At 39.3% G+C, this 243,793-nt stretch overlaps 13 protein-coding genes, 1 non-coding gene and 2 pseudogenes across 21 annotated transcripts; 13 read left to right on the top strand and 3 right to left on the bottom strand.

The window, feature by feature from the left end:
- The first annotated feature begins 1,221 nt into the window (after window positions 1–1,221).
- Window positions 1,222–2,067, top strand: LOC122669799. The gene is made up of 2 exons (XM_043866651.1): window positions 1,222–1,440; window positions 1,528–2,067. Exons 1-2 carry the CDS (start codon window positions 1,273–1,275, stop codon window positions 2,065–2,067), a joined length of 708 nt encoding a protein of 235 aa, XP_043722586.1. The 5' UTR covers window positions 1,222–1,272.
- Window positions 2,068–15,875: 13,808 nt separating this feature from the next.
- LOC122669356 (PH, RCC1 and FYVE domains-containing protein 1-like) lies at window positions 15,876–33,349 on the top strand. Of its 3 annotated transcripts, none has more exons than XM_043866107.1 (10): window positions 15,876–15,891; window positions 16,419–16,605; window positions 20,570–20,656; window positions 21,411–21,500; window positions 21,661–21,747; window positions 21,917–22,018; window positions 23,926–25,968; window positions 26,110–26,235; window positions 29,401–29,864; window positions 31,675–32,185. In XM_043866107.1, the coding sequence occupies exons 2-10, from the start codon at window positions 16,558–16,560 to the stop codon at window positions 31,838–31,840; spliced, it is 3,213 nt and encodes a 1,070-aa protein (XP_043722042.1). In that variant the 5' UTR covers window positions 15,876–15,891; window positions 16,419–16,557; the 3' UTR covers window positions 31,841–32,185. The 3 variants fall into 3 exon arrangements, 2 of the variants coding, with proteins under 2 accessions (XP_043722042.1, XP_043722041.1); XR_006334000.1 differs by lacking the exon at window positions 15,876–15,891 and adding an exon at window positions 33,264–33,349 and having other exon boundaries at window positions 16,372–16,605; window positions 31,675–32,039; XM_043866106.1 differs by lacking the exon at window positions 15,876–15,891 and having other exon boundaries at window positions 16,372–16,605.
- A 25,703-nt stretch (window positions 33,350–59,052) lies between these two features.
- TRNAS-GCU lies at window positions 59,053–59,134 on the top strand. The gene has a single exon. It is a non-coding gene; the product is annotated as a tRNA-Ser (tRNA).
- A 365-nt stretch (window positions 59,135–59,499) lies between these two features.
- Window positions 59,500–66,964, top strand: LOC122669531 (annotated as a pseudogene).
- Window positions 66,965–68,639: 1,675 nt separating this feature from the next.
- On the bottom strand, window positions 68,640–77,693 carry LOC122669091 (V-type proton ATPase subunit D). Of its 3 annotated transcripts, XM_043865745.1 has the most exons (5): window positions 77,549–77,693; window positions 77,183–77,230; window positions 76,259–77,076; window positions 68,937–68,956; window positions 68,640–68,876 (listed from the first exon to the last, which is right to left on the bottom strand). In XM_043865745.1, exon 3 carries the CDS (start codon window positions 77,046–77,048, stop codon window positions 76,266–76,268), a length of 783 nt encoding a protein of 260 aa, XP_043721680.1. In that variant the 5' UTR covers window positions 77,049–77,076; window positions 77,183–77,230; window positions 77,549–77,693; the 3' UTR covers window positions 68,640–68,876; window positions 68,937–68,956; window positions 76,259–76,265. The 3 variants fall into 3 exon arrangements, with proteins under 3 accessions (XP_043721680.1, XP_043721679.1, XP_043721678.1); XM_043865744.1 differs by having other exon boundaries at window positions 68,640–68,956; XM_043865743.1 differs by lacking the exons at window positions 68,640–68,876; window positions 68,937–68,956 and having other exon boundaries at window positions 76,035–77,076.
- A 2,540-nt stretch (window positions 77,694–80,233) lies between these two features.
- LOC122668140 (uncharacterized protein At5g08430-like) lies at window positions 80,234–114,119 on the bottom strand. Of its 3 annotated transcripts, none has more exons than XM_043864725.1 (12): window positions 114,064–114,119; window positions 110,369–110,448; window positions 107,633–107,820; window positions 106,447–106,598; window positions 105,704–106,401; window positions 104,033–104,145; window positions 96,121–96,180; window positions 91,145–91,195; window positions 89,358–89,428; window positions 88,184–88,440; window positions 88,037–88,084; window positions 80,234–81,214 (listed from the first exon to the last, which is right to left on the bottom strand). In XM_043864725.1, exons 2-12 carry the CDS (start codon window positions 110,373–110,375, stop codon window positions 80,388–80,390), a joined length of 2,472 nt encoding a protein of 823 aa, XP_043720660.1. In that variant the 5' UTR covers window positions 110,376–110,448; window positions 114,064–114,119; the 3' UTR covers window positions 80,234–80,387. The 3 variants fall into 3 exon arrangements, with proteins under 3 accessions (XP_043720660.1, XP_043720658.1, XP_043720659.1); XM_043864723.1 differs by lacking the exon at window positions 114,064–114,119 and adding an exon at window positions 112,861–113,072 and having other exon boundaries at window positions 88,184–88,439; window positions 89,357–89,428; XM_043864724.1 differs by lacking the exons at window positions 91,145–91,195; window positions 114,064–114,119 and adding an exon at window positions 112,861–113,072 and having other exon boundaries at window positions 88,184–88,439; window positions 89,357–89,428.
- Window positions 114,120–117,600: 3,481 nt separating this feature from the next.
- On the bottom strand, window positions 117,601–179,687 carry LOC122668139. 2 transcript variants are annotated; one of them, XM_043864721.1, is made up of 17 exons: window positions 179,532–179,687; window positions 164,992–165,071; window positions 153,337–153,524; window positions 139,734–140,613; window positions 130,737–130,849; window positions 128,748–128,807; window positions 126,063–126,113; window positions 122,965–123,035; window positions 121,780–122,036; window positions 121,626–121,673; window positions 120,183–120,493; window positions 119,356–119,994; window positions 119,095–119,258; window positions 118,482–118,824; window positions 118,170–118,403; window positions 118,004–118,093; window positions 117,601–117,920 (listed from the first exon to the last, which is right to left on the bottom strand). In XM_043864721.1, the coding sequence occupies exons 1-17, from the start codon at window positions 179,621–179,623 to the stop codon at window positions 117,846–117,848; spliced, it is 3,696 nt and encodes a 1,231-aa protein (XP_043720656.1). In that variant the 5' UTR covers window positions 179,624–179,687; the 3' UTR covers window positions 117,601–117,845. The 2 variants fall into 2 exon arrangements, with proteins under 2 accessions (XP_043720656.1, XP_043720655.1); XM_043864720.1 differs by having other exon boundaries at window positions 119,356–120,006; window positions 120,144–120,493.
- Window positions 179,688–182,953: 3,266 nt separating this feature from the next.
- Window positions 182,954–185,458, top strand: LOC122668141 (pentatricopeptide repeat-containing protein At5g66520-like). The gene has a single exon (XM_043864726.1). The coding sequence runs from the start codon at window positions 182,992–182,994 to the stop codon at window positions 185,416–185,418; it is 2,427 nt and encodes an 808-aa protein (XP_043720661.1). The 5' UTR covers window positions 182,954–182,991; the 3' UTR covers window positions 185,419–185,458.
- A 2,872-nt stretch (window positions 185,459–188,330) lies between these two features.
- On the top strand, window positions 188,331–189,507 carry LOC122668144 (annotated as a pseudogene).
- Window positions 189,508–190,829: 1,322 nt separating this feature from the next.
- LOC122667500 (rust resistance kinase Lr10-like) lies at window positions 190,830–193,063 on the top strand. Its single transcript, XM_043863778.1, has 3 exons — window positions 190,830–191,668; window positions 191,816–191,842; window positions 191,958–193,063. The coding sequence occupies exons 1-3, from the start codon at window positions 190,843–190,845 to the stop codon at window positions 193,025–193,027; spliced, it is 1,923 nt and encodes a 640-aa protein (XP_043719713.1). The 5' UTR covers window positions 190,830–190,842; the 3' UTR covers window positions 193,028–193,063.
- A 2,776-nt stretch (window positions 193,064–195,839) lies between these two features.
- Window positions 195,840–212,846, top strand: LOC122668143 (rust resistance kinase Lr10-like). Its single transcript, XM_043864729.1, has 3 exons — window positions 195,840–196,619; window positions 211,540–211,566; window positions 211,674–212,846. Exons 1-3 carry the CDS (start codon window positions 195,842–195,844, stop codon window positions 212,819–212,821), a joined length of 1,953 nt encoding a protein of 650 aa, XP_043720664.1. The 5' UTR covers window positions 195,840–195,841; the 3' UTR covers window positions 212,822–212,846.
- Window positions 206,268–207,275, top strand: LOC122668147. Its single transcript, XM_043864733.1, has 2 exons — window positions 206,268–206,999; window positions 207,163–207,275. The coding sequence occupies exons 1-2, from the start codon at window positions 206,273–206,275 to the stop codon at window positions 207,273–207,275; spliced, it is 840 nt and encodes a 279-aa protein (XP_043720668.1). The 5' UTR covers window positions 206,268–206,272.
- On the top strand, window positions 207,303–208,739 carry LOC122668146 (rust resistance kinase Lr10-like). Its single transcript, XM_043864732.1, has 2 exons — window positions 207,303–207,331; window positions 207,420–208,739. The coding sequence occupies exons 1-2, from the start codon at window positions 207,319–207,321 to the stop codon at window positions 208,562–208,564; spliced, it is 1,158 nt and encodes a 385-aa protein (XP_043720667.1). The 5' UTR covers window positions 207,303–207,318; the 3' UTR covers window positions 208,565–208,739.
- Window positions 212,847–214,829: 1,983 nt separating the features above from the next.
- On the top strand, window positions 214,830–216,108 carry LOC122668145 (rust resistance kinase Lr10-like). The gene is made up of 2 exons (XM_043864731.1): window positions 214,830–214,857; window positions 214,947–216,108. The coding sequence occupies exons 1-2, from the start codon at window positions 214,845–214,847 to the stop codon at window positions 216,101–216,103; spliced, it is 1,170 nt and encodes a 389-aa protein (XP_043720666.1). The 5' UTR covers window positions 214,830–214,844; the 3' UTR covers window positions 216,104–216,108.
- Window positions 216,109–219,427: 3,319 nt separating this feature from the next.
- LOC122668167 (LEAF RUST 10 DISEASE-RESISTANCE LOCUS RECEPTOR-LIKE PROTEIN KINASE-like 2.1) lies at window positions 219,428–226,408 on the top strand (the record flags this gene model as incomplete). The annotated part of the gene is made up of 7 exons (XM_043864762.1): window positions 219,428–220,192; window positions 220,236–220,549; window positions 224,037–224,080; window positions 224,386–224,779; window positions 224,924–225,006; window positions 225,097–225,126; window positions 225,216–226,408. Coding segments are annotated over 7 exons (2,787 nt in total), but the record flags the coding sequence as incomplete, so codon positions are not given.
- A 3,175-nt stretch (window positions 226,409–229,583) lies between these two features.
- LOC122668168 (LEAF RUST 10 DISEASE-RESISTANCE LOCUS RECEPTOR-LIKE PROTEIN KINASE-like 2.4) lies at window positions 229,584–242,578 on the top strand. Its single transcript, XM_043864764.1, has 5 exons — window positions 229,584–230,726; window positions 230,830–230,890; window positions 240,390–241,044; window positions 241,159–241,181; window positions 241,379–242,578. Exons 1-5 carry the CDS (start codon window positions 229,753–229,755, stop codon window positions 242,576–242,578), a joined length of 2,913 nt encoding a protein of 970 aa, XP_043720699.1. The 5' UTR covers window positions 229,584–229,752.
- Window positions 242,579–243,793: the final 1,215 nt, after the last annotated feature.

Below are 243,793 nucleotides of genomic sequence, written 5' to 3' on the forward strand. Positions count from 1 at the left end.
GTGATATTGAGGGTAAAGATGTCAACAAAGGAAGATATAATCTCGTCTCTGTTGATGCTTTCGCATGTGCTCCTATTGGTCCGGGACAAAAATTCTCTACCCCCGGCTTATTTAAACTGTCTTTATTAATAGACTTTAATAAAATCTTTTATTGGATTTATTTGAAAGGAATTTATGGGATAATGGGCAGTTGTTTCTTTAAAAGGTTTACAATTCTGTTACTTTATGGGCTTTTAATGAGAAAAAAGAACTCTGTCCGGGAGTGTGGCCTACACCAGCACTTCCATGATTCTATCTCTTTCCTTTCAATATGAAAAGACATCTCTGCCCCCTTATTTTGAGGAGAAGAGAGATAGATACATGGGGTTGCTGGTGTAGGCCACATTCCCGGACAGAAAACTACTTCTCTTAATTAATATAAAGAAAAAAGATTCTTGAACCGCTAGAGTAAGACTCCCTACCCTCTCATTGATGCACTTCTCTGCACCGCTTGGTCAAAAATTCTCTCTCTATATATAAAAAAAGAAAATTTCTATCACCCTCCGAAACTTACGTACACTCTGAGCTAGTCATATGTAGGGGAGGGGGTCTGGTGGCATGGGTTGGAGTAAGCATTAAAGCCAATAATAGACCCTATCATTGAATCCAAATCATAGTACGTAAACTCGTTCTCATTCAATTATATTTAACCCTAAGTTTATCAATAAGAATGGGGGACCAGTTAGATTCTTAGGGACCACTTATGTAACCATTAAATACAAACCCATGGTTGTCCATGTTAGATGCCTCCATCAAGTACCTAATTAGGTGACGACACGAAACCCATCTATACATGGAAGTCATTCTTATTAAATTAATTAAATCTAGAAACAACGTTGAGGGAAAGTAATTGGAAAGGAACGTGAGTCCATATGTATTTATTTTACCAATTAGTATAAGCATCATTCCTGATACGCCTAAGAATATTCCAACCTAAACCTTCTTCTTCATCAGACGTTGAGAGTGCTTGGTAAGAGTAAGTAAGGTATTCAGATAATCTACGGCGCACTGTCCATAGCGGCTTGAACAGCGCAGGGTGCGGTGCAATGACCATCTTACACTTGTCCAAGCGTCTTGTCCTAACAGGGGTAAGGCGGTCATTGCACCACGCCATAGAAGATCACGATCCAAAAGACTTAAAAGGCTCTTTTGGGTCGTTTTCTTTTTCAGAAGGGAAGTTTCTAGGTTTATCTGATAACCAGAAGGAGCTGAGAAGGTCAGAGAAGCTAAGTAATGGCGTTTGCATTGGTAAACCTGGACTTGATCTTGGTCCCAGCAGGGCTCTTGATAATGTTCACTTACCATCTCTACCTTCTCTATAGAATCCTAAAATTTCCGGCATCAACAGTAATTGGTTATGAGAACCTCAATAGGATGGCATGGGCTCAGAATATGATGCAGGTTTGATTTATTATTATTTATCCTTTTAATTAAATTAATGATCTCATAATCCTGATTAATGGGTATTTTGAAATTTGGAATATGCAGGGAGGGAGTCACACAAGCTTAGCACTAAATGTGATATCAATCAATGTCTGGAGTGTAATCTACTTAGCTATTATTACCCTTTCACTAAGTTCTCTTATAGGAGCAATATTAGGAAGCTCAACAGGTTATCTCGCCAATAACATTTTAATACTTGGAGACACAAGCTCTACCACAATTTTTCTGAAATACATAAGCATACTCTTATCTTTCATGCTTGCCTTTGCCGCGTTTGTTCAGTCGGCGAGGTACTTCGTTCAGTCTGATTTCTTCATCAGTACGCCGATTACAAATATTCCGGTGACGACGGTGCAGTCGACGTTGATTAAGGCAAATAATTTCTGGCATCTTGGGTTGAGGCTTCTCTATTTTGCCATGGCTTTCTTGTTTTGGGGTTTTGGACCAATACCGATGTTTGCTTCGTGTGTGATTATGGTGATGATTTTGTTTTTCTTGGATTCCAATTCTACGCCTTTGCATCACTATAAGCCGGTGGCCATGGATTCAGAGATCAAGAAGAAGGTGGAGAAGTTGTTTGAATAGATCTATCACTTCTAGATTCGTAATAAACATGGTAGTTCTGAGGAATTTCGTTGGGAGTTCAATTGCCAAGCCAAGTTGCCCTTAATCCGTTTGTGTTGAATTAATTTGTGTTGTATTGAATGAATTAACAAATGAAAATGAAGTTTCGAAGCATCTCTTTTTTTTCTTTCTGTAATTCCTTATTTTTGTATCCCACAAATTTTGAATCATTGACCTTTTAATTTTGCTTTTTGTAAAACAAAGTAATCGGAAATATATCTCCAGCTAGTCTGAGTATACGACGATAATTGCGAATCCACCCTCGACCCCTTACCATCTGTCTTAGTGAGCACCTTAAAAAAGGTACAATCCTTCTCGTTCACTTTAATCGAAATATCTCTTTTGTAATTCCTTATTTTTGCAAAAGTCACTTATATATTGTTTTATTTCCTATGGCTAATTTATTTTAAGGTCATGTTCTCAAAAATATTCATAACGAGTCACTTGTTTTGTACTTCATGTAGCAAAGTCAATCTAAGAAACAAACAAAAAATAAGACCATCCTAGTGCACGAGGTTTTCACTATTGCAGGGTCGAGGGTGAACTTATTGTACATAGTCTTGCCCCGCTTCGCAGATAAGTTTTTTCTATGTTTTGAAACCTCAACCTAATGGTTGTAGTAGCACAACTTAATTAACCATTACACTAAGGCTCACTTACTAAGGAAAATATCCAACGCATGGTAGAAAATATAATTGTGTTTGGTTACAGCTAGGAGAGGAGGATTTGCAGCCAATGGGGAGAGAGATACCAAAGAAGAGGGGGTCACTTCACTAGTTGGCTGCGGACTTTTTTGCAAGGGACGATCGGCCCTATGACCTATGCCAGCAGTCCTATGAGTCTATCTTTCTCATCTTCATATGAAATAATAATTGTGTCAACATTCAAAAGTTGTCTCCTATTAGTTTTTGAAAAATAGTAAATAAAGGTCAACACTTTTAGTGTCTTTGACTATACTGTATTATTGTTGGGTTTTGATAGGATCTAAATTTGAAGCAATTGCTTTCGTAATAACAACTACAAGAAATATGCAGATCACCGTTGGTTTCAAAATAGAAGGATATATGGATGTTGATCGTCTACGGCGTAGCTGCCCGTCCTGCCTGTGCTGTGCAGATATAGGGTCGCTCGCAAAGACCGCCTTACCCCCACTCGGGCAAGGCTCTCCGACAGGGGTAAGGCGGTCTATGCGCGTAACCCTGTGTCTGCACAGCACAGGCAGGATGGGCAGCTGCACCGTAGATGATCCAAATTCTGGATATATCCTGATGACCTTTTCTAAATGAATGACCTAAAATGATCACCACTTAAACCATTACCAAGGTCAGTCCAAAACAAATTCTAAAAAGGGTTAAGCAGTCTAGATTAAATATTTTATAGGTAAAAAGCACGTTAATCGGTTGTGTGGTTCCTACGCCTAGACATGTGATCATACAAAATTACCGTTCAACCCCTAGTGAACTAAAAAATCTTTCATTTAAATGCTCTTGCACATGCTCTTATTAGCCCCAACGCTGGTGCAGGAGCTACACGATTGATTAGCGTTCTCTTCGACATATATGCGATACGATTGGTGCAGATAAACCAGCATGGTATCAGTATCGATATACGATATGCGTACACATTGACATCCTTATAAATATATATGGGAGAGCGTTTGGTAAGCCACCAGCTTTCGATTAGCTAACTGCATACATCGATCACAAAGATAGACATAGAAACATGCGAAAGTACTGCACTGGTTATGTGGCCCGCGTGGCTCTTTCGTTTAGATATAGAAGTACATGAAAGTACCACACTGGTCGTGTGGCCTGCGTGATTCTTATCTAAACACAGAAGCATGTGAAAGTACCATACTACCCTCATAAAAATGTGAAAATTCCCTCGAGGACAATGCTTGCTGCTTGCCCACGCTCCCATTGGCTAGCGCACGGGCAGGCTCAAGAGGCCCTGCCAGCGTTCTCCTTCGTTATACGTATAAATATAAAGGTAACTTTGAGGGAAAGTTTGCCAGCTGTGTCGCCTAAAGAGATAAGGGCTCCTTAAATTAAGGAGGCCATCAACTCCCTTCTACTAAATTATCGCTACCCCAGCTCCCACGCCAACTCTTAGCCTTAACAACCCACAGATTTCTCAAATTTCTCTTCCCCCTAATCATATCTTCCTTATTAACCCAATAAAGTCTTCCCTCTATTGTCGCTGGTGTTGGTGTTTTTTTTAATCATCCAACAGAAGTTTGCACTTGAGGCGATAACCCAGTTCCATAAACTACTTTAAGCGCTTCTTGAGTTCCTTATAAGTAGGGCTGTAAACCGCATCCGCATCCGCATCCGCATCCGATTAGTTATCGGACGGATTTGGATAGTGCTAAACGGATACAGACACGGATACGGATCCGATATTTTATCCGTTTACATGTAAATATAGCTTTTTGGACAGCTATAGCCTATCCTTATCCGCATTCATTTAGGTTTCGGACGGATTCGGACAGTGCTAACCGAATATGGACACAGATACGAAAACGGATTTCAACTATTCATTTACACCCCTAGTTATAAGGGAACATTCCATTGCTTCAGGTTTACGGTCATAGTAATTAAGTTAATTTTCACTTTTCTAAGACTAACTTTTTTATTTCCTCTTTAATTTAATATGGAATTCATTCTTTAATTGAACAGTTTGAAGCGACTTGGGGTTACCCGAACATTCATTGCTTCTGGAACCTCAGTCATGGCAAGTTTTGGGAGCATGGTTGTTGCTTCAACCTCCAAACTGGTAGCTCTTCATTTGCTTTCCAAAGGAAAAGGATTTCTGACAAAGAAGGATAAAAAGCTAAGGCTTCAATGGGTCAGATTGCCAAAAGATAAAAGAGACCGGCTCAAGTTCACGTACAAGAACATTTTCGCATGCCTTCAAACCATCGAGAGTTCATGTTCTCGTACGTGATCTGTTCAGATGGAATCCAGCCTGTAGAACCCACATGAGATGGATTCCATCTGAACGAATGTGACCCATTCTCGTTCGTTCTCCAAGCCATCAACATAGAATCCACTCCTTCTCTGGATTTCATGTGAATGGCTTGCAGGTGTACTGGTAAGATGAGACATTGATCTACGCCAAAAGGCAGTCTGATCCATTGAAACCTTAGCCATTTATCTTGGTTGGTAGGTACGTAGAGGCGTGTAAAAGAAAGAAGAGCACACCTATGAGGTGATGGAAGAGCACAATCGTCTCCAACAATAACGGTAAGGGTGTTACTCGGTATGGTATTGGGAGTTTGGTATGGTTTTGATGTTGTGCATTTGATAGAAAGCAGATACTGAAACCATACCATACCTAATACAAATTGTATGGTTTCAGAATGGTTTGTATTCGGTATAAAAAACGGTTTGATTTCAATATTAATAATGGTTTTTATTCGATATCAAAAACTGTTTTTATTAGGCATTGAAAGCACAAGTCAATCAAATCAAATAATCCATTAATTCTCGAGATTTTTTATTTGATTGAGTCATCTTAGCGATGCCTATCCTTCCACCTCACTTTCTATCTTTGTATTTCTCCACCACTCTACATTCCTTTGTTATAGAAGCAGTGATAGAAAAGTCAATTGTATTTTTGTGTATATATATCTTATACAATCAATAGAAAAGAGTAAGCGATCCAATTCTTGATTAACCAATTTAATTAGTCATTCCATAATCCCACTTTCATCTACAGCCTATGATGAAGAAGAAGATGATACAATAAAATAATGGAAGATGAAAGAGCATGAACACTTGCCTCTAATTTATACTGGTCAAAGCTGTAGATTGTTCAAACTCTTCTTAAAGGACATCAATATTGAGAAGAAGAGAAGGATTAGAAATCGATATATCGTGTGCCGAAAGATTCTATTTCCCTTACCGAAATAATTCAAACCCAAATCAGACCAAATCGAACCAAACCTTTTTTTATTGGGCCACTTCGGTTTCACCATTGTCAACCCAAAATTGATTCAGTCTTATTGAAACCAAACCGAACCAACGTTTAATTGAGAACCCGAAAAATATTCATTACAAAAGGGTAACCATGCCAATATATAATAGGTTGACAAATAAAAAGGTGTCTGAACATACATGGGAGGATGATTGATTGAATTCGTGAATAAAAATCAACAGGTGGCATATTGGGATTATTACATGGATATCTAGCGGTCAAAAACTACCACATCAATGCTCCATATATGTGGCAGAAATAGATGGCTCTCTTTCATCACACATTCACTTGGCATGAGTATGTGATGCAAAATCATATTTTTCTAGTTGCATCACATTCTACATGAGCGTACATGTAAAACTAATGAATCTTCACTCCACCTACATTATATCATTTATAAATACCATGATATTATGTACCACTAGATATGATGGAATTCTGCACATAAAATTATTCAAGTTCCACCAACATGAAATCATTTATAAATGCAGAACCGGTATCAATAGATTGGCAAAGTTCTGTGGATGTGGCTGATATTATCCTTAGGAATAGATTGGGAAATGGGAGGAAACTAATGAGTAAGCATGTATGTGAAGTTGTCAACCATATATTATTGATTCAAAAAACACAGATTTTGCAATCTATAGTTTTACTTGTAGTAATCGATTACCGTATAATTCCTGATGTGGTTTAGTTTTGAATTTTTTGTGAAACCAATAGGAAAAATTATTTCATTTTCTCATATTTATAAATGCATGGAATAATGTGATAGTTCGAAGAGGACTTGTCTGTACTATTGGTTGTCAAGTGACTTAGCAATTTGTGGGTATCGATATAATTATATATCATTGTCCAATCATAGTTCAATTGGCCGGCTTTGCTTCGAACAATACTGCATTAGCGTGTTCTCTCTGATCATTACAGTAGGTCTCAATGATGGGGTTGTCATTTTATTGATATTTTTTCTAGATAGATTAGGGAGGATGAAGTTGTTTATTATCAATACAATTGGAAAGATGGCTTCACTTGTGATGTTATTTGTGGTTTTTCTACTAAGATTCAATCTATGCTCCAGTTGTCAATGAATTAGAATCGTGCCATTAATTTTGGCCTGAATGCTACATGTTCAAGTTACCTAACTGCCATGATGCATCGTCTTGGAACTACATGAAATGCTTGAGGGCTTCTTTGGAATATGGTTTTTGTGCACACGGTACTTAGCAAAGTAGGGTTTTTTTTAAAAAAATTTCATTGTGTCCTAAAAGATTTGGTATTAACAAACTGTGAACTAATTTATGGTTTTCATCCCTAATTGTCAGTTGTTATCCAAGGTACATCAGGTGCATTTCCTTATCTTGCAGAAGAAGAGGCAGTGGAAGAAGATAGGGATGGAAGGGGAAGGGATTTTAATTTTTTAATTTATTCTTTTTTAATATCACATATTTCTAAAACATAAAATACGTGTTTAATACGTGATATGTTAAAATACACGAATTGTTTCATATCCAAGCAATTATATGTAAAAATACATTCTTTGAATTCAATTAAACATATGCATATGCGTACATGTATTATACGCAAACTAACTAACTAAGACTCTTCCATTTATCATAGAACTCAGGGGATATACCCCTTGAGATATTTAGGTTTATGTGGAGGAATGGCTACAATGACTAATTGGATTTCATGGATTTCAAACCTCATTCTGAGCCATACATTGTAAACTTTAACGCATGCCCTAGAAATTAAATAGAGCTCCCTTATAAATCCATGATAGTACCTTTCCCATATATTTGGTGGGTGAAGCAATGGCGGTGTGGGTAAGTTTACTGTTCAATCTCTTGGATTGGAGCGAATTCAGGTTGAATTTGACAATTCATATGTCATGGCTTCAATTAACAAGGCAAACAGTGATTCTAATTAACTCCATATTGCTCTAATCATCCATGATAGTCAAGATAGCAATGTCTTTTTTTTTTTCTTTTTTTTTTTTTTTTTTTTTTTTTTTTTTAATTTTTTTTTATGTACTTTCAAGACTAGCAATGGTATTTGTGATAGTACAGGCAGAAGGCCCTATCAATATTGTGTAAGATAAAATGGCCAAATTCCAATCTATGGCTATGAACTCTGTGTTCATGAAGCTTTAGGTTATTTGCGGGTTGATTTCTCAATAAATCAGTTTCATACCAAAAAAAAATATGTATTTTTTTTGGTAGGACATATATGTATTCCCAAAATATAAAATTCAATATTATTTGAAGGGTGCGAAACAGATTTTGTAAACAGAGACTTTTGCCCTGTAGTGACAATATAATTAAATATCTAATGATATAATTTCCTAAAATACTCTAACCTCTGCTGTTCTCTCTCCTTACCACTTCGCCTCTGCCAGTCTGCTTTCGCTTCCTCCTCTTCCATTCCGGAGAGATTGACCGCAACGAAAGATGAGAAGGGGACAGCAGAAGAGGAGAGATTGTCCATTATATAATCGATCAAGGAATTGAAAGCGAAATTCACTGGATCAGCCATCGGTGATTCTCCTTCCTTTTCTTCCACTGCTGGATTTTCCTCCTATGCCTTGGCAACTTATCTCTCTGAGAACCAATTTTCTGAGACCATCGACCCGTCTTGTTTGCTCATAAAACCTGGGTTTTAGTCATCTCTTCTTCCTTTAGGTTTTGTAAGAGAATTTGTGTTTTCAGATTCTTCGATTTCAAGTTGGATTAGAGCATTTTTTCCGTTTGAAGAATGAAAACGAACATGGGTTGGGGCAGGGCAGCGTGTGGGAATGGTCTGCAAGGACGGAGGTGCGGGGAAGAAGAGGGGATGGTGGCGGAGGTTGCCAAACGGGTGGGGGCGGGGGTTGTAGAGGGGGTGATGTGGATGAGCAGAGGTGGGGGTTTGCAGTCTGCAATTTCCTCCGGGGAAACGCCACCCCTTGTCTCTCCTTCTTTGTGAACTTGAATGCCCCAAAGATATCCATTCACCAACTTCTTTTTCTTCACAAATTCCATTGCCGTTAATCAAAACAGAAACTGCATCAGTGTTGGTGTGTTCCCATTGCATTTATTCTTGCTCTTTGGAAAATCCTATACTGGATTGTGTTCTGTTTTTCAAGATTAGAAACATTTCAGTGATCCTCTCCTGTGGGTTGGGTTTCATTTGAAACCGGTGTTGTGGCCGAACAGCTTGTCTGTGATCTTATACTCGTCACTTCGGTAGGGAAAATTCGGGCCCCCGGGGTTCCAGGTTTCCTATGAAATGGAACACCCCTTGTCTCTGTTGCAAGAACATGTTCCCGACCACGCTGTAGGCCGGCGACGGAGGAAGGGGTAGTCGGAGTGGGAGAAGAAGGGAAGAGGGCAAGGAAACTGAGAGGGAGGGGAAATTACAAAAAACAAACCATCCATTTAAATAAACAGATAAAATAATTAGAGTAAAAAATGGAAAAGAAAAAACGGTTACAATCATCGATTGTAACCACCTCGACTATAAACAGATTAACCCTTATTTTGTTTGAAAGAGGGTTCACAAATTCACCTGCTTACCTGTCCTCTTTTAGTCCTAATTGGAGTTGGCCAACAGATAAATAAAAGTACAAAAATATAAAGATATCAAACTCTATACCGATCAAATCGACCAAACCCAACCAATAAAAATCAAATCGAATTGACTCCCTATGAAGCCGGCTTTGGTTTGGGTATTATGGAACCATCTGTGAACCAGGCCGGTTTAAGAGGCTTTTGTGGACCCTTATTTGCCAATAGAAACCCAAACACCTCCTAATCTCCTATAGGACCTACCTATATCATGCGAGAAACGACATCATCCTTGGAGCCATTAAAAGAGGCTTTTGTGGGGGCCTATTGATAGAAATGATCAAGGTTTTAAAGAGCATAATCAGGGTCTGGCCGATTGACCCGCCCCGATTCCACTCCGGATTGGCCGATATCAATCAAGAATCAGATGAACTATCTTAACCCTAATTTTTGAAAAGGGATAAGTTGAGTTAGATCGGCCGGAATAGAAATATTCAATCTTGATAATGATTTTAGCGCACGATAATGGATTGGGTATTGATCATTTACAAAACTGATGTGGTATCAACACAGATCAGCCGTATTGAACAAATTTGCTCCTAATTTTCCTTGAAAGATGGGTTTTATGACTATTTTACCTCTTGTTTATACCTTGTCACCGCTATAGTATCGGGATCAATGACTAGCAAAACTGATATATATCGCCCCATATAATACCAATGCTGCAAACCATGATCTTGATTCTTGAATCCACAGAAAAGTTTGCAAAATAAAAGTGTCGCAATGTTTCCAATTTTTCTTTGGTCCTATGGTTTGTTTTTGTTCTTTTGCTTTTATTTTAACAAGGCAACAAATCTTATTAAGAAAAGAGATAGGAGGAGAATCTCCTACTAAGTAATAGGATCAGGCGTACAGCTTGACAAAAACAAGGAGGAGGCCCCACCCTGGCAACGAAATTCCGATACGCAAAGCTCTATTTGCAAGCAAATGCGCTTCTCCATTACCGGAGTGGGGTGGGGAATGTGCTAAAACACAATATATTAAAAAATAGGAACTCAAAATAGCATTTACAACCATGGAAAGAAAATTCGGTCGAAATCTATTGAAATCACCGAGATAATTTGGTTTCGCAGGTTTCAAAGACGAGATGGAGGGGTATTTTAAAAACTGCATGGTAATGACTCGGTTTCAACAGTTTTGAAACATGGTTGAATCACCTTGAACCAGGCCTATATAATACCTCATCTCAATTGAGAAAGGCATATCTCGACTTGGTTTCCACAGAAACCCCTCCAATTCGATTGTTTCAACCGAAACCCCTCCAACCAAGGTTTTCCCATAAATGGGAAAAAGTACAAGGTTTCGATCAAATCTCGATTTCAACCAGGTGGAAACCCGAGTTCTTGATCCTTGCTAACAACAGCAAAACAACAAAAATTTAAAAAAAAAAAACAACGAAGGCCTAAAGACATCCTTTTTATCGTTCTCGGTCGTCATCTTTCTTCCTTTTACAACTCGGACTTGTTTCCTTTCCACCCAAGCAAATTAAGCGCCATCAACCATGGTTTTAGGTGTTAGTAATGGATTGGTTATATCGATCGAATTTATCGGCAGAATAGAATTTTTTTTTTTTAAAAAAATTTGAATTACATGTCACTCCCTGCTTTTCAAACGAAACTCAAATCACCGTCTGGTTTTTTAAAATACTCACATGCCCCCCCCTCTACAGTAAAAGTGTTAGTGCGAAAGGACTATTTTATCTTTGTACTAAAACATTAGAATTATATTTACAATACTACCCTTCTTTCATCTTCAACCTAAAATACCCCACCCCTTTCCAGCAAAACTAAACCTAAGCCTAACCAAACCCCACCTTCCATAAGCCTCAAATTTCTGCTTCCATTTCGATTTTGTCATTGATGTAAACACAGATAGAGCACTCATAAACATGTATTTTTTTAGGTCGAAATCCATTTGCTTAATCTCCTCAACCATATGTTTGAACAGGATTTTGAGTTCTTACATCATCATTTAACAGCATAAAACTAATAGTAGGGACTAATTTGTCATATTGGGGTCTAATATATGGGGTGATTTGAGTTTCGTTTGAAAACCATGGTGTGACATGTAATTTACCCAAAAAAAAAATTGGATAAATTACACTTGAAGTACTCAATGTTTGATAAAAAAATGTTTTGGTAGAATGGTGCATCAAGTTTTGAAATGGACTTCAGAGGTTCTTTTGAGCTTAGTCCTACTCCCATATTGAATCAATTTACTAAATTACCCTTTTCATAATTCATCCAGCTTGCCCCTACCGTACCCCACGTCCATGTCCCCGTCCCACCCTCTACAGTCTACTCCCTTTGCCACCCCCGTGAACCTGCAACACTTCTACGTGGAACCTAATATGGTAAATCCATGTTTGCAAATAGAGGCCCAAACTCCTCTACCGGATTTTCATTCTCTCAAGTGTTGAGTGGACGGATGAATTCTTTAAGTGTGATGCACTGCACTTGAGACTTGAGAGGATAAATTTCCTGACCTACACCCAACAAGAAATGCCTTCATCCTTGAATGTTAAAAGAGGCTTTTATGGACCCTATTTGATAGAGATTCTCAAGGTTTTAAAGATCAGAATCAAGGTAATTCTGCTCCGGATTGACCAATAACATTAAAAAATCTGATGAAATGTTTTTTTTTTTTTTTTTGGGTAAAAGATAATATTATTGCAAGGGGGGCAAGGAGGGCATAAAGCACCCTGATTACAGAGATCAAAGAGCCAGGCAGTGGAATTGGGCCAAACTATCTTACTTGTCAGAGATAGGGCCTTCCTAGCTAGAGAGTGAGCGACCAAGTTCACTTCTCTAGGAATTCAGCGAATAGAAGAGATATCCAGCGAATAGATGAAATGCATCATAACCCTAATTTTTGAAAAGGGAACAGCTTAGCTAGATCGGCCGGAATTGAGATCTGCTGATTCAATCATAATTCTTGACTCCATAAAAAAGCTTGCAAAATGAGTGTTGCAGAGTTCCCAAATTTTCTTTGGTCCTATGATTCGTCGTTCTCGGTTCTCATCTTTGTTCCTTTACCACTCGAACTTGTTTACTTCCGACCCAAACAAAATAAGAGCGGTCAAGGATGTTTGTAGGTGTTAGTATAGACTAATTCGTATCTCAGTCGAATCAATTTAAAAGTTTTTTGTATTTTTTTGGCATTTGTGACTGATTTGGACCTGATACGATGGGATCCATTCCGATCTGTATCCATGTTTTTTGGTATTTGTAGCAACCAATGGCAGTATTGACGCCGGACATTGAAACCTAGGGGTCTAAGTTTGGCCTTGTTGGTCCGAGTCCATCCTGGCCTGCCCTGAGTCCGAAAAGGTCCTGGGCTGGATTTTAAACCCTGGGGGCGGGTTAGGGTTGAAATTTTTAGGCCGAAGATCAGTGTCAAACTGGGCCAGGGTTTAGGCATGGCCTAAGCCCGGCCCGACCCAGCTTTGTGTTAGCTTATGCTTTAAAATTAAGTGTTTACATTTTTACAATTTTTGTTTTGTATCTAATGATCTATTAATTTATCAAAAATAAAATCTAATTATCTATTGAACTAAAATATTTAAAATTCTAAGCTTTGGACAAAGTTTTTTTTTTTATTTTTTTATTTTTTTATGGAAGTGTAATCACACAAACCACACACCAATCACAAAAGGTTAACCGACTTTTAGGATCGTGGAATGACGGATATACACAACACACATCACACTCACACACCCGATGTGGGACTAAACCCACACTCACTTCTTCTTTCTTTTTTTGGACTAAGTTTTTTTTTTGGTAAATGGGGAATTTATTGATGAGAGGGGTGAGTACAACCAAAGAAAAGTCTAATAGTCAATTGAGTATGAAACAAACCAATACCCAATCACGTGTCTTATTTTTTTAATGCATTGGAAGATGCAAATGGCAAAAAAGCAAGGCCAATCAAGGCTAACCTGGCCTTAGCAAAAATCAGGGTCAACGAGGGTTGGACTAGGTTGAACTAAGTCCGATAGGGTTGGGCTTGGACTAAGATATCTCAGCCCAACTTCAGGGCAAGGTTGGGCTTGGGCTGAGCTACGAATACTCAGGTGATCGGGCCGGGCTGGGGTTTCAAAAATCCCAACCCATTTTCACCCCTATTGAAACCCTACCATCAAGCCTTCATATTTCACTTAGTTTTTTCTTTTCCTGTGTGTGAAATAAGGAACTCTTTGTTCGTGAATGATTGCAAATGGAAAATCTCTATAAAAATTCCGAAAGGGTTTTTTATAAATGCCCTCCCTAAAAATGCCCATTTGTTCAAATGCACTCCTACAATTTTTCAAATTACAAACACCCCCTATTTTTAAAACACTGTAACACTTTGGTCCAGCCCGTTAATTTGGGAGGTTCAAACTCTAAACCATTTGAAGAAGATGAATCTTAAAATCAATGAATCTATCCTAGCTCTTGCCATGTTGATTTCCTGGAGATCACATCAAAGAGCCGAGGGTAAAAGGAAATATTGATACAATCACAACTAGAATTTATTTTGTACCCAATTTACAAATGGGAACACAAGGCAATCATAGAAGGAAAAAAGGGGCAAAAAACACTGTTCTCATAGTATAAGGAAGCCAATTGGTAAGGCACACCTCTACTTCTCTGATTTCATGTTGGTCTGTCCGCTTCAAAACTCTAAACTCTACAGTTTCGAGATCTGAAACTGCAGAAGGGCCAAAAACTACCACAAAACACAACCCAAAAAGGATGAAACTACAAAACCGTCACACGCAGATGGAAATAAACCAGGAAAAGTTTTAGGGGCATTCAAATCAACAAAAATAACTATCCGACATCAGAGCTTCCTCCAAGTTTCGACTATCAAAACTCTTCAGGAAAACATACTTGGTCGTTTCAAACGCTAAATCCATTACGACTGAGAAAGAAAACCAAAAAAAACAAAACAAAAAAAACACAGAGGAGCTATTCAGTGTCCAGCACAAATTCTTCTCCAAATTTCAATGGATAATTAAATAGTAAATGGGTTTATGTAATGAGAACATTTACGGCGTTGAGAAACAAAAGAGGCCTGGGAAGCAAGAGCTAGAACAAGAGAAAGACGAGCTTCGAACGCTGAAATTGTCCTCCTCTGCCGGGTAGCGACGCTTCTCTTAGTTGCCATCATCACTATTGTAGCATTAGCAGTACTAGTTGAAGTTCTTTTAGCTACTTCAGGAGTATCGAATCGGTTGCGCAAGAGTTCAAGTTGTGCAATTTCATCTATGAAATTAAACTGTTCATATCAGCATTTTAGTAATTGCATTATTAGTTTGAGTTGGATTATCAAGTTCATTCTCACTAGCAAATACAATTTGCGAGGATCAACATGGCAAGAGCCAGGATATATTCATTGATTTTAGGGTTCATCTTCCCAAAATGGTTTAGAGTTTGATTTTCAGTTTCAAATCTAAACGATTTGGGGAAGATGAGGGCAATTTGGTCACTTCATTCTTTAATTTTGATGGGTTTTTATCACAAGGGTATTTTGGTCATTAGATTCCCTACAACTAACGGACTGGACTAAATTGTTACAGTGTTTTGAAAGTAGGGAGAGTTTGCAATTTGAAAAATTGTAGGGATGCATTTGGATAAATGGATATTTTTAGGAGGGAATTTGTTAAAAACCCATTTTGGAAAAAGAGGATTAAAGCGTAAATTCACTTACACCCACATAAGATCTGGATAAAATACAATCTGGCCCATGGATGACGTGGCATGATCCAGTAACTGCCATTTTTTTTGTCCACATGGCAAAATGTAAAATTTCGAACCTTTAGTTTTTTTTTTCCTTTTCTTTTAGGAAAAATAAAAATGTTTTTAGCTGGAAACATTCCTAAACATGCGACACATCATAAGGAATGCTTGCCTTGAGTCCTTCACCAAAACTAGAGAATCTCTGACCGAAAACAATTCAGGAACAGCGAACAACTCTCTCTCTCTTCCTCTCCATCCTCCTCCCCCTCCTTCCCTGTGGAAATCCATCAACCTGTAGAATCTGTGTGTGTGGAAATCCATCAACCTGGAGAATCTCTAAAGAGAACGAGAACATTTCAGGAACAGCGAACAACTCTCTCTTTATCGCTGGAAATTTATCAACTTCGACAATCTCTGCCGAGAATAAATCAGGACTAGAGAATAACTCTATCTCTCTCTCCTTGGAAACCCATCAATCATCACGTATGGTCAGCTCTCTGTTAGTCTTTTTTGGTCTTTTTTTCTATTTTACTTACCAAAATCAAGTTTAATTTGTAATAAGGTCAGCATTTCTGGAGATTTATGTTTCTCAATTGTGAAATAGAAGCATGATTTTAACCAATGTAGTATCCCCTATAATCTCCCGGCTTCCTCTTTTTTTACTTTAAGATCAAATTGATTGATGCTATTCAATGATATTCTTGTTTTTGTGCAACTAACGCAGGGTACAAATTTTCCAATATTTGGTTTAAGAGATGGGTTTCTTGATCTCTGATGGATTATATGCTGGATTCTAAATTTATCTGTGAGTGTGAAAAACGCATGAAGTGTTGTTTCTTTGGTTAAAAATCATTCTGAATTGTGTTCTTCATTCAAGTCCAAAATTTGGATGAAATAGATGTTTTTTTTTTTGTCTGGGCTTGGGAGATAATATTTGTCACTGAAGTGAATTAATATTTTTCAGTGTAGTGAATCAGAGGATGGTTGGATTTTCATCTTCAACTCTTATTTGAAGGACTGGCAAATTGATGATAGGCCACCATAGAAAATATTTTCATCTATGACGACTGGTGAACCAAAGTCTCCGCATCTGATGCAGTTGGTTGACATACAAACGTTTCTTCAGTGCCTTCCTAAGAATTCTTTCAGATGGAATGGCAGATCTAGCTAGTTATGGGAATCCTGAGCGTGACATTGAGCAGGTGAGTTTTTAAGTCCTATTCCAATTGAATTTATTTGCTTATCCTCCAATCTCTTGCATAAAGTGCACCCCCCCCCCCCCCCCCACACCCTGATATTGAGAAAATGTTGTTAATATTCAGAAAATTTATAGTTTGGGGCTACATTTGATTGCCACTCAAGTAAACTCAATTCAATCTGAGCTTTATTCAACAGCTTGTGACTACGTATCACTACTACTGAGCGATGAACTCTTTTTTATTGCTATTGCATAATCTGATGGTGGAATCTTCAAAATTGCTTATCAAGTAAAAGGTTTATTTGCCATTTTTTGTTGATATTTGGAAAACAAGAACTAGGATGAGAGTTAAAAATCCACTTATTAGAGCAAATCATTTATAGCTTTCAATCATAAAAAAAGAGGAGGGGGGGGGGGGGACTTTCAAATTCAAATTGTAGTTTCCATTTATCATATGGTAGTTTCATTATAGTGAGTAGAGCTATTCATCTCAGCATGGAGACAAGGTGTAAACAAATGTTCTTTAGGAAAGAAAGCATATATGTGCATGGTATAAAGCTGAGAGACTGTCAGTTTGGATTCTTTTTTTTTTTTTTTAGCATCCCAGAGGCTCCCGCTACTGCAGGGTCTGGGAGGGGCAAATGTATGCAGCCTTACCCCCTGCTTCGCAGTAGATGCTGTTTCCAAGTTTTGAACCTACAACCAACAGGTTACAATAGCGCAACTTAACTGTTGCACCAAGGCTCGCCCACTAAAGTTTGGCTATTTACCTTAAATTCCTACTTTGATTTTGTGATTGTACCTTCGTTTGGAAATTTAAAGAAATGCTTGGGGTTCTTGGTGAAGTAGAACTCTAGAGGTCAATAGAAAAGTATGCATTTATATTTTCCTATTCCTTTCTTGATACCCATATTTGTGGTTTAACTTTCAGTTTCTAAGCTACCAACAATACTGATCTTCCCTAAACGTTTCCTTATTTTATAATTAGCAAAGTCAACAAAAGCATCATAGATAAGACAACTAAAAGCAACTCTATGTCAATCTAAATAAGTTTGGATAATATATACTTGATAATAATGGAAAGTAACCTCCTGGAAATGTCACTGCTAGTTTTTGTTTGTTGTTCTTTTTTCTTCTACTAGGTTGCACACTAAGATTCAGTGATAAAGAAAATGTAATTTCAATAACTCACTGGCCATTTTTGCAAGAAGTTACCCCTTATTTGAAGGATTTGAGCCTTTTCTCCCTAAGTTTTTCCTTCGTAATGTGAGAAATGGTTTTTTTCCTTCTTCAAGTGGGAAATGGGTTCTTCTTTCTTTATTTATCAAAGGTGGTCTTCTTTCTTTTTGTGGGGGTATTGTGTTCATCACTTCATCTACATGATCACAATTCCTCCTCTTGGCTAATTGTCATTCCTTTTCGCAAGCACTTTTTTCATTTACTGTGATTCTATACATTTTTTTTTTCAATAGGTTCTACTCTATCCTATTCTATAAGGTGGGAGGGAAGGTGTGAACCAAGAGGCTTGAACCCAAGACCTCCTGGTATTGCCTTCATGCTCCCCCCCCCCGTTTTTATTTGCCATGGTACCTGATAATTAAGAATTACCCAGCTTCCAAAGAGTAGTACTTTACAAGCACTGCCAACCCTTCCTTGAATTTTTTCAGCCTCACCAGTTTTTTTGAAGGATGAACCTTCTTAGCAATTACAATTGAAATACTTGATAAATTCTGGTAGTATCCACTGCAAAAGATAAAATTGGTTCTGATTAATCCAATTGTATCTTAGCTATTTGGCAACCTGATAACTTGCCAGACATATAAAAGAACGCAAGCGATGGGTCTTTACCACTTGCTCTCTGGTCTCAGCATTGTGTGTGATTGTTTCATATTCTCTTTTCTTTTGCCTTCTTTTTCCCTGTTTAATTGTATAACGAATGGAAAGCCAATTAAAGTTCTAATTCTATCTGTATAACTCTATTGCAAAGCTGCAATCTACACCATTGTATCTATCCACTGAACAACAATTGTGGTATACTGGTATGTCCTGGAAACGTCACTGCTAGGTTTTTTGTACCATTTCCCTCTATGGTATCCTTCCTGTTTTGGAGGATTGCTGAAGTAAAGAAATTTCCTTATTTTCTAACATAAAAAAAATTTTCTACCTTGAATTCGAAATGATGTCATTACTCTAATGTCTAGGTGGACCCAAGGCTTTAGAGGAGCACCTAAGCGACAAGGTGCGATGCCTAGGCACCCTAGGCATGCAATATATGTCATATAGCAATGATAAATTTTATATAATTATGCTCATATGCAACATAGAAGCAATATCAATGCAATATGATATAATTATTCAAGTAATGACCTAATATGAGAAAACCAACATATAATAAACAAATCATAGGATATAATATTGTTACAACCTCTTATCCTAAAAATTGAGCTATTAAGTAAGGGCAATAGCAATGTATATCAACACCTACCACACATGTAGGTATGTACACACACGGCCCTGCACATGACACACACTCATGCGGAAACATCATCACAAGGAATTTAAGGGAGAATGTATCGAGTAAACCCATTACACTTCCCAGGGATCAAACACTCAACCTCCTTGTACCGTGTTACGACCGCTTATCCCAAAAGCTTGAGTCGTTAAGTAAGGGCAACAACAATGAATATCAACAAATATAATCATATTCATAAAAAACAAAGCAATAAACATCAATCAGCGTAAACTTGTGAAGTGTCAAAAAACTGATATAATATACGGTGTGTTGTTATAAGGCCACAAGGCAACACCTAGGTGTCCAAAGTGACGCCAAGGTGGTCGCCTTTCTTGCATCAAATAAAGCATGCTAACACCTTGGACCCAAGAAGGCACCTGGACGCCTAGGCAACGCCTTGAAAACTATGGCTCTCATTGTTAGTTAGGTTCTCCATCTTAAAGAAATTGCAAGGCTAATAAGGGCCTGCCTTTGAAGAAGAAATAAGCTCTCTTCTATGATCTTGATCTACTGTTTTTCATTTGTTTTGGTCCCTATGGTTTTCTCATTTTTGCCGTACAAAAATACAACTAATGATATGAAATCAGCTGCTTTTATGTATAGAAGAATAAAAGGAAGTTCGTTTGTTCAGTTGAACTCTTCTTTAGACATAATTAGCAGAAAATGTGGCTTTAGGTACAACAATAAAGTTGTAGGAGTAGTGTAGAAGTTGGCAGGCCAGAGCTTGTGCTCATCAGGATTTTAAGGTTTGACAGATTTCCTGGATTTTAAACAATGTTGCAGGTTCAAGGATAGCGGGAATGGAATCTATGTACATTAGAGTTCCAGATGAGATACTAGAGATACTGAGAAATTGAAAGTAAATAGGGGAGACTAAAATCTAGACTAAAGATTTGGTTATGAACATGTATGTATAAACCAAGACTTAAAACCTTAGTTCTCATTTTATTTGTCCAGTTAAGTATAATAGCTCTTCTCCATCTCCAACTTTTGGGGAACATTGATTAAGTAGATAAAGAATTCTCCAAATGTCATTATTCCTTTTTGTATTTCAGCTTGTAAAGGAGTGGGCAAGCCTCGGTGCAACGGTTAAGTTGCGCTTTGCAACCTGTTGGTTGCGGGTTCAAAACTTGGAAACAGCCTCTCTTGCGAAGCAGGGAGTAAGGCTGCGCACATTTGCCCCTACTTGACCCTGCAGTAGCAGGAGCCTCGTGTAGAGGGTAGCTCTTTTGTTGTTTGCTTGTAAAGGGACACAAATGTATTTGGTTCAGTAGATAGTATAATGTTTAGTATTAGTTTGATTCCAATTGATTTTCTATGTTTTTTGAGTAGAGCATGCAGTGGTTCCTTTATATTATGATAAATTTTTTGTCACTTTTCTATTATGGGTTGCTTATTATGATTAGGTTTTTTTCCCTTAATTTGAATTTTTTTTTGTTTTATCTCTCTTTTGAAGGCACTTATTGCTTTAAAGAAAGGATCTCAATTGATTAAGTATAGTCGGAAAGGAAAGCCAAAGCTTTGCCCATTCAGACTTTCTATTGTGAGTTCTTGCCATCTTTTGAATTAAGATGTCCATTTTATTCTGTGTTAACTAACAAAAGGTAGTGATTTTCTCTTTTGCCCATGTACTAATATTGTTTAGGTACTAAAATGGAATATTGATATTAATGATAAGTCTTCATTTCTTGAAATCCTATACATTATGGCACTTAATAGGTTGATACCATAATAATAATTGTCGCCCGACGGTAGATCACTTATTTTTATTGGTGAACAAATAAAGATAGTATTTTGTGTTAAGCATTAACTCCTAGCAAGAAATAGTACTTATAGCAAACCGTATTACTACATGTACTATTTTTTTTAAGTGGTATTTTATTCTAGATGTTTCATTACCAGTCATGTTAGTAGTCCCACACTGGGCAACAAATAAAATCTGTTATCCCTCTTGTAACTATTATTGTTAGCCAATCTGTATGGAACATGGTTTTTCTAAAGTTTGTGAAACACTAAAACTGCCACCTAAAGAAACTCCATCAGCTGCAAATTACCCAAAAGCAGCAGCTTTTCCCTTTTCCCACCTAGACGCTCGAATTCTCTTTTCAATATTTCTTATCTTCTAAATTGCTAACAGGATTCCTGTATCTGATCCATTTTATTTTTTTGGTTTTCGTAATTCAATTTTTCTACTGAATGTACTCATATTTCTGTGAAGCATGCTACTTTTAACCTTTTTGATATAGATGTTCTAGTTATGATGCTTTCATAATGCTTATGTAGTATGGTATTCACAGGATGAAAGAACATTGATCTGGTACTCTCATGGACAGGAAAGAAACCTGAAGTTATCTTCTGTCACACGTATTATCCCTGGACAGAGAACCGTGAGTGACACTTGTTTATGGGAGCTAAATTGTAATCTTATGTTTGCATATTCATTGAATCTCATTCTGATATTGTGCTATCAAGATTTTAATTTCAGATGTTATGGAATTAACGTTGGCAACAATAAAAGGCATTCATTTGGTTGCTGTTTCTCTTCAGGCTGTCTTTAAAAGATTTTTGCGCCCTGACAAGGATTACTTGTCATTTTCTCTTCTGTATAATAATGGTGAAAGAACTCTTGATTTGGTTAGTGAAATGGCACTACTAATCTTCATTTTATGAATTTCATCTGTTTATCTTAAAAATCAATTTCAATCAATTAGATGTTAAAGCTTGTGTAGTTGTGTTAATATTTTTTTACTAGTAGAATAGATTCTTAATTTGATACTTTCTCTTATTTTGTTCATTTCTACAGATATGCAAGGACAAAGGTGAGGCAGAGGTTTGGTTTGCTGGCCTTAAGGAATTAATTTCCAAGGGTCAACGTAATAGGCGTACTAGAAGTGAAATCTATGATGTAAGTTTCTCTTCCCTATATATTTTTATCTCGCTTGAAATCTTCATGCTTTCAATAGTTCATTCAACTTCACTCTCAAAGCATCATTCGGCATATGAGAACATGTTTTTTCCCTTTTTACTTCAACATTCCATTTGCTTCTGTTCCTTCCACCTTTTGTAAAGTTAAACATCTATACTTCTGGTGGAGATATATTTATAAAGCAATCAGATTACTTAAAACAATGATTTAATAAAACTTTCTGTTTTGGACGAAACATTAGGGCATAGCAAGAGTGAGAGAGAGCAACCGAGGGCCACCACTGTCAGAAGGTAAAATTAAGATCCAAACCCAGAAGTCAAAACCTCTGCCCTTAATGATCAATCATGTCCAACCCAGACTTACAATCTCCCAAACTGATCTCTTTGTATTCTTAACAATTTAAAATCACAGCACACAAAGCATTTGAAAATTTCCCCCCCAAAAATGATTTTCTTAGAACAATCCTTTCTAGTGTGTAATTAAGGCTGCAGTCCTATGTTTCCAATACCTATTACAAAAACATTTCTCTAGCTTGAAAACCTGATTGTTTGCAAAGGGGACTATGCAGTGTTTTCCTAGCATCCTTGTTTATTAGATTAATACAAAGTATTATGGTGCCGCCTGCCAGTGGACCTATTTGCATGTGATTATGCATATAATGGAGACATTGCTTTTTTGTCTATTTTCCTTTGTATTTTGATAAGAAAATAATTTCATTATAATAACAAAAGGGAACTAGTAATTAGTAAGAGCTTGCAATGCATAAAAATTTCCTTGAGCAAATCTTTGTGTATTAGTTTGCATCATCATTGGCACTTCTTTGAAATACTCCATGCCTAAAACTCTGTTAATTTACATGGTGAGAGTATTGGTGCATTTCCAATACCATGAGATTTTCCTGTAATCCAAGCATTATTACAACCTGGTTTCTTGATAACAAGGACACTCCCATTTTCTTACAACCTGGTTGTGTTGGATACTGGTGCTTTCACTTTTACTCAGAGAAACTGTCTCCCGTGAGTTTCACATGTATCCATAGTTGTCAAGATGACTAGGCAACCCAAGGAATTGGAGGGGGGCCTGGATGCTTAGGTGACCCAAGAAGGTGCTTAGGCAACCCAATATGGCGTCCAGCAAGGGGCGCTTGTAAGCCAAGGTGACGCCTTGACAATTATGCATGTATCTCTTGTTTTCAGATATTGCTTATTTATTTAATGTACATATCTTATTCCATGTTCATCACTCTAATATGGAACTCTTACATGAACTAAGTGACGCTACGAATGAATCTCATACTGTTGAAGAAGCTGCATTCATGTGTTTGTGTCATTGCTTTTCGGCTACATTATAGTATCAAACATTGCTAATCTTTTCAGTACCATTAAATAGATCATATATCACTAGAAATGGGTGAGGAAAAGGACCAAGAATTGATGTTGGTTCTAAAAATTTTGTTTCATTTGCTTTGGTGTTATCTAAAATTTTGTCTAGCCTAGAAAAAACTTCAATCTCCTGTTTTAAAGGGCTATCTATCCCTCCATTGTCATCATTTTTTAGAATTTTAGGAGAAATACATATGTTCGGAAGGTCAAATCAAATGATATACTCTCCTGCACAGTTCTTGGATATTTTGTTCATGCCCTACGGATATATAAATTTATTTGACTTTTCTTTAATTTTATGGACATTATCTGCTTTAATGTCATTTATACCTGATTTCAGACATAACTAAGCTCAGCTTTTGCACTATGAGAAGACTTATAGTAGTGTTTTCTTGACATTTTGACCTCCTACCCCCCCCCCCCCCTTTTATCCTCATGCAAAATGAACACTTTTTGTCCATTTTGATCCAATTGTCTCATGGCTATCTAATTTATCTGTTTCAGATCCATGACAACAATGACTTCCTTTCAAATGGTCGTCCTTTTGGTGCAACACTAGAGATAACATCAAGTATTTCCCGTTGTCTGACTTCTTCGAGTTTGTCAAGCTCAGATGTGGCATCAGACAATGCAAATATGCAACTAAGAACAAGTATAGGAGATGGTTTTCGACTTAGCGTTTCAAGCGCTCCTAGCGTTTCAAGTGGTGGTTCTGGACCAGACGACATTGAATCTTTGGGTGATGTCTATGTCTGGGGAGAGATTTGGTCTGATGGTAGTTTAGCTGATGGATCTGCAAACCCTTTCCCATCAAAAACTGATGTGCTTCTTCCTAAACCATTAGAATCAAATGTAGTTTTAGATGTTCATCAGATTGCCTGTGGTGTTAGACATGCTGCTCTTGTTACAAGGCAAGGTGAGGTTTTCACTTGGGGAGAGGAATCTGGTGGGAGGCTTGGTCATGGAATTGATAGAGATGTCTGTCAACCTCGACTTGTTGAACACCTGGCAATCAACAATGTTGATTATGTTGCCTGTGGTGAGTATCATACATGTGCCATATCTGTGGCTGGTGATTTATTTACCTGGGGGGATGGTACCCATAATTCTGGACTTTTAGGTCATGGCACAGATGTTAGCCACTGGTTACCAAAAAGAATTTCTGGGCCTTTAGAAGGACTTCAAGTTCTATCGGTTGCATGTGGCACATGGCATTCAGCACTGGCAACTTCTAATGGGAAGCTGTTTACATTTGGTGATGGGACATTTGGTGTTTTGGGGCATGGGGACCGAGAAAGTGTCACATACCCAAGGGAAGTTCGATCTTTGAGTGGACTAAAGACCATTAAGGTGGCCTGTGGTGTGTGGCACACAGCAGCTATTGTAGAAGTTATCGGGCAAGGTGGTGCAAATGTTTCTTCTAGAAAGTTGTTTACATGGGGGGATGGTGATAAATACCGTCTGGGTCATGGGGACAAGGAAACAAGACTAAAACCCACCTGTGTTTCATCAATTATTGATTACAATTTGCACCAAATTGCCTGTGGACATAGTATTACTGCTGTCCTGACAACATCAGGGCATGTTTTCACCATGGGAAGCACTGCATATGGTCAGCTGGGAAATCCTCTGTCTGAAGGTAAGGTTCCTTGTTTAGTGCAAGATAAATTGGTTGGTGAGTATGTTGAAGAAATTTCATGTGGCTCGTTCCATGTTGCTGTATTGACATCAAGAAGCGAAGTATTCACCTGGGGTAGAGGTGCCAATGGAAGATTGGGACACGGGGACACTGAAGATAGGAAAATTCCTACTCTGGTAGAAGCACTAAAAGATAGGCATGTGAAAAGTTTATCATGTGGTTCAAACTTCACTGCAAGTATATGCATTCATAAGTGGGTGTCTAGTGCAGACCAATCACTCTGCTCTGGTTGTCGACAAGCCTTTGGTTTTACTAGAAAAAGGCACAACTGTTATAACTGTGGACTGGTGCACTGCCATGCTTGCAGTTCAAGAAAAGTATTGAGAGCTGCATTAGCTCCAACTCCAGGCAAACCACATCGTGTATGTGATTCTTGTTATACAAAGATTAAAAATTCTGAGGCTGGTAGCACCTCAAATTTCAGTAGAAAGAGTGTTGCGCCTCGACGTTCAGTAGATAGCAGTGTGAGGTTTGTCAGGGGAGAGGGAAGGTTCTCAAAGGTTCTTCTAGCACCTTCCACAGAACCAATGAAGTACATCGAGGTCACGTCAGTAAAGCAGGGGATGAAATCTGAACCTCCTATGATCCGAGTTCCCCAAGTTTCATCACTCTTACAGCTCAGAGATATTTCTTTTCCAAGTCCACTAAGTGCACTCCAATTTGCTCTGAAACCAGTTATTACCTCAGCACCTCAACCGGCAGTGAACTCAAGACCTGCTTCGCCATACTCAAGTAGGAAGCCAAGCCCTCCACGTGCTTCAACTCCTGTAGTTGCAAACAGTTATTTGGATCGTCTCCATAAAACAAACGAAAATTTGTTCCAGGAAAATGTGAAGTTGCAAAACCAAGTAAGTAGTAATTTTTTCACACTTGTGATCCTAACATTATTGACTTCATTTTCTTCTTGGTTGATAGGTTCTGTAGGCATAATCTATAAGAGACTTAGTCATATAGATTTATTTTATAATTAATGTGCCATGACATTTTAGGTCAGAAGTTTAAGACAAGAGCTTCAGAAATCACAGGAAAGAGCTGAAGAAGCTGCTTCATTGGCTAATGCAGAGTCACTGAAGTGCACAGCTGCAAATGAAGTTATTAAGTCAATTGCAGCCCAGGTATTCTGTTCAAAGTGAACTCCTACCATCAATTAGATAATGATTATTGAACAAGCAGCCAACAAAAACAGACAACCATAATAGCCACTCATTATTAATTGTTTTCAAATGTTCTGCTATTTTTTTATCAGGTTTTAGATGGATACCTCTCAGTAGTATTAACATGAGCAATGTTTGCTTATTAGATTTTGTAAGTGAGATATTTACTGTATATTGCTTTGGTAACATGTTAGTGTGCATACCTATTGTACTGTATTATACCAGACCACCTTATATTGGTTAATACAAGTAGTACATTATATGGAAACCTCTCTCTCTCTCCATCTTTTTTCCTAGAAAATTAATGAACAACTATTTTTTTTTTAATGTTATTAACGAGTCTACCAAGCATTTCACCACACTTCCTGCTTCTGTGGCTTCCCTTTCTAGGAGGATCTAAATATTAATATAACAGCTATCTCTATGTATTCGCATTGTATTTCAGATGATTTTAGGGATTCTCCCTCTTGCAAAGATAAGGATTCTAGGTAGTATTGTAATGTCCATGTTACACTGAACAAATACTATGAAGATTGCATGCTTATGCTATTGCTGCAAATCCTTATGAACTCAACAGGTGCAATGGTAAACCATAGACCTCTATACACCACAATTTGATATCACCTTCTTGGAACTGCAGCCTTATCTCTGATTGATACTGTTTCAATACTTGCTCAAATCCACTAATGGATTCACTCCCATCAACAGGCCTTTCTGCTTCCTGTCCTATGAGCATACGAAAGATCAACACCCCCCTTTCCAACTTGCTTTAACCGAGTAGGTGATGTTCCAACATTCTGACACCATCTTGCAGTAGCACATCCATCCTGTTTTCATCCCTATAAGTAATCTAGAAGGAAACTCTTAAGTTCATACGCTCTCATGGCAACTGTTTTCCAGAGCTTCTTGACATATTATCTTCCCCTTACAAAACATATTGAGCCTTTTGTCTCTGGGACCGGTTAAACATCCTGAGATGTATTCCTGTTGGTAACCTTCTGTTCTCAGGTTCATTGGCAAGGCCTGGTTTTGCCTCCTTTCTATTCCTCGTCTGATTATCCCTTCCCCTTGCTGAGTTCTATGAGTTCATCTTCTAGATTCCCAACCCTGGTTGAAACACTGTAGACAATGACTCGAAAATTCAGCTGCAAAGGAAATGTGAAATTTACCCAACAAGTCACAGCATAAAGGCTGCAAACTATATATTATTGTAATCTTGAAATGGTTTGGACTTTATGAAAAACTTGAAGTGAATAAATAAGATTCAAACATGGTTTTTTGCTTTTACTCTCATGACTGATTTATGTTAGCTTTAAGCGTTAATCCAATTCAGCTTCCTATTTTTATGTACAAAGGAAACCTAACATATAATAATTAGATTTTCAAGGTGAAGGCTTTGAAAATGGAAATGAAGCCAAACCTATAACACCGATTGGAAGGAGCTTTTACATCAATAAAGGATCTCTATTCGATGTGTCACTTTGTTTTCATCATTCCCATTGGTTTTCTTCATTTAAGTTGTGGTGGCTTTCAAATGAAGAGTACTGAGGTGTCTTGGAATGTGTTTTTTATAGAAAGCGACCAACCTTAGAGAAGCAAAACGGATCTTCAAGCTTTAAGCCATGCAAACAATTTACGGACTTAAGGAAATAGTACATTAAAGTATCGGCCGATACGATACGATACGGACCGATACGTATCGGAATCGATCGATACTGATACGATACGTCTCTTTTTTTTAAAAAAAAATTGCACTATCTAGCATGTATCGAAATGTATCGACCGATACAGACTGATACGATATGATACGACCGATACATATCGATGGTATCGATACATACCATCGATACGTCCAGTAAAAGGTTTTGTGGGTGGTTTAATATGTATCGATAAGTATCGGCCGATACGTATCGATACATACCGATACATTACCGATACATACCGCTACATTCCATAAAAAAACCATTTTCACTCACAGATTCGATACAACTCCTAATCTAACAAAAAAATGAAGGAAAACTCTCAACCAAAAGTCTAAAATCTTGCATTTAATCTTGATTTTTCACACTTTTAAACTAAAAAACGAATCAAGGAGTGCTACAACATCATCCTTTGCATCCAATACTCTTCATGGCTATAGACGATTACAGCATGTAAGAAACCTCACCTTTTATAACAATTTCAATTTAATGCACTTGTTTGGTTATACATTATTCATCATTTTAGTGTTTATGCATGACACTTGTTATACATTGCTTATTTATATTGTTTTTTGTTCCAAAAGTGTATTTACATGTGTATCTTGACCATTTCTATGCGTATCTGTATTGTTGGATACGTATCTCCGAAACGGTACGATACGATACGTCTTTGACCGATACGATACCCGATACTGATACTTTAAACCTTGCATTAAACTATTATTCACTCAATTCACTAAAATGGAAAAGGATAAAATGGTTAGTCATTAGGAGGGAATGATACCTTTGAGAATTGACATTAAACTTCGAGGGAAGGTTGTCCTTGAAAGAGGTAAAGAGTTATGGGTTTTTAGGTCTTTTGAGGCCTATTGTTGGGAGAAGAATCTGTAACTATTTTCCACCAAAATGAATTATGGGGGAAAAAAATAAAATATCAAGGAGTAAATTGTCTAATTTGGTTGAATCTGGTCAGTTTGCATGGAATTACAATTATTCAAGATTTAGAGTATCAAATACAACAAAAAAAGTCCCTTCTGTGTTGCCATCACGTTTGGTTCTTTTGTGTGCATTGTGGGAATGCTTTTCCCTCTTTCAAATTTTAATTCAATACGTACTAATGAAATCATTTTGTTATCAGAAGAAAAATTGTATTATTTAATTATTATTGTAGAAGTTTAAAAAAGTCCGTTTTCATTAAAACTGACCACCAGTCTGGTGGTCCTTGAGCTGACACCCTTAAGTTACAAAACATACCTTTTTATTCTCTATCTTCCTGAAATTACTCTCTATAACTTTTAAGCTGTGTATTTAAGATGCAATGTGCAAACTGTGGGTATAGAACATATTACATATCTCCTGTGAAATTGATTCCAGTTACATATTGCCTTATTATATAATTTTCTTTGTGCTGTTATGCGTCTTTCAGGTGAAAGAAATGACAGAGAAGTTACCTGTGGAAATTTATGACAATGAAACCTTCAAAACCATGTATATCCAGGTTGAAGCTTTGCTAAAAACAAATGGAAGCCAAGCAGCAACTTCCTTGCAAGAACATTTAGTGTCTGGCCAACAAGATAGTCCTGATAAACCTGTCTTAGATGATGAATCCTTGACCAATGCACAAGATGAAAGAGTGGATGATACTGGTGATGCTCCAGGAGCCCTTGACTTATCACAGAGTGCTGAAGAAAATGTTGAAAACAGTAATAGACTGTCCATTTCTGATACTGGGGAGACTGTTCCTCAACAAACTACAGAAGACGGATCAAGATCATCAACGATGAAGAATGTGAAAGAAACAGAAGTGATTGAACTATTTGAACCTGGTGTATATGTAACTCTCATTCAGCTCCGAAATGGGACCAAAGTGTTCAAGCGAGTTAGATTCAGGTATTTCTCTACAAACTTGATCCATTTTTAAGTAGAATTGATATACCGTCAGCATGTAACAAAATTTCCTGTCAATTTTTCAGTATTTTTTTTTTCGTATCTCATTGCCATAGCTGAACTTGAATTTCAGGGAAATTTTTTGTTTCCGGCCTTTTAGATGATAGTTACCATATTTGAAAAAAGAAATTAACAATTTCTTAACTTGATGGTCCCATGTTATTTTGGTGCATTGTTGTTCGATCTTGTTTTCTGTATAAATTGCTGTAATATTCCCCCCCCCCCTACCCTTTAATTATGACAGATGATTTATTGAATGAGACACAAGCAGAAAAGAGACATCAGAAAAAAACATAAGAGAACATTTACTATAGGAACAACATAAGTATTAAAACAAAACCATTATTAAGTCAACTCTCTCCCCATAAGCCTTGGCCAAATCACCTGCATAAGCATCGGCTGATCTTGACTTCCACAAGAATCTACTTAGAGGATGATGTTTTTGTGTCTTCACCAAGTAGAAATCCCATATCCAAATTTTCTTTTACAATAATGATAACCCCAAACCAAAATGGAACACACGTAGACCTAACAACTGTGATTGTATAGTCATTGAAGAGTATGCCCTGCTTTTAGAAGATGCAAGAGCTTTTGGTGTCACTGTGGCCACCCAATTCCAGATCTTAAGGTCTTGTCCATTGTTATGTGACACTTTGTTTCCTTATTCAGATTCATATATGATGTTCACAATTTGCAATCCATAAATGAACCTAGTTGTAAGTACGAAAGTGCTGTTTTTTTTCATTTTCTTTTATCTATGGCTTTTTTTTCTCACTTTTTGTTATTACTATGATTCCCTTATTGTTCCCTGTAGGATCCTATTGGCAACCAAGAAACACTTTCTAGCATAGTTGTCAAGGCGTCGCCTAGGCGCCCTGTTGGTGTTGCCTTGGTTCCCCCCTCCCCTCGACTGCATTGGGTCGCCTAGCCGCCTCGACAACTATGCATTTTAGCTCTTTCTAGAGGATGGAATAAAAGTTCTTTCTAGTTATTCAATTCTTCAGTCCAGGAAAATACCCCCCGATCACCCTAATCATTTAAAGCTCATATAAAGAAAGATTGCTTAAAAACCTACAAAATAATTGGATGTTATTTGTATCTAGATCCAATGATGTAAATACTCCTCCGTTAAGTGTAGGGAAGATAAGAATCAAGATAGCAGGGAATAGATGCCAAATGTAGTCTTCTGATTTAAAGAAAGCAATATGATTGCAATAACTAAGGTCCTTGCAATCCGCAGTAAGCAACACAAAATTAAAGTGCCATTACCCAGTGCTTGTCGTGTCTAACCTTTGGCATGTTTGTGCACAGTTGCCGCCCTCAACACTCAAAACCCAGGCATTTGCCCTGGCAGTTCGAACCTTTTACCATTGCTATTAGCAACACAAAATTGCTTATATCAATTTTAGTATATGTCAAGGGGACAGTAGGCTCAGCCATCTAGAGGAACCCCATATTGGATTAGACTTCATGGAATCAAAAGTTTGTGAGAAGGCGGCAAAAAAATATGGGGATACCGTCCAAGTGTGTGTGTGTGTTATTTAGGTAAATTATTGAACTCTCACATGTATAAATGGGCACTGAATGATTATCCTGATAGTATAATATGATGAATGTAAATTTCTTTATGACTTCTTGTTGACACTTTGAATCAAATTTTATGGCTTATTTGTTAATGATTGGATAATATTGAGGTATTTAGATGATAAATACCAACTTGATTCTCCATCATTAACTTCCTTTGCTTTTGCAGCAAAAGGAGGTTTGTTGAGCATCAGGCCGAAGATTGGTGGAAGGAAAACAAAGATAGGGTACTTAAGAAGTACAGCCCCGTGAAGGGCAGTACCCAAACAGGATCATCAGTCAATGTAGCACCGGCTGCTGAGGAAGATGAGGCAACACCATCTTCTCAAACATAGCTGATCCATACGAAAGACCAAAGTTAAATAAGTAGAAAAACCAATGTATGAATTGATGGATACATTAGTTGTAATCATGCTCCTAGTTCAGATTAAGGAAGTAATATCTCTGGAAGGACAACAGAAAATTCACCCTTTGTTAACGTAGCAAGAGCCTAAATTTACAGTGAGAGGATGATGACACAGCAGATAATGCGAGGTAGATAAGCTTGTCTCTAATTCTTTTATTCTTTTTACCATTAAATTTGTATTCTTCTTGCTTTGTTTAACACTAGTGTATAGTATTGTAAATCTGTTCTTGTCACATACACACTCCTATAGTGGTGAAATGAGTTGATTTTCCTTACATGGTATTGATTTTTTTCTTCTTCTATTTTTCTTTAACACTAGTGTTGTACTTTCCTGGCTTCGTTCCTAATGATTCAGAACAGTATGGCCTTTATCAAGTAAGGGTTGGGTATGTTATATAAAAAATCCATGATACCTGCCCAGCCCCAGTGCCTCATGGATTCCCAAGGTTTTAAGCATTTTTTCCGTATCCGCCTATATTAATCGATACTTTTCGTATCTTTAAGGTACCGATACAATACTTGGTACCGATATGATACCTAAAAAAAATTGGTACTAATACATGTAAGAAACCTCATCGGTAAAAAATTATAAATTGAATGTACTCTTCTCGTTGAACTTTGTTCTTATTTTTTACATGATATATTTTATATATTACTTATTTATAGTGTTTTATGTTGCAAAACTGTATTTTTGATATATTCTAAGCATTTTTATATGTTTATTGACCATTTTCATATGTATCTTTAGCGTATGTTGCATTTTTCTAATACGATATGATATGTTACAATAAGTCTCTTAAAGTCACCCTTCGGATACCAATACTTTAAACCTTATGGATACCTGCTTTAGTTACCTTGCAGGATTAGGGCTCCCCAAGCATGTTTTCCAGGTGGGTCGGTATGGTATTGGATGATACAATCACCTTGCCTGTGATTTGCTTGGGATGAATTGAACGTTTCAATTATTTGAGTTGTAGTACCCCATGGTTGAACCATTCTACTTGTGAGACAGGCATTTTTATGGGTGAATGCATAAACTGGATTCTACAACGCTTGTCAAACCAAAATTAATTTTAGGGCATGGTTCAGATAAACAATTAAACTCTCTGCATCGAACATTAATTGTCAATGCTGTCCTGGCTTGCTATGCATTTTTTCAGAAACTTGTGAATCTTCAAAGTCCACATCTATACTGATCCATCTAAGAAATGCAATTGCAGCTTTGAATATGCTTGCAACTAGAAATACTCTAGTCAGGGCCTCCACGAATTCTGCAATAGTTCTCTTATAGCATCTACACCATTTCATTTTTTTCCTCTCCATGAATAATTGCTTTTGTGTCCTTGCAACAGATCATTTGACAAGGATGGAGGAATGCAAAGAACCAGGCATGACCCAAACGGTTGATCACATATGTGCAGCTGTAAACTGCTCTTAGGGAGAATGTTCTCTGTGCCGCAGCGCAGCCTGCGCCCAGGCACATAGGCAGCCTGTGCAGGGGGGCAGGGTGGTCATTGCGCCCACCCCCATGTGCCTGGGCGCAGGCTGCGCTGCGGCACAGAGAACAGTGCCCCTTTACAATATTAGAATGTAAACTGCTCTGAGTTTCCTTCATCAACAGCTTCATATATAAGAAAAAGATTCCTTCCAACTATAAACTTGAGGAAAACATCACCAAGTACTTCAAGGTTTTCAAAGTGGAAAGCACTCCGAACACTTCTCCATAGTGAAAGCTTCCAAGATATGAGAGGCCATAACTTCAAATCTCCCCTGGAATGAATCTGTTTACTATGTGTCTTTGGAGAAACCTATTATCCTCAATTGACAAAGTTATGGAGGTAGCTCCACAAAGTTCTCCCCTCTTCCTCATGGACCTCTACAGTTTCTTGGTTCTAGTTGTAAAGCAAATTGTGAATTATTTTACAGTCAGAAAAGACTGTTCAAGGGATATAAAAGATGAAGCTCAAGCTGCTTAACACTAATTACATTACCATTTATGTGGAGAAAATGTGAGAAGCACCCCCATTATCAAAAATAGGGGCACACAAATCACTCCCCAAAAGTAAAACAAAAGAAAGCAAAAGGAAGATGAGAATTGTGAAAACATGTTTTTAGATGACAAACCATTGTAATAACAAGATAACAAATCATCCCAAATTGTCACACCCCTATCCCGACAAGGGATAAAATACAATATCGGGTATGATTGGGGTGACACGCGTCATCCCACCTCACCGCCAGGATCTCGATGCGATGGCCAACTCACATCATAAACCAATATTACAATACAATAATATCGAGTGCGAAAGATAAAGGAATATTACATTTCCAACGATCATAAAATAAGCGGAAGCGTTCTGATGTTACCTCATGTTCACACGGCTAAGTGATACATAAATAGTTTGGATGGATATCCCGAATGACCATAGCATAACTACCCCAAAACAAGTATAATAATAAATATTTATACAAGGCACGTGGCCCCAAAAAAAACAAAAGAAGGGAACAAGTCCCAAGTATCAATACAACCCGTAGGCACAATCATCATGGGCAACCATCGCCATGATTCTCAGCCACGGTCTCTGGCTCCACAAGAATCATACGCATCAAAATCTAAAAAGAATGTGTACACGGGGTTAGCTCCACCGAGCTAGTGAGAGAGAAAAGGGGATGCACAATCACACAATCACAAATAGTCCATGGTGCATGCTATTATTAATTCATTTACCACCTAACACACAATGCTAAGTCAATGGGTATATGCCTATCGCAATAACTCGGGAAGACATTGTGGATCCTTCCATTCTCACCACAATGCAACCTCAATTATTACTATGGAGCCCGCGCCGGTCGTAGTCATCACCACCCAGGCAGGCGGACCCGATAACCATTACTACCCTGGCCTGGCCTCTCTAACTCTCCACAAAGTGTGCTCGCTACCCAACACCTAAACCCTTGTTGGTAAGGGTCGTAGCATAGGAATCGAGCCATTTACCACCTAACACACAATGCTAAGTCAATGGGTATATCACTTTGCAATAACTCGGGAAGACATTGTGGATCCTTCCATTCTCACCACAATGCAACCTCAATTATTACTATGGAGCCCGCGCGTCGTAGTCATCACCACCCAGGGCGGACCCGAGATAACCATTACTACCCCCTGGCCTGGCCTCTCTAACTCTCCACAGCAGCAGGTGCTCTCGGCTACCCAACACCTAAACCCCTGTTGGTAAGGGTCGTAGCATAGGAAGCGAGCCTAACCACGGATATACTACATGAATCCTATCGTGTTGAGAGGTACATCCGGGTGTGTCAACGTCCCATTCCATCTAACACCGGGTACAAGACAACACGGCGCATACAGACAAGAATGAGATGCAATATACAATTCTACGTAATTCGGGGTTCCGGTGCCGATTTCCCAAGACCGTAACCCAACACAAATCCATATCATCCAAATCATCATCATCGAATAAGAATAAATGCAAATATGCAATCATGCTTGAATGATAATGTCACAATATAATTCATAAATGCATGAATAAGCAATAGTAAACAAGCTCAAACAGTCACCCAAACCCACTCACCAATTACTTCAAATGGAGTTTGTATAAGCGCAACGATTCCGCTCAAAATCACCCCATTGCACATATGTTGGCGCCTATGGAAGTGAATAAGAGTGTGAGAGAGTGTAGGGGAGGCCTCATAGAGAAACCCCACCGTTTACATAAGTTATAAGCCTTAAAAGCGCATCGGAGGCAACGTCGGACTCAGAGGCCTGCCTCGACCTTGCCTCCGACCTTCCCGAGCTCGGGACACATCGGAGGCAAACATCGGACTCACGCAGTCTTGCCTCCGATGCAACCCAAGTGTGATTTCAAGGTCTTTAAAAGCCCGGGGTTGTCCCATTTGGTTCTCTAAACCTCAAGGGACTAGGGAGGGGTGTCTTGGAGTCTATTTGGGTCTTAGAAACACCCAACATTCAAAGATTTAAGGGGGTTTAAAGGATCAAAAGCTCAAAAATCCAGATTTGGGGTTTTCTTTGGTGGTTGAAGCTTTAGAATCAAATAGATTCAGCAAGAGGTCAAAATAGAGGTCTTTATAGGATTGTAATGAAAATGGGATAGCATCCTACAAGGGAAACTACACATGGCTCGAGCTAACCCTTTGGGTTTCAAAAGAAATCCCCATCTTGGGGCTGCAACCAACGAACCACCCAAGCTCAAGCGAGCAAGGGGAAGAGAGAAAAATGGGGAAAAGGGCACTTGGCTTACCTGGTTTGAGGTACACACGATGTACCCTCTTTAAAGCTCCAAACCCCAGCCGTTTCCTTCTTCTTCTTCCCTTCCTTCTCCTTCTTCTCCTCCTTGCCGCCTCCTCTCTTCAAAGCTCTCCTCTCAAGCACGGTTAGGTTAGGTTAGGTAGAAATGAGCCAAGACTAATGAATAGTCCTACCCACCTCTCTCTTATAGAAAACCACTATTAATGGCCTGTTTGGATAAGGCCTCATAGTGTACCCTAGGGTCTATTTGGGTAGGGTCAAACATGGCGGGCACCAATAGCACCTTAGCCACGGGGTCTCACCCACAAGGGTCCTTGTTAGTAGCATTGGATGCGGGGTCGGAGGCAGCCAGTAACCTTGCCTCCGATGCGAGTAGGAAGGTGGTTCCCACCATAAGAGGTCGGGCCTTTGGACCACACTTCCGAGGGCTTTGAGAGGGCGAGCACACACAAAAATTTGGTCAACTACTTACCCACGACATGTCAAGGTGCAACCTCCGTGGTCCCGACTAGTTTCCACGGGCAACCTCGTACTATGGTCAATATAGCTGGGTTTGACCACGGTGAGAACAACTCACCGGCATACGTGGCGATGATAACTACACGTCACGGGAAGAATTAATAATTAATTATACTCCAGTGCGGGTATAACATTCTCCCCACCTTACAAGAAATTTCGTCCCAGAAATTTAGAGGCGACTAGGGTCTCAGTGATAAGGGCGTTGGATAACAACATCCCAAGTCACCCACATCTTAAACTAAGTCAAAGGTCGGGTCAAGATGAGGCGGTGCCTACATGTCACCGCAAGTCGGGTTCCACAATTCTCTTTTCCTTACGGGGTCACATTACCACGGGGGTGTGGTTCACAATAACCCTAGAAAATAGGGTTCCAACTACTAAGTTAAGTCTCAAGGAACAAAGGTTCCCTAGATCTTCCGGACCAGGTGATACCACTCTAGCCTTCACTACTCTGGTCATTCTTGGGTTACTGAGTTTAACTGTCCATGACCCAACATAGGGTTTACATTAGAAGGCTTTCACATCCGGTTGTCTCATTACCTAACCCAACTTTAGAATGATTTAGAATATTGATGGAATCTCCTATTGTTCACTCCCGAGACGGAGGGAACGCATTTGGTGATCCATTACCCCATTCATATCGTCGTTGGAGAAGGTCTTGTTACATCCCTCGATTAACTTTCACAACCTTTAAACCTACTACCACGGTTATCCCACAGGGAAGAGTCCACATCGAGTCCTCTTTCGAGAACCAATAACCCTTCAAAAGTTTTGGTCCAAGTCAACTCTTCAAGCAAGTCTCAATAAATTAACCTACTCGGTCATTAAATTCATTATTCATTACCCTAAGGTTTGGTCAACCAAGGTCGGGCTCCAACTAGTTTCACGGCAAGGTCGAGGTAAGTCATACTTGAAGTACCAGAGACTCGCTCTAGTCACACAAGTCCAAGGTTCTAAGGGATATCTATATATATATATATATATATATATATATATATATATATATATATATTTATCACACCAATATGTAGGCATAGATTCAATAATGACATTCAAATCCCTATGGACATATATCTGTCATCTAGGTCAATCCACGAACAAGAAGTTCTCAGCACGGTTCGCTAAGTCCTTTCTTTGGAAAGTCGAATCACGGTGTAGGACTTTCTCTATGAGTCTAAACAAGGTTTGGATGGACCAAGTAAAGTCCAAATAGAGTCATCACTAGCTTGAGGTGTTATGAGTGACTTCCAAATACACGTGACCTTCATGGCTTACTCAAATAAACAGCCCAAACCAGCCTATTACTTTCCTTTCCTAGTACCTACCCACGGGTTTAGATTCTACGCACCCCCTTAAGGGTCTCTACCCGCATAGATTTAGGTTTCCCTATCCATAAGGTTTGAGTCCTTACATTCATAGGGTCTAAGGATCTTCATCCTCAAAGGTAACTCTTCTTCCTTTATGTAAGAGAGGAGTCACAACGTTACCAATGCTGTTACTTTTTATTAGCGCCGATCGGGTACAAGTCCTAACCTCTTTCAATTCAAGGTATTGACTAGACTTAGGTGGTTCCCACAAATGGGTCACACAACGGGTGTCCGATCTAGGGTATAGGCACATGATCATCACATATAGGTGTGGTCAAAAGGTCTCCAAAATAGGCTCAAAATCTTAAAAGAAATCGGGTGGACTCACAAGCGACGTCGCATTCGGGTGCGTTCGTGACTCTCCGTGAAAATAGGTAGAGCGGATTAACGGGCGGATGTGGAATGCAAATCCGTTCATTCGTCCGGTCTCGAAGTCTCAAAGCGAGAGAGTTGAAGTCAAACGGATCTACGAATGGATGCATGAGTGTGGATGCATTCGTTGATCCGCACGTTTTAAAATGATAATTTTGAGTTTTGTGCGAGCGGATTCACGACAAGTGGATCCGTTCGTTCGTTTGTTCGTAGAATTTTAACAAAACAGAGCCACGAGTTTTAAAACTCATTTTTGGCTTCAAAGAAAAGGACATAACCGTAGGGGAGAAAAATCTCTCTGGGACTTCGTTTAAGCTCCCCTTAGGTGGTTTTCTTGTAATCCTAAGCCTCAAGGTTCAACTCTTACTTGTTCAAGATATGGCTTTCTTCCCATTCCTACTTTCTCTTTCTTGGATTTGGGATGAATCATCTCAAGTTGTGATCATGTCTTGATTTTGCTTGTAATCCCATGGCCATGTACACCAAATTCATACCAAACCGATTGGCGAAACTAGGGTTTTTAGGTGTAAATCAAGTCCTATTTGATCGATGACACTAAGTTGTTGGATCTTTGTTTGATTATTGCATCTTTTATAAATTTTCAAGTCTTTGCAAGCATTTTAGAGACTGTTGCTATGTTTGTCAAGTCTAGTTGAATTTTACTAGGATTATGTTCAGGTTTTGATTGTGGTAAAGTTATCAATTCACAATATTTTGGGAAAACTCTCCAAGTTCAAATCTAATTCTTTTACATGCCATAAAATCTCATAGAAAATTATCACATTGTCTTATCTTCAAACATATTTCCTTGTATACATGATTGTTGATAAAATCCTTAGAATCTTTCCTCTTCTCTTTTGCCATATTTGATTCGGTCTTACTAGATAGGGCTTAGCTTACATTCTCGAGTTGTCACAAATCATATTTACTTGTTTCCCAAGATTCAAACTTTCAACCACAAAATCTGAAAATTTTCTTTGAAGTTCAAGGCATGCTCCATGATTGAATAAACCCATTTCTTGCTTGAACCCACTATTTTGTATAAAATATTACTTTTTAGGCATATTATGACCATGAATCTTCATTATTTATCATGTCATTCACATAATGGCCATGCCTTTCCTTTTCTCCAACTTCTTAGATCACAATTTGATAAAAAATCAAAAATTTCTAGCCTAAGAATCCTGTGTAACTTAATTGCCTTGGGAAAAGAATCAAAGGCTAGGTTTTAAACCCCATAACCTTACATTGATCATCTACTTAGGCCTTAGCATTCAAGGTATTAATTTGCTATCTACTTGGCTTTTGGCTGCAGTTAAAACAATCAATGGCTCCAAGAACACAACGTGCATGCGTTGAACAAATTGCACCCACTTGTCCTAGATCCACTATGGTTCCAAAAGATAGAGGACCAAGAGCTTTATCGAGACTACTTCAGCTTGGAAATATAATGGAAGGGCGGGATGTAGTGTTGGATGATCTCAAGCTTATAAGGTGGGGCAGAGATTTGAGGCATTGGGGTGGACCAATATTCTCAACCTTCACTGAACCATACTACCCAAAACTCATCGAGGCATTTCTATGCAAATCGAACACGAGAACCCGGCACACAAAACTATCGGGTTGTTTCATATGTAAAGGGGTTCCTATAGCCTTCAACGCAACACGGTTGGTGGCGTTATCAACATGTCCATTGGAGGAGCAAAGACCTATTGTTCACCTAGAAGGAATCCCTATACCTTCATCGGTGGGAGGTATTGACATTGAGCGACCATCGGCGGTGAACTGCAGTGGTGGAAGGCTTCGATGAGGTCACGAAGCAACTCTTCGACCGGACTCGGCGCCTGAGAGGGTATCGAGAGAGGGTAGATGACATCAACACCTTTCTTGGTCGCGATGGTGGCGGTGGTGCAAATGACTATCCCAACTTTCTCTCAACAAATTGAAGTTATCCGGATCGAGTTCTTCCCGATCGGTTCTTCTAGTTCTTGTCTTAGGATGAACAATGGGAACTTTTAGAAATGGTAGACTTGTATATTTAATCGAGATGAACAGAATCAAATGTTTTGAGTTGGAGCAGGATGAGATCTTGTATTACGAGTTGGGAAAGGCACGGTTATGCGAGCAGAGTCGGAACAATTATGGTGTTTAGATTGGTATCTTTTGATTGAGTAGGATGGAGTCATATGTTTTTGTTGGAATGGATGAAATCATGAATATTGAAATAAGAAGGATATGGTTGCCTTCTGGGAAGATTTGGAACAACTTGACATTTCTAATTAATCTTATATATATCTTTATGTACTTGCTTAATTCTCTCTTGTTTAAATCATTGTTGATAATTATGCTTGGTTATAATTGGTTCATTATTGTTTATGAATTTTAACATATAGTTACTCATTTATGACCTACCTAAGGCTCAACCAAGAAATTTCAAAGTTGTAGCTTAACAGCCTATGGTTCAAGTCCTAAGTGCCATGTTACCTATTATCTTCTAAGTCCTTGTTTCACCACAATCAGTCTTCTCCTATGTTTGCACACAATCATTTATGTTCTTGAAGATTTTTAGTTTAGAAACTAATTGTGGAGAGTAAATCAAGAGTCCCAAGCCGTGGTCGGTCTGCGAGCATCATTGCTCGATACCATGTTGTCACACCCCTATCCCGACAAGGGATAAAATACAATATCGGGGTATGATTGGGGTGACACGCGTCATCCCACCTCACCGCCAGGATCTCGTCGATGGCCAACTCACGGTCATAAACCAATATTACAATACAATAATATCGAGTGCGAAAGATAAAGGAATATTACATTTCCAACGATCATAAAATAAGCGGAGCGTTTATAGTAGTTACCTCATGTTCACACGGCTAAGTGATACATAAATAGTTTGGATGGATATCCGAATGACCATAGCATAACTACCCCAAAACAAGTATAATAATAAATATTTATACAAGGCACGTGGCCCCAAAAAAACAAAAGAAGGAACAAGTCCCAAGTATCAATACAACCCGTAGGCACAATCATCATGGGCAACCATCGCCATGATTCTCGATCCACGGTCTCGGCTCCACAGTAATCATCGCATCAAAATCTAAAAAGAATGTGTACACGGGGTTAGCTCCACCGAGCTAGTGAGAGAGAAAGGGGATGCACAATCACACAATCACAAATAGTCCATGGTGCATGCTATTATTAATTCATTTACCACCTAACACACAATGCTAAGTCAATGGGTATATGCTACTGCAATAACTCGGGAAGACATTGTGGATCCTTCCATTCTCACCACAATGCAACCTCAATTATTACTATGGAGCCCGCGCGTCGTAGTCATCACCACCCGGAGGCGGACCCGATAACCATTACTACCCACGGCCTGGCCTCTCTAACTCTCCACAGAGAGTGCTGCGGCTACCCAACACCTAAACCCCTGTTGGTAAGGGTCGTAGCATAGGAGGCGAGCCATTTACCACCTAACACACAATGCTAAGTCAATGGGTATATGCTCACATGCAATAACTCGGGAAGACATTGTGGATCCTTCCATTCTCACCACAATGCAACCTCAATTATTACTATGGAGCCGCGCCGGTCGTAGTCATCACCACCCAGAGGCGGACCCGATAACCATTACTACCCCTGGCTGGCCTCTCTAACTCTCCACGGCGCGGTGCTCGCTACCCAACACCTAAACCCCTGTTGGTAAGGTCGTAGCAGAGGCCGAGCCTAACCACGGATATACTACATGAATCCTATCGTGTTGAGAGGTACATCCGGGGTGTCAACGTCCCATTCCATCTAACACCGGGTACCAGCACACACCGCATACTGACAAAGAATGAGATGCAATATACAATTCTACGTAATTGGGGGTTCGGTGCAGTACTTCCCGACCGTAACCCAACACAAATCCATATCATCCAAATCATCATCATCGAATAAGAATAAATGCAAATATGCAATCATGCTTGAATGATAATGTCACAATATAATTCATAAATGCATGAATAAGCAATAGTAAACAAGCTCAAGCAGTCACCCAAACCCACTCACCAATTACTTCAAATGGAGTTTGTATAAGCGCAGCGATTCTCGCTCAAAATCACCCCATTGCACATATGTTGGCGCCTATGGAAGTGAATAAGAGTGTGAGAGAGTGTAGGGGAGGCCTCATGAGAAACCCCACCGTTTACATAAGTTATAAGCCTTAAAAGCGCATCGGAGGCAACGTCGGACTCGGCGAGGCTGCCTCAGACCTTGCCTCCGACCTTCCTGCGGGCTCGGGACACATCGGAGGCAAACATCGGACTCACGCAGTCTTGCCTCCGATGCAACCCAAGTGTGATTTCAAGGTCTTTAAAAGCCCGGGGTTGTCCCATTTGGTTCTCTAAGCCTCAAGGGACTAGGGAGGGGTGTCTTGGAGTCTATTTGGGTCTTAGAAACACCCAACATTCAAAGATTTAAGGGGTTTAAAGGATCAAAAGCTCAAAAATCCAGATTTGGGGTTTTCTTTGGTGGTTGAAGCTTTAGAATCAAATAGATTCAAGCAAGAGGTCAAAATAGAGGTCTTTATAGGATTGTAATGAAAATGGGATAGCATCCTACAAGGGGAAACTACACATGGCTCGAGCTAACCCTTTGGGTTTCCAAAAAGAAATCCCCATCTTGGGGCTGCAACCACGAACCACCCAAGCTCAAGCGAGCAAGGGGGAAGAGAGAAAAATGGGGAAAAGGGCACTTGGCTTACTGGTTTGAGGTACACACGATGTACCCTCTTTAAAGCTCCAACCCAGCGCCGTTTCCTTCTTCTTCTTCCCTTCCTTCTCCTTCTTCTCCTCCTTGCCGCCTCCTCTCTTCAAAGCTCTCCTCTCAAGCACGGTTAGGTTAGGTTAGGTAGAAATGAGCCAAGACTAATGAATAGTCCTACCCACCTCTCTCTTATAGAAAACCACTATTAATGGCCTGTTTGGATAAGGCCTCATAGTGTACCCTAGGGTCTATTTGGGTAGGGTCAAACATGGCGGGCACCAATAGCACCTTAGCCACAGGTCTCACCCACAAGGGTCCTTGTTAGCACATTGGATGGGGTCGGAGGCGGCCAGTAACCTTGCCTCCGATGCGAGTAGGAAGGTGGTTCCCACCATAAGAGGTCGGGGCCTTTGGACCACACTTCGAGGGCTTTGAGAGGCGGTAAGCACACAACAAAAATTTGGTCAACTACTTACCCTGACATGTCAGGTGCAACCTCCGTGGTCCCGACTAGTTTCCACAGCAACCTCGTACTATGGTCAATATAGTGGGTTTGACCACGGTAGGAGAACAACTCACCGGCATACGTGGCGTGATAACTACACGTCACGGGGAAGAATTAATAATTAATTATACTCCCGGGGTGCGGGTATAACACAAATCATCCCAAGTTCAAAGTTTAAGACCGACGAATTATCGGTTGTCCTCAGTCTAACCCAATTAGACCAATTGAACCAACTATCCAAAAAAAAGCATAATTTTCTGCGTCTAAGAAAACCACCTTTAGTTGCTTGGAAAACCATATGCTCCAATAGAAATACAGAATAAATGTTTGCTCACAAAGCTTGCAATGAGGCTTCTCAATGAACTCATTCCAATGGTAATTGATGCTCAAACCAATAAGAACCAAATTAAACCAATCTAAACCGCATTTTCCTTTATTGGTTTGGTTTTGGATTTATCAATCCCACACTGAAACCAGCCCAAATTAATCGATTGACACCACTAGTTACACTATTTACCCAAAAAGAAATCTAATAGTGGCAGAATGCTTTGATAAAAAAAAATCCACCTTTTAGTCCCACATCGGAAGAAACTATAAGGGTAAAAAGAGAAGAAGAGCTATAAATAGACAAGACTTAGCAACGACGATGTTCTCAAGAAGTGCACAGTGCACATCGAGAACATCACGAAGACGAAGCACCAGACTAACTTGAAGATCAATTCTCGAACGCCTGCTCTCTCTCTCCCTCTCTCCCTCTCTCGTCTTCTGGGATCTCAAGAAGTATTGTTTGTATGAAGAGAATAAGCAGAAGAAGTTATTGTGCTCTTTTTTCTGTCAGGTACTCACTCTCTGAAGAAGAGAATATTGTATAAAGTTTTTGTGCTCTTTTTTTATGTCAGGTATTCTCACTCTTCTCTCAAGAGAAGATTGTATCAAGAAGAAAGGAAGCCAGGAAGACAGCACATGGCAATTTTTGTGTTCTATTCTGTGCTCTGAATGTAGTATACATTGTTATTCAGAATTGTCCGGCGGAAAACAGAAGTCGACCGGAATTGTTGTGCCGGCGGGCTGAGGTTGAGGGTTCAAGTTCCTCCTTCCACTCCTGGCTTCGTCGTTCAGTGGTAACGACTAACGAGTGGAGTGCGTTAGTCATCGGTTCAAATCCGATATGCGAAGGGCTTTTTCTCTTGTTTGTTTGCTTTTTTTAAATTCTGGTGCTCTATTCTAAGATTGTACAGCACGTGGCAATTCTCGTGCTCTATTCTGTGCTCTCTGAGAGAATATTGTATGAAGAAGAGAGACAATATTTTATGAAGAAGAGAAGCCAGGGCAATCTGTGCTCTCTCGAGAGAGAATAGGCTATCAAGAAGACAGCGCATGGCAATTCTTGTGCTCTATTCTGTGCTCTCGGGCAATTTTGTGCTCTCTTGAGAAAAGATTGTATGAAGAAGACAGCACATGGCAATTTTTGTGCTCTATTCTGAGCTGTCTAAGAGAATATTGTATCAAGAAGAGAAGCTAGGGCAATTCTTCTCTCTCTAGAGAGAAGATTGTATCTAGAAGACAGCACATGACAATTCTTGTGCTCTCTGAGAAAATATTGTTTGAAGAAGAGAAGCCAGGGCAATTCTGTGCTCTCTTCAGAGAAGATTGTATCAAGAAGACAGCACATGGCAATTCTTGTGCTCTTTCTCTCTCTCAAGAAGAAGAGAAGCAGGACAATTCTGTGCTCCTCGCAAAATCTAAGGATGTCTCCCTAGTCCCTACATTCTGAGCTTGCAGGCCAACCCTCTCACCTCTCTACAATCTGAGCACAAGGAGAGGTCTCCCTAAGCTCTGAGCTTGCAGGGCAACAACCCTCCCTAGACCACTGGGTCTACCCACGCTCTTTGCCCAAGTTCTAGTAGGGCAACCCTAGAAACTACAACTGCTCTAAAATCTAAGGACGTCACTCTACTCTCTGTGTTTAAGAGCTCTTCGTCTCTTTTGCTCTCATAGGATTACGATTTTCCAAAGTTAAAGATCTTCACCTGCTCTTCTCCCGCTTACTGGATAAACCCCTATATCAGGTACTCTCTGCTCGGTTTTTTCGTCTTTCTTTCTAAATTCGTTATTCATCCTCTTGCTAAACTCCTGTATCAGGTACACCCACTCAAAATGCTGGCCAACATCTCACAAGAGAGCATTGGATCTTCGACGTGTTATTCCGGTAATTTTATCTCAGGCAAAAATGGCAGCAAAGAGAAGGATCAACCACAGCAAGCGGAAGCAAATATTTTTCCTCCGCTGATCCCTCAGCAGCAACATCCTCTTCTCCAACCCAACTCAGCTCCGACGTGTTATTCCAGTAATCTTCTCTCAGGCAAAAATGGCAGCAAAGAGAAGATCAACCACAGCAAGCGGAAGCAAAAATTTTTCCTCCGCTGATCCCGCAGCAGCAACATCCTCTTCTCCAACCCAACCCAGCTCCGACTTGTTATTCCGGTAAGCTTCTCTCAGGCAAAAATGGCAGCAAAGAGAAGGATCAACCACAGCAAGCGGAAGCAAATATTTTTCCTCCGCTGATCCCTCAGCAGCAAAATCCTCTTCTCCAACCCAATCCAGCTCGGACGTGTTATTCCGGTAAGCTGTTCGCAGGCAAAAATGGCAGCAAAGAGAAGGATCAACCACAGCAAGCTGAAGCAAATATTTTTCCTCCGCTGATCCCTCAGCAGGAACATCCTCTTCTCCAACCCAATCTGTCTTTGAAGCTGCAACCCAACCTAGCTCCGACGTGTTATTCCGGTAAGCTTTTCTCAGGCGAAAATGGCAGCAAAGAGAAGGATCAACCACAACAAGCGGAAGCAAAGATTTTTCCTCCGCTGATCCCTCTGCAGCGACATCGTCTTCTCCAATCCAATAAACTGCAACCCAACCCAGCACCTCTCACATTTCAGTCTTTACCCGGATTCTACTTTTATGGCGCCAAATCAGTGACTGTCAACAACTACCATTTCTATGCTCCATCTTACCAAACCCATTCAGACGAACCATGGAAAGATCAGGCAGGGAGTCATTCGACATTCTCCAAAAGGGCAAAGCCAGCAGCGAGTAGATCTCTGCAATCTTCCATAATGGCCCAGATAAAAGAAAAGAAATCCGAAGAGGAAAAAGAAGGAAAGAAGAGAAAAAGAGAAGATTGTTAGCCTTGCTTCTCTTATATTTTGTGTTCAAAAGTTCTTGTTTGCATGATACAAGTAATGTCTGTTGCAGTCAAGAATGTTGTATCTAGGCTCTATCTCAGTATGCTTGGTGTAAAAAGTGTAGGGGACTAATCTCTCTTTTGATAACTTTTTGGTTTAATTTATGGTTTTTCTTTAGCATAAGTTACCAAATGGGTTTGAGGACACAATATGAGTTCAAAATTGGTGGTTAGGTTGACAATAAGACCCATCCTTCTTAGAGTTTGTTTTATGAATATATTTTCAAAGTTCTTCGATGATCTCGGGGAGTGCGAGTAAGCATTGCAGCTTTGAAATAAGTGAATCGTCAAAGCGAACTTTTTTCCTTTCCATGCATAATTTTGCTTTTGTACCCTTGTAACAGATCATTTGGCAAGGAAGGAGGAATGCAAAAAACCAGGCATGACCCAAATGGTTGATCACATATTTACAATGTTAGAATGTCTACTCTAGTGAGGGTTTTTCCTTCATTAACAGCTGCACCTCTGCAGTCTCTTGGTTCTAGTTGTAAAGCAAATTGTGAAAAGATAATCATTATTTTGCCTTCAGAAAAGGCTGTTCAAGGGATAAAAGATGAATCTCAAGCTGCTTAATGGTGAGAGGCACGATTTATCAAAAATATGGTTACACAAATCACTCCCTAAAAGTAAAACAAAAGGAACTGAAGGAAGATGAGAATTGTGAAAACATGCTTTCAGAGGACAGGCCATTATAACAAGAGAACTTTGATGTATAAACTACCATACCAAATCATCCCAAGTTTAGAGGTTAAGACTGACTAATTATCTATTGTCCTCAGTGTAACCCAATTAGACCAATTGGACCAACTAATTCACACCATTGATGATGGGAGACTTCTCACCTACTATACTTCCATCTTACTTGTAAGTTCTCTCACCTTTTGTTAGATTTTCATAGTGAGAACAAGAAATGAGGCATCTCTTATTCCCCTTCTTTAACCATCTTTAGTTGCTTGGAAAACCATATACTCCAATAGAAATACAGAATAGATGCTTGCAAGGAGGCTTCTCAATGAAAACTCATTACAAAGGTAATTGATGCTCAGGCTGAGATACTTCCTATATTACATCTTTTTTCATGCAAAATGCTCTTTCAGTCTTAAGGTAATTTATCTCATGGAAATGAATTATGGCAATCTTAAGAAGCAAATCTATCATCAGATGTCCCTTGTAATGTAGATACAATCTATTGTGATGGTGCTTTCAACCTGTATTGGTGGTTGGATCGTGAAATTCAGACTTAATTTCTCTTAGCAGGAACAAGGTATTACAGCACAATAGATGCAGCAACAGCCGAAGCATATGCCATCAGGGATGCTTTAAAAGGTGGGAAAGGGAAAGGAATCACCCAAGCCAAGGAGAGTCTCAGATCATATCAAGTTATCAACTCAGATTTCCACAAATTGGTCGTGGCTACTATATGATATTATATCATACTAAAGTTTAAGGAACTTTCTATGAGTTTTCACTGGTCTATAGATTTGCATGAAAGCAGTTATTTTAATGTAGAAAGCTGACTCGTTGAAATATGGGTACTTCAAAATGGGTGTAGGGGCAGATGTTTTTACAACTGTGTGTCATAAAAAAAGATATATGTAGAACCAACTGAGAGTAAACTGAGCCGGTGAAACCCACTGACCCGATCTGAACAAGACTGAATGGATCCTCTTATTGGACTGGCTTCGGACTAGGATTTTGCGATATGAAACCAAACCAAATCAAAACTGACATACCAATAAGAAACCATATACATATATGCCAAATCGAATCCAAACCGGGCCTAAACCAAACCTGTTCTGCTAACAAACCATAAGATCTTAAAACCAAACCAAAATAGAAACCAACTGATTTGGTTTCACAAAATTTCACATCGAAAATAGCCCAAACCGATGGATTGATATCCGTATTTGCAGTATTTACCCAAAAAAGTTATAGGGAAAATGGTTTATGTAGGAGAATGTGACCCTTATGCCCAGACATAGAGGGGGTAAAATGACCACCTGGCCCATATGAGGTGGAAAAAAAAAAAAATCTTCGACCCTCTTTAATGTTTCCGCTCACGTTCCCATTGGCACATGCACATAGGGTTGCAATAGGGTCGGGTTGGGCCAGGTGTTATAGAACCCTAGCCCAACCCTAAGTCCCCTTAGCTGGACCCAGGCCCGACCCGACTCTGACTCAGGGCCAGAAAAATCCAACCCTGACCCACCCTTAGGGTCGAACCGGGCTGACCCTGATCATGGGGAGGGAGAAGGAAATGCATGGGTTGGAATGAGCCGGGGAGAAAATTATCAATTTTACGTAAAATAACACTGTAATAAAATGTATTATATCACTTATTGTCTTCATATATAATATATTATATAACGAAATGTGGGTGACGTTTAAAGTTTAATATATATATTATATCAATATATATTTTATAGTATTAACTTAAAACAGGGTTGGGCCAAGCCAGGCCAGGCTTAGCCCGAGGCCTCAGCCTTGGCCCGACTCGACCCTGACTCAAGGTCAGAAATTTCCGCCCTTAGGACCAAATATCTTAGCCCAACCCCTGTTTGGACTCAGGGCGGGCCAGGGAGGGTTCGGGTTGATAGGGCCAAACTTGCACCCCTAAAAATAACATTATAATAAAATGTATTATATCACTTATTATCTTCATGTATAATATATTATAAAACAAAATGTTGTAATATATATATTAAATCAATATACATTTTATAATATAACTTACAACATGGTCGGGCCGGGCTAGGCTTAGCCCAAGGCCTCAACCTTGGCCCGACCCAACCCTAACTCAGGGTTAGAAATTTTCAGTCCTAACCCGCCCTCAAGGCCAAATATCTCAACCCAGGCTCTGTTTGGATTTAGGGTGGCCAAGGTGCGTTCGGGCCGACAGGGCCAAACTTGCACCCCCTATACGCACGCATACAGAAAACTCTTCACAAAAAATCTCGAATATCTAATAGCTAGTAGCAAATGTTCCGATGAAGAGCTATAAATAGACAAGACCATGTAATGAAAACGATTTCAAGAACGCTTCCTCCTATCCATACGCTTCCTCCTATCCATCTCCCTCTCCCTCCTCCTCTCTGTCTCTCTCCCTTCCTCGTAAAGAAGGTTTGATGAAGATTATGAGAAGCTTAACAAGAGAAACCAGGGCATTCTGTTCTCTCTCCCTCCCTCGAAGAAAACTCTCTCTCTCTAAAAAAAGTTTATATAAAGATTGTATCAACAAAAGATTCAACAGAAAAAAGATTTGTATCAGAAGAGAAGCAGGGCAATTGCGAAAACTTTGTTCCTTTTCTTTTATTAAGTGCTCCTATTATCTTAAGAAGAGAAACCAGGGCAATTCTGTGCTCTCTCAAGAGACGATTTGTGCTCTCAAAGAGAAGCAGGGCAACTGTGAAAACTTTGTTCCTTTTTCTTTTATTATCAAGTGCTCTCATTCTCTCAAGAAGAGAAACCAGGGCAATTCTGTGCTCTCTCAAGAGACAATTTTGTGCTCTCAAAGAGAAGCAGGGCAACTGTGAATCAAGTGTTCTCATCCTCTCAAGAAGAGAAACCAGGGCAATTCTGTGCTCAGAGACGATTTTTTGCTCTCATTTGTATATCAGAAGAGAAGCAGGGCAACTGTGAAATTTTTTTCCCTTTTCTTTTATTATCAAGCGCTCTCATTTTTTCAAGAAGAGTCTGTTTTCTCAAGAGACGATTTTGTGCTCTTAGATTTGTATCAGAAGAGAAGCAGGGCAAATGTGAAAAATTTGTCCCTTTTCCTAGGGAAGTGCTCTCATTCTCTCACGAAGAGAAACCAGGGCAATTTTGTGCTCTCTTAAGAGACGATTCTGTGATCTCTTGTTTTTTATGAGGTGCTCTCACTCTCTCAAGAAAGAATATTGTATCGAGAAGAGAAACCAGGGCAATTCCGTGCTCTCTCTCTCAGATTGAGGAGAGCACTCAGCATTTCTTAAGCTCTATTCTGCTTTCTTTCTTTCTCTTACTAAACCTCCTCTCAAATCCATCCCTAGTCCCTACGCTTGCAGAGCAACCCTCCCTAGACCACCTCTCTAAAAATCTGAGGATATGGAGAGGTCTCCCTACGCTCAGAGCTTGCAGGGCAACAACCCTCCCCTGACCACCTCTCTAAAATCTAAAGATAAGAAGGTCTCCCTACACTCTGTGCCCAAGTTCTAGCAGGGCAATCCTAGAGACCACAACTGCTCTAAAATCTAAGGACGTCTCCCCACTCTGTGTGTCTAAGCTCTTCGTGTTTTTGCTCTCACAGGATCACGATTTTCCAAAGTTAAGATCATCACCTGCTCTTCTCTGTCTTACTTGGTAAACCCCTGTGTCAGGTACTATCTTCTTGGTCTTTCGTCTTGATCCATCTTCTTGCTAAACTCTTTCGTCTTTCTTGTTAAACCCTTGTAGCAGGTACTCCCACTCAAAATGCAGGCCAACATCTCACAAGAGAGCATTGGATCCACACCCTCATCAACTCCAGCGAGAAGGAAACTGAAGCAGAATCATTAAGCGCAAGAAGAATCATCAAGAGACTTTAAAGAAAAAGCAGCAACCATGCTTTATGGCTGCGTGGTAGGGCACCCGAGACAAGTCGAGAGTATCCTTAAAGACCATTTGGTTTCGTTATGGAGCAACAAGGGCGCCAAAGAAATAACTATCTATAAATACGCGAATTTCACCGCACAGTTCTTCCAACTCGCAAGACCGTGATAATGTCCTCGCTGAAACGCCGTGGTGGTTCCATGACCGCCCCCTTCATCTTCTATCGCTTTCGGAGTTACATCCAAACTCCAAGCAAACTGAAAGAATGCCCATATGGATCCAAATCCATAAAATTCCAGAGGATTACTTCAATGAAGCAGCCATCCGAAGAGCTGCCGACCCCATTGGACATCCATTAACAACCCAACTGGATTGGGAAACTAATGGACGTACTGCATTTGCAGCAAGGGTTAAAGTACTGTATCCAAAGATAAACCCCGTCGTTCCATCAATTAAAATAAAAAATCACAGGGGAGAAGGATTTCTTGTGCCAGTGAAGTATGAACTTCACTTCTTCTGCACTCGCTGTCGTAGAATACTACATAGAGTTGAAGATTGCCCCAGAAACAAGGCTGAAAGGTCCCACCAGAATACGCCGGACTACTTCCAAGTCATGAGGCAGTACTTGGTGAACTTAATCGCAAGCCCCGAAGATCTGCTTGCAAATCCATTGGCCAAATTTCCATCTTTGCTCCCCACCAGATTGTTGAGCTACCGGATAACACAAAGTCGGTGCGCTACACAGTTCCAAAGTGTTATTCCGGTAATCTTCTGTCAGGCAAAAATGGCAGCAAAGAGAAGGAGCAACCACAACAAACAGCGGCAAATAATTTTCCTCCTCTAATCCCTATGCAGCAACATCCTCGTCTCCAACCCAATCCGTCTTTGACACTACAACCCAATCCAGCACCTCTCACATTTTCGTTTTTACCTGGATTATACTTGACGAACAACTTCCATTGCTATGATCCCTCTTACCAAACCCATTCATCGGTGGGATCGTGTTCAGAGAGGCAAGTGCAAACCAGTGTTGACATTTGTGGATGGAAAAAGGAAGAGCGTTCAGACCAATCATGGAAAGAGGAAGGGGATGGGAGTCGGTCGACATTCTCCAAAATGGCAAAGCCGGCAGTAAGTGAATCTATGCACTCTTTGGCCCAGAGAGGAGACGAGAAATCCAAAGAAAGGAAGAAGATTAAAAGAGAAGATATACCAAGCAGGATTTCTTGAAATATGGTGAGAATGATTACTACTTACCTCTTCGAAATGGTCATAAGATTTTCCCGCATGGTATCATGAGATTTGTGTACGGATGCGTGTGGTCATGGGTGAGAAGTCAGGGGGGGTCATATGGTTGTGAGTCCTTGAGATTGTTAGCGTTAGCCTTGCTTATCTTTTATTTTGTGTTCAAAAGTTCTTGTTTGAATGATACAAGTAGTCTAGTGCAGTCATGGATATTGTAGCTAGTCTGTCCAAGTATGTTTGTTCTAAGATGTTTAGTAGTCTAGTGCAGTCAGGGATATTGTAGCTAGTCTATCTCAGTATGCTTGCTCTAAGAAGTTAAGGGGACTAATCTCTGTTGATAACATTTTGGTTTAATTTATGGTTTTTCTTTAGCATAAAAAAAAATGATATTAAATGGGGTTGAGAACACAATAGTAGTTCAAAATTAGTGGTTAGATTGTCAATAAGATCTCATCCTTCTTAGAATCTGTTTATAAACATATTCTTGAAGTTCTTCGAAGATCTGGAGGAGGGAGTGCAAGGAAGCATCGCAGTATGTCGATGAGCTTCACTAAGCTAGCATAGACATGAGTGATAATATGCCAATCGCTGTTATGATCCTACATATATAACCAACTGCCAATATTAGACTTGTAATTTTGCAGGTTTCTATGCCCCAAAGCAATGTAATCATTCTCACTGAACCATCTCCTACACTTCAGTGGGTAGAAGTAGTTTCACCCTATTTCCAATTCAAGGTGAATATTCACGAGCCAGGTTGATGCTTCAAGGTATCAAATTATACATTGTAAGGGCATGCCTTGATGATTAAGTTTTATTTTTTCTATTGCAGTTGGCAACCGTGGTTGTTCTTCATAAGATATATTTTGTCATTGCGTTTTCTCTTCAATATATTTGGATCAAGGATACTCGTTTCCAATTTCAGTCTAGTGGGCATTACTTAGTTTGTCTTTGTTTTTCTGTTTTTCCCCCCTCTGTCTGGGATCCTTCACAAGAAGGTCTATCGATAGAATTTTGAATGTAGAGTGCATGCTATACACCATCTCATACTTTGAGTGGGTGGAGGAGGGGGAGGAGGAGAACAAATCATGACTAGTTATAAGGTTTCCTTAGGACCCCCACTTTAGCTGGAAGATTGGCTGTATCATTTTATGATTTATGCAGTGCTTTTTCCCCCATGATGGAGTAAGCCAGCATCCTCATCGGTGACTTTGTCCAATCTCTGAAACCCCAATGGAATTACAAAACTGTGCAATTGCAATTAATTTCCAAGGGTGTTTCCAAATCATCAGTCACAATAGAAGGTCATGGAATATGTTTTCTTTTTAAATAGATTTGCATGTGTTTCAGAATTAAATTTGACAAAAGGTTGTTACCTGATTCATTATATTTTCTTGCTTGGTGATTATTTTTGTTGTGGTTGAGCACCTTAGGATTATCTTAACATATCAGCTAAGGAATTTTACCCAATTCTTGCTACAATTCTAAACTGAGCACTACTATGTAGAAACCATATTAGTTACATTTTATTATGGAAACCGAATTAGTGACAGATAACTATTATGATTGGTTATACGTTCATCGCTAAAGATTTTTCTAGAAAGAAAGCTTAAGGAGCATTCAGAGAGGCAGAACTGCATCAGTTATTATATCTTTACTGATTCTGATGTAGCCATGGTTGATAATCTTGGACCAATATTTCAGACATATCCAAATTTTGATCTTGCTCTAACTTTCCAAGTTTCCAGAATAACAAAAACTAACTCGTAAATTCAGGATTCATTGCAATGAGGAGCTAATGTAGACCAGTCACATGTGATAACCAGTACACAAGAGGATCAGGCCTGGGCCCAGCTAAGGGGACTTAAACACTAAAAAGGAAAGGCCTAACCAATCCTTAACTAATAAGGTAATATAAACTGACTAGGAAACTAAAAAATGAAATAAATTGACTCAAAACAGGGTTCTAACTAAACTAACAAAGTAAATCCCGTTTTTCTACTTTCTACCCATATTTTAGGCCATTACAAAAAAAAACCCATATTTTAGGCCTATTACAAAGAAAACTAATGGGATCAAAGGCCCAACACACAAATAACCCAACCCAAGGCATATTTCCAATAAAAAAAAAGTCCTTTAAGTGACTTATCAACATCAATTCTCACCTGCTTGAAAAAAAAAAGTCACTCACAAGTTTGGTAGAGATGTCAAATCAGATTTGCACAATCATCCTTCAATGGAGTAGAATTCAACAATCTTTGACTCCATCTTCCGTCCCCCCATGGCTCTAATAGTGAATAATGTAGACCAGTCACAAGTAATAACCAGTCCACAAGAGGATCGCAAACTTCTGGTCCAGAAATAGTAAATACTTTGATCGGTTCTCAGATTTGCCGGAAATTTCAAAATAATAAAATAAAAAAAACAAGAAATCAAAGAAGGGAACAACAAGATAGGGTAGTCAGTCTCAAACTCGGGTCTCTTGCCAATAGCCTTTCGCTGTACTTTGGTCTCTCACCATACTCTCTCACAAAGCAAAGCACAAAGCTATGTTTTTTTCCCCTCCAATCTCATTAATCAAATTTGTGTACAAGGTTGTAGCCTCTTACAAACTTATATAGAAGACTCAAAACAGACTCAAACACTAATAAGGAAAGGCCTAACCCAATTTTTAACTAACAAGGTAATATAAATTGAATAGGAAACTAAAATAATGAAAGAAATTGACTCAAAATAGGACTATCTCATTTGCAGGTAACTACATAGGGTAATTGCTTGAAAATCTGAGAAGTTGCCAACATTAGGTAATTTTATTCGACTTCTATCTTGTTCAATTTGTGGCTTTTTTATTAACTAACTATTGGCAAGATTAAAAGGAAGCCATGACTGTATGTGGTTAAGATAGCTATTCTGAAAACCTATATTTGTATCTGATATGTGGTTAAGGTAGCTATTCTAGACCCTGATATACGGTTATTATCACCCCAGGAGAGGGTGCTAAGAGATTTCAGCCTTCCAATCTGATCCAGGATTCTTCCTGTGAGCTGGTTATGGCTCAAAGAGAGGTCCAAGAGATTGGGCAAGTTATAAAGGGAGCTGGCTATCTGGCCTGAGAGTTGGTTATTGGAAAGGTCAATAAAGGTCAGATTATGAAAGTGTCATATAAATTCTAGAATTTGCCCCTTCAAATGGTTACCACTAAGTTTTCCCAGACTTGGAAGAACCACCAATGTCTCCAAGAACTGGAGACTACCAGAGAAGAAGATTTTGGACTCTTGTGTTGTGGTGTACTCTTTAACATGTAATCTGCAACATTGTGGCAGATTTGTTTTTTATGCATGCCCTGAACCAGCTGTAGATTTGATTAAACAAATAAATCCAGTACTTATAAGTACAGCAGAACTGAAAGTGAGTTGTCTTCTTCCTTGTGTGTAGAACTCTGTAAATCATCCACCCCTTAAATGAGAAACTAATTTCATTTTAGATTTCAGTAGTTCTCAAAAAGTCAGTTTAGGTCATGATGATTTGAAATTCTGTTGTGTTTAGAAGTATGCTTAATAAATTAGGATTATGAATCATGTCAGCCTAATGGAAGCACAATCTTACCTGATGGCTGAGAAGTGCTTGTGCTCAATGGCTTAGAAATGCTTATGTTTGACATGCTGAGAATTGCCAATGTTTGATGGCAGAGACATGTTTATGTCATCCAAGAAACAATCTCTTATATTCATTATTTGATTGCTACATACTTCTAGGAGTAGCATTGTCGCAATAACAGAGCAAATTAAAATCATCCTGACAAGTCATATATTTATCTTCTCTATAGAAGATAAATAACCAAAGCCATGTATTTTCACTTGTAATTTCTTGCTTCTAAATCACATTTTGGAAAGACAAAAGTATATGAAATTAAAATATTATTGTCTTGCTGAAGTGAAGCATGAAAAAAAGGAGTGGTGGGGTAGGGGGACTTATCTAATGATTCTATTATTTTTTAGGGTGAGGGCATTGAAATTTTCAAAGATCTACAAGATATTACCAGCATGCCAAGAACTTTTCTTTCTTAGAGGATAGAAGCTAGGCATGCATCCTTTCTTACTGACAACAGTAGCATACACTCGGAAAATTACAAGCATAATAATGTGGTGAATTAGAATTGAGGGATCTATAGGGAATCAGCAGCTGAATCAAATCCTTCATAATTGAAAAGCTTTCTGCCTTGGAACGCAAGGTATAACAGTCAGCTATTTGTTGTTAGTGCAACCAGGGCTTCTACACACTACTATTGTATTATCCCTAGCTAACATTTAAAATATCTTATAAACCACAAACATGCAGGAACATTTCTGGAATAACTGGTTGTACTCCAATAGCAAGCCAGTGAGCAACAACAGCAGTGTCAAGTGGTGCTTTTGGTATCATTTACCTACAGCCAGTGCAGTAACCGTATCAGTTTGAATAGGTTTACCAAGAGTTTCTCCTATTTATTCATTGGCTTTTGCAGTAGTAGGGATGGAGCCTTTTATGTCATGTCATGCAAATCAGAGGAGGTACTCTTTGAAGTATATCAATGTAGGACCATCACCTATGCTTGTAAATTCTAAACTCTACTTTATGGGTCTTTAGCTCAAATTGGTAGAGCACTTGGAATGTTCCAAGGGGATGGTGGTTCGAATCCATCAAGATCCTTTTTATTCAACTGTTCATATTATAATAGTCAGTTAAGGCAACTGTTCATTACTTCAACTCATTTGGTGCTTTACATGCTCATAACATAACTAATTCTTAGAGGTATTTTACATAGACCCAAATGAGTTGAAGTAATGGGTTGACAGATTATTGTGGCTCTTCCCTTTTGAGGTTTTTAGAGGTCTATAGTATGCAAATAGACTACAAATTTGATGGACAATAAGCTTTTTAGGTGCATTTCTTGTTTCAGTAATTCAATTGGTTTAGCATATCAGAGAAGCACTTGAATTGGACCATTTCAAGTGTTGTGTATCTTCAAATTTGAAACTGACCTTTGAATGACAAAATTTAAGTTTCAAAATCGTAATGATACCAGTAATGTTTTGGTGATGCCTTCATAAATATCAACAGGGAAATTGGAATGGAGTAGTTGCAAATATTGGAGAAAGGGTCTCATTTGTACAATTGTGATTGTCTTCTTTTCAAGTTGAAGTTTGAAACCACCTTTTTGGATTTTCCTGTAAGCCATGAACTAGACAAAATCATATTGGACTAGTTTTGCCAAAATAGACTGGATGGCTTACAAAGAATCTGGAATGTCGAAATTTGACCAATCTACAGAAAAGCAATTAATGGACAGCATCAGTGACCAAGAAATCAAAAAATTTCCAGCTTCTTTGGTTACTGATTCACTAGGTCCATGTCATTTTTCCCAATTCCCAAACAACCAGTCATTGAAGTGTTTCATAAATTGGATTTCACATTTGACTGCCAGTGTCTTCATTTAAAGTGCACAGTATACAAAAAGTGATCTCCATGAGATCCTGCTCAGTGCTCAAACCCCATTTCACTGACTATACAATACATGTCCAATATGCAAGTTTATGTAGTCATTTAAGTGTGAATCATGTGATATGAACATATAAAAACAGAGCCATCTACTGTGCTGAACCTCATTCTTAATCTCATGCAATCAAAGTTCTGTCTAATACTAAACGACGACAATTTTTTGTATCATTTGTAATTTGACATTGTTTCAGTTTTTTCTCAGAGTGGAAAAACTTGTTTGAGTTAGACCATCTGGCATCTACTGCTATGTAACTGCAGACTTTCTCCCTAGAATGTCTCCTTGACTGCTAAGACCTGTCATCTGAGTAACCATAACTTGAAGGTAGCAAACAGGATTGAGGCAATTCTACACATTTGGAGGCTGATAGACCATAAAAAACATTCAAATCATGCAAAAGCTGGCCTGTCTATCATGGGGTGGAAAGGTCATGGGCCTTGTCAGGGATGAGGAAAAGAGTCACATTTAGCACAAGAAGCTGAGAGTTTGTACTGAGCTTAAGACTCTGCTACCCCTGGCCTCCCTCAGACTGTTCTAGATATGAACCAATCCAATATAACAAGCTATGAATAATTGCATACATGTGCCAAATATTCGCATGTACTCTGAAAAGTCATCACCAATTCAAACGCCCATGAATAGATTCCTGCAGCAGATTTGGTTGGATTCATTAATAAGTCATTTCTCTGAAGAGATCAGAGCAGAGTTACTAAGTCAAATTATTAAAACGTTGAAACAAATCACCTAGTCACTTTGGCCGAGTGGTTAAGGCGTGTGCCTGCTAAGTACATGGGGTTTCCCCGCGAGAGTTCGAATCTCTCAGGTGACGTTTCTATTTTTATTCACCAAAAATAGGATTTGGTTTCAATCTGATTGGGTTTTTGGCAAGCTCACTTGGTCCAACCGGTTCAGGATGAATTTTGACACCCGTACTCCCCTAGCAACTCAGAGAACTTTTTCCCAATTCGTTTATAGAAATGTTGATCATACGAAGGCTTGACGTATGGTTCAGTGATGAAACCGCACCAAATGGTCCAAGTGAGGTGAATCCGAATCAACCAGCTAAGTTCCAACTTCTAGTTCTAAAATTCGAGCTTTATATGTAGCCATTACCCAGCAAGAAGAGTTGTTAATTTCGGTAAAAAAATCCTCTCCAAAGTTGTTATTGGATTCAGTTGCTCCAATCCAAAGATGTCGATGAATTCATCTTCATTTCCATCTCAGTTTACCGTTCCCAGGTATGTTACTTCGCGCCATATCCTTTCCTTATTCACATTTCCATGCTTGCCTCTTCGGTATATTCTTCCTAACCCCCGGAACCCCCTTCCTATACTGAAATATATTTGTAACTGTATTTTCCGTTTTTCACTGCTGTACTGGATTTAATTTATTTCCTGTACTTGTTCATGTGGCAATCCAAGAAGTTCACTTATTAGGGAAACTGTGGAAAACCCTCGATGGGTTTTTCCCAAATTCATAAAATTACGACAAAATTCAGCAAAACGCCAACTTTCGTCCAAAAACTTCTGTTTGACTGCTAACGGTGACGGGTTTCTAAGGGAATGGTGTGATCATTGCTGATCATGGTTCCCGGCGCCGAGAGTCCAACCTCATGCTAAGTAGGATTGTTCTCTCTCTCTCTCCCCTGTAATTCTTAGTCTTTGTTCTTGTTGCTTTAGCTTTTATTCCTAATTTCATTGATTGAATATCGTTTTGTATTGTTGGCTTGGATATCTTCAGGCCATTATTTATGGAACTGAGAGTTTCTTGAATTGCAGATGAGTTTGTAGCCATATTTAGAGAGAGAACCGGATACCCAATTGTGGAACCTGCTCATATGGTTTGATTTTTCTCTTGCTTATTTAATCTTCTATATGTTTTGTACATTTTTTATTTCCTTTATTTGGATTACAATGATGCATATGGAGGTTGTACCGTCTTCTCTTTTTGGTAGAGCCAACGAATAGGATATCTCTAGTTCTCTACTCTTCTTGCTGTTTTAAATCTTTTTAAGGATTTGTAGGGTCAACACATAAATTATTTAAAAGTGGAGGAGTGTTTAGTAAGTTTGTGTCTCAGGCTACTAAAAGTATGGTCTTTCGAAATCTTGCTATTAAGTTTATTGATGAGTCTGCTATATACTTGGGTACTCCAATATTTCTTAATAGAAAATATACTTTCAGCTTGGAATCATGTTATCTCCAGAGTTGAGAGAAATTTGGGTAAATGGAAAATCCTTCTTTTATTACAAGCTGCACATGGCATTTTGATTAAGTTTGTTCTCATTTCGATGCCAACCTATTGGATTTCTTGTTTTTATTGTTCAATAGTCTGTAATACTTTGAATTCTATTAGTTCTGCTTTTTGGAGAGGTGTTGAATTGGGGTATCGAAAATGGTCTCCAATTGCTTGGTATATTATATGTAAACAAAAAATTCTAGGAGGTTTTGGGTTTAGAGATTCGATGGTTCATAATAAGGCTTTGTTGGTTAAATTAGGATGGATATTATTTACTAATCCGTTTTCTTTTTACGGGCTCAAGTTCTGAAGGCAAAATATTTTAGAAATAGTGACTTATTAAATCCTATTGTGTGGAAGAGAAGAGGTTCTATTGTTCGGAATAGTATTGTGAGAATTCTACCTTCGTTAAAGCGTGTAATGTGTTGATGGGTTGGAGATGGGTTTAATACTTCCATCTGGTCTGACCTATGGATTCCAAAAATTGACATTTATACTTTGCCACAACATCTAGTTCCTCATCCATCTTTCTTAAGGGTGGGTGAGCTGATCATGAATGGTACATGGAGTGTTATTACAGTAATAAACTTCCTTTTTCCAGCATCAATTTCTAAAGAGATTTTAAGGATATCTATTGTTCTGAATTCTTCACCTGATAAATGGATACTTTATCTTTATCAAAGAATGATATGCTTACTACTTAAGTTGTTGCTAAATAAATTATGAAAAGAAATTGTGGTTTAGAAGTTCCTGTTAGAGCTGGTAGATTATGGAAATATGTTTTGTCTTTACCCATTCATCCTAAGTTTAAATTTGTTTTCATGGAAGGTTTTACATAAGGGGCTTTATACTAAGGTACAACTTTCGAAATTTATCATTTTGATATATTATGTTGTTTTTGTAATAAAGAGAGGGAATCAGATTGGCATACAACATATCATGTGACTTTAGCATATTTGGGTAGCAAGGCCATTAGGTCTCCGAACTGAACATCTGAGCAGTTCTACTTTGGTCCAGTTATTTCTTGATATAGTTTATTCTTCTTCTTTCTCTAAATTCCAGATTCAAAATATTCTCTAGGTAATTGATGTTACTTTCTACCTTTATATGGTATACTAAAAATCAAGTAATGTTTTAAAACCTCGATCCTAATCCTAACAGAGTTCTTCGGTTAATATTACATTATATCCATAATTCATTATCCTTCCCTCTTCTGGTAAAGTATCTCTTACTCCAGTTGCTAATGATGATCATGTTTCCTTGTTTGATGAGTCTGTTTGTGAGAGATACCAAAGATCATTGCCTATGGATTATCTGGTTATTATTTGTGATGGCGGCTATGACCAAAATACTGGAGAGTCAGGATGGTCATCAGTTTTCCTTTATAAATCACAATTACTTGTGGGTTTAATGGATCACATATTTGTAGGGAGCGTACAGGATACGGAAATCAGAGGAATGTTACAAGGACTGCATGAGGCACAAAAGCAAGGATGGAAAAGGTAGATGTTTGGACTGATTGCCAAGAGATGGTTGGTTGGCTTACTCAGGGGAGCAAGCAGGGGTGGCCGTGAGATCTTTTTGTTTTGTTATCTGATGGTGTTCAAAATATTAACTCTTTTTTAAGTGTGTAAATATAAGTAAGATGGATAAATCAGTATAGTAATAGTAGCGCATGAGTTGGCTAATAAAGCGAGGCTAAGAAAGTTAAACTGTTATGTGGATGATGTGTATTCAGTCTGTTTATCTAAAACTTTCTTTTTTTCATTAAAAAAAAATAGTGGGTGTATGGAAAATTGATATGAATGGAGAAATCATGCACATTTTTTGTTAATGCACAAAACAAGCCGAAAATGCCACTTTTTTATTTTATGGAGAAAGAAAATCTAATATTAATAGATTCAAAAGGAATACACATTATTTACATAGTATTTTAATATTCTAACCCTAGCTTTCCTATCTAGATCATGCGCAACTACCACTGCAAGTCTATCTTGTTTCAAAATATTTACAGACTTAAAAAAGTTAAGTGTTTGTAAACCATCAGATAGTAAAATAAACAGATCCCGAATTCACTCTTTCTTGCTTTTATGCGATAGCCAATTCACCATTTCTTTACAGTTCGTGCAAATTTCTATATCCTCTCAACACTGTCTTTGTGTTGCTTGTAGTCCTTGTAGTAATCCCCTGATTTTTTGCATCCATTGTGTTGCCTAAAAAGTCGTGATTCATAAAGGCCGCAAGAAGAGGTAAGAAGAAAAATTGATGTCTACACCGCTTTTCCAGTTTGTTGGTTGGTCATAGCTGCCATCACATATAACCACAAGGTGATCCACCGGTGACAATCTTTGGTATATATCAACCATGGATACATTTGATAAAGAGTTATTGATATCATTTGGAACAACATTAGAAGAAGGATTAGATGGGAAGCAAATGGCATTGGACTCATACACATATCGTGTAATTGACTGGATTAATTTATAAGGATTGGGACTCTTGTTTTGGAAAATATTTTGATTTCTAGTATACCATAGGATGTAGCAAGTAATAGCAACAACTGAGAGAATAATGTTAATATCAAATTTAGGAATTGAGGCCAAGAAACTAGACAACAACAACAATTCAGCCTTATCCCAACTAAATGGGGTCGGCTACATGGATCCTTGCCCTCCAATTAGTTCTATTCGAGGTCATACTTGATACAAGGCCTAAGCTATGCATGTCTTTCCTCACCACTTCTTGGGCCATTTTAAGTCTGCCTCTGGCTCTTTTAGTTCTTTCAATCTAAATCAAATCAATCCTCCATATTGGAGCATCCAATACGTAGTAGAACCTTGTGGATACTAAGTTCGAAGACCTAACGGGTCTTATTACCCAAATATGCTTACTAATCACATGATAGAAATAGATGTCAATCTGATTTAACCTCTTTATTACAAAAACAATCTATAACATCAATATCCATGAACTTTGAAAGTCTTAATTTAGTACTATCCCACCCCCCCTCCCCATGAATTACCTTCCACAAAGAACTTATGATGAATTGAGAGCCCAATCCACCTATCCCCACTTTGTATTTTCTTCTCTTCTCTGTCGTTTCTTCCACTCCATCGATCTCTGTGTGCTGCTGTGCTATTGTGATTACTCCAACCTGAGAAGGCTGCTCGAAGATCACTGCTGGTGTTTTGCTGGCCTGTTTCTGTCCCACTGCCAGCAATAACCGAACTTGGATAACTCTGAAGATTAAACTCAGTTTCCAGTAGGGTTTTGAGGATTGAACCCCACCCACAAGGGGCCTACTCGATCCCAGTTTGAGCCCATTCTGTGGGCTGGTTTGCTCTACAGCCTCAACCTTCTAATTTAATCACCAACTCAGATCCTCTGCTGTTCATCAGACCTGACTCAAAATTACAGCAAAGCCTCCTCTCCAAAGGTCCCACACTCGATCCAAGTTAGAGCTCAAGCTGGTGGCTGGTTTGGCGTGCAGAGTTTTACCTACTATTTTGGTGTTGATGCTATTTCTCCCAATTCTGTCACTGGAATTGTATGAAACTTTCAGCATCCTTCCCTCTCTACAAGCTACACTCGATCCCTACTTTGGTGGTATTCTCATGGCTGGTTTGGCTTAAAACCCTAACCTGCTAATTTGATTTTTGTGGGTTTTTTGGGACTAGTAACCTAGTCTTACATTAATTATGTAAACCATTATTAGACTTAACTACGACTTAGCAAGAGCTTAAGTAGTTAGCACGCCATTCTGGTTAAAGGACATATCTATTTATCCTGAGAAGAAGCCTGTGATAAAGGAAATTTGTAAAATAGCTTTTGAAACATTAGCTGGAAAAAGGAAATTTATTAAATTAACGTTGAATGTACCATGAATAATTAGTTCACTCACCTTAAAGTATGCAGAGTGAGGAGCTAAATCTTGTAGGAATGTGTGATATTCAATATTTGGAACCCAAGGAACTAAATCTTGTGGTAATTCCATCCCCTACTCAACGCACCAATTTTTTTAGAATAGGTAACACTTTAACACTTTAACCCAGTACACAAGGCTTCCACCACTGTGGGGTCTGGGGAAGGACATAATGTACAAAGCCTTACCCCTGTTTTCACAAAGAGGCTGTTTCCAAACTCGAACTTGTGACCACTTGGTCACAATGGAGCAACTCGTAACACTCTAACAATACTATTCCAAACTATTGAACCTCTTTTCCTCGAAACAACCAAGTTCAACAACATCACTATTGTAGAAATGTTGAGCCTTGAGAACTTTTACCTACAAAGCGAAAGGAGAAATAACCAATCCCCACCCTAACTTAGAAGAGCCTTATTATGAACCATAGTATCTCTAAACCCTAGGCCACCTAAACTCTGAGGTTGACACATAGTACAATAGTACTACACGGATAGGAGCCTACTTACGATGCCCAGAATTCATACCTCTCCAAAAAGCAGATCTAATAGAGGGATTGAATTAAGAACAGGACATCCAGTATGTTGGGATTGAATTAAGAACTGACTTAATCAAATTTGCACTCGTGCTTGAGATAAAAGTGGGATTTTTCACCTACCCAATTTATTTTTAACTCTAGAAACTACACTTTGGTTACTAGGTAATTTTTGTAGAGAGATATCCCTTGCGTGGAGAGGGAAATATCTCTACAAAAAAAAAATTAAATAGTAATTAAATAAATCTAACTTGTAGCTACTTAAACAAAAATAGAACAAACAACTATGCAGTACTAACAACTACCTAATAAAGTAGCAAACAATTAAATAAAAACTAACAAAATAGGAAGTCGGACTGTCCCCCGTGCATGGACTACTTCAAAGACCAAATAATGGGCTTAAGCCTGATCCATTAAGTGAACCAAAACCCAACACAAGGGCTCCAACTTGTTCTGCTCGATGGGCTAGGCTTGCTGGTCCTCTTTTCTTCTTCCTTCCTCGAAATACATCAGGGTGACACAAGAGGGTTCTGTGGGTGGGGACGATTGTGAGGGGTAATTTTACCTGGGGAGAAAGAGATGTGGAAGTTTACTTTTCTGGGGGGAATCAGGACCGAAGTTTGGAGCAGCGCTATTTGAATAAAAAATATAGGTCAAGTATAGGGCAGTGATATAAATTTCCCCAAACTACTTTGATTTTCCTCTTCCCTCGTTTTGCAATGATGTACCCTCTAAGAAACTCAGGCTGGAAGCCTCAATTGTATCATAAATCTTTCAAGTGCTGAACAATCGAACATATTATCTTGTCTATTTTTTGACCCAACTAATTGTTTGCGTACTAACTAGTAAATAAGCAAATGCTTTTACCTAAAGTTGGCTTGCCAACGAATTAACTATTTCATATGAAATGCTTATAGCAGACTGGACTGTAACTGAGCATAGGATTTACCTGATGGTGACCTCTCATCCAATTCCTGAAAGCTGAAGTCATCGGGTCTAAAGATGACATCTTTAAAATAAAAAAGGAGAAGGATTGATGTAAGTCTAATATCAAATTATTATATGATCTGGTGATCCCTTTTTTTTTTTTTTCTTTTTTTTGGTGGGGGGGGGAGGGGAGAGGGCCAGAGGGGGTTTAAAATGGGGATATATTTCTCAGTTTTTTCTGCATTTGGTGATGCTGACTTGGAACATTTATCTTTGGTAATGTAAATTTGTGACTGTAAGTGTATTTGGAGTTCTGGAAACCTGACCCTTATTTTTCTCAGTATCTTGTTAATTTAACCAGGAGTTGGCTGAGCCATCAATCAAAGATGCATTCAATTCATGTGTGGAACAAGGGGCACATCGTGTAATTGTTAGCCCTTATTTTCTCTTCCCAGGGTGGCATTGGTACAAGGTGCACTCCAGGGCTCTAACCTCATGAATTTAGTGGATCCAGGCTATGCTCTCTTCAAAGATGATGAAGATGGAGTAATTCTTGGGGAATCTTTTCACAACCTTATCTTGTTTTATAGGATATCCCGTCCTTAACAGCTGAAGCTGCAAAGGAGCAGTCAGATGTCTCATATATCATCACTGCGCCCCTTGGACTGCACAATTTAGTTGTGGTATTGAGTTTCTCGTGAAGTAAGATATTTGATACAAATGTAGTTACTAATTATAGTCTTTGAAATGCTTAAAATTTGGGCTTTGCAGGATGTTGTGAATGACAGAATGAAGCATTGCTTGAGCCATGTAGCAGGGGATGTGGATGAGTGTGCAACTTGTTCTGGAACAGGCAGATGTCGTCTCTGCTAGCTAGCTATTCATTAAGTGCTTGGTATGTTCGGATATATCGAAAATTACCAAGTAAGCTGCAATTACTTGCACTATCAATTAAACAACAGGCTTGATTTAGAGGTAGTCCAATGTGACCGTTTCTGGTAATGGTCTTACAAGGGAATAGCCCTAATTAAAGGGTGGAATGGACTCTGTAAAAAGTTCACTTAATATTAGAACACTGCTTAAAACCTGAACTGCATTTTTTCTTGTATATGTTATCGAATTATTGTTGTACACAACATATAGTGAAAATATAAGTTTATTATCTTCTTTCTGAATTGTTCGAGCCCTAGGTGTTTTGATCAAAATTAGTTTGACTTTCTAGTTATGTGATTAAAGGTTAGCAATGCCCATCTTCTCTGGTTTACCCAGTGCGTGTTGGTTGTGTGGCTTCTTTTCAATGCCTCAAGCAGTGAAGTGCATGCTTCATAAGTCAGAAAACACCTAGCAGTTTCTGGTGACGATCCAATTCTAATCACTTGGCTATGGGCTTCCATAACCTGCAAGTTTACCGTCAATGTCATCTGCTCCATCCACAGATCTCTCTCGTCCAAAACCAGTCTTGAAAGTCGCAGATTTTTTAACTTTATAATTGCCCTAGCTCGAGCATATGCTGGGGCTCTGGTCTCTTCATCAACAGTCCCTTGTGCTGCAATTCCCACACCAGTGATACATATAATAAAGCATCTGTAAGTAACCGTAAGAAAGTGAAACAGGTTCAGACATCGTGGTATACATGGGTCACAGGTTTAGGCTTGGTAGACACAATATGCTTCTTTTGGTTGAGAACAGATGAGCAATTTGAGCACCGTTCCATGGTTAGAAATCAGACTCTCACAAGAGTAATCTAGTGAGGAATCAGGGAAAATAAAGATGCTGAAATTCCCAAGGAATATTGACTTGGGGGTCAAACTTCCTTTATGAAATTTATAGACTGCAAGTGAGGTTTGTTAGTTTCTTTATCCTGTACCTCAATCTTACAGATCCTATTAGATAAACTCCAAGGTTTGGTGCATGGCATTGAATATCGTAGATGGGAGAATGGGTTCAGAATTGAAATTCCTAACAAATGTATCTTTCAATCTAGAAGAGCTTCAAATTCAAATGTGGGAACCCAAGAGGGAAAGAGAAGAGAAATCACTAGATCAGTAAAACCTAGAATTGAAGGAGACGAGTTGGGCTTTCGTTTTGACTGGATGGAGACGGGAATATGTTGTCTTTTGATTATGGATTTGTAGAGCCTGTAGATGAGATGGAAGGACAGGCCCTTGAACAAGAGCTGTGCAGTCGACGGCAAGAAAGCACCTAGAAGTATGGACAGACTCGACCCAACTGGTATATGGTTGCAGAAGGAGAATTTTGATGCATGGCCCTGGAAGTTATTTCATGTCCTACTATGACTGTTTTGAGTATGTAGTATACATAAAAAAAAGGAACTGGAATCGGTAGATACAAAACAGGTACCATCTCGAATTTTTGAAGTTATTTCTTTGTTGTTTTATATGCTTTGATGGACTTCCATGGAATAAATAGAGTGCAGCATACCAGCCAGACCAGATGGGTCCACAAGAGGCTATCGCTTACTAGCCTAGTGGGGAAGGTGAGATGCGTAGTCAGTTATTATGCTTGCCTACCATAACCACATGGCCAACATAATGATTATAGCAGAATCTCAATGGAAAATAATCCTCTCTAATTCCCTTAAACTGTGCAATACGGTAGTTTGGGGTGGAGTTGTCGACACATGACAGCTCGAACATCTAACGGTCCAAGCTCATTGACTTAACCTAGTGTACTATGCTCTTTTTTAATGACAAAAGATGATTCATTAATAACAAATAATATCCAAAAGGTTATTAGTGTACTCCCTCGCATTTTCCTAGTTCTTGCCTTGATAGCTACACCACCTTCGCTGTTTTTATAATAATTACAGAACCAAAAGATTTCAAAAGAGTCTGGGTATCCAAAAGAAAAGAAAAGCACTCCCATGGCCATAATTTATAATCTCTTCTTGGTAACCAATCCGCTAGTTCTTGAGAATCTGTCCAAACCACTATGGTGCTGCTTCTCAGCGGCAATGCTCCACGGATTCCTTGTTGTAGCACCCATGCCTCTTGCCGCTGCCAGGCTCCCTGCAAACCCATAGTCCATTAATGTTGATACAAACTTATTGCTATAGATAATTAACGCTGCCCATCCAGCCTCTTTTGAGTGGTGATCAAACCTCTCTAGTAGTAGGCAGGTTGGTGTAATCTTGAAGAGTAAAATGTAATGAAGCCTCTACCGTGTCATGAGGATAATGCATGTGAAAAAATATTTTAAGTCTTGAACCCATTTAGAAATGTTTCTCAGATTATGATTTGGGTTTGAGGACTCATTTTGTTAAAAGAGCATAGTTCCTATCATCAGTCCATAAGATATAAAAGGTAATTGCAGCAAAGCTGAAAATAGTGATATTATCCAATTTTGACAAAGCAGTGTGTTCTATAAAAGAGGGAAACAACTGAAAGATTACCCAAGTGACCTGCAGCACTGATTCTTTTCGATAAATCATATGATAGGGAAAGCCCTTGTAACAAAACAAATAAATATCATCAAAATGTAAAAACTTGAAAAGTCTAGCTCTAGTAGGTAAAATCACCATTCAGAACTTTCCAAAGAAGAAGTCTAAACTTGGTGTGAATCTTGAAAAGTCTCAGCCTATTGTGATGGAACAAGTTGGTGGCAACGACTGACCAATCGCTGACAGAAAACAGGCTATTAAAACAGGAAAGTAGCAGGTTACAGAATTAGTAACCAACAACTCTGATGGACCAGACCTTCCTGTTGAGGGTAGTACCTGTTGATGGGAATAATTCCTAAAAGTCTCAGCCTATTCTGATTGCTGAATGCTAAGTTATGAAGGAGACTCAGAATTATAATCAAAATTGCAACTCACTGAATACAGTCAATCCACAGACATTAAATGTGTCTCAAACTACTATCGAATGACAGAATATGGAAGAGCATTACAAAAATTAAAGATCCAGGGGGGCTGAAGATCACTGCTCTAGGGTACCAACCAGTTGAGCCGCTAGAGTGTTCTTGAATCTTCAGTCTGAACTCGATGAAGCAGCAACAGAACAGTCCTCTCCGCGTTCAACAGCAACTCCAGCAGTAACCACAGGCATCAAATGTCCCCCAGATGTTGAATATGTCACAGAAAATCAACTAAGAGAGGAAAAGGAAGAAGTTTTTTATTTTTTTTGGGGGGGGGGGGGGGGGGATGGAATATGACCAAAGCCTCTCACCTATGGCCTTGGTCAGTCTCACTGCCACTAGGTCTCTCACCTCACTGTATCTTACAGAACTTGATAAAAAAAACAACCAGAGCTTCAACTTAACAAAGATTTCAAAATAAAGAAAACTTAACAGTCCCCACGATCTGGTTTCGAGTGAACCAAAAAAACACTCAGCCGCCAGCCCATCGAACCATGGTCCCCATTAAGTGTGAGGGCATGGTTCCTAAGGATCCTGCGGCTATATTTCTGGCCAAGAACCTGTCTACATCACCTAGGACTTGCGACGCATAGGATAGGGGAACACAGGCCCATAGTTTGGGGAAGAAGGTGGAAGGGATGAGGGAAGTCGAATAAACCACATGATGGCTATCAATACCATTAATCATGGGAGCAAAAACTAAGAGAATTAACAATACAGAGAAAAGAAGAATAAGGGAGAAGGAAAATAGAAAAGAAGAATACAAGAAATAAGAATGAAAGATGAGGAAACCGAATTAAGACGTTGGTAAGAAAGGGAAGTAGGTCACCGACCAACAGCTAGACTACGGTAGACATTTCAATATTCTTATTCACCCGTCCATACTGATTCCAATCATACGTATCAATCTATACATGCTACCAACTAACATTGACTCTAATAAGGAAACATGAACTGGAAACTAACTCAAACAAGGAAACTAAAACTCCTACATATCTAGTCAATCCCCAAAATAAATTATACAAGAACCCAAAACCCTACCTACCATTATTAGACCAAAATTCAGACTTGGGTCGGGTTCACCTCAGTCTGGGTTTCCAGATCGGGTCATGCTGGTCCAGCCACGATAATTCTACTGCATCAACATTAGCAGAATGAATCTGAGTCTGACAAATAAAGGAAGGACCAAGCCACATTCTATTTTTCCCTCAGGTCTAAACATAACAGAATCGTGACCTGCATACAAATAACAGCATGGATACCCTCACAGCCTCACTAGACAGCATTTCTTTGGATTCATAAATTTTAGTTCTGTATTATCAATTCTTAAGAACTTTTTATTTTCTTTTCTGCTGGTTAAATGATCATTAAAACACAATGCACGATAGTTCACCTGGTTGACTCTGGTGCTTTTCTTTTTCATTTCATTTGTTTAGTTTGGCACTCTCGTCCAATAAAAGTTGGTTATTCCTTAAAGCTAGGGCAATTCCATAAACCATATCTCCTAATTCAGAGATTCAAAATATTCCAATGGGAGATTCCCTCTTCAAAGCAATGGATTTCAAAACCAATCAAAGCTTCCAATCTTCCATCCACAGTTAGATGGGTTTGCAACATTGGTTAACTGTCCTACATAAACCTGATGGAACAAGCAATAAATATCCTTTATCTCATTCATAGAAAGGTCTAAATAAGACAGAACAGAGAATAGAGAGGATACACACAAAATAGAAAGAAGCAAGAGAACCTAATGTAAGACTAGACCAGAATAGGTCTAATCCCAGGCAGGATCAAATAGAAAACCAAAAAAGATAACCAAAGAGAACAATGGGATCTCAAAAGAAATCTTAACTTCTCTCTTGAAAACCGAAGAAATTATATGAGGGAACCAAGAGAACAATGGGAACTCAAATGAGGGAACAATTTGCTTGGTTGAAGTAACAAATAAAAACCCACAAATTTGTAACCTGTTGAAGCAGCAATGATCTTGATGTGGTAATCTTTAAGAAATCGATGTGACAATCAGTTGAAAGAAAACCCAGCAGCTTGTAGCACGCTTGAACTCGATTTGAACAAAATTAGGGTTCAAATTCAATAACCAATGGAAAGGGAGAGGGGGGGGGGGGGGGGAGGGAATGGCTATCTCAGCCTGGGCATCTCACCCATCCTATCTCAGGATTTTCACAAAGGCTAAAGCCAATTTTTGTTTCAACTGTTCAATGCTATCCTCACCTATTTTACTCCTACTTATAAATTTAAAAAATTATTTCTTTATTAATTTATATATAAAAAATAATCAAATATTTTTTTTTAGCATGCGGACCCAGTGCCCTATAAGAGAGCTCAAGTGCTTTAGCTTTCGCACTTTATAAACAAGCAGCTAAGCTAATAAACGGTGGTGGGTGGGCAAAGAGTTGTATTTCGGTGGCTTAGTTTTAGAGGTTAGTTACACATCTATCTCACTTGTAACTACCTGACATATGCTATAAGACTATTGAGAAAGACCCGAAACCAGAGTCGCCAACGGCACTCTTTATTGTGTGCTCTGAGGTTAACTGACAAGTTAGAAGTCATCTTGAGTCCGCTAAAAGACTAGGGCTATGGTAACTAAACCGATGTCGGCTACAAAAAAATAAATACGCTAAAATATGAGTTAAATTTAATTCTTGCTGAGACTTCTCAAGACCATATAAATGCATATCCATCCAAATATTAAATATAATATAAATAGAAATTTTAAGTATAGATTACTATACTATTGATTAAGCCAATGACTATTCATGACGTACGTAAGAGCAGAACCTAGATAGAACGCGGAGCGCCGGCCCAGGCAGCCGATACAGTTACCATGCTTACCAGCTCTTACCATTGCCACCTATATCTAATCAAATTCGTGTACAATGTTAAAATAGACTTAGACACTAAAAAGGAAAGGCCTAACCCTATCCTTAACTAATAAGGTAACCTAATTTGACTAAGAATAAAGAAATTAGACTCAAAACAGAACTTTAACTAAACTAAGGAAGTAAATCCCGTTTTCCTACTTTCTACCCATATTTTAGGCTCATTAAATTAGCCAATTACAAAGTAAGCCCATGGGATCAAAGTCCCAATACATATATGACCCAACCCAAAGCATATTTCCACTAAAATAAGCCCTAAGTGACTTGTCTACATCAGAACTAGACCAAAAAACAGAGGACACCAAGCCAAAAGAATACAGAGGAAAATAGGAAAATATAAGAATACATGCAAAAAAGAATTTGTTGTCTGGAGAGATGGGAAATACTGATACCCACAAGTTAGACCAACAAAAGTTCCTGCCACCTTGCATTTTGTTTTACAGAAATTATTAGCATCATCTTATTTTTTCCAACCAAAACTTCACAAGTTTGCTTTCATAGACAAAACCCACACCATTCCTTGGAAATGAAGAAAGAGAATTGGATAAAAACAAGAACTTAGCATTTACAGTTCAACATCTGTGTCTTCATTCATTATTCATCACTTCCAATTTTTCTATATGTATCCCGGACTCGGCCCTAGAGCCCTATCTTCTTCAACCATCTGGTCTTTCTCCTTGATAGCTCATTCTGTTTAAGCTCTATGAAAGCAAGCATTTGGACTCAAATATGTCAGTTTAATCCAATTTGAAGTAAGAGATCCAGAACCTTCCAAGAGAAATTTTCAGATGGTCATTAGTCACCATATTATTTCTCAACCATCCTTGCATCTTTGTGAAGACCAACTACCTTTCTATCTTGCCTAAAAACCAACAAATAGGAGAAAATTTTCTTCTCTCTCATTCCTTATCAATTCCAGAAAAAATAATTTAGCCACATATCCATTCCTTGTATGTTCAAAACAATTCAGAATTTTGACCTAATTGGTTTCCAATGTCATAGGAAAATTCTACAAGATAAGGTTTTCTCAAACACATTGCTATGCATTGTAGTTTACTGATGAGAACAATGGCACGTCTTGGAACTTTGTGAACAATAAACCCAAGTCACGCATTCATGATTCAACTCAAACCCCAGTACCACACTAACAGTAAACAACTGGAATGACATTGCTGAATCCGTCACATGTTTACATAGACCTTCACTGAAACTTGGGCAACCAGTCCAAACAATAAATGAGGGTAATCCCTAAAACTGAGGACAATTTAGTCAAGATAGGAATTAAAGGTCTTGTAATACAATCAATTGAAGATCATTATGGCATTAAGGAAATAGCAAATAACATGCGAAGAATCATGATAAACCAGTTGAATCAGAAACTGCCTCAATGATCAGTAAACCCCCAAAACCTTAAATCCCAAAGCCAAACCCTAAATACTAAACCCTACAATGTAGTCGAAATACAATTTTGCAGGTCAATGCATGTCTACAAAGAGCATATACCAAATATTTGAAGAAAGAAAGAAAGGAAAAGGAGAGTGGATAGAATCAAGTATTCACTGTCTAGTAAACAAAGATCAAGTATTTAGTGAAACACACCCATAAAACAACAATTTGTCCTCCCCTGGAAAAGATGCATTACATAGAAAAGAAAGTCTAAAATTCCTTTCTTGCCTATGCCTTAGAAAGGTCTTGATACAGATCACATCCCATGGAAGAAGAATTTTCGGATTTGGGTTTGGTTCAGTTTTTTGGGACAAGTTGAACACGTGGTTCAATAATTTAGGCCCAAATTTAATCTCCACTGGGTTATATGGGTCATGGGCTAAGGAATTTTGAGTTTTCTATCGTAACGGGCCTGTTTTATAAGCCCAAATATTAGGGATTTAAGCCCTACACTGATTTAAGTAGTAAGTTTCTATATTGTAATAGTTTCTAAGTTGTAATGCTATTTACTTCTAGGCTAAGTTAGTATTGCTACTTAGTTGTTTCCTTTTCTTAGATTTTCTATTTTTTTAGATGCCATATTGTAAAGGATCTCTTTCTATTTAGAAGAGCTTCTAATTTAATAATTTAGCTATCAACTACACTAAATAAAGGAGGGGACCATGCTGCCTACAGATTTTGGCTATTATTCAATTGAATGTTTCCCTTTGGTGGTGATGCTGGAGTAGCTCTTGTGGTGAAGCAAGTGCAACCCAGGGTGGTGAATCGTTGGTTTGGGACTCATGGTGAAGCCTACCCTGCAGAAATCCCCTTCTTTTCTTCTTCTTCTTTACTGTTCTGCTGAATTTTCCAGCAAAGCTTCTTCATCCAATCAAGACCTATTTTGGGTGACTTCTGATCTTTATTTGGTGTTTTACTGTTATATTTACCTTTGCTTCTCTTCCTCACATAATATTCTGCAGGTTTATCTAAGTTTACTGTAACAATTTCTGTTCTATCCATTAAATGCAGAACTTCAGACATGCATTCCTCTCTAACCCATGGTTGGATGATCTTTAATTTTTAGTATGTTATTCTACTCCTTCCCCTCTACATTCGACCCAAACTTTGGTGTCCACCCAACCAGCCACTTGTGAGTTTTAGTTGTTTTTCTTTAAAAGGCTTATGGATTTGATTGGAGGGAACTAATAAAATTGGCTTAGCTAGCATTCCAGGAGAACGACATCATTCTGTCCTCCCCCCCCCCCCCCCCAAGGCCTACATTCAGCAAAAACTGGATCCTAACACTCCCCCTGAAAGAAAATTAAAGGATGGGAACAGCTACAATCGCCAATGAAGAACAATAATTCAGAATGAGAATAGAAGCTCACATAACATGGGATAGTAGAGGCAATTCCCAAATACTGGGCCTGCTCTCCTCTCTATGCCCCAATGAAAACAACATATGAGAAGACCAAAAGGCAATATGGTCATGGGACTACAGAGGCAAATCCCAAACTTAGGGCCGACTCCACTCCCTGTAGACGAATGATAGATTCAGCCAGATGGAGCAGGAATAATTGCTCTTGACAAAGCTTTGCATAGCACTGGAAAATGAACTCTTAAGATATATTTTGATGGATTGGCAGTTCTATTTAGTTAACGGAATAATTCATTGTGGTATTTAAATCATTACCCTTTTTTTTAATTCTCTTTTGATATATTTATTTGAATTTTGAATTAAAAACAAAAGATTTCATTCGCCAACAGAAATTTCCTTGTCACCATCCGGAAATTGATCTTAATAATTTTAAGAAAGCCGATGCCATTGAAATTCAGAATAATTTCCAACCTAGTCGTGAAAAGTACAGATCAAGGAAGAAAAAATTAGTAAACTAATTTATACTGAACACTACTACCTTCACATTATTATTGTTTAAAATGTCAAACACAGATGAACATATGATTGTGAATTAATTATACACAAAGGTTCTAGAAGGATGCAGACACGACACCCTTATTCAGAAAATAACAGCATTAAGCAAAACACAAAAGGAAGAATTTTCTGCAGTTAAACATGCAGCACAACTAAAAGACTACAAACTCCCAGAAATCAAAGGAACAAACCTCTAAGTCAAAAAATTATATCCTCATCCTTTTCCCCGCCAGACAACAAGGTGTGGGCTGAACTTATGGAAATCCCTTTTTGCAATGAAATTTTTTCTGCACCCTGTTCCTCTCTAAAATCTTTGGATGCTGCGCGCTGCCTTTCAATCTCCCTTCTCTTGTAACCCTGTATCTTCTTCAATCTAAAGAAGTCCTCCCTTTCAAGCTCATCCAACTCACCCTTGATATAACTTATCGTATTTTCCAACCTCGGCTTCACAACATTCTCTAGGGCATTAACCCTACGGTTTGTTGTTTTAATCGCCTCATCAAGCGTCAAAAACGATGTCTGCAGTGATGCAAGCTCAACAAGAACCTCAATTGCTTTGATGTAAGCAGTACGACACTGCTTTACCTGCTGACCACCTCGAGCCAATCCAGTCAGATCATTCTTGGTCTCGCCATCAGTGAAGTACTCAAACTTAGGAAGCTTGACACCAGCAACATTTTCCTGCCGTGCCCTGACTTTCAAGGTCGCAGTCTGGACGTTCTCGAGGACAACATGTTTGATATTCTCTCCAGCAATATACTTAGCCTCAGTTAGAGCAAAGGAGGAATCTTTCATGATCGTTCCCATTGACTCTTTTGTAGCGACAATCTTTTTAAGGATCTGACGGAACTGCACCGTTAAAGCGTCACTCTTCTTCTTGAGGAGTGCGTGACCTCGCGTGGCTCCGACTAGGCGAGCCTTAATGACTCCGAGCATTGTAATAGTAGGAACAACGACCAGGCGCTGGCTTTGGCCCGACATCTTGTAGATGGATGGATATTCAGAAACCCTAGAAGGAAATTTGAACAAAGATGACAACTTCAATAAAATTTAACAGAAACAGCTATTTCGAAAGAGGGGGAGGGGGAAATAATAAGTGATGCCAGATTCTGTACCTTGTTCAAAATTTTCCGGAAGATATTGCCCCGTTTGTGCTTGAAAGCCTGATTCAAGAAACAGAAACGGGAAAAGGAGATGTTTTAATTAGAGAAATCCATTGATCTATGATCTATGTGACGCAGATATGATTGTTTCAACTTTCAACTAAACATATGATTCCGACAATAGAATGAAGCATTTTAACCGAAAATTTGTGAAAATTTATGTTGACGCTACTTCTAAACCTAAAATTTCTAACTAGACCTCTGATGCATTGGACAAATAATTTCCCGAAAATTGTCAAAGATCATAGTCAAGACAGAGAGAGACAGATTACACTTTCATGGAGTAATCTCAATTGAGATTTGAGAAAGAGAGCTTACACTTTACAGGGTATTCCGATTCGTCGCGCTTTCGATGATTTAGCGGTAGAGATCGCCGGAATAAATGTCGAGACGGGTTCGATCAGTCGATTTCAATTTTCATAAGAGATGTCAGAGTAGTCGAAGAAGCATAATAATACACTTAAATAAATTAATAAAACCAAAAAATGGTAAAGAACAAACAAATAAGGTATATAGCATATATACACATGAAAACGTGGCAACACATGCATACGTAAGCCACGAAATCTACGATCCCAACTCCCAACTACAAAGAATGACAGTGATCCTGACCTTTCATATGGACTCTCCCTTCTGGGATAAGTGTTTACGGTCTTTCTACATAGTCTACTGAGACCCACATTGGGGAAGAATTACCTACACGACCCAGTTACAACAAGAGTTACTCATATATACAGACTGCTTCTTCATCCTGACCTTTCATATGGTATCCCCTATTACAACTTTTTATTTTTACAGGTCATATATACTGAAGGATCAAGATCGACTCCAGAGAGCAGGGAACGCTCAGGGGGCTGCCATCCGTTGGGCTGTGTCGCACACATTCCTAGATGTGCGCTGAGATGTGTGCGGTACAACTCAACCGCTAGATGCCCCTTGGTAGCACTCTGGGTGCACGCCTCCCTGGAGACGAGCTAAATACATAAACTGATAGCCCCCTAGGTCTGAGCCACATAGAAGCCTACGAATAGGAACATTGAATTCCATGAATCGGAAAAACAGATCCTCTACGACGCACTACCCCGTCTGGCCTGTGCTGCGCGGACACAAGACCGTGCCCAATGACTACCTTACCCTTGCCCGAGTGCCTTGCCCGAGCGGGGGTAAGGCGGTCATTGTGCATGGCCCTGTGTCTGTGCAGCACAGGCCGAATGGGTAGCTGCATCGTAGAAGATCTGGATCCCCATGAATTTGTAAGGTTAATATAAAATTTTTATTACTTGAAATTATTGGGATTGATGCATGATGTGTATGAATGTATAATAGTAAAAAATAAAATACTTTTTTTTACATCAATTAAAGTAAATATTTTTAAAAAAATTTGAATATTTTTAGTAAAAAATAAAATACTTTTTTTTACATCAATTAAAGTAAATTTTTTTTAGAAAATTTGAATATTTTAATAAAAAAAATAGTGTTTTAGGAATTTTAAGAAAATAAAAATTATGAATAGACTTTGTGACCAATCATCTTCAACCTTGATTTGTCAAATATGGAGTTTTGGTGTTTGAAGGGAACTTTTGCATGCACGGGGGCTGGACACAAAACCTTTTACGATATAAAAAAAAAAAAAAAAACCTATGATTTATATGAAAATGACATGAAAATAGTGATTATACCTGGTTGATTGAATTTTGACTTCTTTTTTTTTTTTTTTTTTCATGTTTATTAATGGGAGAGGAATGGGTATGCAATAGCAGAGTCATTATGTGAACGTGATCCGAACTCACTATAACACCTTATGTGTCTATCTCTCCCTCCTTTGTAATGACTCTTTTACCCTTTAAAGAGGGAAAGAGAGATAGACACATAGGGTGCTAGCATATCGTATACTGCTAGTATACCCATTCTTTTCCTTTTTATTAATAGTTATTTTATCAGTTTATATATGGATGACAAATGCTCAACTCAATAGATGGATCTGGAATGGGGATTCAGCGCAATGATAATGTTGAGCGACAGGTGAAAGGTGTAGCGTATCTTGTGTTTCATAAAGCCTGAATTTTGGTTACTTTGGCCGATCTAGGATGATATTGACTAATCCATTGATGAGATGAAAGTTATAGTATGATTAGATGATGACATGGAGAACATGATCACAAATTTGAATCATAGATAGTGATCTGCTCACCTGCAGCTTAACTGATTTTCATATATAAATATCCGATTTCTTCCTATCCGAATTTGGTTCTAGTTCTAGCTTGTGACTGACCTTTTTCCGTCTCATGGAACCCATCTCACATATCTGTAAAGGGATACAATCCCATGGCTATTGGCCATTCGTGTTAGTGGGCCACCCTCTCTCTCCCTTCCAAACACGACAATCATGTATTTGTCTAGGTAAATCCATTATTGGCTTAGATGACAATTGACCTTATTGACCTCACCCGGGGGAAAAAACCCAAATTTACCTAGATGACAATCGACAATCAGCTTTTCCTCCATATCCGGAAGCTAAAAATACGTTATAGCACTTTTATTACCAAGATGCCAACCAACTTTTTCTCGAAACTACATGTTTAGACTTTTGTTCGGTAGCTTTTCCCTCACATTTTCTCCTCTCGTTGGATCTCTCAATGTGAGGTATTTTGAGCCACTCAGATATAATCTTTTATTATCGACTATTGACTTGACATGTAAGATGCTAATATAAACAGAAAGTGAATATATCCCTTGCCCTTAATTTTTTTTTCCCTCAAAATGGTGTCAAATACTCAAACAGAACATTGAACACCTTAATTATAAAATAAGTCTGTACATGTATGTCAGATAACTAAACTACAGCTAACCAAGTTGAATGCAAAAAGGACAGAGAAATAAAAACTTAACATGTTTGATACAAAGAGACTCCTGTTTCTTATACACAAGGTGCAAAATGATATCTGACAACTAGCCATAAAACAATTCAACTACAGTGAACCAAGTTGAATGCAAAAATGAAAGAGAGAAACCAAACGCAACAAGTTTGACACCAAAAGGACTCGTGTTTTAATTTCAACGTGCAAGATGATATCTGACAACTAGCCATAAAACATTTCAGAAGAAGTCTACTGTTTCAAATATTCACAAAAATACAAGTTGATTCCAACAATCGTGTTCAACTCATTGGGAAGAAATGGCCAAGAGCATCGGTCAGCAAAACTGCTTCGTCCATGCTCTGACCCGTCTTCCATACCTTGAAATCTGGAGCAAAGTAATTACTCTCTTCCCAACGTTTAAGCGCTGACATTGGGAATGGACCCTGTACCTCATTGTAAGGATCCACATAATGCCAAATAGACCTGGAAGGATCCTCAAGATTCTGGTTTTGGGGGGTATTACCAGGACATCTATCATCCTCAGGAATTTCATCATCATCATCACTTACTTCAACAACCTGAACTGCTGAGATCCTTTGCCTCTTTACCATAGTGCAGTTTCCATCGTTGTCATCTAAATCAACAATTGCTGCACCAGTGTGCTCAACATCTATTGGCTGATCCTCCTTTTCTGTCACATCGGTGAGAGGAATCAAGCTACCGCATGTAGAACCTTCAGCAACTACATTTGTGGGATTGTCTTGCTGCTGCACACCTCTACTGGTTTCCTCATCAACCTGTAGTAGATCGTGTTGCTTCTCTGCAGCAATGTCTATTGGTTTGTGGTCCTGCAGTTGAGTCTCTCTATTCCCTGCTTCTTTAACATCCAACTGTTGCATCTGTCTACTGCTTTCTGCTGCAACCTCTATTGCTTGGTGTTGCTGTATGATATTACAAGCGAGCAGTTTCCCTCTACTGCTCTCCTCGACCTCTATGGGTTGGAGTCGCTGTTTGGCTGCAGCACAAGCAATATTTATTGCCTGCTCATCAAGCTTTACTAATTGATGTGGATGTTCTGCAACACAAGCATGATGTTTCTCCCCTTGAACAAGAACAGAATTTTGATCTGAAACAAAAATGACATCAATGTAACTTGCTCCTGTTCTTCCACAACCAAGGCTAAGAACCATGAACACCACCAGAAAAAAAAACCAAATCTACTTTTATTATGTATAATCAATAAATTTGTAATTGATTGAAAATAGAGAATTGGTGTTCTCCATTATTTTTCTACAATTAAAAAATTACATACAAATCAGTACCATGCTCAAGAATCATAAAAAAGCCCAGTTTTACATTTAATTCATTCCCCAACCCTGGAAGAAAGCCAAAACCAAGTTAAATCCTTTGACCCTGAAATGAGGAAAAGCATACCCATACACATGTAATCAAAGGAACACCTAGATACACTTACAGGTGTCAGCAGGCACAGAAATGTATTATATATAAAATACATTTCCGTCCTTTAATAACCAACTTTCTCAAAATCACTTCACCTACAATAATTATTCCTTCTCAAATACAAATTGTTCCCTTAAATTTCACTACGCAAGATTCAGGTTGGAATGAATTGATTTGTTTGGTTGAAACCCCTTGTGGTTTTGATTGCTTGTGTGAGCCCTCTTCCCTTTTTTCTTCGTCATCTTCTCCTTTCCTTCTCTCTTTCTTTACTTCCCTCGTATATCATATGCTTTCCAATTTCGGTTTGGGCCATTAACGATCAGTACAGAGAATTCATTGAAACTCATTCAACACAAATCCAATTGGCTCAAGATTTTGGGGCTTGAATCATCTCCCAAGGGTGATTGAAATTCAGGAACCCAGGTCCAGAAAACTCTATCTGCTAAGAGATCTTAACCAATCTCAGAACTAACCTGAACTTCTACTGCCAGATCTGAGCTATAGGAACAGCAGATAAGTTTTAACCTTTTCTTGACTTTCCCATTATACCCTTCTAAAGTTCCTTTATTCTCCTTTATCTTTAATTACCTTTAGTTTCAAATCTATCTTCATACAAAAATATTATTTCCACTTGTGTCTTTCCCTATTTAACTACCAAATCATACCAAATCACCTCTTGAAAAATCTGGTTTATTATGATATTGCCATTCGATCATATATTTGAGTTATTTATTAATTGGGCGGGCCCATTAGTGATACGAACAAGGTTTCAAGACCCCGGATCTGCATCAATTGGTATCAGATCCGAAATCCTCTATTTTCAATGACGATTGACCATGAATTTAATACTCTTTTGTAGCGGTTAGCGGATGGATTGTTGGATATAAAATCGGATTTCCAGGATCTTCAATCAGATTGGAGAGATTCTACCGAATATATCAAATGCAGACGTGATAAAGTGTGCAGAGTGCTAGATACCTTAGAGGACAGATCAATGGTAATAGAAAAAGTGGACAATGAAAATGGCGATCAAGCAAAAGTGAACGGTCTGACCTAGGGCTTCAATAGGGTCAGTTTGGCCGGCTCTTTTAAAACCCCAGTCCAACCCTAAGTCCCCTTAGTTGGGCCCAGGCCCGATCCGGCCCTAACTCAGGGCCAGAAAATTCCAACCCTGACCCACCCTCAGGGCTGGGCCAGACCGGGCTGCCCCTGATTGGCCCTGACCATGGGGAGGGGTGGGGAGGGAGATGCATGGGCTGGCCAGGTTGAGAAGAAGAAGAAGAAAAGAAAGTAGAAAGAAGAAAGAAGAGGAAGAAGAAGAACAAAAAAAGAAAAAAGAGCACAAAACAGAAAGAAGAAGATAGGGACAGGCCAGGCTTAGCCTGAGGCTTCAACCTTGACCCAGCCCGGGTTCCAACACTGACCTGCCTGCCCTTAGGGCCAAGGTATCTCAATCCAGGCTTTGTTCGGGCTCAGGGTAGGCTCGGGCCATCAGGACCAAACTTGCACCCCTAGTCCGACCAAGGTTGCACTTGAAGAATTGATCAATGGTCCGATTTCAGTTATGAAACCGCACAATCAGATTGCCATCAAAGGAATGCCATCTACTAATGACCATCAAGAGATTATAACAGTTGATCATGAGCTGCCCTGGATCATCGTCGCATCAAAGCTGTTGATTGTGGATGTTGATCTAGAGGTGCTAATCCTCTCATTTTTTAGAACTCGTGGTCGAGTTTTTCTCAACATCCGGGGAGTTGATGCAAGAGCAATTCCTTGGACCAGCCCAAACCCATTGGGGGATCCATATGAAGATGAACCAAGTCCAATTGGTTTTTTTTTTGGTTCAGTAGGATATTTAATATATTTATTTACGGTAAGAGAACGCTAACCAGATGGATTGTTGGATATCAAAGCAGATTTTCGAGATCTTAGATCAAATTTGCGAGTGTATCGAAAATATCAAACGCATCTATGATAAAGTATGCAGCGTGCTAGAAGCCTTAATTGATGGATTAGTGGTGATAGAAAAAGTGGACAACGGAAATGGCGATCAAGCGGAAGTGAACGGTCCGATCAAGGTTGCAGTTGAAGAATTGATCGACGGTCTGATTTCAGTTATGAAACCCCACAGCCAGATTCCCATCAAAGGAATGTCGTTTACTAATGACCATCAGGAGATAGTGACGATTGATCGTGAGGTGCATTAGATCATCACCCCATCAAAGTTGTTGATTGTGGATGTTGATCGAGTGGTGCTGATTCTCTTATTTTTTAAAACTCGTGGTCGAGTTTTCCATAGTTATCAAGGCGTCGTCTAGGCGTCCAGGTACCTTGGTCGCTTTGATAACTATGTGTTTTTCTCAACATCAAGGGAGTTGATGCAAGACTGCAGGAGCAATTCCTTGAACCAGCCCAAACCCATTGGGGGATCCATATGAAGATGAACCAGGTCCAATTGGTTTTTTTTTTTTTTTTTTCCGGTTCAGTAGGACATTTAGTATATTTATTTATTAGGTTTTTAACTAGTTGGGTTTTTCTTGTAAATTTTTATTTAATTTTAGTAGGCCAAGTATTGAAAGAGTTTTGAGTCCAAGTTTTGATTCAATTCAGAGTCCCATATAGAGTGAAGTTTAATTTCAGTTTTAGATTATAATTAAGAGTCTTTTATTTCCTTCTTTAAATACTAGTTTGTAATTACGCAAGATTCAGGTTGGAATGAATTGATTTGTTTGGTTGCTTGTGGTTTTGATTGCTCGTGTGAGCCCTCATCATCGTCTTCTCTCTTGTTATCTTCTCCTCTCCTTCTCTCGTTCTTTATTTCCCTCATATATCATATGCTTTCCAATTTCTGTTTTGGCCATTAACGATCAGCACAGAGAATTTGTTGAAACTCATTCAACACAAATCCAATTGGCTCGAGATTTTGGGGCTTGAATCACCTCCCAAGGGCGATTGAAATTCAGGAACCCAGTCTGCTGAGAGATCTTAACCCATCTCAGAACTAACCTGAACTTCTACCACCAGATCTGAGCTATAGGAACAGCAGATCTTCTTGATTGATGTTCTGAGGTGTTCATCGGTCTGAATTGAGAGACCATCGAGATTCTGACCTTCGCCGTTTCAGACCATTCCAAGGCCCGAGTAGTGAGTACTTTCACTTAGAATCGAAGCAACCTCCACTGGTTCTTAGTAAGTTTGAAGGTTGAAGATGACTCTTCAATCGTGAGTTAAGTTTTAACCCTTTTCTTTTCTTGACTTTCCCATTATACCCATAGTTCAAAACCTTGCCAAGATCTTGAAAATCTCGGAGATCTTGACCTGGTTGAGACGAAACTACATATGAAATATCAAACCTTCATTGTTTCAATCGAGTTTTCCGAGATTTCGGTTGAGTTTTCCAAGATTTCGATCGAGTTTTCCAATATCTCGACTAGGAAGTCTATGACATATGTATGGTTCACTGTACTTGGGTTGGGTGTACATGTAATATGCATTGTTCACTGTACTTTGTAGTTTCTACTTCAAGTCTTTAACTCTTTCTTAAATAATTATTCAATATTATGTATCTTCATCCATTATTGCATAATTTACTTGTTTTAGTTGCCAATTATGTCTCATAGCACTCAAACAATATGTAGAATAGGCAATATTCCGTAAGGGTTTGACGTTTACTGCCAACCAAGGGTCAAATCCAAAACACCAAATTGGGTTCTTGCTTTTACAATTTGCCGATTTAAATATGTTTATTAAGCCTACAACAAGCTTCCCCTAAAGTTTCGGAGCCAACTATGGTCATTTGCCCACTAAAACATCAAACCGAAACCTCAAAGAATGCACTGTCTCATTATCTTTAATTACCTTTAGTTCTGAATCTATCTCCATACAAAAATATAATTTCCACTTGTATCCTTCCCTATTTAACTACCAAGTCATACCAAATCACCCCTTGAAAATTCTATTTTATTACGAGATTGCCATTAGATCTTATATTTGAGTTATTTATTGATTGGGTGGGCTTATTAGCGATCCAAACAGAGTTTCGAGCATAGTTCTAAAACTTGCCGAGATCTCAACCTAGTCGAGATGAGATCTTGTATGATCTCTATTCTATATGATTTCAGTAAACTCGATCGAAATTTCGGTACAATTTGTACCGTCTCACCAAAATGGTTCAAAACCCATTATAAATAGGCAGGGTCTCGACCCTTAGTTCGAAATTTCGAACAAAACTCGCCAATTTTGTGGATTTGGACCTAGAAAAGGGGGGAAAAAGCTTGGATCTTGATTTTTTTGCCACATCATCACTCAATACTACTGGGGATTGCCACATCACTATGAAGAGATCGATTACATGAAATATGTAGATGAGACCATTTAAAGGGCAGCTGTGGAGGACTACTCTCTTTTCTTCTCGAACACTATGATGTGACATTCATATGTCATGTAGATAGAGGACAATGCACGTCGACTCAATCGGACCATAAGTGGACTTGATCCAGCACGTCATAATTCATATCAGTAGGCAGTCACATACTCATAGTATTGTATTGTTGGGACGTGGAAGACTAAGGTGTCTATGACTTATGTATTGTTCACTGTACTTGGGTTGGGTGTCTATATAATATGCATTGTTCACTATGCTTTATAGTAGAAACTTTAAGTCTTTAACTATTTCTTTAATAATTATTCAATATTATGTCTTCATTCATTATTGCATAATTACTTGATTTACTTGCCAATTATGTCTCATAGCACTCAAACAATATGTAGAATAGGCAATATTACATAAGGGTTCGATGTTTACTACCAACCAAGGATGGAAATCCAAAACACCAAATTAGGTGCCTTTTTTACAATTTGAAGATTTAAATAAGTTTATTAAGCCTAAAACAAGCTTCCCTTAAAAATTTTGGAGCCAACTATGGCCATTTGCCCACTGAAACACCCCCCCAAAAAAAAAGTCTCGCCGAGATTTCAGTCGTCTAGACCTGGTCGAGACAAGTTTTTGAACCTAGGCTTCTAGACCCCAGATCCGCATTACTTGGTGAACATATCACCCAACTGATCTGCAGAAGAAACAAAAGCAGTATCAATCAACTTCTTCATTACTACGTTCCTCACAAAAGATTCAAATCTGAACTTGAAACACCCAGATTTTGGGTGATTTAAAATTAAACCAAATGCATGAGGCATATTGCCTCCAAATTGGAAGCAAAGAACTTTCTAAAGGGGTGGAATAAACTTTAGGAAACCAACTGAATCTGACGGTCAGATTCAGATTAATTTCAGAAATCAAATCTGAAAAAAATTGACCCAAAAACAGTGAACCGCCATCAATATGGGTGATTTATTTCTTCAATCGATGAGATGCTCTGATTAGTCTCAACGAGGGTATCAAGTGTGCATACCTGAGGGGCCAATAAAACCCTAAAACTTCAACAAATGTTGATGGCCAGATTGAAAATACCAGGGGAATCGATTCAGTCAACAAAAAAAAAATGAAGCCAGGTACCACCAGAATAGAAATTCAATTAACGTGATGTAGATTGATAAATAAATCCATGACAGATCTTTTTCAGGGAATATGCTTTATGTAGATAGCCAAAGAGAACACTAGTTTTTCATTGATAGAAACTAGTTCCTCATTGTAGAAAATTGCAGCAAAAGGTGGCTGCACACCACAGGACAGAAAGAAAACTAACTAGAATCTCTCAAAACAGTAGCGATGGAGATTGCAAGCACTGATTAATGGTGATCTGATACCATGAAAAAGTATCAACGGAAAGAAACCAAAACTCACAAAGAAGAGAAGAGAAGAGAGAGAGAGAGAGCGGAAGAAGGAAGGAAGGAAGAAGAGAAGGGACTGCTGCTAGAAGGAAGAGCAGTCCATACCATAGGCAGCCCCCCCCCCCACACATCACGTTATTATAGAATACCTAAGTACAATGCTGCAGTATACAAACATAACTCAACAACTAGGAAGGACAAAGTAAGGAATGATTATATTAGAGCTGATTTGCGAGTTGCTCTGATACATGATAAGCTATGAGAAAGTCATTTGAGGGCATAGCCATGTTCAATGGAGGCCTTTGGATGCTCCAGTACAGAGGAGTGATTTGATTCAGATTGAAGGAACTAAAAGATCCAGGGGTAGACCTAAAATGATCCTAGGAGAAGTGGTGAGGAAATACATGCACAGGTTAGGCCTTGTATCAAGTATGACCTGGACTAGAGCTGATTGGAGGGCAAGGATCTATATAACTCACCCCATTTAGCTAGGATAAGGCTGGGCTGTTGTATAGAAGCATCTTTCTCATGCAGAGGGTTTTGCTTCTAAGTTTACATTGTCTTTTAAATCTCTAAATTAAAATTTCAGCGAGGAGCTTTGCTATAATGCAGTTCTTTTTTATAAGAAAAGTCAACTAAATTATTGCATAATAAAAAAAAAATGGCACAAAAGCAATGCAGGTTAACTTTACACTACCTCCAGCTCCACCTTTTCGAGATTTCCAATCATACAAAGCTCCATCTCCTGCTATAACCATAAACACAACAATTCCACAAGTTCCAAAGTCAAAGCTCTGGAATGAGAAAATAGGAAGAAAATAATAGAATTTTGAGCTAAACTAACCTGCAGTATCAGTTTTTGCAACCATCTGAGTTGATACAGTTATATTACCAGCTAAATTCTCAGAAGAACTTCCCAAAGCCCCCACAATTATCGATCTTGGTGATTCATCTTTTGCTTCTTTCGTAACTAATGGACAATCCTGGGGAGTAGCTTCAGGCTCAACTTCTTCTGCAATTATTGTTGGAATCTCTTGTAACAGCCGAAACCGTTCTGTCGGTGTTTGAAGTAGCTGCTTTCTTTCTAGGTATTCGGCGAGCTTAAATCCCAAATAAGTCAAGAACAAACGCTTAGTTCTCAAGGGAAATATAACTCAGATTATCCTACAATTGACAGTGGTACCCAGCCATTCCATGCTGGCAAACAATACAACTACTGGTAAACTCACTCAAAACACGACCTCATCTTTTGAACAGAAGGCAATATACATTGTGCCCAAGCAAGGCGCACATCAAGAGCTAAATCCTAGGATATTACTTTGTAATACTTCCCATTTACCAAAGAGTCTAAGTTAACAGACTTAGGCTAATCTACTTCAAGTCAGGTCCAGCTAGGAAACACATCATGTGTATCCTAGTCACCAGCATAAGTTGAAAACCAAATGCATGAAATGCTGGTCCTATAAGAACCCAGGACCTGTATGCTGCAATGACACAGACATGTTAGTGTTTGGAGAAGTGTACAAGGTATCCAATACGACAACCATATTTGTCACGGCGTCTAGGCAACTTAGGCATTGGAGGGGGGAAAATCAAGGTAACACTAACAAGGCGACATTCAGCAAAGGGCACCAATGGCGCTAGGATGCCTACTATGACAACTACCCTAAAAACTCAGCAGACTGACAGATCTGTTTATGGATACAATAATTCCAGCTCCTTCTCCCTCTCTCTCTCTCTCTCTCTCTCAACATGCATTCGAAATGCCAAAAAATGGAAAATAGGCAAGTTCATATAACACGACCCATAATCTCAATTAAAGTTGTCCCATACAGAAGCTCGTGACATCTCACCATCAGACAAATTAATCATCTCAAATCCATTTCTCTCTGAGTATTGTAACTCATCAGAATCCCTGGTTTTTTAGAGAAGTATAAAAATAAAGAGAACAAAGCAAGTTCCTCAGCATCTATATCATACTGTTCTATATAAAACTTGCATATATTAAGAAAGGATATTCTCTGCGCCACCCCTTCTCATTTGCCCGTTCAATGAGGTTTTGTAACGACAAAATCTCTCTGTCAACCCACTGCAATGAATTGGTTTCTGAAGTCATTCATAAGCAAGGACAGGAATAACAATCGAAAACGAAAAAAGATTTCAAAGCTAAATTTAAAATACTATAAACCTGTAGCAGGAAAGAGAAGAAATACCAACTGTAACATAGGTGAGGTTCCAATTACTCAGCAGCATAAAGCAACTGGAACACATGATACCCCTATACATGTATTGTTGTTTTCTTATGGATGGTAGCCGTCATTTCTATTCCTTCAACAACTAGTCCATGTGGTACCCAGATGATGTTCAAACTTCAAAGCAGCTAGCCCAATGTAATTGAAACATATAATTTATCAAACAAAAAAGTGCAATTGGAACATATAGCACCTGTATATACATAGTGTTGTTACTGCTACCACTATTACCTACAATGATAAGGCACTTCACAGAACACATGAAAGGTTTAGAGTTGGACGAAAGAGTTAGGTGTTTAGGGTTTAGTGGTTTTTTCCTTCTTTGCTTTCCTCACTTTTTTTTTGGTGAGTAAATAACAATTTTATTGATAGCAAATCATAACAACATGGTGGCATATAGAGCTACCTAGAGGTACATAGTGATAAAAATAAGATAACCCTCGTCAAATAACCACCAAACAAACCCCAAATCCAATTTGTGGATTATCAAAAATAACTCACAAGGGAATAGAATTCCCAAAACAGATTCAGAGTCATACAAGTTACAAACCCTTGCTTAGCCAACTCATCAGCAGCCTCATTTGTACTTCAAAGCTGCCAGCACTGAAACCACGACCCCCTCAACTTTTTTCTTCAAGACAATTCTAAAATAAGTTCACAGGTATTTCTAATAGCAGACAAGTAGTTCACATTCCTATTGTTTTATCCAAGGTTCAAAATCTCGCGAAATTTCGGCGATATTTTGCCAAATTTCGTATATCTCGAGCTGTCCGAGATACGATACCAATCCGAAATGGAAAAATACCATATTTCGACGATATCTCGTGAGATATCGACGAAATATCGTGGACTCACGATATATTGCGAGATATTGAAAAAGTCACTAAAAGTGTCACGTGCAATATTTCAAATATTTCGGAAATCTCGGTAATTTCGGTAATCTCGTTTCGAAAATTTCGGAAATCTCGGTATTTTTGGCATTTTACACCCACAGAAAAATACCATATTTCGACGAAATTTCGATATCTCAGAAATTTCGGTCAGACAGAAACACCGAAACGAAACGAGATTTAGTACCATTACTACTTTTATCTTTAGCTAGGATATCAAAAAGAACTCACAAGGGAATAGCATTCCCAAAACAGATTCAGAGTCTTACAACCCCTTGCTCAGCCAACTCATCAGCAACCCCATTTGTACTTCTAAGCTGCCAGAACTGAAACCACGACCCCCTCAACTTGCTTCTTCAAGACAGTTTTAAAATAAGTTCATGGGGATTTCTAATGATAGACAAATAGTTCACATGCCTATTGTTTTATCTTCAGCTAGGATATGTGAAAGTCTTCATCTTATACAGCTCTACTTAATAAAACTAAATTGTGCTACCAGTTAATTGCCACCACCAATCACAGAGAGAAAGAGAGAGAGAGAATTAGTTCATCAAATAATATATTTAATCTGAATTTGTTGCAAAATAACAACTAGGAAATAAGAAGGAACCAGAACATGAAAAGCAATCATTTATTTGCAGTTAATATTTCAAGAGTACATACATGAATTGTTATATCCTCATGCAGAATTCTGGCCTTCAGCTCAAGCTCCACCTGTCAAGAGAGCTTAAATTATTTATGTCTCAATCTACACAAATAATATTTGCTACCCACACACAAAATAACAAAAATAAAATTAAAATCAATATGCATCAGTTAAAAGCACCAGAACATTTCGATTGAAGAGGAAGCATGAAGTGGTAATATTCCAAATTTAATTGTGTCACTTTAAAAAAGCATAATTTTGACTGCTTCCTCGTACCAAGAACTAAAACAAAATAGTTAAAATTAGACCCCATTATTAGCATCAAGGTTTGAATTTTAGTTTCGACCTTGGTTTGGACTCGGGTTAAAAGCAGAATAGAAACTCTGCATGTTTCGTTTGGCCATTTCGGTAGCCGAAGGCTATAATTGGCCCAAAACTTCAAGGAAACCCTAACTAAGCATTGCCAAACATATTGGAAATCTTTAGATTGTAAGGCTATTGATTGAATATTTTATGTTTGAGACTTAAATTTGATGATTTATTTTGAATGATTTCATTTGATTTTAGCGATTGTTTGATCAGTGCTCGTGAGGGCTGAACCCCTACCTGTATCCGGTTTGGTTCATGACACACAGTCCTGGAGGTCGAAGGATATAGGAGAGAAAATTTCAGCAACCTAGGCCTGGCGTCAAAATAAGAACCAGGTTTGAGTAGAATCTTCCATACCAGATATCAGGATTATGCTGGAATTTTTGGGACTAGATTTCTCAGCTACAGAACCTCTGAAAACCAGGTATGTTCAATTTGATTTCCCACCTCTTAAAATCTTCTCTTTCTCTCTCTTCTTTTTTGAAACTGGAAGAACCCTAGAAGGGAAACTGGTTCATATCACAACGGGGAAAAATGGAAGATGAGAGGGAAAGGAAGATGGGGTGTTGTTGCAGCAATCAGGGGGGGGGGGGGGCAGGGTTGCTGTGGGATTCGAAAGAGAGGAGTTTCTGCGGGATGCTGCAGGGGATTGCGGTGATGGTAGGAAGAGAGGTTACTAGGGGTAACATACTTTGAAGAAGGAGAGAGAAATTGATGGAGAACTTTGGCTCTGATAAGTGATACCAAATTGGTGGAAGGCCAGTGAGAGAAAGGGAGAAATCTGAGATGGGATCTCAGAGTTGCAAGGGGAAGAGGGAATCACACACTCACAGAGCAACCCAAGCAACTTTCAAATTTTCAAATCAGTGTTTCCATAGTTGGATTACAATGTATTAATAAGCAAAAATTAAAAGACTCCTACCTAGAATGTAAGACTGAAACGGACTTGCAATCCAACTCTAAAACTAAAATAGAGTTCAAAATTCCTTCCAATGCGAACAAAAGACAAAGATTAACTAAACTACTACGAACCCCTATTGGACCAAAAACCCAGGTTGGACCAGTTCCGTCTAGGTTTGGGTTTCCAAACTCAGTCATGCTAGTCTAACAAGTTTTTTTTTTTTTTGGATGAATAAATAATCCAATTACCAAAGGGAGAAAGAAAAAAGGGGACGGGGGGCGGGGGGAGGATAAAAGCAAAAGCCAACACTAAGCCCTACCAAAAAGCAGGGACAAGACAAAGGGCCAAAGCCCAACCCAAAAAAAGCGCAAAAAGAAAACACGCCAGACAATCCAAAGAACTAAGCCCGGCTCGAAGAAGGCCAACTTACCCAGGTCAATAGGCTCCCCACTTAGAGAGAAATTTCTAAAATCCAAATTGAAAGGCGAATTCAACTTCTGGTTGGGCAGGGAGTAAGAAAGGTAGGGACGCTTCTTAAGGTAAGGAGGGGAATTGGGGTTACGGCGACGGAAAACGTAAAGAGGCAGGGAGGCAGAAGGATCGGGAAGCCGGGTAGAGTTAAGGGTTGAGAGAGAAGAGGGATCTAGCCCATTAGAACCAGATGGGTCAGCCAAAGAGGAATAGGAGGTGGGCTGGGCCGGAGGAAAAGGATAAAGGAGAGGGAACTGGCCTCTTAGAACCAGATGGGTCAGCCAAAGAGGGACAGGAGTTGGGCTGGGCTACAGAGGGAATGGATACAGGGGGAATCACAACATTGGAAGGGGGAATCGAGGAGAGAGAAGGCCTAGGGGATATAAATCCCTTAGTCTTCGATTTGAGAAAGGAGGTGATACCGAGGTGTAAGGGGAGAGACTTTGGGGAGGATTACAGAGGAACGATAGGCTCCAAGTGGTCAGCAGGCTCAGCAGGCTCGTCAGGCACAACAGGCATAGGGTCAGTGGAGACTGGCACAGGAAGAAGACAGGACTTATGGTTTAGTAGGGAAGAGGCTAGCTCATCAGGGGAGGGGAAAGCTTCTTCATCGCAGAGGGAGGCAGCCTAGAAGAGAGAGAAGCGGTTTGAACCTGTAGTGGCAGGGGGGGACCATTTTCTCAGAGGGAATAGGACGATGGGGAGAGATCGAAGCCAGGAGATTCTTCCGGGGAGTTCTCCAATGGCGAATTCTTCTCCAGCCACGACTAGGGTTGCAATGCTCAGAAGCTGCCGGAAGAGAAGCAGAGACTTCGATTGGAGGTCTTCTCAGCTCCATGGCAGGGTTGGGTCCTTCAATAAGTACAAGTGCTTATCGAAGTACAAGTTTTAAAAGTAGCCAAGCTTAGAACACCCCCACAAAACCCTTCCTTCAACTCTATGTTAGTATCACATAGAGTTTCGATAAAGCTCGAAACCTTTGGAAAAGAAGGGTGTACGTATAAGTTTGAATCTTACAAAAAATTTCTTCATATGCATCAAATCGTCGTTGTAGATGCGTTGTAGTAATCCAAACACTGTGTTCCACCAAGAAACTGGGTTTTAGGAATCAGTATCGGCTACAGGATCGGTCTCCGCTGATGTCTAGATTGGACATATTTACCCTTGGTTTCCATTTAAAAAACAGGGTTTTCAACCTTTTCACCCTTGGTCCGTATCGATCCACCAATATGGAACCGCTTTTGGATTGGGATCATGGATCGTCGATACCAATATGGTTCAGGCGATTCCGCCAATCTGATACCGATTCCTAAAACCATGCCAAGAAATGCAGCTGATTTGGCCAAAATACCAAATCTGGGATTTATATTTTTTAGATTTCCCCTATAAGAGGCGAAACCACTTGAAACAGGGTCGAAACTGAAATTTCAATCGAAACAGTGCTTATATATGTACTGTTTTGTACCAAAACCGAGTTGAAACCGAAAATTTGGCTGAAATGCCGAAAATTCGGTTGGAGCCATGCATTCCTACAGTCACACCGTCGAAACCGAAATATTTTGCAAATCTCGGTGGTTTCGACTGAGATTTCAAACTACGATTAGCATGCTCGACCATATAACCAAGTTCAGATTAGGCAATAGCCGCAATATACTCAATCAAAGTGAGTCCTAGCCATTTTAAAAAGTTTCCAAGTCACGCTACAAATATGGGAGATAGTGAATGACCTTTACAAACTCATATCTTAACTCTATTCTATCTATTACAGGTTCCTATCTTAATAATGGCTACTAGTGCTGCTGTTATTATTCTAAGCAAGACAGAAGAAATTTATTAAGAAGTGAAGAATAATTTAAAAAATTGTGGATGCAATAAAAGAAACAAACAAAAAAATTGCAAATGACACACTCAAGACTCAAAAGACCAAATAAAAAGCAGCAGAAACCTTTTCTCTCTGGAGACTGCTTCCTGCATAATCACTAGTTCACTACCCACAGAAATTCTGCACAAAGTTCTCCATTCCATGATACTCAAAAACCATATCCCACAATAATTTCAGTCACAACCACACCCAGTGCAGAAAACTGAATCACATAGAATTGGTTTTTGACAAAGGAGGACAGAAATATGGGTATGAACAAAGACAGCACTAGGATAATTTGAAAGATTAAGGATTTTAAGATTGCACAAAGTCTTAAGAGAGTCCTTCAGAGAAATCATAATTTGTTTTTTGGAAGAAGGTAATTCAAAAGAGAGATCATAATGTTGTTCACAACCATTGTAGTTTCAGATATTTACAAAACTGACCAGAAAAGAGGGTGTTCTTTAGCAATGTTATTAGGATAATTTCCTTTCTTCTTTTTAAGGACGGGATGAAATGACAAGCACTTGGAGAATTTCAGGCTGGGACCAGTAAGATTCAGAGGCTTTACTAAACAACTTAGGCACTGTTTGATAACGTTCTGCTGTTTCTGTGCTGAGAAACAGTAGAAACAGCATTTTCCGTTTCTGTGTTGAGAAACAGTTTTGGGGGTGTATAAAAGCGTTTGGTAAACCTGTTCCGGAAACGTTTCCATAAGCTACAAACCCTATTTCGAAGATGAAGCGGAGAGATTAGGGATTTCATTTCAAAACCCCAAATCTAGATAAAAAGAAGAAGAAGAAAGCAATAGTAAAACTAACACTAGATGGTGATGACGAGTTGCAGGCGGTAGGAGCCATCGAGCGATGGAGCTTGAGGTTGGAAGAGAGTCGATATGGTGTTGGAGCTTGAGGTTGGAGGAGAGTCGATGGCACTGGAGCTTTTTATCGGGAACGACTATCCCTCCCCCCCCCCCCTCATTTTATCGGGCACAAGTTTCCTTCAAATTGTTTCAAAAAACAGAAAAACAAGTCATACTTGTTTCGTCAAACCCGTTCTCTAGCCCATAAATTTTAATTTATGTTTCAAGGAACAATAGAAACGAAACGTGTTTATCAAACACTTTTTGGGATGTTTTTCCGTTTCTTAGAACAGAAAAACGGAAAAACACGTTTCTTGGAGTGTTATCAAATGGACACTTATCTATCAATACCACTCCACAACAATATACTTCCTTTCCTTAGAAAAAAGTGCTTCACAACAACACAAATAACATCTGTTATTAGTCAAAATTCCAAGGCATTATACAAACATAATTCAATCGAATACAAAAACATCTCTAAGAATATTGAAGAAAACAAAATAAATTGATCCAGATCATGATAACTTACAATAGTAGGCTTTTTTATCAGACCATCTTTCACTCTCTGACGTAAATCATCGCATTCTTCCTGCAACCAAAAAACATAATTAATATGGTAAGCCTTTGCAGGTATTAACAACGCATGCATGAGTGGAAATAAGCAAAGTGCCTAGAATACTAATCCAGTAAATGGTCAAGCCAATTTCGAGGCTTTGTTAACACTTCAACCCTTGAGTCAGGGTCAGGTTGAAGCAAGTATCAAATGCAGACATAAAAAAACAACTAGGATCCCTAAATTTGGTACTGTTTGATGTTTAGATTATCAAATATTCATTATTTTCAACAATCTTGCCTCTTTGTACAGAATGAAATTATATCGAACTAGTGAGGAAGTCGGGAGATGATCGGTCAAACAAAACGAAACAGATAACTTAGTATATAAAGGAAATATCATAGTAGGACCACCCTGTCGATTGACTATTGAAGCTGTTTGATGCCTACTGTGACACCTTGTTTCTAATACACACAAGAGGTTCGGCTGAAGTTATAACCAGACCTGTCCCTTGCCCTGTAAAAGCCTTGCGATTGTACTAGCATTTGGAGTATGGTTAATCTTTTTTGTGAGTTGAAGTTTAGTAGCTTCTAGCCTTCAGATGCAAACAAGATTTGAATGAGTTGTTCTCTGTACAAGAGCAGTCAATCGACCAGAAGTTGGTTCTGATCAGGTCTGCTACTTGGGTGTTATCACATATCGTAGATTTAGAAACTAAAGGTTGCTAATTTTGTCCTGTTGATCAACAATATTCAGGTACTGATATTGATGCAATCTGAAAATCCAGATTAAGGATCTCAGATGCAAGTAGATTAAGGATCTCAGATGCAAGTAGGCCCAATAATCAAATCTGAGATAAAGGAAGCAACTGCATTGTCAAGGGAAGAAATAAGATTGATAGAAGGGGAGGGAAGAGGGGCGAGACCGATCTTCTTGGTAGAAAGAAGAAAAAAGAAAGAAGAAGAGAGGAAATCAGATTTGGGACACCAATCCCGTATGCACTGCTCAACAGCACTAAAACTCTTTAAAAAAAATTCATATTCTTTATTCAAATCATCTCTAGTTGATGGGGGATGTATTGCATATATATACGACAACAAACTCAGCTTTATACCAACTTAATGGGATCGGCTAAATGGATCCAAACACAACAAAGGAAAACTGAATTCTAGCGTAAGAGGGATGCAAAATGAAAGATGAAATGGAAAATGAGGAAAGAAAAGAGAAATGGAAAGTGGAAAATGACAACTGAAAGATGCAATATGAAAGATGAAAGATCGTAAGAGGAAAGAAGCCCAACCCAGCACGACAGGAGAATCTCAGCTAAATGGGGTCTGCTACCTGGATCCTTGCCTTTCAATAGGTCCTATCCGAAGTCATACTTGGTACAAGACCTAACCTATGCATGTTCTTCCTCACCACTTCTCCTATGGTCATTTTAGGCCTGCCCCTAGCTCTTTTAGCTCCTTCAATCGGGATCATATCACTCCTCCTTACTGGGGCGTCCCTAGGCCTCCGTTGAATATGACCATACCACCTTATACGATTCGCTCGGAGCTTGTTACTGATCGGGGCGACTCCCACATCCGCTCTAATACGTTCATTCCGTACTTTATCATTCCTTGTTTTTCCACACATCCATCTTAATATCCTCACCTCTGCTACACAAAGCTTATCAATATGAACTTCTTAACTGCCCAGTATTCTGCCCCATACATCATAGTCAATCGTACAATAGTTCTATAGAACTTTCCTTTAAGCTTTAAAAGAATACGTCGGTCACACAGCACTCCAGACACACCTCTCCATCTCATCCATCCCACTTTAATCCTCTGTGAAACATCATCCTCTATGCCACCTTTTTTTACTTATGATTGACCACATATATCTAAAATAGACACTTTGTGGTATCTCTCTATCCTCTATTCACACCATATCAGTATCCATCACAGTGTGGCTAAAATTACACATCATATACTCCATCTTTGTTCTACTAATCTTAAAGCCTCTTGTTTCTAAGGTTGACCCCCAAAGCTCTAACTTAGAGTTAATCCCTTCTTTTGTCTCAACCACCAAAATGATATCATATAGACCTTTTAAAATTCTTAATTTAACTCATAAAAGGACTCCTAATCACTCTAATACACTCAATACAGTAAATAAACTCAAAACAGAATTCTCTCTAGCTATCAATATCTTATTCAAACTCAAACACTCAATTTAACTACTAATCCCGTGTACTAACATTATCCCCACTTTATAGGCTTATAAATTAGGCCCATTACATCAATAAACCCAAAAATAAGAAGCCTAAGGTCTATAGAACCCAAACATGGGCCAAAATAAAGTTGTATAAGGCCCAACTGACCCAATTGGACAATCTTAACTGCATCAGATGTATCCTCTTCTGCCCATCAGTTCATGGTGAGTTTTTGAAGTTATTAACCACCATTACTTATCTTTCTTCAATTGGAATATTAAAGAGCTCTCGCCTGTGGATTTGATATGCACTGATGGTTCCTAAATCTGAGCCTAAGTTTCTATTGTTGTGCATTGCAGATCCGAAACACTTAACCATTGGAACGAACAGATTTTTGCATAGTGATGATTCTGTCCATGTTCAGGTGCTATTTTGTCTTGGGGATTGAAGAGATATTTATGTCTCTAATTGTAAGTGTAGTTTCCATTGTCCTCTGTCTGAAGGACATACGTGGACCAATGTATAATTTCGGAGAAGAAACGAGTGTAGTCATCCACAATTGCCATGTAAATGGAGTAATCAACATATTGAAGGTAACCTATCCTAGGATATTGGTGACCAATCTGTGATTGTGAAGAAGAACCATGACTACCCACTGATCCAGTATGATGTGATGTTGGTGCTGGAAGCATGTATGGCTGGTGAGTTGGGTAGCTAGGGTATGAAAAGATGTCGTCCACAAAAGATGATCCAGTACGTCCTTGGGGCTGGTACTGGGATTGGGAGTCGTAGTCCCTAACAAACTGCCCATATCCATATCCATATCCACCTTGAGGTTGTGATGCACTATAATCCGATGACGATGGAGTGGTATGTGCGTCAAAAGATGGGGCACGCCAATGCCCACTCGATCCTCCCTCCCTATCACCCATACTCAATCCGCCAACAGAGCTAGATAACTCATCAATATACATATAATCAACAGCCTGTGTCTACCGACCCCTACGCTTCCTGGTGTATGATAAGGGGGTACATGAGGGTGCGGGTGTGGGTGCGGCCTCACGTGCACCGTGGTCCATATCTTGTGTGGTATGATCAAATTGTGTTTCTCCGGTGAATCGAACTGGCTCTATAGGCGCCGTCTACTGGTCTACCACATAACACTCTCGCATTCCATCAAATGCTTCACCACCACCACTACCACCATCATCATCATCATCATTGCCATCATCATTACCATCACCATCACTTCCATCAGTTCTAGTCTGTGTCTGAGTTTGATTCCTACCAGTACCACCTGAGGACCTAGACCAGTCATCATCCTCATCAGCATTGCCACCTATGGTCTAGAATGGTATGGGTGATGCTTCCCGTGAGTGTATCTGACCCTCGTTAGCCATAACATCAGCACCCATCTCAGAAGCTATCACGGGGTCTGGCCTACCTCCCTCCTAATCCAACACCGGCTCACCTCTATCCCTCACCCAATCCATAATAGGGTCTTCATCATCTGAGTCAACCTGAAAGATGTCGGCGAGGTCAATGGTGCCCCTTTGTCCCTCATGTTCTATGCGTATGTGTTGTAGTTTCAGCCTCAAGTTGTAGTGCATATACACCATGTCAAATAGACATTCGGAACCCAATCTGTTGTGCCTCTTGGAGTGGATGAGCGAAAACGTACTCTAGTTCCTCTCACAGCCAGATGCAGAACATGTTTGGGCAAGGACCTTGATTGCTATTCTCCTTAAATTCTCAGCTGATTCCCCATACAACACCCACCATTCAGTTACATTACAAGTTTACAACAAAAAAAAACGTGTCAAAATTTTCACAATTTTTAACTTTCAATACATATGTAATTTAAAAGAATAAAATATTGAATTGAGTACCAGCATCACCGCATGCTCTGCCTTGTACTGCAGCATCGGTTCCAAAACTCCCCAATGCATCCCTAAAAATCTTCATCTATACCCAAGTGGAAAATTAGTAATGACTTATTAACTAATTACTACTTACTAATTATATTCCAAATGAATTATAAGACTCACCTCATTGTTGCATATAGAATGTAGTCTACCATCTGGCTCCAACATTTTTACTACTTGTTTCACAGCATCAATAAGTTGAGTATCCAACCCAAGCCTAATATTATATTGATACTTGGGGTTCAAGTAGTATGCTGAAAATTGACATATAGAAATGAGATATTGTAATTAGTAATATTATTAAGAAACTAAGATATGAATTACTTACATAAACAAAATTACTCACCAGCCTTATGCAGTGGATGCATAAGTTGATTCTCCCAACGAGCATTGATAATATCCAAGAAGTGCTTGCTACTACGAGAAGCCACACTGTAGACATTATCTTTCATCAAGTCTATGGCAGTATATAGGACTGGCATGGTGGGGCCCTTGAGAGCGAAGTCCACTATATGTAGAACTTTAACTACTGGCTCCAAAACTTTCAACACTTTGCCTAGCTTCGTCTAGAATTCCTCAGAGGACATGGTTGCCTATGCTTCCCTCCCACATGTGGTATTAGAACCCTTCCATCCAAAAGACTCCTGAGAAGCAAACATAGATCTCAGCCCGACCTTCTTTGTCTCAAAGCTTTTTAGGGCAATGTAGTTTGTGGCGAACCTAGTGATGCCCGGCCTCACCAAGTCACCACCACATTTTGCCCTCAATAGATTTAGTGCGAAAGAGTGGTTATATACAAAGTTGGTGACTTGTCTTGTACATTCCACCATAGTCTTCACCAACTTTAACTTCCCCATATCCATCAGCATTAGATCAATGCAATGGGCCGCACAAGGAATCCAGACGAGCCGGTACTTACTGTTATTCATCATCTTCTTACCGGCCTTCTTGAAGTTGTTTCCGTTATCCGTTACAATCTGGACAACGTTTTCTATTCCTACATCTTTTTCAACCACTTCCTTCAACAATCTATAAATATATTTTGCATCCTTTATCTCTTTGGATGCATCCACAGATTTGAGGAAAACTGTCCTCCCATTACAATATACCATAATATTGATGATGGACTTTCTTGTAGGCCCAGTCCAACCATCTGCCATTATAGTCACCCTATATGTCTCCCACATACTCCTCATCTCCCCAATGTACTCATCAATCTCAGACTTCTATTGAGGTAAATAAACATTCATTACCTCATATGGGGTTGGCCCCTTGAACCCTGGGCCAACCTCTGTAATTGTATCAATCATGGTATCATAATGGGGGCCTTGTGCAGTGTTTACTAGGATGGTATGGTATAGCATCCACTTAGCTATTGACTCTTTTACTAACCCCTTCATATTCTTCCATGCTCCTTTGATTTTTGGTTGAGTGCTTTCCTTCTTCCTAAGTAGTTTAAGATCTGATGCTGATGGTGGTACTGGTACCGATAGAGGTGTTGGAGCTGCCCTCATACTTTGTGATCTTTTAAAAAGATTCAACAACCCCCCTACTCCAGAACCTCCAGATGTGCCTGCTCCTCCACTACCCCCTACTCTCTCTCTTCTGATCTTCTCGAAAACTAACTTTACTCCTCGAAACAGACTGTCAAAAGTCCCTAGCCTCCAGTGGTGTTTGTATATCATCAGGCACATAGATGGGGTCATCACTGTCATCATCATCATGGTATTCTCCTTCTCCTCCTCTCATTGAACTCCTCACTGCCTCCTTAAGTTGTTCCCTTACCCTCTGCTTTTCATCCTTCCTCTTATTCTTTCCCCTCAAACTATCACCAACTTCCCTAGCTACTTGAGTAGGGACCATATGGCAACCTACAACATCTTTAGATCCTCCAGTCAGATGTTGTTTAAGTCTACTGGACCCACCTCCCAAAAACTGCATGTGACAATAGTTACATTGGGATTTTCTCTTATCCCCATCAATTGGAGTGTCATGTAACCATACAATGTCAATCCTAGGCTGCCTGGCTGACCTCTGCTCTCTCTGCTCCCTCTGCTCCCTCTATTGACTACTTTCCCCTACCTTCTGCTTTCCTTTCGCACGTTGTCTTTCATGATCCGCCATAATAATACTTGTTTACTGCAATGTAAGTAAAACAAATGATTAAAAACTTAATGTAGAAGTACTTCAATTGAGACTTTGAGAGTACTAAAACAATTGTATAGCTATTTAATATTTTTCCCCTAACCCTTATATTTTTCTCATAATTAAAAACAATTTTTTATAAATAATTTTCATATAAATATTGACCTAACACAACAAAACCGAAATGATTAAACATAATATATATCTAATGCACTTCAAAAACATGTAGAAATTACTTTCATATTTTTTCATGATTTTTTCAAACCAAAACCTAATATTTTTCCTTATTTCTTTCTCTCTTTTTTTTGAATTTTTTAATATTTTTCTTAATTTCTGAAAATAAAAATAATTATTTATGGGCAAAAAATTATTTTCGCCACCGTGAAGCCGTAGATCGGCCATTGGTGTCTAACATATATTTAATTGATCCCCATCCAATTTATATTACCCCTAATTTATAACTATTTTTGTTGTAGGAAAATCAATTTTTTAAATCAAAAAATTAAAAAAATAAAATACATATGGAAAAAAAAAATTCGACACCGTGAGGTTTTAGATTGACTGACGGTGTCTAACATATATTAATATTATCGCCATCCAACATGTATTCAACATACTATTTTCAAAAAAATTAGTTTTAGAGAAAAAAGAATTACCTTAAATAGTGAAAAATCCTTGGAGGTTGTGCTTGGATGAGGCTCCGGCGTGTTTCCGGCAACAATCCGTCGAAAATGATGAAGAACAAGGCTTAGATGAGGCTTGGAAGAGTGGCAGACAAAAAAAAATGAAGCAAAGAGAGTCTCTGTAGTTCTCGGTCGAAATTTCGACCAAGACTTGCGAGATTCTGCTTTTAAAGGTTGAGGCACGTGAGGCTTTTAAGACTTTATAATAGTTCCGGCAATATTTCAGTACATGACCAAAATATCCCGAAATCTCGCCGAAATATGTACTTTTTCCATTACGCCTGGGCATTTCGTCTCGGATGGCTCGAGATTTCCGAAATATGCCGATATATCGGCGATATTTCGCGAAATCTTATACCATGGTTTGAGGCCCATCAAGTGGCTGGATGTTAGTATTCTGTTAACCTTCAATTTCTGAGTTCTCAAGCCTAGTTTGGACCTGCAGTTGGGGGCTAATGGCTGCTGCCTAGTGTAATATTTGGCTTGGGTTATTTCCTACATGTATAGGGTATTGTTGAGGGTTTAAGGGACTGTTATACTCATTGTTTACTTGCTGTTGAGTTAGTGTACATACACGGTTATAAGTCTGAAGTCAGTACCTGTTGTGGGTGTTACCTTTGATCCTAGCTGGGGTTAGGATAGTTGTTACCTACCTCTACATTATCCAAACTCCTATATAATGTTTGCAAGTAAGGAAGAGATTATCCACCATGCTTTGGTTCGTTAGACAAAGGAAGCTGTCAAATCTATTTTGGCAGAGGTAGGAAACAGTTGGAATAGTCAAGGTGCCATAAGGTCAAACCTGGACAAATGAAATGTTGGACTACAACATCAGGTCAAAGCTGGGCATGCACAGGTGCTAAAAATCAGAACCAATCAAAGGAAGATAGCTTCATTGGCAGTTCAAAATGAGAGACTGTCATCCAAATTCTTACCTCAGGGAAGTTATCATCAGACAACATACGAATACAAATTTCTTTTTTCACATCAGAAACTTGAAGGAAGATCTCTGTACTGAAATCAGTTGTCCCTGAGGCCTTCTTTATGCCTAACAAGAAACCACATAAGGATGAAATCGTCACATGTTACAATAATGCAATAGGATAAATCTGTGGTCTGAATTGAAAGAAAAACATCTCATAGCGTTACTTTGTTATTCAATGGCACACATTGACCGTTTTTAAGTAACAAGAAACAAACAGCCCAATCCAGGAGCTTTTAATGAAAAACATCTGAAATAAAGTGATGAATTTAACAGTAATAGCAAGTGGGAATTCAAAATAGGTGTACCTGATGATGACATTGGTTACACATGGTAGATCTATAGCATTTAAAAAAATGTGCAGACCATAGTTCAAGAACTTGCCAAGAGCTCGGTAATATCTTGTTTTCTGCAAAAAGCGAGACTAGACTTTGAGGCAAAATGAAATTTTCCTCCAACTAGGTCGAGTCGAGATCTCAGTTCAAGATTTCGGTTCGACAAGGATTTGGACCAAACTTACCTTTATAATGTACATATCTCGACCTAGACAGTCAAGATCTCTCCAGAACTTGACAGAGAAGTGTGCATTTGACCTGATTTTTGAGGATTTTCGACGGTGGTTTCGACGGAGAACTTGCCGGAGACAGCAATTAGTTACAAACTTGCAAGATTTGTGAGAAATCATTTCAAGTTTAAAAAAAATTGAAGGTAAACCCATTTTTTCCCCAAATCTATTTTTTTTCAAAAAAAAAATTGTTCAAATCTTGGTGAAATCATGTCAAGTTAATATATGTTACATAAATTTGGCCAATATATGACTTGATGGAGTCTGAATTTTTTCCTGTTATTATATTTTTAAAAAATTTCTGCAAAAAAAAAAGGAATTTTTTGAGAAAAATATTGAAAAAAATAGGATCAATAGTGATTGTTTGGAAGTGATTTTTATGTATGTTGGACACCGTTGGATGCTCTACGGCCTCACGGAATCACTTTTTTTTTTCACCCATAAAAAATATTAATTTATTTTCAGAATTAATAATATTAGGCTGAATACCAAGTTTCAGGCCCAAACTAGGTCTAAAACCCACCGAAACCAGCCTTCGGTTCAAATAAAAAATTACACCAACTCAGTTAATTGGCTGAACGAAACCAGTACCGAAACTGAGTTCTTGAACCTTGGTGCAAACAAAATATTTATTGGTAAAAAGAAGTCTTGTTGGACCACAAATGGGCATAAAATAGGATGAATCAAAGAACATATCTAAATTTAATATCACAGTTCACAATTATTCCATTTTTTCCTATTGAAAAAAGTGGCACCTGGGACAATAATATATCTACCATGTGTCACCAATGTCATCATCAAGTATCATATCGGAGAGACGCAAGACACGCTAAAGGCATGTGTCACCAATGTCATCACATTTGCGTCCAACATGCATCAGAAACTTCAACCATATATAGGAACCAGTACAACATAGGTAAATTAAGAAAAATGAGGGACCTTTGGTGAGTGTCATTTGTGATTATGGACCAATGGCTAGATGACCTTGACAGAGTCCAATGCAAAGTACAACTCCAATAAGAGGTCATCAATAAAATACAAATTTACAACAATTATTACCTGTAACTTGAAGAAGCTTGTGAGAACATCTCTGCAAGTAGTCATTGGGATCACATTTGACCCTCACAAAACTACCAACCACTTTCTCCTCAAATGTCTCTGGACTCTTCAAAAGACATTCAACCAAACTCCTTTTCAAATAAACCAACTTAATGTTTCTAGGTGTTACAGATGCAAAACAGCTCTGTGGAACAACTTCCAAATCTTTTTTCCTTTTATGAGTTCTTTCTGAGCTTGATATCCTCCGCTTTTCACAGGCCTTTGAGGCATCCTCCTCCATGTCCTCCGAACTGCATTTGAATTCATCTTCCTCTGACTCTTCCATGTTCTCAGAAAAATGTGATTCCAGTAGGTCATCGATTTTATTTCGGTTGATAGATTTCCTTCCGAAAACAGACTGTAACCTTTCATCACACACAACCCTTTTCTTTCTCACAGGATGCATTAGATTGTTCTTATTGACATATTCTCTGATGATAGAATTCACTTCATACTGAGAGAATTGTTTGCTTGTATCAATTCCAATGGAAGCAAGAAATTCAATTAGTGGCCTTGAACCCCACCCAATAAACTCCTTCTTCTTTGACCTGACCTTCCTTTTCAACATCTTCATTGAAAAATATTTCTGCCCCTCGGGTTCTTCCATCCATTGCAATTTTCCATCTTCGATTTTACCGTCCATCTTCTCACAATCAGAACTTAATACTTGACCCTCTACCTCACCTTCTGTGAATCTATCTGAATCCGACTCACTGCGATATTTATCACCCTTCTTCAAGAGGTTATTAGCCAGATGGAGAGTTTCCAATTTTAAGTGTTCTTTTGCCTTTACTATCTCCCAATACTCCATAAATAAGAATTCACAAGTTTCCCTGTCTTTGAAGTCGACCTTGCCCTGAGGATACCAGGAGAAATTAAAGCCAGAAATGTAAATAAACCATAGGTTTCATGGAATACTTCAATTTCCAGTCACATGCATATTATTTATTGCATTATAGACAACTTACAATTTCCAGCCAATAAGCATAAGAGTCACCCATAAAAGTAACATCATCCGAAACACTCAACTATGCAGTTTACGACAAGACAACACCTATTTCTTTGTAAGTTCCAATCTGAAATGTAAGGCTAGAACCAAAAGGAGGCAGATGAGGGGAAGTCATCTGAGATGTTAAGATCAGGAACAATGAATACCAAGATTAAACCAGTTCAAAGTGATATGGTCCAAATTGAATGATAAAAGGGCGAAAAATAAGGAGAATGACACACGAGGAAATACCTAAGGGTTATGACTGAATAGTTTGTAAATCAAAATAGAGCAGAAAGGCAAAACAACACACGAGTTAACAATAGAAAGCAACTCTAGGTGATAAACTGGTCAGTCTCCATGTTTATGAAAGAACAGTGATGTGATGGTATAAGTCAAACATGTATAGTAATACTCATGGTACCCAACCAAAAGAAACATAAAATAAAAATGTGGTCCATTGAGGCCTAATAGCAGAAATATCAACAAACAAAAATTCTGAAGTTTTAGAAGCCCACCAAAGCAGATTTTGCTTAATCCTTTACTTTTATTGGTAGAACTGCTTTGCTGCTCATAATCAAGCATGTTCTTTGACTTGCTTCCTTGAATAAGGGAGTCATTTTAGTCCAAAACTTGAAAACCTCAAAAGATTATGGAGAAACCATAGAAAGAGGATACAAGTTGTCTTCTCTCAAGCCTCTAGCAAATCATTAATGTTTTGTTGTTCACTAGAATTTGCAAAATAAAGTTTAAGCTTTTGAAGAATTCTGGTATTGTCAACACAGGAGTTTGCCTTCCCAAATTAAAAGTCCTACGAATAATTTTTAACCAAAAAAGGAAATATAAACACAAATGCCATTAATGAATAATGTATAATAAATCTTAGAAGAAAGGTAGCATACCCCATCAGAATCAATATCCACATTTTCTTCTATGAGTAGAGCAAGCTTTAGGCAGTTGTTGCAGAATCCCTTCTTTCCTCTAACTTGAACAAACTCCGCAACATTTATGCAACGTTGGCAAACAGCATTCGGACAGCAAAAACAATGAAATTTGGGTTTCTTATTGCAAATAAAGCAGGAATGCCAACCTATGAGATAAAAAATTAATTTGTTGATACTTCCAAACGTTATATGAGAAAACTGAGGAATATATTGCCCAAAAAAAAAAATAGCAGGTAGGAGTAGGAATTAGATGTTATTTAAAAGTAAAGTTAAATGTAAGTTCTAGGAAAATTGATAAGAAAAAGAGTTTGAGGGTGCACACCGATGGTGGTGTTCTGTTAGGCTGTTAGAGTGATTATTATTGTTGTACTTATCCTCAGGCTTATCTTTATTTTGTTACCGTGGTATTTATGTAATCTATATCCTCAGGCTTATCTTTATTTTATTACCGTGGTATTTATGTGATCTGTCCTTATTAATAAAGTCTATAAATAAAGGAATCGAGGGTAGTGTAGTACACAATACTCTCTAGTCTCTTCTGTCCTCTCTTCTCTAGCATCTCTTCTTTCGTTCTCTCTTTTCTTTCAACAGGTTAGGTGACAGTAACAAAACCCACAGTTCATTTTTTATTCTTACTTCAAATTTAACAGCTACCCCTAGAGAGCATCCTACCATGGTTCGCAATTTCGGTCGAAACAACAAAGATTTCACAAATAATTTTGGTTTCGACCAAGGTCAAAACTAAACGCAGGTTGACTCACTAGGCATGCAGAATTTTCAACTTAATTTTCGGTTCTGACTTGGTTTCGGCAAAAGTCGACATGCAAAATTTTCAACTTAATTTTCGGTTCTGACTTGGTTTCGGCAAAACAGTGCATATAAAAGCACTGTTCCGATTGAAATGGGTCAAAATTTCAATGCAGACTTTCGAGCGTTTATGCCTGATAAAGGGGGGGGGGACTCCAAAACATGCCAGTTTGTATTTTATTGGCCAAATCATCTAAATTTCCTGGTGGAACAAATTGTTGGGGACTACTATGATGCATCTACAGCGATGATTTGCTGCATTTGAGTAAAATTTGTGCAAGATTCAAACTTAGAGGTATACCCTTTTCCCCCAAAGATTTTGAGCCTTCCCGGAACTCTATGTAGACATAGAGTTTGGAGGAGCAGTTTCATAGTAGGGGTGTTTTAGCCATGGTTGTACACTTGAACTTGACTATTTGTAACGCTGGTACACTTGTAATTGTACTAGTACCACTTTGACATTGTATAATATTAAATGCTTTTTTTTTTTTCATTTTTGATGCATATATTAGTTGTTTTCATTGAATTTTGTGTGTTCTAATACTAGATTATGTGTATAACAGGCTATATTTGAGAAAGTATACAGCAGGGTACAACGTACAATACCAACCTAGGGTACAAAATCAAACTACCATTTTGGATGTGTTCTTTTTACATTCTAAAGGTTCCTGAAGTTTCGAGCCAAAATATAGCCATTTGATCACTGCAATGGCCAAACGAAACATTCAGAGTTCCAATTGAATTTCGGTAAAAACCCAAAATATTTCAGTTTCGACTAGGGTTGAAACTGAAATCTCAAGCCTTGAATCCAACCATAGTTGTCAAGGCCTTGCCTAAGCCACACCTAGACCATAAGGTGACCTTGGATGCCATAGACAACTACACCTTAGGGTCAAGGAACTCAAACCATACTTGGGGGAAAAGGGGAGGGAGAACAAGAATTAAAAGAAAAGGCAAATAAGGGGGGGAAAGAGGGAAGAAGAAGAAGATAACATGTCCAGAATTGGCACATATACTTGGAATTGGCATAAAATAAGGGCAGTTATGGCCTTGCCTTGGGCGCCTTGGTTTCTAGGCCTTGCCTAGACCTCAAGGTTGCTGCCCACCACCATACCTTGCCTTGGCACCATGATAATTATGCATCCTATGCCCAAAATTGACCACCTCTTCTTTTATAAGTCCACTATTCAACAGTGAACAGCTAGAAGACAACCTTGGCCCAAAATTGATCTGTTCACATGATTGCCATCATCCATTCAATTGACCTTTTTCACTTAGAACTTTCCATTGCAATAGGAGGCCTACCAAGGATCGTGCGTCACAAAAGAAGATTGACCATTGATGATCAGCAAAGAGGAGTTTTTTTTTTTTTGTGGAGGGGGGGGGGGGGGAGAGGGGGGATTGGCAGATGGGTAGTTGGTCACTGATGGGTTGTCATAGTGTCTCTTGGTGTAAGGATAGGAGGATTTGTGGAGTTCCATTTAGGAAGGCAGCATATTTTTGGCTCTTCCTCGTGTTTTCTGTCTCCCTCTTATGCTTCTTTTAGTTTCTTTTTTTTTTTTGCATTTTGAAGCATTGGATTAGGCCAAAATGTGTAGCTCTCTCATACCTTTGAATCAATATATTTCTACGTTCCTGATCAAATAACTCCAGCACTCCACAAAGGGTCTCCTTTGCTGAATCCTTTAGACCCCTCGGCACCAATACTAGACATGTTTACAACATTCACAATATGCAAGAGATTGCCTACCTCAAAGGAAAAGCTTTACGAATTACAAGGAATTAAAAATACAACCAGGAAGCTGCTCATAAAAAATGAAAAAAAGAAAACAAAATCAGGAAACTGCATGCAAAGAAAGTAACAGAAAAAAGAAGTGAGAAGCTTACTGCACATCCAGCGTTCTCCAGTTTCCAAGAATGTGTCATCCTTTCCCACACACTCAGGATGATATGCTTTCAAACAATGCCTGAATACAAGTATGATGATGCACCTTTAAACATAATCACAAAACCCAATAAAGTAAATGAAATAATTCTATTTCCAATAAATATTGCTAAATAATACATTAAGCAACAAAGAAACATAGTCTACAGTATATATTTGAAAAACAGTTATACAAGTGTGTGTAGGTAGATTCTCTAACTCCAGGTAGCATGACTAAAACAAACAGTGCACAAAAAGGAAGGAATGAACATGTCAAATTTGATGGCCCATCTCAGCCACATGGATCACCATGTGTGGAGCTTTCCCCCATTCTCCTTTCATTTTCCAAAGCCCTTGTTCTTTAAAATAATGATGTTTTCAAACAAGGTTTTAATCATCACTGCCACATGGCATAAGTGGGCATAAGAGGTGGAAATAATTTGTAATTTCTTTGAAGGTCCCAAGGCCCTTGCGTATTTTTCATAACTTCTTTACAGGTCCTAAGTCAGCCCTTGGGTATTTTCAGGTGTCAGTTTGGAGGTTTTCTTATTTCTCACAACAACAACAACTCAGCCTTATCCCAACTAAATGGGGTCGGCTACATGGATTCTAGCCCTCCAATTAGCCTTATTTGAGATCATGCTTGAAACAAGACCTAAGCTATCATGTCTTTCCTCACCATTTCTCCTACAGCCAGTTTAGTCTGCCCCTAGCTCTTTTCGTACATTCAATCTGAATAAAATCACTCCTCCAGACTGGCGCATTCCACGCATCCCAAGGCCTCCAGTGAACATGGCCATGCCACCTCAAACGACTTTCTCACAGCTTGTCTTGAATCGGGGCTACTCCCAAATCAGCTCTAATATGGTCATTCCTAGTCTTGCCACACATCCATCTCAACATCCTCATCTCTACTACACTTAGTTTATCTATATGACACTTCTTAACTACTCAACATTCTGCACCATACATCATCGTCGGTCGTATGACTATCCTAAAAAAATTTCCTTTAAGCTTGGATGTCATCTTTTAGACACTCACACAAACACACACCCATCCACCCCCCAACCCCCCACACACACATTTTGAGGCCATTGGTGTAACCAACTCCAATTGGCTGGGATTAATCCTAGCCTACCTATCAGAGATTGTCTAGGATACCACATTTTTTTTTAAGGGGGGTTATCAAGGCATGTAAAAATCAAAATTGTAACCTATCATTAATACTTCTATAAAACAAAAGATGAGCTTATAGCTATAATTTAAAAACAATAGTCATTGATAAGCAATAGCTTCATTCAGAATTTATTACTTATCAATAAATAGCCCAAAACTAAGCAAAATGTCATATATAAAATAAAAATAGGATAAAAATATCTAAATAATTAGCAGACAATATAGACTAAACAGCTTAAGCATTTATTTATGAAATAGATAAACATTCAACATAGTTAAAAATTATAGGACAGCTTAGCTCAAGGGCACTTAAGCTTGTAAACAGAATGTAGAAGCAAATGTCACCATATATGGAAATACCGAAATTCATAAATACTTTGCGCACTTAAAATTAAACATTTTATATTAAATATTACGGGCTAATATATTATCTTTCTTATACTTTAATAATATACTAATATTTCCACTTGTATCTCTTCACATCCATCCCACGCACGTGTATAAAACAGTGTCAGTTTAACAACATTTAATAAAATGGAAAACTGGAACTTTGAAATTTCAGAGTAACAACAAAAAGTGCAAGTAAGAGAGTCACTCGCTTGTTAAAAGGGGAAGGGGAAAAAACAAAAACTAAAGGAAACGAGACTGCCACAAAAGACTATAAAATAACAAACGAAAAATAAGTCAACCATGCTGAATTAGTTCTAATCTCTGTTGGATCCAGGGTTTTAAAAATCGCAATCGGAGATGGGATCGTTCAAAGCCCGGACCAGCCTGAATCAGTCCGATCCAACTGGTTCTAATTTATTTAGTAGTGAAAATAGAATCGGCTCAGGAATCGGGAATCGGCCCATGAATCGATTTGATTCAAGGTGGATTACAAAGATAATGACTAGGAATCGACCAATTCGCCCAATCCGATACCAATTCAGGCAGTATAACAATTAGAAACGGTGGAAATCGGGATCAGTGTCACCAATTCCGATCCGAATCCGCAGATTCACCTATCAGAGTCCCAATTTTTTATTCTTGAAACCCTGGTTGGATTCCAGTAACTACACTGAAACGCAAAACAGTGAACAGGGAAACACACATGCACGTCAGGACGTGCAACACGCGCGAAAATAAGGTAACGCAAATGCCCACGGAGTTGCATCATCACGTTAGACATAATCAAAGAGAAAAGTTATGCTTATTCAGCAAGAGGGGAGAAAGTAAAAAAAAAAAAGTGAACGATTGAGAAATTCACTGCCACTGTATAAACTTCCTAAGAACTCACTTATATTCACAGATAAGTAGCAACCCTCCATCTTTACAGACAAAGCAGTAATCCTCTGCAACTTCTTCCTTCTTGATGTTAAGCTTCCTCATCGGACTCTTCTGCTCTACAACCTCTGGCAATGAAGAGCTGACCCCAGATAATTTCAAAGGACTGTAAAAATCCTTCAAAGCACGCACTTCTTCCTTAAAAACTCATCATCTAAACCAAAGCAAAATAAACTAATCCCAAGGACCTGGTTTTTAAGTACCCATACACAAAGATCTCTAAGACCATCCACCAAAATGTAGCCATAAAAACTATGATTTTAAGTTATTTCCACAAAAACCCATTTCAGAAGAGGCAGAAACAAAGATCTCCAAGTCCATCATCCACCAAAATACAGCCATTAAAGCCCATATTTTAAGTCATTTCCATAAAAACCCACCTAGGTGAAAGAGGAAAAAATTATGGAAATCATACCACAGTGTAATCGTTATAATGACTAATCAGAGCAACATTAAGAAAATCTAATAAGCCCGACTCTCACGATGCAGACCTTTTCGGTTTTTCCCACGCATCTTTACTTATGAAATTCCGAAACTACCCCGTAAACATGTTTAGAAAAAAAAAAAAAAAAAAACTTCCTAAACTCGCTCTTGGCTATTGTCAGTTGTCAATGATGATGTGAGTTTCCATAAACACCCCTTCACCCCCAAATTAAGCAACTACGATATCGCAGGCTTGTTGTAGCTTCAAGCCTTCAACAGTGAGAAGAACCTTTCGATCCCCCCCCCCCCAAAAAAAAAACAGTAAGAACCGAAATTATTCGACCTTCTAGGGTTAGAAGAAGATGACCTAGGTATCTAAGACTCAAAAGTTGTGATCTTTCCAGTTAACCTACAGAAGTTGCGAAGTTTGGATCTTAACCCTTCGCCCCTTTTTCCCCTATCTCTCTCCAAACTAGCCCGAATAATCAAAAACCCAGACATGAGGGTTTAGATTTCACGGTTCGGAATCAGATTTCAGAGAACATACATTTCTTCCAGGCAAAATAAATAGTAGATTGCATTGCAGAAAATTTGTACAATAAAACTGACAGTAGAGTAGCGACGGTTAAATTCTGAAAAGGAAGGAAGATTGACACGTATAATCAACACTTGCAGAGAGATTCTGAATGTAAAGAAAACCGTCGGAGAGAGATAGAGGAAAAAGAGATGAAACCTCTTTTCGCTGCCGTTACATTTGTCAGAGAGCAGTGTTGGGAGTTGCAGAGCTGACTAGACTAGAGCCAAACCGTAAGACACCACCAGCGCTGAAATGAAGTCCCAACTCCCAATTGAGCAAAGAAAAAGGAGAGGGGGGATTTATTTTGAAGAGAAGGGGTGGTTTTGGTAATTCGAAATGGACAAAAAAGTACTGAGGTATGATTGGAAATATAAAATCCATGAAATTAATTTAACGAAGGAAATATAAATGGAAAAAAGCTGTCAGTTTCTTCGTTCGTATCGGACTCGGACATCGTCTCTTCCGAAAAATATAGTGGCACGATGCACGGCTAGGATCTCAGCATACAGTGGCCCCACTTCCATGAAATGGTGGGGATGGGACCCATAAATTGGCAAATATATGTTTAGAAATCCCGGGTATGCCGTCACTGTACGATGTCCGTACGCAATGGGTCCCACGCCACGATACGTTTGTACAGTCTGTATAAAACGTTGCCAAACAGCATTTTTATTTTTTCTGAGGACATAAAACCATAAATAGTGGTGTAAATGAATAGTCGAAATTCGTTTTCATATTCGTGTTCGTATCCATTTAGTACTATCCGAATCCGTCCGAAAGCTAAACGAATGCAGATACGGATAGGCTATAGCTATTCGAAAAGCTATATCTACATGTAAACGGATAAAATATCCAATCTGTATCCGTGTCCGTATCCATTTAGCACTATCCGAATCCATCCGATAGCTAATCGGATGCGGATGCGGATGAGCACTATCCGAGCCGAATCTGATCCGTTTACAACCCTAGCCATAAAGCACTTCAGTAACTGTTCCAGGGTCTCTAGGCACATTGTTACCCAAAAAAAATATTTTCTAGGCACATAAAGAGAACCAAAATTTAGGGGTCCAAAGTTTGGTCCCGTCCAGTCGAACCGGTTGAATTGGGCCTTGGCTGAGATACCTGGCCTGAGGGCAGGGCTGAAAATTTCTGATCCAGAATTAGGGTTGAGGTCTCGGGCTGAGCCTGTCTAGCCCAGATCGTGTTGTAAGTTATTTTATAAAATATATATTGATATTATATATATATATATATTATAAACTATAAATGTCATACAAATTTTTTTATATAATTTATTATATATGAAGATACAAGTGATAATATATTTTATTATAGTGTTATTTTATGTAAAATTGATAATTTTCTTCCTGACCCAGCCAAACTCAATCCAGTTCATGCATCTCTCCCTTCCCCACTCCATGATCAAGGCCAATCAGGGTCACATCGGGCCAGGGCCAAGCTAAGGGGACTCAGGGTTGAGCTAGGGTTTTAAAAGCCCGGCCCAACTCGACTCTGTTGCAGCCCTAGAATCAAACGGATTCGATAAAAAACTAGAAACAAAGAGGGTTTTTTGAGCATGCGATGTAGATGAGGACACCAATGAGATGCAATAAAATAATATTATACATGGAGGAGTAGCCAGGTTCCAGATCAGAGAATCCTTTTTCATGGAATTGACATTGTCACCGATCGCCAATTTGGAAATTGGCAAGAATCAACCAAAAATCCCCGATCCTTGATCTAAATTGATCGAAATCGAGATTGATCTCGGTCGATTCTAATTTGAGTCGGTCATTCCTACCAATCTGATCCCAATCCCTCAGACCTTGGTTGTGGGTGCCATTTTCTTCCTCTTCCCCTCTATATCCGATGACAAGAACTAGAAAAAAATCCGTTTTTTTCCTTCCCTCTCATCTTCTTCTTCTTTTTCACTCACTATCTATCATCATTTGCTTCCAAGAAAAGGGAAAAGAACCGTCAATAACCTAAAGTCTTAAAAAACAGCAACCTATTGGAGAAATACCACAAACACTTTATCCTCGTTTGAGCTGTTAAGCGAAACACATTAGCTTCACATGTATGCTAATTAATACGGACAACAACACGAAAGGGAATACAACATTCTTAAATAATAAGAAAAGATTACATATCATGAGACAATTCTTCTAAAATAACATGAAACATATTGCTAAAATGAGTGCATTCTAAGAACTCTCACCGATTTTGGGATTGCTCTCTACTCTTCCCAAATAAAGCCTTGACAATGCCAAATATAAAACCCCTACTTGTGGATGTATATTCACCCCGTCCTCATCCTTGTCATCGTCTTCTTCTTCTTTATCACATATCACCCACTCTCTATCTTCATTTACTAGCAAGAAGAGGGGAAGGGGCAGTAAAGTCTTAAAATACCACAACCTATTGGGAGAAGAACCACAAACATTTTATCCTTGCTCGTGCCATTGAGGAAATACCACAAACACATTACATTCACGTGTATCCAAAACAAATACGACCAACAACAAGAAAGAAATATGCGCAAGTAACAGATCGGTAAATTTCCCAATTAAGTCAACCCGCCAAGTAGAATTATGTTCCAACAATACTCAAACCAGGTGAATGATAGATCACAAACAGATCGGGCAATTCCTGGTTGCATACTGTAATCATGGTTTCAGTGCACGGTATCGGAATGGGTATCAGCAACACGCAAAATCGATATGATATTAATGCGGTATCGGCCTAGATCAGCTGTATCGGACAAAAATACCCCTGAATTTTCTTAAAAAATGAATTTTCTGATCATTTTACCCCTTATCCGTACCGTGCTATTGATACGATATTGACACGGTATTAATATCAATGACTAGCAAAATCAGTACGTATCACCCGATACGATACCGATACTTAGAACCATGACTGTAATGGTCCTTCACAGAAAATAAAAAATAGTTAAGAGAGCCTATGGTGGCAGGTTCCTGAGGTGATTGGACAGTGCCAATGCAACTGTCCAATGCATAGTAGCATTACACACCTCGTTAAACATAACACAGCTTGCTGTATATGCACTACTTAAAGCTGCCCAGCAGCCTAACACAACACAGAGTGGTGCTGGCAGACCCCTGAGGAACCTACTCCCCAACAGCACCCATTGAAGAAACCATCAATATGGCTCCCTGTATGCCTATGTAGCTGGCCATTTAACCCTATTTTGAATACTTACAGATAATATTAAGGATTTTCTTATTGACACCCTATAAGAGTGAAATTATTTGTAAACTTTTTTTTTTTATTTTTTTAATTTCAAATGTATACTCAACAAATGTGAAACAAACTTACAGTTTTTAAAAATGACATAATAGTAAATCACTTTCAAATAATTTTAAAACCCTCCTTACCCTAACTTAAAAAACTTTTGAGAACAAAACAAGGGACATTTAGAAAAAATTGCATATTCTAATACATGTAGAGGTATTATTCAAGACAAAATCCCATATGTAAATAAACATAACAACTCTATTTGACAATTGGCATTCACAACTTGGCATGTGGTAGGCTTGGATTGATCATTGATGCGAGGTGGTCCATGTGATATAAAACCCCACACAAACCTTACTGGTCAAATTTTGGCTGAGATACAAAGTCCAACGAAACTTTTTTCGTTGTGGTTAGTCACTTGAACACTCAAATTCATTCATCCAAATCAATATGGTCACTCATGATGGATACAAAGTATTATGTTTTGTAACTCCCATAAATAATCAATTACAATGAATATTTTTTCCCCTTCCAAAAGTGAACTTTCATTGAAAATAAACCATTCTGTACAGTGTGTTCAAAGCTCAAACCAAATAACGTCACAGCATCATAGAAGTAGACATTACTTGCCCGTCATTGTCTCCATCACCATTATTGCCGGCACCCTCGTCCTCTTCAATTCAACTGGCTGCCTCTTCAGCATCCCCTCCTAGATTGCTGCCTTGGGAGGTCCTCAACTTGTCAATGGTGTTCCTCTGCGAAGGTGACAAGTACAAAGTTATTGCTGACACCATTTGTTCTATAGGAATATACAAACAAATCAAGAACAGGCACTGACCATCACAAGTACATCGTGAGAGTAGCTGCGCACCATGTCCTTCAAGCCTGCTACCATGCACATCAAATCCTCCACTCTATAACGAGGAAACTGCAAAAAGAAATATTAAAAAAAAAAATTTGAAACCTAAAAGACATCTGCTAGAGAAGTTTAAGTAGACACTTACCCACTCAATATCTTTAGGCAAAGGGATCCCAGGTACTGATGGTGGCCTTGGGATCACAACCTCAGAACCAGTCTCATAGATGGGCACAGTCCAACCTGGATATCCCGGAATGAAGACATCACTGCCAGGAGGGGACGTCAGAGGAACTCCACTTTCCATTTTAGGCTGAGAAGATACATGATTTTTCATCTCCATGCTAGCTGAGGAAGTGGTGGCAGATGATGGTTGAGCATCCTGTCAAAGTGGTGGTCTAAGACTCTCAGGAAATGCTATCAAGTAAGACTTCAGAGTGAAATTAGTTAAAAGCAGTACCATTTTGGGCGATATTCTCAATTGCTTGCACATCAACTTAGTCTTGATATACTCAGTATAATCTGATTCTGGGTCAAGGAAACTGTCTATACTAAGCCCCTCTCTGGCAGCAGCAAGGTCTGCAGCCAGCATCTTTTTTGGTTTCCTCACAAAGGAAGGAGGGTCCCTTGGAACCACAAAGCTCGTGGAACCAAGGTGCTGGTGGAAGACCCTCTCTCCCAAGTACCAAACCAGACCTTTTGGACCTGAAAAGATGCATCTCCTGCATGTCATGTTTCTGGCCCGAGAAAATATCTCCAGGCTATGCTCGGGGTATCGGCTCCAAGGTTGCCACTTGACCTGTCAAGAGATACAAGACTAACAAGCAGATAAGGACAAGCAAAATAAATTACATGGAACGCTTAAATAATTGGTAAATTGTCCTTCAAAGCTAATGTTTCCCCACTAACTATGTCTTAGTTGGAACTAGAAATGTGAGTAGGGGACAATGGGCTTTACCTGCCCAAAAAAATTGGGCTCCGCATGATATACCATGTGGCACATATTAGGACCATCGAGGAAGGCCTTCTTAGGTGGGTAAAGCAGGAAACCAGAGCCCAAAAGAATTACCTTCTGAGGAGTGAGCTCATTGATGAGCTGGTCGATAACCTCAACAGAACGAATCATCTTCTTCATGCCAGAATAGCAATTCCCCCACCGAGAAGCAACGGGAAAGATGAGTGCTTCATCATTGTGAAGAGGAGGAGCACATATACCAAACAACTCATAGAACCATGCCTACAGAAATGCAAGAAGTGAAATTCAGTTGCACAGAGAATCTCATTGTGGGGTTGGAAACAAAAATTAAAAATATGAAAGGGCAAAGAAAAATTACCTCCCAGACAAAGCTGGCACCCAAGAAGGAATGGCAGTGTCTGGTGGCCAATGCATCCATGTTCTGATATAAATGTGTCAGCACTGCACCACCCCAGTCATACTTCCCAATAGAGGATATGTCAGTCAAATAGGCAAGCAAATCTAGAGAAACATGACCATTGTTATTGCTAAAGAAGGTGTTCCCAAATAGGAACATCATGAAGGCGCGTGTCAAACAATCCAGCTCCTCATCTGGTGAATCATCTGATCTCCCAATATGACTGTAGTGCCTACGAAACCATACAACTGGAACTTTTCCACCATCATGCAGGGGATTGCTGCCAAGCAATTTACTAACATTGGTTCCCTCTCTTCCCCAGAACCCATTCCTTTCAATGACAGGCTCTCCACCGAACTTTAGACCTGTAAGCATTGACAAACAAAGAGGCGTGACAGTGGCCTCTCCAACTGGAAGGTGGAAAGTGTGAGTAAAGGGCCGCCACCTCTCTGCCAGAGCCTGAATGAGGTATCCATCAAATTTACGCACTTCTAAGCTAAGAAATTGGTCAAATCCAGCCTGTGTAATCTTCAGGCGGACCTTGGAAGGGAGCTGACCCCACCACTCCTTGACCTCAGCAAATGACCCACGCTTCCTAAACTGAACAGGACTCTGGATTTTAAAATAAAAGGAATGTTGAAATGATAACATACCAAGCAAGCAGAGTACATTCAGCAGGCCAAGTTGGCTAATAATTAAAGAAAGGAAAAGGCAAGCACTATAAATAAAAGGAAAGACATTAAAAAGACCTCTCCATGGCGTGCTTGGTTGGAGAGTTGTGTACGAACCCCTGTTAAGATGGTCCCATGGCACAACTGAGAGTCCTTGGGCATCACATCAAGATGGACCTCCTCTGCCTCCGGAGACTCCAAACGTGAGAAGGATCTCTGCTTGAAAGGATGCTCTATCTTTGACAAACCCATGTCCTCATCCAAAGATGAAGAAGAAGAATGTTTTGGTGAAGGAACATCTCCACTGCCAATATCTGTACTCCTCACTTTAGGGTCTTGGGTGAATCTACAAATGGAGCTCTTTGATTCTCTTCCAAAACCCAAAGTCACTGTTTTCCCCTTTTCTTTGCCTTCCTCTTGATGCCAAAGGTAAAACGGTATAAAGTTAGCCCCGTTGTGAAACAAATGGAAAAATTAAAATATACCATTTTAAGTACATACTCATTCAAATATGTTCCATATTGAATTCAGATATTGGCAAATCCGATAGACTTAAGTATAACACCAATTATAAGTTAACTACACACATTTAAGTATATGGCTTTTGCAATACCAGTCTTTGGCCTTCAATTGGCATTTCTTTGATTGTTAAACCTACAAGCCACATAACAAGGATGTGCACACATGTTTAAGTATTTGACCTGGGTAGGAGGCAGCGAACACAACCACCCTAAAACCTCTATATGTGCAAAATCAAAGACATCCTAGCCTTCGAAAGAGTGTGGGAGGTTCCAAGAGGCAACAATAAGCCGATTTCTGGGGTAGTCAACACAGCTGAAGGGCACCACTGGCAATTTGCTTTTGACATCAAAAGATATGGAATCCCAAATCTGCTGAAATGATCTAGAGTTGGAAGTCCATCTTTTGAAATTACATTCCAACCAAATGTGGTGGATGTCGATGCCAAACACAAGCTTACCCACTTTGTCACAAACTGAGGAACCTCCAAAGGTCAAGTCTACCCAGATCCACTTATGCTGAAAAGGCCAAATCCTTTGTCTGCAAGGCCAACAACAAGCAAGAAAGCCAGTCCAAATCTTAGAGGAGAAAGGGCAGCTGAAGAAGAGGTGATCCACATCTTCAATGACTCGACAACTTTTGGAAGTGAGCAACAGCCGTAAAAGAGTTTTACCAACAGTTTGGATCATGAGAGTTTCACCTCCTAGTATTTAGGACAGAAGCTTCATCTAAGATTTAATGTTAAGCGGTAATTTAAATACCAACCACAATGAGTAGGTCCATGATTCATGGGTGTCCAAATGTCCACCTATTCATGTGTGTGTGTGTGTGTGTGTATTTGCATATCTCCATGTGGACAAGTCTATTTTGGGGCAAGTTTCAATGTCAACAATGATGGGAACTAATAATAGAGATCAAGGTGAAAAATTCCTACGATACAGATCAATGGTATCTGATTCAGCATAAAATTAAAGCAATCCTTGGTAGAAAGAGAGATTTGACAATCTGAAGAAAATAGTAGAAGGATTAACTCTTTACTACCTTCAACAACTCTCTTTTCATGCTTCTGATTATACACAGATCCATCTCCTGTCACAATTACCATAAACACAACAGTTTCAGGAATTCCTAAGTGGAATCTCTGGAGTGCAAATGGAAAGGTGTGTGTGTGTGTGTGTGTTAGAGCTTGACAAACCTCCAAAATAAATTCCCCCAACCGTCTGAGTTGACGTGTTTATATCACCAGCTAAATCATCGTTAAGATTTTCTAGATCCAGTATAAGGATTGATCTTGGTAAGCCATCTTTTCTTTCTTTTCCAACTAATAAAGAATCCTTGGGAGATGCTTCAAACTCAACTTCTTCTGCAATTATTACAGGGATTTCTTGTAACAGACGCAACTGTTCTGATGGTGTCAGAAGTACCTGCCTTCTTTCTAGGTATTCACTGAGGGTAAAACCCCAAATAAGTCAAGAATCAAATTCTCTCTCGATCAAAGTATAGCACAGTGAGTGTCCTACTACTGAAGTTCACACCATGGTATCCAAGCAAAAAACACAATTATTTACCAATAATTTATTTAAATCAACAATATTCTGCACCGAGCCCAGGATCACCATTCCATATTACTACTTCCCATTTACCAAATAATCAAAATCATCTGACACTTAGGCACATAGGCGCTATACTACACGCTAAACTCAAATTTGAAGATTAGTATAGGATGAGGCAGAAAAAGCATGAAATTCTTGGATGGCATCCCATAGGAGCACTCAACCAGTAAATAACAATGACACAGACATGTGATTCATCAAGAATAACAAGGATGGAGATGCATCAGTCAGAATTTAACACATGTGCAAGGTGTCTAACATGGTGACCCTAAAACTTGAATGGCTGACACATCTGTGCATGAGTATAATAATAGTTTCTTTTTGTAGGCAGACACTTGGGTGCAACTATATTTATGTTAACTCTCATGCCGCTACATATAATAAATTTTCATTGTGCAGGCCAACACTCTCTCCCTTTCTCGTTTTCAATTGTCCCTTCTAAACAAAAAGATATGCATGAAGTTTCTGGTAGTATGGACATGGACATCTAAGTTCAACATGTGTGGCTGTGGCCACAAAAAGAAAATATGTGTCTTCTTGTTCCATGGATCCTAATCTCAGTAAAAGTTGTCCTAAACGACAGCTCCTAACATCCCACAATAAGACATCCGACACAACTCAACATCCATTTCAAATTCTCAAATCCTATGACAATTCTTAGCTTTTTGAAAAATATAGATAAAGAAAATGAAGCTAATCGTTCAGCATTAATGAAATGCCAGAAACTGCTCTATATTACAGAAATTTTATATATGAAGAAAGGATATTCTCTGCGCCATCCCTTCTCGTTTGCTCGATCAATGAGGTTTTGTAACAGCACAAGCTCTTTCTCAATCCACTGAAATCCATTCGTTTGTGTATAATTAAAAGCCAGAAGAGAAAGAACGATCAGAAACCACAGAAAATTACAAAACTATAATTAAAAGAGAGTTTGTGTATAATTAAAAGAACAAGAAAGAGAGCAATGGAAACAAAAATCATACAAGGGAACCAAGAAAAAATGGGAAGTAAGAATAAGGGAAATAAGAGAACAATGGGAAGTAAGAATAAGGGAACAATTTTGTTGGTTGAAGTAACAAAAAACAAAAACAAAAAAAAAAACCACAAATTTGTAACCTATTAAAGTAGCAATGATCTTGATGTAATAATCTTCAAGAAATCAATGTGACAATCAGGTAAAAGAAATCCCAGCAGCTTGTAGCACTCTTGAACTCGATTTGAACAAAATTAGGTTTTGGATTCAATAAGCGATGGAAGGGGATGGGGAAGGGAATGGCTATCTCGGTTCACCCTGGGCATCTCACCCAACCTATCTCAGGATTTTTAACAAAGGCTAGAGCCAATATTTCATTAATCAAATTCGTGTATAACGCTGGCCTAGCCCTATCCTTAACTAATAAGGTAACCTAAATTGACTAAGAAAGTGAAATAATAAAGAAACAGACTCAAAATATGACTCTAACAAAACTAATGAACTAAATCCCGTTTTCCTACTTTCTACCCATATTTTAGGCCCATCAAATTGGCCAATTGTAAAATAAACCCATGGGATAAAAAACCCAACACATATATAACCCAAGTTACCCAACCCAAAGCTTATTTTCATAAAATAAGCCTCAAGTGACTTATTTACATCAGTGAGGCTGTAGATCAGCCAGTGGTGATTAACATATATATAATTGAGCCCCTTCCAGTTTATATTAACCCTAATATATATATATATATATGGAAATTTGATTTTTTGACCAGGAAAAAAATAAAATAAAATATATATATATATATATATAGAGAGAGAGAGAGAGAGGAAGAAGAACGCCACCCGGTCACGCATAGTAGCGTGCCTCTACACCCAGACACAGGGGCGCGCAAAATGACCTATGCACCCCTGGTGATTTCCGCCTTTACAGGGGGCTGCGCCAGTCATTTCGCGTGCCTTTGTGTTTGGGCGCAAGGGCACGCCACAAGGCGCAACCGGGTGGCATTTCTTTTCCCATACACACACACACACACGTTTCAGTCTTTTATACACTGTTGCAGTAAATTATTAGCTTCCAAAATTGTCTTTAATATGAATCAAGTAGAAGGCATCTGGAAATTGGAACTCATACAAACCACTTAGATTTACTATTGTTATATTTTTAAGGAAAGTAGCCAACATGTTCTATTTTGGGGCTGTTGCTTGGTGCTATGGTGAAAAGCTTGGGCTGCCTGCGTAAAGCCATGGGTTGAAGTCTGAGGGAAGCCAAAAAAAAAGGGCGTACCCAGTGCATGAAGCTCCTGCCACTGTGGGTTCAAGTCTGAGGGAAGCCAGTTGTGCAAAAATTGTCAAAGGTTTGTACTGACCTCAATCCACCCCTACCAGGCAGCTGTGAAAGCGGGACTTGCACCAGGGTTATGACCCCTAAATGGCTGGCTATCATTTTCTATTTATTTATTTTTTGGTATATAATAGAGATTCTTTAGCTAACCCTTTTACTTGGTGGTGTACAAAATTATAATGCTTGTGATACATGGAATCACTGAATCTTATAAAAAATAAATAAAGACAGAAATAAAAAGAGGGAAGAGGGATCACACACTCAGGCTAAAACCCTCTTCAACCCTTCTCGTGAGACTGCGACTCTGATTCCATTCTGGTGACTTCGACTATGATTCCATTCCGGCTAGTGAATGGCATGCTTCTTCTGATTATGTTGATAAGTTTCTTATTCACTTTTTTTCTTTTTCTGTTTTTTCATTTTTTTCCCTTTCTTCTACTTTTTGTTCTTCTCTGTTTCTTCCCTTTTGTTTCTTATTCCCTTCTCTGTTTCATTCGTGCTAGTTGTTGATATACTTGCTTGGGAAGTCAATTCTCTCATTTTGAGGGTAAGATGCTAAAATTAAAGTACTAGTTAAAAGAGCTCGTTATTGATATACTCTGTTCCCCCTTTGCAGTAACTGGGTTCTTCATTACCGAGAGGACTTGGTCAAGGACATCATTGCAGAATTACAACCACAGATCGGTGAGGACCATGGGGTAAATTTTTGTTGAAAACTTCATGTCAGGCTCTTGAATAATTATAAATGTAGTTATGTTGTGCAAATACTGTTGGTTGATCCTATGTTATGTTGTGTAAATTAGTCTGAATATTGCGAATGTAGTTATTCTCTGCCCTCCATTATATTATGTTAATTCTTGATGTGGTTTAATGTTGATTCTTGATGTATCATATAAGCATACTTGTATCATCACTATACTACATCTGGGTACAGGGAAAAAAAACACTAGAGCACCTTGTCGCCTAGGGGCTGCTCCACTGCCTTGGATCGATCTACAATGATGAAGCACTTTATGGTACACATAAAAAATCAAGATTTGGATGAGAACATTCCCTGTATGGTTAATTGGTTTTGACTTCTCTGCCAACCTGCTCCCTTGCATCTTCAGGACAATATACCACAAAGAATCAAGATTTGGATAAGAACATTCCATGTATGGTTCATTGGTTTTGACTTCTCTACTACCCTCCTCCTCCCTTGCATTTTCAGGACAATTTACAACAAAGAATCCCTGATTTCTCATCATATCTGAATATATACAGGCCCATTGTTTATCTTTAGCAATTTGATTTGAATGTCTTGACTCCATATATACTTAGGTAATCAATCTAAATTATGCTCCTAGTTGAATGGCAATCCTGACAAGTCATCTATCAAACACACACGGGGTGAGAGACAAGCAGCAATGTCATATGATATGAATTTGTTCCCTCTGGACAATAAACAGGAAGAGAAGGAACCACAACAGGAAAAGCAATCCTTGTCCATTGAATATTTTTAACATCAGAAACATGAGTACCACCTAAGCGATATCATGAGTACTTACATGATTTGTTATATCCTCGTGTAGAATCCGGGCTTTCTGCTCAAGCTCCACCTACAAAAGAACTTAAATTAGTTTTGCCTTAACCAATAAAAACAATATTTGACAATCAAAAGACAAAAACATTAATAAGAATTCAAAAAAAACAACAGCAAAACCACCAGAATATTTCAGTGTTGGTCATTTAAATATTTCAATTTCAACAGGAAGGAAAATAAAAAACTTCCCTGTGATTTCAGATAAAATAGACAGAAGTCAATTAGAAATAACATAATTTTGATTGGATCACCAAATCCAATTTTAAATAACCAAAATATTTGAGTTAATTCTGCGACCAAACTTCAGGCTCGGAATTAAAAATTTTAATTCCATCCACCCAAGAAAGGAATACATCATAGTTAACATTAGATGACATTACTGAGTCATAGTAGTTTAAAGAGCTTAATTAAAATGGCTCTTGTCTCATTTCCCGCCCCTCTTCGAGCTTATCACTGTCGGAATGAAAGCCTCCCGTCGCCCTCACACTCTTCTTCCACCCCTCTCGGGTATGTTCCCTAATTCCCTCTCCTTTCTCATGTCCAATTTAATCTGAAAGTATCATTTGGAATGTCCGAGTCTTAACTCCCTGGCAAAACATGCTGATATCCGTTCTCTCATCAAATCTCACCATCTTGATTTCTGTTGCCTGCTGGAAAATAAGGTTCTTCGAGTGAATGCCTCTCGTATTGCCTCCTCCATTGCCCCTAACTGGTCTTTCCTTTCTAAATATGCACAATGCCCGTGTTAAAGTATGTACCATGGGGACATAGAGTCGTAACTCGATAGGGGTAAGAATACTTTAGCAGTTCCAATGGCAGCATTTGGGTCCAGTCAGGATCCTTATTATTTATGGAACATGACCCCTGCCAGCTACTCCCAGGTAGTACAACAACTACCAGCGGCAATTGCTCAATCTTCTTTTGGTCAGTCCATGACAAACACGACTGATTTCTTTCATCATGATGGCATACCTACCAAATGGTACCATCAGATTAACACTTTGTGGAAGACCCAGGTTTCCGGACAGAAAAAACCATTCCGGACCTCTCTTACCGCCTTCTCTTTGGAACCCCTCTAACCTCCACTTCTCTATCTCCTCCTCTCCCACCAATTCCTCCACCTCCAAATCTCCCTCCCCAATTCCTTCTCTAGCTTCTTCTTCACCAATTCCTTCTCTAGCTTCTTCTTCACTGTTGTCTATGCCTTCAACCATGCCTCCGACAGGGCCCCTCTTTGGTCTGACCATAATCTTCTTGCCATAGCTGTCACAGCGGTTAGGCGACCTAAGGCGGTGGAGAGCGTAAAATATAAAGGCGAAACCAAGCAGGCGACCAAGGCGCCCAAGTCGACCAAAGCGCCTGGACTGGCGCTTTGGCAACTATGCTTCTTGCCCCTCAAGTTGGGTCCCTACCCTGGTGCCTTAGTGGTGACTTCAATGTGGTCAGGTTCAATCACGAGAAACAAGGTGGGAACTCAATTGACCTAACCTCTGCCAATGCTTTCAATGACTGCCTAAAAAATTTAGGTATGTATGATCTGAGATGATCAGGCTCTAAATTCACCTGGCATAACAAAAGAGTGGGCCCTGATTGCATTGCCTGTAAGCTTGACAGAGCTCTCGTAATTCGTAAATGAAGCCTGGCTCTCTTCCCTAACTCACCATGCTGCTTTTACTCTCCCTGGTATCTCTGACCATGCCCCGTCTTCTCCTCATCCAACCCTACATTTCTTTTGGCCCCAAATCGTTCAAATTCTTTGACATGTGGTCCCCCACCCCCAATTCCTTTCCACTGTATGTGAATCTTGGGAAACCCTTGTCCACTGCCTTTCCTGCCCTCTCCTTGCTTTTGCTAAAAAGCTTTGTATTGTCAAAGGGGCTCTTAAGACTTGGAATGCCTCTTCTTTTGGTATCCCCCCCCCCCCCCGCGGTGAGATGGGGAGAAGACGGCAGTAGGATTAGGGTTAGGAGAAGAGGGGTGGGAAAGGGGAGAGTTGGATGGTGACGGCACCACTCCAGGGAGGCCAATCATGGCAGCAAGCACTTAGGGTAAGGAGAATATCTCAGCCATTACAGTATCACAGAGTAATGGGACTCATTTCCCACGGTAATTCTGGCCAACAGAATGGAAATGGCTTGTCCAAATGGAAAAGGCCTTTGAAAAAGCAAAATACAGAAATATAGGTGTAAGTGCCAAGACAAAGAAAGAGACATCGATTGGCACGTGGGGGGCGAAGTGTTTTTATGCTTTGAACAAGTATGTGAGAGTCTCACATAGGAGAAATCATAATGTTGCTCACAGCCATTGAATTTTAAATATTAAATAAAAAGGTCCCAAGAAGAGAGAGCATTCTTTAGCCATTTTATTAGGATAACTTGTACATTAGAGGGATGAAATGTCAAAAACACTCCTTGATTTTCAGGATGCCATGAGTAAGATTCATGGACCTTACCACACAACCAGTCTATTAAACTACGCCATACGCAGAGACACCCATCACTTCGAAAAAGGAATGTATTACAACAATAAATATAACAGATGAATGGTATAAAAATTAAGCCATAATACAAAACATAAGTCCACAAAATAAGTAAACAGTGTCTAAAAAGTAAAAACATCCATAACTTTGCAATGGGAAATGACAACTTACCACAGTAGGCTTTTTTATCAAACCATCTCTCACTTTCTGATGCAAATCATCACATTCTCCCTGCAAACAACAGAAATAATCAAGACAGGAAACCGTTGTGGCAATTGACATTTGACAATGGATGTGTGTTTCTATAAACAAAGGGCTAGTGTCACTAGCTCACACGTGGCCCACCCATCTTCCAGGCTTGAGTTGACAGTTCACCATAGGCTCAGGGTCAGTCTCAAGTTGAAGCAAGAAACACCAAGCTAAAGCTAATGAAACTCACCTAGAAGAACTGTAAAATCATAGATGGCCACCTCAAATTTTCTTGAGTCCTCACAGTCACAGGCAGGTCAGGTTAAAACTGACTGACTTGCAAACTGGCTTAGGTACAGGAATAAGCAACAAGTGTCAAGTGCTTAGGCTAAAAGCCTAAAACTAAAAGTCACCACACCCAACACAAGGAACTCCACATAACAAGACAAACTTCTCAAGGTTTGAGAGCAGGTCAGGTCTTGAACCAGAAAAAGGTCAGAAATGTAAGCTTGCTTTAAGTCTAACCTTGTAGTGCCACCAATAACATGTTTGAAAGTCATATGCAATGACCACATTAAAAAATAAAAGAAATAAGAAGAAGAACAAGAGCTTCTGCAGCAAGAAAGAGCCTGTGGCTAGAGATTCCAATCATTCCAGCAGGCCTGCGGATCTGAATTTTAGATATTTTTCAGTTTTCCTAGTCTCTCTAGGAAACTAATAACCAGTCCACTCGTGGCCTGTTTGGGTTTTATTCCAAGGGGCTTTAAGATTAGTAGATCAAAGACGGAGTATATGATGTGTAACTTTAGTCACACTATGATGGATGTTGACATGGTGAAAATTGAGGAGAGAGAGATATTGCCAAGTGACTATTTTAGATATCTGGGAACTATCATACACAAAGAAGATGATATAGATGATGATGTTTCACAAAGAATCAAAGTAGAATGGATGAAGTGGAGAGGTGCAACCGGAGTACTGTGTGATCGACACATTCCTTTAAAGCTTAAAGGACAGTTCTACAGGACTGTTGTCCGACCTGCTATGATGTATGGGGCGGAATGTTGGGCAGTTAAGAAGTGCCAAATAGCGAAGCTATGCGTTGCAGAGATGAGGATGTTAAGATGGATGTGCGGCAAAACTAGGAAGGATAAAGTGAGGAACAAACATATTAGAGCTGATGTAGGAGTTGCCCCAATCAGTGACAACCTCCGAGAATGTCGTCTGAGATGGTTTGGCCATGTGCAACGGAGGCCTGGGGACGCCCCAATAAGGAGTGATCTGATTCCGATTGAAGGAGCTAAAAGAGCTAGGGACAGGCCTAACATGACCATAGGTGAGGTTGTGAAGAATGACATGCATAGTCTGGGTCTTGTGCCAAGTATGACCTCAGATAGAGCTTATGGGAGGGCAAGGATCCACGTTGTTGACTACATGTAGCTAAGATTTTCCTGACTGCCTAAGCTATCCTATTTCCTGTTACTTTCATCTTTCATTTTTCATTTCTTACTCTTTTTTTTTTTAATCTCATTTCTTCTTTTTATTTTTATTTATTTATTTATTCTTCATTTCTCTTACTTTCCTTTCCCTTTGTGAGAACCTCAGTTTCCCTACTTTGTTTGGAAAGGATCCATGTAGCCGACCCCCATTTAGTTGGGATAAGGCTGAGTTGTTGTTGTTGTGGTATTAGTTGTTAGCAGTTGGCTGGACTAGGAGTTAATTAATTCCAGTTCCTATTTAAGTGTCTTCTTTATTTAGTCAAAGTCCTAGTCAGTCAGTAATTCTCCAAGCTACAAGCCTAGATCAGCTCCCTTTTCACATTTGAGCTAATGGGATCAAGAAACAATAAACTCCGTATTCATCTCAAGTTCATACAAGGCAGGCACAGGCGCACAGCCCCTACAATAAGTATTAAAACAAGACATTTTCTATGCTAATTCAGAAATAAAATACTGCCATATACAAGCTTACCTCAGTGAAGTCATCATCAGACAATATTTGGAAATAAATTTCTTTCTTCATATCAGAAACTTGAAGAACAATCTCTGCCCTGATGTCACTTGTTCCCAAGGCCTTCTTTATGCCTAATCAGATACCACATAAGAATATGTCAAAATGTGTTAGTAAGAAGTAACATATGTATGATCTGGATTGTATGGGAAGCATTTTGGTATGGGACATTGTTATTCATATGGAAGACATTGAAAGTGATAGATCACATGGATAATTTGGCCCCATCTAAGATATTCTACAAAAAAACAAACATCTGAGATACGGTTATTGTGAAACAACCTAGAGGGGGTGAATAGGTTTTATCTAGTGGATTGTGTCTTTTTTACAACTAAATCGCACAATTAAAAATTTAGCCAATAAAACAATCACAAAACACAAGCGATTTATAGTGGTTCGACTCCAACAGTTTCGTCCACTCCTTTCAACACTTGGGAGAATTCCACTAGATGTTTTCTTTCAACACAATAGGTGGGAAACAACACCTTTTACAATAATCTTGTTATAGGACAAGAGAATCCTTCGCAACAATCTTTTAAGGATAAGAGGATCCGTTCAATCTTTTAAGGATAAGAGGATCTGTACAATCACCTAAATGCAGTCCAGATGATGTATACTTGGTTTGATCAAGAGTTCAACCAACTCTTAGATCAACACTAAGATTCAATATCAACAAATAAATGATTAAGGAGTGATATTATCTAAGCGGAGAAACTTCCTTGTGCAAAATGATATGAAAATGAGTGTATGCATATGATGACAAGTGCTTTCTCAAGGCTTCTTCAATGAAAAGAATCAATGCCTTGAATACAAGCCTTCAATGGATTGAGTTGACTTGAAATCAAAATGTTATAATAGTGGCTCTCAACTCAAAATGACTATAATAATGGATAAAAGGCTATTTCAAAGGCTCTCCAAAGTGTGGCATTCAATGCCTCAAAAAGGTGTGTTGAGATTGGCTTTTAATGGCATATTTATAGCCAAACGGTATGAGGATTTTGAATCTCAAACGGTAAAAAAAGGTCACTTTTTGGGTCTACCAGTCAACCTGTACATGAACCGGTCAGATTGGTTGAAAGAGCCATTAAGAAAATATAGCCGTTGGACAACCAGCTTGATACCGGCTTGACATTCTCCAGCTGGTTGGGCCAACCGGTCAGACTGGTTGCCTAACCTGTGGAGCTAGTAGAAAGCAGTGAACATTGCTTTCAACCGGTTTGTGCAGTTTCAGCCCAAATTTGTCATTTTTATTTGGTTTTTTTGGGCCTTTTGGTTTTTTAATGGTCCTTGGTCATCACCTAGGGTCTTTTTAGGTCTATGCGAGTATGCAATGCAAGTGTTCTAAAAATAGTCTTGATGCACACGAGCATGTCTTGAATAGTCTTGATTCTTCGAGCATGTTTTGTATTGAAATTTTGCCCTGTCTTGACTTTTCTAATTCTTGAAGCTTTATGTTTTCTGGACTTGTCTTTACTTGAGAAACTTGTCTTAGTCATGTCTTGAGAGGCTCGACTTGAAAGGCTTGACCTGTCTTGCCTTCACTTAGGTTGACTTGATAGGCATAACCTGTCTTTACTTAAGAAACTTGCCTTAGAAAGTTGAAAATCTCACCATCCCACACATGTTATTCCAGCTAATGGATCTTCCAACCAAGTGATTGGTCATGGTACTATTTCACCCTCTTTTTCATGTCCTTATCGTTTGTCCTTCATGTACCTCATTTACTGTTGAATTTATTACATGATAGTCAACTTTTGTTTTGGTGAATAAAAAATTCATTACCAAAGAGAAAGAGAAATACAGCAGCCCCTTAGAAGAAGAGAAGAATAAATTCAAAAAAATAAGCAAGAAACCTTAGCCTCAAACATGGGAGGCAAAGGCTTGGAGGGAGACAGAGAGAAGGCCCCCAGAGACAACAATAAGCCTGTTCATTGGAGTGTCAGTACATATGGAGGGAGCAGCCGACAAGATTTTGGCTTTGATTTCAAAAGAAATGGAATCCCGAATTTGTTGAAGAATCCAAGAGTTGGAGGTTCATTTCCTAATATTATGCTCCATCCAAATATGATTGATTACTGCACAAAAAGCCAACTTGCCAATCGTGTCGTAGATAGAAGAACCAGCAAAAGCCATATTGATCCAGAGCCATTCTATACTGAAAAGGAGAATTTTTCTACTTCTAGGCCATCATTTGGGTAAAATGCCTATCCAAATGGCGGAGGAGAGAGGACAAGCAAAAAATATGTGGACAATATCTTCTACATCGTTCCAACAGAGGCAGCACATGGGAGAGACAGAGATCTGGTGATGGCGAAGGAAGGACTGCGTTGGAAGACAGTGAAAGCTCTCCATGTCATGAAGCAATGACGGGGAATGTGATGCTTGAACCAAACCAGCTTCCTCCAGGGAACGAACGAGCTTCTAGAATGAATAAGATTTCAGGCAGCTTTAGCACTAAAAAAGCCCGATGAATTCGACATCCAGATAACACAATCATCTCTCCCAAAGGGACTTCTAGAGTTGGAGGCAGAGCATTCCAAATGCTATTAAGAACAGGATGGAGGGAGGGCGGAGGGGCCCAGCCAACAGGATCTAAGATATCAGCCACAATAGAATGCCTGGGAAGACCTGATCTATGAATGGTTCTGGGGTTGACCAAGTTGAGAAGAATACCCATAGGGTGCCAATGATCTAGCCAAAGGGAAGTAGAGTTACCGTCACCAATACGAGAGCAAATAGATCGCTGAACCAGAGGGCGAGAGTCTAAGATCTTACGCTAGACCCAAGATGCATCAACCAAGACAAAAACAGTCCATAAAGAATCGTGACGAAGAAGACCTAAATAGATCCAATAAACCCAAATGTTTCTCTTTTTAGAGACAATCTTCCAGATCAATTTAATGATACCTGCTGAATTCACTTCTTTGATTCTCCTTATACCCAAACCTCCTTCCTCCTTTGGAAGACAGACAAAGGCCCAGCTAAGAGGACGAAGGAACCTTGAGGAGTCAGTGTCTTTCAAAAGAAAAGAAGCCATAAGGGACATTAGGTGTAAAACCCACCCATAAACCGGGTCTAACTGAAATTGTATGATTTCAGGTTCTGGTTCAGCAACTATGTATGCCTCAATGTAGTGGGCCTTATCAATTGAGGATTCGGACCAATCCCCTAGTTTACCAATGGTGGATCCCGAAGAATCAACTGATGCAGCTATCTTGGGACCTGAGGAACCGGACGAGACCTCGCATATAAGTTTTGCATGCGATAAATGTTGGGTGGAGCATATACAAAACCTATCAATCTCTTAAGCCGGATCATAGGTAAGAACCCGTTAGTAATGCTGTATTAAGCAAAGGTCTTAACTGTGTAGTTTTGGCTGAAATGTAATTTTCCCCGATGGGACCCACGTACCTCGTTTGGTTTGAGCTGCCCGCGTACCATCACGACTGGGCTCCCAACTATGTTGCGAGATATCATTCTCGGGGCTTGACTATAAGTCATTCTTGAGTTACCATAAGTCATTCTTGAGTTAATTATCTTTTAAGTAGTTTAGAGAATCTAATTCCCAAACTAATTCTATTTTGGCCCAAACCAAACAGACCCTAGCATGACTACCTATATAAGAGGGACTTAGCATTAGGAATTCATTTCCTACCCAAATTGGAATCGGTTTTCTACTCTGGAGAAAGGAAAGAAGAGATAGAGAAGGAAGGCTTGGAGAACTTGGTTGTTGGAGAGAGAAGCTCTGGGAAAGGACCGATTAGTTGGGTTGCAACCATCTCTACCATTTCATATCTCTGGTAGGCTATCAAACCCATTTTGATCTGCCCAATTCCTCTTCCTTCTTTGTTTTCAGTTGAGTTCATAACTCATCTCAGCCCAGGCTTAGAAAATTAGGCAAAATGGTTTTAAGGCCTTAAACCCTACATGCATTTGGGTTGATTTGACCCAAATGGTATGTTCTCCATCCCCTTCAAACTAATTTATGATTTTGGAGTTGTGCATGGCAAGATCTATGAAAGAGCACCCAAATCTATACACTGTAACAACCACCGGATGGAGGTACTGCCATCCAACCGGTCCCTGGGCTAGCCTGCATCCAGTCCCCCTCTGCTGGCTCTGTTTTTGCCATAAATGGTTTGGGCTTTACCTTGGGTTTATTCCATAACCTAATTCATGTTATGTGCTATAAAATTAGGGTGTAATCTTCTTTTGGTGAGGCTTATTTATGAGTTGGATCATTTACTTACTTATGTAACTCTCCAACTCAAGGTAAGTGGGAATTGACTTAAATTTGAGTGTGTTTCTTATTTGTTTTTCCTATATTAAGCTTGTTGCATCTGTACATTCACCATATCAGAGTTATAATCATGTAGTTTTTAGCTTATCTTTTATGAATTAGATGTATGCATGATGATAGGTTGCATTCCATAATGCATATGCATACTATTATGAATGATATGATGAAATAGTATGATGTATGAGATTGAGAGATGATGTTGGAATTGGATGGATATTCTATATGCTATGTAACTACATGACATACATATTAGAAGGTGCATATGGCTAGGATATTATAAACCCAATGCTACGACCCTTGCCAACAGGAGTAACGTATTGGATAACCTGTGGTAGGTCCGAAGGGATGATTCCGGAATGCCATTTGTTGTCTCCTAAGTCCAATGTGTGATTCCGGAATGGGATGTACAGTAGGGTTAACTTTGGGGGTTTGCTGGGGACTAATGCGTGATTCCGGTACCGGCAGGTCTCCACTGTATCAGAGTAGTATTCTTGGGGTCTAATGTGTGATTCCGGAACTGAGAATATCATACCTGTTACAGTAGCATTAACCTCATGAGACCTAGATCTGTTGTTAGTTGCATGATTAGACTTGAGACATGCATCTGTTTGCATGTTTTCCTTCACTGGGCTTAGTGGAGCTCATCCCTCGGTATACCTTTATTTTAGATATGGCAGTTGGTGTGATGATGATGGATGTGGATCCTTCATCTCAGTTCGTTGTCGAGTAAGGATCAGACATTGGTGGTGCTGAGCAGCATGGGCATAGAGATACATGTGCTGATGATAATTGTACCTTAGTGGCTACTGCTTGAAGTTGCTGAGTGATGGGTTATGTTTTGATCAACTTGTGAAATTTCCTTTTTATGTAAGTTAATCTTTTTGGATATTATGTATATATATAAGAATGATTGTAAACCTTAGATCAACAGTATGGTTAAGTAAATATTTATGTTATCATTTAGTACTCTGTTACTGACGTTTATAATAGTATTTTGATCTTCCGTTGCATTCTTTGACTTCTTTATTGATCATTATGATTTTTAACTGCGAGGTAGGCCACAGAACTGTGGTCTTGGTGCTTTTGGGAATGTCTGTGGACTTTCAGTCACATAACCTGGGTTAGTCTGGACGGGGTATGACAACGTGGTATCAGAGCAAAGTTCTCTGAACCTCCCTCACAGTTAGCAGCATATTCAGGTTTACCGATCTATAAGTAAACCTCTTTTAGGATTAAAAGCTTTAAAGAAAATAAAAGACATTAGGTAATAGAGACAAACTATAACGCTGCTTAGAGCAGTGATAAAGTCGATAAAAGTAATAAGTTAATTACAACTATTAAATTACATAATCATGCCGACGAAATTATAGGTGTAATTACAAAGAGAATGGAAAATACATGAACTTAAACTTAAACATAAATTAAAAAGTTTCTAAGATAAATAAGAAAAGTTGCATCATGGTTTCATTGGCTTGGTGTTGGTAGTGCAACTAGTGCTGAAGAGGTAGAAGGTCGAGGCGGTGGAAGCACACGTCTTGATATAAAAATTTCGACAGCTTACATGCGCCCATCCATACAAGAGACCTTACTCGATAGATCATCTAACTTTTGTTTACTTCTCCGAAACCTTACTCAAGCATGCTAGCTAGTCTACCCAATCCATTTCCTCTCCTTGAAGTAAATGCTCCAACTGAGGTAGAAGGTCCAGCAAGATCAATAGGAATGGTAGACCAAACGCATCCTAAATTGTATTGTTACCTTCTACCCTACCTATTCGGTTTTCCACAAGGTTCTAAAACTCGGGTTTGGACCAGGTTTCTACCAGCCAGAAAGCAAGATATTGTCGAAACCTGTGATTTTTTCCCAGCCAACTCAAGTTGGTGGTTTCGAGGCCCATAAATGCTTTTTTCATCTATTTTTTGTATACGGCCTATTTTTGACATTATAAACACAATGCATGATCTATTTTCACCCCCCAAAAAAAAAAAAAAAACTCAAAATGGTACTTGTGGTTTTTACCCAAGTTTGATCGTGTATATTGTTCTTAGACATTGGCTAGAAACCAGGACAGACACTTATTTATGCCAAAAAGTAAATGGTTTTATATATGTTATTTCATTTACTTAAGATATTATTCATAAATAAGCAAATACACCCCTATTTGAATCCACTACAATTAGTTAAAAAATAAAAGGATAAAAGGTCAACCCCCCCCCCCCAAATTCAAGAACAAAAATTGACGGTAGGTGAAATTTTCAACTTTCTAATGATGGGGTTTTTCTCAAATCTTAATTATGGTAAAACATTGCTAAAAACCAAAAGTGTGGTAAAATACTCATTTGTTTTGATGTCTAAAAATTTTTTTTCATTCAGTGCGATTTTAAACAGCATTCGCACACACCAAATTAGGTTTGATCGGAACATAAATCCTTCAATATAAATCAGATTTAAGCAATCTTGGATTTGTTGGAACATAACTCCTTCAACATAAATAGGTGCCTATCCTAATTTCCAACCAGGTTTCCTCAAGTTTCGATGGGGATAAGTGACACTTATATAGGTGGCAAGTCGAAACTAGCGAAATATGGTCGAATCTGGTCGAGTTGGGTAGAAACATAGGACTTTTTAAAGTCGATGACCATCTCGTCTCGTTTTCTTGTGAAACCGAGATTTAGTTCCATGGTTTTCCAGGATCTTCAGACAAAGAAGACAATTGGTGGAGGGAGTAAGATGGATGACTTATACTATCTCAATTGTGACACCGCTTCTACGGCTATTGTTACACCTTCTAGTAGTGTCTCTCCTCTTCAGTGGCATCATCGCTTAGGCCACTTGTCGTTGTCTAAACTTCAACACATAGTTTCGAGTTGCAAGCCCGTGAACTCGGAAAGCATCACCGTTCTTCTTTTCCCACTTGTAGTGAATCTAGAAGTCATTCATTATTTTCTTCAATTAGTCTCTTATTTTGTTACCTTTGTGGAAGATCATTCACGTTTAACATGGTAGTATCCAATGAAAAATCGCTCAATGTTTCTATCTATTTTTAAAGTTTTTCACAATGAAATAAAAACTCAGCTTGATGTTTCTATTAAGTTTTTAAATCTAATAATGCACTTGAGTATAGACTCAGATTTCCTCTTTTTTATTTGACCATAGTATTATTTATCAAACATGTTGTTCATATACTCCTCAGAAAAATGGGGTAGCTGAAAGGAAAAACCGACATTTATTGGAGGTTGCCCAATCATTAGTCGTTCATATGAATGAGCCTACAAGTTTTTGGTGTGACGCTGTTTTAATCGCTTGTTATTTAATTAATTGCATGCCTTCCTCAATTCTTAATAATCAATCTCCCTTATCCGTCGTTTTTCTTAATCTTTGTTTTGCTTGCCACTTCCTATATTTGGATGCACATGCATTGTCCATAATTTGCACCTGACCACTGATAAGTTGTCTCCCAGGGCTACCAAGCATGTTTTTCTTGATTATGAACCTATTATTCACCGGCATTTCATTAGTGCAGGTGTTACATTTTCTGAAAATACTCAATATTTTTCTACTACAAGTACTAATTTAGCTACTGCTACTGAATTTTCTCCCCCTTCCTTCATTGCTTCCTTTGACTGATTCTGTGTGTACTCCTCGGCAAGCACCTACAAGTGTATCAACGCCATCCCAAACAACTGCCTACAGTTACTACTAATGCTCTAGTACCCTCAATTTGGCCTGATTCCTGACCTGCAGTTCCAGCCCCTTTGTCTAACGATTTAACAATGGCTCTCCTTCATTGCTTCCTCTGACTGATTTTGTGTTTACTCCTCGGAAAGCAACACTACATGTGTATCAACGTCGTCCTAAGCAACTGCCTACAATTCATGCCACTTCTCTAGTGCCCTCCATGCGATCTGATTCTTTGCCCGCAGTTCCTGTCCCTTTGTCTGATGACTTAACAATGGCTCTCCGTAAAGGTACTCATTTCTGTACACAGAAATACTTGGTTGTTTATCCCACTGAGAAGTTTGTTTCCATTTCTCACCTTACATCATCTTTACATAGCTTTTCTTTGTCATTATCTTCTCATTCCATCCCTAAAACTATTATGAAGCTTTATCTCATCCAGAATTGGACCTTGGTTGATTTACCTTCAGGTAAGGACCTGGTAAGGTGTCGTTGGATCTATACTATTTAAGTATAACCCCGATGTCTCTGTTGAACGGCTTAAAGCCTGTTTGGTTGCCAAAGGATACACACTGACCTATGGTGAACTTTGAGACTTTTTCGCCAGTATCTTGTCTCAATTCCGTGCGTGTGCTTATCTCTTTAGCTTTCAATTTTGATTGGCCATTGTATCAGTTTGATATAAAAATGCCTTCTTATATGGTGATTTGAATGAGGAAATGTGTATGATGTAGATCCCATGACTGTTCAGCATTACCAAAGGAAGAAAAAGAAGAATCAGACTGACATACTAAGGAGCAGGGTAAAGGTTGAAGAGTTAGAGACCTCCCTTTTCAGGGAGCACGATGCATAATTATGTCATTCTGTAGACCAGGGTTAAGCTCGCGTCCCAAGGTGACCAGGGCAACAATTCATGGAGAAGAAATAAGCAATTCTAATTGGAGCTCATCAATACAAAACAAAGTTACAACAGCAATAACCTGTAACTTGAAGAAGCCGGTGTGAATTTTTCTGTAAGCAGTCACCGTGCTCACATTTGATCCTTACAAAACTACCCACAACTTTCTCTTCAAATGTCTCAGGAGTCTTCAAAAGATACTCAACCAAACTCCTTTTCAAATAAACCAACTTAATGTTTCTAGGAGTTATAGATGCAAAACAGCTCTGTGGAACTTCCAAAACCTTTTTCTTCTTATGAGTTCTTCTGCCTGAGCTTGACATCATCTGTCTTTTACATGGACTTGAGCCATCCTCTCCATTGTATTCCGAACTGCATCTGAATTTATCTTCCTCTGGCTGTTCTTGGTTCTTAGAAAAGTGTGGTTGTAGGAGGCCAAAAATTTGATTTCGGTTAATGGATCTCCTTCCAAAAATAGAATGTAGCCTTAAATCACACAGAACCTTCTCCTTCCTTACGGGATGCATGAGGTGGTTTTTGTTGATGTATGCTGTGATGATTGAATTCACTTCAAGCTGAGAAAGCTGTTTACTAGTATCAATGCCAATGGAAGCAAGAAATTGTATAAGTGAACTTGATCCCCATCCAATTAACTCCTTTTTCTTTGACTCGAACTCTCTTTTCCTCTTCTTCGTTGTACATTGCCACCCATTGGGTTCCTCATGGCATTGGAATTCGCCATCAACAATTTTGCCTTCCACATGCTCACTATCAGAGCTTAATACAAGACAATCTTCTTCACCTTTCATGTAGCTACCACTTAGATATTGCTTACCCTTCTTCAATTGAGTGTCAGCCATATGGAGAGTTTCCAATTTTAAGCATTCTTTTTCATTAACCCTCTCCCAATACTCCTTAAAGAGGCACTCATAAGTTTCTCTGTCTTTGAAATCAACCTTGCCCTGTGAAATAGACAAGAAATTAAAGCTGGATATAACAGAGACATACCACAAGTTTCACGAAGGTCAATATCCAGTCACCATAAGGACATTATTTGTAGCATTAAAGCCTAACCTACATTAGTCAAGGATAAGGCTACTCAAAGAAAATTTCTTTTTTTATCTTTTTGAAAAGGAAAGTATTATATATATAGATACCCCCACCACCCAAGGTGAAGGAGGGATTCGATCCCAAGATTTGGCCACAACAAACCAAGGCCCTTACCAGCTGGCACTGCTCGCACCTTTTAACCCAGAAATCTCATATATTACTCAAAGTTGCAGCCCACAATAAATTCAAATATTATCTGCGATGTGGTTGGCAACTTAGTGTTCGGTGCTAATATATCTCATATTTGGATGGAGCGAAATCTTCGAAGATGGACTTCCAACTCCTGTTCCCTTGACATGATTTGGAAGGCCATCTTTTTTTACGTTAGCTCAAATATTCACTTGTTACCTCACAGATCTATTATTGACTCCCCAAGGAACAGGCATATTGTTGTTATCTGGGGATTACCTGTTTCTCTTCTTCTTCCTTCTGGCCCTTCCTAGGGTGCGCCTTTGTATAGCTCCCCCCCCCCCCCCTGGACCTTTTCCCCTATTCTTCCTTTTGGCAATGAATTCTTTATTCACCAAAAAAAAGTATAATCTGTTTGTAAATTTCAATGTCAGGCTTAAAGCTGATGTTGAAGAAGGAAAGTCATCCGAAATGATATTGTCGTGACCAACAAATGCACCAGTGAGGATAAGTTGCAAGTTGAATGCAGGAAGGCCAAAAAACATGTGGCTTGAGATAGTGAGGAAGGAATGATGTGGAAGATAGACCCTAAACATAGGAGAAAGCTAGTTGCCAGTAACAATTACACGGAAATAAGAACTGCAGTGATAGGTTCTCCAAGTTCCCAAGTGTTAAGATGTGTACCACGATAGGGGGAGTGTCCCTATCATGGGTGGTTAGGTATTGCTTAGGCTAGATTTCTAGATTTACTTTATTACCTTCCTAGTTAAATTAGATCTTTGTTTTCCTATTTTAGACTTGGACTGTCCTTCCTATTCCAACTATGATTGTAACTATTTTGGTTCTATTAATACATACATTGGGGGGAGACTGCAATCTATCGGTTGTCTCTCCTTTGGCAATCTCCTTTTCTCCATCCTCTTCTCTCTTCCCTACTTGCAGGTTGATGAGCACATTTATGTGTGAAATCTTAGGGCATAAAGCATATATTTTACCACATTGGACAGAGTTACTCGGTGCTTTCTTGTGCTTTTCAGGGTTTAGGTGAATTCTTGTGAAATGGAGGAGATGATGCTAAGGAAATGTTTTTTAAGCTGTTTAGAGGTGTTAATGGCTTGGATGCGTAGCCCATCGAGTCAGCTTCGTAACGGTTCAAACGGCACTTGATTCCGAGTTGAAACGAAGAAGTTATGGCCGTTTCCGTAACGACGCGCGAAAATGATCTGTAGGGGTTTATTTGTAATTATTGATAGTCGGCTGGAGACAAAGTGAAGCGAAAGTTCGGATTCCAAGGGCCTTAACGCAATAACCAGAAGTTATATTTCCTGTACCCGAAAGATTCCATTTGGAGGGCTCTGGACAGTCCAACTTCAACTTGAGATATCTTGGGCTCCCGAACTCCAAATTGGACGAAATTTGGGTCTATTTTGGGTGATTTTTCGCAAGGAACACAATGGTGAGACCTATATAAGCACCCCATGCTCCACGTTTTTTTGAAGGACAGATTTGGCATTTCATTAATTATGAGTGAAATCCTAATCATCTCTCTCTCTCCTCCAACTTTCTAAGGGCACTCCTGGAATTCTACTTGGGATAGATTTATTTTGAAAGATATTCTCTCACCTATGGAAAGTTGAAAAGTCAAAGATGCTTTGATTTTATTGCTTGGAGAAGATATCTACAAAGAAAAGGAAGCACTTGTTAGAATTGGAAGTTTACTTTTCTAGAAATAGAAGGTCTATGTAAACAATCTTCTCTTCTTCTTCTTTCTATTTTTTTCTTTTTTTCTTAGGATTCAAGGCATTGTAAAAGAGGAAGGAGAAGAGAATATTCTCTTTTCTTAGGGAATATTTCTCCTACACTTCCCTCTTCTCTCTTCTCCTCTCTTCCCCCTATAAATACCCCTTGCCCTTTGGGTTGTAACAAGTTAGTTTTTTAGTTCAGTTTTTAGTTCAATTTTAATTCAGTTTTTAGTGTAATTTTTAGTTCATTCACTTAGTAAAATTTCTTTTCTTCTTCTCCTTCTAAGTTGTGATTTTTGACTTTTCTAAGTTCTAGTTTGCTTTTTGATTTTCATTTAATGGTTGTAATAGGTTTAGTTTATGCTTCAATTTCAATTTAAGTCTTCAATTGGGTTGTAATTTCTTAATTCTAGTTTAGGTTTTAAGCCTTCTAGTCTAAGTTCTTAAGTTGATGACAAGACTTGAAGATTTAGAAGAGGAGGCCAAGGTAAGTTTATGAAGTATTCAAGCTTTTCAGTTGCATTCATGCAAGCACATCCAGGTTTTACTATCTAAACTCTCAATCTCATTCTCCCTTTCCTCTATCTCTCTCTATCCTCTTCTTCTTCTCCCTCTATTTCTTTTATTTTTTTTATATGGTTGTGGTTTGTGGATGCACTTTTATTCCCTTATTTCTTTTTATGTGGTTATTATATGAGGTTGCAATTTTATTCCTTTCAATTCGCTTTAGTTTGATAGGTTAGATGCTCATGTGTTAGGACGCCAATTTAATCCCTTAATTTTGTTAGATGCTTATGAGTTAGGATGCATTAATTTTCATTAGTTTAATTAGTTTAATTTAACACTTTAATTTGGTTCACTTTGCATTACTTTTAAGTTAGTTAAATAGAGTGGCGTATATCTCCTCGTGTTCAACCCGTAGCTACGATTGACCCGTACGCTTGCGGTATTATTTTAACTCAAACACAGGTACTAGTTACAGATCCTTGGTTTGCCACATAATATCAGAGCTATAACCAGCACCTGATTCTCTACTATAATTGCTGTTTTGAGAGTCGTTTTAAGTTTCTGGTTTGAAGAAGGAAACCCTAGTTCATAGCAGAAGAAAAAGGAACTAGGGTTTCGACGAAGATTGATGGGTTTTTTTTTATGAAGTCATACTTGTTACTGCTGATTACTCTACCCTGCTGATCGACGAACGAGGTAGTCTCTTTTTTTTTTCTGGTTCATGTTCCGCTGGGCTCTGTTTATTGCTGAAGGTTGAAAATAAAGATCTAATTTAACTACGAAGGTAATAAAGTAAATCTAGAAATCTAGCCTAAGCAATACCTAACCACTAAGGTCACTTGTTTGAAGCCAATCGCAAACGTCGTGGTGGTGGCAAGGGTCGTGGTCAGCCTACTGCGAAGGCAAATCAAACTGAAACCACTGCAGCCCCTCCTACAAACTATGGCCTCTCTCTGGAAGAACTTCAAGCTTTTCGTCGGATGTTAAAGGCCTCCTCTGTCTCTGCTGCCCAATCTTCTACAGTTGCTACCCCTTCTGGTTCTGGTTCTGGTTCTCACTTTCCTCAGGTATTCCTATAGGGAGTCATTGTGCAACGGCAGTCTCCAGTCTTTGGATCATTGACTCTGGTGCCACTGACCATATGATAGGTTCTTCTACCCTTTTTCATCAGTATTCTCCTTCATCCGGGGAAAGACACAGTCTGAGTAGCTAATGGGTCTCTTTCTTCTTGTTGTAATATGGGATTAAGGGTAATTTTGTCCTAGGTAATATTGTAATGTTGCCCTATGGGCATTCTTGTCTTTTTTCCATTTTCTAGGCTGTGTCATAATGACACAAGTCATTCCCCAATTCCCAAGATTGATTCCTTTATGGTATCAGAGCGAATAACGATCAACCTAGGGTTTCGTGTCCTTATGGATGCCTAAGAAGATCACCAACGCCTCCTCCCCTCATGTTGCACCACCTCCACCGCTGCCACTGTAGCATAGCCGCCACCACCTCGCAACACAGTCACCCTTTCCACCGCCGCCACTCTCGCGAGACACACCGCCACTACAGCTGCTAACCACCTTCGCCACCACCGCCAGCCACCTTGCGACTCCTCTTTTCGCTTTCCCGGGGGTCGCCTCCTTGTTTTTTGCTTCTTCTTTCCCTTGGTGGTGAGTTTATCCCGGGCTCTTTTTCTTCCACCATTATGATCTAAATCTCCTTTCCTTATTTTTTGAGATTTGTATGTGGTGCTTCTGTTTTTTGGGTTGAGAGATTTGGCTTCTGTAACCAGCAGACATGTCTGACGACGATAACTCCACTATTTCCTCTGGATAGGGAGGATCCTCAGTGCATCGTGAAAAGGAATTTCCAACATTCCAGACTAACTCTGTCAAACTTGACGGGAACAATTATCTCATGTGGTCAAGATCTATTTCCCCTGTTGTGGGTTCCCGTGGTTTGACTAGCCATTTGACTGGCACTTCTATTCATCCTCCTACTGCTGGTAAGGCTCAAGATGAATGGGACATTGATGAATGTCTAGTGATGGTCCTTTCTTCTCAGTTCTATTGATCCTTCCATCTCCCAAAGTTATCTCCTTTTGGAAAATGTTGTTGTTGTGTGGAGTATTGCCAAAGAAACCTACTCTAAGGTTGGTAATGCTGCCTAGTGTTATAAACTCCGTCGGAAAATTCTTACTATGGAGCTGAAGGATCTTACTCTCAACTAGTACTACAATACCATGCGAGGTATTTGGCAGACCTTGGATTTTTATGGGAAATTTACTGCTATATGCCAGGCTGACACTATGGCCTATCGCAAGTGGGAAGAGAACCTTCGGGTTGATGATTTTCTGGCAGGACTGAATATGGAGTATGACCAGATTCGTTCCCATGTGCTTAATAGGGATCCATTCCCTTCTCTTGAACAAGCTTATGCAATCGTGGCTTCCGAGGAGAGCAGGCGGGCAGCAATGGTTCATCCCCCACCTGTAGAGCGTGTTGCTCTTTATACTACCCCTACCTCTAGGTCTACCAAGGGGATTTCGGCCCCTGCCTCTAGGTCTAGTGGAGCCTCTGTTCATGGTATTGCTCAACCTGGTAAACCTCCGGTAAAGTGTGACTACTGTGAAAAGGAACGTCATACCAAGGATCAGTGTTGGAATTTACATGGTCGCCCACCGGAATCTCGTGGACGCAGTTAGCCACGGTCTAGAGGCAGTGCTGCCCATCAGTATGTCACTGATGAGGATTCTTCTGATGCCCCTCTCTCAACAGATGAGCTGAGCAACCTGCATCGTTTGATGTCTAGGCTGGAAACTCGGACTTCAACACCTTTGGCCCATGCCAGTGTAGCCTCTCCCACTATTACACCTTCCCCTGATGGTTCTGCACCTTCCACTTCATGTATTTGGTTTTATGGTCATAGCTCCTCTATTAACCCAGTTCCATAGATTATTGACTCTGGAGCTACAGATCACATGACCGGTTCCCCTTCATATTTTTCCCATTATTCTCCATTGGCTGGTAACAATAAATTTAGGGTGGCTAATGGTTCTTTTTCTCTAATTTCTGGGAAAGGTCTTATTAAATATTCACCTTCCCTTTCATTGTCTTCAGTTCTTCATGTTCCAAATTTTTCTACTAATCTGTTATCTATTAGTAGTATTACTCGTGAACTGAATTGCAAAATCATTTTTTTCACTTCTCATTGTGTGTTCCAGGATCTGGAAAGGGTCAATACGATTGGCTCTGGTAGGACGGAAGGTGGCCTATACCTGTTGGAAAAGCCTTCCCTTGCATTATCAACAGTGGCTTCTTCTCCTGAGACTTCCACTAAACCTCTTCAAGATTTACATACTTGGCACCGTAGACTTGGACCCCTCCCTTTGAGAATTTTTTCTAGTTTATTTCCTGCTTTTACCAAGTTATGTAATTTGAATGATTTTCATTGTGATGCTTGCATTCTAGCAAAGCAAACTAGACATACTTATCCTGTTTCTGATAAACGTAGCTTGTTTCCTTTTAGTTTGATTCATTCGGATGTGTGGGGTCCTGCCCGTGTTGTTTCTTCTTCTGGTTTCCGTTGGTTTGTGACATTTATTAACTGTTACAGTAGAACTACTTGGGTCAATTTAATGCAACAAAAAAGTGATGCGTCCTCGATCTTCCAAAATTTTCATAAGATGGTTGCTACCCAGTTTGAACCCAAAATCAGAATTCTTCGGTCTGATAATGGCATTGAGTACACTGTTAGTACGTTTTAGTCTTACTTATTTGCACATGGGATTATTTACCAGACCTCATGTGTAGATACTCCTCAAAATGGGTTGGCAGAAAGAAAAAATCGCCATCTTCTTAAGGTAGTTCAGTCCCTATTGTTTTCCATGAATATCTTTGTTCGTTTTTTGGGGGATGTTGTATTGACTGCAGCCTTTCTTATTAACAAGATGTCTTCCCATGTCTTGGGTAATAAGAGTCCTCTAGAATATTTGTTTGGATCCGTTACTTTTCCTATTCCTCCCAAGATTTTTGGGTGTGTTGCTTTTGTTCGTAATCCCCATGTTCATGGGAAATTGGATCCTAGGGGGCTTAGGTGTATTTTTCTAGGCAATTTTGCTACCCAGAATGGGTATAAATGTTATCATCCTTCCACTGGAAAAATTTGTGTCTATGGATGTGGTATGTCAAGAGTCCATTCCTTTCTACCTTGTCCCTCTTCAAGAGGAATCTGCTCAAAGTGAAGAGGTCCTTGAAGTTATTCTGCCTATAGGGTTGCCATGGGAGGAAGATGTTGTTCTTGAGGAAGGGGTTAATTGTCAGGAACAAAAAATGGAAGCTCCCATTCAGGGGGAGCAACTTTTTTTTTTGTTGTGGGTAAAAGGGGGGAGCAACTTGAGGAAGGGGAAAAGTCACTTATAGTGTTTACCAGAAAAAAGGAACAAAGACTGGATGACAAGCATACTACCATCCCTCCTAACCAATCTACAGGCACCATTCTAGGTTCCACTGACTCTTTACCTCCTCCTGTAAGCAATCCTCATCTTCTTCCAGTGATCCTTCTTTAGATTTACCTATTGCTACTACAAAAGGTAAACGCAGTTGTACACATCATCCCATCTCTAATATGGTATCATATGAATCCCTGTCTCCTAATCATCAGACCTTTCTTGCTTCTTTGTCCTCTGTTTCTACTCCTAAATCTTGGCAGGAGGCATTGGCTCACTCGGACTGGAAAGAAGCTATGAATAAGGAGATGAGAGCCCTAGATAAAAATAACACGTGGGATTTGGTTCAGGTACCACCTAGAAAGAGAGTTGTAGGATGTAAATGAGTTTTTACAGTGAAACTCAAGGCTGATGGAAGTATTGAGAGATATAAAGCTAGGCTTGCTGCAAGAGGGTTTACCCAGACCTATGGTATTGATTATCATGAGACATTTGCTCATGTGGCCAAGATGAACACTGTGAGAGTTCTTCTGTCCTATGCAGTGAACAAGGGATGGGACCTATTTTAGCTAGATGTAAAAAATGCATTTCTACATGGAGAACTATCTGAAGAGGTATACATGGATATCCCACCAGGATTTGATTCTCAGCGAACACAGGGCAAGGCTTGTAAGCTCAATCGAGCTCTTTATGGTTTAAAGCAGTCTCCTCGGGCATGGTTTGGTAGGTTCCATAAGGCGATGATCTCCATTGGGTTCAAACAAAGCAATGCAGATCACTTACTATTTATAAAGGAAACTACTACTGATATAACTGTGTTGATAGTCTATGTTGATGACATAGTTATTACAGGGAGTAGCCAGGAGGAAATTAGCTCTTTGAAGAAGTTTTTGGATATTGAGTTCGAGATTAAAGATCTGGGTAAACTTAGGTACTTCCTGGGTATTGAGGTGGCCACTCTGCCAAAGGATTCTCTTTATACCAGAGAGTATACCATGGACTTGTTGACCGTGTAAACCAGTCGAAACTCCTGTGGAACCTAACATTCATCTTCGATCAAAGGAAGGAGAGCCTGTTGACAAGGAGCAGTATCAGAGATTGGTCGGCAGACTGATTTACTTGTCTCACACTCGTCCCAATATTGCATTTGCAGTCAGCTTTGTTAGCCAATATATGCATGATCCTCACACTTCCCATTTGGATGCTGTGTATAGGATCTTGAGGTATTTGAAACCTGCACCTGGGAATGGGGTTCTAATTTCTTCACATGTTTACATGCTTGTTGAATCATATACAGATGCCGATTGAGTAGGGTCTCTTGATGACAGACGTTCTACCTCTGGCTATTGTACCTATATGGGAGGAAATCTTGTGACTTGGAGAAGCAAGAAGCAAACTGTTGTAGCCCGTTCAAGTGCAGAAGCAGAGTTCAGAGCTATGGCCCATGGTATATGTGAGATACTTTGGCTCCAAGGCCTACTGCAGGACCTTGGAATTCCAGTGAAGCTAGCAATGCGATTGTACTCCGACAATAAATCCACAATCAGCATTGTGCACAATCCGGTTCATCTATGATAGAACAAAGCATGTTGAGATAGACCATCATTTTATTAAGGAGAAGCTTGATAGTGGTCAGATATGCATTACCTTTGTTCCTTCAGATGATCAGATGGCAGATATCCTTACCAAAGGACTGAGTACTAAGTTGTGTAGTTCTATTGTTAGGAAGTTGGGCATGATTAACATCTATGCACCAACTTGAAACGGAGTGTTGTAATATGGGATTAAGGATAATTCTGTCCTAAGTAATATTGTAATGTTGCCCTAAGGGCATTCTTGTCTTTTTTCCTATTTTCGATTATTATAAATAAAGTGGGTTGTGTGTCATAATGACACAAGTCATTCCCCAATTCCCAAGATTGATTCCTTCAGTTCTATATCTGGAAAGGGGTCTATACATTGCTCTCCTAGCCTTACTTTATCCTCTGTTTTGCATGTTCCTTCTTTTTCTACTAATCTACTGTCTATTAGTAGTCTCACTAAGGATTTAAATTGCAAAGTATCATTCTTTCCCTCCCATTGTGGCTTTCAGGATCTGGTGACAGGGACAACGATTGGGGTTGGTAAAGTGCATGGTGGTCTTTACTTGCTTGATAGTAGTTCACAGTCTTTTATTGTCGTTCCCTCTCACGCTCATCAGTTACATTCTGCCTCTTCTGACTTATATCAGTGGCATCGTAGGCTAGGACATCCCCCCATTGGGACTTTATCTCATTTGTTTCCCCAGTTAGTAAAAAATTGAAACAAGGATGAGTTTTTTTGTGAAGCCTATGTTTTGGCTAAACAGACTCGTTCTAGTTATTCCCTGTTAAATAAAAGAAATCTTTCTTATTTTACTATTGTTCATTCAGATGTATGGGGCCCTGCTCGTCGACATCCCCCCATTGGGACTTTATCTCATTTGTTTCCCCAGTTAGTAAAAAATTGAAACAAGGATGAGTTTTTTTGTGAAGCCTATGTTTTGGCTAAACAGACTCGTTCTAGTTATTCCCCGTTAAATAAAAGAAATCTTTCTTATTTTACTATTGTTCATTCAGATGTATGGGGCCCTGCTCGTCGAGCTTCTATTTCTAGTCATCGGTGGTTTGTTACTTTTATTGATTGTCATAGTCGCACCACATTGGTATATATGATGCAACACAAGAGAAGTGTTTCGATGTTTTCAGCTTTTTCACAAGTTAGTTCAAACTTAATGCCACTCTGAAAATTCACCGCAGTGACAATGGCACAGAATACATGGAGGGTCGGTTTCAAAATTATATGGCTGATCATGGGATTCTTCATCAATCCAGCTATGTCGATACACCTCAAAATGGTGTGGCTGAGAGAAAAAATTGCCACCTACTAGAGATGGCTCTCGCTCTGATGTTTGACCGCAATGTTCCTTCCCCGTACAGGAGTGATGTTGTTCTTACTGTTGCCTATCTGAGCAACCGTTTGCCTACTCGTGTTCAGGATTCCCGTGCTCAGGTTGATGTCCTCTAGGGTTCATCCTCCTTTCTTGTTCCCCCAAAGGTTTTTGGGTGTGTTTGTTATGCTCGCAATCATCACTCCCATGGGAAGCTGGATCCTCGTGGGGTCAAGCATATCTTTTTGGTTTATTCTACAACTCAGAAAGGCTCCAAGTGCTATCATCCTCCAACAAGACGTGTCCTCGTGACTATGGACATTATTTTCCATTAGTCCTTAGCCTACTATTCATCGTCACCTCTTCAGGGGGAGTTTAACACTGAGACTGGTGAAGATGTTCCAATTATTGTTGAATCATTACTTGTTGCTCCTTCATCATTACTTGCTGCTCCTTCTGCTGTTCCACTCCAGGGGGAACCGGAGCCGGTTCAGGTTCATGTTCAGGGAGAGCCTTCTTTGGATACAATTCAGGGGAGCCCACTCCTGGTTCTGTTAGACTACAGGTTAAAAAAATCCAAAGTAGACTTGACCGTCTAAATCTTTGTGTATTCACTCGAACTCCTAAGAAGCAAGTTGAAACCACAGTGCCTTTACTCATCCCATCGCTATCCTTTGAACTAGAGCCTACTACTCCGTCTGGTAAGGATTCTTCATTTCTTGAGTTACCTATTGTTGTTCGTAAAGGTATTCGGACATGTAAGCAACATCCCATATCTCATGTTGTTTCTTACGATTCGCTTTCTCCTTCCTATGATGTTTTTGTGTCTTTTCTTTCTTCTGTTTCTATTCCACAGAAGTGGCAGGAGTCTTTTGCAGATACAAAATGGAAAGCAGCTATGATGGAAGAGATGAAAGCCTTAGGAAAAAATGACACTTGGAACCTTGTTGTTCTTCCTCTAGGGAAGAGACCAGTTGGATATGTGGGTGTTTTTAATCAAGCAGAAGATGAATGGCACAGTTGACAGGTACAAAGCAAGACTTGGCCAAACTTGTGGCCAAGGGTTTCACTCAAACTTATAGGATAGACTACCGGGAGGCCTCTGTTCCTGTTGCAAAACTGAATATTGTTCGTGTTTTATTATCATGTGCTATAAATTTGGGGTGGGATTTGCAGCAACTTGATGTCAAGAATGCTTTCCTTCATGGAGAGCTTGAGGAGGAAGTGTATCTGGAGATTCCTCTTTGTTTTTCATCTAATAAAACTCATGGCAAAGTCTGCAAACTGAAGCGTGCACTTTATGGTCTGAACCAGTCTCCTTGAATTTGGTTTGGTAGATTTCACAAGGCCATGATTTCGGTGGGATACAAACTTAATGCTGATCACACTCTGTTCATCAAGCGGTCTAGTGACAGGGTCACTATCCTCATAGTCTACATTGATGACATTGTGGTGACAGGAAATGATGGTGAAGAGATCTCCCGTCTGAAGAGCTTGCTAGGATGTGAGTTTGAAATAAAGGATTTAGGGAAATTAAGGTACTTTCTTGGGATTGAAGCTGCTCGTTCTTCAAAAGGCATCTTTCTCTCTCAAAAGAAGTATGTCTTGGATCTTTTATCTGAGACTAGTTTGTTGGGTTGCCATCCCTGTGATAGTGTGATACACCTATGCATGTTGGTACTCGACTGAAGGATAAAGATGGTGAATTGGTTGATAAAGGCCGTTATCAAAGAATAGTGGGAAAATTGATTTATCTCCTCCATACAAGACCAAACATTACATTTGCAGTAAGTTTGGTCAGTTGGTTCATGGTATACATTATCCCTACTCCACTCATATGGCTGTTGTTCTTCGCATTCTTCATTACTTGAAATCAGCTCCAGGAAAAGGGGTTCTTTTGTCTTCGCATGATCACTTTCGTATGAAACCTACACTGATGTTGACTGGGGTGGATCTCCTAACCAGAAGTCTACTTTAGGTTATTATATGTTTGTAGAAGGTAACCTTGTCACTTGGCGCAACAAGAAGTAAAATGTTGTGGCAAGGTCTAGTGTTGAAGCAAAGTTCCGCTCTATGGCACAAGGAATCTATGAATTACTGTGACTTCAAAGCTTACTTCAAGACCTTGGTGTTTCTATTCGTCTCCCAATGATGTTGTGTTGTGATAACAAAGCCGCGATTAGTATTGCCCATAATCCAGTGTAGCACTGTAGCATGACCAAACCAAGCACGTGGAGATTGACAGACACTTCATCAAGGAGAAGTTAGAAAGTGGACAAATTTGTATGCCTTTTGTGAAGTCAGATGATCAATTGGTTAATGTCTTCACTAAAGGATTGGGTGGGAAGTTATTTCATCCTATTTTGTTCAGGTTGGGCATGTGTGATATCTATGCACCAAGTTGAGGGGGAGTATTGAGTTATGTAGCCGTAAGGGTAGTGTGGGGTTTTTCTCCCATAGCCGACTCATTAGTTAGAGTCAGCTACGAGGGAACATTATTGTAATTTTATTCTCTCTTCTTTTATTACAAATAAAGGAGCTTGGTGATCTCATTAATCACTTAAGCATTAAGACATAATGGTTGCTAACACAAACGATTGGCAAGGACTATAGCAATGAATTTGTAGAAGAGGTTGCAGAGGGAGATGGGCCGAAAGTCAGTCAAAGTAGAAGCTCCTTCTTTGTAAGGGATGAGGCAAAGGAAAGGAATTCTCAAGTCAGTCAAAGCAGTATTTATGTTATTACTAAGTACTAACCAAGAATTTTGCCCTCTCCACATATCAACTCATCAAAAGGAGGAAAATGCAGTTTAGGTATCAAAGGATCTTAACTTATAAGATAGGAAACATACCCCATCAGAGTCAACATCCTCATTTTGTTCTATGAGTAGAGCAAGCTTCAAGCAGTCATTGCAGAAGCCTTTGTTCCCTCTAACTATCGCAAATTCAGCGGCTTTGATGCAGGGTTGGCAAACAGCAATTGGGCAGCAAAAGCAATAAAACTGAGATTTTTTATTGCAAATGAAGCAGATATGCCAACCTGTGAGATAAAAATTAATCAGTAGTGTACAGCAATTCTATCAGAGAGAATTCAACCATAAATAAAGGAAAAGGCAAAGACTTACTAATCAAAGTATTTCCAACATTACTGGGACATAGAGGAATAATTTTAGAGAAAAACTCTTTCAATAAACATTAGAAAGAAGGAATTATCATATATTTACCAATTGAAATATAAAAATGTAAATTAAATACTCCCTCTATTCCTTAAAGACTGTCTGCTTTGGGATTTTTAAGCAATTAATGCATTAAATTTGATTACTTATCATTTTACTATTTGATGTACTACTCTAAGGCCATCTTCGGTATAGTTTTTACTTTTAATTTTTGCCTTAAAAAACGTTTTTGGTTGTGTTTGGTATCGTTTATAGAGCCTGTTTCCATTTAAAAATGATTGAAAAAAAATCAAAAACTAAAAACGACTCTTGACCCATTTTTGTGTTGTGGCCAAAAGCTATTTTTGATCTATTTTTTCGCTCAATGTTAATGAACATGTGCTTATATGTCACAAAACTGGGGGTAAAAGCGTCATTCGGTTTTGTTATTAGAAAGTCAAGCCCCACTCCTCCTCGCTTCTTCGTATTCTTCTTCGTCTTCTTCTCACCCTCTTCCCTGCAACCATTCCCTGCTCATCGGCTCCCCACCCCTTCCCGTACAACCCCCCCCATTCATTCTCCCTTCCCCACAAATCTCCTATCTTCCTCTCCCGCCTCAACCCCTGCAACCCCCCCAATCTCCCATTTTCTTCTTCCTGTCCCCTTTCACTTCTCCTCTGTTCCTGGGTCGCAGAGAAAACGGAGACCAGATCTATTACTCCTGCTTCGTTCCTGGGTTGCAGAGAAAACGGAGACCAGATCTGTTACTCCCAATCCGGCTCAGCGAGGAGGAGGGAGAGGACTCTCCTTGCACGGTAATGAATTGACATGTGGCTCATACAAAACCGGAAACCCACTCTGGAAACGCACTCTTGTGCTTTGTTGTTGTTCTTTATTTTTTTAATATTCAATTCCATCTTTTTGTTCTTCCCTCATCTTCTTTCTTTAAAAAAAAAATAGAAAACTTCTTCGTCTTTCCAGCACCTGCAACCTCAGTCTCTCTCTCCATCTCTGTATCACCCACACACCATACCCTATCCATTCTCTTCCCGTCTCAGTATCTTCCTCACGCCCCCATCCAACATCTGATTTCCTCTCCCTTCCCATATAGAACAGACCCTTGTACTTTGATGAAGAAAAAAGAGATTGACAGATAAGATATGATTAGGAAGATGAGAAGCTACTTGGGATGGAGCTGCCAGGAGAACAAACCAGAAATGCCATTAAGAAACGAACCAGATTTGCCAATAAGAAACGCTCAACGAAAACCTCGATCTGAAATTGGGAACAGATCATCATCCAAAGAGAAGAAAAGAATGAGTTCTGAAAAGAAAAGTTTTTCTTTCTTCTTTCAAACAAAAAGCTAAAAATTTGGAAAGAAATTAAATTCAAGATGGTATAAATAGTAGGGATCCCTAAATAGTATTACAGCATGAAGAAATCTAACATTTTGTTTGAGTTCTGCAGATTCTTATCCGTGAATATGATTTTTATGCTTTGCAATTTAACTCAAAGGGCTTGGGAAGCTGAAGGAGTTATAAAGAAGGTGGGTGAAGGGAACATCTCTTAACCCCTTTTTTCAAAAAACCATTTTGTACATAGGGATACCAAACCAATTTCTTCAAAAAACCATTTTATGTCTATTGGTTACCAAACCATTTTTATGTTTTGATAAAAAATGGTTTTCATTAATGATTTATGTTAAATTGGCAAAAATCAAAAAGAAAAATGATACCAAAGATAGCCTAAGTGGTTTTACTTCCCATGTTGTAAACGAGGGTCCACTTTGAATCCATGTTACAGATTGAGGGAAAACATGGAAAATAAATTTAAAAAAGTGGGAAGTTAGACTATTAATTACCATTCCTTAAAATCTGTATATTCTCAAAGTGATATTTTTGAGGAGCAAGAGTATGTACTAAACACCAAATAAATAAAAAGTGGATGAATGTCGGAAACTCAAATAGTAGAACCTTTTTGTTATGCTGCTAAGGCAAGCCAAGGCAGCGGCCAGGAGCCTTGAGGCCTTGGCGAAGCCGAGGCAGACAAGGCAAGGCCTTTACTGCCCGTATTATATGCCAAAAGCAAGAAAGGTGTTCAGTATCGCTATATATCATCCACTACGCCCCGATATAGATCAGTATCTGCATACACTGCTACAATACCTGGAAGATATGATACGGCAAATTAGAAATCTTTTCTCAGGTTGTATCACGATACGGGTCGAGACAACCCGATACAGCTGGATACATCTCCACTTAAGACACCCTGTAGCGAAACCAGGACTTTTTTTTTGGATGAATAAACATTCATTACCAAAGGAAAGAAAGAGGGGAGAGAACAAACAAATACAAACCAATTACAAGGCCCTGCCAAAACAAAGGGAAGGCCCAACCTACCACAGCCCACAAGAAGGGCTAAGAACTCGAGAACCCGACAAAAAGAAGGAAACAAAATTCCAAAACAACAAAGCAAAGAAGCGCACTACCCAACAGTGGGATCCGAAATGCCACGACATAAGACGTGATCTCTAATATCCCTACTAAGAGGCAAAATCTTCTCATTGCAAGGCAAGGCAAGGCATAGTAACTGTAAGGCCGTTTCTTAGGATAGGGAGGGAAGCTTGTGTCGTGCCGGCGGTAAACACGAAGAGGGGGGCGAGGGACAATAGTAGGATGAATAGGGTCGGAGGGAGAGAGATGGAGCGAAATGGGGTTCAACCCAGGGGAAGAGAAAAGGGCCAAAGACTGACGGGCCAAAGCGAAACCGGGACTTGAAACCAGTACCTGCGAAGTAGAAGAGAAAGATGATGGAGATGGAAGAGAGGATATGCTGACCCACAACAGATTCTATAGGATTGTATAGGCAACCCAAGAGATGGGGGTGAATTAGGTAATGCAGAATGTTGGAGCAATTTGATTTCTTTTCAGGCTATCTCAAAACTACAACAATTCTTTAGATAAACAAATACACAATAAAATAAATGGAGGAGATGGGGAAAGAAGAGAGAATGCACACACCGATTTTATAGTGAATTGGCACGGCCTCAATACCGTTCTACATCCAGTCTCCAAGCCCCTGGCTTAGAAATTCCACTAACACAATCTCCTTGCAAGGTAGGAGAACCTCACACAATGATCACCCCGAGATCAAACACAATAGTCTTCTAGGATCTATTAACCATTCACAAGGATCCGGGCCTCAATACCCTTCATGTAATAAGAGAGTGCACACACCAATTTTACAGTGAATTGGCACAGCCTCAATACCGTTCTAGGTCCACTCTCCAAGCCCTTGGCTTAGAAATTCCACTAACACAATCTCCTTGCAAGGTAGGAGAAACACCCTCACACAATGATCACCCCGAGATCAAATACACAATAGTTTTCCAGGATCTATTAACCATTCACAAGGATCTGGGCCTCAATACCTCTCATGTAACATCCCGAACACATGGTTCTAGGCACTACTCTCGCAAGCGCCAACCCAGAAGGTCACAAATAAACATGTAAAAGTAGTAGCAAAAGTCCCAGTATCGCATACAGGTTAAATTACATTTTAAGAGTTAATTTATGCTCTGGTGGCAAATAGCTACATTTATGCATATACAAAAGTCTGAATCAAGCATACCAAAGTGTTATTTACAATTCAAAAAGTCAACTATTCTTAACATCACAAAATGTATTTTGGGCCCTTAAGCCCTAACCTTGGGTTCTCAACTCACATACACTAGAGTTGTACAAGCCTCCTCACCAGTCTCCTCGTCTAAAAAATATCAACATATATGGGGTGAGCTTATGCCCAGTGACGTACACATGATTATATACACACAAGCATTCAAGATACAATAATCGATACAAAGACATAAATGACAAACCATAGAAATTCATTGCTTAATTAGTTAGGTTAGGTCTCGGCCATTTAGTGAACTACCGTAGTGCACAATCTGTTGAGGGTAGTAGTCGACCTCGTATCATTATTCTACTTGTATTCCCACGCGTTGCAGCCCTGAGGAGAATGATACGGTAAGCATTATAGACGAGCTCTACTCCCATGTATCTAGGCACCAGAGCCCTGGGGGAGGAACCCTCATTTAATAAGCATCATACCATTTAGACAAGCTCTACTTCTATGTATCAAGGCACCAAAGTCCTAGGGAAGGAACCCTCATCTAATAAGCATCATACTAATATAGACGGTCTCTACTCCCATGTATCCAAGCACAGGAGCCTTGGAGGAACCCTCATGGCCTCATCTATAAACATCATACTAAACATGTCTACTCCCATGTGTCCAGGCACAATAGCCCTAGGGAAGGACAAGCTCTAGGCCTCTAGTTCATTATAGGCCACATCTACACCTTGTTCCAGGCAATGGGAGCCCTGGAGCGGACATGGTCTTACTCATCATAAGGCCCTCATCCAGTACATAACCCCCTACTGGAAAGGGGACGGTAGCCACAGGGATGTTTTACAAAGTTACCATTAACCATACATATATACATAATTCTCTTTCATTCATTTATATCATCTCTTTATTACCTTTTTCATTCCATAATCATTCATTACTTTCTCTTGGCATAACATGTGAAATCGTTCTCATCCATATTTCATTACATGGCATATATCAGATTTCATATCACACTCATAAACCATATGCATGTCATCATTTCATATAAACATCTCATGTCATACTTCATACAATATCCAAATATTATCAAATAAACACTTTAAGCATTCTCATGGCATTCATTCATATAACAATATATAGATCAAGCATCATTCAATAAACACATCACATCGTACAATTCATACCCATGTTTCCCTCACATAACATACATACATTGTATTATAGTACATAGTCATGGATCCCTCGTCTTTGACTCAACTTCTCTGTTTCTTCTTAATTTCCTTTCAATTCACTGCTCCAGCAGCTTTAAGACACATTAAAATAATATAACATCATATAAATAATACCAAAGAACAGTATGGCATTCCCACCATGATACAAATATGGGTAAATTACTCCCCCCTCCCCTCGATTATGCCCTAATAACAAGCCCCAAGTGATGACATCACCCTAAATATATTCAATTAAAACCCAAAATGCCCTTATGTTTGTGATATTCCAATAATACCCCCTAACCATATCAAAACCCTAAAAACATCTCTAGAAACCCTAGTTTCTCCAGCTTGAGTAATGGTCACCATCACCACCGCTTCTGTAGCCACGGTTACCACCACGGCTGTATCCACCACCGCCGCCCTCACGACGTCCAAAACCCATATAGGCACAATAATGATACTAAAAACCCAGGAAAACAGTAGCTTCATTCACCACTTCCAACCACCAGTAGAGCCTCTCACCTTCTTCGGTTTTGCATTGGCTGGCAATTTGCCGTTGAATCCAGAGAGCTTGCAATTCAAAGTCATCTAATAAAAACCCACCGACATTTTCACAAAAATCTTTGGAAGTTTGAGTGAAACCCCAGTAATTGCCAAAAAGCTCATCGAAAGCCAAGAAGTAAAAGATTGCATGAAACAACTAGATCATTCCGCAGCCCAGACAAAAATATTTCATCAGATATGAGAGTACAAAGTTCCAAGCTTTCCTTATGGTTTCTTGTGAACTCCTCACTCTCTATCTCCCATTAAAAAGAAAATTCACAAAAAACGAAACCTGCTTCTAGCATTGATAAAGCACACTCGAGAGGAATCCTAACAAAAAGAAAAAATGGCTACGGATGGATCACGGTTGGTAGTTTGAGCAGCTTGGTGTAGAGTCAGTCATCCAATAGAGAAAGAGAAAAATGGATTCCCTACTGCATTTTTCCGTTCTTGCCTTCTTGGTTCTTTCTTCTCCACTCTCTGTACAGCCAGAAAAAAAAAAACAGATCAATCTAACGCTTTTTATAGCAAAGCAGACATTTGTCGAAACCCAATTGGTTTTCCCACAAACACAACTGTAATCAATGATCAGGTTAATATAGAGGAAAGGTTTTACCGACCCTTCTCTCTCTCTTTCACTCACAGTTATGGGTTTGGGGAGGAGTGTTTGTCACAGAGGTCCAAATTGGCGGAAAATTTTTTTTCAACGAAGTCTAGTCTTGACCAATTAACCTTGAATCTTTAATTAGATACGAAAACTAGTTGAAAATTTTACCAACATCGATCTTGCCGGTGACAGAAAATTACCTTATTAGAGAAGAAGATTCTATTTCCTGATGATCTTTCTTAGATTGAACCCAGGAGTTGCAAACGAAATGAACAGGACCACAAGCAAACCCTAATTCCATGGAATCCTAATTCCAACCTGATTTCTTAATTCTCTCTGTTTTGAATCAAATTCTGAAATATTGAGAGAGCATGAGTGGGGGCGGTGAGAAGGGTTGCGTTGGCAGCAGGGAAAGGGCAAGGAGAGAGCATGAGTTGGGGCGGTGAGATGGGTTGCGTTGGCAGCAGGGTGGGGGCGGAGTTGCAGGAAAGGGGTTAGAGGAGGAGGAAGAATAAGATTAAGAAGAAGAAGAGGGTAATATAGTCAGGGGTGGGGCTTGTCATTCGGGCATAATCGAGGGGAGGGGGGAGTAATTTACCCTACAAATATTAATAAAATATTCACAAAAGTATAAAAATATTCAATTCCATCTATATATCAATAAAATAATCATGACATGCATGCGGGGTGTTACACTTCACCAAGGATCACGGCCTCAATACCTTCTACACAGTCACTATAAAAGAGATACACAATGGCTCAAAGGCCAAAATACAAGTTACCTCTTATGTAGGCAGATAAGCAGGTTGTAGCTCAATAACCTGATCCCTTTGCTTAGATGCTCATGCTTAATATGTTCATATGCATCTCCAATTGAAGATCAATAGCTCTTGATTGCTGATTGTCTATATACATGCGCCAACTACCATCTTTCTTGGAAGTTAGCAATGTTGGCACTGTGCATGGGCTTAGACTTTCTTTATGAATCTTTTTCTCAAAAGTTCATCAACTAGCCTTTTCACGTCAGAATGTTTTGTAGGATTCATTCGGTAATGGGAAAGATTAGGAAAAGAGAATCCTAGAATGAGGTCGATTGCATGCTAAATATCCCTCATAGGAGGAAGTTCATCCGGTTACTCATTAGGGATGGCATCACTAAACTCAAAGAGTATAATAGTAACCTCTCTCGGGATCTCTAATGGAACATCTAGGGAATGCTCTTTTACTTCTTTGAAAACCAGGAAATAGATCAAGAAGTGATCTATGCATTCTCTCTCAAATTGTTGCCTACTATGAATGTGCAAAGGATTTTTTTGAGTAACTTGAGGAGTGTCCACCTTCCTACCTCTTGCTTTCAACTGTCTAGGTTGGGAGGGATTGAGTTTGATCTTATTCCCTTTGTAGACAAACGCAAAATATTTGATCTACCGAAATGTGCTAGGTCAAGATCAAACAACCAAGGTCTTCCCAATAAAATGTGTGCCACAACCATGGGTAGAATGTCACACCAAATAACGTCATGATACTCAGCAAATTGTAAAGGAACTAAGCAATGCTAACTAACAGGTATGGTGGTTTGATCTACCCAAGCAACCTTGTAAGGAAGCCGGTGAGGTTCCGGCTTAAGACCTAATCAAGAAATGATAGCCCGGGAAACCACATTCATACAACTCCCATTGTCTATGATATCCTTACAAGTTTTATCCCCACACTTAGTGGAAGTGTGGAAGATACTAGTTCTTCACCGATCATACTCAGTCTTTGGTTGAGTAAACATACACCTCACAACGTTCATGCAAGTTGTCATCTCTCAAAACTCTTGGGCCTCTTCATCACTGGCCCCTTCTTCAGGAACGTGCACACATTCTTCTTCAGCATGTTCTGACTCTTCTTTACTGTCATTGGTTCTAGTGAAAAGATTATGGGTTGGGCATCAATAGGCATAATGTCCAACGCCATTACAACGATAGCACACAGGTTTGTTATTGGCCTTAGAAATCTCTGTAGCAGGTCCTTTAGCTTTGGAATCTTTAAATGTGAAATGGGAAGGATTGCTTCCTCTGGATACATTAGAGGCTAAATGGGCAGACTTAGGTACCCGCTCACTATCGGAAAATGTCTTTGAAGCAAACTCTGCAGATTGGGAACCATATTTTCTAATGGTTGCCTAATGTACTGTTCTAATTCCAGTGCCAACTAGAATGCTTGCTCAATTGAATCCACAGGGTGTGGAATCATCTCTTTTCTTATTTCAGGCTTAAGACCAGTACGAAAGTGAGAAAGAGTCACTGTGGAATCCTCATTCACATCACAACAGACCATTAATTCATCAAACTTACTCATATACTTGGCAACTAACATGCTGCCCTGTCAAAGAGTAATCATCTGGTCCAACATCCGATCTCTATAAGACATTGGGAGATATTTTTCTTTCATTTCAGCCCAATATTCTATAGGTTCATGCCCCATTCTCTGAATATGATGCTCTACACTCATCCAATACAATTTGTCTTGCCCGGAAGATTCATTTTGGCGAACCTTACGTGTTGAGCATCAATCATGTCATTCCACTGAAAGTAGTGGTCAATGTCTGATAGCCAATCCAACAAGACTTTTGGATCAAGTCTTCCATCGTATGAGGGAGCATCAATCTTCATTTTATTTGTTATGTCACTAGCCTTATCTTGCTATTGCATGTTAGGCATTCTCTCAAGTATCAAGCATTTCCCATTCTTCTTCATCCTCATCATAATAATGACGTGGACCTCTTGGAGGGTGGGGAAACCTATGAAAACTGCAGGGCCCTCTACGTGCAAATTGATGTAGTGGATCATTTGAAGCTTCACTCCTTTGAGTTCCATCCAGTCTTTCAATATCATCATGTTACGTGTCATTTTCCCTAGCTCCAGTGTCCTTAAACATATGCCCCTGGGATGCCTGACAGCCTCAAGAGCTCTCAAATGCGTATGGAACTCATCCAACCTGGCATTAATTCTAGCCACTGTTCAGCCAGAATATCTAAACTAGTGTGGTTGGTACTGGGCTCCACTACAGGTTGACATACAAAAATGGAAAAGATTTTAAGAGGACATAAAGGGCTGTAACCATGCTCTGATACCAAACTTGGTGTAAGGCAGGTTTGGGAAACCTAGAAAATTATCCTAACTGAAAGGTAGGAAGACTGGGAAGGTATCCAACTCATATATCTCAGCATACATGCAGAAATTCTTAACAAGTACAGACATAAATAAAGAAACAAACAAATCATTTGTGCAGAATTTGGTGCTAAGTATGCAAAGGAGAATTTAATAGAAGAAACATGATAGATCAGTACCTTCCTTTGCTGTCCCAGGTTAGAATGCTGTGAATAAGTATTGAATCACCACCTAACGCCAATCCTCAAGACCTCCTTGTTGTTGGTAGAAGAATATCCAAGGTATTTGGAGGCTAAAGTTGAAACAAAAATTGGAAAATTTGGGGCTAATACAAGAACTGGTAAGAAATTTAGCAATAATCAAGTTTCAGCAAGAAGGGGAAATTGGGTTTCCTTTGAGATTTGGCAAAGGAGGGTCAAGGGAATTTGGGTTACCACATGTTTCATCATAATCAGTCCTATTCCAGCCAAACATGTACGATTTATTGGGGTTTATGGGCTGCTGTAGTTGAAAGAACAAATGGAAGGCACTTAAGAAATGAAAATAGAGGTTGGGACTTGGGAGAAATATGATGCATCAAACAACAATGGATTTTGGGGATCGAACAGGGATGGTTTGTTGTAGATGTAGACTATGAAAGAGATGAGGAGTAGATAGAAGAAAGAAGAGAATAGATTTGTATCTTGGCTTCACACCATCTTGGATTCACTCCAAGAATTGCATAGAGTCACTCATGCTGCAGAAAAAGAGATTAATTTCACAAGTTCCAAATACTTTCATTTACTCATTGTCTTCCAATAATGAGTACAAAGGGCCTCATAACATTACACAACCGGGAAGAAAAAAAAAAAAAAACAGTTATTTTTTAAGATAACTACCCATATAACTACATATTAAACCTCTAAAACAGTTATTTCCTTAAATAACCACCCATATAACTACAACATGATAACAACACAACAACAAAATAAGATAGTTTGGCCACAAATAAAAGTAAATAACAAAAGAACTACACATAATACTGGTCATCTAGCCATAATGAAGTGACATGTGGCTGCGTGTGTCTGTGTCTCCTTTGATAAGTCTTAAATCCTTGAGTGAAGTTCTCATCAACTTGACACTTAAATTTCCTAGGGCATCCTAGGTCGCCTTGTGAACGAGGCAAGGCTATGACAACTTAGAGCAGACCTTCACTCCAAATTTTTATTTTTATTTTTTAGTTTCTTAACAGGTACCAACTAAAAGGCATCCTAGGCTCAAATCGCCTCACATATACTGCCTATTTTTCGTTTTTATTCAAGTAGCTCAAAATGGGAGATGCCATCTTGCATTGTTATATTCATTACCATCTGGAGGCTATTTTGTAATTCTTTGAAACTTTGGGCCCCTTTCTTTACTCATATTGGGCTGAAATTTTAGCATTGAGAATTTGAGATGAGTACTGGGTCCTCTGCTACATGGAACCACCTATGTACCACCATGTAGCATGAGGTGCAGTGTAAAACTTACCAGGCATAGCGTTGTAACTCCTAATATAACTTCATTATTCAATAGTTACCACCTAGATAGAAGTATAGAACAGATCCTAGGCCCAAATTGACTTGATCACATGATTGCAATCATCCAATGTACTGACCTTTTTACTTTGAACTTCAAAGTAATTTTTGAATGTTCAAAAGTGTGAGATAAGAGGGACAGCAAGAATAAAAATATCAGATAAATAATTAACAAGAGGAGGGGCCTTCGAGGGGAATGGGAATGGTGCGGTTTCTGACTTGGTGTAAGGGTGGGGGGGATGGATGGTTATTGCAAGTTTTAGGGTGTCCTTTCCAGAGAGGGCACCTGATTTCTTAGTTTTCTGTTTCTTTTTCTTCCTCACTTACTTTCCCTCTAGCTCATCCTTCTTTTAGTTTTTGTCTTGTGAAACCTTGAGCACTGTCAAAATGCATAGCTCTGTCAGAGTTTTGGCATCAAAATGTTTCTGCATTGCTCTCTGCAGATCAGAACACACAGATACTTACACCGCAAAATCAGAGACCCCAAAGTCTCCTTGGTGGAGACCTTGAGACTACCATACTGCACTTGTTGACGACACACACAATATGCATGATATGGTCTGCCTCAAAGGAAGACATATACTAAGAATAAGTCACAACTCACAACTGCATCATGCAAAGAAACAAATGGCACAAAGAGTACTCACTGCATGTCCAGAGTTCTTCAGTCTCCAAGAATGTTGCATCCTTTCCCACGCATTCAGGATGATAAGCTTTACAACATTGCCTGAGTACAACAATGTGACAAGGAATTATTAAATGTAAGTACAAAAGCCCATATTGATAAACCGAGAAAGAGTTCACTATTTCAAACAGGTATCACTAAATAATATCTTCAGATATATGTAGAAGTTGACCACAAGGCACTTGAAGCAGGCTCCATGCACTAATTAGAATGACTACACTTAATCCAACCACTACTACACTCTCTGAAAAGCCTCGAGTAAACTAGAATGTAGAGGGTTTACTTGCATGTCATTGGATCATATGCATTAAATTCTATAGCTAGTATCTCAAGCACCACATAGAAGGTCAAAGTACCCTTGATGTAGGACTCTTGGGAAACTGACACGGTTAAGTAACAGTAGGGTTTAAATATGAAGGGCAACATGAAAAATAAGTGCAAGAAAACTGTGAAGGACCCAAGGCAGCCCTTTTTTTTTATGAATAATAAATTCATTACCAAGGGAAAGAAAAGGAGGGGGGAGAAGAAACAATCAAGCACGGACCAAATACAAAGCCCTGCCAAAAAAGCAAGGACTAGCAAAAAGGAAGTCAAGAGCCAAAAACAACGCACTAAACTGCAGAAGGCACCCAAAGCCAGCTCGACCAGAACAATCTATCCAGGATACATAGTCACACGACAGAATGCATGACCTCTGATTTCCTTACTCAGAGGCATAATCTTCTCCGGGCAGGGAAGGGAGTAGGCTATGTAGGGGTGAATCTTAGGGAAAGGGGGGAGCTGGGGTTACGGTGGCGGAAAACTCAAAGGGGCGGGGGGGCATTAGGCTGGGGCACAGAGTGGGTCGATCCAATATTGGAGCTAAGGCCCAAACGATGGTGGGTAAGGAGAGGAGGGTTAGAGCAATGGGTCGAATGACATTAATTTAAGGAGAGGAGGGTTAGACAGCCCTTAATCATTTAAGGAGTAGAAAAAGAAGTGTTTAAAGGGCGTACCCAGTGCATGAGGCTCCCGCCACTGCGGAGTCTGGGGAGGGTCATAATGTACGCAACCTTACCCCTGCTTTTGCAGAGAGGCTGTTTCCATACTCGAACCCGTGACCACTTGGTCACAATGGAGCAACCTTTACCGTTGCACCAAAAACAAGTGTTCAAATATTGAAAATGACAGCAGGTCAGAAACTAGTGTTTGGAAAATGTTTCAAATTTAGAAACTAGGGTACTAAATGGAATTAGGGTTTGGGATTTCAGGGGAATGATCAATTGGGTAAAACAAGGTGGCCAGTTGGGTTGGATGGTGACTGATGGGATTCAACTTGTAAAGATTGAAATCTGCAGCCTGTGACTGGGAGAAACCATCTCTACAAGCTACCTGAGAGTTAAGAGTCTGACATTAGAAGGCCAAGTTATGGACCTATATCGGCTAAGGAGGAAGAGAAGATAGGTCCAGCCAGACAGCCTATCGAGCCCAGCCCAATCAGCCGGCCAGCCAGACCTTTAGGCCCATCTTTTGGTCCAATATTATGGGCCAGGTTGGGCCCATTACTACATCAATTCATGCCTTGCATGGGGGGGGGGTTATTAGAAGATTTTATTTCATTTGTTTCTATTTTAAACACTACCAGTTTAGAAGTACGTTGTTGCTGATATGTTACAACTTGTTTAGTTTACATAGTTACTATATTTAGTGTCCATGTTTGTTTTAGAAGGCTGGAATCCATAGTTGGAAAACCAGGTTTTTTGACTTGACTCGCCTTATTCAAAACCTGGTGACTCGAACGAGTCAAACCTGGTCAAGGCGAGTCATGCATTTTTATTTTTTAACTATTAAAATTATGAATTAAAACACAAAGATCTTGGATAAAGGTATAAAACGTATTAATATCATAATAAGTAAGAATAAAGTAAAGAAAGATATTCATTCACGGCAAACACATTGGGAAGATTAAAAATCAAAAGAAACCCAAACACCAGCACAATACAGCCTGTCCTCTGCTCATGTGTACTATGTAAAAAAGTGACTTTTTACTTTCCCCTTCCTCAAATATTCTCAAATGGTTGAAAGGATCCAGCACCTTAAGATCCATTGATTAAAATCTGCACTTCTCTCTCCCAGATGAAAAACTCGACTTAAGCTTCTGTTTTTAAACTCCCCTCACCTTTCCTTCTCTTTTCTCCTTACTTTGGTCGCTTCAAGTTATGCTGGACAATCCTCGTCATGAATGGCTGGTAGCCAATCTGTAGCAGCAACGCCTGCTTCCTTCCTTGCCATCGTGTACTGCGTGGCACCATAGGTTTGATCTACGACGTCTCGTACATGATTGACTCCACCTGTGATATCTGTTCTTCCCATTCTTCACACTCTCATTGTTGGACCGCACCCTTGTGCCTATGCGAACATTGACATTGGGGATGTATGTTTGAGAGAGAGATGGAGGCCCATGGAGAATCTTATCATACCATTAAACCTATCGTTCCACCTCATTGTTGCCGGTTGGAGAGTTGGTCCAAAACAGAAGTGAAGAATGGAGGCTAAGTTCAGAATCATGACCCATGTAAAAAATAATGACCGAACTCGGCGAGTTATCTGTGACTCGAGGCAAAACACCGAGACTCATATGACTAGGACTGATTCAAACCGAGTCTGGTCATTTTTTACATTGACCGAGTCTGCATGACTCTTGACCAGGTTTTGGAATTTTTTGACTCAACTCAGATGACTCAGCCGAGACGAAACCTGGTTTCCCAACTATGCCGCTGGATCCTACAAGCCTTAGTAGTTTCTATTTTAAGCGGTTTTTATTTTGAGATGTATCTAGAAGTTAGGTCTTATAAGGCTAGTTTCTGGTAGGGGCCTCATCTGAGACCAGCCTCTTCCTGCAGTTATGCCTGCTGCATCCCTACCCCTTCAGAGCTACCTGCAGCTTCCCCTTCGCCCTCGAAGCCCACCACTACCACTTTTGCTCACCTTAGGCACATCCCCCCCACTGCTAATAACCCTTGTCGTGACATTTTAAGCTTTCGTCCCACCCTACCCTCGCTTTTAACGAAGTCTCCCCTAGTCAACCATTCCCCCAATGTAAACCCCCTTTCCACGTGTCCACCTACCCCCAACCTTATCAAACCCCATGTTCTACCCCTTTCTCTTGAAAACCCCTCTCAAACCGACCCGAGCTGCTTTTCAAACCTTTACCCAAACCGGGTCCAGAGATAGCCTTGTTCCTTTTTTGAACCACTCGGTTCAACCCTCTGTCCCCTTGCTTTCTCCTCCTCATTCTTTCCCTCTTGTCAGCTTCCCCCCCTTGAGAGAGTATCGTCTTCGGGCCCGTAGTGTCCCCCCGGGCTCCCGAGTTAGTCCCACCACGGGTTGGCTGCCTCCACCCCCACCTTGCTTATGATCCCTTGGACCATTTGGAATGTCTGTGGCCTCAATGCCCCGGCCAAACAAGCTGAAATCCGTTCCCGCTTCAAATCTTCCAAATCCCCCCTTTGCTGCCTTCTTGAAACCAAGGTGCTTGAGCCCAATTCTTCTCGCATCGCCACTTCCCTTGCTCCCTCTTGGTCCCTCCTTACTAACTACAATCATTCTCCCAATGGCCGCATTTGGGTTATTTAGGATGCCTCCAAATTCCATCTTTCGGTCATCTCCTCCTCCCCCCAATTCCTTCACCTTCGCATCTCCGACCATCTCCATAACCATCTCCTTTTCTTCACCGTCGTCTATGCCTTTAACCGTCACCCGGATAGGCTCCCCTTATGGGACGACATCCGTTCCCTTTCTTCGACCGTTGGCTCCTCTCCTTGGGGCATGGGGGCCGACTTTAATGTCATCAGATTTAGTCATGAAAAGTTGGGTGGCTCCCCTATTGACCACCATGCCATTGACTCTTTCAACTTCTGTCTTGAGGACTCTGGGCTTAACGACCTCAAATGGTCGGGTGCTGACTTCTCTTGGCACAATAGGCGTTCTGGTCCCAACAGAGTTGCCTGCAAACTTGACAGAGTTCTCGTCAATGAACCCTGGCTCTCATCCCTTCCCTCCTCCTATCCCTCCTTCGACCTTCCAGGCCTTTCTGATCACTCCCCCATCTCCCTCTTTGTCCTCCCCTTCCTATCCTTCGGCCCTAAGCCCTTCAAATTTTTTGACATGTGGATTTCTCACCCTGGTTTTCTCCCTGTTGTTCAAGCCGCTTGGGACATTCCTGTCCATTCCTTCTCCTCCCCCCTTCTCGCCTTCTCTCTGAGACTCAAAAATGTCAAAGTGGCCCTCAAATCCTGAAACTCCTCCTCCTTTGGTAACATTTCCTCTCGTGTCTCCTCCTGTCGTGACACCCTCTCCTCCATTCAAGCTCGGCTTCAGTCCGACCCTTTCAATTCCACCCTCGCGGGGGAGGAGAACCTTGCTGCTTCTGAGTTGTCCTCTGCGCTTTCCCAAGAAGAAAGCTTCCTTAAACAAAAATCCCGCATCAAATGGCTTGAGCTTGGTGACTCGAACACCGCCTTCTTTCATCGCTCCCTTAAAGCTCGGTCCAACTCCAACTCCATACTCTCGCTTACCTCCTCTAATGGCTCTACCCTCTCCTCGGTGGAGGCCATCAAATCTGAAGCCGTGGCCTATTTCAAAGGTATCTTCAGCCCCCCTCCCCCCATCCCTCCTACCCAACTTACCTTTCCTGAGGACCTCCTAAACAAATTCATCCCTCCCCACCTCCTTACTTCCCTTAGCTCCATCCCCTCAGATTCTGAGATTGTCTCCGCTGTTCGCTCCCATAAGGTTAGCAAAGCCCCCAGCCCTGATGGTTTCAGCATGGGTTTCTTCTCCGCTTGCAGGGACATCATTGGAGACGACCTAACCAAAGCCATCAAGAGCTTCTTCTTCAATCCCAATCAGATCCATAGCATCAACCAAACCTTTCTTTGCCTCATCCCCAAGTCTCCTGGAGCCTGTTCCATGACCGATTTCAGACCCATCTCCCTTTGTAACCTCCTCTATAAGTTCATTGCTAAAGTTCTTGCCAACCGCCTCCATCTTGTCATCGACTCCCTTGTTAGCCCCAATCAATCTGCCTTCATTTCTGGGCGAAGCATTGCGGATAATATCATCCTTTGCCAGGAAATTGTCCTAGGTTTCGACCGCAAATCCCACCCCCCCATCCGCCCTCCTGAAAATCGACATTCACAAGGCTTTCGACTCCATCAACTGGGACTTTATCTCCAAAGATCTTCTCAAAATGTCCTTCCATCCCATCTTTGTTAACTGGATTCATTCTTGTATTTCCACTCCCCGCTTCTCTGTTCTCCTGAATGGCAGCCCCGTTGGGTGCTTTCCGTCCTCCGTTGGTATTCGTCAAGGTTGCCCCCTGTCCCCCTTCCTCTTCTGCTTATCCTTGGAGATGCTCTCTCGAAGAATACAATCCAAAACCGACCTCCACCTCATCTCCCCCATCCCCAAGTGTAAGCCTACCAGCTTGTCCCATCTTGCCTTCGCCGACGACCTTATGATCTTCTCCAAGGGTGATACCCTCTCCATTGAGTCCATCATGTCTTCCCTTCACCTTTTCCAGGACCTCTCCGGCCTCCATATCAACCTTCTCAAGTCCCAAATTTTCATTGTTGGGGTTCCTGATACCACCAAAGCCTCCCTCTCCTCTCTCACCGGTTTTACCCTTGGCACCCTTCCTGTCCGATACCTTGGCCTTCCCCTTATCCTTGCTAGGCTCTCAGCCCATCACTACTCCCCCATTTTAGACCTCCTCCGCAAGAGGCTTCAGCTTTGGAAAGCCAAGCTCCTTTCCTATGCAGGGGCGACTCGAACTCATCAGGTCGGTTCTCCAATCTTGTTACATCTACTGGAGTGGTGTTTTTGGCCTTCCCAAGGCTACCATCAAAGCAGCGGAATCTATTATGTGTACTTTCCTCTGGAAAGGTGTGGACTCAGGCAGATTTCTTCACCCCAAGAGCTGGTCTTCCCTTTGCCTTCCCAAATCTGAGGGAGGGCTTGGGATTCGAAGGATAAAGGATGTCAACCTTGCTAGTTCGATCAAGCTTATCTAGAAGCTCCTCTCCAACAAAACCAGCATTTGGTCTTCTTGGGTGTATACTGGCCCTCTCCGTAGGGACTCTATTTGGACGGTTAGCCCAGCCTCAGACACCTCCTGGGTGTGGCGCAGGATTATCCAAGTGAGGCATATCGCCAGAGAGGCCATTTCTTGCAAGATCGACGATGGTTTGTCTACCTCTCTTTGGCTAGACAAGTGGCACCCATCTGGTGTTCTCTCTTCCCTTGTCAGCCCCCGTGACATTTACTCCTCTGGATTGGACAGATCTTCCCCACTTGCCGCCATCATCACCAGAGGTTCTTGGTCCCCTCCCCCCCTCCCCTGGCTGATCTTTGGAGCTCCCTCCCCCCTATCCCCCTTGGCCACCGAGGTAGAGGTGACACTTTATTATGGCTCCCTTCTCCCTCGGGCAGCTTCAGCTCCCACTCCGCTTGGGATATGGTTAGACATAGAGGGACCCCTTGTCCTTGGTACAGAGTAGTTTGGTTTAAAGGGCACATCCCTCGCCACAGTCTCACCGCCTGGCGCGCCCTAGTGAACTGCCTCCCCACTCAGGCTTTCCTCATTCACCGCCATATGCAGGTCTCTCCTAGTTGTTGCCTCTGTTAGAATGGCATGGAAGATGCAGATTACCTGTTCTTCTCTTGTCTTGCCCCTTTGCTTCTTCCATTTGGACCCGTGTTCTTCGGCAATGCTGGCCTAACCGCCACATCCCTCTTCCTCTCCACAGAGAATGGGTCTGGATTGATATAACATTTGGAGGGAAGACGATTTGTGATTCGATCGGCAAGCTTGCCTTTTGTGCAGCTATCTCTCACATTTGGATGGAACGCAACCTTAGAAGATGGACGTCCAACTCCCGCTCTTTCGACAAGATTTGGACTGCCATTTTTTTTATGTTTCTTCTAAAGCTAGTTCCCTCCCCCTCTCTAGTGTTTTGGACACCCCAAGGAACAGGCTCATTGTTGTCTCCTGGGGCCTTCCCCTCTCCATTTTGGGCCCTAGCTAGCCTTTAGCTGCGGCTTTTTGCCCTCGGGCGTGTACATTCCGGCTCCTTTCTTCGTAATTTAAATTTTTATTCATCCAAAAAAAGGAGGCTAGTTTCTATTTTTATTTTGTAGTTTTGTACCACTTTGTAGGGGATTCCTTCTCCATGCAAGGGGGGAACCCTATTGGCTGTTATTAATGACAAGGGGCACTGCCACTACAGCCCATGAGTTGGATATTAAAAAAAAAAGCTTGCCTTGTGATGCAGCTCTGGGCCACAAAGTTGACAAGGTGGAGGTTGCACTCGGTCATCCAAAGGCTCTGCGAAGGTCGGCCCGGATCAAAGAGAGGCGTGCTAATCATGACCAGCCTTCACAAGGATAAATTATCCACATCAGCTCTTATCCTATCAGCATTCTAAGGAGATTTGATTGCAGCTTAATAAGGGATGATTGGATTTCTAAATAAGTGATTGCAGCTCAATAAGGAATGATTGGGTAGGAAAATCATTCCAGTTCCTAAATAAGTAATCCTAAATAAATTCCAATCAATTATCCATATGATGGAGTGATTGATGGGAGATTTGAATTTGAATTTATTCCATATCTGTAATCAATCAATTATCTCTATGATGGAGTGATTGATGATTTGAATTTGAATTTCTTTTCCATATCTGTATTCAATCTTAGCCTATATGTAAGGCAAGATTTGAGAGGGAAGGGGAGAATTTGAAAGATTAGCAAAAGATAGCTCTTTGAGCTTGACTCCATTGGAGTTCTGCAAATCACATTCTGTCTTTGTTCGATTGATCAACTCCCGGTCGCGTAGGGAACGTGATTTTGACTCTCCCGATCCGTAGCTTCCAATGAGGCTGCATTATTTGGGTATCAGAGCCTAGGATTGCAAGAGCGGAAGACTGTAATGGCGCCCCAACAAGTGACCCATACAGTCCCCGTCGAGGATATCAATGCAAGGGAAGAAAACTTGCGCCTGCACCAAGAAATTGCTGCCCTACGACGTGAGAATGAAGCTTTAAGAAAAGAATCGAGACGTCTGAATCCAAATGAGGAGACGACCGATCCTTACTCACCTTCATCCGACGATGCACAACCTGTCCCGAAGAGACGGCCTCACCGGAACGGGAACCAACATGGTGGAGAGCGAGTAGTTGTGATGACGCCCACGCATAGAGGTGGTCGTACAACTCTCGTGGATGACATCAATACAAGTGAAATTCATACGACAATGGATGATGATGCAGACGAACAAATCATTGTTCAGATTGATTTCAGTAAACCCCCAATTTTCGATGAGTACATCGATGAACACGGTGGTTTCGAAAGTCTTGAACCAAATTATGTTTCGAAAGCCCAACATTTCTGCCCGCATCACAGTGAGGTCACAACCGATGATCCCCTCTCGTTTCAGTGGTTCGACATTGCCAGGACGTATGATGATCCGTATTTGGCATTTATCAATTTCACATCTCTATCTCAATTTGTTCAAAATATGAGCGTTACCAAAAATCTATATTTGAACACGTCATTCATTCGAGCCGTGAGCACCTCATTTGATATCACTGTCAAATCTGAAGTTGATATGCAAATTTTGTCTAATTGAATTGGAGACTACAATAATGAATTTGTTTGGTTCCAATTTGACCCCGGTGGACGACGAATATCATTGATCGGGGCAAGAGTTAGTCCTCGAACTCTTTTTCAACCTGGAGGGAATGATGCAGCTCTGGGCCACGAAGTTGACAAGGTGGAGGTTGCACTCGGTCATCCAAAGGCTCTGCGAAGGTCGGCCCGGATCAAAGAGAGGCGTGTTAATCATGACCAGCCTTCACAAGGATAAATTATCCACATCAGCTCTTATCCTATCAGCATTCTAAGGAGATTTGATTGCAGCTTAATAAGGGATGATTGGATTTCTAAATAAGTGATTGCAGCTCAATAAGGAATGATTGGGTAGGAAAATCATTCCAGTTCCTAAATCAGTAATCCTAAATAAATTCCAATCAATTATCCATATGATGGAGTGATTGATGGGAGATTTGAATTTGAATTTATTCCATATCTGTAATCAATCAATTATCTCTACGATGGAGTGATTGATGATTTGAATTTAAATTTCTTTTCCATATCTGTATTCAATCTTAGCCTATATGTAAGGCAAGATTTGAGAGGGAAGGGGAGAATTTGAAAGATTAGCAAAAGATAGCTCTTTGAGCTTGACTCCATTGGAGTTCTGCAAGTCACATTCTCTCTTTGTTCGATTGATCAACTCCCGGTCGCGTAGGGAACGTGAATTCGACTCTCCCGATCCGTAGCTTCCAATGAGGCTGCATTACCTTGAGCCTGGTATGCTGTTAGAGACAGTGATGGGGATGAGAGACCCTATCGGTTGGTAGAGACTGACCAAGACCATAGGTGAGAGGCCTTGGTCATATCTCCTATTCTTTCCTACTGTTTTCTTCTTCTTCTTCTTCTTGCATATCATCACACTTTTACTACTTGTTTCTATTTTCTACTTCAGTGGCAGGCCATTACTTGGGTTTTTTTTATTTGTTTTATTACTGTTTGAGGCTGCTTTAATGGTATTTCACAGTGGTACATGTTTTTGTTACATCTGAGTTTCTGGTTTCGAGGAGAACGCTTGTGGTTCCTTATTCTGGCCTTTCTTAGCCTGCCGCATCAATGTATTGTGAGTATCACATATGTTCAGTAGATCAAGGTAAGTTTTTTAAGTTTTCAACAGCTGGTACTAGCCTTCCTTCGACTTGGAGTTTGGGTATTCTGCTTGTGGATTGAGGGATATTGTTGACTTCTAAATCTGTACCTAGGTTGCTATTTTAGTGACTTGCTGTCCTAAATTATCCAACCATTGGAATGAATGAATGAATTTTCTAATATGATGATTAACTCATGGAGTAATGTTTCTGTAAATATTCTGGTGCTACTCCGCCATGTGGATGAGGAGTTATAATGCTGTTTCTAAATCTGATGTTAGTTTCTAATTTCATCCTTTGGCAATAACTTGGAATGAGTACTGGTTTGGGAATATCACAGACCTTAGTCTGCTGGTTGTGCACCTCTACAATTCTGTCGTTGGTAGGATTTTGAATTCTATAATGATGTTAGATTGAATCCATCACCCATGAGTGTAAGTTGATGGATTAGTAATGTGGCCTATAAAGTCCTAATACAACACTAATGTCTTCATTTTTTTTATCAGAAACAACAATGTGCATTTTCATTTCATGGGTAAATATGTAGTAACAATTGATGAAAACTAATATAACTCTAATTAAAAATAGAAATTACTTAATACTCCTCTCTTAAAACATCCTACTACCGAGTACCAAAATACATACATACATGCATACATACGTAAAAATAGGACTTAACCAGAAGACACTAGAACCAAATACTTGGACAAGAAATGAACAAATCATAAAAGACAACCAGACCCATGTCAGGACTCCAAAAACCCTTACCAGTTTTTCAAAACTACAATATTGTCCAAAGGACTGTAGGAGTTAATAGTCCATAAATAAAAACAAAACAAATTTTCAACAAGCAAGCCTCCAAATATTTTTTATCAAAGTGACACCCCAAACAATTGTCCTCACATAGTTCATGTCCTTGATAGCTAGTGAAACTCCCAAATTGGCCCAACAAAACATTGATAGTGCCAAAGAAGAACATTGGCATTTGATATAAGACCTCAATGCCTCCTCTTACAAATATTGATTCCATCCCCATAAAATTTGTTTTATTCCATATTTTCTTATTTCTTTATCTGTTTTTCCTGTTTATGAAATAAAAAGAATACAAAAGGAGGGACAGAAAAAGAAAAAGAAAAAAAGGAATCAAACTAACCTAAATGACATGAGAAGCCTCCTACACAAGGCTAAAATTAAAATAATATCCTTCAACTAACAAACTACTCCCGATATAACCAACCCATCACCGCACCCATTTATGTGCAGGTTGGGTCCAATGGTCCATGTCTAGTGATGATTACAGATTGGGTTGGGCCAAGCTGCCAGATAAAGGAGTTGGATGTGAGCGGGTCACGGGACCAAAGTGGACCCCAAGTCTTAATCTGCATCTTCACAGATCATTCAATCAGGTGGTGTGATTGTCCAGACCATCAACCACTAGTCCTGAACAGTCTGTCTCATTTACCCAAATGATCAAATCAATCCGACAGTTCAAACCAGAAAGGCTCACCACCAACCTTCTGTAAGATATAATGTAGAATTGAAGATTGTTAATAAATATGCAACTGGTATGATTCAAACTAAGGTTGCTCCCAACAACATAGTAGATTCTTAACCAAAACACTAGAAGCACTACCTGTATTAAAATTGAGATTCTCTTCCTGCCTTTGTGTGCATGTGTGTGTGTGTGTGCGAACTATGGATCATCTACAACTATTAGTTGGCGTTCATGGAAGGAAAGAAATAAGAAAGGGTTTCAACATTTGTATGTCCCTAATACAAGGATATGAATTTGAGTGGCAGCTCTGCTTATGAAGTATATATATATATATATATATGTAAACATAAAAGCAGAATTTCAGTAGCCAACTCCAATTGGTTGGGATAAGGATTCCTTGTCCCTAATACAAGGATATGAATTTGAGTGGCAGCTCTGCTTATGAAGTATATATATATATAAACATAAAAGCAGAATTTCAGTAGCCAACTCCAATTGGTTGGGATAAGGATTCCTTGAGCTAAGCATGTGTTCTTATCAGCACCAGGACACAGTTTATGTGTCGTTCCTCATTTATGTAAATAGTTTACAATGGTTGATTAACTCCCAGTAGAAACAACCAAAATAAACTAGAGTCATTCTATAGGCTTGGAGGTATACCTATTACTAAATAGCTAAGAGATCACGTATTAGAATATATAAAAGCACAGTTTGTCAACTATTTTTTAAGCTTTTATTCGTTTATGTATTTGTTTATTCATGATATAATTGTTCACCCTTGTATATAAATAGAAATGAAAGGTAAAACAGAATTTATTATTCAAATAATTGTTTAAACTATACAACTGTGAGACAGCAAAAAATAACGAAAAAGGGCCTAGTTTATTCATAGTAATTCCATAATAATTCGTTGAAATAAAGGCTAAACAACTTAAGTATTTACGAAACAGTGACAATAACTTTGGTAAAAATTAAAACAAAACTCAACAACAATCAAATTTCTACATAGAATGAAAAGAACACCGTTAAGGAAAATATTCAAATTCATAAACAATTTGAATCTTAAAATCTTTAATGATCAAAACATGAAGTATAGCTATTAAATATTAAGAGATAACCAGGGGGTAGAAATCTCATGCCAGCCACACTTTCAATTGACACACAATTCCCTACAAATGGATCAGAGAAAATGGTGTCATCATTAATATGCATGATTTACATTAAAAAGCACTTCCCTTGTTGTGTTCCATGCATGGCAGTGATTTTGTACAGCACACAGGACTAGTTCCCGAGACAATATATTAAATTATTGGGAAAAGGACAGGCACGCTGCCTGCAGACTGCAGTACACACCCTCTCACAATCATTGACACTCACTTTCTTCTCTCTCTCCTAAATAACCGTGTGGATCCCCCTATATGACGAACCAACACCCACCGAAATGCACTCTATCTCTCCCACATTGGCCTGTAGGCCCTGCATGATAACACTTTTGTTTCTGGGCCATGTTTCTATTCCAGAAATAACTTTTGGTATTACTGATTCTAGACCAAATTTCTGGACAAAAAATGCATTTGGTTACCCATAGTAATTTACACAGTTGGGCCAAAAAAGAAACAGAAACGCATTTGTCATGCACGGTAATTTCTATTTCTAGAACTTCTATAAATTTACAAAAATGTCATTGAATACCCCTAAAAAAAACAAATGTGGTGGTGGAGGGTAGTGGTCGTGGTGGCGGTGGTGGTTGTGGTGGTGGTTGTGGTGGCGATGGATGTGGTGGTCGTGGTCGTTGTGGGGGTGACGGTGGGGGTGGTGGGGGGGGGGTGGTGGCGGTGGAGGTGGTTGAAGTTCCAATGGTGGTGGTGGTTAAAGTTGCATTGGAGGTGGTTGTCATGGTAGTGTTGGTAGTCCCCCCCCCCCCCTTATTTCTCCCTTTTGTTTCTGGAACAGAGAAGTTCCAAATTAAAGATTCTTTTTTGTGTTTCTCAGCAACTGGTTCATTCCTAGGAACAAAAAAAATGAACCATTGGTAAGAATTGTATTTCTATTCTTTTTTTGTTCTTAGGAACAAAAAAAAATGCAGAAACACAAAGACATGAGTGTGATGCAGGGCTTAAGATGCCAATATACCCTGCCTCTGTGTCGATCCCTCTCCTTAAATTATTTTGACATTTTTAATTATACCTCACCAAGTCCTCTCCACGTTGAAAAGGAATCCTAAAACGATACAATAAAGAGTGGAAATCGCACACAACAATCACACGATACAAACACAAGGATTTACGTGGTTTGGCAACATTGCCTACGTCCACGGTGAGATGAGATCTGTTTCACTATCAATGGAGAATAGGGTTACAGCTGCTCATCCTCACACCTCTTAGATTGCGTTACAGAGAAAGAACCCTCACTACATACTTATAGCGAAAACCTATACAGGAATTTTACTGAAATACCCATATAGTCCTCAAAAAAATTTCCTACAGCCTGCATGGACCCGCTAGTTCACCGAAGTCCCGCCAGAAAAGTAAATTAACGTGCAAGTGGGCTGGTTCCTACAGCCTCTTAACGGCCCTTCAGAATCAACCCACAAACCAAGCGACGGAATACTAGACAACCCCCAACACTCAATGCACACGCATCACCTGTTTAGTGGCAGTACGATACCTAAAATGAAACAAAATCTCTGATTAACGATTAAAAGGCAAGAAAGAGCGTCATTTACCTGTGAAAAAAAGCAGGAACCAGAAGCTACCCAGCACAAGAGATTCACACAGGAAAAAGAAGTAAAACCAAACCAAAATACTTCTATTCTAGTTTCTTTAAGTTTGGCCGAAAAGCAGAGTTCTTCGTTTAAGATACAGAACAACTACTGGAGCTTCAAACATTCAACTTTTTTCCACAAAAATGAGTCCATAGAAACCAGATAATGATCAGGGAAACACACACAAGCAAATGTGCAGCGCTTCTTCAAATTGAAATTAGTTTTAAACCACAAGCAAAGGTAATGCTTCTTCAGAAAAAAGGTGGGAATATAAAAATAGATGAATCCATAGAAACAAATAGTTTGAACAGGGAAACACACACACACACACACAAGCAAACGTGCAGAGCTTCTTCAAATTGAAATTTAGTTTTAAACCAAATGATTCTTCAGCAAAAGTTGGGTATAAAAATAAAATCAGAAAACTTGGGAGAAACAATGACATTATAAAGTTCATAGAAACTCACTTGTGGTCACAGACGATGAGCAATCCTCCATCCTTACAGACGAAACAGTAATCCTCTTCAATTTCTTCCTCCTTCATATTTCGCTTCTTCATCGAGAGCGCATCTGTTGTTACGAGTTCTAGTACTGATCCCTACTTTTATTTTCGTTTCCCTAATCTCTCTATTTATTGTGGGAATATTTGGGAAAGAGCCCCAACCTTGTCACTTGTCAGACTGCGACTGTGGAGTGTGGACTTGCGTCAAAAAATTGATTTTGTTCTTGGTTTGGGTCTTTTAGACGTCAACGGCGTTTCGGTTGCTAAAAGTGGTAAATTTGACTGTTATACCCTTACGTGGCAATAATGAGCCGCGGCAGCCTCCCTGTACGAGTTGGTCTGCGAATCCATATCCCCTTCAATTCCTCACATGGGATTGGAAATGATCACCCTTTTACGAATCGTTATCGTCTATGGTTCCTGACCGGTGTGGTTCCCTAGTGCCTCTCACAAGAGGGGAGTGGGACCCACCTGGGGTACCTGACCAAATATTCTACCTGAGTGGGATCCACCCTCCTCTTGTGAGAGGCACTAGAGAACCGCACCAATCAGGGAACCTCGTACGATAAAAATTCCCTGCCTTAAAACACTGCCTAAAGTGGGGTCCACTCCCCCTATTAGAGGAATTGAAGGTGATAATTATTCGTTGCTCTACACGGCCTTAACAATGATTTCGAAAAGAAGGGAGGGAGAATCGATTTTTTTCTTTTTGGGCAAGAATTCTCAACGGGAGAGCGTAGGGGCAAATTTGAGCACGTGAGTTGCAAAACATAGGACGGTCATTACCATCTTTCATAGGGGTGAAATAGTCATTTTACACCCATATGTCTGGACGCAAGAGATAAAAAGCACATCGCCATGATTAGCCAAGTGTCAGATTTCAAAATCTAATTCAATAAAATATGTCCTTTTGTATTGACACACATTCAGTATATTTCTATGTATATGTATCAATACTTTCGATAATACTTAACTCTTTTTTTTTTTGAGTAAGAAACTCTCGATAATACTTAGCATTCTCCCAATTCTTAGTAGGAACAAATGTTAAAAATGAATGACTCAAATTTATAATTAAAAGCATCATCTACCATTGTTACATGGATAATCACTCAATTATATGGTAAGTGGAAAAAGGATCTAAACGTGTAATTTGAATTTCTATTTATTTGTATTTCTTATAAGTAATTTTTAGAAACAATTTGTACTCCCTAAAACATAAATTAAATACTTGAAAATAATTCTACATCGCATCAAATTACTTCATATGCTAGTTAGATGTCTCCATTTAAAAGGTTAAGGTTTTTGAGAATTCAACAAAGTTTGAAATTAGTTTTAGGTAAAAGTGTCACTAACACTGCCACATGCAGCAGGTTGGATGAAGGAAGAGGTCGAATAGGGAAGGTTAGAGATGATATTATAAATTTGGAGAATTTATTATTTCAAAAGCTAAAGGAAAAAAAAAAAAGATAAATTCATTTTTTTAGGGGGGGCGATTGTTATGAGTTATGCACGACTTATGATATAAAAAAATAAAATAAAAAACTCTTCAAATGATTCAAATTACTGGCCTTAAGGGTTTGCACCCAAAGAGACTAGTCCATTAAGTTGAAACCGTTAATTGAAGCAAAAAATTCATAACCATATTACCTTTCAATCCTTCATTAGTAAGGAGGAATAGAGGTTCTTTGACCTGATAGTAAAGAGGAAGAGAGATTCTTGGACCTGGAACAACATAACCCATGTTATTCCAACCCGTCAAGAGACCTCAATTAAGAAAATTGGAAATGATAATTCAACCTTCTTTTGGACGGATTCCTTTTCTTCGAGGATGCCTTTTTCCCTCATTGTAGGATCCGAACATGAGGAATGCGAAGGTTGCTAATTATGTAGTAGATTTTAGATGGAATTCAAACTGTATAGATGGTTCTATTCCCTTGCATCTGTCTTCTCACATTTATAGGATCAGTTTATCTTCCACTGAGGACAGTTGGTGGTGCACTATTGCCAGAAATGGCAATTTTGGTATTAAACTAGCTATTAAATCTTTGATTTCTCATGATTCCTCTAATACTTCTTTAAGATCCACTTGGTGAAATTTTTTTTGGAAACTAAAAATTCACCCTAAATTCAAAATCTATTTTCTGGCGACTATTAAATACAGGTCTCCCGATCAAGGCGGTCATTTCCAAGTGGATTCAAGTCAATCCAGCTTGTGCTCGTTGTGGAAATTGTGCCGAATCCTACTGGTACTTATTCCTTTCATGTGATTGGACCAAACGCATTTGGGTGGCTGGGCCATTGGGGCTAAGGACCAAATGCATATCGCATTCATCATTGGAAAATTTCTGTATAGAGACTTTGCTTAATCGTTCTCTAGATAAGAACTCTTTAGATTGGTTTTTTAATGTGTTTATTCTTATGTGCTATTTTATTTGGTTTGCTAGAAACAAGGTGATAGTTGGGCTAGAAAAGCCTGATCCCACTTGGGTTCTAAAACAAACAGAATTTTGGTTGTCCAATTTGGAGAGTCACCCTCCCCCTGTTGCATCCCAAGTTGTAAGTCAAGGTAGTACTGATGAGGTAGACATAACTATTTTTTCATCTATTCCTCACTTCAGCTATCCTATCTTAATCTATGCAGGATACCAGAATTCAGGAGTAATTCCAACAGGATGGTCGGTTATTTTTTTGCTAGATGATAGCTTCATTTTGCTTGTGGCAGGGTATATTAAGAATTGCAATGGCATTAATCCGGAGGTGATTAGTATTAGAAATGGGCTTGATCTTTCAAGGATTTTGGGGTTGAAGATTAAAGAAGTGTGGTGCTCAAATCAACAGATTGCTGATCTTCTTCCATCTCCAACTTTTAATCCGTGGCCGTGATCATTACTAAAAGATCTTTTGTATATACACAACCTAGACCCTGATACTCACTATACTTCTAAGGGTAACCCTTTTTATCGTGCTATAGCTAGCAACCTTGCTAAGTCGGCTTTTCTAAGTAATAAGTCTTTGTATATGGTTTATCCTTAATCAGTTAATATATATGTTATTTTCTCATAGAAAAAAAAAAAAAAAAACCTTAATGGACTGGGGTTATTTGTAAGCACCCACCATAGTTTAGGGGAGGCACATGTAATTGTTCAAACGAAGTTATTTGTAATTGGACTAAACTACAGAGGGAGATGAGGTACATGTAAATTGCTCTATATATTCTTAATCTTTTCTCCTTTTTTTTGGGTAAAATAATATTTTCTCTTTGAGTTCAGGGCTGAGGGTGTGAAAACATGAACTTGAAGTAATCAAGGCGAGGTGCAGCAGTTGTGTGAGCAACATCGTTCAATTTAATCGATTTATTTGGTTATTCTATGTACAGTTATAAAGCCTGAACTGAGAAATGCTATCCTGCTCAAGTTTGGCTTTAAATGGATTCAGGTCCAACACATAGAACGATGGGGATTGAACGACTGCTAAATGAGAAGCTTGGACCTGCAGTTAAAGACACTTGTCTTCGTCAAATTTCTGCCCTGTTACCGCCATTAACAGTAACAGTCTTGGACGATCTTATGCGAAAATGCCAAAATCTCAGGGATTTCAATCAAATCCTTTCTCGGATGATAGTTTCTGGATTCGTAGCCGATACGTTTGCTGCCAGCCGCCTCCTTAAGTTCTCCACCGATGCCGATTTCATCCATCTTGACTACTCCCGTCGTATCCTTGATCAAATCCAATTCCCTAATGGATTTATTTGGAATACCATGATGAGAGCGTATGCTCAGAGAAATTCTCCTCAGTCAACTCTCGCCCTTTACAAATTGATGTTGGAGAAGAATTTGAAGTCCGATAACTATACATACCCGATTCTAGCCCATGCTAGTTCTCTTCGTTCCTCTGAATTAGAAGGAAAAGAGATTCATAATCATGTTTTAAAGCTGGGTTTTGATTCTGATGTTTATGTCCAGAATACATTGATCAATATGTATGCGGTTTGCGGGAATCTTGGTGATGCACGACGGTTGTTTGATGAAAGCCTTGTGTTGGATTCAATATCCTGGAATTCACTTTTGGCGGGTTATGTTCAGATAGGAGATGTACAAAATGCGAAGCTATTATTTGATAAGATGCCTGAAAGGAACACAATTGCTTCAAATTCTATGATTGCACTGTTTGGTCGAGCTAGACTTGTGACTGAGGCTCGTCAGATATTTGATGAAATTCCCCAAAAGGATGTTGTTTCCTGGAGTGCATTGATTTCCTCTTATGAGCAAAATGATATGTTCAAAGAAGCTTTGATTATATTCGAACAAATGAATGCTATGGGAATTAAGGTGGATGAGGTTGCGATGGTCAGTGTTCTTTCTGCCTGTGGTGGCCTGTCAGCTATTAAGGAAGGAGAACTGGTTCATGGAATTATAATTAGAATGGGAATTGAAACCTATATTAATCTTCAAAATGCACTGATTCACTTGTATTCGGAATGTGGGGATATCATTGCAGCACAGAGACTATTTGATGCTAACCAGGAATTGGATCAGATATCTTGGAATTCTATGATATCTGGGTACTTGAAATGTGGTCAAATTGAACATGCCAAGAAATTATTTGATTCCATGCCCAACAAGGATGTTATATCATGGAGTGCTATGATTTCAGGTTATGCACAACACAATCAGTTTGCAAAGACCTTGGCCTTGTTCCATGAGATGCAGCTTGGAGAAACCCGGCCCGATGAGACCACACTGGTGAGCGTAATCTCAGCTTGTGCCCACTTGGCTGCTTTAGACCAAGGCAAATGGGTTCATGCTTATATAGATAAATATGGTCTAAAGATCAACACCATACTCGGTACAACCCTTGTAGACATGTATATGAAATGTGGGTGTGTGGAAAACGCACTGGAGGTCTTCTCTAAATTGGAGGAAATGGGTATCTCTACTTGGAATGCTATGATTTTAGGACTGGCTATGAATGGATTGGTGGAGGAGTCTCTCGATAAGTTTTTGGAGATGAATAGGTTTGGGGTAGCACCCAATGAAATAACCTTCATTGGGGTATTGGGAGCATGTCGACATGTGGGTTTAGTAGACGAGGGCCGCCAATACTTTCATTCCATGATTCAGATACACAACATAAAACCCAATGTTAAACATTATGGATGCATGGTTGATCTTCTTGGCCGTGCAGGTTTGCTCAAAGAAGCAGAGGAACTCATAGAGAGTATGCCAATGGCACCAGATGTGCCTACTTGGGGTGCCTTGCTTGGGGCATGTCGGAAATATGGTAACACCGAGATGGGAGAAAGAGTAGGAAGGAAGCTTATTAAGCTTCAGCCTGATCATGATGGATTTCATGTACTGCTATCAAATATATATGCTTCAAAAGGAAAGTGGGATGATGTTATTGAGATCAGAGGGATGATGAAGCAACATGGAGTGGTGAAAAACCCTGGCTGCAGCTTGATAGAAGCCAATGGTATAGTTCATGAATTCCTGGCAGGGGATAGGATGCACCCTCAAATAGATGAGATAGATAGAATGCTGGATGAGATGGCTAAAAGATTGAAGATGGAAGGGTATACACCAGAGATCAATGAGGTTGCTCTAGATATAGATGAAGAAGAGAAAGAATCCATTTTGTACAGACATAGTGAAAAACTCGCCATTGCCTTTGGACTTATCAGCACTAGCCCACCAACTCCTATCAGGATAATGAAGAACTTGCGCATATGTGCTGATTGTCATACCGCAGCAAAGCTCATCTCAAGAGCCTTTGGACGTGAAATTGTGGTGAGGGATCGCCATCGATTTCACCACTTCAAAGAAGGGTTGTGTTCATGCATGGATTACTGGTGATGTGTTCCGTTGCAAAACTCAATCTATCCTGCATAGTTGAGGCCTTGGGTGGAGTTTCGGCAGAATTCAGTTGATTAACTTCCACACATGATATATATGGAGTAGTTTTGGGCTGGACCCGGCCCAAGATCGGCTCATCCCAGCTCGAACTTCAATTTGAGCCTCAAAACCTCCGGCTGGGTTGATCCAGACAGGTTGACCTGGCACTATGTGTAGCCCTATCTTGTGCTGACAAGAACCAAGAGTTAATGAGTCAACAATCATAACAGTGCCGATGCAATAACATGGACTGAAACCCGCATACAGTTTGGATGGAACAACAGGCCAAACGGGTTTTAATCATTCAGATAATCAAGCAAAACTGGATCAACAGGCTGGAATCTTCTGTCCAGTTTTAATATCTTTCTTGCAGCACGATGCAGTACCAGAGGGCCAGTTTTAGCTGCAGCAATTGAAGTTCTAGCTTTGAAGCAGGGCTCATGCAAGCTCTAAGTCTGGGAATTGATGACGTGGAAGTTCAGATGGACGACGAGGCAATCGTGAATTTCCTCACTTCGCAGGACATGAACCAATGGCCTTGGACCCCGATGATATACCTTCTTGAGTTTTTTTACTTTCTGAAATCATTCAAGAGTTTAACTTGAGATATAATAGTAAGGGATACAATACTGTTGCTCATTCTCCAGTGAAGAAAACAGTAACTGTACATAGATAGTTAAACATCTCTGAGTGTCTACAATGGAAAGGATTGCATGGTGGGTATAACGTCACATATCTGCTATCTAACTCTTTAAACTTTGCAGGGACTTTTTGGAGCTGCCGACTCAATGCCTTTTGGGTGAGCCACTCTTTTTTTCTTCTTGTGTTAATAACCAAACTTCCTATGCCATGAAAACATGATACAATGCAAATAGGATGCTATATTTTCGGATTTCTTGCATTTTCTTGTTCCACTGCGAGAATTTCAGTCCAATACAGTAAACCAAGATGTCCATAAAGAGTTAGAAATGAGCAGTATCCGTTTTGATTTTTGTTACTGGAACAAGCTCCTTTCAGTGCTTTTCATTTTGGGCAGGGAGGGGGGGGGGGTTGTAATTAGAGCTTCTATGGAAAGTCCTAAGTAAAAGTCAAGGTCTCTCCCATTGGGGTGTTAATTATGAACATCACAATCCATCTGACAATAAATTTGAAGCTATGACCTTGACTTTCAATTCTTCATCTTGAGATTGCGCTCTCAACACACCTTTTTGGAATTGGGGAAAGCACCTTCAAGGCTTTTGTCTTGTCCCACTAGTGTTGTCAATTCTTCGAATGTTTCATCCAATCTTTGCAAGGAATGACTTTTGAGCTCATCTTGATATGGTGACATTAGACATTTTTTTGTTTTTCTATGGTGACCTTAGACATTCAGCTCTGCCATGAGATTCTTCACCGAATAGAATGTCAAAGAAGGGGTCGCTAGCAATTTGGCAAAATTTCAAAATTAACCCTCGGCGTATGCGATGATGCTACAAGTAAAATGAAATGGCGATTGACAACGATTTATTGGGCCTCAGATTCTGCAATCCAAAGCTTAAAAAGAAAGTCGTAATGGCGGCCTGACATTGACCTTAGAGGCCAAAAGGACTATTTTCTGGAAAGAATGGTTTTGACAACCAAATTCTTTACCATTCAGTGAACTTAACTAAGCATCTGATTTCTTCTAATCTCACCAATGATTCACACACCAAACTACTTGTCCATGGCAATAGCTTCTTTTTCCTTTGTGGTTCGTAGTTATATAGGACTCCAGAACTGCAGAACAGAAGTGCAAAAGAAAGAACCCACTTTGTAGTTTGTAGTTTGTATTTTATATCGCTTTGGTGAGTTCACTCAAATCTCGATTCGGTTCAACATGACAGGGGCACCCTTGGCTTCTTGTTTAGCTGCTCTCGTTTTCTTCTTCTTCTGCTTCATCTACTTTCAGTCAGCCCATGTCGCCGCCCAGACCCAGAGAGAAGTGTGCAACTCTTCTCCCTCTTGCGGTGATGTTCTCAACATCCAGTACCCTTTTCACTTGAAAAATCATCCCAACAACTGTACTAAATTCCCTGGATACCAACTCAATTGTAAAGATAATCGAACTGTCTTGAATCTACAATTCTGGCAACTTGATAACAATGATATCTATTCAATGTTCCCAGTCGATCACACATACTATGTGGATGAAATCTTATACCACAAGAAGCGTATCCGAGTTGTTGATCCTGGTTTACAGGAAGGGAATTGCTCTTCTCTGCCTCGCTTTTCTTCCTTCTCTGGCAACTTACCCAGCGTCTACACGTTGGAATCGAATGCGAATGGCATCACATTTGTGTGTTGTTCGTTACCAGTCAAGAATGACACAGCCTACATATCTACCTCTCCTTGCCTCAGTGGAAGCTCCTCCCATCCCTTTTCATATGCACTTATTGGGATGCCGGTCTCTGCTCTCCACCAAAATTGCAACGTTGTACAGAGTTCTCCCAGACCAGTAAAGAGAATTCTGAACCGCACGTACCCAGAAATTCACCAGGCATTGCTGTCTGGTTTTTACCCTGGTTGGGAAGATCATCCTTCTGTCCCAGAATGTCTCCGACCATTCGAGTCTTCTCAATGTTAGTAGCAGCAGCAATACTAGAATTCACAGTTTTGAATTTTTTTTCAACTAAACCCAAATATGAGTATTTCATGCTTTCTGATGTGACTGTTTATATCGTACAGGTTTCTCATATCTCCTTACCGATGTATTATATAATCCTATACTTGGTGAGAGCTTTAGAAATTCTTTCTCCATCTTCTCCTTGTCATGTAGGGTTCATATAAAAATTGTTGATTTTGTTCTCTTACAATTTATATCAAAGTGACTGAAGATATGGTGTCCCTTGTGCTTTTTAATGTTCCCTGCAGATTTCATCATGATAGGAAGGGCATCAATTGGGAGATTGTGGCTATTACCCTTTTTGATATACAAATTACTCAGGAAACATCTGTCAATGGATGCCAGAATTGAAGAGTTCTTAACTAACTACAGGGATCACACGCCAATGAGGTATTCATATTGGGAAATTCGAAAGATGACTAGCCGTTTCAAAGAAAAATTAGGCCAAGGAGGCTTTGGCACTGTATACAAAGGAGCGCTTCCCAACGGCAATCCAGTTGCTGTAAAGTTGTTGAGCAAGACTAAGGGAATGGGCAAGACTTCATCAATGAAGTTGCGACTATTGGAAGGATTCATCACATTAATGTTGTGCAACTAATTGGATTCTGCGCAGCGGGATCGAAGAGGGCTCTTCTATATGATTTCATGCCTAATGGATCGCTGGATAAGTATATATTTGCTCAAGATTCTAAAAGCAACACTCTAAGCTGGAACAATTTGTATGAGATTACCGTTGGAATTGCTCGTGGGATTGAATATCTACAACGAGGTTGTGATATGCAGATTTTACATTTTGATATCAAGCCCCACAACATTCTTCTTGATGAGAACTTTACTCCAAAAGTTTCAGATTTCGGGCTTGCGAAATTCTACCCAACCGATGATAGTATTGTTACTGTAACTGCTGTACGCGGAACATTAGGGTACATGGCTCCTGAACTATTTTACAGAAAATTTGGAGGGGTTTCATATAAATCTGATGTCTATAGTTTTGGAATGTTATTGATGGAAATTGCTGGAAAAAGGAAAAATGTCAACCCACTTGTCGATAATTCAAGCCAAATTTACTTCCCAACTTGGATATATGATCGGTTGGATCAAGCTGAAGACTTGGATTTGGGAACTGAAACAGAGGAAGAGAAGGATATAGTGAAGAAACTGATTGTAGTTGCACTATGGTGCATACAAATGAAGCCAAATGATCGTCCTTCAATGAACAAAGTTGTAGAAATGCTAGAGGGCAGTGTAGAACTTCTGCAAATGCCACCCAAGCCCTTCTTAACATCTCCACCTCGGGATCCCACTGAAACTCATGAAGATATTTCATGTTCCACAGCACATTCAGCAATTGCTTGCGAATCATCATCCTCCTTCACGGACTCCATCATCTCAATTGTGAATGTATAACAGATAATCAGTTTTTCTCCCCTTCAAATTCTCTGTTTCCCCCCTTCCTCTAGAAATCTGAAAAGTTATTTAGTTGTCAAGTGTTGGTGTAGATTCAGTACTTTTGACTATTGAAAACAGTCTATCTTCCCTCATCTAGCAAGTTTTATAGAAATATTCCTTTCCTTTCAATTTGTGTAACCTAGATTTCATTGTTAGCTAGCCTCTCTGGGATGAGCCTTTGGAGGTTGAAGTGAGCAATGTAGAGCGTCCAAGGTAATGGATCACTCAGGCCAGCTTTTATCTAGGTGATCAACTGTAAATTCTATTGAGGATGTGAAGCTCTCAAAAGCTTGCAAAGCAGGTTCTTTTTAGCCATGTGAAGGGTTGGTGGGGAGAAGTGCCTCTTGGTGTGGTGGTGGCTGTTGGTGCAGTAAAGCGCTGGCCCAAGTCCAGGGAGAGGTCGCTTGTTCGATTCTCTCCCCACCACCCCCCCCCCCCCCAAAAAAAAAAAAAAAAAAAAAATTGGATGTATAACATCCTGTTATTCCCCTTGCCACACCCCACCCAACCCCCGGATCTTTATTCCCCCCCAGTTCCCCAGTCCCGGGGGAGGGGGTGGACCCCACCCGGGCAGAGTTTTCGGGCAGGGGTAGGGTGGTCATTGCCCCCCCTGTAATGTTCCTGAACTTCAATAAGGCTTGAAAAAAAGAATTGCTTTTACCCAATGGGAGAAGAGCACTAAAGGGCTGAAACTTATGAGTGAATGGTTGGTATCATGCAATACTTCATTAGTGCAACTCTTCTTATTCATCTTGATAGTGGAACCTCAACAAGTCTTATAAGGAAACTGAAAAGCAGCTTCAAAGTTTGTCTCTACTAGTCCCCCCTAGTATTGTCTCCTTCAGTCCATCCAAGCTTGGAAAAAATTGCAAAGCATGACTTTGACCTCATAATGATAGGATGACCTTACTGCTATCTTTAATAGGTCCCAGGGCCAAGTAATGACTCAGATACTCTCTTTCAGAGAATACCTCATTAGTCAATAGAGGTGTTGGCACTTCAAACATGGCTGCTTCAAAGTTTAGAAATGAGTTCTCAACTGTCTTATATATGGTGTTTCATAAAGACTAGATGATCTTCCTCTGGAAACAGAGGATGTGGCAAAATATCGTCCATCTTTAATTCCTCTTATATAGAAGCATTCAATCTGCTTATGATAAGATTCAAACCTCAATCCTGAGGTAGGGAAGTTGCACCCTTGTTTTTATTTTCATTTCTACATGCACATCAATCTTTATCTCTTTCCACTCAGTGTTGCCTAGTTTTGGTTTTTCCATTTTAGCAAGCAAGCATAGATGAGAGAAATGTTGATCTTCCGCTTTCTATTCTTCTTCCTATGGTTTCTTCATCTTCTGCAACTTTCTGTAGGGCAGAAAGATGACTGCAAGCCTTCTCAGTGTCATGTGTATGGACCTAGTATAGAATTCCCATTCCGAATAAAGGGCCAGCAGCCTAAGCACTGCGGACTCCCTGGGTTTGAGCTGACTTGCAAGGATACAGACACCATCATACAACTTCCATCTGTTGGGGAGTTTCTTGTTTATCACATCTCGTATTCAACCCATAGCATATCTGTTGGGAAACATTGCCTTGCAGAATTCGTCTTTGGGTTTGATGCTGCTAATAATAATAGCTCATCATCATCATCATCTGCATCTTCTTATCCATTCCATTACTTCTGTAACACGAAGAATTACTCGTTCTTTAGCTGCCCAACTCACTATGCATCCGATTCTTTCGGCATCTACGTAGTACCCTGTTTAAGCAATGCTTTACATACAGTTGTCTTCATGGATCCATCTTTTGACCTGGCATTGTTGCCAGAGTCTTGCAGCGTCATGGCAACTGTTGCAGTTCCAATCGTGCCATTTCACTATGCCTATGGTTACCAAGGTTATTACAGCAATCCTGAAAAAGATTATTATGGTGAATACGATGGTTCTGTATGCATTGGGGATTATAGGGATCCTTCCTGGGTCTATTATGCGAGCTCCTTTTATCCCAGATACCTCCAAAAAGATTTCAGTAGTTTGAGTTTGAAATGGGAAGTACCAGGGTGTAACTGCAGCAAGGTAGGAGAGAGATGCAGATTCAAGAACAAAACCACTCAGGAGCTGGGATGTTACTATGACTTCTAGTTCTTCTGTTATTAATACCGATCATCATTGTTGTTGTCGTCGTCCTTAGTTTTACCAAGGAGTGATTTTGTTGTTTCTTATCCTATCAAAGCCAAACCATGCTGATTATCAAGTTCTCTTTTTTGTGCAGGTAAATTGGTAAAAGATGTTGCCATAGGTGAATGTCAACCCTCTTGTGTAGTTGCATACAGTAGTCATACATTTTCATATCAAGCTAGCACGATATAGAAAGTTTGTGTTCTGTGAATTTGGCTTTGTTTGCCTATGTGCAGGAGGAGTAAGCATTGCCTTGTTGGTTCTCATAGCAGCAATAGGTGTCTCTATCAAGGTCTACAAGTCACGAAATTTGGCTAACAAGAAAGCAAGACAAGATCAACTCAAGGTTGAGAAATTCCTGGAGGATTACAAGTCTCTCAAACCCACCAGACACTCTTATTCTGAGATTAAGGAGATGACTATTCAATATAAATGCAAATTAGGACAAGGAGGCTATGGCAGTGTGTTCAAAGGAGAGCTCTCAGATGGAAATCTTGTTGCTGTAAAGATCCTCAAATTACCAGCTAGTCATGGAGATGATTTTATCAATGAAGTGGGCACCATCGGTAGGATTCACCATGTCAATGTGGTCCGTCTTCTTGGGTACTGCGCAGAAGGATACAAGAGAGCATTGATCTATGAATTCATGCCCAATGAATCACTAGAGAAATTCATATTCTCCGAAGATGCTAACAACCCTCTGCGACACTGGAAGAAGCTTCAGGATATTGCAAAAGGTATAGCTAGAGGAATTGAATACCTTCATCAAGGTTGTGACCAGAGTATCCTCCATTTTGATATCAAGCCTCACAATATTCTACTAGACAAAAGTTTTAATCCCAAAATAACTGATTTTGGGTTGGCAAAGTTTTGTGCCAAAGGTCAAAGCAATGTTTCGATGACAGCTGCTAGGGGAACAATGGGTTATATTGCACCAGAAGTCTTCTCCCGGAACTTTGGTAATGTTTCCTATAAATCAGATGTTTACAGTTTTGGGATGTTGTTGCTTGAAATGCTGGGAGGAAGGAAGAATATAGAGGCCTCAGTTGAGCACTCCAGCCAAGTATACTTCCCTGAATGGATTTATAATCGCCTACATCAAGGGGAAGAGCTGGGTTTGAGGATAGTTGCAGAAGAAGATGCCGAAATTGCAAGGAGATTGACCATTGTTGCAACTTGGTGCATACAGTGGTACCCATCGGGTCGCCCTTTAATGAAAACTGTGATTCGGATGTTGGAAGGAGAAATTGATAACTTGGAAATGCCGCCTAACCCCTTTGTTTCAATGGCTTCAGGAGAGGCATAGGCTGATGCAGCAATCTTTGTTTCAATAGCTCCAGGAGAGGCATTACAAGGCCCACATTTATCAGTCATCACTGAATAGTAGCAAAGATAAGTAAAAAAGAGTATGATAAGCTTATAACATAAAATGATCAACTAGGAAAAGCATGCACAACCCACTTTTCTGGTATTCTAGCTAATGGGTGGCTTTTGTTTTTGTTTCTTTCAAAAGTTGGACTGCAATTTTGCAAAAAGTTGCACATGGATACCCAAAACTCCCAACAATAAATTGTTTTAGTTCTGCAGTTCAATTTACCGAAGTGCTCATTTAAAAAATTTCTTGTATGTCAAGATATGACTTTCTCCAAAGTTCACAAGCTCTAGTATGTTGTCTACAAAGAAGCCCAAATACATATCTAGAAAGCTCAAATAAATTTGATTTCACATTTTGTTGTAAAATAAATGATAAATACTTCTACGAGAGAACCAAAAGTACTATTTGTATCGCTAGCCAAAAAATTAGTCCAAAGCCTTGGTAGGAGATTTCCAATAGAGTACTTGATGATATTGCAATTGGTGCTTTTGTCAATAGCGAATGTAGGCTGAGTCACGTTACTTGACGCTGTCATAAAGAGAATAAACACCTCCAATGGTGCAATCGAGACAAATGTGAATTGGTCTCCGAGATAAAACAGCCCTTAGCTTTCGCAAGTAGTAGTGCATGCTCCTACTACGTCCCCTTCGAATTCTACAAAGTCGTACTAATAATCAAAACAAACCTTCAAATGATATCAGTAAAACAAAGCTCTTAGAGAAGAACACTTTTTTTTTTTAATACATACACACTTAAAGTAAGAGAAGGGAGTAGAACACTTGGAATATATTTCTCAAGTGATAGGGATGTCTCTCAATTTATAAAGGAGAGATGATATCCCTTGGAAACACTTGTCCAAAAGGGTCTAAGAGATGCATCTCTCGGAGAGAGAAGACAGAAAACTAGCCATTACCAACATCCGACGAAATCTAAACGATGTAAAAAGTAAGTTACCGACGTTGGTAAACCCTCATTTCATGTTGGAGAGACTTCATAAAATTTTGGTAATGTTTTTAACAAACTCTGACTTTGAGTGTGCTCTGCCCAATGCTCAATAAATAAATACCGATAAAACAACATTCGACGACAGTTAAGAATTTTTTTGGAACTATTGCCGACCGCTAAACAAAAAAAAAAAAACCACACATATTAATGCCTTGCCACGACATATGTGAAAACAATTCATAAACCCCCTAGAGACAAAAGGCATAGTGAACCTTTCTTTCATGCAACCCTACCCTTGTAGTTCCTATTCTAGTATATAAATTTCACTTATCTCTCTTCCAAATTCAATGCGAGACGAGTTTTTGGAGGCAGTTTTCCTTCACTCACGGTGAATGAAGAATCTCTTACCTATGAGTTTGGATGTCTTTGGGATGAGTATCATGAATAGTGGGGAAGGCATTATTGACTTCATACAGCAAGAGTCGAGTAATAATGACCTTAGATGGGTGTACTTTTCTTTCATCCACGGGAGAGGGAAACTTTCTCCAAAGTTTTTCAAGTATTTGTTTTGCAAAAAGCAATATCAAGAAAGTCTTAGGGTTCAACATTGTGGGAGACAAGAAGTAAAACACAAAAGGAGGTATCTTAAGAAAGCTGTATACGTCAGATCCATCACTCTTTAAAGCTTACCAATACAGACTAAGTTCTTGAAAATGAACCATGACAAATCTCATAAACTCCCTTCACAATTGACATGCAACTCTTGGTAACTCTTGTTTCATCAAGTTCTCAAAGAAATTACTTCTACATTCCACACACTACAACACCCCCCCCCCCCCAAAAAAAAAAAAACTTGTATCTGATTTTACTATCCAGAATCCTTCTGAATATGATCACTGGATCTTCCATTATCAGCATCTATCTTTCTCTTCGTCACCTCTTCTCCGTCTATTGTTAGTGCCAGCGCCACCCCTGCTGCTGCCGCTACTTCCACTCATAATCCCCCTTTTCATAAGCTAGTCCTTCCTTACTCCTTACATCAGGAGTAATTTGAGAATTTTGAATTATCAACAGAGAAGGAGATTGAAATTTGTATTGTTTGGAGAATCAGAAATTTTTTTTGGGGTGGGACTGGAAGTGTTTGAGTAAACATCTCTTAAGTGTAGGGAAGTGATAGTCATAAATTGAAGATTTGACCATGAATTAAAAGTGTTCACTTTGATAGTATGACCTAAACATATTTTTCTTGGGGGTAGAAGTATGACCTAAACACAAGTTTATGGAAACAGGAAAGCGTGTTTAGAAACAGTCCCGAAAGTATGGTTTTTCTAATTAGTCCTTTTTCAAAGTTGGACCAATGCTTTGTGACATTGCAAGTCAGAGACAGGCATTATTGGTAGGAGGACATTTACGGAGGACATTTAATGTAAAAGCACCTTCAAGGCTACTTCAAAGGAATGGTCCTTCCAAGCTTGGAAAAATTGCTAAGGGATGACTGTGACCTTACCACGATCTTTAATAATAGGTCCCAAGATATGGCTAAGTTTCTATATTTTTCAGAGAATGCCCTCATTAGTCAATACAAAGGTGTCTGAATTCAAAGTTCAAACCTGTCTGCTTCAATTTAACTGGAACTAGCAAAACCAATCTTACCAATTAATTTGCAATAAGATTCAAATCCTCAATCCTGAGGTCGGGAAGGACAATCCTAATTTCTCAATCTCAACTGATTGAGGCCATTCATTTTTTATCTATCTTTTCCAGTTTCCACTAGCTCAATTTTGATCAGTTTTGGTGATGATGATGATCCGTTTCCTTTGTCTCTTCCTTTGGTTTCTTCATCTTCTGCAACAATCTTTAGGGCAAGAGGATGACTGCGTGCCTTCACAGTGTTCGAGGTATGGGCCCAGTATCGAATTTCCATTTCGCTTAAAGAACAATCAGCCTGAGCACTGCGGATACAACAAAACTGGGTTTGAGCCGACTTGCAAAGATGGAGACACCATCCTACAACTCCCATCTGTTGGTGAATTGCTTGTTTTTAACATCTCGTATTCAAAACAGAGCATATATGTTCAGAAACATTGCCTTGCAGAATTCATCCTCGGGTTTGATGATAATAGCTCATCTTCTCCATTCCATTACTTTTGTAAGACGGAGAGTTACATGTTCTTTGACTGCCCAACTGACGCTAACTCCGATACCAGCAGCATCACCCAAGTGCCCTGTTTAAGCAATAAGTCACATACAGTTGGCTTCATGGAATCGTCTTCTGGCCTGGCATTGAACCCTAAGTCTTGCAACGTCATCGCAAGTGTTACAGCTCCAATGGTGCCATATGACTATGACGATAAATGCACTAATTCAATGGGCATCTTCAATTATCCCGACTACCTCAAAGAGTATCTCACGGGTTTGAGTTTGAAATGGGAACTTCCTGGATGTAACTGCAGCAAGGTAGGAGAGAGATGCAGATTCAAGAACAAAACCACTCAGGAGCTGGGATGTTTCTATGTGAAAGAAGTTCCTCCACCTCGGTACCCCGACGATTATGGCCTCACACGATCAGGTTCCAAAGGTGAAATCATGACTTATTATTGTTCTACTGTTTTGTTGTTTTTAATCCTCTCGAATTCAAACGATGCTGATTATCAAAATTCTATTTTTTGTGCTGGTGAATTAGAAAAAGCTGTTGCCATAGGTGAATCTCTCTACCCTCTTTTGTAGTTGCATACAGTCATACACATTTCATATCATGCGCGAAATATAAAGTCTGTGTTCAGTGAATTTAGCATTGTTTGTCTATGTGCAGGAGTAAGCATGGCACTGTTGGTTCTCATAGTAGCGGCAGTTGTCTCGATTAAAGTCTACAAGTCACGGAAATTGGCCAACAAGAAAGCAAGAGAAGATCAATTCAAAGTTGAGAAATTTCTGGAGGATTACAAGTCTCTCAAGCCCACCAGATACTCTTATTCTGAGATTAAGAAGATGACTAAAAAATTAAAATGCAAATTAGGACAAGGAGCTTATGGCAGTGTCTTCAAAGGGAAGCTCTCAAATGGAATTCTTGTTGCTGTAAAGATCCTCAAAGATCCAACTAGTGATGGAGATGATTTTATCAACGAAGTGGGCACCATCGGTAGGATTCACCATGTCAATGTGGTTCGTCTTCTTGGGTATTGCGCAGATGGATACAACAGGGCATTGATCTATGAATTCATGCCCAATGAATCACTAGAGAAATTCATCTTCTCAGAAGATGCCAACAACCCTCTGCGACACTGGGAGAAGCTTCAGGACATTGCAATAGGTATAGCGAGAGGAATTGAATACCTTCATCAAGGTTGTGACCAGCGTATCCTCCATTTTGATATCAAGCCTCACAATATTCTACTAGACAAAAATTATAATCCCAAAATTTCTGATTTTGGGTTAGCAAAGTTATGTGCCAAAGGTCAAAGTAATGTATCGATGAGAACTGCTAGAGGAACAATGGGTTATATTGCACCAGAAGTTCTCTCCAGGAACTTTGGTAATGCTTCCTCTAAATCAGATGTTTACAGTTTTGGGATTTTGTTGCTTGAAATGGTGGGAGGAAAGAAGAATGTAGATGCCTCAGTGGAGCACTCAAGACAAGCATACTTCCCTGAATGGATTTATAATCGCCTACATCAAGGGGAAGAGCTGGGTTTGAGGATAGTTGCAGAAGAAGATGCTGAAATTGCAAGGAGATTGGCTATTGTTGCAACTTGGTGCATACAGTGGTACCCATCAGGTCGACCTTCAATGAGAACTGTGATTCGGATGTTGGAAGGAGAAATTGATAACTTGGAAATGCCGCCTAACCCCTTTGTTTCAACGGCTCCAAGACAGGCAGAAGCTGATGCAAGAGTCTATGTTTCAAGACCTCCAGGAGAGGCAACAATCTTGGAGGGATCCCAAGACACAAATTTATCAGTCATCACTGAATAATAGCAAAGATACCCAAACTATCAACAATAAATTGTTGTAGTTCCAAAGTTCACAAGCTCTGGTATGTTGTGTACAAAGCCCAAAGACTAAAATCTAGAAAGCTCAAATAAACTTGATTTCACATTTTGTCATAAAAGAAATGACAAATACTTTTGAGAGAAAATATCTTTGTAATTCTTTTTTTTGGGTAGAAATACCTTTGTAATTCTCATTCTAGTAAATAAACGTCATTCCACTCTCATTCAAATTCAATGTGAGATTATAGTTTTTTCAGTCATTTGTTTTTCAAAAATACCTTAACAGTTGTGGGAGACGAAGTAAGTATAAGTGTATAACCCAAAAGGAGGTATTTTGACACTTCTTTTATTCTATATATTTTATATTTATATTTATTTAATCCATTTTTTTTATAGGACAACCATAATTCATAACCATCCAATCTATGAACACATGAACTACACCCTATTCCTTGTGGCTGGAACTTGGACTATACTATACGCCAATGCAGTGCATCAATGTGGGTGTTGTTATTTATGCGGATAATTGTTCCAATCCACCAAGGTTTTAAAGCACCACATCGGATTGGGTATTGGTGGTTTCGATATTAGAAATGATATTGTGATCAATATTAATATCGCCAAATCGCTGTCATGGTGTCAAATCTTCAAATTGCTAACATGGTGTCAAATCGCAAAATTGTTAATTATCATATTGTCAAATCGTTGCTATGATGTTATATCACTAAATAGGCATATCGTCATCATGGAGTCAAATTGCCAAATCGCTGCCATACTACCATATTGCCAAATTGCCAAATTACTAAATCATCATATATATCATCATATCACTCCCTATTGCGCCAAATCATTACTAGGGCACCATACGGCCAAATCTCTAAATCATCATATCGACATGGAGCCATCTCGCTATATCATCAAATCGATACGATACAGATACCAATCAGATAACGTTTGTGAGAAGGTATCCGATATCAAATCTTGCCTTCATGATTGAAAATATGAGACGATGAGTGAGTGTGGCTGGGAGTGAAAATGAATGAGAGAAAGAAGACCAACCCACCGAGAAAATTAATAAATGAGAAAAATTTGGCCCAACCCACTAAGAACATTAAATCATCATATCGACATGGAGCCATCTCGCTAGATCATCAAATCGATACGATACAGATACCAATCAGATAACGTTTGTGAGAAGGTATCCAATATCAAATCTTGCCTTCATGATTGAAAATATGAGAGGATGAGTGAGTGTGGCTGGGAGTGAAAATGAATGAGAGAAAGAAGACCAACCCACCAAGAAAATTAATAAATGAGAAAAATTTGGCCCAACCCACTAAGAACATTAAATATTGTAAAAAATTTGGCCCCGCTCTTTGACAGGGATTTTTAGGTGGAGTGGGAGAATTGGGGCGAGAAAGTTGATGTATTACTCGAAAATTCTACATCCATGTTATTCAAAGTCTCACAAAAAACAAAGGACTTTGACTGTTGTTTATGATAAAAGTAAAAGTCCTACATCTGGTCCGTGATTCCCCAACTTACTACATTGTGGGAATCCCACAACATTCACCCTAAAAATCCTGTACAGTATCTTAATCTTGCGTTGCCTTACAGTTCAGACCTGGGAGCTGATATCAAAAAAATTAATAAAAAAAGGGTCAATTGATTTTGCACCATTGCATGCAGTATTTTTCAACATGTCGAGTTCTCAAATCCGAACTGCAAGGCAGCAAGGACTTTTTTAATCCCAACAGTCTCACCCTATTCTCTTCGTTAAACAAAAGGGCCTTAAAAAAAGAAGAAGATCCCAGGGCCTAGCACCACCACAGCAGAATCCTTAGCGACAAAACTTGCCGACACGCTCCAACCACGGTACTACCAGACGACGTTACCTTTGGAGTATTTGGAATCATTAAACACTGTGACCAGCTTTTTCAAAGTTTCGAGTTGACTCCCCCAACTAAATTCGTTAGCAGTCGAAGTTCATAACTAAATTTCTGATTTCCTCGAACCACACCAAACTCTACTCGTCCACGGCAATAGCTTGGTTTCCCTTGGTAGTTTTGTAGTTAATACCACTCCAGAGTCCAGAGTCCAGAGTCCAGAGTCCAGAACAGAGGAGCGAAAGCAAGAACTCACTTTGTAGCCCAATAGTTTGTATACGAAGAAGGGAAAAAGGAGTCCCTTCGAGCGAGTTCTCTCGAATCTTAGTTCGATTCAACATGACTTGGTTACCCTTTGTTTCTTCTTTTGCCTCTCTCATTTTCTTCTGCTTCTTCTCCTGCTTCATCATCAACTTTCAATCAGTCCATGTCGCCGCCCAGAGCGAAGTGTGCAATTCTTCTCCCTCTTGCGGTGATGTTCTAAACATCCAGTACCCTTTCCACTTGAAAAATGATCCCAACAGCAACTGTACTAAATTCTCTGGATACCAACTCAATTGCGAGAATAATCGAACTGTCTTAAATCTGCAATTCTGGCAATACGATCGCTCTGATTCGACCTATTCATTCAAAGGATACTACACAAGAAAATATTTCGTGGATGAAATCTTATACCACAAGAAGCTTATCCGAATTGTCGATCCTGGTTTACAGAGAGGGAATTGCTCTTCTCAGACTCTCTTCTCTTCCTTCCCTCGTTTCAGTTCAGTCTACACGTTTGAATCAAATGAGAATGGCATCATATTCGTGGGTTGTTCGTCACCAGTCAAGAATGACACAGATTACATATCTACCTCTCCTTGTCTTAATGAAAGCTCCTCACTGCCATATTCGTATGTCCTCCTTGAGAAGACGCTCTCTGACATCCACCGAAACTGCAGACTTATACGTAGCTCTCCCACTCCAGCAAAGAGAATTCTGAACCACACATACCCAGAAATTCACCAGGCTTTGCTGTCCGGTTTTTACCTTCGTTGGGAAGACAATCCTAGTGTTGAGGAATATTGTCCCCAACCATTCCACTCTTCTCATTGTTAGTATCAGAATTCAAAGTTTTGAATATTCTATATCCATGATTTTGAGTAGTATATATGCCAGTCAAAATTTCTAATCAGTAGCTGAACTATACCCAAATTTAAGTATTTCAGACTTTCTGATGCGATTGTTTGTATCATACAGGTTTCTTAATACTCCTTGTAGATGCAATTTCTCATATTCCTGGTAAGAGCTTTAGAAATCCTTTCTCCATGTTTTCCTTGTCACTTTTAAGGTTCATCTAAAGTTGTTCCTAAAATTGTTGATTTTGTTCTTTTACAGTTATATTTTTCAAAGTGATGGCGTTTGTAGGTAAGACCATCTGAAGATAAGGTATCCCTCATCCCCTTGTGCATTTATCAGCAAGACTGCCTAATGAAATGCCATGCTTTTTTATGTTTGCTGCAGCGATTATCCTGATAGGAAGGGCATTACTTGGGATATTGTGGCTATTACCCTTTTTGATCTACAAATTACTCAGGAAACATTTGTCAATGGATGCCAGAATTGAAGAGTTCTTAACCAACTACAGGAATCACACGCCAATGAGGTATTCATATTGGGAAATTCGGAAGATGACCAGACGTTTCAAAGAAAAATTAGGCCAAGGAGGCTTTGGCTCTGTATACAAAGGAGTGCTTCCCAACGGCCATCCGGTTGCAGTAAAGATGTTGAGCAAGACTAAAGGGAATGGGCAAGACTTCATCAACGAAGTTGCGACTATTGGAAGGATTCATCACATTAATGTTGTGCGACTAATTGGATTCTGCGCAGCAGGATCGAATAGGGCTCTTCTATATGAATTCATGCCTAATGGATCTCTGGATAAGTATATATTTGCTCAAGATTCTAAAAGAAACAATCTAAGCTGGGACAAGTTGTATGAGATTGCCATAGGTATTGCTCGTGGGATTGAATATCTACATCGAGGTTGTGATATGCGGATTTTACACTTTGATATCAAGCCTCACAACATTCTTCTTGATGAGAACTTTACTCCAAAAGTTTCAGATTTTGGGCTTGCAAAACTCTACCCAACCAATGATAGTATTGTATCTCTAACTGCTCTACGAGGAACAATAGGGTACATGGCTCCTGAACTATTTTACAGAAAATTAGGAGGAGTTTCATATAAGTCTGATGTTTATAGTTATGGAATGTTATTGATGGAAATTGCTGGAAGAAGGAAAAATGTCAACCCACTTGTCGATAATTCAAGCCAAAGTTATTTCCCAACATGGATATATGATCGCTTGGATCAAGAAGAAGACTTGGATTTGGGGACTGAAACAGCGGATGAAAAGGATATAGTGAAGAAAATGATTATAGTTGCACTATGGTGCATACAAATGATGCCTAATGATCGTCCTTCAATGAGCAAAGTTGTAGAAATGCTAGAGGGCAGTGTAGAACTTCTGCAAATGCCACCCAAGCCCGGCTTTACATCTCCACCTCGGGATCTTGATGAAGCTCATGAAGCTATCTCAGATTCCACCATTCATTTGGCAATTTCTTCTGAATTAATATCCTCCTCCATGGACTCCATCTCAGTTGTATCAGCTAAATAGGGGATCATTTGGATCAATTGTATAATTTTTGTATTTTACTAGTTCTGCATTTTATCTGTTCAGCTGTTAATTGTTGGTTTTAAATTTTGAAAAATGACTATAAAGGAAGGGTTTTATTTTGACTCATGGAGTAGTGCTTCTGAGCTAAAATATGGAATGACTAATATGTGGAACCCTTATGGGCTGCCAACTAAACTGCACATGGAAGCTAATTGGTCAGTCAGGCCATCTTCTCTCTTGGTGATCCACTGTAAATTCTACTAAGGTTGTGGATCTCCCAAAAGCTTGCAAAGCAGGATGTTTTCATCAATGTGAAGGGTTGGTGGCAGATCACTCCATTCAAATTATCAAGGAGCCTTTAGATTGGCCACATGTGCAGTTCCTTCAGCAATATCAGTGCCTTTGTCTATGTTTGTGATCCATTTTTTATTCTCAGAATTAAATTACTTGAATGTTCTTAGACTTCAATAACTAGGCTTGAAACAAAAACAAACAGTTGCTTTTGCCCAGTGGGAGGAGATCACGAAAGGGCTGAAACTTATGCTGTGTTTGGTATGCATTCTTGGAGTGCATTCTAGTTCGATTTTGCATTCTTGGGCAATAAAAACCACTATTTTTATAATCTGAGAATGCAAAATCCACTTGGAATGCATTCCAAGAATGCATACCAAACACTGCCTAAATAGTCTTCATCTTGACAGAGGGAACTCAACAAGCCTTATGGAAACTGAAAAGCAGCTTCAAGGTTTTTGTCTCTCCCAGTCCTCACTAGTGTTGTCTCCTCCTTCGAGTAGTCCATCCACACTCTGAAAAATTTGCAAGGCATAACTTTCAACTCATATTGACAGGATGACCTTACCCCTATCTTCAATAGATCCCAAAGTAATGAATTTGATACTCTCATTCAGAGAATACCTAATTAGTCGTTACAAAGGTGTTGGCACTTCAAACATGGCTGCTTCAAAGTTTAGAAATGAGTTCACAACTGTCTTATATATGGTCTTCCTCTAGAAACAGAGGATGTAGAAGAACCAACATCTATCTCTATTTCTTATATAGAAGCATTCAATCTGCTTGTGATGAGATTCAAACCTCAATCCTGAGGTAGGGAAGTTCAACCCTTGTTTTTATTTTCATTTCTACATGCACACCAATCTTTATCTCTTTCCACTCAATGTTGACTAGTTTTAGATTTTCCATTTTAGTTGCAAAGTGATACAAGCATAGATGAGGGAATTGATGATCTGCCACTTCCTTCTCTTCCTTTGGTCTCTTCATCTTCTGCAACAATCTGTAGGGCAAGAGGATGACAGCAATCCTTCTCAGTGTCATGTGTATGGTGGACCTAGTGTTGAATTCCCATTCCAAATAAAGGACCAACAGCCTGACCACTGTGGATTCCCTGGGTTTGAACTGTCTTGCAAGGATAGGGACACCATCATATGATTTCCATCTGTTGGGGAGTTGCTTGTTTTTGACATCTCGTATTCAACACAGCATATCTGTTGGGAGACATTGCCTCGCAGAATTCATCCTTGGGTTTGATGCTAGTAATAGCTCATCATCCACATCTTCTTCTCCATTCCATTACTTCTGTAACGCAAAGAATTACCTGTTCTTTAGCTGCCCAACTCACTTTACATCCGATGCTTTCGGCATCTTCCGAGTACCTAGTTTACATACAATTGCCTTCATGGAATTGTCTTTTGACCTGGCATTGTTGCCGTAGTCTTGTAACGTCATGGCAACTGTTGCAGTTCCAATTGTGCCATATGAATATACTTATGGTTACCAAGGTTATTACAGCAATCCTGACTGGGACGATTATCCTGCATACCTCATCGATGGGTCTGTATGCACTGGGGATTATAGGGATCCTTCCTGGATAAATTGTTCCAAATTCTTTCATCTCAAATACCTTCAAAAAGATTTCACTAGTTTGAGTTTGAAATGGGAAGTGCCAGGGTGTAACTGCAGCAAGGTAGGAGAGAGATGCACATTCAAGAACAAAACCACTTGGTAGCTGGGATATTTCTATGAGTACAAAGCTCCTGCACCGTGGCACCTGACTATTATGACCTCTTGTTCTTCTGTTATTATTATGATCTTCCTCGTGATCATCTTTGCTGTTGCCGTCGCTATAATTGTTATTTTTACTAAGGAGTGATTTTGTTGTTTTTAATCCTCTTAAGCCAAATGATGCTGATTATCAAGTTATCTGGTGAATCTCTCTACCTTCTTGTGTAGCTGCATACAGCCCTACACTTTCATGCCATAAATGATAAATGATATAAAAATTCTGTGTTCAGCAAATTTAGTTTTTCTGTCTATGCACAGGAGTTGTAAGCATAGCCTTGTTGGTTCTCATAGCAGCAACAGTTGTCTTTATTAAGGTCTACAAGTTGCGAAAATTGGCCAACAAGACAGCATGAGAAGATCAACTCAAGCTTGAGAAATTCCTGGAGGATTTCAAGTCTCTCAAGCCCACCAGATTCTCTTATTCTGAGATTAAGAAGATGACTACAGAATTTAAATGCAAATTAGGACAAGGAGGCTGTGGCAGTGTGTTCAAAGGAGAGCTCTCAAATGAAATTCTTGTTTCTGTAAAGATCCTCAAATTACCAGCAACTGATGGAGATGATTTTATCAATGAAGAGGGCACCATCGGTAGGATTCACCATGTCAATGTGGTTCATCTTCTTGGTACCGCACAGATAGATACAAGAGAGTATTGATCTATGAATTCATGCCCAATGATTCACTAGTAACAACCCTCAATGAACCTGGGAGAAGCTTCAGGAAATTGCAATAAGTGTAGCGATAGGAATTGAATACCTTCATCAAAGTTGTGACCAGAGTATCCTCCATTTTGATATCAAGACTCACAATATTCTACTAGACACAAGTTTTAATCCCAAAATATTTGATTTTGGGTTAGCACAGTTATGTGCCAAAAGTCAATGCTGACAGCTGCTAGGGGAACAATGAGTTAGTGAAGTCATCAATTCAAAAATTCGGATAAGTTGTGGGGGACTAAACAAATAATTAAAACACAAAAGGAGGTATATAATCGGCCAGTCCAAGTCCAAATCTTTATATTACTGACCAGATTCGGACCAACCCTTTATTTATTTAATCACCCGACGAAGATGACTAATTATTGGGCCTCAGAGAGCGATCCAAGGCTTAGAAAAGCTGCATAGGCGGCCTGACCTAGACTTCTGGAGTTGTTGGAGAGCTTATCAGCTCCACTGTTTTGAATTGATAGAGGCTAACGGGAGGCAATTCCAGATCCTCTACTGCCAAGCTGTCCCGCGGTGTTGTGCGTAGACACAACAAGGTGGGAAATGATCGCTTTACCTTCACTTGGACAAGGTGTTTGGATAAGGGTAAAGCGGTCATTTTTTGCCTTATTGGCTGTGCAACGCAGCAGGACGGGGCAGCTCCGCAGTAGAGGATCCAAATTGAGGGGAGGCTCGTTCTGGCAAAGACAATGGTTTGGATAAAGGCCATGAGGATGTCAAAACGAAAATTTTTACCAGTCAAAGTCCTTAAACTAAATACTTGATCTTCACACACCAAACTACTCGTCCATTGCAGTAGCTTGTTTTCCCTTTGTACTCTGTAACTCTTGTATACAAAGGAAAAGGAGTTCCTTTGGCGAGTTCTCTGAAATCTCAATTTCAGTTCAACATGATAGGGGCACCCTTTGTTCCTTCTTTCGCTGCTCTCGTTTTCTTCTTCTTCAACTTTCAATTAGCCCATGTCGCCCCCCAGGGAGAAGTCTGCAACTCTTCTCCCGCTTGCGGTGATGTTCTCAACATCCAGTACCCTTTTCACTTGCAATCTGATCCCAACAACAATTGTACTAAATTCCCTGAATTCCAACTCAACTGCGAAAACAATCAAACTCTCTTGAATCTGCAATTCTTGAAATCCGAGAACTATTATCCGTGGTCTTCAGTCTACACAAGAATATACTTAGTGGATGAAATCTTATACCACAAGAATCTTATCCGAATTGTCGATCCTGGTTTACAGAGAGGGAATTGCTCTTCTTCGCCTCTCTTTTCTAACTTCTCTGATAAGCTTTATTCTTCAGCCTACACGTTGGAATCAATAGGGAATGGCATCATATTCGTGGGTTGTTCGTCACCTGTCAAGAACGACACAGATTACATATCTACCTCTCCTTGCCTCAATGGAAGTTCCTCAGTGCCATATTCGTATGTCCTTCTTGAGAAGACAGTCTCTGACCTCCACCGAAACTGCAACGTTGTACGTAGCTCTCCCAGATCAGCAAAGGGAATTCTGAACCACACATACCCAGAAGTTCACCAGGCTTTACTGTCCGGTTTTTACCTTCGTTGGGGAGATCCTTATGTTAAGGAATGTCCCCGACCATTCCACTCTTCTCACTGTTAGTAGCAGCGGCACTACTAGAACTCACAAGTTTTGAATATTAATTCTATATCCATGATTTTGAGTAGTATATTTGATAGTCAAATTAATGTTCAGTAGCTGAATTAAACCCATCTGCAAGTATTTCAGGCTTTCTGATGCTACTATTTTGTATCATACAGGTTTCTTAAAGCTCCTTGCAGATGTATTTCGTCAGGTACTTGGTAAGAGCTTTAGAGATCCTTTCTCCAAGTTTTCCTTGTCACTTCTAGGGTTCATTTCAAATTGTCCCTAAAATTGTTGATGTTGTTCCTTCTACAGTTGTATTTGTCCAAGTGATGGTGATAGTAGGTAAGACTATCTGAATATACGGTATCTCTAGTGCATTTATCAGCAATACTGCCTAATGAAATGACATGCTTTTTTATGTTTGCTGCAGCGTTTATCATGATAGGAAGGGCATCACTTGGGATATTGTGGCTAATACCCTTTCTGATCTACAAATTACTCAGGAAACATCTGTCAATGGATGCCAGAATTGAAGAGTTCTTAAATAACTACAGGAATCACACGCCAATGAGGTATTCATATTGGGAAATTTGGAAGATGACCAGACGTTTCAAAGAAAAATTAGGCCAAGGAGGCTTCGGCTCTGTATACAAAGGAGTGCTTCCCAACGGCCATCCGGTTGCAGTAAAGATGTTGAGCAAGACTAAAGGGAATGGGCAAGACTTCATCAACGAAGTTGCTACTATTGGAAGGATTCATCACATTAATGTTGTGCAACTAATTGGGTTTTGCGCAGCAGGATCTAAGAGGGCCCTTCTATATGAATTCATGCCTAATGGATCTCTGGATAAGTATATATTTGCTCAAGATTCTAAAAGAAACAATCTAAGCTGGGACAAGTTGTATGAGATTGCTATAGGTATTGCTCGTGGGATTGAATATCTACATCAAGGTTGTGATATGCGGATTTTACACTTTGATATCAAGCCTCACAACATTCTTCTTGATGAGAACTTTACTCCAAAAGTTTCAGATTTTGGGCTTGCAAAACTCTACCCAACCGATGATAGTATTGTATCTGTAACTGCTCTACGAGGGACAATAGGGTACATGGCTCCTGAACTATTTTACAGAAATTTAGGAGGAGTTTCGTATAAGTCTGATGTTTATAGTTATGGAAAGTTATTGATGGAAATTGCTGGAAGAAGGAAAAACATCAACTCACTTGTTGATAACTCAAGCCAAATTTACTTCCCAACATGGATATATGATCGGTTGGATCAAGAAGAAGACTTGGATTTGGGGACTGAAACAGAGGATGAAAAGGATACAGTGAAGAAACTGATTATAGTTGCATTATGGTGCATACAAATGAAGCCTAACGATCGTCCTTCAATGAGCAAAGTCATAGAAATGCTAGAGGGCAGTGTGGAACTTCTGCAAATGCCACCCAAGCCCTCCTTAACATCTCTTGATGAAGCTCATGTAGCTATCTCAGATTCCGCACATCAAACAATTTCTTGGGAATCAAATGCCTCCTTCACGGACTCCATTATCTCAAATGTGAATGTATAACAATTTATTGCATGACACTTTTTTTTTTTTTTTTTAAATCTCTTTAATCTGTTTCCCCCTTTCCTCTAACATATATGCTTTGTATTTTAGTAGTTCTCTACTTGTATGTTCAGCAGTTAAATTGTTGGTTTTAAATTTTAAAAAATGACTAAAAATGAGGGGCTTTATTTTGCCATATGGGGTAGTGCTTCTGAGTTAAAATATGGAATGCCTAATTAGTGGAACCCTTATTGGCTGCCAACTATACTGCCACGTGGAAGGTTAATTAGTCACTGTAAATCCTATTGAGGTCTCAGAAGTCTGCAAAGAGGGGTGTTTCAGCTATGTGGAAGGTTGGTGGCAGATCAGTCCATACAAATTATCAAGGAGCCTTTAGTGTGGCTACATCTACAGTTCCTTTGCCAATATAAATGCCTTGGTCTATCCTTGTGATCCATTTTTGCTCTCAGATTAAACCCTTGAATGTTGTTAAACTTATATTTTTTTTTTAAAAAAAAAAAGTTGCTTTTGCCCTGTGGGGCAAGACTAAAGGGCTGAAACTTCCCACATGGAAGAGAAAGGCAACTGACTTGCCTTTAGGATCTCCAAATTGATCTCTACCACAAAAACTAATGCAAAACTTATCTTTCAATGAGCAATGTCTAAGAATCAAATAATCTGTTCGAGGAGAAGAACATCGAAATCAATCCAACAGTGTCCATATTTAGCATTGTATCTGTTCAAAATTTCCTTGTACTCTACAAAACAGAACATCCACAACAGTTTTTATAAGACTACATTTGAAACATCAAATATGGAGCAAGAGAAGGGAAAGATGGCTGATCATGTGGCTGTTTCCAATCTTATTGATAGCTAGGGTCCCTTATGGATTAGCCACATGTCAAATATATGTCATACATATCTCAGATGTTGATTCAACCCTCACCTAACAATTCCTTGTTTGATTTAGTGTAAAGTTGAGTTGATTTTGTTGACCATCAGTCGTCATTGATCTCCATATTGCTGCTATATGTGCTGTATTGAACAATCCTGTTACGTCATGTCCTTTTTGGCATTAAGAATTTTCCAACCCTTGTCTTGTTTAAACATCAACCAGGCTGGATTTTCAATCCTGACAAAGTGACATTCTGCAGTGTTAATAGTCTATTTCCTCTTTCTCTATCATATCAACAGGATGCTATGCTAAACCATAAATAGTAAGATTGGTTATGCTGGGAGTTATCAAATCTCTCTGTACACCTCAGGAATATAATCATGAACAATTGCCCAGTATCTTAAAAGACCTTGAGATTTTTCTAATGCAACAGGCTCCTTTCAATGCCATTGTGAGTTAGCCTCTCTTTTCATTTATTTATTTTTTACTTTGAGTGGGGGAGGAGGGGGGCTGAATCGGAGTTTTCAAGGGAAATCAAGTAAAAGACAAAGTCTCTCCCATTGGGTTGTTAATAATTATATTTCAAACAAGCATGCGGAGATTGAGGATCTGTAAAAAAAATATTGAAGATATGATCAAGTGTTCCCTTTGATAGTATGACCTAAACTTAACCTTATGAAATTGGTAAGAGATTTGAAAATTCCAACAGCCTAGTGTCGGCATAGTACATTTAAAAATCATGTTGAGAAAGTGGCCTCATTAGTCAAACATGGTTTCATGGTGCCCATTTTTTACATTTAAACACCTTCAAGGATACTTCGAAGCTTGGAAAAATTGCTGAGGTGGGTCGGCACGTCAAACGTGGCTGCTTTAAAGTTTAGAAATGACTTCACAACTGCCTTCCTTATCATATGGGTATTTTTTTTGTTTTTTTCGTAACGATCATGTGGGTATTTCTAAACGACACAGACGAAGCTTCCTTTAGAAGATTACAGAGGAATTAGCAAAACCCACATACATCTCTTAAATTCTTTATATGGAAGTATTTCATTATACTTGTGATAAGATTCAAACCTCAATTCTTTAGGGTTTTTTTTTTTTCAATCCATTTTGAGTCACAAAGAGCTGTAATTTGTTCCTCAACAGGTTTAAAGAAAATGGAAGTAGGGATGAAAGAATTGATGATGATGGTCATCCGCTTCCTTTTCCTCCTCTTCCTTTGGTCTGTTTATCTTCTGCAACTATCTGTAGGGCAACAAAATGATGACTGCAAGCCTTCTAAGTGTTCGATTAATGGACCCAGTATCGAATTCCCATTCAGAATAAAGGACCAACAGCCTGAGCACTGCGGATACAACAAAACTGGGTTTGAGCTGACTTGCAAAGATGGAGACACCATCCTACAACTCCCATCTGTTGGGGAGTTGGTTGTTGAAGACATCTCATATTCACCTCAGAGCATATCCGTCAGGAAACATTGCCTTGCAGAATTCATCCTTGGGTTTGATACTAGTAGTAACTCATCATCATCCACATCTGCTTCTCCATTCTATTACCCCTGTGACACCAATAATTACACGTTCTTTACCTGCCCAACTGACTTTACCACTGGCAACGTCAACCGGGTGCCCTGTTTGAGCAATGGGTCAAATACAATTGTCTTCATGGAATCGTCTTCTGACTTGGCATCATTGCCACAGTCTTGCAACATCATGGCAACTGTTAAAGTTCCAATTATGACATATAACTCTACCGGTGGATTCGATTTTTGTTACAGAGAACCTTACTTCAGTTATAATTACATGCACCTTCAACACTATGACACGGGTTTGACATTGAAATGGGAATTGCCGGGATGTGATTGCCGCAAGGTAGGAGAGAGATGCAGATTCAAGAACAAAACCACTCAGGAGCTGGGATGTTTCTATGTGAACGAAGCTCCTCCACCTTTGTACCCCAACTATAACTTCACACCGTCAGGTTCCAAAGGCCAATTCATGACTTCTTGTTCTTCTGTTATCATTATGATCCTCATTGTTATTATCTTCGTTGTTGTCGTTATTTTTACAAGGAGTGATTATCAAGTTCTCTTTTTGTGCAGGTGGACTAGCAAAAGATGTTGCCATAGGTGAATCTCTCTACCCTCTTCTGTAGCCTGCATACAGCCTTCATGCGTGATATTGAAAGTTTATGTTCAGTAAATTACTAAATTTAGCTTTGTTTGTCTATGTGTAGGAGTAAGCATAGTCCTGTTGATTCTCATAGCAGCAACAGTTGTCTCTATTAAGGTCTATAAGTCGCGGAAATTGACTAATGAGAAAGCAAGAGAAGATCAACTCAAGATAGAGAAATTCTTGGAGGATTACAAATCTCTCAAGCCCACCAGATACTCTTATTCAGAGGTTAAGAAGATGACTAAACAATTTAAATGCAAATTAGGACAAGGAGGCTATGGCAGTGTGTTCAAAGGCGAGCTCTCAAATGGAATTCTTGTTGCTGTTAAGATCCCCAAAGAACCAGCAGCCAGTGATGGAGATGATTTTATCAACGAAGTGGGCACCATCGGTAGGATTCACCATGTCAATGTGGTTCGTCTTCTTGGGTACTGCGCAGATGGATACAAGAGAGCCTTGATCTATGAATTCATGCCCAATGAATCACTAGCAAAATTCATATTCTCATCAGAAGGTGATGCTAACAACCCTCTACGACATTGGGAGAAGCTTCAGGACATTGCAATAGGTATTGCGAGAGGAATTGAATACCTTCATCAAGGTTGTGACCAGCGTATCCTCCATTTTGATATCAAGCCTCACAATATTCTACTAGACAAAAATTTTAATCCCAAAGTTTCTGATTTTGGGCTGGCAAAGTTATGTGCCAAAGGTCAAAGCAATGTATCGATGACTGCTGCTAGGGGAACAATGGGCTATATTGCACCAGAAGTCTTCTCCTGGAACATTGCCAATGTTTCCTCTAAATCAGATGTTTACAGTTTTGGGATGTTGTTGCTTGAAATGGTGGGAGGAAGGAAGAATATAGATGTCTCAGTGGAGCACTCCAGCCAAGTATACTTCCCTGAATGGATTTATAATCGCCTACATCAAGGGGAAGAGCTGGGTTTGAGGATGATTGCAGATGAAGATACTGAAATTGCAAGGAGATTGACCATTGTTGCAATTTGGTGCATACAGTGGTACCCATCAGGTCGCCCTTCAATGAATACTGTGATTCGGATGTTGGAAGGAGAAATTGATAATTTGGAAATGCCACCTAACCCTTTTGTTTCAACAGCTCCCGGAGAGGCAGAGGCAGAGGCAGAGGCTGAAGCAGCTATCTTGGAGGGATCACAAGGCCAAAATCTAGCAGTCATTACTGAATAGTAGCAAAGATAAGTAGTCAGCGGATGGTAAGTTTCATGGTGGACGAGAAATCTATGAATTGTACAAATAGTTTACCATGTGGAATGATAATGTGACAATTCTAGCTATTAGATATCTAGGAAATGGTCAGCATGGACCATATGTCAAGTTTCAAACTCAAATTCCATTCACATATTCTCCATTTTTGGGTGTGCACCCTCATGCTAGTCTAAGCATTGTTTGTCGAGTCCATCCTTCCATAGTTGGATTTTACAATGGGTAGTATTGCTACTTGGCTAACTTTATTTAAGCTGAAACTCAACATTGGAGCATGAGACACTAAGGCTGCATTCGATATGCATTCTTTGAATGCATTTTAGGTCGATTTCGCATTCTAAGATGATAAATTGCATTCCAAGAATGCATACCAAACACAGCCTAGGACTACTTTGAAAGAGAGAACCTTAATCATATCTTGGGACCTAGTAAAGATAGTGCTAAGGTCAAAGTAATGCCTTGGCAATTTTTTCAAAGCTTCGAAGTATCCTTGAAGGTGCTTAAATGTTACAGTTGGAACCATTTAAATCGTGTCTGACTTGCAATGTGACTCGAAACATACTCATCAGGGTCAAATTTTATAGTGAACAGTGCAAATTTCTTACATATAATGTGGATTTTTACTGCATCTGCCCTTTTAGAGTGGCCACCCTTTTAGTCTTTTCTAATTACAAAAACCAACTTGGGGGGTGGGGGGTGGGGGACTATTTCTCTACACGTTTTCTAAATTTACCCTAATCGTGTCTGACTTGTAATGTGACTCAAATCATCCCCCCCCCCTCAGCTCCCCACTTGGGAACGGGTGGGGACAGATCTGACCTCTTCATGGGGCATGGGTCCCACACCCCATGGAGGGTTCAGATCTGTCCCCACACGTCCCCATGTGGGGAGCAAATCTAAACTCCCACCACATGTCCGGATCAGCTCCCCACATGGGAACGGGTGGAGACAGGTCTGACCCCTTCATGGGGCATGGGTCCCACAAGTCCGGATCAGCTCCCCACAATTCTCTCTCGTTTTCTTCTTCTTCTGCTTCACTAACTTTCAGTCAGCCCATGTCGCCGCCCAGGCCCATAGAGAAGTGTGCAACTCTTCTCCCTCTTGCGGTGATGTTCTCAACATCCAGTACCCATTTCACTTGAAAACTGATCCCAACAACAACTGTACTAAATTCCCTAAATTCCAACTCAATTGCGAAAACAATCAAACTGCTTGAATATGCAATTCTGGACTAGCAATGGATATTATTATATGCCATATCAAGATTACACAAGAAAATACTTCGTGGATAAAATTATGTACCACAAGAATCTTATCAGAATTGTCGACCCTGGTTTACAGAGAGGGAATTGCTCTTCTATGCCTCGCTTTTCTAACTTCTCTGATTATCTTGATTATTCAGTCTACAGTTTGGAAACAGTTATGACAGGCATCACATTCGTGGCTTGTTCGTCACCAGTCAAGAATGACACAGCTTACATAGCTACCTCTCCTTGCATCAATGGAAGCTCCTCACACCCATTTTCATATGTCCTTGTTGGGATGCCAGTCTCTGCACTCCTACCAAACTGCAAAGTTGTACATAATTCTCCTATGTCAGCAGAGACAATACTGATGAACCACACATATCCAGAAATTCACAAGGCTTTGCTGTACGGTTTATACCTTCTTTGGGAAGATCCTTAAGTTAAAGAATGTCCCCGATCATTCCAGTCTTCTCACTGTAAGTAGCAGCGGCACTACTAGAATTCAAAGTTTTAATATATTCAGTAGCTGAACAAAACCCAAAAATTGAAGTATTTCAGGCTTTCTTATGCTTGACTATTTATATCATACAGGTATCTTAAAACTCCTTGCAGACGTATTCCCTCAGATACTTTGTGAGAACTCCTTTCTCCATGTTTTCCTTGTCACTTTTAGGGTTCATTAAAAATTGTCCCTAAAATTGTTGGTTTTGTTCTTTTTTACAGTTGTATTTGTCCAAGTGATGAAGATAATTGGTAAGACCATCTGAAGTTATGATGATATCCCTAGCGCTTTTATCAGCAAACAAGGATGTCGTCTAATGATTTGTCATGCTTTGCTGCAGGATACATCATGATAGGAAGGACATCAATTGGGATATTGTGCCTCTCAGCCTTTGTTATCTACAAATTACACAGGAAACATCTGTCAATGGATGACAGAATTGAAGAGTTCTTCACTAACTACAGGAATCACACGCCAATGAGGTATTCATATTGGGAAATTTGGATGTTGACCAGATGTTTCAAAGAAATATTAGGCCAAGGAGGCTTTGGCTCTGTATACAAAGGAGTGCTTCTCAACGGCCATCCGGTTGCCGTAAGGATGTTGAGCAAGACTAAACGGAATGGGCAAGACTTCATCAATGAAGTTGCGACAATTGGAAGGATTCATCACATTAATGTTGTGCAACTAATTGGATTCTGTGCAGCGGAATCAAAGAGGGCTCTTCTATATGAATTCATGCCAAATGGAACTCTAGATAAGTATATATTTGCTCAAGATTCTAAAAGCAACACTCTAAGCTGGGACAAGTTGTATGACATTGCCATAGGAATTGCTCGTGGAATTGAATATCTACATCGAGGTTGTGATATGCGGATTTTACATTTTGATATCAAGCCCCACAACATTCTTCTTGATGAGAACTTTACTCCAATAGTTTCAGATTTTGGGCTTGCAAAACTCTACCCAACCGATGATAGTATTGTATCTGTAACTGCTGCACGAGGAACAATAGGATACATGGCTCCTGAACTATTTTACAGAAAATTTGGAGGAGTTTCATATAAATCTGATGTTTATAGCTTTGGAATGTTATTGATGGAAATTGCTGGAAGAAGGAAAAATGTCAACCCATTTGTCGATCATACAAGCCAAATTTACTTCCCAACATGGATATATGATCGTTTGGATCATGAAGAAGAATTGGATTTGGGGACTGAAACAGAGGACGGAAAGGATATAGTGAAGAAACTGATTATAGTTGCATTATGGTGCATACAAATGAAGCCTAACGATCGTCCTTCAATGAGTAAAGTCATAGAAATGCTAGAGGGCAGTGTAGAACTTCTGCAAATGCCACCCAAGCCCTCCTTAACATCTCCACCTCGGGACCTTGATGAAGCTCATGAAGCTATCTCAAATTCAGCATATCTAGCAATTTCTTGTGAATCAAATGCCTCCTCCACGGATTCCATTATCTCAAATGTGAATGTATAACAATTGTTGCAATTTTTTTTCTCAATTTCTTTAGTCTGTTTTCCCCTTCCTCAAGCATGTACATTTTGTATTTTACTAGTTCTCTACATGTATGTTCAGCTGTTAAATTGTTGGTTTTAGTTTTTGAAAAATGGTTAAAAATGAGGAGCTTTATTTTAGTGCTTCTGAGCTAAAATATGGAATGCCTAATTTGTGGAATCCTTTTGGGCTGCCAACTAAACTGCCATGTGAAAGTGAATTCGTTACTGAGGCCAGCTTCTTTACGTCTCAAAAGCTTGCAAAGAGGGGTGTTTTCAGCCATGTGGAGGGTCTGTGGCATAGCAGCCGATCTAAATTATCATGGAGCCTTAGATTGGCCACATGTGCAGTTTCTTTCCCAATATAAGTGATAGCAGTAGGAAGTATGAGGCCTAGATATCGTTCTGGCGCTCACGACCCTCAAATCCTCAAGGTAACTAAAACCGTAATTCTAATGAGGAAGAAGAGCAAAGAAAGCAATTAGGTTATAAACTTCAAGATGATTTTATTTCGTTCAAAACAACATAAGGAGGTCGAATTACAAAGTAAAAAGAAACCTAAATAAAAGAGGAAACAAAATATTGTAGAAAAAACAAAATAATAAACTAATATCTTGAAATCACACACAAAACTTCGGAGGCTACGTACTCCCCTTAAACGTTCGAATTTGGCTCTGATATATCAGTTCAAGAAGATGTAGAGCATTGGCTGCCCTTTCAGAAAAGGTCTTATGGCTCCTGTAACTCCATCCTATCGAAAAGTTATGGCCGTCAGAAGTTGAGTTGAAAAAATTAATATTTTTGACCTGATCGAATGGACTTTTGCCGGTCCAACTGATGCAGGAATTCTTTGGAAACCTTTGTTAATATCAATAAATGCCTTGGTATATCTTTATGATCCATTTTTTCTCTACGAATTAAAGCTTTGAATGTTCTTAAACTTAAATAATAATGCTTGACAAAAAAATAATATTTTCTTTTGAGCTGTAGGAAATACTAATGGGCTGAAACCTTCCACATGAAAGAGGAATGAATAAATGATGAAAACATGATACAAGAGAGATAGGATGCAATAACTCTTCTATTTTCGATATTGCTGCATTTCCTTGTTTTACTGCAAGAATTTCAGTATTTATTTTGATTTTTGTAATGCAACAAGCTCCTTTCAATGCCATTGTGAGGTTAACTTCTTTTTTCTGTTTTTCTTTGGGTGGGGGAAGGGTGGGGCTAATAAGATCTTATAAGGGAAGTTTTAAAAGTAAAGTTCTCTAGCTCCCATTGGGTTGTTATTAATTGTATTACAAACACCACAATCCATCTGTACAAAAAATTGAAGGTCTGACCTTGACGTCAAGTGTTCATTCTGATTGTTATGGAAACTGGAAAGGGCTTAGAAGACTCAAAAAACAGCCTAGTGTTTTTATTTTATTTTATTGGGTAAATCAAAACAACCTAGTGTCAGTAGACTAAATTTATAAAGCGTGTTGAAAAACAGTCCCACAAGATGGGTTTTCTAATTAGAGGACTAAGAAGGTGCCAACTCTAGAAGGAAGATACAGCAAAAATCCATATTATGTAGAAGATATTTGAAACTGTTCACTATAAAATTTGACCCTGATGCGTATGTTTTGAGTCGCATTGCAAGTCAGACACGGTTTCATGGTTCCCACTTCTAACATTTAAGCACCTTCAAGGATACTTCGAAGCTTGGAAAAATTGCTAAGGCATGACTGTGACCTTACCACTATCTTTAATAGGTTCCAAGATATGACTATGGTTTTCTCTTTCAGAGAATGCCCTCATTAGTCATTACTTCAAACCTGACTGCTTCAAAGTTTAGAAATGACTTCACAACTGCCTGCCTTATCATATGGGTGTTTCAAAAAGACACAGACGAAGCTTCCTTTAGAAGAGGAATTTGCAAAACCCACATACTATCTCTTAAATTCTTCATATGGAAAGCATTTCATTCTACTTGTGATAAGATTCAAACCTCAATTCTTTGGGTCACAAAGAGCTGTAATTTGTTCCTCATCAAGTTCAAAGAATTGATGATGATGGTCATCCGCTTCCTTTTCCTCCTCTTCCTTTGGTCTGCTTATCTTCTGCAGCTATCTGTAGGGCAAGAGAATGATGACTGCAAGCCTTCACATTGTTCGAGTAATGGACCCAGTATCGAATTTTCATTCCGATTAAAGAATAAACAGCCTGAGCATTGTGGATACAACAAAACTGGGTTTGACCTGACTTGCAAAGATGGACACACCATCCTACAACTCCCAACTGTTGGGGAGTCGCTTGTTGATGACATCCTCAATTCATCACAGAGCATGCACGTCAGGAAATATTGCATTGCAGAACTCATCCTTGGGTTTGATGCTGCTACTAATAATGGCTCATCATCATCATCATCCACATCTTCTTCTCCATTCCATTACTTCTGTAACACCAAGAATTACACGTTTTTACCTGCTCAGCTGACATCACCTCCGGTATTAACCAAGTGCCCTGTTTAAGCAATGGGTCACATACAGTTGGCCTCATGGAATCATCTTTTGACCTTTCATCGGTGCCGGAGTGTTGCAACGTCATGATGCCAACTGTTGTAGCTCCAATTGAACCATATGACTATTATGCCTATGGATACTCTGGCTATGACAGAAATAATGTATGCATTGGTGATTATAGGGATCCTAACTTCACCAATTATGCCAGCCAATTTGATCCCTATTAACTCCGACAGGAAGATGTAGATTTGAGTTTGAAATGGGAAGTGCCGGGGTGTAACTGCAGCAAGGTAGGAGAGAGATGCAGATTCAAGAATAAAACCACTCAGGAGCTGGGATGTTTCTATGTGAAAGAAGTTCCTTCTGTGAAAGATGTTCCTTCACCTTACTACCCAGGTTATTATGGCTATGGTTTTGACTTCACACCGTCAAATTCCAAAGGTGAATTCATGACTTCTTGTTCTTTTGTTATCATTATGATCATCATTGTCATCATCTATGTTGTTATTTTACTGAGTGATTTTGTTGTTTTCAATCCTCTCGAAGCCAAATGATGCTAATTATCAAGTTCTCTTTTTTGTGCAGGTGAACTGGAAAAAGCTGTTTCCATAGGTGAATCTCTCTACCGGCCTCTTGTGTAGTTGCATACAGCCATACACATTTCATGTAATGCGTGAGTGATATAGAAAGTCTGTGTGTTCAGTGAACTTAGAATTGTTTGTCTATGTGCAGGAGTAAGCATATTCTTGTTAGTTCTCATAGCAGCAACAATTGTCTCCATTAAGTTACCCAAGTCATGAAAATTGGCGAACGTGAGTGCAAGAGAAGATCAACTCGAGATAGAGAAATTCTTGGAGAATTACAATTCTCTCAAGACCACCAGATACTCTTATTCTGAGGTTAAGAAGACGACTAAACAATTTAAATGCAAATTAGGACAAGGAGGCTATGGCAGTGTGTTCAAAGGGGAGCTCTCAAATGGAATTCTTGTTGCTGTAAAGATCCTCAAAGAACCAGCAGCCAATGATGGAGATGATTTTATCAACGAAGTGGGCACCATCGGTAGGATTCACCATGTCAATGTGGTTCGTCTTCTTGGGTACTGTGCAGATGGATACAAGAGAGCCTTGATCTATGAATTCATGCCCAATGAATCACTAGCAAAATTCATATTCTCATCAGAAGATGCTGCTAACAACCCTCTTCGACATTGGGAGAAGATTCAGGACATTGCAATAGGTATAGCGAGAGGAATTGAATACCTTCATCAAGGTTGTGACCAGCGTATCCTCCATTTTGATATGAAGCCTCACAATATTCTACTGGACAAAAATTTTAATCCCAAAATTTCTGATTTTGGGCTGGCAAAGTTATGTGCCAAAGGTCAAAGCAATGTATCAATGACAGCTGCTAGGGGAACAATGGGTTATATTGCACCAGAAGTCTTCTCCTGGAACTTTGCCAATGTTTCCTCTAAATCAGATGTTTACAGTTTTGGGATGCTGTTGCTTGAAATGGTGGGAGGAAGGAAAAATATAGATGTCTCAGTGGAGCACTCCAGCCAAGTATACTTCCCGTTACCTATCAAAAAAAAAAAAAAAAAAAAAAGTATACTTCCCTGAATGGATTTATAATCGCTTACATCAAGGGGAAGAGCTAGGTTTGAGGATGGTTGCAGATGAAGATGCTGAAATTGCAAGGAGATTGACTATTGTTGCAACTTGGTGCATACAGTGGTACCCATCAGGTCGCCCTTCAATGAATGCTGTGATTCGGATGCTGGAAGGAGAAATTGATAATTTGGAAATGCCACCTAACCCTTTTGTTTCAACAGCTCCAGGAGAGGCAGAGGCTGGGGCAGAGGCTGAGGCAGCAATCTTGGAGGGATCACAAGGCCCAACTCTAGCAGTCATCACTGAAGAGTAGCAAAGATAGTAGTAGTAAGAGTTCGCACAAATGCTTTTCTTAGTGTTTTAGTTAATGGGTGGGATTTGTGTTTGTTTCTTTGGAATGTGGGATTGCAATTTTGCTATCAAGTATATACAGAAACCCAAACTCACTCCCATCAATAAACTGTTTCAGTTCTACAGTTCCAATTATTAAAAAATTTCAAAATTTCATCCAAGTCATTGCATTACTTTCTCCAAAGTTCAAAGACTACAAAGATAGAAAAGCTCAAATAAACTCAAGGGGAAGGGTTCTCTGAACCACCAGCATAACCTACGATACCCTCACATTGAGTTTACTTTTGTAACAGAATATAAAAATAAAAAATCCCTGTGAGGGGCGTAGGGTATGTTTGGGTTTAGAGACCTTTTCCTAAACTTAATTTCACATTTTTAAGGAAACCCGCATTATGTGGAGTGCATTGCTAGCGCATGGAAGTGTTCCACACTTCCACCAAAAGTTAAAAAAAAAAGAAAAAAAAGGAGAGGGTTCCCCATGCCATCAGCTTGGGGGAAATCTTCCACATCATACCAATGGTGATGACAATATCATTCATATGAGACCATGGTTCGTAATCTCGGATCATGTTAGAACAAACACCAACCAAAAGCGCGAAAAGAAATAAGAACAGAGCAAGAGAACACAGAGATATAACGTGGTTCACACACCAGTATGGTGTGCTACATCCACAGGCGAAGACGAAAATGATTCACTATGCAAATCGGAGAAAAGATTACAATGGAACTCTCAAGAACACCCAAATGGTGCTGCTGCTCTCTCTCAGAAACCCTAGAACGAAAAACCCCAAATCTTACTCACTCTTTACAATAAAGCGGGTAAGGAACATAAATACTCCTCCATCGGATTCGGGTCGATCCATCGGGTCGGGTTGAACCGTACCATGGGGCTTCGCCCCCGCACCCCCAATGAAATCAGTGATGGGCTTCCGCTACCATCACAAATCTCAGAAAAAGTTACATTCGGGTCGCCACAAAAAATGTCGGAATGGGTCATTCTTCGAAACGGGTCCAAGAATTCGAGACATACATAATAGATCAGACAAGAAACCAATCCGATATATCGATAACAAGATTACAAACCATGCATGAGACCCACATGGTTTAGGGAAAGATAGAAAATAATAAAAGACCAATGAAAGAGGGTGCACAATACATTGACTGCATCAAAAACTTTTTCCCATAAAAAAATTACGACAAAACTTATGAAATAAAATAGAATAATACAGCAAAAATTTGCAACTAATTCCCTGATGGCTTGTCCACCATGAAATCTATGAATTGTACGTATAGTTTAACATGTGGAAATATGATGTTGCAATTCTAGCTGTTAGTTATGTAGGGAATGGCCAAGATTGACCATATGTCAAGTTTTAGACTCAAATTCAATTCATATACTCTCCATGCTTTGGTGTGAACCATCTTGCTAGTGTAAGCATTTGTTATCCATCCTTCCATAGTTGGATTTTACAATCGGAGGCTTAAGATAATTGATTGCATTGCCTCAAATAGTTGAGTCTCTGGACATGCGGGAAACAGAAGGAATATTCCTCTGATTCCTTTCCAATGAGAACTAGACACATATTCCATATTCCCATATGCTTTGGGAAGCCGGTTGATCTGGGTTGGTTCTTGACCATCCGGATCAAACCATGGAGTAATGTATATTCCGTCCTATTCTAGTTATGGAATATAGATAAAATAAATAAATTAAAAAAAAAAGATTTTTATTCAAGAATAAAATCTTATAGAATTGTCTATATCTGGTTCATCCTTCGAAACCATATCATAACCTGGATCGAATGACATAGGATGAATTAAGACGATATTTTGTAAATACGTAATTATCTTGCAGGTTTGGAGAGGAGAGAAAGTTTTAAGTGAAGGTCAAGGTCTCTCCCATTGGCGTGTTATTTGTTATATGATTAACTTTACCAAAAAAAAAAAATGGTTATATCGTATACTCCATTTGTACAAAAATGTGAAGGCCTGCATGACCTTAACTCAAGTCTTCATCTTAAGAGTGCGACCTGAACGCTCCTTGTGGAAATTAGAAAGCACTTTCAGGTCTTTTGTCTCTTCCCTCTAGACTCTAGTTTTGTCTACTTCTTCGAACAGTTCATCTAAGCTTGGAAAAATAGCAAGGCATGACTTTGAACTGATCTTGATAGGGTTCTCACCATGTGGGGTAGCACCCCACATGGGTAGAGGATTGGAACTCGAGGAAGGGGTAGTCTATGGAAGTCAAGTGACTACAACTCTACAAGTCATGGTCCTTACCACCAAGGGGTGTGAATCGGTTGATTCGTTCCGGTTTCAATCGGGTTGAATAAGTTTTCAGACTGATAATGGACCAAACCAAAATCAAGCCGTTAATCCAAATTTTGGTTTTGGTTTTGGCCAGATTGTTGGAGAAGATGAAGAGACCAAAGGAAAAGGAAAAGGAAGAGTAAGCGGATCATCATCATCATCATCAATTATCTCATCTCTACTTGCATTTTCTTTGAAACCTGAGGAGCAAATTGCATTTCTTTCTGACTCTAAAAGTAAAAGTCAAAAGTAGTCAAAATTAAGTGAGTAGAAAGAGAGAAAATGAATGTCCCCAATCAGTTGTGAAGTCAATTCTAAACTTTGAAGCAGCCAGGTTTGAAGTCGGAAATCTTTGTGATGACTAATGAGGGCATTCTCTGAAATAGAGAATCATAACCATATCTTGGAACCTATTAAAGATAGTGGTAAGATCACAGTCCTACCTTGCAAAATTTTCAAGCTTGGATGGACCATTCGAAATAGCCTTGAAGGTGCTTTTATGTGAAATGTCCTTCTATCAATGCCATCTCGGACTTGCAATGTGATTCAAAACATACATATCAGGGTCACATAGTGAACAGTTCAAATTTCTTCTTAGTCATCTAATTGGAAAAATCATCTTGTGGGCAATTCGGGTCTCCTCCAGCGGTGGCCGGAGCTGGAGTATCCAGCCCAGCAAAACAAGAGGTTAACACACAATGTCATTGAAGGGAGCTTGTATCCAGCCCAGCAAAACAAGAGGTTAACACACAATAGCTGATCATACCAGTAAAGAACTATTAAAAATAAAAGTGCCAACAGTTTCAACAACCAGAGGCCTGACCTTGACTTAGTTGTCAGTAACTTATCAGCTTTCACTGTTTTGAATTGCCTTCCAGTTTCCAATACCCAGAGGCCAAAGGGCCCTTGTTTTGGGAAAGACATTAATGGCCATGGAAGATGTTATAACCAAATTCGTTATCAGTCAAAGTCCTTAATCAAATATCTGATTTCCTCGAACCTCACCATTGATCAAAGTCCTTAATTAAATATCTGATTTCCTCGAACCTCACCATTGATTCACACACATACCAAACTACTCTTCCTTGGCAATGGTTTGTTTTCCCTTTTTAGTTTTTGGTTAATATCACTTCAGAGTCCAGAGAACAGAGGAGCCAAAGCAAGAACGCACTTTCCTCGGTTCAACATGACTTGGGCACCCTTTGTTTCTTCTTTTACTGCTCCCGTTTTCTTCTTCTTCTGCTTCACTAACTTTCAGTCAGCCCATGTCGCCGCCCAGCCCCAGAGAGAAGTGTGCAACTCTTCTCCCTCTTGCGGTGATGTTCTCAACATCCAGTACCCTTTTCACTTGAAAACTGATCCCAACAACAACTGTACTAAATTCCCTAAATTCCAACTCAATTGCGAAAACAATCAAACTTTCTTGAATCTGCAATTCTGGACTGGCAATGGATATGATTATTATTATTATATGCCATATCCAGATTACACAAGAAAATACTTCGTGGATGAAATTCTGTACCACAAGAATCTTATAAGAATTGTCGACCCTGGTTTACAGAGAGGGAATTGCTCTTCTATGCCTCGCTATTCTAACTTATCTGATCACCTTGATTATTCAGTCTACTATTTGGAAACAGATGTGAAAGTCATCACATTCGTGGGTTGTTCGTCACCAGTCAAGAATCACACAGCTTACATATCTACCTCTCCTTGCATCAATGGAAGTGGAAGCTCCTCACACCCATTTTCATATGTCCTTGTTGGGATGCCAGTCTCTGCACTCCTCCCAAACTGCGAAGTTGTACGTAATTCTCCTATGTCAGCAGAGACAATACTGATGAACCACACATATCCAGAAATTCACAAGGCTTTGCTGTACGGTTTATACGTTCATTGGGAAGATCCTTATGTCAAAGAATGTCCCCGACCATTCCAGTCTTCTCACTGTGAGTAGCAGCGGCACTACTAGAATTCAAAGTTTTAATATATTCAGTAGCTGAATAAACCCCAAAATTGAAGTATTTCAGGCTTTCTTATGCTTGACTATTTATATCATACAGGTTTCTTAAAACTCCTTGCAGACGTATTCCCTCAGATACTTTGTGAGAACTCCTTTCTCCATGTTTTCCTTGTCACTTTTAGGGTTCATTAAAAATTGTCCCTAAAATTGTTGGTTTTGTTGTTTTTTACAGTTGTTTTTGTCCAAGTGATGAAGATAATTGGTAAGACCATCTGAAGTTATGATGATATCCCTAGCGCTTTTAACAGCAAACAAGGATGTCGTCTAATGATTTGTCATGCTTTGCTGCAGGGTACATCATGATAGGAAGGACATCATTTGGGATATTGTGCCTCTCAGCCTTTGTTATCTACAAATTACACAGAAAACATCTGTCAATGGATGACAGAATTGAGGAGTTCTTAACTAACTACAGGAATCACACGCCAATGAGGTATTCATATTGGGAAATTTGGATGTTGACCAGATGTTTCAAAGAAATATTAGGCCAAGGAGGCTTTGGCTCTGTATACAAAGGAGTGCTTCTCAACGGCCATCCGGTTGCCGTAAAGATGTTGAGCAAGACTAAAGGGAATGGGCAAGACTTCATCAATGAAGTTGCGACAATTGGAAGGATTCATCACATTAATGTTGTGCAACTAATTGGATTCTGTGCAGCGGGATCAAAGAGGGCTCTTCTATATGAATTCATGCCAAATGGATCTCTGGATAAGTATATATTTGCTCAAGATTCTAAAAGCAACACTCTAAGCTGGGACAAGTTGTATGACATTGCCATAGGAATTGCTCGTGGAATTGATTATCTACATCGAGGTTGTGATATGCGGATTTTACGTTTTGATATCAAGCCCCACAACATTCTTCTTGATGAGAACTTTACTCCAAAAGTTTCAGATTTTGGGCTTGCAAAACTCTACCCAACCGATGATAGTATTGTATCTGTAACTGCTGCACGAGGAACAATAGGTTACATGGCTCCTGAACTATTTTACAGAAAATTTGGAGGAGTTTCATATAAATCTGATGTTTATAGCTTTGGAATGTTATTGATGGAAATTGCTGGAAGAAGGAAAAATGTCAACCCATTTGTCGATCATACAAGCCAAATTTACTTCCCAACATGGATATATGATCGTTTGGACCATGAAGAAGAATTGGATTTGGGGACTGAAACAGAGGACGAAAAGGATATAGTGAAGAAACTGATTATAGTTGCATTATGGTGCATACAAATGAAGCCAATCGATCGTCCTTCAATGAGCAAAGTCATAGAAATGCTAGAGGGCAGTGTAGAACTTCTGCAAATGCCACCCAAGCCCTCCTTAACATCTCCACCTCGGGACCTTGATGAAGCTCATGAAGCTATCTCAAATTCAGCATATCTAGCAATTTCTTGTGAATCAAATGCCTCCTCCACGGATTCCATTATCTCAAATGTGAATGTATAACAATTGTTGCAATTTTTTTTCTCAATTTCTTTAATCTGTTTTCCCCTTCCTCAAGCATGTACGTTTTGTATTTTACTAGTTCTCTACATGTATGTTCAGCTGTTAAATTGTTGGTTTTAATTTTTGAAAAATGGCTAAAAATGAGTAGCTATATTTTAGTGCTTCTGAGCTAAAATATGGAATGCCTAATTTGTGGAATCCTTTTGGGCTGCCAACTAAACTGCCATGTGAAAGTTAATTAGTTACTGAGGCCAGCTTCTTTATGTCTCAAAAGCTTGCAAAGAGGGGTGTTTTCAGCCATGTGGAGGGGTTGTGGCAGATCAGCCGATCTAAATTATCATGGAACCTTTAAATTGGCCAAATGTGCAGTTTCTTTCCCAATATAAGTGATAGCAGTAGGAAGTATGGGGCCTCGATATTGTTCTAGCACTCATGACCCTTGAATCCTCAAGGTAACTAAAACCGTAATTCTTATGAGGAAGAAGAGCAAAGAAAGCAATTAGGTTATAAACTTCAAGATGATTTTATTTCTTTCAAAACGACATAAGGAGGTCGCATTACAAAGTAAAAGGAAACCTAAATAAAATAGGAAACAAAATATCGTAGAAAAAATAAAATAATAAACTAATATCTTGAAATCACGCACAAAACTTCGGAGGCTCTGATACATCACTTCAAGAAGATGTAGAGCATTGGCTGCCCTTTCAGAAAAGGTCTTATGGCTCGTGTAACTCCATCCTAGCAAAAAGTTATGGCCGTTAGAAGTTGAGTTGAAAAAATTAATATTTTTGACCTGATCAAATGGACTTTTGCCGGTCCAACTGATGCAAGAATTCTTTGGAAACCTTTTTAATATCAACAAATGCCTTGGTCTATCTTTGTGATCCATTTTTCTCTACAAATTAAAGCCTTGAATGTTCTTAAACTTAAATAATAATGCTTGACAAAAAAATATATTTTCTTTTGTGTTGTAAGAGACTAATGGGCTGAAACTTTCCACATGAAAGAGGAATAAATGATGAAAACATGATACAAGAGAGATAGGATGCAATAACTCTTCTATTTTCTTTTGTATTTATTTTGATTTTTGTAATGCAACAAGCTCCTTTCAATGCCTTTGTGAGGTAATTTCTTTTTTCTGTTTTTCTTTGGGTGGGGGAAGGGTACTGGGGCTAATTAGTTCTTATAAGGAAAGTTTTAAAAGTAAAGGACTAAAGGTCTCTAGCTCCCATTGGGTTGTTATTAATTGTATTACAAACATCGCAATCCATCTGTACAAAAAATTGAAGGTCTGACCTTGACTTCCAAGTGTTCATTCTGATAGTTATGGAAACTGGAAAGGGCTTAGAAGACTCAAAAAACAGCCTAGTGTTTTTTTCTTTTTTTTTTGGATAAATCAAAACAACCTAGTGTCAGTAGACTAAATTTATAAAGCGTGTTGAAAAACTTTCCCACAAGATGGTTTTTCTAATTAGAGGACTAAGAAGGTGCCAACTCTAGAAGGAAGATACAGCAAAAATCCATATTTTGTAGAAGATATTTGAAACTGTTCACTATAAAATTTGACCCTGATGCGTATGTTTTGAGTCACATTGCGAGTCAGACACGGTTTCATGGTTCCCACTTCTAACATTTAAGCACCTTCAACTATACTTCGAAGCTTGGAAAAATTGCTAAGGCATGACTGTGACCTTACCACTATCTTTAATAGGTTCCAAGATATGACTAAGGTTTTCTCCTTCAGAGAATGCCCTCATTAGTCATTACTTCAAACCTGACTGCTTCAAAGTTTAGAAATGACTTCACAACTGCCTGCCTGCCTTATCATATGGGTGTTTCAAAAAGACACAGACGAAGCTTCCTTTAGATTATACAGAGGAATTAGCAAAACCCACATACTATCTCTTAAATTCTTTATATGGAAGCATTTCATTCTACTTGTGATAAGATTCAAACCTCAATTCTCTGGGTCACAAAGAGCTGTAATTTGTTCCTCATCGATCAGGTTCAAAGAAAATGCAAGTAGAGATGAAAGAATTGATGATGATGGTCATCCGCTTCCTTTTCTTCCTCTTCCTTTGGTCTGTTTATCTTCTGCAACTATCTGTAGGGCAAGAGAATGATGACTGCAAGCCTTCACAGTGTTCTGAGTATGGACCTAGCATCGAATTCCCATTTCGAATAAAGGACCTACAGCCTGAGCACTGCGGATACAATAAAACTGGGTTTGAGCTGACTTGCAGAGGTGGAGACACCATCCTACAACTCCCAACTGTTGGGGAGTTGCTTGTTGATGACATCTTCTATTCATCACAGAGCATATCCGTCAGGAAATATTGCATTGCAGAACTCATCCTTGGGTTTGATGCTGCTACTAATAATGGCTCATCATCATCATCATCTTCTTCTTCTTCTCCATTCCATTACGTCTGTAACACCAAGAATTACACGTTCTTTACCTGCTCAGCTGACATCACCGCCGATATTCACCAAGTGCCCTGTTTAAGCAATGGATCACATACAGTTGGCTTCATGGAATCCTCTTCTGACCTGGAATCGTTGCCGGAGTCTTGCAACGTCATGAGGCAAACTGTTGCAGCTCCAATTGTACAATCTGACTGTCCCTATGGATACCCTGGTTATCATGACAGTTATTCCTGGTATGGCTATCCCACGGACATCATTAGGTATGTATGCACTGGTGGTCATGGGTATCCTGACTTGGACTATTATGCCAGCCAATTTTGTGCCGATTATCTCCAACAGGTAGATATGGATTTGAGTTTGAAATGGGAAGTTCCCGGGTGTAACTGCAGCAAGGTAGGAGAGAGATGCAGATTCAAGAACAAAACCACTCAGGAGCTGGGATGTTTCTATGTGAACGAAGCTCCTCCACCTTTCTACCCCGACCTTTACTTCACACCGTCAAATTCCAAAGGTCAATTCATGACTTCTTGTTCTTTTGTTATTATTATGATCATCATCGTGGGTTTTGTGGTTTATAATCCTCTCGAAGCCAAATGATGCTGATTATCAAGTTTTCTTTTTTTTGTGCAGGTGAACTGGAAAAAGCTGTTTCCATAGGTGAATCTCTCTACCGGCCTCTTGTGTAGTTGCATACAGACATAAACATTTCATGTAATGCGTGAGTGATATAGAAAGTCTCTGTGTTCAGTGAATTTAGCATTGTTTGTCTATGTGCAGGAGTAAGCATATTCTTGTTAGTTCTCCTAGCAGCAACAATTGTCTCCATTAAGGTACACAAGTCACGAAAATTGGCGAACGTGAGAGCAAGAGAAGATCAACTCAAGATAGAGAAATTCTTGGAGAATTACAATTCTCTCAAGCCCACCAGATACTCTTATTCTGAGGTTAAGAAGATGACTAAACAATTTAAATGTAAATTAGGACAAGGAGGCTATGGCAGTGTGTTCAAAGGGGAGCTCTCAAATGGAATTTTTGTTGCTGTAAAGATCCTCAAAGAACCAGCAGCCCATGATGGAGATGATTTTATCAACGAAGTGGGCACCATCGGTAGGATTCACCATGTCAATGTGGTTCGTCTTCTTGGGTACTGTGCAGACGGATACAAGAGAGCCTTGATCTATGAATTCATGCCCAATGAATCACTGGCAAAATTCATATTCTCATCAGAAGATACTGCTAACAACATTCTTCGACATTGGGAGAAGCTTCAGGACATTGCAATAGGTATAGCGAGAGGAATTGAATACCTTCATCAAGGTTGTGACCAGCGTATCCTTCATTTTGATATCAAACCTCACAATATTCTACTAGACAAAAAATTTAATCCCAAAATTTCTGATTTTGGGCTGGCAAAGTTATGTGCCAAAGGTCAAAGCAATGTATCAATGACAGCTGCTAGGGGAACAATGGGTTATATTGCCCCAGAAGTCTTCTCCTGGAACTTTGCCAATGTTTCCTCTAAATCAGATGTTTACAGTTTTGGGATGTTGTTGCTTGAAATGGTGGGAGGAAGGAGAAATATAGATGTCTCAGTGGAGCACTTCAGCCAAGTATACTTTCCTGAATGGATTTATAATCGCCTACATCAAGGGGAAGAGCTGGGTTTGAGGATGGTTGCAGATGAAGATGCTAAAATTGCAAGAAGATTGACCATTGTAGCAACTTGGTGCATACAGTGGTACCCATCAGGTCGCCCTTCAATGAAAACTGTGATTCGGATGTTGGAAGGAGAAATTGATAACTTGGAAATGCCACCTAATCCTTTTGTTTCAATAGCTCCAGGAGAGGCAGAGGCTGGGGCTGAGGCTGAGGCAACAATCTTGGAGGGATCACAAGGCCCAACTCTAGCAGTCATCACTGAAGAGTAGCAAAGATAATAGTAGTTAGAGTATGGTAAACTTCAGATTCAAGTATAACTTAAAATGATCAATTAGGAAAAGCATGCACAAATGCTTTTCTTAGTGTTTCAGTTATTGGGTGGGATTTGTGTTTGTTTCTTTGGAAAGTGGGATTGCAATTTTGCTATCAATTGTATTCAGAAACCCAAACTCACTCCCAACAATAAACTGTTTCAGTTCTACAGTTCCAATTATTAAAAATTATTAAAATTTCATCCAAGTCATCGCATTACTTTCTCCAAAGTTCAAAGACTACGAAGATAGAAAAGCACAAATAAACTCTTAAGGGGAAGGGTTCTCTGAACCACCAGCATAACCTACGATACCCTCACATTGAGTTACTTTTGTAACAGAATATAAAAATTTAAAATCCCTGTGAGGGGCGTAGGGTATGTTTGTGGTTTAGAGACCTTTTCTTAAACTTAATTTCAAATTTTTAAGGAAACCCGCATTATGTGGAGTGCATTGCTAGCGCATGGATGGAACACTTCTACCATTAGTAACAAAAAAAAAAAAAGAGAGGGTTCCCAACGCCGTCAGCTTGGGGAAAATCTTCCACACCATACCAATGGTGGTGACATTATCATTAATATGAGACCATGGTTCGTAATCTCGGATCCGATCGGAAATGGATCCGATATATCGATACCAAGATTACAAACCATGCATGAGACCCACATGGTCTAGGGAAAGATAGAAAATAATAAAAGACCAATGAAAGAGGGTGTACGATACATTGACTGCATCAAAAACTTTTTCCCATAAAAAAATTAGTGGAAAGGTTTCATACACAGTCGTGTAAACTTATGACATAAAATAGAATAATGCAGCAAAAATTTGCAACTAATTCCCTGATGGCTTGTCCACCATGAAATCTATGAATTGTACATATAGTTTAACATGTGGAAATATGATGTTGCAATTCTAGCTGTTAGTTATCTAAGGAATGGTCAAGATTGACCATATGTCATGTTTTAGACTCAAATTCAATTCATATACTCTCCATGCTTTGGTGTGAACCATCATGCTAGTGTAAGCATTTGTTATCCATCCTCCCATGGTTGGATTTTACAATTGGAGGCCTAACATAATTGATTACGTTGCCTCAAATAGTTTAGTGCACTATGTTAGTCTCACACAAATTTCTCTCGACAGGCGAGAAACAGAAGGAATATTCTTTTGATTCCTTTCCAATGACAACTAAATCTAACTCCTCTCAGGTTCGCTGCCCAATCAGGTTCGTAGGTTCCTCTCATAGGGGGCCAGAAATGACGACCTCACCCCCTACCCGAACATACTGCCCAGGTGGGGTGAGGTCATCATTTTCGCCCTCCCTATGAGAGGAACCTACAAACCTGACCGGGCAGAGAACCTGAGAAGAGAAAAATTCATGAGAACTAGACACGCATTCCATATTCCCATATGCTTTGGGAAGCCGGTTGATCTGGGTTGGTTCTTGACCACCCAGATCAAACCATGGAGTAATGTATATTTCCTCCTATTCTAGTTATGGAATATAGATGAAATAAATAAATAAATAATAGGATTTTTGTTCTAGAATAAAATCTTACAGAATTGTCTATATCCGGTTCATCCTTTGAAACCATATCACATCCCGGATCAAATGAAATAGGATGAATTAAGACGATATTTTGTAAATACGTATTTATCTTGAAGGTTTGAGGAGGAGAGAATGAAAGTTTTAAGTAAAGGTCAAGGTCTCTGCCATTGGCGTGTTATTGGTTATATCATAAACATCACAATCCATTTGTACAAAAATGTGAAGGCATGCATGACTTCTCAAGTCTTCATCTTAAGAGTGCGACCTGAACGCGCCTTGTGGAAATTAGAAGCACTTTAAGGTCTTTTGTCTCTTCCCTCTAGACTCTAGTTTTGTCTACTTCTTGGAATAGTCCATCCAAGCTTGGAAAAATAGCAAGGCATGACTTTGACCTGAACTTGATAGGGTAACTTACCACCACCATCTTAACTAGGTCTCTAGTTATGATTAAGATTCTCTATTAGTAAAGGAAAAATCTTGTTCTAATCAAGATTACTGAAAACAAAATTATAATTTTTTTTTCAATATGATTAAATTCTGTCATTTCATATGTATACTTGAAAAAATATGCAACTTTTCATTCTATCATTACAAAAACTCTTTTTTTTTTTTGGTGAGTTTGAAAATTCCTTTTTAACCTTGAATTAAATAACTTTTAAAAATAGGATAAAAGACAATAAAAGAAAAGTTACAATTTCTTACTTCATTTTTTTTTTGTTATATACAACTCACTTTTTTTTTTTTTTGTTGTTGTTTGGTTATATACAACTTCTCACTTCACCGTTTGATAATAAAATAGCAACTATTATTAAAAAGGATAAAATTTTCCTCCACCCGTAGTGGATGATCACAAACCCTTCCTAGGGTTTTTTGAGAAAGAACGAACGTTCGTGGAAACCAAATATATTCATCACTCAACAGTGCATTTTCTCTGGTCAAGAAGGAAAGCAACCATATACATCTCTATGAGTGTGATGGAGACAGTGATTGTGACGGTGAGAGTCCGACCGCCATACAAAATGAATTCAAAAGAACCTTTATCTCTTACCGCTTTTCTAATAGCATCTACGAAGTAGGAAGGAATCCTAAAAAGATTTGGAATCCAGGAATTTCTTGCATCACTTGATGCAAGGTGTCAATTTGGAGGCTAATCTGAAAAGTACAATCGAACCAAAACCAAAAAACAGGTACGATTGACCAATTTTTTATTGGTCTGATTTCGATTTTGATTTTAAAAAATTTTTAAGGTGAAAAGAATACTACCTGATTGTGTGACCCAAACTCCCAACAATAAACTGTTTCAATTCTACGGTTCTAATTATTTAAAAATTTCCGCCAAGTCATGACATTACTTTCTCCAAAGTCTAAAGACTACAAAGATAGAAAAGCCCAAATAAACTCGAGGGAAGAGATTTTTTCCTAAACTTAATTTCACATTTTTAAGGAAATGCACATTATGCGAAGTGCATTGCTAGCGCATGGGACACTTCTACCAAAAGTAAGAAAAAAAAAAAAAAAAAAGGAGACGATTCCCCACGCTGTTAGCTTGGGGGAAATCTTCCACACCACACCAATGGTGCCACAATATCATTCACATGAGACCATGGTTTATAGTGTTGGATCAGGTTGGAAACCGATCCGATACATCGATAACGAGATTACGAACCATGCATGAGACCCACATGGTTTAGGAAGAAGATAGAAAATAATAAAAGAACGATGGAAGAGGGTCCACGATACATTGACAGCATTGAAAACTTTTTCTCAAAAAAAATTAGGACAAAACTAATAAAATACAACTAATTTTAGGGTTTGTCCACCATGAAATCTATGAATTGTACGTACTCATAGTTTACCATGTCGAAATATGATGTGGCAATTCTACCTGTTAGTTATATAGGGAATGACCAAGATTGACCATATGTCAAGTTTTTAGATTCCAATTCAATTCATATACTCTCCATGCTCTGGTGTGAATCCTCAAGCTAGCATAAGCATTTGTTATTCACCCTTCCATCATTGGATTTTACAATGCATTGGTGTGGTCTTAAAGTAAAAGTCAAGGTCTCTCCTATTGGGGTGTTATTAATAGTATTATGGGAAAAATGGATTCAGATCCTCTACTGTCGAGCTGCCCGGCAGGTTCGTGCTATCCAGACATGATGAAGCGTGCAATGATCGTCTTACCCCCACTTGGACAAGGCACTTGGGCATGAGGTAAGGCGGTCATTGCACACCTTGCTGTGTTTAGGCAGCACGATCCTGCTAAGCAACTCGGCAGTAGAGGATCCAAATTGGGGAAAAAATATCCCTGTTAGGTTGCATGGTGCCTGCGCCCAAACATGTACAGGGGCAGAAATGATGGCCCTGTTCCTTGTGTAACACGAAAAAACTCACCCTTGTTGATTCCCCCACCCTTGTTCCCATTGCCCCCCTTGCTAGTGCAAGGGCCACGCGACCTGGCAACCACAATCCCCCATCCTTATATTATACACATCACAGTCCATCTATACAAAAATTTGAAGGCATGATCTTGACTTCAACTCTTCATCTCGAGTGTGCGGCCTCAACACGCCATACGGAAACTTGAAAGAACCTTCTTGCTTTTGTCTCTCCGATCGACTAGTGTTGTCTACTTCTTCAAATAGTCCATCTTGGAAATTTTGCAAGGAATGATTTTGACCTCATCTTGATAAGTGATCTTACCAAAAATTTTAATGGGTCCCAAGTGATGACCAAGATTCTCTCTTCCAAAAGGTGCTCGTCATAGAGAGAGAAAGAGAGAACCACTCGCTAAAATATCCTTCACACTTGGGTTTTGACCCATGAGGTAAACAGGTTTTGCATGGGTTTTGGACGGCATACAAAGTTAGTCCCTGACTTCGGTAAAACCCCATTTCACATTGGACAGAGTTCATAAAATGTCGGTAGTGCTTCTAACAAATCTCGACTTTCAATGTGTTTTGCAGAATTTTTATCATCTACGATTCCCTACCTGGTACGGTTCCTACATTCCTCTAACAAGAGGGGGGTGGACCCCACCCACGTAGAGTATTCGGTTTGGGGGTGAAATGGTCATTTCATCTCCTTTGTTAGAGAATTATAGGAACTATACCAAACAAGATACCATAGGATATAAAGGTCCGTGCCATGATATTTAATAAACAAATGCATGCCTTTTCTTGATGTTGGTAAAGAATTTTGTGGAACTGTCCGACTGCTATTAAAGAAAGAAACTACACATATTAAGGCCTTGCCTCGTCATGATTCATGTAAAAATAATCTTTAAATCACTCAAAATAAGAGAGCAGAGTGAGCCTTTCCTTCATAAAACCAATCCTTATAGTTCCCATTATAAAATATAAATTTTACTTCACTCTCTTCCAAATTCAGTGGGAGACTAAAGATTTCCTGCTCATTTAGTTTATAAAAAGCAATATTGGAAAGTTTTTTTTTTTGGTAAAGATATTGGAAAGATTTTGGATTCAACATTTGTGGGAGATAAAAAAGGAAAACACAAAAAGACGTATTTTGACGCTTTTTTTATTTTCTACCCCAAAAAAATAGACGCTTCTTTTATTTTAAATTCATTTAATACCAACACATTTTTTGAGAATCACACATTACATAAAGTGCATCACTAGTGCATGGTACACTTCTACTAAAATATTAAAAAAGCGATAGAACATATGAAATGTATCTTAGTGTGTGGTTTATGTGATTACACTTTCATCAAAAAAAAAAAAAAGGAGTGTGTGGGTTTAGTCCCACATCGGATGTGTCAGTGTGGTGTGTGTTGTGTATATCCGCCATTCCACGGTCCTAAAAGTCAGTTAACCTTTTGGGATTGGTGTGTGATTTGTGTGATGACACTTTCAAAAAAAAAATATGTATCTTCTTTAGTTCAACCAATCTTTTCTCTCCATCATACCCTTTTTGGTTTAGTAGGTTTTTAAATTATTCGAGATGGAGATTGTTATTTCTCCATCAATTCAATTCACTTTTAACCATATGATATGATAAAAATAGAATTAAAAAATAAAACCAAAAAAAAAAAAATAAAAAACACAAAGGAGAGGAAAGAATAAGAAGGGAGAGTTGGATGGGGAAAACTCAAAAGACTACCCATTTGGTCCTCACTGGCTCCAGAGTTAGGATGGGACCTGGTTCTCCTCCAGCCGTGGCGGGAGCTGGAGGAGAGCTGAATATGTTAAGATGTGCAGCTCAAGAAAGTTGTGTACATACCAGGGTTTTAATAATCGGTGGTATCAGTCTCGACCGATAATGATCCGGATCGGTCTATATCGAACAAGTTTACCCTTGTTTTCTTAAAAAAAAATTCAATTTTTTTTACATTATTACTTTTATTCATAATGATCCACCGATACAGAATTGGTCAGAAATCGATATTAGTCTCCATCGATACCAATACAAATCTGCCGATCCGATCCAGTCTAGACTAAGTTCTTGAAAATGAACCATGACAAACTTCCTCAAAACACCCTTCACAATGAACAAGTACTCTTTCAAATTAAGTTCTTCACTCCTTTTTTTTTTTTAGTACAGTACACGTACCCCTTTATAATGCACCCAATATTCCTCGTATCCCCCTAAGGTTCTGAAAAGTCCACGTATCACCCCTACTTTACCCCCTAATTTCAAATAAGTCCAAACCGTTAAGTGCTAAAAACTTGACCATTTTACCCTTTCTTCTATGTTTATAAATTTGAAAAAGACCTAATTGTCCTGACCTATTTGTTCATAATATGAAAAGACCTTTTTGCCCTAACCTAATTGATAAGACCCTTTTACCCTCACTATTTGTTCTTAAGAACCTAATCCAACCTAATTATTAAAATGTCCTTGCTAGGGCATAATTGCCAAAATACCCTCATCTTCCCCAAAATCCATCTTCCATTCTGAAACTTCTCTCAAAATCCAACACAGACTGGTTTTTGTTCTCAAATCCCAAACGGTCAAACCCAAACCAAGTTTTTGTTTTCATATCTGGTTTTGGAAGAATGACTCTTTAGTGGAAAATGCAAGCCCGAAGCCAAAACCGTCGAATTTCTGAACCTTTGCATCAGAGCAGGGATCAAATACTATGTTTGAATCGCTTACATCCACGACTCTCACCGTCAATAGAGCGATCAGTAATGCGATCACCATTGTCCTCATCGCTGTCGCTGCATCAGATTCATCAAAAACAAAAAGCAACTTTTCTCTTTACAAACCAGAAGAACTTAAAAACCCATCACAAATTGATACCATAAGCCTAACAGATGAATTTTAAAAATATACTTATTAAAAAACCAAAGAGTTATATACCAAATTAATCCCGTCATTTGGGAGAGGAAGCAAATCCAATAATCCAAACACAATAAAAGGAATATGGATCCGAAGAAACCATTTTATTGTACCTGGAAATGATGAAAGAAATCAGAAACGCTCAGGAAAGAGGGGGGGGATTCGTTCCCCCGATGGATGCCGTTTTTCTCCGCCTCAAGACAACTAGTGCTGTTTCTGAAATTATCATTAACGATTCTCAAAATGTAAAGGACATGAAGTGAAGATGAAGTCGGAACAAAATTCCAACTCTAGAGAATAAAACCTCAGATTTGGAAGATGATTTCAGATGTTCATGTCTCTCTCTGTTTCTCTTTTTCTCGCTTACTCTTCTCTTCCCAAGAACGAAACCGCCCGAACGCGTCGAGAGTCGAGATTTCCCCATCGTTCGCCAAGCTAGGTGGATCTTGTCGTAAAAACGGTTATGGAAGTTGGAAGGGTTCCGTGTGAATTTACAAAAAACCAGTCTGTGCTGGATTTTCAGAGAAGTTTCAGAAATGGAAGATGGATTTTGGGGACGATGAGATTTGGGGACGATGAAGGTATTTTGGTAATTATATCCTAGCAAGGATATTTTAATAATTAGGTTGGATTAGGTTCTTAAGAACAAATAGTGGAGATGAAAAGATCATATCAAATTAGATTAGGGCAAAAAGGTCTTTTCATATTATGAACAAATAGGTCAGAGCAATTAGGTCTTTTCAAATTTATAAACACAGAAAAAAGGATAAAATGGTCAAATTTTTAGCACTTAACGGCTAAACTTAACAGTTTGGATTTATCTGGAATTAGGGGGATAAAATAGAGGTGGTATGTGGACTTTTCAAAACTTTAAGGGGGTACGAGGAATATTGGGTGCATTATAAGGGGGTACGTGTACTTTACCCCTTTTTTTTTGGGAAAAATGTTCGGACAATTACTATCAGTACCCTACACTTAGCCTATATTTACTAAAACTATCCTACCTTAAATTTCTTTTCTGAAACTACCCTGCTTTTAAACTTTTCCTTCTGCCCTCATGTTTTTAAATACCCAGATTACCCTTCCTTTTCACCTAGTAACTTGCTAATCTATTTAACCTACCATTCATCTTCTACTTTTTATTATTTTTATCCTTAAAATAGTAAAAAATGAAGCACCCACCCACTTCTTCTCTCCCGTTTTTTATTCCATTCAATTTTTTTTTGTTTTTTCTTCAATTGTTATATTTAATTAATTTTTTATTCAACATTACATCCTCATTGTTCTTCAAACAGATCATGGTTCTAAGTATCGGTATCGTGTCGTCCGTATCAGACGATGTACCGGTTTTGTTAGTCACCGATATCGATACCATGCTGATACCATATCGGTAGTACGGTACTGACAAGGGGTAAAATGGTCAGAGAACTCATTTTTTTAAAGGAAATTCAAGGGTAATTTTGCCCGATATAGCCGATCTAGGTCGATACCGTATCGGTATCGTATTGATTTTGTAGGTTACCGATACCCGTTCCGATACCATGCACTAAAACCATGGAACAGATCGACTCTCATAAAAATAGTAAAAAAGTAAATTGAATAAAAAGAGGAAAAGAGAGAAGAAGTGGGATGTTTTGAAGAGAGTCCATCTGTTCCATGGTTTGAGTGTCCGATATCGGAACGGGTATCGGTAACCTGCAAAATCGATACGGTATCAACCTGGATCAATTGTATCAAGCAAAATTACCCCTGAATCTCCTTTAAAATGAGTTTTTTTTTTTACCATTTTACCCCTTTTTAGTACTGTGCTACCGATACGGTATCAGTGACTAGCAAAATCAATACGTATCGCCCGATACGGGTGATACGATACCAATACTTAGAACCATGATCTGTTCGAAGAAGAACGATAAAGATGAAATGTTGAATAAAAAATTAATTAAATAAAAAAATTGAAGAAAAAAAAACCGACTAGAGTAAAAAACGGGAGAGAGAAGAAGCGGGTGGATGCTTTCATTTTTTACTATTTTAATGACAAAAATAGTAAAAAGTAGAAGATGAATAGTAAGTTAAATAGATTAGTAGGTTACTAGGTGAAAAGGAAGGGCAATCTGGATATTTAAAAACATGAGGGTAGAAGAAAATGTAAAACTTAAAAAATAAGGTAGTTTTAGAAAAGAAGTTTAAGGTAAGATAGTTTTAATAAATATAGGCTAAGTCTAGCGTAGTGATAGTAATTGCCCCCAAAACATATGGAGGAGAAGTTGGACTAAGCGAGCGGACACTTTCCAAGAACTAGAGGCCTGACATTGACTTCGGACTATTTGTGAGTAACTTATCAGCTTTCACTACTTTGAATTGCCTTCCAAGTTCCAATTCCCAGAGGCCAAGCGGCCCTTGTTTTGGAAAAGACATTAATGGTTTAGAATTTTAGATAAAGGCCATCGAAGATGTCATAACCAAATTCGTTATCAGTCAGAGTCCTTAATTAAATATCTGATTTCCTCGAACCTCACCATTGATTCACACACATGCCACCAAACTACTCTTCCATGGCAATGGTTAGTTAATATCACTCCAGAGAACAGAGGAGCCAAAGCAAGAAGGCAATTTGTAGCCCAATAGTTGGTATACAAAAGAAGGGAAAAAGGATTTTCCCTTTGGCGAGTTCTCTCAAATCTCAATTCGGTTCAACATGACTTGGACACCCTTTGTTTCTTCTTTTACTGCTCTCGTTTTCTTTTTCTGCTTCATCAACTTTCAGTCAGCCCATGTCGCCGCCCAGCACCAGAGAGAAGTGTGCAACTCTTCTCTCTCTTGTGGTGATGTTATCAACATCCAGTATCCCTTTCACTTGAAAACTGATCCCAACAACAACTGTACTAAATTCCCTGAATTCCAACTCAATTGTGAAAACAATCAAACTGTCTTGAATCTGCTGTCATATCCAAATTATACAAGAAAATACTTCGTGGATGAAATTCTGTACCACAAGAATCTTATCAGAATTGTCGACCCTGGTTTACAGAGAGGGAATTGCTCTTCTCTGCCTCGCTTTTCGGACTCCTCCTCTGCTTACCTTGGTTATTCAGTCTACAGTTTGGAAACAGCTGTGAAAGTCATCACATTTGTGGGTTGTTCGTCAGCAGTCAAGAATGACACAGCTTACATATCTACCTCTCCTTGCATCAATGGAAGCTCCTCACACCCATTTTCATATGTCCTTGTTGGGATGCCAGTCTCTGCACTCCGCCCAAACTGCACAGTTGTACGTAATTCTCCTATGTCAGCAGAGACAATACTGATGAACCACACATATCCAGAAATTCACAAGGCTTTGCTGTACGGTTTATACTTTCTTTGGAATGATCCTTTTGTCGAGTATAAAGAATGTTCCCCACCATTCCAGTCTTCTCACTGTAAGTAGCAGTGGCACTAGCACTACTAGAAAATTCAAAATTTCTGAATATTAATTAATTCTATATCCTTATATCCAGGCTTTCTTATGCTTGACTATTTATAATATCATACAGGTTTCTTAAAGCTCCTTGCAGATGTATTTCAATCGATACTTGGTAAGAGCTTTAGAAATCCTTTCTCCATGTTTTCCTTGTCACTTTTAGGGTCCATTAAAAACTGTCCCTAAAATTGTTGGTTTTGTTGTTTTTTACAGTTTTTTTTGTCCAAGTGATGAAGATAATTGGTAAGACCATCTGAAGTTATGATGATACATAACCCTAGCGCTTTTATCAGCAAACAAGGATGTCGTCTAATGATATGTCATGCTTTGCTGCAGGGTACATCATGATAGGAAGGACATCAATTGGGATATTGTGCCTCTCAGCCTTTGTTATCTACAAATTACACAGGAAACATGTGTCAATGGATGACAGAATTGAAGAGTTCTTAACTAACTACAGAAATCACACGCCAATGAGGTATTCATATTGGGAAATTTGGATAATGACCAGATGTTTCAAAGAAAAATTAGGCCAAGGAGGCTTCGGCTCTGTTTACAAAGGAGTGCTTCTCAACGGCCATCCGGTTGCCGTAAAGATGTTGAGCAAGACTAAAGGGAATGGGCAAGACTTCATCAATGAAGTTGCGACTATTGGAAGGATTCATCACATTAATGTTGTGCGACTAATTGGATTCTGTGCAGCGGGATCAAAGAGGGCTCTTCTATATGAATTCATGCCAAATGGATCTCTGGATAAGTATATATTTGCTGAAGATTCTAAAAGCAACACTCTAAGCTGGGACAAGTTGTATGACATTGCCATAGGAATTGCTCGTGGAATTGAATATCTACATCGAGGTTGTGATATGCGGATTTTACATTTTGATATCAAGCCCCACAACATTCTTCTTGATGAGAACTTTACTCCAAAAGTTTCAGATTTTGGGCTTGCAAAACTCTACCCAACCGATGATAGTATTGTATCCATAACTGCTGCACGAGGAACAATAGGTTACATGGCTCCTGAACTATTTTACAGAAAATTTGGAGGAGTTTCATATAAATCTGATGTTTATAGCTTTGGAATGTTATTGATGGAAATTGCTGGAAGAAGGAAAAATGTCAACCCATTTGTCGATCATACAAGCCAAATTTACTTCCCAACATGGATATATGATCGTTTGGACCATGAAGAAGAATTGGATTTGGGGATTGAAACAGAGGACGAAAAGGATATAGTGAAGAAACTGATTATAGTTGCATTATGGTGCATACAAATGAAGCCTATCGATCGTCCTTCAATGAGCAAAGTCATAGAAATGCTAGAGGGCAATGTAGAACTTCTGCAAATGCCACCCAAGCCCTCCTTAACATCTCCACCTCGGGACCTTGATGAAGCTCATGAAGCTATCTCAAATTCAGCATACCTAGCAATTTCTTGTGAATCAAATGCCTCCTCCACGGATTCCATTATCTCAAATGTGAATGTATAACAATTGTTGCAATTTTTTTTCTCAATTTCTTTAGTCTGTTTTCCCCTTCCTCAAGCATGTACGTTTTGTATTTTACTAGTTCTCTACATGTATGTTCAGCTGTTAAATTGTTGGTTTTAATTTTTGAAAAATGGCTAAAAATGAGGAGCTTTATTTTAGTGCTACTGAGCTAAAATATGGAATGCCTAATTTGTGGAATCCTTTTGGGCTGCCAACTAAACTGCCATGTGAAAGTTAGTTCGTTACTGAGGCCAGCTTCTTTATGTCTCAAAAGCTTGCAAAGAAGGGTGTTTTCAGCCATGTGGAGGGTCTGTGGCAGATCAGCCGATCTAAATTATCATGGAGCCTTAGATTGGCCACATGTGCAGTTTCTTTCCCAATATAAGTGATAGCAGTAGGAAGTATGAGGCCTAGATATCGTTCTGGCGCTCACGACCCTCAAATCCTCAAGGTAACTAAAACCGTAATTCTAATGAGGAAGAAGAGCAAAGAAAGCAATTAGGTTATAAACTTCAAGATGATTTTATTTCGTTCAAAACAACATAAGGAGGTCGGATTACAAAGTAAAAAGAAACCTAAATAAAAGAGGAAACAAAATATTGTAGAAAAAACAAAATAATAAACTAATATCTTGAAATCACACACAAAACTTCGGGAGGCTGCGTACTCCCCTTAAACGTTCGAATTTGGCTCTGATATATCAGTTCAAGAAGATGTAGAGCATTGGCTGCCCTTTCAGAAAAGGTCTTATGGCTCCTGTAACTCCATCCTATCGAAAAGTTATGGCCGTCAGAAGTTGAGTTGAAAAAATTAATATTTTTGACCTGATCGAATGGACTTTTGCCGGTCCAACTGATGCAGGAATTCTTTGGAAACCTTTGTTAATATCAATAAATGCCTTGGTCTATCTTTATGATCCATTTTTTCTCTACGAATTAAAGCTTTGAATGTTCTTAAACTTAAATAATAATGCTTGACAAAAAAAATATATTTTCTTTTGTGTTGTAGGAAATACTAATGGGCTGAAACCTTCCACATGAAAGAGGAATAAATGATGAAAACATGATACAAGAGAGATAGGATGCAATAACTCTTCTATTTTCGATATTGCTGCATTTTCTTGTTTTACTGCAAGAATTTCAGTATTTATTTTGATTTTTGTAATGCAACAAGCTCCTTTCAATGCCATTGTGAGGTTAACTTCTTTTTTCTGTT

The sequence above is a fragment of the Telopea speciosissima genome, chromosome 7 (genome assembly GCF_018873765.1).
Source record: "Telopea speciosissima isolate NSW1024214 ecotype Mountain lineage chromosome 7, Tspe_v1, whole genome shotgun sequence".
In the NCBI taxonomy this organism is placed as follows: Eukaryota; Viridiplantae; Streptophyta; class Magnoliopsida; order Proteales; family Proteaceae; genus Telopea; species Telopea speciosissima.

Coding starts and splice junctions, on each gene's coding strand:
- LOC122669799 (XM_043866651.1), top strand. CDS start 1,273: ATGGCGTTTGCATTGGTAAACCTGGACTTGATCTTGGTCCCAGCAGGG. Junction 1,441..1,527: donor GGGCTCAGAATATGATGCAG/GTTTGATTTATT, acceptor TGGAATATGCAG/GGAGGGAGTCACACAAGCTT.
- LOC122669356 (XM_043866107.1), top strand. CDS start 16,558: ATGGCAGATCTAGCTAGTTATGGGAATCCTGAGCGTGACATTGAGCAG. Junction 20,657..21,410: donor GCCCATTCAGACTTTCTATT/GTGAGTTCTTGC, acceptor TGGTATTCACAG/GATGAAAGAACATTGATCTG. Junction 21,748..21,916: donor GTGAAAGAACTCTTGATTTG/GTTAGTGAAATG, acceptor TCATTTCTACAG/ATATGCAAGGACAAAGGTGA.
- LOC122669091 (XM_043865745.1), bottom strand. CDS start 77,048: ATGTCGGGCCAAAGCCAGCGCCTGGTCGTTGTTCCTACTATTACAATG.
- LOC122668140 (XM_043864723.1), bottom strand. CDS start 112,952: ATGAGGAAGCTTAACATCAAGAAGGAAGAAGTTGCAGAGGATTACTGC. Junction 110,449..112,860: donor CTACTTATCTGTGAATATAA/GTGAGTTCTTAG, acceptor ACTTGTATTCAG/GCATTGTTTGAAAGCATATC. Junction 106,599..107,632: donor TGGATATTGATTCTGATGGG/GTATGCTACCTT, acceptor TGGTATCCTCAG/GGCAAGGTCGACTTCAAAGA.
- LOC122668139 (XM_043864720.1), bottom strand. CDS start 179,623: ATGAAGAAGCGAAATATGAAGGAGGAAGAAATTGAAGAGGATTACTGT. Junction 165,072..179,531: donor CTCATCGTCTGTGACCACAA/GTGAGTTTCTAT, acceptor TGTTGTACTCAG/GCAATGTTGTAAAGCTTATC. Junction 118,404..118,481: donor TGAGAATATCGCCCAAAATG/GTACTGCTTTTA, acceptor CCACTTTGACAG/GATGCTCAACCATCATCTGC.
- LOC122668141 (XM_043864726.1), top strand. CDS start 182,992: ATGGATTCAGGTCCAACACATAGAACGATGGGGATTGAACGACTGCTA.
- LOC122667500 (XM_043863778.1), top strand. CDS start 190,843: ATGAGAGAAATGTTGATCTTCCGCTTTCTATTCTTCTTCCTATGGTTT. Junction 191,669..191,815: donor AACCACTCAGGAGCTGGGAT/GTTACTATGACT, acceptor TTTTTTGTGCAG/GTAAATTGGTAAAAGATGTT. Junction 191,843..191,957: donor GGTAAAAGATGTTGCCATAG/GTGAATGTCAAC, acceptor GCCTATGTGCAG/GAGGAGTAAGCATTGCCTTG.
- LOC122668143 (XM_043864729.1), top strand. CDS start 195,842: ATGATGATCCGTTTCCTTTGTCTCTTCCTTTGGTTTCTTCATCTTCTG. Junction 196,620..211,539: donor CACACGATCAGGTTCCAAAG/GTGAAATCATGA, acceptor CTTTTTGTGCAG/GTGGACTAGCAAAAGATGTT. Junction 211,567..211,673: donor AGCAAAAGATGTTGCCATAG/GTGAATCTCTCT, acceptor GTCTATGTGTAG/GAGTAAGCATAGTCCTGTTG.
- LOC122668147 (XM_043864733.1), top strand. CDS start 206,273: ATGATAGGGGCACCCTTTGTTCCTTCTTTCGCTGCTCTCGTTTTCTTC. Junction 207,000..207,162: donor ACCATTCCACTCTTCTCACT/GTTAGTAGCAGC, acceptor TGTATCATACAG/GTTTCTTAAAGCTCCTTGCA.
- LOC122668168 (XM_043864764.1), top strand. CDS start 229,753: ATGACTAAACAATTTAAATGTAAATTAGGACAAGGAGGCTATGGCAGT. Junction 230,727..230,829: donor GCAGTCATCACTGAAGAGTA/GCAAAGATAATA, acceptor TTAGTGTTTCAG/TTATTGGGTGGGATTTGTGT. Junction 241,045..241,158: donor ACCATTCCAGTCTTCTCACT/GTAAGTAGCAGT, acceptor AATATCATACAG/GTTTCTTAAAGCTCCTTGCA.